At 40.8% G+C, this 269,817-nt stretch overlaps 8 protein-coding genes and 3 long non-coding RNA genes across 12 annotated transcripts; 2 read left to right on the top strand and 9 right to left on the bottom strand.

The window, feature by feature from the left end:
• Window positions 1-20,013: 20,013 nt before the first annotated feature.
• Window positions 20,014-42,779, bottom strand: cfap44 (cilia and flagella associated protein 44). Of its 2 annotated transcripts, XM_023337860.1 has the most exons (34): window positions 42,523-42,779; window positions 41,576-41,729; window positions 40,948-41,110; window positions 40,002-40,104; window positions 39,722-39,938; window positions 38,806-38,920; window positions 38,019-38,183; window positions 37,790-37,948; window positions 37,658-37,705; window positions 36,629-36,728; window positions 36,431-36,525; window positions 35,273-35,479; window positions 34,381-34,491; window positions 34,158-34,310; window positions 33,848-34,069; window positions 33,322-33,470; window positions 32,128-32,404; window positions 31,919-31,974; window positions 30,808-30,970; window positions 30,178-30,308; window positions 29,278-29,489; window positions 29,061-29,208; window positions 28,300-28,453; window positions 27,405-27,646; window positions 26,023-26,236; window positions 25,747-25,950; window positions 24,215-24,410; window positions 24,030-24,143; window positions 22,837-22,967; window positions 22,626-22,742; window positions 21,692-21,893; window positions 21,464-21,624; window positions 21,241-21,375; window positions 20,014-20,395 (listed from the first exon to the last, which is right to left on the bottom strand). In XM_023337860.1, exons 1-34 carry the CDS (start codon window positions 42,605-42,607, stop codon window positions 20,141-20,143), a joined length of 5,358 nt encoding a protein of 1,785 aa, XP_023193628.1. In that variant the 5' UTR covers window positions 42,608-42,779; the 3' UTR covers window positions 20,014-20,140. The 2 variants fall into 2 exon arrangements, with proteins under 2 accessions (XP_023193628.1, XP_023193629.1); XM_023337861.1 differs by lacking the exons at window positions 38,806-38,920; window positions 39,722-39,938; window positions 40,002-40,104; ... (1 more) ...; window positions 41,576-41,729; window positions 42,523-42,779 and having other exon boundaries at window positions 38,039-38,116.
• A 548-nt stretch (window positions 42,780-43,327) lies between these two features.
• LOC111609433 (pumilio homolog 3-like) lies at window positions 43,328-51,541 on the top strand. Its single transcript, XM_023337898.1, has 18 exons — window positions 43,328-43,398; window positions 44,467-44,563; window positions 44,634-44,792; window positions 44,868-45,039; window positions 45,122-45,197; window positions 45,634-45,727; window positions 45,807-45,873; window positions 45,979-46,153; window positions 46,237-46,340; window positions 46,432-46,510; window positions 47,403-47,501; window positions 47,912-47,965; window positions 48,058-48,138; window positions 48,398-48,540; window positions 49,173-49,395; window positions 50,280-50,367; window positions 50,492-50,582; window positions 51,021-51,541. Exons 2-18 carry the CDS (start codon window positions 44,491-44,493, stop codon window positions 51,148-51,150), a joined length of 1,908 nt encoding a protein of 635 aa, XP_023193666.1. The 5' UTR covers window positions 43,328-43,398; window positions 44,467-44,490; the 3' UTR covers window positions 51,151-51,541.
• Window positions 44,491-51,150, top strand: LOC102235001 (pumilio homolog 3). Its single transcript, XM_005815057.2, has 17 exons — window positions 44,491-44,563; window positions 44,634-44,792; window positions 44,868-45,039; window positions 45,122-45,197; window positions 45,634-45,727; window positions 45,807-45,873; window positions 45,979-46,153; window positions 46,237-46,340; window positions 46,432-46,510; window positions 47,403-47,501; window positions 47,912-47,965; window positions 48,058-48,138; window positions 48,398-48,540; window positions 49,173-49,395; window positions 50,280-50,367; window positions 50,492-50,582; window positions 51,021-51,150. The coding sequence occupies exons 1-17, from the start codon at window positions 44,491-44,493 to the stop codon at window positions 51,148-51,150; spliced, it is 1,908 nt and encodes a 635-aa protein (XP_005815114.1).
• Window positions 51,542-52,640: 1,099 nt separating the features above from the next.
• Window positions 52,641-60,861, bottom strand: LOC102234739 (potassium voltage-gated channel subfamily V member 2-like). The gene is made up of 9 exons (XM_005815056.2): window positions 60,631-60,861; window positions 59,341-59,478; window positions 58,591-58,769; window positions 57,924-58,095; window positions 55,446-55,637; window positions 55,118-55,372; window positions 54,206-54,322; window positions 54,003-54,128; window positions 52,641-53,089 (listed from the first exon to the last, which is right to left on the bottom strand). The coding sequence occupies exons 1-9, from the start codon at window positions 60,772-60,774 to the stop codon at window positions 52,769-52,771; spliced, it is 1,644 nt and encodes a 547-aa protein (XP_005815113.1). The 5' UTR covers window positions 60,775-60,861; the 3' UTR covers window positions 52,641-52,768.
• A 6,685-nt stretch (window positions 60,862-67,546) lies between these two features.
• Window positions 67,547-69,418, bottom strand: LOC111609444. Its single transcript, XR_002753121.1, has 3 exons — window positions 69,390-69,418; window positions 67,789-67,835; window positions 67,547-67,639 (listed from the first exon to the last, which is right to left on the bottom strand). It is a non-coding gene; the product is annotated as an uncharacterized LOC111609444 (long non-coding RNA).
• A 33,537-nt stretch (window positions 69,419-102,955) lies between these two features.
• On the bottom strand, window positions 102,956-217,311 carry LOC111609422 (NACHT, LRR and PYD domains-containing protein 12-like). Its single transcript, XM_023337869.1, has 17 exons — window positions 217,277-217,311; window positions 217,029-217,142; window positions 206,778-206,900; window positions 205,728-205,806; window positions 205,342-205,570; window positions 203,407-205,198; window positions 202,693-202,866; window positions 196,900-197,073; window positions 171,021-171,194; window positions 167,374-167,547; window positions 163,159-163,332; window positions 161,592-161,765; window positions 161,227-161,400; window positions 111,409-111,582; window positions 109,731-109,904; window positions 103,872-103,927; window positions 102,956-103,722 (listed from the first exon to the last, which is right to left on the bottom strand). Exons 3-17 carry the CDS (start codon window positions 206,825-206,827, stop codon window positions 103,193-103,195), a joined length of 4,302 nt encoding a protein of 1,433 aa, XP_023193637.1. The 5' UTR covers window positions 206,828-206,900; window positions 217,029-217,142; window positions 217,277-217,311; the 3' UTR covers window positions 102,956-103,192.
• Window positions 125,222-127,626, bottom strand: LOC111609437. Its single transcript, XM_023337915.1, has 2 exons — window positions 125,324-127,626; window positions 125,222-125,254 (listed from the first exon to the last, which is right to left on the bottom strand). Exon 1 carries the CDS (start codon window positions 126,458-126,460, stop codon window positions 125,441-125,443), a length of 1,020 nt encoding a protein of 339 aa, XP_023193683.1. The 5' UTR covers window positions 126,461-127,626; the 3' UTR covers window positions 125,222-125,254; window positions 125,324-125,440.
• Window positions 158,170-159,386, bottom strand: LOC111609447. Its single transcript, XR_002753124.1, has 3 exons — window positions 159,376-159,386; window positions 158,817-158,825; window positions 158,170-158,253 (listed from the first exon to the last, which is right to left on the bottom strand). It is a non-coding gene; the product is annotated as an uncharacterized LOC111609447 (long non-coding RNA).
• LOC111609441 (tripartite motif-containing protein 16-like) lies at window positions 193,691-194,550 on the bottom strand. Its single transcript, XM_023337922.1, has 2 exons — window positions 194,418-194,550; window positions 193,691-194,268 (listed from the first exon to the last, which is right to left on the bottom strand). Exons 1-2 carry the CDS (start codon window positions 194,425-194,427, stop codon window positions 193,748-193,750), a joined length of 531 nt encoding a protein of 176 aa, XP_023193690.1. The 5' UTR covers window positions 194,428-194,550; the 3' UTR covers window positions 193,691-193,747.
• Window positions 217,312-242,992: 25,681 nt separating the features above from the next.
• On the bottom strand, window positions 242,993-245,830 carry LOC111609445. The gene is made up of 3 exons (XR_002753122.1): window positions 245,743-245,830; window positions 245,019-245,102; window positions 242,993-243,034 (listed from the first exon to the last, which is right to left on the bottom strand). It is a non-coding gene; the product is annotated as an uncharacterized LOC111609445 (long non-coding RNA).
• Window positions 245,831-251,965: 6,135 nt separating this feature from the next.
• On the bottom strand, window positions 251,966-263,957 carry LOC102232489 (protein NLRC3-like). The gene is made up of 9 exons (XM_023337883.1): window positions 263,869-263,957; window positions 263,642-263,737; window positions 260,779-260,857; window positions 260,392-260,617; window positions 258,457-260,248; window positions 257,818-257,991; window positions 257,141-257,314; window positions 253,759-253,805; window positions 251,966-253,609 (listed from the first exon to the last, which is right to left on the bottom strand). Exons 1-9 carry the CDS (start codon window positions 263,955-263,957, stop codon window positions 253,077-253,079), a joined length of 3,210 nt encoding a protein of 1,069 aa, XP_023193651.1. The 3' UTR covers window positions 251,966-253,076.
• Window positions 263,958-269,817: the final 5,860 nt, after the last annotated feature.

Raw genomic sequence — 269,817 nt, forward strand, 5'->3', positions numbered from 1 at the left:
GATCTTTTTCCAGCTCTAATGATGTAAAGGATGATCAGAGTTGATGTGCAGATGAATGATGTGTGTTTCCTCTGCAGGTGAAGGTAGAAAGTGTGTGTGAGCTGATGTGAATTTAGCAGCATGGATCAGTGTGAGGACAGAGAGGAGGGAGTCCCTCCCTCTAAAACCACTCTGTATGGGGAAGATGAGAGCCAGAGCAAAGGTCAGAGGTGAGGTCACCATCTCTAACTGTCCACAGCCCTTTTCACACAGCGTTCACTATATCAGGCCAGAACAGACGTGGTGATGAAGCTGCTGCTGCTCCTCTTTGCTGCTTCATCCAGACTGAACAGATTAAGTTTTAATCATCATGTTTCTGTCAGGATCCATCAGAGACTCAAACCAGAACCAGAACCAGAACCCAGCTGTGTGTCCTTTAAGAGCGACAGGTCAAAGGAAGATTTCTTTGACTTTAAATCTCCTGGATCTCCACCATCAGAGAGGTGAGCTGTTTCTAACTGCTGTAACTGTTCAGTTTATATCTGTTATTGTGGCCATCCAATATTAATTTAACACACAAACACAAAAGTGAGTTTAATTTCTAGATTGATATCTGGATTGTTCTCTAAATCTAAATTTAATTTATTTTCCAGACAGAGTAATGCTGAAAGAAAAAGGCTTTTATGAATTAATTTCATGATTCCAGTTTCATTTCTGTGGTTCAAACATCATCCAACATAGTGAATTATTAACAATTTCCACAGTTAATCTAAAAAAAATATTTCATGTGGATATCTTTCAGAACCAGGCGGTCTCTAACGGACCATCTGGTTCTGATCAGATCCTTCTTGGATGGTCAGAGTATAAATGATTCCTGGTTCTTCTCCATGTCAGAGCTCAACACTAAGATCTCCAAACTTCTCTCAGTCTTTTCAAACCAACATGTTTGTCTCAGAAACAGATTTTACTGATCTTTAAGCAAGGCTGGACATTATTCAGGAGGATCAATGAACAGAAACATGTCATGTACTATTTTTACCTGTCAAATTATAATCATGTTAACTTGAGCTATTCAGCCACATGGTTTAGTTAATATTCACTTAGTTGAACCGTGAATCCAGATCCCATCACACATATAGCAGATGAACTTCTAACTTTTTCTCCGCAGTGAGAAAAACCACTGACTGTGGCCTCAATAACTTACAATAAATTAAATCAAACGACTCCACTGAAAATACCAGAACTTCAGCTTCTGGGATCTGAACGTACAGCCTCACAAATTCCTCCTGGTTGCATCTGCAGAAAAATCTGTGTAAGTTCATCAGTCATTTGGATCTGTCTGCAGGGGTGTTGCCACGAATCTTGGGCCCCATGACAAAAAATTAAATTGGGCCCCCCATGCAGCTGCTGTTACAATTTTTTGAGTCTATTTGACCCATAAAAAGCGTCACAATATTAAAGGCTTGTAACTGACTTGCTTTCTTTGGTCCAAAACTGATACAAGCACAATATTAACTGCTCATAAATTTTACATGCAACAATCTGCAAGTAGTTTGCTTAAATTTGTTTTATTAATTTTAGATTATTGAAATGTCTCTCCCCATGAACAACAGTCACAGACAACATGCAAAATATACATTCCAGACTTCTCAAAAAATGCTGTGTAGTTGCATTTTATTCAAGGTGCAATATATAACTTTAATCAAAAATATGTTTTCTCCATATTTGTTAAAGCTGTCACCATGTCGTGACAGTTTGCTATGAAACAGATAAAATGTGAATGGGAAAAGACAGGGGAAATAGATTTTTCACAGATTATCTTTCATACCATACTGTCACAACATAATGACAGTTTTAACAAATATGTAAAAATATATATTTTTTAAAGTCTCATACTGCACCTTTAATTTCACTTAGGAGAGGGCAGGTCAGGAGGAGCGTGGGTTAGAGCTGCTACTGATTGACTCATCTGTTAAGTAGATAGATAGATAGATAGATAGATAGATAGATAGATAGATAGATAGATAGATAGATAGATAGATAGATAGATAGATAGATAGATAGATAGATAGATAGATAGATAGATAGATAGATAGATAGATAGCATTTATTGTCATTGAACAGAATTCAACGAAATTTCTATTGCAACTCCCGTGCAAAAAGTCAAATATATAAAATAAATAAAATAAACAAACACACAATAATAATAAAATGTACAGGTACCAGTTAAATATATGAATATGTTGGTAATTTTTTTCCTTTATTCATTAAATGCTAGTGAAATGGAGGCAAACAGTCTGTAGCTAAGCTAATTATGCTAAATGGGTGATAATCTCTCACAGTCTACCCACCTCTCTGAGAAAAACTGGGTTACAAAATGACACTTTTACCTTTTTCTCTCTCCCTCTCTGTTTTTTTTTTTTTTGAAAACCTGATTTTATAATTTTTATTGGCAGCACAGTAACCGCCACAGTCACTCTTGTCTTCCACTGTCTGCTGCTGAAAACTGTCAAGAGTGCTAAGCAGGAATGAACCATTTCATGCAGATCCAGGGGGGTTCAGGGAAAATGTGGATGTGTGTTTTTAGGTCTGGGAGTGGTAACATTTAATTTTTACTGCTAAAAACTATTTCAGAAAACACAACATAATTAATTTTATAGTTGACAGGGCCCCATTTTTTTATTTATATGAACAAAAAAATTATAATTATTGTTGGGGGGGCCCCCCTGTTGGTCAGGGGCCCTTGGAATTGTCCTAACTTTTAGGACAATTCCACGTCCTAACATACAAGAATACATGATTTATAATCATTAGTAAATCAAAATGCAAGATTACTTATATCTCTCAGGCCCTTATGATCTGTTTTCGGCATTTACTGGAGAGATCTCACCCCTTTATACCAGTTTTCACAATTTTCAAACAATTACATGTACTTAACCAGTGACTTGGGGTTATTTCATTACATGAGTTTACAGCATTTTCTTTTTAAATATATAATTGGATTCAAAATATCTCATTTGAGCTTCAGACAACATTGCAGAGCTGAACAAATTAATGACGAGTTTAGAAACTCTGGTCTGAATGCTTCACTATACCTACACTGTGTGCACAATTATTAGGCAAGTTTTAGTGTTGACCATGTCATTTTTATGCACATATTTCAACTCCTAGCAGTATACATGGAATGTTTATTGAATATCAGCTAATGTGTATTTGCTTAATGAGGGGGGGTGGGGGGGGTGGGGGGGGGCTAAGGAAATCAACACCCTATATCAGTGTTCCTCAATTCCGGTCCCTGCCTTGCATGTTTTGGGCGTTTTCCCTTCTGCCACACACCTGGATTGAATCTGTGGGTGATTAACAGCCTTCTGTGGTATTTGATGGCTTAAGAAGATGCCATGCAATCATCTGAATCAGCTGTTCTGAAATATACTGAAACATGCAGAGTAGAGGGGTCTGACGACTGGAATTGAGAAGCACTGCCCTATATCAAGGTGTGCATAATTGTTAGAAAGCTTCTTTTCTTCAAGCAAAATGGGCCAAAAAATAGATTTAGGTTACTCTGAAAAGTCCAAAATTGTAAAAGTCTTTCAGAAGAATGCAGCACTCTTGAAATTGCTAAGATATTGGGGCATTATCACATCAAATGTATTGCTCCAAATAGTAAACAGGGTCGCAAGAAACATGTTGAGAAAAAAAAGATGTAAATTAACTGCCAAAAATTTGAGAAGAATCAAACGTGAAGCTACCAGGAAGCCATTATCTTCCTGAAGTCATCATATTCGAGACCTCCAACCTTGAGCACCCAGAAGTACAAGATGTTCAGAAATCAGCGACATAGCCAAGGTAGGGAAGGTTGAAATCAGACCACTACTGAACAAGACACATAAGTTGAAACATCAAGATGGGGCCATAACATATCTGAAGTCAGATTTTTCAAAGGTTTTATGGACTGATGAGATGAGAGTGACTCTTGATGGCCCAGATAGATGGATGGGCCAGTGGCGAGATCAGTATTCAGATATCACTTCATGGACCTTTAACTTCTAATTGTCTCTGTGTGGACAGATGCAATGTGAACTCATTGGCTTCCAGCGATCTACAGGATCCATTTTAAATCCTCTCTATAACATCCAGGAGAGGATCCCACATGGACACACGCCCACATATCTCAGACCTCCTCCATGTCCACATCACCTCAGATCTAGTCATCAGAACTTGATGGATGTCCCACACTGTCCTGAAAACCTGTGTGGAAAGAGCCTTCATTTCCACTGTCCCCAAGCTCTGGGAAACTGTCTCCACCAGCATCAGATCTGCTGACTATGTGGAATGTTTGAAGCCAAAGTTCAGCACCAACATTTTAAAATGTCTACTGGGTGATTCTGGTGTTACTGGTCTTCATCATTGTAGTTCATCTTCATCTTTCTAAATTATTTGTATTTTGTTCATGTGATGCTCTGTTCTTCTGCTTTAAGTAGTCTTATTGTGAAATGGTTATTGTTATTTCCTCTGTGAATACTGCTGGATGAATATTTCCTAACTGTCTTATTGTTCCTGGTTCCTCCACAGAGTGGACCAGCAGAGCTCAGATGTTCCCAGTGGTCCATCTGCCCAGCAACATCAAACAAAGCTGGATTCCATATTTATGGTCTGTACATGTAGAAGAACTACTTTTCCATGGGTCCTGTTAACAGTCACCTCCATGCTGCATTTGTAGACCAGAGGACTGTCAGTCTGTCCAACATCCATCTGGTGTTTGGCTCCATGATGTCAGTCTTTTACCTTAATCTATTATTATGTTCCAGCTACTGGAGAACAACATTGTCACTTTTGTGAAGAACGAGCTGAAGAAGATCCAGAAGGTTCTGAATCCAGATTACCCAGAATGCTCAGAGAGTCAGAGAGATGATGATGTGTTGGAAGGTGATGATGAAGAACAGACAAGGATCAGCAGAGAGGCAGTGATGAAGATCACACTGAACTTCCTGAGGAGGATGAAGCAGGAGGAGCTGGCTGACTGTCTGCAGAGCAGTAAGAGGATTTCTACAAAGATTTAACCTGATGGATAAATCACATATGTACTGATGTCCGAAGAGATGGAATCACATTTAATCAAATTATCTTCAGAATATGATTTTGATTTGTTTGTGATGTTTGTTTTTTTAACGTAGAACATCTTGCTGCAGTTTGTCACCATCAACTTAAATCTGCTCTGAAGAAGAAATTCCAGTCTGTGTTTGAGGGAATTGCTAAAGCAGGAAGTCCAACCCTTCTGAACCAGATCTACACAGAACTCTACATCACAGAAGGAGGGACTGGAGGGGTCAATGATGAACATGAATTCAGACAGATTGAAACAGCATCCAGGAAAACACACAGACCAGAAACAACAATCAGACAAGAAGACATCTTTAAAGTCCCACCTGGAAGAGATCAACCAATCAGAACAGTGATGACAAAGGGAGTGGCTGGCATTGGGAAAACAGTCTTAACACAGAAGTTCACTCTGGACTGGGCTGAAGACAAAGCCCACCAGAACATCCAGTTCATATTTCCATTCACTTTCAGAGAGCTGAATGTGCTGAAGGAGAAAAAGTTCAGCTTGGTGGAACTGATTCATCACTTCTTTAGTGAAACCAAAGAAATCTGCAGCTTTGAACACTTCCAGGTTCTGTTCATCTTTGATGGTTTGGATGAGAGTCGACTTCCACTGGACTTCCACAACAAGGAGATCCTGACTGATGCTACAGAGTCCACCTCAGTGGACGTTCTGCTGACAAACCTCATCAGGGGGAAACTGCTTCCCTCTGCTCTCCTCTGGATAACCACACGACCTGCAGCAGCCAATCAGATCCCTCCTCAGTGTGTTGGCATGGTGACAGAGGTCAAAGGGTTCAATGACCCTCAGAAGGAGGAGTACTTCAGGAAGAGATTCAGAGATAAGGAGCAGGCCAGCAGGGTCATCTCCCACATGAAGACATCACGAAGCCTCCACATCATGTGCCACATCCCAGTCTTCTGCTGGATCACTGCTTCAGTTCTGGAGGATGTGTTGGAGTCCAGAGAGGGAGGAGAGCTGCCCAGCACCCTGACTGAGATGTACATCTTCTTCCTGGTGGTTCAGATCAAAGTGAAGAAGGTCAAGTATGATGGAGGAGCTGAAACAGATCCACACTGGAGTCCAGAGAGCAGGAAGATGATTGAGTCTCTGGGAAAACTAGCTCTTGATCAACTGCAGAAAGGAAACCTGATCTTCTATGAATCAGACCTGGCAGAGTGTGGAATCGATATCAGAGCAGCATCAGTGTACTCAGGAGTGTTCACACAGATCTTTAAAGAGGAGAGAGGGCTGTACCAAGACAAGGTGTTCTGCTTTGTCCATCTGAGTGTTCAGGAGTTTCTGGCTGCTCTTCGTGTTCATCTGACTTTCATCAACTCTGGTGTCAACCTGATGGAAGAAAATACACCATCATATTTCTCTACATTTAACAGATCAAATATAAATTATCTCCATCAGAGAGCAGTTAACCAGGCCTTACAGAGTCCAAATGGACACCTGGACTTGTTCCTCCGGTTCCTCCTGGGACTTTCATTGCAGTCCAATCAGAGACTCCTAAAAGGTCTGCTGACACAGACAGGAAATCGTTCACAGACCAATCAGGAAACAGTTCAATATATCAAGGAGAAGATAAGAGAGAATGGATTTGCAGAGAAAAGCATCAATCTGTTCCACTGTCTGAATGAACTGAATGATCGTTCTCTAGTTGAGTCTCTGAGTTCAGGAAGTCTCTCCACAGATAAACTGTCTCCTGCTCAGTGGTCAGCTCTGGGTTTCATCTTAGTGTCATCAGGAAAAGATCTGGATGTGTTTGACCTGAAGAAATACTCTGCTTCAGAGGAGGTTCTTCTGAGGCTGCTGCCAGTGGTTAAAGCCTCCAACAAAGCTCTGTAATGTCACAGATTGTTACTGCATTTATATTTGATAGATAGAAATCTGCTAATAATGAGGTAAATACTCATGTTTCAGTTTATATATTGCTGCATTGCCTCTTTAAAGTGTCCCATTGGGGTGGATGCGCAAAAAAGTAACAAACTTAGTTCAGAAGCTGACCATAATTTTACATATTCAAGCAGCAAAACTCCTCCACTTTATGTTAAAATTGAAATTGGATTAATATAGTTAATTGTGGAATTTTATAGTTCTCTTTCCAACCTCCTTGTTACCTGTAGTTCTGTCCTCTAAGGCTGGAGGCCCAACTGTAGAATGAACCAGTTCACAACAAATACAAAGTTTGTGTATAATAATATAGTTACTTCTCTGTCCAATAAAAACATTGCTGATTTGATAGAACATAAATTTTGAGGACTTGTTTCATAACAGATTTTTTTCTCTGTCTCTTCAGACTGAGTGACTGTAACCTCTCAGAGAGAAGCTGTGAAGCTCTGTCCTCAGTTCTCAGCTCCCAGTCCTCCAGTCTCAGAGAACTGGACCTGAGTAACAACAACCTGCAGGATTCAGGAGTGAAGCTTCTCTCTGCTGGACTGAAGAGTCCAAACTGCAACCTGGAAACTCTCAGGTAACTCTGGGCACTTGACAAATTGCTGGATCTTACGGATCCCAGCAGTTAATTGACTTTCTTATTTATTACACATGTTAAAGAACCATCCATCCATCCATCAGCCAGCGATCAGTTCAGACCTTGGGTTCTACCTCAATGTTCTCATATTCTCATCATGTGATGAATTGTGTGTCTGCAGCTTATCAGGCTGTTTGGTCTCAGAGGAAGGCTGTGCTTCTCTGGCCTCAGCTCTGACCCTCAACCCCTCCCATCTGAAAGAGTTGGACCTGAGCTACAATCATCCAGGAGACTCAGGAGTGAAGCTGCTGTCGGCTGGACTGAAGGATCCACACTGGAGACTGGAAGCTCTCAGGTATGGAGGAACCTGCTGCAGGAGCAGAGAAGGTCTGATAGAGGAGGAAGAGGGAGAAATGTCTTTAGTCAGTCTGCTGGGAAACATTTAGTTTGAAGCTAAATAGTTAGCTTGTTGCTCAAAGCAACAGCTTTTGTCAGTTGCTGCTCAGTTTTCCATCTCTGTATCAAAGCAGTTAAAAAGGGGAAAGATGAAATCCGAGATTCTCTCTGCTTTGCTTGAAGCTGGTGTTTTACCTCAAATCAGCTCTGACCAGCCCTGATGCTTTTCGTCAGCCTAGATTCCCACCTTGACTCTTTCTGTTAAAACTGACACTGAAATTTAGTTCATGGTGGATTGTAATATTCCTCTTGCCACCCTCCTTGTTGTCTGTTGTTCATACCTTCAAGACAGGATGACCATCTACAAAATGAGCCAATTCACAATAAAAGTCAACATAAAAATATATGAAGTTAAAAGTCATTTCAATCTTTCCAAGAAGAACATTCTTGACTTGAAATAAAGAAATAATTTTTTGTGATTTGCTGAATAACAGATTTTTCTCCCTGTCTCCTCAGACTGAGTGACTGTAACCTCTCAGAGAGAAGCTGTGAAGCTCTGTCCTCAGTTCTCAGCTCCCAGTCCTCCAGTCTCAGAGAACTGGACCTGAGTAACAACAACCTGCAGGATTCAGGAGTGAAGCTTCTCTCTGCTGGACTGAAGAGTCCAAACTGCAACCTGGAAACTCTCAGGTAAAATGTTCTCAATCCTGGTGAAACCAGATTTCTGTCCATTACATTCTATCAGTTAGGAGGCAAATGTTTTTGCAATAGTAGAGTAAAATAATTATATCAATTAATCAATCAAATTTTATTTGTATAGCACATTTCAGCAGCAAGGCATTTCAAAGTGCTTTAGATCATTACAAACACAGAAACACAATGCAACATAGAATCAACAATCAAAACAAAGCATTAAGTCAAGTTCCATCAATAAATTTGCAATTAATTACGTTTCAAATACAATCCTAAACAGGTGGGTTTTTAGTTGAGATTTAAAAGAAGTCAGTGTTTCAGCTGTTTTACAGTTTTCTGAAAGTTTGTTCCAAATTTGTGGTGCATAGAAGCTGAATGCTGCTTCTCCTTGTTTGGTTCTGGTTCTGGGGATGCAGAGCAGACCAGAACCGGAAGACCTGAGAGGTCTGGAAGGTTGATACAACAACAGCAGATCTTTAATGTATTGTGGTGCTAAGCCGTTCAGTGATTTATAAACTAACAACAGTATTTTAAAGTCTATTCTTTGAGCTACAGGGAGCCAGTGGAGGGACTTTAAAACTGGTGTTATGTGTTCTATCTTCCTGGTTTTAGTCAGAACGCGAGCAGCAGCATTCTGGATCAGCTGCAGCTGTTTGATTGATTTGTTGGACAGACCTGTGAAGACGCTGTTGCAATAATCAATATGACTGAAGATGAACGCATGGATGAGTTTCTCTAGATCTGGCTGAGACATTAGTCCTTTAATCCTGGAAATGTTCTTCAGGTGATAGAAGGCCGACTTTGTAACTGTCTTTATGTGGCTCTGGAGGTTCAGGTCAGAGTCCATCACTACTCCCAGGTTTCGGGCCTGATCGCTGGTTTTTAGTTGTAATAGCTGAAGCTGTGCATTGACTCTAGATCTATAACTCTAGATCTATAGCTCTAGACTGTTCCTCTTTAGGTCCAAAAATAATAACTTCAGTTTTGTTTCTGTTCAGCTGGAGAAAGTTTTGGCACATCCACACATTTATCTGTTCTAAGCATCTGTTCAGTGATTGGATGGGGTCAAAGGTCACCTGGTGACATCGTAATGTAGAGCTGTGTGTCATCTGCATAGTTATGGTAGCTAATATTATTTCCTGTTATAACCTGAGCTAGTGGGAGCATATAAATATTGAATAAAAGGGGATTGAACCTTGGGGTACCCCACATGTGACCTTTGACCTCTTTGATGAAAAGTTTTCAATTGAAACAAAGAAATCCCTGTTCTTTATGTAGGATTCAAACCAGTTAAGCACTGGACCGGAGAGTCCGACCCAACTCTCCAGTCGACTCAGTAATATGTCATGGTCAACAGTGTCAAAAGCTACACTGAGGTCCAACAGAACCAGCACTGTGGTTCTCCCACAGTCCGTATTTATATGGATGTCATTGAACACTTTTACGAGGGCGGTCTCTGTGCTGTGGTAACCATGGAAACCAGACTGGAAGGAGTCAAAGAGGTTGGTTATAGTTAGGAAGCTAGTTAATTGTTTACACAGCTTTTTCAATAACTTTGCTGATGAATGGGAGGTCAGAGGTCGGCCTGTAATTCTGCATTAGTGATTTGTCCAGATTGTTCTTTTTTATAAGTGGTTTGATTATTGCTGTTTTCAAAGCCTGGGGGAAAACGCCTGATGAGAGCGATGAGTTTATTATTTGGATCAGATCAGTAGCAATAACAGGCAGGTCTTTCTTAAAGAAATGTTCTAGAGTTATAGATCTAGGACATCCAGACAGCAGGAACTGGAGCTTAGTTGACTTATAATTTCCTGTAGGGTTTTATAATTAAGTAGTTGAAATTGGGTCATTTTTCCTGTATTTGTTTTGTTTGGGCACAGCATTGGTACTGACTTTATAGTGGATGTACAGATTAATGCTCTGATTTTTTGAATTTTCTCTGAAAAGAAGCTGGAAAACTGGTTGCAGGCGGCAATACATTGGAATTCAGGTGGTAACGTCACAGGAGGGTTTGTGATTCTGTCAACTGTTGCAAATAAAGCTCGAGCATTGTTCATGTTTTTGTTTATGACATCTGCAAAGAAAGCCTCTCTTGCATGTTTTAGTGCTAAATGATAGTTACATAGTCTTTCTTTATAGATGTCACAATGAACATGAAGTTGAGTTTTACGCCATTTTTGTTCTGCCCTACGGCAGAGTTGTCTTGCAGATCTAACTGTTTGTGTATTTCTCCATGGAGATTTCTTTTTGCCAGACACAACCTTCATTTTAATTGGGGCAATGGAATCAATAATATCTGAAACTTTAGACTGAAAATCATTTACCAACTTATCTACATCATTACAGCTTAAGGGTGAGGAAGAAGAGTAGATTTGATTAAAAGTTTCTGCTTTGTTTTCAGTGAGAGAACGTTTTGTGATGGTTGCTGTTTGTCCAAGTGGTTTAAAAGATAAAGAACTTTCAAAGATAACAGGAAGTGATCCGACAGGCGACATCAGTTACAGAGAGATTGGAAATATTCACACCCTTACTGGTAACCAGGTCCAGTGTGTGTCCTTGAGTGTGTGTTGCTTGTTTGACATGTTGTGTTAAACCAAAAGTCTCTAAAATATTAGCGAGCTTTTTTGCCCCTCTGTCTTGGGGGTTGTCAACATGAATGTTGAAATCACCGACAATTATTAAACAATCATAATCAATACATATAAGAGACAGAAGTTCATTCAAGTCAGTAAAGAAATTTTCAACAAAAGTTGGAGTTTTGTATAGAGTTACTGTCAAAGTTCGTTTGTGGCCCTTAACCTCAATTCCAAGATACTCAAAAGAGGTGAAGTGACCCAAAGAGATTTTACTACAATTTATGGTATTCTTAAATAATGAAGCCACGCCTCCTCCTTTTTTGTTATAGATGTCTTCCTGTGAGATGGGTAACCATGCTAAGTCTCCACACAGAAACATGGCTGGTTTTCCTTTACTGTAGCCTGAATGAACTGAGAAGAGAGATATTTAGAAAGGTTGGGTTATGGTTAACATTGATAGTGTAGCTCTGGATACTTGACAGATTGCTGCATCCTGGTGCACACAAGGAGCATTATTGTAGATCCTCCCTCCCAGCAATTGTTAGACTTCCTAAGCCATTGTACATGTGACTGATGTTGATTTGTATTTCCCACAGAACTGGAAGCTCTCAGGTATGGAGGAACCTGCTGCAGGAGCAGCAAAGGTCCGATAGAGGAGGATGAGGGAGAAATGTCTTTAGTCAGTCTGCTGGGAAACATTTAGTTTGAAGCTGAATTTGTAGTTTGACAATTAAATATTTAGTTTGGAACGATGGGATTTATGAGTGAATGAATAACATGGTGAAAATATAACTTGATATTCTGAAGATATGTTTGTCTGTTATGACAGTTGAATAACTAAAATTATTTCTGTTAATTTTGACTGTGTAACTTTGCAAAGAACAGCCTATTACCATATAGCACCGTTTTCCACATGGTACTGAATGAACCTGGGAAACCGACCCATCTACTGGAACCACAATGACATGGTAGTCAGAGCAGCAGGGGGCCAAATATAGCTCCATGTGGAACCAAGAGGTTGGAGAGAGAAAATCAGTTTGAAACTGTTTCCTATCAGAGTTCAGTTTGTCTCTCTGTCTTCACAAACCAGGAGCATCATGGGCTGGGCGGGGCTTCTACTGATGGATCTACTGAGAAAATACAAGAAGCTGATTGGCTGATGGACAGGAAGTTAGACTGTTCAGATAAATTACATTAACAGATATTATTTGCATTGAAGAGATATGGCTGAGAGCAATTATAGATTCTAGAATAAGTGGAAATGTTTCAGTAACAGGAAGAGGATGAGCAACATGTTAAAATAATCATCTATATTCAGAGAAACAAGTAGATGAATTTATCTAGAATATATATAATATAAAGTCAGAACCTTCTTGAAATTCATTGTTATACAGACCACAAGAGATATTTTAAACTAAACTGTCATTAATTCCTAAAAAAAACAGTTCTGATGCTGATCCTCAAACTAAGCCTGATGCTGTTCTTCAGCTCAGCCTTGATTCTCAGGCTTCATTGGACTCTTTCTGTTAAAACTGACATGGGATTAATTTAGTTCATAGAGGAATTTAATATTTCTCTTGCCAGCCTCCTTGTTACCTTTAGTTTAGTCCTTCATGGCTGGAGGCCCATCTATAGACTGAACCAGTTCACAACAAAAGGCAACATAATTATATATAAAACAGTCCCTTAAATCAGTAAAAGAGGAACATTGTTGACTGGAAAAAAGACACATTTTGAAGAATTGTTTAATAACAAATTTTTCTCCCTGTCTCCTCAGACTGAGTGGCTGTAACCTCTCAAAGAGAAACTGTAAAGCTCTGTCCTCAGTTCTCAGCTCCCAGTCCTCCAGTCTCAGAGAACTGGACCTGAGTAACAACAACCTGCAGGATTCAGGAGTGAAGCTTCTCTCTGCTGGACTGAAGAGTCCAAACTGCAACCTGGAAGCTCTCAGGTAACTCTGGACACTTGACAAATTGCTGCATCTTACGGATCCCAGCAGTTAATTGACTTTCTTATTTATTACACATGTTACAGATCCATCCATCCATCCATCCACCAGCCAGCAATCAGTTCAGACCTTGGGTTTTACCTCAATGTTCTCAAATTCTCATCATGTGATGAATTGTGTGTCTGCAGATTATCAGGCTGTTTGGTCTCAAAGAAAGGCTGTGCTTCTCTGGCCTCAGCTCTGACCTCCAACCCCTCCCATCTGAAAGAGTTGGACCTGAGCTACAATCATCCAGGAGCCTCAGGAGTGAAGCTGCTGTCGGCTGGACTGAAGGATCCACACTGGAGACTGGAAGCTCTCAGGTATGGAGGAACCTGCTGCAGGAGCAGAGAAGGTCTGATAGAGGAGGAAGAGGGAGAAATGTCTTTAGTCAGTCTGCTGGGAAACATTTAGTGTGAAGCTAAATAGTTTGATAATTAAGTATCTAGTTTACAACCATGACATTTATAAATTGATGGATAAAATTTTAACCTCATTTTGTCTCCTATGACAAGCTAAATAATTCAAGTTATTTCTGTTAATGTTGACTGTGTAACTTTGCAAAAAGCTGCCAATTTAAACTGTATTAATCTCTCACATGGTGCTGAATGAACCTGGGAAACCGACCCATCTACTGGAACCACAATGACATGGTAGTCAGAGCAGCAGGGGGCCAAATATAGCTCCATGTGGAACCAAGAGGTTGGAGAGAGAAAATCAGTTTGAAACTGTTTCCTATCAGAGTTCAGTTTGTCAGAACTTCTACAGCAGAAGAATATTTAGAGGTTAAGAACTGATGATGTCTGGATGGTTTAAGAGAGACGTTCTGCTCCCACTGTGTTTCCAAGTAACAGTTGTGCAGATAGATAAACTCTTAGATGATTGACAGGCATATGTCACATTGCTTTCAATGCCAAAAGAGTGAAATTGCAAATAAAGATGAAAAACATGATTTAGAATACAACAGTAGTCAAATCATACAAATGGCAAAGGCACAAATACTTAATACTGTGTAAACAACATGTCACAATCAGCCTTACAAACATCAACCTTTTACAACATAAATGCCCACAAATTTAGCTCAGTGTTGTCTCAGATATAATAAAATAAAACAAAATACTTACAAGCAGTGCTTTCTCTAACCAACAAAACAGGATGAAGAATGATTAAATGAAGACTGATAAACTGCCTGTGTCAAAGATTATTGTCAGGTTTGACACCTATTAAAGACAAATTGAACAAACACAGAAAAGACAAGACAGTTAGATTCTTTTGTACTCGCGAAGAGAACGGACAGAGATGTGTTTACAGTTACAAATCTCCAACCGCTCTGAAACACATTTGTCCGCTCCTCTCTTTTTATTACTTTCAGAGTCCCTATCACAGAGAGCACTGCAACTCTAAGGGGTGGGGACAAAACATTTCATTACTTAGTTGCAGTGCTAATGACAATCACTAACTAAACACATGTTATCTTGCATTAAACACAGAGTAAAAACAGAACAAGTCGTACATCTTCAAGGTGACGATTCTTCAGCTATCTAACAGCTCAAAGGAAGAAGAAGTTCCTGCTGAGTAATAAACCCTGTGAGCTCGGTTATCACTGCTTCTCTTCAGGGAGGCCCTCTTGTAGAAAGGAAATAAAGTAAATCAAACAATACAGAAACATTCTTTATGCTGAAGGAAAAGAAAACAATAAAGGCATATAAGACGGAACATCATATAAGTAACACTATTGTTATAAATGAAACAACAAATATATGATAATGTATATACATTTCACCTTACAATTATGCATGTGTTTCTGAAATCATTCTACTGTTCAATAACAAACTTAACATTAAAACACCACCACCTGCTGGCTGGGAAGAATTACTGCCAGCACAAGAAACAACAACAGATGTTGATCCAGGAAATGGATCAGTCCTTGATTTAACTCTAGTGTCCAGGAAGATTTCAGCTGATTGTGAAATGAGATTTATTAGACGCCTCATCTGGAGGCAGAGATCATTACCCAGTTTTCTGGATTATTCTCCTGACTTAGAAGGAAAATTAAAGAATGGGATAGGTTTAACAGAGTATAATAGGGACTTTGACTAAATTAATAAAAGAAGTTCAGTTAGATTTCCATGATGATCTAGTGATGGCAGAAATAACTTTAAAACAATATTTGATGGAGCTCCAGACCAATCAGCCCCAAGAAGCAAAGATGAGATGAAAAGTAAGTTCATGTTGGTCAGATGGATCAGAAATCTAAACTGTCACAGAGAGTAAACACAATAAAACATGATTTATCTGCAGCTTTGTTCATTAAATGGCAAATTACTGATGTATTACAATTAAATATGATCGGTAAACTTAATGATATTGTATTAGCCATTAGGTAATACATTCAGCAAGTACTTTTACTTTTAATATTTTAAGTATTTTTAAATATTCAAGTAAAATGTTAATGTGGTTCTTTTACTAGAGAACATTTTTGTCTGTTTATTTGTACTTTTACTTCAGTACATAGTTTGAGTTCTTTCTCCACCTCTGGTGAACAGCCAGTAGGTGGCGCTAGAGTCAGGAGGAGGCAGCCTGGAGAAAAGGCTGTTCCTCCCTGATCTGTTTCCAAGCAGTCAGAGTGTAGAAGTTGAGAGCTGGAGAAGTTTCCTCCTGTTGCTGCAGCAGCAGAGATGTTCTGCTTCATGGACTAAATCAGGTTGGAAAGAGGAGAGATCTTTACTGAGCTGCTGGATAAAAGCTTCTGAAACATTTCAACTCTTTCTGGAAACTAATGAGACATAAAAACAATGGATGTTTTTACCATCCAGACCTTTAGAACCAGTTCAGGTCAATAATTCAGTTGTATCTGTGGAAGATGAACAGATTTGATGTGAAATGATGAAATTCTTCATTTCTATCTGATGTTCCAGCAGATCTGTAGAAAATGGAGCTGCAGCTCTCAGATATTTCAGTCGTCATGTTTTCTATCAATGAATCCACTGATTAAAGCAGGAATCTCATCTCCATGTTCTCCTCCAGAGGTTCCCAAGGTTTGTTCCTGGAAGCTGCTGCTGGTTCCTCCAATCCAGGTTGTTACTGAGGGATTTCCTTTCTCCTCTCTGTTGGAGCTTTTCCTGGGTTTGGAGAAATGAGTTGTGCTGCAGCAGCACCAACTGTCCTTCCTACATCCACTGCAGTTTGCAATCCAAATGTTGGACTGTTCCTGTCTCAGTGGAGGACAATGTGTGTCTGAGAGACATGTAATGTCCATGTTTGCTGCTGAAAGAGACTGATGGTCTGACCCCCCTCCTCCTTTCAGGGTGGAGCCTGCTGGAGTCCCATTCTTGACACCAGGTCTGAGGAAGTGTAAGTGTGTTTTTCATCTGATTCATGACAACAAAGCAGCTCACATTCAACCATCTTCAAACTGTCACATCACTCATTCAGGAGTCATCATCAAAGTGTCAATAAATGATCAATAACTGCAGCTGGATTGTGTTTGTTCTCTCCATCAGATTCCTGTCAACTCACCATCGACACAAACACAGTGAGCAGAAAACTCAAACTGTCTGAAGACAACAGGAAGGTGACATTTGTGGAGGAGCTTCAGTCATATCCTGATCATCCACACAGATTTGATTTCTGGCCTCAGCTGCTGTGTAGAACTGGTCTGACTGGTCGCTGTTACTGGGAGGTTGAGTGGAGAGGAAGAGTTGATATATCAGTGAGTTACAGAAGAATCAGGAGGAAAGGAAACAGTAGAGACTGTGTGTTTGGATGGAATGATCATTCCTGGAGTCTGATCTGCTGTGATGTTGACGGTTACTCTGTCAGGCACAATGAAAGAGTAACTCGTCTCTCCTCCTCCTCTGTCTCTAACAGAGTAGCAGTGTATGTGGACTGTCCTGCTGGCATTCTGTCCTTCTACAGAGTTTCCTCTGACTCACTGATCCTCCTCCACACCTTCAACACCACATTCACTGAACCTCTGATTCCTGGATTCTGGTTCAGTTCTGGTTCCTCAGTGTTTCTGTGCTGAGTTGAGTCTAAAGATTTTCCTCCTGTCAGAGAAACTCTCTCACTGTTGAACAGATAGTTCAGTCTCTACAATCTATTTCTTGGTGAAACAATTCTGATTGATTCCTTGGAAACTTTTCCTTCTTCCCATCCTGTGAAGTTTGAAACTGGGATTATTCCAGGATTATTCCAGGATCTTCATGTTTTCCTGTTTGTTTCCAGTCAAGGCTTCTCACTGAATATCAAGATGTTTCTCTTATTTTTTGCTTTCATGCATCAGATTTTATTGAAATGTTGATCAGTTTTTCTCAATCACTGAACATTTTCTGTTTCTATCATTCAATCAATCAAATTTTATTTGTATAGCACATTTCAGCAGCAAAGCATCTCAAAGTGCTTTACATCATTACAAACACAGAAACACAATGCAATATAGAATCAATCATTAAGTCAAGTTCCATCAATAAATTTGCAATTGATTATATTTCAAATACAATTCTAAACAGGTGGGTTTTTAGTTGAGATTTAAAAGAAGTCAGTGTTTCAGCTGTTTTACAGTTTTCTGGAAGTTTGTTCCACATTTGTGGTGCATAGATGCTGAAAGCTGCTTCTCCTCGTTTGGTTCTGGTTCTGGGGATGCAGAGCAGAACTAGAACCAGAACCTGAGAGGTCTGGAAGGTTGATACAATAAAAGCATATCTTTAATGTATTGTGGTGCTAAGCCGTTCAGTGATTTATAAACTAACAACAGTATTTTAAAGTCTATTCTTTGAGCTACAGGGAGCCAGTGGAGGGACTTTAGAACTGGTGTTATGTGCTCTATCTTCCTGGTTTTAGTGAGAACGCCAGCAGCAGCATTCTGGATCAGCTGCAGCTGTTTGATTGATTGAAAGTTCTATCGGCTCCTATTTTTCTAAACACGTCAGATTTGAATATTAAATCTTCATTTTGTGAATTTGCTGCAGTTTTTCTTCATGTGTTTTAGAGGATAACAAATATTTTTCTTCTTCATTTGGTTCATTTGCTGCTCATTCTGTTCTTTTCCTGTTCAAATTTAAATATTTGCATTAAAAAGATTTTTTTTCATCAACTCTGCCTTTTAGAAAGTCCTCATTTAAAGTAAAACATTCCCATCCCATGAAGGTCAGAGGTCAATGCTTTGAAGCATAAGGTGGGAAAATCTTAATTCTTCATTCAGAACTTCTTCCTGAAACTCTGAACCTGCAGAACATTTTTCTCTTTGGAGAAAATCATTTTCTTCTTTAGGTTTGTGTTGGTTTTATGTGAGTTTTCCCAGATCTACACACAATAATTATTTTATGGAAGAATTAGGCAACATTAAAACATGTAAAGTGATTTCTTGTTCAGAAAAACTGATTGTGGAAACTATTGCAACAGATTTTTACATTCTAGATTTGACCTTATCAATAAAAGCATTAGAATGTATTTTTTTGTCAAGTGATATTTTTCATTTTTATTTTCTTGTTACTAAATATTACAAATGTTTCCATAATTTAGTGTTAATCTATTTTTGTCTCATCATTAATATTTGTAATTCTCCTTCCATTAAACTGTTGCTGCTCCAAACTGACCAGATCAAAATAATGTATCAGCAAATAAAGTAAATGTTAACAAATTAGATTCATTGCATAAATCATTTATGTAAATTAAGAAAAGTTTCGGACCCAGTTCTGACCCTTGTGGTTTTCCACAGGTAACTTCTAGTCAATCAGAATTCATATTATTTGTACATTTTGATGTCTTGAGTAACTTTTACCCAGGAATGTGAAAAGCCTCATGATTCAGAAATAAGAAAGAGAATAATTATATAAAAATATATATTGGAGACAGTTTCATAACTTAATATTCAGAAGTTTGCTTCCATCTCCTCAGGTTTGGTCAGAATCTCCTTCAGTCTAATTTGGGTCAAATGTTCTGGTTTCCTTCCACAAGGTTCTCATGATACATTGCTGGAGTTCTGGTCCATTCCTTCTTACAGAACCGGTGACGGTCTTTACAAAAATATTAACTTTTTATGACCAAATAACATACAGCAAAAAAGCTAAGGGTATATTAGCAGCTAGTTAGCAGTAGCCTCTACCACCTCACAGAGCTGAAGATGTCTGTGCATGACTCAAACTTTTTCCTGACAAAAAAAGTTATTGAAGAAAAAGCATTAAGACCTTTAAACAACATATTTCAGGCTAACTTACATTTTTAATATGAATTTAAGACTTTTTGAGGATGCGCCGACACACTGCTTACACCTCCAGTCTGAGTGCTGCTGATTTGGGCCCAACCCCACAGGAGTCGTTCTGTTCCCAGCAACAAAAATGAACTGCAACAATGTGGAAAACGCATTGGAGTTCCTCGGGTCTGACAAAAACCCTTCAAGTTTCACCGAGATAGTGCTCAAAATAAAAAAGTACCTTATGACAGCAAGGTATTACAGGCACAGCAACCTAAATATTAGCATTACATTGGAGAACAAAGAGCCTCTTTTACATCACTAACCAGCATAAACTTCATGGATGATATGAACATGGACTAAAACTGGGCTGTTTACAGGTAAGAAACAGAAGCTGGAAGACTTGAATTGTGGGAACCCTTTAATCCTCATAACTTATAACTATTTATAAAAATTACAGCAGTTTTTGTGAAAAAATAACACACATTAAATCCCAAGAAAAGTTAAATGTGTCTCATTTTGTTCATGTATCTACGGAAGAGGATTAGTGCCCCTGGAAAAAAAACAATTCTGACTTTAATCTTTTGAGATCAAAAGTCAGAATTTTGAGATTAAATTAAGAATTCTTAAATTTTTTTAAAACATTGGCGCTAATCTTCTTCCGTATGCATCTCTCTAATTGATACAGAAAACACTGCAGCACCAGCTGTGCTGCTTTGTAGCTTCATCTTGCTGTCTACAGTAGACCAGCGCCCTCTGCTGGTGTATTTTTGTTGACTTCTGTCTGGTCAGCGATGGGTGTGGGCAGCAGGGTGGTGGGAGGCAGCAGGAGGCAGTTATTGGGCAACACGTTTCCCCCGCTGGTGGACAGGAGGTTGATGTCGCTCCACATAGCGTCAACCTGCTGCGTCTGCCTCACTATCAGCTCCTGGTACTGCCAGATGGCGTCCTGGTCCATCCGTCTCCGGTGGTCCTGGAACTGCTGTCTGCCCTGCAGGAACACAAACCAGACGTTAAGAACCGAACCAGCAACCTTCCTGGCTGGATCTCAAACCTACCGCTAGGTTAAAAGGTCAAGAAAACCCAAAATCAAAGCATAAAATCGTCATTTTGGTCGCAGATGATCAATTTATCAAATAATAAAAAATGTTGTCTTTGAAGATTCAATTTAAGGAAAATCTGGATATTTTTTCACCAATACACTCTTTGGGTTTCCATACTTCAGAGTGATGTTGGCACGCCAATGGCGGCCATCTTGTTTGGCAAACATGTCCTCCTCTCCCAGCTGGAGGTTTGGACATTTTTTGAGTTTCATGCCTCTGGTAAGGCGCTGACCCGTTACGTCAGAGATTATTCGACAAAGTGTTTCCATCTCGCCTTTAGTGCATGAACTCTTTTCCAGAAAAGCCAAAATCTACATCAAGCAAGTGTAAAAACTGAGGAAGTTATTTAGATTTTTTAAAGTTTGAATCAACCTTTTCTAATGCAATATTTCAAAATACGCAGAAAAAAACATTGAGAGAAACATGGCTAATATGGTAAGCTGTTACCTTGTACTTCCCCACAGTAGCTGTGTTTCCATCATATCGTCATGCAAATCTTGAGTGACTGAAAATTTTCATAGTTTGTGGCTCTGGTAAGGCACTATGTCAGAAATTATTCACCACATGTGTGTCCATCTCCCCTTTAGCCAAAAACCATGTCAAGCTAGTGGAAACTGTTTTGCAAGATGGAGGAAGTTATTTTGAATTTTTCCCTTTTCATCAACTGCTTCAGAATGTGGATTAAAAGTTGTTGCTGGAAACCCAGCTAATGTAATCTGTGTGAGAAACTGACTATTTTCTTCTGCCTGGCGTTGAGTTTGGGCTCCAGCCCTTTCTTCTGCTCCCACAGACTCGTCATGTTGAAGAGATGCTCGTTGCTGTTCTTCATCTCTGCCGTTAGAGCCTCCAGCCTCTCCTCTATCTTGGCCTGGATTTTACAGCAAACGTTAGCAGAGCTTGTCTTAGCAGTTTCAGTTCCTAAATGACAGAGATGGTTCTGTTTCTGGAGAACTTGCCTCCCATTCTTGCACATCCTTGGCTTGAATTGATTCTAAGTGCAGCTTCTCCTGCTTCAGCTCCTCCAGCTTCCTGCTGCCCGTCATCATCTGCAGAGTCTCCAGATCCACCAGCCGGCCGAACTTCGTCATCTGCAGCTCGTTGAAATCCCTCTCCAGCTCTGCATCGACACGCCGTTCAGACTGATAGTAAACATGTTTCTGTTTCCGGAGAGCTAAAGAGCTCACCTTGGATCTTGCCGTTCTTGTCCCTGCCCTCATTGAGCAGCTTGTTCCTCTGCTGGCGAGCCAGACGGTGCAGGTTCCTCTCATTCACCTTCTCCGCCTCCAGCTGGTGGACGCGCTGCTGCAGCTTGTGCAGCTCGGTGCGGTACAGAACAAGCGCCTCGCTCAGGTCAGAGGGCATCGAGTCGTCGACGAGATACGCTATCTGGTTAGGACAATTAGAAACAAGTACAGAAATAAAATGGAGAAAATGGACGAAGAAAATGATTTAGAAGTTATCACAGCTAACTAAAAAAAATTGTCGTGCTGAACTTAAAGAACTAAACTTAATTATTAGCTTTGCTAAAGCTAAAGGGCTACACCACCATGATACTTAGCTACACCTACATGGTAGTTAGCAGAAGCTAATGCTAAAGCAACAAGGCCAAGAGAAGCGGCTCCATCATCCATCGCTGCTGTCAGTGGATGTTTTTTGTGCGTCAGATTTATCAGCAACATAATATACCAGAAACATAAAACAAAGATTCTGCTTGAACCTTTGGTTTGTGAAAAAAGCAATTAGAAGAGTTAAAATTTTTAACACATTAAATCTTTGCAATTAATTAATCAAAATTAATCTGTCCCGCCCTAAATCTATTTATATTATTGCTGTTTTTGTTTCATGTTTTTATTGTTTATAAAATAATATAAAATATTTATTCTACTGTATTTTTTAAAAAATAATCTGTTTTCTTTTGACTTGGATGATTTTACCTTTTCACATTTTGTCACATTAGTGCTTAAATATGAAGTGGAAGAAAAAAAAGAGCACCACTGGGTTTTTTTTAAATCATTTTTCAAATACATTTATAAAACACTGGCTCACATTTTACTCTCGTAGCTCTTAATAAAACTGTCATAACATCATGTTTTCTTGGTGAATGAAGCTTCTCTTCACCTGATGCAGCCTGAGAGGAACCACCACGTCCAGTTCGTTCATTTTCATCTGCTTCTCCTTGTTGATGAGCTCCATGTCGTCCTCCAGCGCCTTCCGGCTGTTCTTTACCACTTTGTTCTGCAAATACAGAAACCAAAACCCGACGGAAACACCGAGACGATCAGCAGAGCGTCGCAGAGACGCAGCAGAACTGAAGACAGCCATCGCTGACCTTCTTCATGACCAGATCGTTCTCCTTCCTCAGAGACTCGATGAGCCTCTTCTCCTCCATCAGCAGATCCTCCACATCCAGCCGATGCTCCCGCAGCTCCAGCGTGCTTTCAAACAGCTCCTGGTCGCAGCCTGAGGCGCACAGACACACAACAGGTCAGGGCGGAAAATAAAAGGTTGGAAGAGTTAAGGTTTGGAAAATCTGGATTTATTTTCCACCGATGAACTTCTTGGGTTCATGGTGATGTCAACGCACTCAGGGCGGCCATCTTGTTTGGCAGCTTATGTTTATTTGGACTTTGAATTCAGCTCAACTCTACAATAAAGTGTTAGAGATAGGCTAATTTTTTTGTATTATAAAAAAAGTCATATGTACAACAGCGAGTTAGTATTGTAGACAGAAAAAAAACGGAGGGGTACATTTCCACAAAAACAAGAAAGTTTCTGAGCTCCAAAAATGGAAAATTTGCTAGAATGAACTCAAAATTTTTTGGACCAATCTCAGAAATGTTCTAGAAAAAACTGTATTAAAAGTTGAAAATGTTTAACTTTTGTAGACAGGTTTTACATTAAATAAATATTCCTGCCAAAAAACTCAGAAAACAAGAAAATTGTTGAAAAAAGTTAATTTCCGAGTTTCAAAAGTCACATTTTTTATCTTGGATCTCAGAAGTTTACATGTTTTTTTTCTGTAAGATTCATAGATTCGTCTCAAAATTTGTGTTTATTTTGGCAGAAGTGTCTGGGTTTGCTCAGTAACGGCACAGAACCCGCTGAATGTGACCTTCTGGAGGTTTTTGAAACGGCTCGTTTTCCAGACAAACAAAAACATTAATTTATTGCCAAAAAATGAATCAGTGTGTTTTTAGAAGCAGTTATGACCCAAATTAAAGTAAAGCAAACATGCTAAATATAAATGTTCACAATAGGGCCCCTTTTATCTTAAGACTTTCTTCTGGTTTTGTCTTAATTCTGTTAATATTATAATTATTTTTTTGTAATGAAACAGAAATTCTTGTAGCCCGGCCCTAAAACTCCATCATACAACTCTCAGAAATAAAAGCCACTTTTTGAAGATATTTCCTGTCATTTCTAATTTCATTTTTAGAAAAGAAATCGATTAGAGTCATAAATCTGATTTGATATGAGAAACGGACGGAGTAGAGAAAGACCACAGGTTGTTTTGCTGCTGACCGATGGGACAAACGGTGTCGTCGAAAGCAGCTCCGTCCTCCTCAGACTCGCTGTCGTAGTCTTCATCAGACTCGCTCTCAGACTCGGAGCTCTCGTCGCTGTCTTTCTCTTGTCCTACAAACAAACCAGAGTTAAGATGGACGCCTGATCAAAACGAATCCTGCAGGTTCATCGTTTTCCATCACCTTCCTCTCCAGTCGTCTCCTTCTTCCTCACCCGCTTCACCTTCTTCTTGAAGACTTTGGTGAGGAAGTCCTGGAACGGGTTGTTTTCCCCGAGCGACGCCTTGAAGGTGGCGGCCAGCGCCTTCTCTCTCTCCTGCAGCACGGCGATGTTTTCCCTCTTCATCTCCAGAACGTCGCTGTATTCGTCCAGCTTCGACTGGCGGAGCAGAAACAAAGTCCAGACACTGAACAACTCTCTGCTTCAGGTAACTGACTCACCTGGGAGGCAGAGTTAGTGCGTTAATGAGTTATTGTGAGTTAGTTCAACAGACAGAAAAATAATGTGTTAGTTAATTTAGTGAGTTAATAGTGAAAATGAGTCGCTGAGTTAGTAATTTATACTGTGAGATTTAGTGTGAGTTTATTAGAATAATGGGTTAGTTAGTGAAATAATGTGAGTGAGTTAGTTAGTTATTGAGGTAGTTAGTTAATACAACTTATTATATTAAGTAAATTAACTTAAAATAATTTAGTAAGAGAGAGTTAAGGCAAAGACAGTATTGTGTTATGAGTTTGGGAGCAGTTAGTGTAAATTTGTTTGAATTGTTTAGCTAGTGACCTAATTTGTAAGTGTGAGCAGTTAGTTAGTTAGTTAGTTAGTTAGTTAGTTAGTTAGTTAGTTAGTTAGTTAGTTAGTTAGTTAGTTAGTGTGAATTGCTTTAGGGTAGTTACTGAAAATGATTTAGTAAGTGGATTAATGTGTTATTTATTGGTTCAGTGTAAAAATGATTTAGTTAGGGACTCAACTGTGTGAGCTGGTGACTGATAGGTTAGTAATTAGTTAATGTGAGCGGTTAACAGGTGAGTTAGTTTTAATATTAAGTTAGAAGTTATTTAGTTGGCAAGTGAAATAACTGTAAATTAGTTGAGATGTTTGTGGGTAAGTTAGTAGGTTAGTGAGTGAGTTAATAAATTAGTTTCTTAGTGTGAATAATTTACCAGGTGAGTTTATTAGTTATTGATTGAGTTAATTGGGTCATTAGTTAATCAGTTACCGGTTTGAGTTTCTGATTGAAGTAGTGATAATAAGTTAATTACTTCTACTTGGTTTAAATATGTTAGTTGATGAGTTAATGTGACTTTTTAATGTAAGTTTGAGCAGAGAAACAAATAGGAAGCAGGAGACAGAAAAACAGTTTCAACAACTGTATAAAAAGAAAAATACTGAATTTTTCTTTTTATAAACGTAACTTCTGGTTAAGAAAATAAACTTTGGGTGTTTAGGTAATTTAGATTTATTATTTTAATGTTAATAAATCAGTTAATTTAATCAAGACAAACATTTTGAGGCAACGACTTTGCATTTATTTTTACAGCTAATTAGGTTTTACAGTAGAATTAAATTATGTCAGTACAACTTACTGAAAATTATCAGACTAAGATATGCAGCTTGCATATATTAACATTTTTAAATTATGAAAACGTAATTTTTTTAGCTTTCATTCAGTTTTAAAGTGAGAAGTGGGATCAGCGTGGTTGTGTGTTTCCTTCACCATGATGTTCATCTCCTCCAGCATGAAGCCGTCCAGCTTGTCCTGCACAACGCCCTCCCTCTTGTCGAACTGCTTGAGGAGCAGCACCTCCTGCACCAGCGTCAGCAGCCGCAGGTCGGCCAGCTTCAGCTGGCTGTCCAGCTGCTGCTTTTTGGAGTGCAGCTGCAGCAGCTTCTTGTCGAACCGGCTGACCGAGCTCTCCATCTGAAGGAAAACACACAGAAGTCAAACACCCTGCTCTGTTCTCCACTCAGAGGAGAGTTATTAAAGATGGACCTGGTGGAGCAGACAGTCCTGCTCATGCAGCAGCCACATCTTCTTCTCCTGCTCACTCTTCTCATCCTCATCATCAGTGGCCTCTGCTAAAGCCAGGTGGAACTCCTCCTCTTCCTTGTCCCTTTCTCTCTCCTCCTCCAGCTTCCTTTCTTTCTCCAGCTGCTCCAGTAAACCCTCAGAGTCGTCCTCCTCTCCCAGATGCAGAGTCTTCATTCTGTTTGAGAAAAGAAACATAAATAAACTGAGAAGATTGATTCAAATGTAATCTGAAAAAGAGAGGAAAACAGATTCTCCTTCAGTTTGAAATAAATCTGCTTTATGAGGGAGAAACACATTTATTACTGCATTTTAATTGTATATTTCATTCAATTTGTTCACCAATAAGAAACAAACATTACAGACTAGCAAACAGAGATATTCGTCTAAAAATAACCAATTAGATAAGCAAAGAAAACAACAAAAATAGAAAATGTAATGGATACATTCAAGGAAAACACAAGATTCAAAACTTCTGGTAATTGTTGTTATTTAGCTGGACTGAGAACAAAAATGTCTCTTTGGATTCTAAGGGTTGCAGAACTCTGGTGTAGCATTTAGCATTAGCAGTGCTAATACTTATAACTTCTGCTTTAGTGTTAGCACCGCTAACTTTTTGTTAGCAGTGCCACTGACACTAATTTAGTTAGTTGCCATATTTTATATTCTCCAGACTGGAAATATGAACATCCTACTTTGTGCTAAATATTATAAAGGGGACCTGCTATGAATAATTTACATTTTGCAGGTTTTTATGCTTCCATCTGCGTCTCAACTGATTCTAAAAACAATCCAAGCGCTTAAAAAAATCACAACCAGCCGTTTTCTAGGTTCATGTTTTTTGGTGTCTGGAAAATGAGCCCTCTGAAAAGTCTCTCGACTGTAAGAACCCCGCCCGTTACCTAGCAACCCAAGTTTGGTTCCAGCATGTTTGGTCAGCTGGTTTTACCACTGTATGCTCTGCATAATGGCTACTGGAAAAGACAAGTGTTCTTTTGTTGACTTTCCATCCAGAAACAACTTGCTGCATTCTTGTTGGTTGTGCAGGAGGCTTCGCTCCAACTTTTGAAAGATGTACAGTTGTACACCTGTGGATCTGTTTGCAGCCATTTTCATGTGTGATTGTAAAAATAAGAGTTTATTTGGATTTAAAGTCACAAGATGCCCTAAAACAACTAAAATCTCATTTTCTAATAATAATTTTATGCAGAAAATGTAGTGAACATGTTTTGTTTACCCATAGACTTATCCTAACCTGTCCAAGGAAACATAATAGGTCACCTTTAAATATTGTTTATTTTCACGGTGCCCTCTGGTCCCCCTTTAGATCCAGCCCTGCTGCGTACCTTTCCTGTCTCAGGACGCGGTATCGCTCCAGCGTGGCCTGGCTGACCTGCAGCTTCTTCTCCGGCGTTTCTTCAGGCAGCATGGAGACGGACGGGGGAGACGGCAGGCGCAGGTCGGCAGGCAGAGCATGATGGACCTGGTGGAGCTGCCGGGCCTGAGCCTTCGTCCACGACACCAGCTGGACCTTGATGTCTCGCACCTCCACGATCTGCTCGTTCTTCTCATCCTGCTTCTCATAAATCTGGGGAAAAAAGCTCAGAATCAAATAATGAGCTGAAATTAATGTTAAGAATAAAAATAAATCATTTTGTAAAAAAATCTAACAATAAAAACTTTAAAAAACCAGCCCTTATTTTAAAAAACTTATTGGGATCTCGAAAAATTTCAGCAAAACAATTTTTCAAAATACCAGAGGAAAAGTAGGGGTTAGATTTTTTTAAATTTTGATTCATGAGAAGGGAATAAATTATTTTTGACACATATGTAAAAGAAACATTACTTTTTTAAAAATGTGATTTTTTTAATAAAATAATTTCAGATCAGAAAAAAACTTGCCTAAATAGAAAAATACAAGGTTCGTAAACTTTTCTCACAGTGAAATTCAAGCACTTTTGTAAGTTTTCAAACTTTTACAGAACCTTTACAGATAAAATGATATGTTAATATATAATATTTTTTATTTAAAAAAGGTATTCTTTTTATTTACCTTTTCATTTTAAATAATACAATTTTGGAGAAATTTAAACTAGCTATAATAATTTAATACTTTATCATATTTTACTATTTAAGTTCAGTAAATAGTAAAATAAATCTGTTTTTGGGACAAACGAAACCATGGTTTGGCTCATAAAGCCTGAAACGGTGCATAAAGATAAAGTTTGAGCGTTTTTGTACTTCCTCGTTCAGAACCACCAGCTCTCTCTTCTTCTGCTCGGCGTTCACTCTCAGCTGCTTCCCCCTGATGAAGTCCCTGATGTTGTCTTTGTCCTCCTGAATGGCCTGAGCATGCTGTGTGTCCATATAGTCCTCCTCCGGCTTATCTGCGTAACTGAGACACCAAAAAGCTGATTTTTCATCAGTAAAACAAATATAAATCCAATGATTAAAAGGGGCAGCATTAGGCACAAAGTGCCATTTTGTAGCATATTTGAGTAACTATGTTACCTTCAGTTGTTATAAAAATGCTGCATATATCAGATATGACTGAAAAACAATTGACTTTGTAATTTAATGCCTTGAAATTGGGCCTCTGTCTCTTTAAGAAGCTCCTGCTCCTTCTGAAGCTCTGCCTTCAGGACGTTATCCCAACATCTCTCCTCTATTAACCCTTTAACAAAGTTTCTACCAGCGTTTCTCTGAGCAGTAGCTCCTATAATGAGCTCAGCAGGTGTTTGCTAATTGCTGCTGGCTAGTCTGAAGGAGCTGAATGGGGGAGGAGCTGAGACTCGAAGGCGGGACGACGTGAATCGTGGCCATGCAGATTTAAGGATTTCTTAAACATGCATGAAAGAATCAAATGTTATTGATGGGGAAATAACATTAGAACATGATGGGAAGCTGAAAAATGTCGATTTTATGTAATACTGCCCATTTAAAGTTGTTTCTTCCGGCTCTGCAGTAAACAGACGGAAGCAGAAACCTGATTTTTGACTCACATTCGGGCCCACTCCTCCCTCCTCCTCAGTATTTTGGCTCGAGCTTCCTCTGCTTTCTCTGCAGCCTTTCGGAGCTTCTCCTCCTCCCGGTCTCCCAGTTTGATCTTGGCTTTGGTAAAGGTCAAGGTGGGCCGCGGTATCGGCTTCTCTACAGGGAGAGAGCGCGTTACTGCAGGCTGAAACATGGAGATATAACCATCAGCCTGACGCTACCGACCCTCTGGTGGACGCACGTCTCTGCTTGACTCCGATCTGAGCTTCCTCCGCTCCGGGAGAGCTTCTATGGCTATGCTGACCCTGCGCTCCACCCGAGGATTTTCTTCTGGAGTTAAAGGCTTTGGGAACTCTGGGAGAGGGTACGTTGTGACTTTGTGGTTGCTGTGTATCGCAGAAACACTGATGAGGTCGACCTGCACGGACCTGTCGGACCTGAAACACACAGACTTTTAAAATTCAGGTGTTTTATATGTGATTTGCTGCATCTAACTGTGTTTTCAAACTGATCTGGGATTAACATGGCAACGTTTGTTACATTTTCAGCTGCTGTAGTTCACATTCACTCTGCTCTGAGTCAAACAAACCAAAACCTTTGAACAACCTGTTCCCCTCCTCGCCTGTGGGGGCGCTGCTCCAAGAACCACTCAAGGAAACAACACAAATACTTCCAAAAAAGACACTGAACACAACTTCCTTATTCTTGAAATGGAAACAAATGGAGTGGCGTCAGATTTTAGCAGTTGTTTCTCAAGCCCTTTCTCTCGCTGGCACCATGACAGCACATTTGCTTTGGTTGCATTTACCCAGAATGCACTGCTCTGTAGTCCACTTCCAGTTTTTGGAGCAGTCTCCAATCCGCTTGGTGTTCACATGTATATTAAACCACACCAAGAGTTCACTTCAACTAAACCCAGACCAAAGAGATTGATTACGAATTCACACCCCACAAAACAAACCGGACTTTCTTAGCAACTGAACTGGAGTCGGATTAAAGCGAACTGAACTGAGCTGGTGTGAACGCAACCTGAACTCTTTAAGAAGACCAAAGTTTTTTGTTTCCCGGTGATTTTTCCAGGATGATTTGTGGTCTAACAGCCTGGTGCTGGTTCTGTTTGCGTACCATTCCTTCGGCTTCTTCAGCGCGATGATGCAGCGCCCCTGCTCCCAGGCCATCTGCTTCCGGACCTCCACCAGCCTCAGCGCTATCTGGTTCTCTTCTTCTTCGTAGAACTGCCGGTCCACCACCAGTTCCTGGGCAAACATAAACCCAGGCAAATGCACAGAAACAAACTCCAGTAAATCAACAACACCACCGTGGAAACAGGTTTAAAGCTGATAGAAGATGCTTTCTTGAACGGGTTAGGATAAGTCTACGGCCTATTCAAAACATGCTCATTAAATTTAACTTTGCACAATTGTATATTTAGATAATGAGATTTTAGTCTGTTAAGGTCAAAATGAACTGTTTTGCAGCATCACAAACCCCAACTTACAAGTAAAAATGGCTGCAAACAGATGCGCAAATTAAAATCTGAAAAGTGTGGTGTGCATTTGTATTCAGGCACACTTAACCCAAAATAAAATCTAAATTGGTCATTAAAGGTAATATCTTTATATTTCTGAGATAATTGTGACATTTTTGTGTACATTTGTTTAGTTCTGCGATATCTTGACCTGAAGCCGTCTCAGTGCTGCCCTCTTTGTGTTGAAGGGTGGTACTGCAGCTGAATTCTGCTGCTGGTTCCAGTACCTGTGGCTTCAGCAGGATGTGCTCAGGCAGACTCTCGTTGTCGCTCTGGATCTCTTTGAATGTCTTCTGAAGCTCCAGCAGGTGTTTCAGCATCTCTGCTTCCTTCTGCTCGGCCTCCCGACGCAGGCTGTCTTTCTCGGTCTTCTGCTTGGCCGTCTCGATGCTGGGTGGAGTGAAGGTGGAGGTTGGCTGAGAGACAAACAGCTACCACAGCTTCTTCCAGGTTTAAAACTCAGAAATCAAGAACATGTAAATAAACGGAGAAAACAGCACCGACTCCTACTGCTGCTCTGTAGTTAGAGGGTTAATATGTGAGCAATAAAGCTATAATAATATGCTAATATCATAAAGTTACTATTCTCCATTATTATTATTATTATTATCAATTATTATTTCTTATAGAAGGAATGTCCTGTGTGCCAAAACAGCAGCAACGTTAACAAAACTCAACAACTGTAAAACTGAAACCATGAGTGAAAGGTTTGCTTAAAGATCCCTTCCTGAAGCAGGAGCTGCACAGGAAGGTGTGGAATAAAAAATGTAATCCTGTTGAGGGCAACATGTTATGTTGTAGCACATGTTGCGTCACAGACTCATGGCGACTATCAAAATGGCTGAATTTTGCACTTTAGCTTCCACTAAATACCATGTTGTCATGTTTCCACCATAATACTGCTGGTATTGCGCTTTACCATTAGCTTCTATTACATACTGTGTCGGTATGGCGCTTAGTATTAGCTTCTGCTAAATACCATATTGCTATATAGATTTGGCATTACCATCCATTAAATATTGCATAGGTATAGCATGTTAGCATTAACTTCTGCTAATTACTATGATGGTAAACACTTCAGTATTAGCTTCTGCTAACTATTGTATTGGTATAGTGTTTTAGCATCAGCTTTCACTAAATACCATGTTTGTTATAGTATTTTAGCATCAACTGAACTAAGGCTTATGGATAGAGCTTTATGGTTAGCAAAGCTAACTTTTTAGTAAACAGATCCCAATACTGGGAGCCAGTAGCTAAAAAACTATTCAGAAAAACAATTATCCAGTCAATCAACCCATGAAAAAAGAGAGCATGATAAACAAGTTAAATTATACTCACCTGTAAGCTGCTGGGTCTTCGATGTCCAGAGCAAACGGCTCGGTTTCCACACCCGCCTACATTTTACATGAAAAACAGCAGCACTTTTCATGTTGACGTCCTTTATTTCATGGTTACATGTTCATTCATCAGATTGAGAGCAGAGTATCAGTAAATGCAGGATTTCAGCTTCACTTTATAAGAACATCATGAAGGGAACGTGAACCGACCCGAGGTGAAGGAATCTTGGCCACTTTGTCCAGAGTTTTCTGCAGCTCTTCAGGTGGAAGCAGGCAGAAGGAGAAGATGTTCCCGTCGTCTCCGGCCGTCAGCACATACAGGTCGTCGAAACTGCAGCGCAGGTGTCGCAGATGTCCATACTGGTTGTCATGGACGCTCAGAGCCCAGTAAGCCTTCATAGAGGTGAGGTCGTAGTCTTCAGGCTGCAGAAAGTAGATCCTGATGGCGCCGGAATGCATGCCGCAGAGCATCAGCTTCCTTTCAGAGCTGGTAAACATGAGGGAATACCATCATAAACACTAGAGCAGTGCAGGAAAATGTCACCAAATGGATGCTGTCTGGAGGATGTAGGAGTGCAATGAAGGTATTAAAATGTTTTATTTGGGACAAAAGCATGTTTCTAATTAACAGAGCTGAGGTTCTGGAAGGATTAGGGTAGGGTTAGGGATACCCAGAAGGAAACACTTCTGCAGAACAGGGAAACATTTCATTTGACTACAGGTGTTTTTCCACCTGCTAGTCCTACCGGCTCAGGATCAAAACTTCATCATCTGTTCCATCTGCAGCTGCTGTGGTTCTCTTTCTCTCTGCTTTGAGTCAAACCAACTAAACCCTTTGAGCAACCTGTCCCCTCCTGGCCTGCAGGGGCGCTACACCAAGACCCACTGAAGGAAACAACAAAGAAACCTCTGAAGAAGACACTTGTTTTCAATATTCTGCTAATGTCCAAAACACACAATTTCACAATTGTGGCGTTTCTAGTTAAAGCCATACTTGAATAAGTTTGTTTACATACTATGTTAATAAAAAACAAGCAGCGCCATCATTCACTTCCACTTCCTGTCGTCGTCTTCTTCATCCTTTCTGCCAGTAGTAACTGGCTGATCATGAGACTCGTGATTCAGTTTTATGAGATACAATAATTTCAGTACAGCTGAAAAACCCACCTCATCCTACCACCAAATTATTTTATAGAAAAAACGTGAGTTTATTTGGAATTGGTGTTTTTCCATAAAGCAAACTTACTTTCATAATTCCAATTTTCACAGTTATATGGTCAAAGGAAACAGAGACACTGAGTATTTTTTCACAAAATGTAAATGCCAAAAAACAGCTGCGTGTAGAAGCCCAAAAGGAAGTACAAAAAAGTACCAACTGTGATGAAGCGTGAAGTAAAACCTGACCTGAAAGTCATGGAGCAGAACGGATCGTTGTCGGCGTCGTTGATTTGTAGGAAAGCGAAGGGTTCGTCCTGTCGCTGCGCAGCATCATCATCCTCTTCCTGATCCTCTAACAGTTTGCAGTGATACAGGAAACCTGCGTCGAAGCCTCCCTGCAGGAACAATTAGATGCTTCAGGTTTCAGAGAGTCAAGTTAAGACTTTTTAAAACCTTTTTAATGCCACCTTGAATAACATTTTCCCAACAGAAAAGTCATGAGAGCAAAATACATCAAATAATCCTGCTACAATAAAATTGAAAATTTATTTAAAATAAACTTACATTTTAAACGAATGTAAGACTTTTTAAGGTCTTAATTTTAGATGCAAATTTAAGACTTTTTAAGGACGCGCAGACACCCTGGGTTTTTAGCATTTTACTGTCGCTGAAGCATCTTCGGTTTGACTTATGAACTGTGGATAAAGCTGACGGTTTGTTTCTGATTTTATCCAGAATAATTAGAATATGAATCGTTTCGATCCGTTTGTACCATTGAGAGCCAGAACTGTCCCGGCTGTGAGTAGAAGCCGCAGCAGAGAGGACTGGGAGGCTTTGGGATGAAGATGGGAGGCAGCTCTTCCTCCTCTTCCTCCTCCTCCTCCTCTTCTTCAGGAACCGTAATCCCCGCCTTCTTCAGCTCTTTAATCTTCTCTTCTCGCTCTTTCCTCTTCTTGTCCTTCACCGCCTGCCGTCTTCTTATCTCCTCATCTCTCTGAAAACAGAGCCGGATCAGAACCGCCCTGCAGTGGATCAGAACCGCCCTGCAGTGGATCACAGCGGCGAACGGTTAGTTTCCACACCTTGATTTTGGACTTGATGCTCTTGAACCTGAAGGAGCTCCTGGGCAGGTTCTGGAGCTGGAAGGTTTTGGTCGACTCGTGGTCCTCCGGGTCGGGACAGGGAACCTCCACGGCGTGGCCGGACTGGCACAGGATGAGCAGCCGGTTCTCACTCTGAAACAGAAGCTTTCATCAGCAGGAGCGTCCAGCTGCAGCAGAACGAGGCGAAGGAGCTGAGACCTACGTGGAAGTGAGGAGACCACTCCAGGGCTTTGACTGGACCAGGGACCAGGATGAAGCCGATGGGGCTGTACTTCTCACTGACCGTGAAGAAGAAAACGGTGCAGTCTAAACTCTGAACAGGAAAGAGGAGATTTAAAAAGATTAGAATTGTAAACATGCCTCTTTATTCATCCAACACGGAGACCTGAAAACGGATTTAAAGGATCTGACATTCAGGAACTTAAATGACCTTAAATGTGTACAAAGTGATTGTTGACATCTAAGGTTACCTGGATGGATTCCCACCAGCTCTGTTCAGTCCACTCTAAAGCTGCAGGATGTCACTTTTATTAAAAAAATAGATATTTTTATATATCTGTTAAAACTGTCACCATGTCGTGACAGTTTATGAGACAGAATCTGTGAAAATTTGCTCCATCTTCTTTGTTGTTATTACTATCTGAAGAAATGCACCAAAACCAACCAATCAGAGCCAGGAGGCAGGTCTTAGCGCTGTCAATCAATCATGTTTGTGCTGCTAAATGTGTTAATGGTGGAGAAACAATTTACAGTTACAGGGAAACTGTTTATCCTTCGTTATAACTAGCCTTAGCATTCATAATATTATTAGGATGCTTTGAAGGAGAGCATCGGTGTGGAAGGAGAACAGCTCTGTCTGTATGTTTTCTGTTGGCAAGTCACCCAAACTACAGACAAGGTAAATAAATGTTTGCGATTATAATTGCTAAGATCAGGGGGTTTGAATGCTTTTGAGCTGTATTTTCTATATTAAATTGAACAGATTATTTTTAATCGTCCTGATCATAATTTTTAATCAAATCGCTCCATTTCTCCCTGAAGTCGTCCTGCTGACCCATCAGGCACCACGTTTGGCTCCGTCTGGACCGACTCACCCCTGTGGCCAGGATCTCTCCGTTTCGGTCGTACGCCACGGCGGTGACGGGGGCGTTGTGAGGCTTGAAGGCCTGGTTGAGGCGCAGCTCGGCGTCCATCACGGGGCCCCGGCTCGGCGTCGGCAGCCGCTGCGGGTTGAACAGCTCCAGCATACGCACCACTCCATCCTCAAAACCCGTCACCAGCAAACCTCCGCTCTGGTTGACCTGGGAGGAAACAGAACCAGTTACTGAAGGAGCCGCTTCTCTGGCGGCTCTAGCACTAATGAGGCCCCGGGCGGGCCCCTCCTTCTGCTGACTCCCTACAACACCCTGTGACATATTTCAGTGACGTATTTATTTAAATTTAATCAAATAAATAAAATAAAAAATATTGACCCCCACATGGAAATTAAAATTTATTTTAACTTGTGTTATTCAAGATTCTTCTAAGAGTTGTTGATGCTGATGGCTCCTGTAGCAGTCTGTATTACAGCAAATCTGAAGAACCCTCTGACTGAAGACACTCATAAAGAGAGTTGTCTATACCCTGCAAAATCACAAAATCTTATAAAGTATTTTTGTCCAGTTTCTAGTGTAAATATCTTAGTAAACTTGAATTAAAGCAAAACTAACTTTCAAATAACGTTTCAGGAAGAAATACAGCTTATTTTAGGTTAATAAATTTTTATTATGAATTTTTTAAAGTTCTATTTTCATTGGCAAATTATTTCCCTTATACCATGGGAAAATGTCTTATCATAAATTAAACAAATTCTCCAGTACATAAAAAACCCTGTTCACTTAAATTATTGTGGACTTCAAACAAGTCCCTGTGTCTTGCTGAAAAGCAAAGATATTTCATCTTTATCTCTTATTTTAAGTGTACGATATTGGTACTAGAAACTAGACTAAAAGCACTTGATAAGATTTTGGGAGTTTTTGTAGTGATAATTTGATTGTTTTCTATATTCAGCTTCTTGTCCATCTCTAATCTACCCGACGACTGCTGTGTCGTCTGAGTCTGATTCATGCAGGAAGTCTGAAGTCAACAAATGAATGGTGAGAGAACAGACAAAACCTTTCAGTCTCACTAACTGTGATTTTTACTCTCCCCTTCCTAATGCTGCCCTGAGCCACCGCCCATATCACCCATAGATAAAACATGATAACTCTCACCAGCGGTGGAGCCCAGCAGACCATGGTTCCTCCCTGATTGAAGCGGCTTATTGCAACTTCTTTATTAGCCACAAAGTCAAACACTCTGACTGAACCTGAAGAGAAGAGAAACGAGCAGCTAAAGATTCTGTTTGATAGTTTTTGTGTTTTTTACGTGTGTTGACATTCGGTGTGAAGGCGAAGCAACGTTGGGCTCACGGTCCAGAGTGGTGGTGGCCATCAGGTGGGATTTCTTGGACACGTCCATCCCCTGGATCACCCCGGCGTGGAAGGAGAACAGACACTCTGGATCTGCAGCCTACACAGACAGAAACTGTCAGGATTCAAGTTTCAAGTTCAAATTCTGAAGAATTAAAATAAAAGTTCAAAAAGTTTTTATTGCAGATATTTAAACGTAGGTTTGATTTAGAAGGAAGGAAATGGCTGGATGGACTGCTTGGGACCACGTACTAAAATGTTGGCTGTGCTAACCCTAAAGTGCTAATCATAAACTTTAGTTCTGCTAATGCTAATGTGCTATACCAATGTGGTATATAGTGGCGGCTAATGCTAATGTGCTAAATTCTCATAGTTTCAGTTTCATAGTTGTTGAGTTTTGCTGTGAGGCTTCAGTCAGAAAACATTTAGGACATCAGGAGATTTTAAAATGTTTTCGTTCTACATCGATGCTTTCTGAGTACAAGACAACCCCTTCAAAATAAGAGCATTAATATAAATGTCTAAATACTTAAACAATTCTTAACAGTTAATAAGCAAAACTCCAACACAGACATTGAACTTTATTCAAGTGGAAGTTTACAAAACAGGCAACAAAATTAGCGCTTTGGAATTTAGAATTGAAATGTATTTAGATCAGGGGTCTCAAACTCCAGGCCTCGAGGGCCGCAGTCCTGCAACTTTTAGATGTGCCTCTGCTGCACCACACCTGAATAGAATAATTAGGTCATTAGCAAGGCTGGGAGAACAAGGAGGAGGTAATTAAGCCATTTCATTCCAGTGTTTTGTACCTGTGGCACATCTAAAAACTGTAGGACAGCGACTGGAGGACTGGAGTTTGAGACCCCTGATTTAGGGGAAACTAAGAGCACTAAACATTTTTAAAGTTAGCAAAACACTAAATGTAACGTTAGCTCTTCTTTTAGCACAATAGATGGATGGATGGATGGATGGATGGATGGATGGATGGATGGATGGATGGATGGATGGATGGATGGATGACGAACTCACGGTGTTGGTGAAGGACAGGTCCAGTTTCCAGATGGTTCCGTTGGAATCCTGTGAAGCAGCAGAGACATAGAGGACTGAGTGCGCCTGAGTGTTGCTATGGTTACCCTGGATGCCACAGCTGCGCGGTCGGACCTGAGCGAACCACATGAAGGAGTCGGGCACGCAGGTCCGGACCACGGAGGTCAGGCAGACGTTGTAGCCGACCAGCAGCTCGTTGATGGGCTCCACCTCGAACCTGCTGCTGCTGCTGTCGCTCATGGTGGCCATGTTGATCTTCTCAAAGTCCCAGCTCTGCAGTCAGAGACGCAGCGTCACCCGTCTGATCGCCCCCTGACCGGGTTTACCTCCACGCCCGTTTTACCCGCACGGCTCCGTCCGCACCGAACGTCATCAGCTGCCCGTCCTCCAGGGTGAAGGGCTGGACCACCCCGACGTGGCAGCTCCGCCCCTCCTTACGGGTGATCTCCACCCGGATGGTGTTGCCCTCCCACAGCAACAGGTTGCCCCATTCTGTGCCTGAGATCACCTGATAGGGAGACACACTCTTCTTGAAGATGGTTTCACCATCCTAAATAATTTGTTTAAACATGTTTATTACATTTCTTGTACAAAATCATTCTTAGATAATGAGATTTTAGTTTACTCAGTTCTGCATTTTTATCTGCTTTACGGCACCTTGTTGCTTTAAATCCAAATACACGACTGCTTAACATTTAACATTTAACTGTACATTCTTGAAAAGCAGAAATGGAGCCTCCTGCACAACCAACAAGCATGCAGCAAGTGGTTTCTGGATGGTAAGTCTACAACAAAACACTTGTATTTTCCAGCAGCCATTGTACAGTGCATAAAACCAACTGTCCAAACAGAACTCAGCTTCGGTTGTTGGGTAACGAGCTGGGATCTTACAATCAGGAGGTTTCTGAAATGGCTCATTTTCCAAACACCAAGACAAAGAAAAAATAAATCTTAAAATTAACTTATTGCCAAAAGTGCCTGGATGGTGTTTGTAAGAGCTTGAGCTGTTTTCAGGATCAGTAGAAACCCAAATGGAAGAACAAAACGTGCAAAATGTGAATTTTTCATAACAGGTCGCTTTTAAGGAACCAAGGCAGAATTCCAGGATCTTCCAGGAGCGACATCCTCACCTTTCCATCTGGAAGTTCCACGTAGCCCTCAATGTCAGTCGCTGCGGTTTTCCCAAAATGTCCCATAATTCCTTGCAGTTTGAGACCTGTGAAGGTTTCCGCCATTTTCCAAAACCTGACAGAAAGAAACAAAGCAACAAACAAATCAAACGTGGATCGTTGCTGATTGTTGCTGGGATTCTTTCTGTCTCAGAGGAAAACAGAACAACTTTCTAATCTGAACTAAATTCTTTGTTTTCTTATTCAATCAATCAATCAATCAAATTTTATTTGTATAGCACATTTCAGCAGCAAGGCATTTCTCTTACCACAGACTGTGGATCTCTGCAGCTCCTCCAGAGGAATAAATAAATAAATGTTTATATATTTAAATATTAATTTAAATTCAAATATGTATATGTAAACATTAAATATTATATATATTAAATATAAATATTTAAATGTAATTTTTCATTTGAATGTAATGCATAAATGTTAATTTTAACGTTAACATAAAAAAATATAGAATGCCATTATGAAAATTAAAACAATTATCTTATATATAGTATATTTAATTTTGAACTGAATAACTGTGTTTTATTTAAATTCATATTTATTTATTTTGGTTTTCCTTCCTTTTATTTCTCTAAGCATATTTCTATTTGCGTTCTTTTGTGTGTTTCAGAAAACATTAATCATAAAACATGTTGATTTCTGATTTTTCCAGTCATCAAAATCTGAAAACTTTATTGAAATCTGTGAAAATGTTCCTGCATCAATTAATCTATTCATTTTCTATAACTTGGTTTTTAAATATTCGCATTAGATTCTGAATTATTTTAGTTTTTCTCGTTAAAATAGCCTGTGATGTCCTTTGAAAGCCGCCTAGAGGCAGGAAGCTGCACTGCGCTGTGAGCGGGTCGGGTCTGCTGCTTACTTGATGTGTCCGGAGCCGGAGGAGGTGAGCAGACCCGGGTTGTGTGGGGAGAAGCTGACCCGGTAAACCTCCTGGGAGACGGCCTTGCAGCTCAGCATCACCTCCTCCTGCCTCCAGTTCCACACCGTCAGCATGTAGTCGGGGGCGCCGCCCACGCTGGCCAGCAGGCTGCCGTCCGGGTTGAAGTCCACGAAGCTGAACATGCGCTCCGTTCCGCCTGGACACGTTCACACTGAGCGCCGCCACAGGGAGGATTATGGGAAAGTATGGACATGTTTACCTCTGAGGATGTGTTGCGGCCTTAGTGAGGGATATCCATAGATTATGATGAACGGATATTTTCCTTTCTCTGCCACAGCAAAGAGCTGTCCGGCCGGATGAACCTGCAAACACACAGAACAGATTTAGTTTGGGTTTTTATACGACGGCGAATCAGGGATGTTGTAGATAGAAAGAAAAAGAGTAAAATTTCATCAAAAAACTCAGTCATTTTGAAATTAATCTCAAAAGTTCTTTAGAAAACCATTTTTGAAACTCAGAAAATTTCCAGAAGAAAAAAAAGACTGACTTTTGGAGTTCTGAAATTTTCTTGTTCTTTCTACAAAATTTCTGAAATTATTCTTAAAAAGAAAATTTTTTTTTTTCTAGTAATTTTTTGGTATTTTAAGCTGACAGATTTCTTTCTTTTTTTTTTAACAAATTTTTTAGATTAATCTCAGAACAATAACTTTTTGAGTAGTTTTTTTTCTAGCAAATTTACAACTTTTGAAATTTCAAACGTTGTAAAGTTGTAACCTGAATGTTTTTCTAGAAAATTTCTGAGATTAATCTGAGTTTCTGAGTTTTTTCCAGCAATTTTTTTACTTTTCAGGCTGAGAAATTTCCAATTTTTTTCTCGAAAATTTGAGAGATTAACCTAAAAACTTCAGACTTTTTTTTCTACCAAATTCTAGATATTTGGCATAAATTTAGTCCTGTTTTTATATCTATAATGGCCCTAATATTTTCTGTATTTCACAGTATTTTAGGCAGTGAAAACTGTAACTGGGTTCATGACTAAAATAAACGATTCAATCGTTAATCCTGGGAATCCTGAATTGATTCATTTCACTATAAAATTTAAGATACTTAAAAGCAGAACCATGTGAAAATGTAATTTTTTCCTGTTAAGTTAAAACAGTTTACATCCATAAGAAGGTTAACGTGCTGTATTCTAGTTTCCTCACGGCGATGCCGCCGATTCCTCCGCCGCTGCAGGAGCGCAGGTACGTCTGCTGCCTGGTGGAGATCTCCAGCACCACCAGCAGGTTTCCTGCGATGAACAGCAGCGTCGTCTCGTCCAGCAGCCTCAGGTTGGACCTGCGACCGCTGTCGTAGTTGAACGAGTGACTGGAGGAGCAAAGGAGTCAAGGAGGAGGACAGGAGGAGAGCAGAGGAGAGGAGAGGAGAGGAGAGGAGAGGAGAGGAGAGGAGAGGAGAGGAGAGGAGAGGAGAGGAGAGGAGAGGAGAGGAGAGGAGAGGAGAGGAGAGGAGAGGTTCCAGATGGGTTCACATGATTCCTGAACATTTAACCTGGAAAAACTGGACAGTTTAGAGACAGAGATTTAAATATGGACTCCAGGAAGGAAGGAAGGAAGGAAGGAACGGAAGAAATAGAGGAAAGAAATAAGGAAGGGAAGAAAAATTTAAGAAAGTAAGAAAAATAAAGTTTTTTACAGTAATTTCTTAATTATCTAGAAAAATGAACCAAACTGGTGTAAATCGCAGTCTGTGTGTAGTTATAGTTATTGTAATAGTTGCTGTTGTGGCTGTTTTAGTGGTTGTAGTTTGTTCTGGGCTGAGAGGTGCGGATACGAGAAGAGCAGCAGGTTCTCTGGGATCTCTGAGTCGGGGGTGACGGTGGGTCTGGAGCGGAGCTCCTCGTAGTTGTAGAGCGTGTCTTCAGACAGACCCTCCTCCAGCGTCTCTCTGGGCTCCGGCGGAACCTCAGGCCCTTCAGCATCGCCTCCTGGGTGATAGAGGGAACATCCACATTCACGCCAGGTTACAGGAAACAACACAGAATCCGTTTCTCAACTATCTTCACATCACAATTTTTTCTCTCCTTTGTCAAATTCAAATTTTAGTTTGGATAGCTTTGCTGCATAATAAATTATTCTAGAAATTGACTGAGATTCTATTGGTGAAAATGTATCATGGTCCTAATGGGTCGTTGTAAAAAAAAAAGCTTGTGTTGGAGAAGTTCCTAATAGCCATTGTGTTTGTAGTTGTAGGTCAGAAATTCTGGCTTCTGAGTCAGAAATCAACTGGAAGACCCTCAGATTTAAGTCTCAGAATTTTCCAAACGCTGGCTTTGAGATCCAATATGGCCGCTCCTGTAATGTGTAAAATCAAAGCTACATGTAGCGCCTGCGACTCTAAACTAAAGAAAATTAAAAGTGGCATTCGCTTGTAAAATGATCTTCAGGGCATCTTAAGGGCATCGCCATATTGGAATTACCATGTGACGTCATTCTCATTTCCGAGTTCTGATTATAAACGGAACGCAGCAGTCATGCCGGAAGTTGCTGTGTAATATAAATTTAGAATAATTATCAAGTGTCCGCAGCAATTTAACAGTAAAAAATCAAAACAAGTTAGTGTTTTAGCTTCCGCATCACATTGACGTCATACATTCTGTTGCTTGGTTAGAATGAAGGCGGAACCTTTATTTAATTAAATAAATATGTTGTCAAAATAATGTTTTGTTAAAAGTGTGAAACGGTTGGGACGCTAAGAGGCAGCAACAGGGTCTGAAGTACCTTCAGTGTGTTCCTGTGTGGAGGACGATGTGTTTCCAGCCTGTCCACCTTCTTCATTTACTGAACTTGCGCCTTCATCCGACATGGTCTCGTTCCTATTAGAAAACAAAATTATTAAAATAACAACATTTCAAGATTTCTTTACCTGTCAAACTAAAATAATCTTTTAAAAGCTAATTTATTTAGTCTGTGTTTTTTCCGTCAGCCGTTTAAAAATTATAGATTAGCTCTCGCACTTCTCCCTGTCTGTTAACGCGTTCCCAGGCAACAAAGCAACGCAAGTCCATGGTTGCAAAGCATTCTGGTTAATGTAGTTCTCTATGAAAAAGACTAACGCATAAAAAACCTACTGTTAAAATAAATAAACCAATATTACACTTTTTAAAAAAAATTATAAACACAATGCATAAATATTTTTAGGTTTTAATTCTCACCTTTAACCAAAAATAACGAAGTCTGGTCCTTTCGTACCGATAGAAATAAATATACAGGACCGGGGGGAAAAGGTGGGATTCGTCATTTTTAACGTTATCTGTGCGCATTTTAGAATATTAAAGCGCAATGAAAACCTCCTGGTTTTTCCACCAAATATTGATCTCTGAACTCTTCCTGAGTTAAAACATTAGTATTGCTGTTTCTAAATGAATATGAACTTGTTTTCTTTGCATTATTATTATTTGCAAAGAAAACAAGTTGCTTTGTTGCCTGTGAGCGTGTTAACAAACAGATAAAAGTAGAAAGGGAGCTTCAAATACACTTTTTGTGAAGGCAGACATATTTTGCGACAGCGACAGATTACTTACGGCTTTGTCGTAAACCGGAACGACAACAAGACGCATGGGACGGAGTTGAAACAACGTGTCGTACAGCTGAACTGTAAGTTATTCATTGAAAACGTGAAATAATTTGTTACTTTCAGTTGTAATGTATTGTAAACTATTATCTATATTTACACTTATGGTTAGAAAGCGACAGAACGAGCAGAATGTGATTACAGGACACGGTTTTAGTCAAAGTGTTGCTGTTTACCGAGGGATTCCTCAATCAAAGACGTTACTGACTTCTATGTTACAACACTGTCACAAACTCCAATACTTTATTTTTTTGTCTCTACTGCTTGCTTGATGCCATTTGTTGATAAATATCCAAACGTGTATTATGGATATAGCGGCTTAAAACGGGAAATATTTTCTGTTCAACGATTCGCTGCGGTGGGAATAAAGTCAAAGGACGTGAAATAAACCCTGCATGTAGAGCATCTTTAATCTAAATATTTTATCCAAAAATACTTTATTTATCACTAGAGGAAATTAAATGTTGAAGTGATTCATGGTATCTAAGGATTTCAAAGAGTCGTTGTGAAGGATCTGCTGTAGCAGTCAGTTTTACAACAAGTCTGAAGAGTCCTCTGATTGAAGACTGTTGATGTATGATAGTTTCATGACTGTTGCGAGATGCTTACAGCTCAGTTTCCAGACATGAGAGACAATATGTACATTTTATTAAATGACAACAAAGTCTGTTTGTCAGTATTCCCTGGTAACATGACCTGATGACACCATCAGCTGTTAGCAACCGATTTTCCATCCATCCAACAATTTCTCATCCATCAAATTGACTTTGTGTTTTTAATTTAAAGAATTATCTTAACATGAACTGGAAACTCTTGAAATTAAGCATTTTAAAGGTCTATTTCATTTTTGGAACAGAAAAAAAGATGTAATTTGAAGCTGTTTTTGCTTTTTAAAAGCGCCCTATACCGGGATCTGCTGTAAAACTGAAACCTTCCTGAAATCCAGCATAGCTTGAATGATTCTGTCCTTAAGCTAACAGGCTTATTAAACCAGAACCAGTGAAACATTCCTTCAGTCAGCTGTTGCTTTGGATTAAACTGTGTTTTCTTGATGAACCTGCAGGTGAGTTTTGTTTCTGTTTTCCTCTCAGTGTTTCCGTGGATCCCGCGTCACCATGGCAGCCAAACCCCAAAAGCCGTTCTCCTCCCAGCCTGGACGAAAACCGTCATTCAAAGGAAAAGGAAAAGGTGAGACATGTGTCAAATTAACAGGAGTTACACTCTTACATTCAGGTTTGACCTTGTCGACTCGTTCCAGACTTGGCGGGGACCAAATTCGGAGGGAAACCTGGAGCGAAAAAACCCTTCAAGCCGTACAAGAACACAGAGAAGAAGAGCAGACCAGGAAAACCAAACGATGGCAGAAAACCAGGTTTCTCTAAAGCTGAGAAGAGGAAACGACCAGCAGGGGGCGGCGGTGAGTTTACATTCTTGTTGTAGTTGTGTTTTTGTCGGACAACAACGTTTGAGTCGTGTTTGCGTCTGCGATCAGGTCCGCCGGCGAAGAGGGAGAAGAACGGCAAGAAGCCGCCGACCACAGAAGAAGAGCTGAAGAAGCGACTGCAGAAGAAGAGGGAGCTGAAGAACAACCGGCAGCAGGCGGAGAGGAAGGAGATGTTTGACATCATCAGCCGCTGCAAAGCAGTATGGGGGAATCTCCGGAGGTACGGCGTTCTCAGAGAGGAGGTCAAAGGTCAGCTGGGTTTCCTCCTGATTCCAACTGATGGCTGTTGTTTGGACCAACAGGAAGAAATGTGACACAGAGCAGAAGACGAAGCTGATGAAGGAGCTTCATGGACTGATCCGTGGGAAGATAAAGCAGGTTGGTTGAAAAAAAACAAAACAAATTAAAAAAAATTAATGGAAGATAATCACTAAAATAATTGCAAAATTGATCTGACAAATTCTGTGCAGCACGTCTTCATCTCCTTCCAGTTGAAGACTCAGTTTCTGATTTTGCTTCATATTTTTTTTACATTGAAGTTTTATAATTGGGGCGACCAAAACTGTAAACATATAATGACACAAAGTTCATCCAAGTCCTGAAAATAGGTCATATTTTATGGCAATAACTGATTTGAAAGGGTCAAAAACGGCGGCCATCTTGAAAAATGACTGTCATTCTGAAAGTCAAGTGGCTGATGGGAAATATGGAAAACATACGACCTGAGAGATGGTCATGCTAACGCTGCTGCTCAGACTCAGATTTCTGTCTCTGTTAACGTTGTTCTGATGCGACGGCGCTCCTCTGCCTGCAGATGGCGTTTGCCCACGACTCGGTCCGAGTCCTCCAGTGTTTCATTCAGTTCGGGAACCAGAAGCAGCGATTTGAGGTGTTTGAGGAGCTGAAAGGTAGGCGCCGGTTCTGACCCGCTGCAGCTCTAAAATAAAATGAAATAAAATAAAATAACCGATCCACCGTCCTCTGCAGACAGCGTCCTCGACATGTCCAAGTCGCCGTACGGGAAACATGTGGTGAAGAAGCTGCTGATGTACGGGTGAGTCAGACTGGACCGTTCGGTTCTCCCCCGGTTCCGACTGAATTAAAACCCCCAAAAACCCAACTACTTCTTCTTCTTCTTCTGGTTCTCCTTCCCGCTCAGGAACAAGGAGATGGTGGCCGCCATCATCCAGTTGTTCGGTGGTCACATTCGCAAGATGCTCCGCCACGCCACCGCCTCCACCATCGTCGAGTACGCCTACAACGACAAGGCGATGCTCGCTCAGAGGCTGATGATCACCGGCGAGCTGTACGGGAACACCTACGCCATCTGCAAGGTCTCACACACACACACACACACACCTGGCGGTCAGCAGGGAGCTCCAGCTGTGCTAACTGATCCTCTCTGCTCGTTTTCCAGTCGTTGGAGCTCAACACCATCGAGAAGGTGTTGGCGGCGAACCCGGAGAAGCTGGAGAACATCCTGGAGGAGACCAAGCAGGCCATCGTGCCGCTGGCGCAGAAGTAAAAGCATATGCACTAAAAAACAACAGATTAATTTTAGTTATGGGTTAGAAAACGAGCAGGACTGACTGTTTCTGCGTCTCTCCAACAGAGAACAGGTCATCAGGCATTCTGTGGTCCATAAAGTCTTTCTGGATTTCTTCCAGTTTGCACCTGAAAAGCAAAGATCGGTGAGCGCCGCCATCTTCCTGTAAAAACCTAAAAATATTTTTGGTGTAATTTCTAGTGCAAATATTTTAGTACACTTTAAATGAGACAAGAGACAAGATTAACAAGTAGCTTGTCAGTAAGATATAGGAACTTATTTTAAGTCAATAGTTCTTTAATATTGATGTAAAAACTGCCAGTTCCACTAGCGTATTATTTCACTTATAACATGGGAAAAATATCTTGTTTTATGTGAAATAATCAGCCAGTAGAATTAGAACTTTGTCATCAATATTCAAGGGGACCTTATGTTAGATTCACATTTTGCACATTTTTGAACCTACAATTTTTTCTCTACTGCTTCTAAAAACATCTCAAGTGATTAAAACAGCCACGCAGATGTTTTCTGGCAATAGGTTTATGTTTCTTGGTGTTTGGAAAATGAGCAGTTTCCAAAACCTTCCGAACGCAACATCTCAGCCCGTTACCTAGCAACCCCAGCCGGTCTTACCACCGTATGTGCTGTACGATGGCTGCTAGTTTTGTTGTTGAGAAACCACTTTCTGAATTCTTGTTGGTTGTGCAGGAGGCTCCACTTCTGCTTATCAAATATGTGTGGTTGCAAGTGTAAATAAAGGTCTTGTGAGTTTATTTGGATTTAAAGTGACAGAGGATGGAAAACAGATTATTCTGAAAGGATGAAAATAAGCAGAACTAAGCAACTAAAATTTCAATATCTAAGAAAGATTTGTGCAAATAGGTCACCTTTAAGAAATTATTCACTTAAAACAAGCTCCTACATCTTACTGAAAAGTTACTTGTAAGTTAGTTTTGTCTTATTTCCAGTGTATTAAGATGTTTGTATGATGTTGGATTTATTCTCTCATGTGTTCTGCCTGCTGTGACTCTGAGCAGGAGATGATCGAGTCCATCAGGGAGTCTGTGGTCTACATGGCTCACACTCACGACGGCGCCCGGGTCGCCATGCACTGCCTGTGGCACGGCACAGCAAAGGTGGGTCCAGATGTCCAACACCTCTACTATTGTTACATAAACACTGTTTACTGTTATTGTTATTATTTGGGATTTCACAATATATCTGCATTTTATGCATGTTTGAGAAATCCTTTAATCTCCATGGTAACCAAAATGCCTGGGTGGACCTGGATGCTAACTAGAAACAACCAATCAGAGCCAGGAGGCGGGTCCCGTTTCTCTGCTACGCTGCAGCTAGCATAACCTGTTGTGAATGCTAATGCTATTTAGCATAGCCACTGATAAAGGCGGAATAAACTGTTTTCCTGTAATACTGAGTTGTTTTTCCATTAACACAATTAGCAACAAGTACATGAGGTTGATTGACAGCGCTAAGTCCCTCCTCCAGTTACAAACTGCAGCTTTAAAGGATTTTCTTTGTTTTGCAGGACAGAAAAGTCATTATAAAAACCATGAAGACCTACATGGTGAAGTTCGCCAGGGTGAGTTCATCGTTGCTGCTGGTAGTCGAATCAAACCATCAGCTGATGATGATGATGATGATGATGATGGTGGTGGACTCTTCGTCCTGCAGGGGGAGTTTGGTCACATGGTTCTCTTGGCGATATTCGACTGTGTGGACGACACCAAGCTGGTCAAGCAGGCGGTTCTGTCGGTACGACCGGGTTCACATTTAGTTTCACTTTATTTTGGTAAAATAACAAGATTACAAAAAAGGCAAGAAAACAAAATATGACTTTACAAAACAATAGTTTACTAAATAAAATAAACAGTAAGAATCTCTTTTCCGCTCTTTTGCTACAGTTTGTTTCTATGTTTTTTCCAGTAGAAACAAACGTTTGTCTCGTAGTCGGCCGTTCTAAACGGGTTTGTTCCTCCTGGACGAAGCTGAATCGTTGCTCTGCTTCCTGCAGGAGCTGCTGTCCGTCCTGCCGGAGGTCCTCGGAAACAAACACGGTAAGAAGGTTCTGCTGTACCTGCTGAGGCCCAGAGACCCCACCCACATGCTGCCGGACATCGTTAAGCTGCTGGAGCAAGGAGACGGCAACGCACACAGGTAACCAGCACTTCCTTTCATTTCACAATAAAAGCTTCTGATTGGTCTCTAAAATATAATAAAACGTTAGTGAGATTAAACCAACGTGACCAAATCTCAGTCATTCTTCTTTCTGTCAGTTTCTACCTTTATTTTCTTCTTTCCCTCCTTGTGTCCTTCCTTGGATTTTTCCTTCCTTTCCTCCTTTGTGTCCTACCTTCCTTTCCTTCCCTGGCTCATTCATTTCTTTGGGTCCTTCTTTTCTTTCCTTCCATCCTTGGATTTTTCCTTCCTTGTGTCCTTTCCTCCTTTTTGTTCTTCTATCCTTTCCTTCCTCATGCCCTTCTCTCCTTTCCCTCCTTGGCTCCTTCCTCCTCTGCTCTTTAAATTCAGGATAAATAAAAATAAACACAAAATAAATTACAGAGTGTTGGGAATATTATGGGATGTTAGAGTCTTGACTTTAGATTTTTGGACTTTTCTGCTCGGCTTCACAGATTTTGTCTAAACCTTTCACAATAAAAGCCTCTAATTCTTCCCAGACAGGAAGTAAAGTTCTGGTTTTAGTCAAACATTAAAACTCGGTCCAGTTCAGTGACCTCTAATGACCTCAGTGACCTCTAATGACCTCTGCCTGTTCTGGTTCTGCTTAGTAAAAAGGACATGGCGACCCGGCGGCGGGAGCTGCTGGAGGCCGCCTCCCCGGCGCTTTTGGACCATCTCCAACTGAACACTGCTGCCATGGTAACGAACAAGGCGGCCAGCGTCACCGTCAGAGACATCCTGGCGTCGGCGTGCGGCGACCTGCGGCCCGCCATGACAGCCGTGGCCCAGCTGGCCAATCAGGAGCTGGTGCAGGGAGGAGTCGAGGGCCAGGTGAGGGGAACCAGTTTCAGTCCCATTTTCTGTTGCTATGGCAATGGTGACATCCCATAATGGGAGGAAACGTCCGAGCTTTATTGGGTCGACCAACACAAAGTGCTGCATCGCTCTGAGGGGGAAATTAATAAAGTTAATTTTGCAACTTAAAAACCTGAAAATAGAGACATGTTTATAAATGGAACCACTTTTACTCTGATTCCACCAAATAAAAACCAGTAAAACCAGTTCCAACAGGAAGTCTGTCCTCCCTTCCTTTATTTACTTCCTTAAGTCCTTGCGTCTTTCCTTCCTAGTAACTTTTCTCCCTTCCTTCAAAGTGTCCTTCCCCTCTAGTATCTTTCTTCCTGTTGTCCTTCCTTTCTTCCATCCTCTCTAGTATCTTTCTTTCCTTTCTGTTGTCATTTCTTCCGTCCTAGTATGCTTTTTTCCTCCCTTCCTTCCCTTCTTTCTTCTTTTCTCGCTTCCTTTGCAGTGCCCTTCCTCTGTAGGAGGAGGAAGGAAGTAATCTTCTTACTTTTCTTTCCTACCATGCTTCCTTCCTTCCTTTTTCTCTAGCATCCTTCCTTTTTTCCTTCCTTTTTTCCTTCCTTCCTTCCTTGGAACATGTCAGAGTTTCTCTGAGAGTTTGGTGAACTTTATAAAGTTTATAAAGAAATGTGCTGAAAGCAGCGTTTCCATGGAGACGAGGTTGCTAAAAAAAACCAGCTGTGCTGAACTGAAAGGTAAAAAAGATCATAAAAATCAACAGGACACAACTGGAAATTTGGTTTTAAAAATCAACTCATTGCTCAGTCGGTTTATTATTATTGTAAGCAAAACGGCTAAAAAGAAAACAAAACGCTTGGAGTCTGAATAGTTTCTTCTTTCTGTTGCTGCAGCTCCACCTGGCCGAACACCCAGCAGGACACCTGGTGCTGAAGTGGCTCATAGAGCAGGACGCCATGTTGGCCGAGAACGGCAGGGAGGGTAAGACCAGCAGAACGTCTCTCTGTCCTCTCTGATGTCTCTGTCTCCTCTGATGTCTCTGTCTCCTCTGATGTCTCTGTCTCCTCTAATGTCTCTGTCTCCTCTGATGTCTCTGTCTCCACAGAGTGCTTCAGCAGGATCTTGGTGGACACGGTGGGGACGGAGACCATGAAGAGCTGGGTCAAGGTCAACCGGGGAGCCATGGTGCTCTGCAGGTCAGCTCTGCTGGTTTACTCTCAAATTTAACAACATCTGTCTGTAAAATGAGTTTTTATTAAAACATTTTTTTTTGCATTTTCAAGTGGTTTTATTGTTGAATAATCCGTCCATCAGTTATATCTGCATATACTTTATAAAAAGGAACAAAATCAGCTTCAGTAAGTTCCACCAGATAGGTGAGCTATGTCTAAGCCTCACATTGTTCCATGTAATAAACCTGTTTTACCAAAGAGTTAAAAACAATTAGCTGAAGCTCATTATCTTTGCAAGACATACTGAAGGGATTATGGAGAACATCTGGAATGTGTGAACACCATCAGAAGAAACTTTATGCTCACAAACAGCTGAAATGACTGGTGCCTCTAATGTTCTTAATTTAGGACTTTTTAATGTGTTGCAGGAGTCTTGTGTTAATGTTTGTTTCCTTTGCTCAGCCTTCTGAACAGCTGTGACGGATCTGTGGCTGCTGAGGTGAAGGCGGCGCTCACCGCCATCATCCCTGAGCTCCGGAGAATCAGCGACCATAAAGGAGCCGAAATCCTGCTGCAAAATCTGAACAAGTAGACGGATGTCTTCAGGTTTTTGTTTTATTACAAACGGACTGCAGATGTTCAAACGTTGCTTCGTTTGGACCATAAGACGTCCAAGACATCGAGGACGACATGAGGAGTGGACAGAGTCGGGAACATTTTGGAGATTTCAGCCATTAATCCTGATCTGCTTCACTGATTTAAAGGATGTGTCGTATAAAAATGACACAAATTCACTTTTTGGTGGGTTTTGGAAAACTTCATAACAGTGGAGCATGAAACCCAAACCTTTCAACGATAACACCAAGACTGCCCAGTCAGCACACACCAGTTTGTGGACTGGTTCAGTCTCTGTTTTTTGTTTTTTGGTGAAATATTGTGATAAATGTTATTAACTGAGAAGAAAATAAAGATTATTGAGATATTCTGGTATTCAGAGTGCTATTATTATTACTAGTGTTGATTAAATATTTTACAACTCAAAAAGTTTCACCTGCTTGTGTAAAAACATGTTGATTTCTCAGGGCGGAACAAATATACAACAAATGACTGAATATATTTAAAAACAAACAGCTTTGAAATTACTTCATTTGGTTTCTGCAGGTTCAATATTTAAATGCTGACCTCTGCAGAAATATGTGCCACAAATCCAAAGTGAAGTTTCTCTAAAATGGAATGAAAAGGATTAAAAATTGTGTAGAAAAATTATATATTTTTATTTTCTGTTTATAATTTAATGGTACTTTCATTTACAAAGAGAGAACATTATTAGCTAATATGCTACAGCCAGAAACAAGAGCTTCATACTAAATATTTAGTTAGCAAGCTAAATGTTTTGCTTGGATATAAATTAGCTTCAAACTAAATATTTTGACTTTAAATAGATGCCTCAGCTAAATATCTTAATTATTTAGCTTCAAGCAATTTTAGTTAACCAACTAAATAAGTAGCAAGCTTAATAGTTAGTTTGGATATACATCCATCTTCCAACTAAATATTTAGTTTGAAACTGGAAACTAAATATTTAGTTAGCAAGCTAAATATTTAGCCTCAAGCTCAATTCTTAGCTTCAAAGATAATATTATTTTGCTAACTAATTGTGTTTACTCTGAGCTAAATATTTAGACTAAAAACTAAAGATTTTTATTACTAAGTATTTTTTTCTAATTTTGCTAAATAGTTAGCAAGCAAAATATTTAGCCTCAAGACTAAATATTTTGCTTGCTAACTAATGATTCTTGATTTGAACTACTTATCAAACTAAATTGTTTAATGCTAAATATTAACTCTAAGCTAAGTATTTAGTTGTTTAGAGGCTAATTATTTAGCTATAAGCTAAACATTTTGTTAGCAGGCTAAATATTTATTTAGTGTAGTTATTTAATATTTAGTTTACATATTTAGCTCCAAACTAAACATTTAGTAATGAATAAGTAACATGGTGACAATATGACTTTGAAAAATTGACCACCATTTTTTTCTGTTATTACAAGCTAAAAAAACCCTCAAATTATTGCTGTTAACTTTTGGCTCTAACGGCACTCCATACTCCATACCACCCCAGCTCATTGCATTTGAGCTTTTGGTTTTTTGCGTGCGTTTGTTTTCTCCAGGCGGGTACAGCTGATGGATGGAGGTTCGGTTTTTGAAGTTTAGTACCCGCCCTCCACTCCGTCGTCGTTGGCGACCACGAACCGTCGCCCTCCTGGTTGCTTCGGCTGAGCGACGTCGTCGCAGCAGTCGGCGAAGCGCTTGGCGGCCCTCTTGATGAAGCGGATCTTCCCCCGCGCCCTGCTGACCATGGCGAACTCGTGGGACTTGAGCTTGGTGTAGTAGTCGGAGAACTTGTTGTAGAGGATGGAGATGGGCATGCCGTTCAGGATGACGCCGAACGAGATGCAGGCGAAGGCGAAGACGCGGCCCAGGTTGGTTTCCGGGAGCATGTCGCCGTATCCCACCGTGGAGATGCTCACCTGGACCAGCAGACAGGAGGAGACGTCCCGGTTTACTTTTATTTCTCTATTAGTCCTAAGGAGACGTTTCTACAGCTTGAAAAGTATTTTTTAAATAAATTTATTATTTTTAGATCAACAGTCTTATTTAAACAATTTCATTTATTAAGGGAACAAAGTTTCATTGATTCCTCCCTTCCTTCCTTCCTTCCTTCCTTATTCCCTCCTCTCTTCCCAGTTTTCTTCCTTCTTCCATTATTTCTGTCCTTCCTTGTATTGTTCCTTTCTGCTAGTCTCATTTCATTCTTTCCTTAATTTCTTCCTTATCTAATTTTGCTCTTAGTGCCCTCCTTTACTTCCTTTATTCCTTGCTCCCTTAATTCATTCGGTCTGGTTTCTAGCCTCCTTCTTTCCTTCCTGGCTTGTTGTCTAATTAATTTCTTCCTAGTGTCCTCCTTTCCTTCCTTCCTCCACAACTTCTTTCTTTGTTTCCTAATTCCTCCCTTCTACCTTGCCTTAATTCTTTACTTGCTCCTTCTTTGTTTCCTTCGTCTCTTCCTAGTTTTCTTCGTTCCTTTATTCCTTGCTTTCCTTCCCTGTCTTATTCTTTTCATGTTAGTGTCCTCCTTTCTTTCCTTGTTTCTTCCTTCCTTCATTGTCTCCTTCCTCTCTTCCTGGTGTCCTTCCTTCATTCCTTGCAAGTGTTTCCCTCCTTGTCTCATTCCTTTCTTCCTAGTGTCCTTTCCTTCTTTGTCACCTAATTCCTTCATTCCTTGTAAAAGTTCCTCCTTCCATGTCTCCTAACTTATTTCCTTCCTTCAATGCCTCCTTTCCTTCTTCGTACAATAAAAACATCCTGTAAGTAAAGCGACCTCTGCTCTAGCTGGTGGCAGCGATCTAACGGTCTAGTCCAAGCCTTGTGGAGCGGACTCACCGCGGCCCACCACCAGGCGTGAGGCATGGAGGTGAAGTTGGTGTTGTAGACGTCGTGCTCCACGCTGTACACCATGGCTGAGAACATGAAGATGCCCATGGCGATGAAGAGCAGCAGACAGCCCACCTGCAGCGACAGGGCAAGACGTGAATCACCAACAACAACCAAACCGGGTCTGGTCCTCACGTCGTTTGGATCCGGACCTGCTGGTAGCACTGCCTCAGAGTAAACCCAAACGCTCTTAACCCAGTGGAGTGACGGGCCAGCTTCAGGATCCTGAAGATTCTCATCAGACGCATGATCCTCAGAACCTGACCCACCTTAGGAGGAAAAACACACAGAAGATCCAAGATTCAAAAAAATCTGGAGCATCAGCGGAGGACACCGCTAACTAAAAGGTTAGCTTTACTAACGCTAATGCGCTAATCATAAACAATACTTCAGCTAATACTTAGCGAAACACCAACACAATACATTTAGTATTTAGCTGAAACTGATATCAAAGCGCAACACCAACCCATTATTTAGCAGAACCTAACACTAAATCGCTACACCAACACTGTCTGTATTTTACTGAAGCTAAAGCTAAAATGCTTCTCTAACACAATATTTAGTGGAAACTAATGCTGAATTGCCACACAAACACTGTCTGTACTTAGCAGAAGCTAACGCTAAAGGACGACACCAACACAATCATTTTTAACCGATACACCTACAAGGTATTTAGTTGAAGCTAACGCTAAATTGCAACACTAAAATTATAATTATTAAATTCTAATGCTAAAGTGCTAAACCAACATGGTATAAAGTGGAAGATAATTCAAAAATATTACACCAATTATTTAGCGCAATGAAATATTAAAATGCTTTACCAACACGGTATAGCAGAATCTATTGCTAAAGATTCAATTCAAATGATATCTATTATGTTATATCAATTATATATATTCAAATTATATCTTATATCAAACTTTATGTAACTGAAAGTTTACAAAACACACAAGTAAATTAGCGCTTTAGAATGAAGCTACATGCGCTAAATGTTTTCAAAGTTAGCTAAAGTGCTAAAAGAAAATTAGCTCTGCTGTTAGCGGATTAGTGTGGAGTGCTGTTACCTTGCCGACGCGTGCGACAGTCTCGATGTCCCCGGCGTGGCGGTGGACGTCCTCGTCCTCGAAGCACTCCAGCAGCATCTGCAGGTAGTGCGGCAGGATGGCGACCAGGTCCACCGTGTTCAGGACGCTGCGCATGAAGCACTTCAGGTCCGGCGTGGAGACCAGCCGCAGCAGGTACTCCAGGGTGAAGAAGGTGATGCAGAGCGTCTCGATGCCCTCGCCGTAGAACCGTCCGCTGGGCTGGCCGGACGGCGTCTGCAGCAGGTCAGAACCACGGGTGAGCCAGAACCGGTTCAGGACCGTTTCCTTCTGGGTTTAAATACCGTACCTTGTACTGCATCTCGTCCACGGTGTTGAGCGTCATGGCGACCAGGGAGACCAGCACGAAGAAGGAGGAGGCCACGCCCATCAGCTTAGCGGTGATGGAGGAAAACGGTTTCTCCGTCAGATTCCAGATCTTCCTCCGGGTCGGGCCGAAGGTCATGTGATCAAACATGGCGTCGCTTTCCTCCAGCTCCAGCTGCAGGGCGGAGAGACTTACTCTGTCAGGTTCTGACCGTTCATCCAACCGTTCATCCAACCGTTCATCCAACTGTTCATCGAATGGTTTATCCAACTGTTCATCCAACCATTTGTCCAATGGTTTAGCCAACCATTCATCCAACTGTTCATCCAACCATTTGTCCAATGGTTTATCCAACCATTCATCCAACCGTTCATCCAAATGTTCATCCAACCGTTCATCCAACTGTTCATCCAACTGTTCATTAAACTTTTCATCCAACCATTCGTCCAATGGTTTATCCAATGGTTTATCCAACCGTTCATCCAACTGTTCATCCAACCGTTCATCCAACTGTTTATCCAACCGTTCATCCAACTGTTCATCCAACCATTTGTCCAATGGTTTATCCAACCGTTCATTAAACCGTTCATAGAAGCGTCCGTCCGTCCATCCATCCATCCATCCATCCATCCATCCATCCATCCATCCACCCACAGTAATTCATTATGGTTTTCTGTTTGTATTCCATGATGAATCTTCAAAACTTGAACCCAAACCTCCAAAGCTTCCAGCCTCAACAAATCATAGTTGATTTTTATTCAGATTATAATGTGTTGATCTTCAACACTGTAAAATATTTAGTTGTGTTTCAACAAGCTAACATCAACAAAGCTGGTTCTGTTGGACATTTAAAATGTAAAAATCAAAACTCTGATATTTTTATCAAATAGTAATCAGGTCTGACTTTGATTAATTTGATTTGCTCAAAGAAATATAGTTTAATCCCAGTTAAATCATGACAGGTTGGATTTTAATGTTTTTTTGCCTTAATGAATGAACTGAATAAAATCTGCTGTTTGTGTTTCCTCTGGTTATTTTTCTTTTCTTTGTGCTTTAATTTGTGCTGCTGGGGAAACAAAGCGATGCTGTCAGTGAGGGAAACATCTGCCTGATTCTGGGCCAAGAAGCAGATTACTCTGCTGCCCATCTGTCAAGACGACGGCATCATGTGGGTCAGATGGACTCGGGGTCAGGCAGCAGATTACTGACTTAAAACCTCAGGTGGAAAAAATCACCAGCAAAAATAAAGACGAAGAACTGGAACATTATTCTGTTCATGCTCTTATTTTACGGTTCTTTAAGGTTTCCTGCTGTTTATGGTGACGACAAAGTGACACTTCCTCTCTTTCTTCAAGTGTTTTACACATTAAATATCCACTGATCTTTATTAAATCCTACAATTATTTCAACCTAAGCTAAAGCACACAAACGCCAACATTATTTTTTGCTAAAATCCGATCTTTTTTGCCTAGTAATTCATACTAATAATTAAATATAACCACAATCAGACTTACATGTGAATGCAGGAAAGTAGAGTAATTATGGGCGAAACCATTTATGGATGGATTTTAAAGTTATTGTGACAAGATCAGAAGAAGACAAAGGAAGCAGATAAAAAGAAAGCATTGTTATGCTAACGTCGGCTAGGTTTAGCCCTTGTTTACGTCTGAATTTACCGCGTCTGGCTTCTTGTGCTGCAGAATTATGATGCATGTCTCACGTCAGTGACGTAAAAATTGGATAAAATGCAATGTTCTGTTATCTGCTAACTAAATTTAGCGAGTATAATTTAGTTTCCCAGAAGGAAGTGGCAGATCAGAATCTGACTGTTCAGACTATTGGTCACACCTGCCTGTTGTGTCAACAAAACCTTTTCATCAAATTTAAGGAATTATTCACTTAAAACAACAACATACACAAAAGGAAGAACAGGCTGGGGTTGCTAGGTAACGGGCTGGGCTTATTAGGGGTTGCTAGGTAACGGGGCAGTTGCCTGCTGATTTATGACTTTACATTTTGAAGGGTTTTGAAACGGATCAAAAAAACCAGCTGGATTGTTTTAAAACAATTGTGATGTTTTTAGAAGCAGTTATGGATGGATTATAAAGTTATTGTGACAAGATCAGAAGTAGATAAAGGAAGCAGTTGAGACCCAAATAACCCAAACAATGTGCAACAGGTGAATCCTGCACCATTAATACTGTTTTAAACAATACTGGCACATTATCTCATTTATATCAAGACATTTTTCCCTTGTTATAAGTGAATAGTAGATCTAGTACTATGGTACTATTACTATTGTTTCCTGTATCTTGCTGAAAAGTTACTTGTCAGTTAGTTTTGTCTTATTTCAAGATATGTACAATAGAAACTTGACCAAAAAAATTCTTGGTAACGTTGTGTTTTTGCAGTGCATCTGCTGCCAGTTGTTGCAGTTCGAGGAGGTTCTGTTGGACCCACCTCGGCCAGCAGCTCCTTCTGGACCTTCAGCTGCTCGTTCAGCTCGTCCTGCCGCTCCTCAAACGAGATGCGGCAGCAGCGATGCGTGTATTTGATCCTCACACCCCAGTAGTGGATCTCCTCCAGGAAGTGATGCGGACACAACTCCTCCTTAATGCACAGCACTCCGGTTCTGTTGGACCGGTGAGAACCAGCTGTCAGAGTTGGGTAGTAACTATAGTTACATTTACTCAATTATGTTTCCATGAGTCACTTTTTGAGCAAATGTACTTTAGGAGTATTTTTACTACGCTGTACTTTGAGTAAAGTTATTATGAAGTATTTGTACTCCTGACATTTTGGATTTTCTACCCAGTGACTGAAAAACGAACATGTTTAAACAAAAACTCACCAGAAACAAACACCTGCAGCTTTTTGTTTTTGCTTTTATAAATTATTGTCATTTTGGTCCTTAAAATACCTAAATTTTCACTAAACTTTATATTTTGATCTGCCTGATGATGTAATTTTTAAATATTGAATGATTGATAATTCGATGAGTTACTCTGTAATTAAGTAAACCTTTTTACCAAATACTTTTTTAATCTTACTTGAGTAAAATGTTTGGATACTTTATGCGTTTCTGCTAAGTGTAGATTTATAACAGGCGTTTTGTCTTTCATCTGACCTGTAGAAGTTGAAGATGTTGTGGAAAACCTTTGGGTCTCGGTCGAAGAAGAACTCGTTGCTCTGGACGATGTAATCGTCACAGAGGTCCAGCTTCTTGCTGTGGTCCGTGTACGTGGCCAAACGGCCGATCCGGGTCTTTGGGTATCGGGCGGCTAATCTGTACGGCAGGAGGTAAACCTGGGAGAAGAAGATTAAAAAGTTCATGAAAATGTTGGAACAACTGAGCTTTTCTGAGTCACAATCATTAAATCAAAGTATTCTGAACCATAAAACTGCAATTTGCACAGGTAGAAGATTGTAATTCAATTGGCAAGTATGGAATTACAGAAGTGCCAAAAATAAAATACTGATTACGCAAAGAAATGATGAAATTAAAATTATACATTAATTTAATCAATTACTATATAAATAAAATAAACTTTAATTTGAACAGAATAATTAAAAGTGATGCAATACAATACTTTAAACTTTGGTTTTAAATAATGTTATATCTGTAATTTTATCTTTATTATAAAATTTTTTATTTTACTTTGACTTTTGTAATTTTTCTATTAGTTTTGTAACAACAATAACTAATAAAATTATTTGTACCAATATATCAATAATAGTAGCAGTAAGCCTCTGCGTAGCAATAACACTTATTACTATCATTGCAATAATAATGATATTATTAAAGATAATATTAGTTTGCTCAGTTTTTAAGTGGAAAGTAGGTAAGCAGCGTTCCTGCAGGATTTTCTGGAAGTACCGTTCCTCCAACGTTGATGTTGAGGGTCAGGTGTTTGGTTGGAGACATCAGAACGTGAGACGGCGACACCGGCAGCCGGTCCTCCACCTCTTCGCGCTCGTACTCGGCATAAAGGTCGTAGATGTCTCTGCTCAGGTCCTGCATGAGGGGAAACATTCAACAGGAACAAAACAAAACTGCAGTGAAATGTTCATCCTTACAGAATCATGAATAAAACCAGTGAACTGGTGGAAACAACAAAGGTTAGACAAACCTGCAAGCAAAAAAGACTAAGTGGTATCAGACTAGTCAGATTATTCTGTCGATTAATTGATTTGTCTTGTGATTAATCAATTAGCCTGATGAATAAACGATTAGTGTGATTATTAATCATTTAGTTAGGGGTTAATCGGATAAACATCGGCACATTCTTGTAGCAATGGATGCATCAGTAGCTAATAAATCCTTCTAACATCAACATGAAAAGTTCAGCACTTTCAACGCCATGTAAGGCTGATCTGTTGATACATTTTCCCTTCATTAATTAATAATTGGTTACTACAAGATTATTAACAGGATCATTCTTTTGGGTAAAATTGATTTAAAGACAAAGGTTTTGTTTCTCCATCTCAGTTGCAAAATGTTTATATTTTTTCTACAGTTTTGACTTCATTACAGATTTGTGTTCTTTCAGCAATTGGCCTTTTTTGAGTCTATATTCTACAGTTAACAATTGATTACTAAATTAGTTGACAATTATTTCATTTGTCTATTAATCATGATTAATCACTTCAGCTCCACCCTCACTTATTCCATACAAGGTCATTGCCACAAATAAAACAGCTGCATGTGCAAATTAGGTCGATCTTTATCTCATTTGACTATAAAATATCTCAAGAATGCCAAAGCTTTGAGTTTCCCAAAACATGAGAAAACAGAAAAACAAGAAACATTTAAATAAATCAATAAATACGGGAGAGAATCAGGGCCACTGAAGAAAAAAATCTGACTTTTTAAACTAAGAAATTCTGAGGAAAAACTTTTCATTTTGAGACCATAATGTTTTTCTGCAATTAAAAGCTTAAAATTAATAAATAGTTTTAAAGAAAAAAAACTGATCACCACAACAGTAAATCTAACCAAAAAATCTGCAAAATTCTTTGTTTTCAGTCGAATTGAAAAACAAAAACCAGAAATTTTAACAGGCATTTTAAGAATTTTGACATCCAATCTAAGGTTTTGCTTTTCCTGCTTTAGAAAAGAGAAAGATAAACTAAATCAGCAGTTAAATGCTAAATAAAATGATCTGACCTGCATGGAGTTCCATGGCTTGATGAAGGAGCTGATCAGGTCCAGGTGATCGATCGGTTCCTGGAGCTGGTGGTTCTGTCCGCCGGGCTTGTAGCTGCAGAACAGACTCCTGCTCCGAGCCCTGAGGTGGTTCAACACGCTCATCACTCAGAGTGGACGCTTTCCTACAAACATCCAGTAAACCAGACCAACAGAAACCTTCAAAACATCCTGTCCTGAAATCATTTCCTCTGCAAGCAGATCAGACGCGACACTCAGAGAGAAGAGGCCGACTGAGACGATCTGGGTGCTTAAAGTTTTAAATACGGTACTGTTATCCTCTTCTGTCTGTTTCTCTCTCTCTCTCATCCCACCATGTCATCACAAATCTGATGGATTTACAGAGATCAGGAGCTAAACACTTAAATCTTTGAACACTTTATAGGCGTCATTAATCTCGAGTGAAAAAAATGTGCAGGTATGAGTTGAAGGTTCAAATTTGGGGTTTTTGTAGCTTCTATGGTGCTACAAAAGTGTCCTAAAAATACAGAATATAATACAAAAAAAATACATAGTTACTTAAATGTCTCAGATTACAGAGTATTAGGGCCACACTAAGAAAATAAAAATAAAATGAAGTCAAAATTATGAGAATAGAGTCACAGTATAATGAGAACTCAGGTGTTTCCCTGCTTCTGTACACCTGGAATAAATGAATAGGTGATTAACCGACTTCTATAGCAATTACAGGAATGCAATATGAATAAACTGTGCTGGAGTTCGGACTCATCAAAAACATGCAGGACAGCGGTCCCTGAGGGCCAGGGTTGGGGACCACTGCTATATGTCGTATCCACAGACCGGTTTGCTGTTGGTTGGATGTCTGCTCTTTTCTCTTCCTCCTCTGCAGGTGCAGCTTCCAGGTGCATTTCCCTCATCAAGGAGCAGTACTTAGAGGAGAGGATTCCCAGAGCCAGACCCCAGATGGTTTACTACTAGTCGTGGTACTACTGCGGTTGCTGTGCTATCACAGATAATTTATGGTCTCGCTTATCTTTGATCTCATCCTTCCTCATAGGTCCTCAGTGCTCAGCTTCCACACTGATTTTCCAGTCCTATGGTTTTCTTCCTGCAGCATCTGCCTCTCGTCCTCCTCGCTGCTCCTGTTCGGAGCACCTGTAGCTCATCTACAGTCCTCACCTGCCTGTCCACCCACCAACTGTCCGTCTCCTCCAGCCAAGCAACCTAGAAAGCAAACCGATCACTATTCACCCAGTCCAACAGCAAGCAGCCAACCACCGGATCTGTGGATGCTCTGCACCCCATCTTGATCGCCTCCTCTGCTTCATAAAGTAAGATCCAGACTCCCTCCTACGCATAACCACTTATCTTATCACAACATTTAATCATCTCCCTGTCTTCCAGTGAGGATCTGGTGTTGATTTGGTGTTCGCCCTCCTGCAGAAAAGATAAATGAAAACTTTTTTTCTGTTCAATAAAACATGTAACCATGCTGTCCCTGTTGTCTGTAATTGTTGCTTGTGCTACAGTCATCCAGGATTTAAAACACTATATGTTTTAAATCAAAAGATTACAGTCTTCATATGTGGAAAACAAGATGTTGGCTTTGTAAGCTAATCTACTTATGATTAGGTTACATCTACTTATTATGATGTGAATGGTGATTATCCATATCTTGATAAAGGCATGTTTAGCCCTCCATACACCAGTTTTCCTCTTTATCTAATTTTTTTTGATTAGCTTAGACTATATGTATTTGGCAAAGTTATAAATTAGAGATTGCTTCAAAATAACATTTCTAATCTGTTTCTTTTTTGTGATTTGTTATAGAGCAGCAATTTTTCTATTTTTATTCTAACTGCTCCATAACATTTTATGTTAAGAGTTTTTAATCTTTCTTAAAGGATTGTTTTTGCTACACGGTGAGTAATTGCCATAATGTTGAGCAGATTTGTAGAATTAATCCCTCTGTTTCTCTGGAATTAAATTGTGCTCATAATCTGATTAAATTTTCAGATCTACTTTCTTTTCTTTCAACAAATCAGAAAAATGTTTTTTGCACATGAATGTATTTGATACAACAAGATGAATGTGCCAGAATCAGTTCAATTAACTGATATAAAAATCACTTTAATCAAATTAAATGAGATTAAAAGGTTTTCAGTTGAACAAGCCATAGTATCATGAAGCTTCTTTTCTCTATGTGACAGATTTCAACATCTCAACTCTTAATCCCAGTTTGTGACATTTGGTCTCCAAGCAGTCAGATAAGTGGAGATTAATCTGCATGGCAGGAAAACTGGGATGATGAATGGATGAATGCAGCTCTGCCACTAAATAAAAACAACTCATCGGCTCTGATTCAGTCTCAACACACTATCCTAATGTTTAAAAGGCGTTGCCACGGCGACTCCAGTCGAGACGTGGAGATTTGATTTCCTGCAGGAGATTAAAGCCAAACACAGACTGGAGGAAACGCTCACAGTTCTTAGTGGAAACAGACTTTACTCAATTAACAGCAGAAGCATTTGATTTTATTATTACTTTTAATGGACCAAATTCATGATTATTTTAGACTAAATTTGAAAGTGTAAATATATGTAATCAGCCATAACATCAATATGTTGGGCCAAATTTTTATATCTGATATTTAGACTAGATTGTTTCAAGTGGAAAAGTAGGAAAACTGCATTCCTGTATCATTTTTTAAATGTTGATGTTGAGGGTGGAGTGTTTGGTCAGAGACATCAGAACGTGAGACCAGCAGCCGGTCCTCCACCTCTTGGCTCTCGTACTCGGTTTAAAGGTCAGAAATGTCTCTGCTCAGGTTCTGCATGAGGGGAAACATTCATGGGGTCAACGTTCAGCTTGGAGGCAACAGGAACAAAACGAAGCTGCAGTGAAACATTCAAGCTTGTAGAATAATGAGTAAACCCCAATTAACTGGTATAAACAAATTTAGTTAGACAAATCTGTATTTAAATGACTCAATGTTTTTGATTGATTAATGCATTTTTCTGATGATTAATCGATTGTTGTGATGATCAATCAGATTAAAAATTGGCTCATTCTGAAGATTTTTTTAATTAACCACGTTAGCCTTTCTTATACAGTACTATGCATTGAAAGATGCAAATAAACATAATCAAATCACTTTTTAAATAAGAAAATAAAACATTTTATTGCCTAAAATATAATAACATTCCTCTACTGAAAGTTTGATTTTGTAGCAAAGAATGCATCGGCAGTAAAAAAAAATAAATAAAAATGTTTCCAACAACATGAAAATCTCCACTTTCTGCTTGACTTGTCAATACAGTGTGGGGCTCATTTGGTGATAATTTTTTCCATTAATTAATTTGGTAGCCCAAGATGCTTAATAGATTTTGCTAAAACTGCTACTTCAGGAGTACTGGGTAGAACAGATTTACAGACATTTTTTTTTCATCTTATAAGCAAAATGTACATATTTTTAAACTTTATTTCAATCTATCTGGAAAGACTCACAGAGAGAAAAGCATCAGTTAAAAAGATTTATTTGGCACGAAGTTCTTTGGCGCTCGGACACCGGCAGAAGCCATGCAAGCTGAGAATCGCCATGAGCTTGGATGGTCGGCTTGGGGCAAAGCTCAGGGTAGTCTTCTTCCCCCCAAAAGAGGGTGCTGGGCCGAGGCCTTGGCCGGCCGGCTGGTGGCACGGCTGATGACCGGTTGACTAATGAGATTGCCAAGGTATCCGGAACCTGCAGGTTGGCAGAGCCTTGTTAGGCTGATGACCGACCAGCTGATGGGGCCGGCTTGGGTAATTGGGCCTATGCGGAGTAGAGCTGGGCCTGCAGGCTGATGGAGCCTTGTTAGGCCGGCGGATGGCCACGAGTGAGGCTGGAGCGGATATTGCAGCCGGTGTGGTTGCTTGAGCCGGGACTGGCAGGCTGAGGAGCCTGTTGGGCCCGGCCAGATCTCCTGGGCGTGGAATAGATTTTAAGAACAGTGAGTGCTCCACCACCAGTCATTTGTCGAGATGCTTACCCGTAGACAGTGAACATTGGGCTTCGAGCACAGCTGGAAGGTCCGGTCTGATATAGGAGGAGAAGGCTGAGGATGATGAGTGGCCGAGCTGTAAGAGGGAAGCTGAAGGAATACCCTGAATGGCTGCTGACATGGCTGCTCCTATTCTGAAGGAGTGGCCTGAGAAGTGGCAAGGGGGGAGACCGCATAATGCTAGAGTCTGCCTGAGATGACAGATGAACCAGGCGGCGGTCATGGGGAAGCCTTTGGGGGTAAGAAACAAAGGTATAGACAAGGGGCTGAGTTTATGCCTTCTGCATACGAATTTAAACATTGAGTGGAAGGGGCAGAACGAGCCGCCTAGGCGCGCGATGGAGATGGTGCACAGGCCTTTCGCTTTAGAGTGCTTAATGAAGAAGTCATAGTGGTCGGGATAGAATTTAAGATCAGAAATGGTTAGATCTCTAGATGGGTTAAATACTTTGGCCGTGGATGTGAACTCACTCAGTCTTAAGAATCCGTAGAAGGTGAGGAGGAAGGCGCTCAAGAGGAGTGCTTTAACATAGGGAGAGAAAGGACCTCCACGGAGAGCTGCTACGAGGCTTCTGAGTACGGGGAGAGTGATGGGTTTTCCCCTATCAGGAAGATGGAAGCGGTGTTTTGAGATTCCTCTGAGAAGAAGTCTTACTGCGGGGTTAGAGAAAAGGCTGGATGACGTGCTAGGCTGATATAGCTTGGGATAAAAATTTATTCCTGCCAACAGGTTGTGAATGTTTGAATTGACGATGGTTGAAACAGTAAGTGATAAAAGCAAGAACTGAAGTTATACTGATGGCACTAGTATAGCCGGGGGCGTGCCGAGCTGTAATGATAAAATTGTCAGTTACGGCCTGCCATGTGATGCGACGGATGAAAGGCATGATCAGTTTAGAGGATGATAGGGTGAGAAGCTCAGATATCCAGGAGGGGCTCAGAGTAGAACCACTGCTCCTTTATGTAGAGAGGAGCATCCTTCTAGATGCATCTCTGGTGAGGTGCTCCGGGCACGTCCCACCAGGAGGAGGCCCAGGGGAAGACCCAGGACACGCTGGAGGGACTATGTTTCTTGGCTGGCCTGGAAAAGCCTTGTGTTTCCCCCAGAGGAGTTGGAACAAATGGCTGGGGAGAGGGAAGTCTGGGCCTCTGTACCTAGGCTGTTACCCATGCGACCCGACCTCAGATAAATAGAAGAAGATGGATGGATGGATGGATGGATGGATGGATGGATGGATGGATGGATGGATGGACGGACGCACATACATACACTCACATGCACGGTACACATAGCATAACAGAATACAGACAGTAATGTTAGCTAGTTTGGTTAGGTAGCTAGTTTCAAGAAACATGCTCTTTTGCACCCCCCCATGCCCACACACACATAATGGATGTTGACATTGTCCTTTATTGGCATTTCATCATTGCTGTTGTAAAATTGTTGTTGTTGTCATTTTGTTTTAAAAATGTTCTACAAATTGTTCTAAGAAGATTTAAAAAGTGAAAAATTAAAATATTTCAAAAATGAAATGAAATAATTCTTGTGTGAAATAAAACACAGTCGAAAGTATTATACAAAGCATTATTTTGAATAAAAATGATAAAAGTAGAAAAAAATACATTGATTGTAACCCTGGTCAGAAAAGACCCAGTCACGGAAGACTATATAGTCAGTCACTCATGCATCAGAGAGTTAATCTGAGAGATGAGCTCCAGTCTAACACTGCAGTGAGGATTAAAACCGGCCAGACAAGGTGAGGGACGGAGGAGAGGTCACCATCAAGAAGTTTGAACCTCTGCAACAAACTGCATTTTACACTTTCTGGGATTTTTTCTGCACGATGAAAAAATTTCTGCAGGTTCTGAGTTTCAGGTAGAAGTTCTGAATGAAACGGAAAATATTAAGATTTTCCCAATCTATGCTTCAAAGCACTGACATGTGACCTTCATGGGATGGGAATGTTTTACTTTAGATTTCTGAAAAGCAGAACTGACAAATAAAGAAATCTTTTTACCGTAATATTTAAATTTGAACAGAAACAAACACATGAAGAATTATGGCAGCAAATTTACAAAACGAAAATTTGAGATTTAAAACTGACATGTTTAGCAGACAGAAACAGAATGTTCAGTGATTTACGAAAACTGTCCAACATTTCAATGAACTATGACTGACAAATAAAAGGAAAAAAAGAAGAGAAGCAACATCTTGATATTCACAATGAAGCTTTGACTAGAAACAAACAGAAAAACATGTGGATCCTGGAATAATCCTGGAATCATTCCAACTTCCATCTTTAAAGACCTGGAAGAAGAAAATGTTTCCCAGGATTCAATCAGAATTGTTTCACCAAGAAATAGATTGTAGAGACTGAACTATCTGTTCAACAGTGAGAGAGTTTCTCTGACAGGAGGAAAATCTTTAGACTCTTTAGACTCAACTCAGCACAGAAACACTGAGGAACCAGAGTACAAGACCATAAATCCAGGAATCAGAGGTTCAGTGAATGTGGTGTTGAAGGTGTGGAGGAGGATCAGTGAGTCAGAGGAAACTCTGTAGAAGGACAGAATGCCAGCAGGACAGTCCACATACACTGCTACTCTGTTAGAGACAGAGGAGGAGGAGAGACGAGTTTCTCTGTTATTGTGACAGACAGAGTAACCATCATCAGAGCATCTCAGACTCCAGGAATGATCATTCCCTCCAAACCAACAGTCTCTACTGTTTCCTTTCCTCCTTATTCTTCTGTAACTCACTGATATCTCAACTCTTCCTTTCCACTCGACCTCCCAGTAACAGCGACCAGTCAGACCAGTTCTACACAGCAGCTGAGGCCAAACATCAAATCTGTCTGGATGATCAGGATATGACTGAAGCTCCTCCACAGATGTGACATTCTTGTCATTTTCAGACAGTTTGAGTTCTCTGCTCACTGTGTTTGTGTCGATGGTGAGTTGACAGGAATCTGATGGAGAGAACAAACACAATCCAGCTGCAGTTATTGATCATTTATTGACACTTTGATGATGACTCCTGAATGAGTGATGTGACAGTTTGAAGATGGTTGAATGTGAGCTGCTTTGTTGTCATGAATCAGATGAAAAACACACTTACACTTCCTCAGACCTGGTGTCAAGAATGGGAGTCCAGCAGGCTCCACCCTGAAAGGAGGAGTGGGGTCAGACCATCAGTCTCTTTCAGCAGCAAACATGGACATTACATGTCTCTCAGACACACATTGTCCTCCACTGAGACAGGAACAGTCCAACATTTGGATTGCAAACTGCAGTGGATGTAGGAAGGACAGTTGGTGCTGCTGCAGCACAACTCATTTCTCCAAACACAGGAAAAGCTCCAACAGAGAGGAGAAAGGAAATCCCTCAGTAACAACCTGAAGAAACTCACTGAAGCCTAAAAGGACATCAGGAAACTAAGGAAACATTTCTGGAAGCTCAACCTGATTTAATAATCAGCATTAAAATACAATCAATTTAAACTCTGACACAACACCTGGATACCTGTTCCATCCACACTCCCACACACAGATGAAGGAATGAAACACTAAACAGCCCTGCTGCTGAAAACCTGCTGTGCTGTGGCCTCACTGTAATATCCAGAAATGTTGGAATGTCCTGCTGTTGCAATCAGAGGCCAAGAAGAAGCTTCAAGTTCTTCTCCTGTTCAGCTCTACGTTCCTGTCAGAGACTTCAGCTCCTCATGAGGAGAACAACTAAAGCCTGGAACAGACTGACACTAACATCCTGACATCTCATCCCTGAACAAAGCTTTGCAGCATCAAGGTGACTCTTAGCGCCATATATGGACAGATTTCCTCTAAAGGGGGCGGAGCCTGGATTGGAGGAACCAGCAGCAGCTTCCAGGAACAAACCTTGGGAACCTCTGGAGGAGAACATGGAGATGAGATTCCTGCTTTAATCAGTGGATTCATTGATAGAAAACATGACGACTGAAATATCTGAGAGCTGCAGCTCCATTTTCTACAGATCTGCTGGAACATCAGATAGAAATGAAGAATTTCATCATTTCACATCAAATCTGTTCATCTTCCACAGATACAACTGAATTATTGACCTGAACTGGTTCTAAAGGTCTGGATGGTAAAAACATCCATTGTTTTTATGTCTCATTAGTTTCCAGAAAGAGTTGAAATGTTTCAGAAGCTTTTATCCAGCAGCTCAGTAAAGATTTCTCCTCTTTCCAACCTGATTTAGTCCATGAAGCAGAACATCTCTGCTGCTGCAGCAACAGGAGGAAACTTCTCCAGCTCTCAACTTCTACACTCTGACTGCTTGGAAACAGATCAGGGAGGAACAGCCTTTTCTCCAGGCTGCCTCCTCCTGACTCTAGCGCCACCTACTGGCTGTTCACCAGAGGTGGAAAAAGAACTCAAACAATGTACTTAAATAAAAGTACAAATAAACAGACAAAAATGTACTCTAGTAAAAGAACCACATTAACATTTTTACTTGAATAAATATTTTTAAATATTAACAAAATTAAAAATAAAAATTAAATATTAATAATAAACTTCTTGGATACAGAGATGGAAAACTGAGCAGCAACTGAGAAAAGCTGTTACTTTGAGCAACTATTTAGCTTCAAACTAAATGTTTCCCAGCAGACTGACTAAAGACATTTCTCCCTCTTCCTCCTCTATCAGACCTTCTCTGCTCCTGCAGCAGGTTCCTCCATACCTGAGAGCTTCCAGTCTCCAGTGTGGATCCTTCAGTCCAGCCGACAGCAGCTTCACTCCTGAGTCTCCTGGATGATTGTAGCTCAGGTCCAACTCTTTCAGATGGGAGGGGTTGGAGGTCAGAGCTGAGGCCAGAGAAGCACAGCCTTCCTCTGAGACCAAACAGCCTGATAAGCTGCAGACACACAATTCATCACATGATGAGAATGTTGATTTAGAACTGGTCATTTTAATGAGATGAAAAAAGTCAATCAATTGTGCTTAACTTGTCAACAAATTTAAACAGTAATAACACAAATTTCATCCTGTGGGTAATAAAACTCAAATTTCGTCATGGATCAGAATAGAAACATCCTTCATTGTTCCACAGAAGGAAGTTCAGGTTTATCAGTATGAAGTTTAAGGTAAATGGAAGAATGGAAGAATCGTCCTGGTCGTGGAACACTGGACCAGCTCTACACCCTCGGCAGGGTCCTGGAGGGTGCATGGGAGTTCGCCCAACCAGTCTACATGTGTTTTGTGGACTTGGAGAAGGCGTTTGACCGTGTCCCTCGGGGAGCCCTGTGGGGGGTTCTCCGGGAGTATGGGGTACCGGGCCCTTTGATACGGGCTGTCAGGTCCCTGTATGACCGGTGTCAGAGTCTGGTCCGCATTGCCGGCAGTAAGTCGGGCTCGTTTCCGGTGAGAGTTGGACTCCGCCAGGGCTGCCCTTTGTCACCGATTCTGTTCATCACTTTCATGGACAGAATTTCTAGGCGCAGCCAAGGTGTTGAGGGGATCCGATTTGGTGGCCTTAGTATCTCGTCTCTGCTTTTTGCAGACGATGTGGTCCTTTTGGCTTCATCAGATCGTGATCTGCAGCTCTCGCTGGAGCGGTTCGCAGCCGAGTGTGAAGCGGCCGGGATGGGGATCAGTGCCTCCAAATCCGAGGCCATGGTCTTGAGCCGGAAAAGGGTAGAGTGCCTTCTCCAGGTCAAGGGGGGTGTCCTGCCCCAAGTGGAGGAGTTTAAGTATCTCGGGATCTTGTTCACGAATGGGGGAAGAAGGGAGCGGGAGGTCGACAGGCGGATTGGTGCAGCGTCTGCCGTTAAGCGGGCGTTGTACCGGTCCGTCGTGGTGAAGAAAGAGCTGAGCCAAAAAGCGAAGCTCTCGATTTACCGGTCGATCTACGTTCCCACCCTCATCTATGGTCATGAGCTTTGGGTCATGACCGAAAGAACGAGATCGCGGATACAAGCGGCCGAAATGGGTTTCCTCCGTAGGGTGGCTGGGCTCTCCCTTAGAGATAGGGTGAGAAGCTCAGTCATCCGGGAGGGACTCAGAGTAGAGCCGCTGCTCCTTCACATCGAGAGGAGCCAGTTGAGGTGGCTCGGGCATCTGGTCAGGATGCCTCCTGGACGCCTCCCTGGTGAGGTGTTCCGGGCACGTCCCACCGGGAGGAGGCCCCGGGGAAGACCCAGGACACGCTGGAGGGACTATGTCTCTCGGCTGGCCTGGGAACGCCTCGGGATTCCCCCGGAAGAGCTAGAAGAAGTGGCCGGGGAGAGGGAAGTCTGGGCCTCCCTCCTGAAGCTGCTACCCCCGCGACCCGACCTCGGATAAGCGGAAGAAGATGGATGGATGGATGGAAGAATGAAATATTCAAGACAGGGTAAAAACAAAAATTGGGAGACTGTAGCATCAGAAAACCTTTACAGAGGAATAATTATGCTGTACGTTTATTAAAAACAGCATAATCAGGACAAAACATGTCCCACTTGTTGCACATTATATCACAGTCCCACGCCGGAATTCACTGTGTTCCTAAGAGCAACCCATTCTTTCACAAATATTTGTAAAAACAGTCTGCATGCCTAGGTGCTTACTTTTAAACACCGGTGGCCATGGAAGTTATTGAAACACCTGTTTATTACCCTTTGGATGGTTGGTCAAATACTTTTGGAAATCTGTTTGCAGCTAATGGACAGAAATATGGCTTCCCTATTGAGAACATTTTACCTGAGAGTTTCCAGGTTGCAGTTTGGACTCTCCAGTCCAGCAGAGAGAAGCTTCACTCCTGAATCCTGCAGGTTGTTGTTATTCAGGTCCAGTTCTCTGAGACTGGAGGACTGGGAGCTGAGAACTGAGGACAGAGCTTCACAGCTTCTCTCTGAGAGGTTACAGTCACTCAATCTGAGGAGACAGGGAGGAAAATCTGTTCTTAAACTCTTTATTGAGATTTATGTTTTTCTTTCCAGTCAGTTATGTTCTTCTTCAAAAGATTGAATTAATTTGCAACTAAATCTGCTATTGAAATACAATTGGTATAATCTCTGATATCGGTCAATAGACAGAAATCTGTTTTCACCAGTATTGCGAACATTTTACCTGAGAGTTTCCAGGTTGCAGTTTGGACTCTTCAGTCCAGCAGAGAGAAGCTCCACTCCTGAATCCTGCAGGTTGTTGTTACTCAGGTCCAATTCTCTGAGACTGGAGGACTGGGAGCTGAGAACTGAGGACAGAGCTTCACAGCTTCTCTCTGAGAGGTTACAGTCACTCAGTCTGAGGAGACAGAAATATTTATTAAACTATTCTTCAAAATTTATATTTTTTCCAATCAACAATGTTTTTCTAGGACAGAGATGGAAATATCTTGTTTTACACAGGTATATGTGATTGTCGTAAAGTGGTTCATTTTATAATTAGTCCTCCAGCCTTATAGGTCAGAACTACAGGCAATAAGAAGGTTGGAAAGAGAATTATAAAATTACACAATAAACAAAATGAATCCAATTTCATTTTTAACATGAAGAGGAGTTATTTTGCTGCTTTAGTATTCAACATTATGTCCAACTGCTGAAGGAAGTCTGTTTCTCGTTTACGTGTCCCCCACCAATGGGACATTTTAAATAGAAAATGCATTAACATATAAACTGAAACTTGAATATTTACCTCATCATTAGCAGATTTCTATCAAAAATAAATGCAGTAACAATCTGTATCCTTACAGAGCTTTGTTGGAGGCTTTAACCACTGGCAGAAGCCTCAGAAGAACCTCCTCTGAAGCAGAGTATTTCTTCAGGTCAAACACATCCAGATCTTTTCCTGATGACACTAAGATGAAACCCAGAGCTGACCACTGAGCAGGAGACAGTTTATCTGTGGAGAGACTTCCTGAACTCAGAGACTGTTGGATTTCCTCCACTAGAGAACGATCATTCAGTTCATTCAGACAGTGGAACAGATTGATGCTTTTCTCTGCAGACACATTCTTACTGATCTTCTTCTTAATGTATTGAACTGTTTCCTGATTGGTGTCTGTGCTACTTCCTGTCTCTGTCAGCAGACCTTGTAGGAGTCTCTGATTGGACTGCAGTGAAAGTCCCAGAAGGAAACGGAGGAAACAAGTCCAGGTGTCCATTAGGACTCTGTAAGGCCTGGTCAACAGCTCTCTGATGTAGAGACTTTATGCTAAGGTTATTACATAATGAAGATGTTTGTGTTTCTTCCATCAGGTTGACTCCAGAGTTGATGAAGGTCAGATGAACATGAAGAGCAGCCAGAAACTCCTGAACACTCAGATGGATGAAGCAGAACACCTTGTCCTGGTACAGACCTCTCTCCTCTTTAAAGATCTGTGTGAACACTCCTGAGTACACTGAGGCTGCTCTGATATCGATGCCACACTCTGTCAGGTCTGATTCATAGAAGATCAGGTTTCCTTTCTGCAGCTGATCAAAAGCCAGGTTTCCCAGAGACCCAATCATCTTCCTGCTTTCTGGACTCCAGTGTGGATCTGTTTCAGCTCCTCCATCATACTTGACCTTCTTCACTTTGGTCTGAACAACCAGGGAGTGGATGTACATATCAGTCAGGGTGCTGGGCAGCTCTCCTCCCTCTCTGGCCTCCAATTCATCCTCCAGAACTGTAGCAGTGATCCAGCAGAAGACTGGGATGTGGCACATGATGTGGAGGCTTTGTGATGTCTTTATGTGGGAGATGATCCTGCTGGCCTGCTGCTTATCTTTGAATCTCTTCCTGAAGTACTCCTCCTTCTGTGGGTCATTGAACCCTCTGACCTCTGTCACCATGCCAACACACTGAGGAGGCATCTGATTGGCTGCTGCAGGTCGTGTGGTTATCCAGAGGAGAGCAGAGGGAAGCAGTTTCCCCCTGATGAGGTTTGTCAGCAGAACATCCACTGAGGTGGACTCTGTAGCATCAGTCAGGATCTCCTTGTTGTGGAAGTCCAGAGGAAGTCGACTCTCATCCAGGCCATCAAAGATGAACAGAACCTGGAAGTGTTCAAAGCTGCAGATTTCTTTGGTTTCAGGAAAGAAGTGATGAACAAGTTCCACCAAGCTGAACTTTTTCTCCTTCAGCACATTCAGCTCTCTGAATGTGAGTGGAAATATGAACTGGATGTTCTGGTGGGCTTTGTCTTCAGCCCAGTCCAGAGTGAACTTCTGTGTTAGGACTGTTTTCCCAATGCCAGCCACTCCCTTTGTCATCATTGTTCTGATTGGTTGAGCTCTTCCAGGTGGGACTTTAAAGATGTCTTCTCTTTTGATTGTTGTTTCTGGTCTGTGTGTTTTCCTGGATGCTGTTTCAATCTGTCTGACCTCATGTTCATCATTGACCTCTCCAGTCCCTCCCTCAGTGATGTAGAGCTCTGTGTAGATCTGGTTCAGAAGGGTTGGACTTCCTGCTTTAGCAATCCCCTCAAACACAGACTGGAACCTTTTCTTCAAACCAGATTTAAGTTGATGTTGAAAAACTGCAGCAAGATGTTCTAAATAAACACAAAGAGTCAAATAAGGAGCTAAATAAAACAATCTTCTGATGATGATTTGAATGATTATGATTCCATCTGTTCATATATCAGTAAATGTGTGATTTGTCTATAGGTCAAACTTTGTAGAAATCCTCTTACTGTTCTTCAGATGGTCAGCCAGCTCCTCCTGCTTCATCCTCTTCAGGAAGTTCAGTGTGATCTTCATCACTGCCTCTCTGCTGATCCTCATCTGCTCTTCTCCCTCATCTTCCAACACCTCATTATCATCTTCTATCTGACTCTCTGAACATTCTGGGTAATCTTGACTCAGAACTTTTTTGAGCTTGTTCAACTCGTTCTTCACAAAAGTAACAATGCTGTCCTCCAGCATCTGGAACAGAATAATAGATGAAGGACACATCAGACTGAAATCATGGAGCCAAAACACCAGATGTTTGTTGGACAGACTGACAGTCCTCTGGTCTACAAAATGCAGCATGGAGATTAATGTGAACAGAACCCATGGAAAAATAGTTGTTCATTTACAGACCATAAATGTGGAGTCCAGCTGTGTTTGATGCTGTGGTGTAGACAGACCTCTATGAACCTCTGAGCTCTGCTGGTCCACTCTGTGGAGGAACCAGGAACAGTTAGGAAGTCAAGAAATATTCAACCAGCAGTGTTCACAGATAAAATTACCAAGAGTTTCACATTAAGTGTCCTTGAAGAAGAAAAACAGATCATCTCTTAAACTCAATACAAAGAAGTTAGAAAGAGGAAGATGAAAAACGATGAAGTCCATAAAAACCAGAATCAGCCAGTAGACATTTTAAAATGTTGGTGCTGAACTTGGACTTCAAACAGTCCACACTGTCAGCAGATCTGATGCTGGTTGAGACAGTGTCCCAGAGCTTGGGGACAGTGGAAGTGAAGGTTCTGTCCACACATGTCTTCAGGACAGTGTAGGACATATATCATGTTCTGTTGACTAGATCTGAGGTGATGTGGACATGGAGAATGTCTGACATGTGGGTGTGTGTACATGTGGGATCCTCTCTTGGGTGTTATAGTGAGGATTTTAAAATGGATCCTGTAGATCCCTGGAAGCCAGTGAGCTCACATTGTATCTGTCCACACAGAGACAATCAGAAGGTAAAGGTCCATGAAGTGATATCTGGATGTGAGCAGTGAACCTGATGATTAAAGTAGTTGTAAATATTTAATGTTCCTGCTGATCCCAGCAAGAATCATCAGAACCTCTGATGGTCCACATCAGCTCAGTTTGGTTGAGTTCCAGCAGATCTCACCAACCACATCATGAAGCTTTCCTTCCCTGCTGAACTGCTCTCACAATGCACACAGGAACCAAGTCCTGATGGACCAGACTGGCTTTACCAGGTATTTCCCAGTGGGTTCTGGAAACATGTTCCACTCTTAGTCTGACATGAAGCCAGGAAACAGCAGAACATCATGATCAGCAGCCCAGATATTAAGATATGAAGGTATTTTCATTAGAACACGAGCAGCTGATTTCTGTAGATAATGTATCAAACCTCTCTGTAAATATAACTGGAAACATCTGAGTTCTTAGTGGTTCAGTTTCCACAGTTACAGCAAATAGATACAGCTCACATCTCTGATGATGGAGGTCCAGGAGAATTGATTGTTGTCATGAAGTGTCATTCGGTGAATAGTGACACTTTTAATGCAAAGTTTCTTTAAAAGTTGCATTAAAAGTGTTGATGTTGCATTATTTTGCAAATAAGGACACTTTGATGCAAAGTTGGCACTTTTAATGGACTTTCAATGCAACTTTAGAGCAACTTTGCATTAAAAGTGTCATTATTTCCCGAGTGGCACTTCATGACAACAGTCATAGACATTCATAAAGACTCCTTCATTTTCCTGACAGGTGTTATGTCTTGTTTATGACAGTGTCATGTCAGTCCTATGCACACCCCATCAAATAAAGTGTTACCCTTAGTTTACTTTATATTTTTGTATTATTTACAAGGTTTCTTTGTAGGTTAATAATTGTTGATTTTATTTATTTTTTTGTTGTATTTTTGTTATTTGTTTGTTTTTCTAAATGAGACAGCAATAATTGTGTCCATTATTTTCTATTAATATAGAGACTGGTAAAAGACCTTGATACAATTGATGGGGGCTTATGGATTTTCTTTTTACCATAGCAGGAGAAGCAGCATAAAGCAGTGAAAAGTTTGATTTTGTTATTTATTTGACAACTGGAAAAATAAAATATAAAGATCAACCATCAAGTGTTGGACATTGGACATCTTTTGGCTGCGTATGAAACTTCATCCCAGTGCAACAGTTTTGGCTCATTGGTGGAACTTATTAGATGTTTGGTTTAATAAACAATCAATTTCAAGGAATTTTATTGGATTTTAGAAAAATCAAAATTTTCTACATTTTTCATTTAGAAATATTAAGTTGATGCAAAATAGGAGAAAACACAATTAAATGTTTGTAGTGTAAAGTTCATGTCAACATAATAGTTTATGTAAGTGTGTCCTGATTAAATAGTGAGTTTATTCTGGTTATTTTTTCCCAGTTATTCATCATTCATCTTATGTATGGTATCAATAACTGGCCAGTAGGGGGCAGTATCACTACCTGAATGATGGCTAAACGGATCTCAGGGGAACATCAGATCAGATATTGAGACGTCTGTAAACTAAATTTACCTGATTATTAATCAGAAGTTCTTACATTATTTTTTGCAGTGCCAAAAATCCACTTGGACTTTACTACCTCCATGGTATCATGTTACCATGGAGACATCAGTGTCATTGATGTAATTCATATGAATGGAAAATAACCTAAAATTCTGTGTAATGTTCTCATAATAACAGAACTTGTTATCATCACATGGCCACAATAACAGATATAAACAGAACAGTTACAGCAGTTAGAAACATCTCACCTCTGTGATGGTGGAGATCCAGGAGATTTAAAGCCAATGAATGCAACCTTTGACCTGTCGCTCTTAAAGGACACACAGCTGGGTTCTGGTTCTGATTCTGGTTCTGGTTTGAGTCTCTGATGGATCCTGACAGAAACATGATGATTAAAACTTAATCTGTTCAGCCTGGATGAAGCAGCAAAGAGGAGCAGTAGCAGCTTCATCACCACGTCTGTTCTGGCCTGATATAGTGAACGCTGTGTGAAAAGGGCTGTGGACAGTTAGAGATGGTGACCTCACCTCTGACGTTTTCTCTGGGGCTCATCTTCCCCACACAGAGTGGTTTTAGAGGGAGGGACTCCCTCCTCTCTGTCCTCACACTGATCCATGCTGCTGAATTCACATCAGCTCACACACACTTTCTACCTTCACCTGCAGAGGAAACACACATCATTCATCTGCACATCAACTCTGATCATCCTTTACATCATTAGAGCTGGAAAAAGATCAGCGGCTCCTCCTCTGATTGGCTCTTCTTCTCTGCTTCATATCAGTGTCAGGTGAATGCAGTCAGACAGCAGAGAGGCAGAGGAAGCTGCCATCAGCTGCTGCATTTCTACTATCAGTCCACTAGATGGAGACATGGAGCAACATTTACATTCACTGATTCAACATGAACAGGAAGTATTTTAGTTAGTTAATTAGTAATTACAAAAAGTGTGACCTGAAAAAGTGGATTATCTGCTCCATCAAAGTTCAACTAATTAATACTGTAATCTGACTGAATCAAAGACATTTTAAGAATAATATTTCATTTTGAAACAAGGCAGGAAGAAACTGCTCGGTTTGACAATTTCCTGCTGTCAAGGAACTGTCTCAACTTAAGTCTCAACTCCAGTTGAGAATGGAGTTTGATTCCTGGAAATAAAATCATGAAGCAGTTTATTTAAAGAACAGGACCATCAGCTGTTCATCATGTTTTCTTTCTTCCAATTTATCAATAATTTAATAATCCTGTAGATTAACTTTCAAACAGCAGGGAGAAAAATCTTTGAGCTGAATTTAAAAATGAACATTTTCTCCAAACATCAGAGAACAGAAACAAGTAGAAAAGTTTCTGTAGACAAACTTCAAGTAGAAACAGACTTACAGTTTGTTCAAACGATCCAAAGAGTTGAAGAAGAACATCTGACTGAGACCCAACAGAACCGCAGTAGAACCAGACTAATTCCACACCTGTACAGAGACACAATAAAACTGGACTTTTACCTGACATAAACCACATGACTTCAAGGTCAAGGTGTTATAAATGTTGAATAACTGATCATGTGACAGCTCACCTGGTTTGTAGTTTCTTCTTTCAGAGCAGCAGAAGGTTTGCCGTAAAATCAGAAGCAGGTTGATAAAGTCTTCATGAGAAAGGAGAGAAGTTCTGATGAAAATGTTTCATGTTGGTTATTGATGATAATGCTGCTACCACTTGATTGTTTTTCTTTGTGCTAATCTTTTATTATGTTCTTAAATTTTTTTAATCTTGTGTTTTAATGGTTGTTATTTATGCAACATAATTTGAGAAGAAATGAGTCCAGAGAAAAGAGCAGGTGGTTGATTCCTGCTGCAGTAACTGGTCTGACTATAAATACAGTCAGAATATGAACATAAAATTAAACAACCTAAACTGTAGTCCTTAACATCACCACACTACTGCAGCTAAAACCACACATTGTTCTAATGTAGATTATTCCTAAAGCTCCTATATAATCATTGATCATTATGTTAGTGTGGTGAGCAGAGTGAGGACAGTCTCTGTTTAAAACCAGGATCAGCTGAGGAGGTTCTGCTGATCCAGATCGAAACCCTGATTTCATTTCAATCATCAACCTGAATTTAAAGTCAGAGTCAGATCAAGCAGCAGATAGGTGGCAGCTTGTTCCAGACTCATTATTTACACATGCAGCTGTTTTCCAGCTGTTCTCCACAGCTGGAGGGAGGGGGGATGTTTGGGAGGAGAGAACCTGAACATTCAACCTCCAGGTTTCACAGCTGGATTCTGACCTCAGCAGCTGGAACAATGACACAGATGAAACCAGTGACTCCTGAAAAATGGGATGTTTGGATCTGAGCAGGTCTGCAGATTCCACTGACTGGGATTTATTCAGAAAATGTCTCAGAGCTGAGAAGAGCTGAGCTTCTTTAGACTGAATGCTGGGAAATCTGCCCTCCTCCCATTCAATGATGTTCAGGTTCTGAACTTTAAAAACTAAAATTAATTAGAAACATCAGGAATTTTGTCCACTAATAGTGGTAATAGTAAAACCAAACATTCTGCTGTTAACTGAATAAAGTTGCAATCTTATATTTTTAAAATTGTTGCTCTTTATAAGAAATAAAACTGATTAAACTTGTTATTTTGAAGCAAGCAACAACCATTTATAATTATGTTATTGGCAAACTAATATAAACTAAAGCTGATGTATGGAGGAACAAAAGTGCCTCAGTCATGATAATCACCATTCATATCACAATTATTGCCATAACCACATAAGCTAATAAAGCTAACATCTTGTATTCCACAAATGTAAAGATTGAAATTCTTAGATTAAAAATATGTGGAAAATTGTATATTTATGTCTAGTTTTATTTTCTATGGCAGAGTTTTCGGGCCACACTAAGGAAAAATATACAATAAAATTACAATCTACTGTAAGTGTGTCTGTTTGGTGAGAAAATTATTCTAAGTTAACATCTGCTGATCAGGTTACATTAAATGCTTGTGAACTCTCATCTAAAGAACCTGTTTGGGTTAAACACACAAGGTAGGAAGTTGCTTTCCTGCAGCTGCTTAGAAACCAGACTGTCTCTCCATGTTTTGGATCCTTATCCTTGATATAAAACCTGCATGTTGACTCTGCCTGTTAGAGCTTTTCATTCTGAACTGCTTCATTATTGATTGTCTTACAAACTCTCTGTATTGTGCACAAATAAACCTGAATGAGTGATTTCATCTAACAGAGCTTGGAAATTAATTTTTTCCACAACAATTTGGTGCCAATCTGGACACTCGGCTCCAGCCTCAAACTTGAATTAGGATTTCAGAGAGACGAGGGCTGCTGGTCGCCTCCACGGCTCCAAAGCTGAGATCAACAAATTCAATCCACTGCTATCTGGTGAGACTCTCACACAGGCAATAAATTAACTTAAAAACTATAAATTTTAGAATCTAAAATAGTAAAGGATCTGATCAACCTTTCTCCCTGAGGATTGAGATTGATCAGATTAATAGAGATTACAAAGATAAAGAAAAATAAATGCAAAAAAATCCATTTAAAAAATTTGCATTCTAAAGAGGAAACCCCACTAATTCAGAAGAATTGGCCTGAGTTGTTCCCTGGTCTTTCATCCTCCTCCAATCACTATAAAATAATGAAATATTAGAAAATAATATGCATGGTGTGGATGAATGGATAAAAAGTGTCATTTTTCCTGCAGGTGGTTCATTGAAGATGTTTTGAAAGGAAGAGAAAAAGAATTAGAAGCAGAGGAAGTGAACTGAGGCAAAGAAATCAAACAAAGAGTCTAGTTCATCTGAAAAAACTCGAAGAAAGTTTGGAAGGTTGGATGAAAGAGAAAGAGAAAAATGCTAAACAAATGGAAATGCTTCTATTTCTGAACATAAATCTTTAGTTGATAAATTACAGGCCTCCATCTAGAAAAACAACAAAACAAACCCTAATTGATTTCTATTGCTTCTTTTTCTTCCCTCTGTCTGAGCCTCACTGAGGTGCATTTGACCTCTGACCTCAACTCCTCAACCCTGTCCTCTATGGACCAGATGATGTCCCTCTCACACCACCAGCTGATGAAAGTGATCCAGTAGATCCAGTGGATCAAGAAGATCAGGAAGATGAAGAAAACCTTCATCACCTCCAGCCACTGAAGTGTCTGTTGTTCCTAACTTTTATTTTTGACACCAGAGAACTGATGAAACATTTCCACTCAGGGGACGACTGTCAGGTCTCCTGTTGGACATTTGGACTGAAACTGTGTGTGACTGAGCTTTAACAACCTCCGCTGGTCTGCTGTCCAGTATCAGCGCAGAGAAAGAAAAGATAAACATGATTCAAAGCTGTGAGAGGAGAAGACACCACTCTGAACTGGTGATGCTTGTTTCACCTGTGGACAACATGGACATTGACTGAGGGACGATCTGGACAAGCCAAAGATCCAAGACCAGAACCAGTTGGACTGACAGGGAACCAGAGGAGAGAGACGGGGAGGATTTCACTGCAGCGACGCCGACAGCAGGAGGGAGAGAGAGAAGAGAAAGGAGACATTTAAGATAAGTTACACACACACAGTGCAACGTAGACTGCTGGCTTATTAACCCCGTTCATATTTAGAAATTCTTTAGCGAGAAAAGAATGACTTCAACAGACTGACAGTGTTCCTTTTTCTACATTTTACCTGCTTTCAGATGGGAAAATCTACATTTTCTTGTTGGGTTTTTGAATAATTTACACTACAGACACTTAATATACCTTCACTGAGCAAATGTAAGATTTTTGTGGGATTTTCTAGAAAACTCATGAAATTGGTTAAATATATCATAATAATTTTTTGTTCTTTGTCTAAGATTTAGATTAAATAAATATATTAAATGTCTCTATAATGCTAACTTTAGGCTGAAACAATAAAATTAAAATGTGCATAAAATCAAAAAGTGAAGGGGTTAACATAAATAACATGAACTGGATGTGGAGATTTTCACTAAAATAACTAAATCTGATTTGACAAAAAGCTTAGATAACTCTATGTTTAACTTTATACATTAATTTATAGTTATAATTAGGATAATTTACTTATTACCATGCTTTCTATTACATGATCAAATATAATCGATTATTCTGATGATTAATTGGATTAAAAATTGGCACATTCTGAAGATTTCTCTTTTAACCATTTACATCTTTTTAGAGCTGTATACATTAAAAGGTACAAATAAACAGATATTTAAATCACTTATTAGAATATATATGTTTTTTCCATCTTTAATCCAAAATGTATATATTTTAAACTTTCTAACTTCTTTTCTGCAGTTCCAGGGTGAGTCTTTCTTCATGACTCTTTAAGGAATGAGAAGCTCAGCTCAATGTTTTTATCCAACCTTGTTATTAATCAGTGAAATAAGTTGGAGGAGAGACGTTTGGTTCCTGTTGCAGCTCAGTGTTAATCTGGTTAATCTGAGAGATGAGCTCCAGTCTAACACTGCAGTGAGGATTAAAACCGGCCAGACAAGGTGAGGGACGGAGGAGAGGTCACCATCAGGAAGTTTGAACCTCTGCAACAAACTGCATTTTAATCACAACCAGCTGCTGATTTTACTGGGTTTTGCTTTTTCCAGTTAAATCCTTTATTTTCCGGTTTGGGTTGAATCAGGTGTGGCCCACGTTGGCGCTGTGGCGGGTCATATCCATGTTGATTTATTCACTAAAAACAGGTTTACTTTTTGTTATCAGATTTAAATGTAAAATATAGCAGAGATGCAGCAATCAGACCTTTTCTGTCCAACACTGATCTCCAGTTTTCATTCTGCTCTGATCTCCCAGTTCCTGGGATTTTTCCTCCAAAGAGAAAAATGTTCTGCAGGTTCTGAGTTTGAGGTAGAAGTTCTGAATGAAACAGAAAATATTAAGATTTTCACACTTTAGGCTTCAAAGCATTGACCTCTGACCTTCATGGGATGGGAATGTTTAACTTTAAATTAGGACTTTCGGAAAGGCAGAGTTGATGAAAAAATATTTTTAATTCAAATATTTAAATTTGACCAGGAAAAGAACAGAATGAGCAGCAAATGAACCAAATGCAGGAGATAAATGTTTTTATTTAAAACACATGAAGAAAAACTGCAGCAAATTTACAAAAGGAAAATTTAATATTCAAATCTGACATGTTGAGAAAAATAGGAGCCGATAGAAACAGAAATTGTTCAGTGATTGAGAAAAACTGATCAACATTTCAATGAAATCTGATGAATGAAAGGAAAAAAATAAGAGAAACAACATCTTGATATTCAGTGTGAAGCTTTGACTGGAAACAAACAGAAAAACATGAGGATCCTAGAATAATCCTGGAATAATCCTGGAATAATCCTGGAATAATTTCAGCTTCCATCTTTACAGGACTGGAAGAAGAAAAAGTTTCCCAGGATTCAATCCGAATTGTTTCACCAAGAAATAGATTGTAGAGACTGAACTATCTGTTCAACAGTGAGAGAGTTTCTCTGACAGGAGGAAAATCTTTAGACTCTTTAGACTCAACTCAGCACAGAAACACTGAGGAATCAGATCTGAGCCAGAACCCAAATCCAGGAATCAGAGGTTCAGTGAATGTGGTGTTGAAGGTGTGGAGGTGGATCAGTGAGTCAGAGGAAACCCTGTAGAAGGACAGAATGCCAGCAGGACAGTCCACATACACTGCTACTCTGTTAGAGTCAGAGGAGGAGGAGAGACGAGTTTCTCTTTTATTGTGCCTGACAGAGTAACCATAACTATCAGAGCAGATCAGACTCCAGGAATGATCATTATATCCAAACATACAGTCTCTACTGCTTCCTTTCCTCCTGATTCTTCTGTAACTCACTGAAATATTAACTCTTCCTCTCCACTCAACCTCCCAGTAACAGCGACCAGTCAGACCAGTTCTACACAGCAGCTGATGATAGTAATCAAATCTGTCTGGATGATCAGGATATGACTGAAGCTCCTCCTCACATGTCACCTTCCTGTTGTCTTCAGACAGTTTGAGGAATCTGCTCACTGTGTTTGTGTCGATGGTGAGTTGACAGGAATCTGATGGAGAGAACAAACACAATCCAGCTGCAGTTATTGATCATTTATTGACACTTTGATGATGACTCCTGAATGAGTGATGTGACAGTTTGAAGATGATTGAATGTGAGCTGCTTTGTTGTCATGAATCAGATGAAAAACACACTTACACTTCCTCACACCTGGTGTCAAGAATGGGACTCCAGCAGGCTCCACCCTGAAAGGAGGAGGGGGGTCAGACCATCAGTCTCTTTCAGCAGCAAACATGGACATTACATGTCTCTCAGACACACATTGTCCTCCACTGAGAGAGGAACAGTCCAACATTTGGATTGCAAACTGCAGTGGATGTAGGAAGGACAGTTGGTGCTGCTGCAGCACAACTCATTTCTCCAAACACAGGAAAAGCTCCAACAGAGAGGAGAAAGGAAATCCCTCAGTAACAACCTGAAGAAACTCACTGAAGCCTAAAAGGACATCAGGAAACTAAGGAAACATTTCTGGAAGCTCAACCTGATTTAATAATCAGCATTAAAATACAATCAATCTAAACTCTGACACAACACCTGGATACCTGTTCCATCCACACTCCCACACACAGATGAAGGAATGAAACACTAAACAGCCCTGCTGCTGAAAACCTGCTGTGGCCTCACTGTAATATCCAGAAATGTTGGATTGTCCTGCTGTTGCAATCAGAGGCCAAGAAGAAGCTTCAAGTTCTTCTCCTGTTCAGCTCTACGTTCCTGTCAGAGACTTCAGCTCCTCATGAGGAGAACAACTAAAGCCTGGAACAGACTGACACTAACATCCTGACATCTCATCCCTGAACAAAGCTTTGCAGCATCAAGGTGACTCTTAGCGCTATATATGGGCAGATTTCCTCTAAAGGGGGCGGAGCCTGGATTGGAGGAACCAGCAGCAGCTTCCAGGAACAAACCTTGGGAACCTCTAGAGGAGAACATGGAGATGAGATTCCTGCTTTAATCAGTGGATTCATTGATAGAAAACATGACGACTGAAATATCTGAGAGCTGCAGCTCCATTTTCTACAGATCTGCTGGAACATCAGATAGAAATGAAGAATTTCATCATTTCACATCAAATCTATTCATCTTCCACAGAAACAACTGAATTATTAACCTGAACTGGTTCTAAAGGTCTGGATGGTAAAAACATCCATTGTTTTTATGTCTCATTAGTTTCCAGAAAGAGTTGAAATGTTTCAGAAGCTTTTATCCAGCAGCTCAGTAAAGATCTCTCCTCTTTCCAACCTGATTTAGTCCATGAAGCAGAACATCTCCGCTGCTGCAGCAACAGGAGGAAACTTCTCCAGCTCTCAACTTCTACACTCTGACTGCTTGGAAACAGATCAGGGAGGAACAGCCTTTTCTCCAGGCTGCCTCCTCCTGACTCTAGCGCCACCTACTGGCTGTTCACCAGAGGTGGAGAAAGAACTCAAACTATATACTGAAGTAAAAGTACAAATAAACAGACAAAAATGTTCTCTAGTAAAAGAACCACATTAACATTTTTACTTGAATAAATATTTTAAAATACTTAAAGTATTAAAATTAAAAGTACTTGCTGAATGTATTAGCTAATGGCTAATACAATATCATTAAGTGTACCGATCATATTTTATTGTAATACATCAGTAATGTGCCATTTAATGCTACAGATAAATCATGTTTTTATTGTGTTTACTCTCTGTGACAGTTTAGATTTCTGATCCATCTGACCAACATGAAGCTACTTTTCTTCTCATCTTTGCTTCTTGGGGCTGATTGGTCTGGAGCTCCATCAAATATTGTTTTAAAGTCCTTTCTGTCATCAGTAGATTATCATGGAAATCTAACTGAACTTCTCTTTTATTAATTTAGTCAGAATCCTTATTAAACTCTATCAAACCCATCCCACTCTTTAATTTTCCTTGTGAGCCGTTCTTAGTCAGGAGAATATTCCAGAAAACTGGGTAATGATCTCAGCCTCCAGATGAGGCGTCTAATAAATCTCATTTCACAATCAGCTGAAATCTTCCTGGACACTAGAGTTAAATCAAGGACTGATCCATTTCCTGGATCAACATCTGATCTTGTTTCTTAAACCATCCAAACATCATCAGTTCTTACCCTCTAAATATTCTTCTGCTGTTTCTCCATTTACTGTTTCGTTTCCATCCCATAATATTCCATGTGCATTATAGTCACCACATATTACTGATTATCTACACCTTTAATCAGGACTAACTAATTCTAATCTAACTTTAATAAGTGTTATCTCTAGTTAATTTCATCTCATTTATTTTTATGTATATTTCTACATATTCTAGATCAGTTCCTCTACTTTTTTCTGAACATAGATAATTTTTTCTAGATATTGCTCAAGTTTCTGTTCCTTTCTTTCTCTCACTGAAACATTTTGTCATGTCTCTTCAATACCAATAATATCTGCTTTATGATGTAATTTATCTGTATATATTTAACTTCCTGTCCATCAGCCAATCAGCTTCTTGTATTTTCTCAGTAGATCCATCAGTGGAAGCCCCGCCCAGCCCATGATGCTCCTGGTTTGTGAAGACAGAGAGACAAACTTAACTCTGATAGGAAACAGTTTCAAACTGATTTTCTCTCTCCAACCTCTTGGTTCCACATGGAGCTATATTTGGCCCCCTGCTGCTCTGACTACCATGTCATTGTGGTTCCAGTAGATGGGTCGGTTTCCCAGGTTCATTCAGCACCATGTGAAAGATTCCTTCAGTTTTTAATGGGATGCTATTTTGAAAGTGACACAGTCCAATTTAACTGCAATTATGTGAGTTATTTAGCCTGTCATAAGAGATTACAAGAGGTTCAGAATGTAAAGTCATACTTTCACCATGTTATTGTGTGAAAGATTCCTACAGTTTAAATGGGTTGCTGTTTGCAGAATTATGAAGCCAAATTACAAGAAAAAATGTAGTTATTTGTCTTGTCATAAGAGATAGACAGAGGTTCAGAATGTTATCCATTAGTTTATAAATACCATGATTGTAAACTAGATATGTAATCACTACTACTACAACCTAAATGATTTCCAGCAGACTGACTAAAGACATTTCTCCCTCTTCCTCCTCTATCAGACCTTCTCTGCTCCTGCAGCAGGTTCCTCCATACCTGAGAGCTTCCAGTCTCCAGTGTGGATCCTTCAGTCCAGCCGACAGCAGCTTCACTCCTGAGTCTCCTGGATGATTGTAGCTCAGGTCCAACTCTTTCAGATGGGAGGGGTTGGAGGTCAGAGCTGAGGCCAGAGAAGCACAGCCTTCCTCTGAGACCAAACAGCCTGATAAGCTGCAGACACACAATTCATCACATGATGAGAATATGAGAACATTGAGGTAGAACCCAAAGTCTGAACTGGTCGCTGGATGACAGGATGGATGGTTTGTTAGATGATGGATGAATGAGAGGATAGATGGATGGGAGGATGGATGGTTGGATGGATGGATCAATGGATGGATGGATGGATGGATTTGTAACATCTGGAATAAATAAGAAAGCCAAGCAACTGCTTGGATCTGTAATAATGCTTCTTATTGCACCTAAGTTGCAGCAATTTGTCAAGTGCCCAGAGTTACCTGAGAGTTTCCAGGATGCAGTTTGGACTCTTCAGCCCAGCAAAGAAAAGCTTCACTCCTGAATCCTGCAGATTGTTGTTACTCAGGTCCAGTTCTCTGAGACTGGAGGACTGGGAGCTGAGAACTGAGGACAGAGCTTCACAGCTTCTCTCTGAGAGGTTACAGCCACTCAGTCTGAGGAGACAGAGAGAAAAATTGGTAATTAAACAATTCTTCAAAATGTGTCTTTTTTCCCAGTCAACAATGTTCCTCTTTTACTAATTTAAGGGACTGTTTTATAAATAATTATGTTGCCTTTTGTTGTGAACTGGTTCAGTCTATAGATGGGCCTCCAGCCATGAAGGACTGAACTAAAGGCAACAAGGAGGCTGGCAAGAGAAATATTAAATTCTTCTATGAACTAAATTAATCCCATGTCAGTTTTAACAGAAAGAGTCCAATGAAGCCTGAGAATCAAGTCTAGGCTGAAGAACAGCATCAGGCTCAGTTTGAGGATCAGCATCAGAGCTGGTTTGAGGGAAAACACCAGCTTGAATCAAAGCAGAGCAAATCTTGAATTTCATCTTTCTATGTTTTAACTATTTGATACAGAGATGGAAAACTGAGCAGCAACTGACAAACGCTACGTTTTGAACAAGAATCAAATTGCTCAATAAAATTATTGTGTAAAAAACTCCTTTTCTGTTTGAGAAGAACATGATGACAAAACTAATGTGGGAAAAAAAGAAACAAATAGAAACAAATTTGCTCCTAAAACAATCCAAAAACAAGCACTAGCCAAACATTAAATATACCGAAATTTAACCCAGTATTAAAACTAATGAGTTCTGAAAAAAACCCACCAACCTGACACTAAAGTTTACTAAACACATGGGAAATACACTTTCAGAAGTTACCACAATTAAAATTGCATTCATAAATATCACAACATTGAACGGCCCTCCAAATATGCTTTTAAACATTTTGTTGGAATAGGATGGGCCACCAATATGTTACGATCTTCATGTCATCACAGAACTCACAAAATACAAAGTCCAGACCCGATGATGTTTTTAATAAGGAGGTTTTATTAAACCCAAGTCTGGACACAAAGTGGTTCTGGCAGTCTTGGTAAAATAAAAGAGTGAGAGAACGAACAATAAGGCAGCAGTTGGCCGTCGGATTCAGGCCGCTGTGGGGCTCATGCTGATTCTAATCTAACGTTCATTACAGTTATCTCCTCTTTAATTTCTAATTATTTATTATTCTTTCTACTGATATACTTAAATTCAAATTAAAAAACAGCTTGTTGATCCCAAAAGGAAATAAAATCTTGTTGTGACTCATATTAATTCAAATTCTTCAAAGGGTTATTTTAGATATTAATGACTGTTTAGCTTAAAATATCTCTTGTGGTCTGTATAACAATGAATTTCAAGAAGGTTCTGACTTTATATTATATATATTCTAGATAAATTCCTCTACTTGTTTCTCTGAATATAGATGATTATTTTAACATGTTGTTCATCCTCTTCCTGTTACTGAAACATTTCCACTTATTCTAGAATCTACAATTAATCTCAGCCATATCTCTTCAATGCCAATAATATTTGTTAATGTAATTTATCCGAACAGTCTAACTTCCTGTCCATCAGCCAATCAGCTTCTTGTATTTTCTCAGTAGGTCCATCAGTGGAAGCCCCGCCCAGCCCATGATGCTCCTGGTTTGTGAAGACAGAGAGACAAACTGAACTCTGATAGGAAACAGTTTCAAACTGATTTTCTCCCTCCAACCTCTTGGTTCCACATGGAGCTATATTTGGCCCTCTGCTGCTCTGACTACCATGTCATTGTGGTTCCAGTAGATGGGTTGGTTTCCCAGGTTCATACAGCACCATGTGAAAAATGATGCTATATGGTAATAGGCTGTTCTTTGCAAAGTTATACAGACAGAATTAACAGAAATAATTTTAGTTTTTCAACTGTCATGAGAGACAAAAGGATGTTCAGAATATCAAGTTATATTTTCACCATGTTATTCATCCACTTATAAATCCCATCAAACTAAATATTTAATTGTCAAACTACAAATTTAGCTTCATACTAAATGTTTCCCAGCAGACTGACTAAAGACATTTCTCCCTCTTCCTCCTCTATCAGAACTTCTCTCCTGCAGCAGGTTCCTCCATACCTGAGAGTTTCCAGTTCTGTAGGTAATAAAAATCAACATCAGTCACATGTACAATGGATCAGGAAGTCTAACAACTGCTGGGAGGAAGGATCTGCAATAGTGCTCCTTGTGTGCACCAGGATACAGCAATCTGTCAAGTATCCAGAGCTACACTACAAATGGAAGTCTGAACCCAACCTTTCTAAATATCTCTCTTCTTGGTTCATTCAGGCTGCAGTAAAAGAAAACCAGCCATATCAAGTCTTAGCATGGCTACCCATCTCACAGTAAGACATCTATTATTATTTTACTCTGATATTGAGAAAAACATTTGTATCATAACTGATAGAATGTAATGGACAGAAATCTGGTTTCACCAGGATTGAGAACATTTTACCTGAGAGTTTCCAGGTTGCAGTTTGGACTCTTCAGTCCAGCAGAGAGAAGCTTCACTCCTGAATCCTGCAGGTTGTTGTTACTCAGGTCCAGTTCTCTGAGACTGGAGGACTGGGAGCTGAGAACTGAGGACAGAGCTTCACAGCTTCTCTCTGAGAGGTTACAGACACTCAGTCTGAGGAGACAGAGAGAAAAATCTGTTATTAAACAATTCTACAAAATTAAATTTTTTCAAATCAACAATGTTTTTCTTAGACAAAGAAGGAACTATCTTATTTTACACATGCTTATGAGTTTGTTGTGAACTGATTCTTTTTATAGTTGGGCCTCTAACCTTAAAGGACAGAACTACAGGATACAAGGAGTTGTAAATATAATTGTAAAATTACACAATAAACAAAATGAATCCAAATTAAATTTTAACATAAAGATGAATTTTGCTGCTTTAATATTCAACATTCTATTAAGCTGTTGAAGGAATTCTGTTTCTCTTTTGCGCATCCACCCACAGTGGGACACTTCGAAGAGACAATGCACCAATATATAAACTGAAACATGAGTATATATTTATCTCATGATTAGTGGTTTTCTATCTATCAAAAAACCCTGTAACAATCAAAAAATAAATGCAGTAACAATTGTTGTCCTTACAGAGCTTTGTTGGATGCTTTAACCACTGGCAGCAGCCTCAGAAGAACCTCCTCTGAAGCAGAGTATTTCTTCAGGTCAAACACATCCAGATCTTTTCCTGATGACAGTAAGATGAAACCCAGAGCTGACCATTGAGCAGGAGACAGTTTATCTGTGGAGAGACTTCCTGAACTCAGAGACTGTTGGATCTCCTCCACTAGAGAACGATCATTCAGTTCATTCAGACAGTGGAACAGATTGATGCTTTTCTCTGCAGATACATTCTCACTGATTTTTTTCTTGATGTATTTAACTGTTTCCTGATTGGTCTGTGAGCTACTTCCTGTCTGTGTCAACAGACCTTGTAGGAGTCTCTGATTGGTCTGCAGTGAAAGTCCCAGGAGGAAGCGAAGGAACAAGTCCAGGTGTCCATTAGGACTCTGTAAGGCCTGATTAACAGCTCTCTGATGGAGAAATTTTTGTTTAGAGTCTCTAAGTAAAGAAAGGTTCTCAGATGTTTGTGCTTCTTCCATCAGGTTGACACCAGAGTTGATGAAGGCCAGGTGAACATGAAGAGCAGCCAAAAACTCCTGAACACTCAGCTGGACAAAGCAGAACACCTTGTCCTGGTACAGACCTCTCTCCTCTTTAAAGATCTGTGTGAACACTCCTGAGTACACTGACGCTGCTCTGATATCAATGCCACACTCTGTCAGGTCTGATCTATAGAAGATCATGTTTCCTTTCTGCAGCTGATCAAAAGCCAGTTTTCCCAGAGATTCAATCATCTTCCTGCTTTCTGGACTCCAGTGTGGATCTGTTTCAGCTCCTCCATCATACTTGACCTTCTGCACTTTGGTCTGAACCACCAGGAAGTGAATATACATCTCAGTCAGGGTGCTGGGCAGCTCTCCTCCGTCTATGGTCTCCAACACATCCTCCATAACTGAAGCAGTGATCCAGCAGAAGACTGGGATGTGGCACATGATGTGGAGGCTTTGTGATGTCTTCATGTGGGAGATGATTCTGCTGGCCTGCTCCTTATCTCTGAATCTCTTCCTGAAGTACTCCTCCTTCTGTGGGTCATTGAACCCTCTAACCTCTGTCACCATGCCAACACACTGAGGAGGAATCTGACTGGCTGCTGCAGGTCGTGTGGTTATCCAGAGGTGAGCAGAAGGAAGCAGTTTTCCCCTAATGAGGTTTATCAGCAGAACATCCACTGAGGTGGACTCTGTAGCATCAGTCAGGATCTCCTTGTTGTGGAAGTCCAGAGGAAGTCGACTCTCATCCAGACCATCAAATATGAACAGAACCTGGAAGTGTTCAAAGCTGCAGATTTCTTTGGTTTCAGGAAAGAAGTGATGAACAAGTTCCACCAAGCTGAACATTTTTTCTCTCAGCACATTCAACTCTCTGAAAGTGAATGGAAATAGAAAGTGGATGTTCTGGTGGGCTTTGTCTTCAGCCCAGTCCAGAGTGAACTTCTGTGTTAAGACTGTTTTCCCAATGCCAGCCACTCCCTTTGTCATCACTGTTCTGATTGGTTTATCTCTTCCAGGTGGGACTTTAAAGATGTCTTCTTGTCTGATTGTTGTTTCTGGTCTGTGTATTTTCCTGGATGCTGTTTCAATCTGTCTGACCTCATGTTCATCATTGACCCCTCCAGCACCTCCCTCTATGATGTAGAGCTCTGTGTAGATCTGGTTCAGAAGGGTCGGACTTCCTGCTTTAGCAATCCCCTCAAACACAGACTGGAACTTCTTCTTCAGACCAGATTTAAGTTGATGTTGACAAACTGCAGCAAGACATTCTAAAATAAGAAAAGAAGTAAAATCAAGAACTAAATAAAAGCATATTCTGAAAATGTTTTGCAAAAATGTGATTCCATCTCTTCAAACTTCAGTAAATGTGTGATTTATCCATCAGGTTAAACCTTTGTAGAAATCTTCTTACTGCTTTTCAGATGGTCAGCCAGCTCCTCCTGCTTCATCTTCCTCAGGAAGTTCAGTGTGATCTTCATCACTGCCTCTCTGCTGCTCCTCTGTGCTTCATCCTCACCTTCCAACACCTCATCATCCTCTCTCTTACTCTCTGAGCCTTCTGTGTAATCTGGACTCAGAATCTTATGGATCTTTTTCAGCTCGTTCTTCAAAAAAGTGACAATGTTGTCCTCCAGCATCTGGAATATAATAATAGATGAAGGAAACATCAGACTGAAATCATGGAGCCAAGCACCAAATGGACATTGGACAGACTGAAAGTCCTCTGGTTTACAAAATGCAGCATGAAGATGACTGTGAACAGAACCCATGGAAAAGTTGTTGTTGTTGTTGTTCATTTACAGACCATAAATATGGAGTCCAGCTGTATTTTATGCTGCAGGGCAGACGGACCACTGGGAACCTCTGAGCTCCACTGGTCCAGTCTGTGGAAGAACCAGGAGCAATTAGGAAGAAATGAAATATTCATCCAGCAGTATTTAGAAATGAAATTACCAAGAGTTTCACATTAAATGTGCTTGAAGCAGAAAACAGAGCATCATATGAACAAAATGGAATGAAGTTAAAGAGGAATATGAACTACAAGGATGAAGACCAGTAACACCAGGATCACCCAGTAGACATTTTAAAATGTTGATGCTGAACTTCGACTTCATTCCACACTGTCAGCAGATCTGATGCTGGTGGAGACAGTTTCCCAGAGCTTGGGGACAGTGGAAGTGAAGGTTCTGTCCACACAGGTCTTCAGGACAATGTGGGACATCAATCATGTTCTGATGACTAGATCTGAGGTGATGTGGGCATGGAGGAGGTCTGATATATATGGGTGTGTGTCCACGTGGGCTCCTCTCCTGGATGTTATAGAGAGGATTTTTAAATGGATCCTGTAGATCCCTGGAAGCCAGTGAACTCACATTTTATCTGTCCACACAGAGACATTCAGAAGGTAAAGGTCCATGAAGTGATATCTGCATGTGAGCAGTGAACCAAATGATCCAAGTCGTTGTAAAGATTTAATGTTCCGGCTGATACCACAAACAACCACAAAGAACCACAAAGAACCTCTGATGATCCACATCAGCTCAGTTTGGTTGGGTATTGAGGATTTTATTTAGAAATTTTCAGTAAGTTTGATTTTAAATTGCCAAACTAATCCCATGTGTAACAGTGATTGGGTTAAATCAGTTTTATAATGGCCAGAAGAGCAATTACTTGATGTAAAAAATGTCAAGGCTTTTATTTTGAAATTTTCAGTAAGCTTCATATGAAATGGCCACACATATCCAATGTGTGACAGTGTTTTGTTTAAAGCAGTCACATAAAACCAAAAACAGCAATTACCTCATGTAAAAAAAAATTAAGACTTTTATTTTGAAATTTGAAGTAAACTTCATTTTAAATGTCCAAACTAATCCTATGTGCAACAGTGATTGAGTTAAATCAGTTATATAATGCTCAAAAGAGTATTATATAAGTTGATGTAAAAATTGTCAAGGCTTTTATTTCGGTATTTTCAGTAAGCTTCATTTCAAATGACCACACTGATCCAATGTGTAACAATGGTTGGGTAAAATCAGTTATAAAATGCCCAAAACAAAAGTAGTTGTAAAGGCCAATTCATTCCTCCTCAGTAGTAACTCACAGTTCTGCCATGTTGTAGTTCTAACTTTCAGTCATTGTAGTTCTAAAGAACAGCTCAACTGTCATGTGAGTGAGACACACAGGGAGAGTTTTCTGAAAGGCCTGAGAGGAATATTCAGGCTTTTATTTTGAAATTTTCAGTAAGCTTTATTTTAAAGGGCTACACTAATCCTATGAGTAACAGTGTTTGGGTTAAATCAGTTATATATTGGCTAAAACAGCCAGTAGTTCTAAATGGCAGCTCAGCTCTCTGTTTTAACTGAGTGTTAGTTAGAACTACAGATATGGCATATTTGTAGTCCTAACCAGCAGCCCTCCCCTTCTCTGTGTTCCGTTGCTGTGGTTATCAATCCTCTGCTAACTGTCATGTGTGTGTGCGACACAGAGGTGGAGAAGGACTTCTATCTTTGTGAGACACCCAGTCAGTTTTTATGAAAAACGCAGTCCGAACAACTCCTTCCCGTTCGGGAACCGCGATACGTATTCGAAAACCGTTTGAAGCGTAGGAGAGGGCTATTTGCCGTCTCCGATATTACTGCGATTCATATCTTTACCTCACTGAGAGTAATAACAGTGATGAAAAATTAACATGCTCATTTGGCTGACCTCTACGCTTCAACAACCCATCAAATCTTTCAAAACATAATTTTTAAAATATATTACCATGTCATATTAATAAAACACATGGATATTTCCATTTCTTGATTTTTCTCAAAAAATGTGGGTTGCATAATATGAAAATATTTGAGATAAACCTGTGAGATTCAAAATGCACCAAATTCAGAGTGACCCAATTGGTTATGTATGGTGTCAGTAACTGGCCAGCAGGGGGCAGTATCACTACATGAATGATGGTTAAATGGATCTCAGGGAAACATCAGATCAAATATTGAGACATCTATACACTAGATGGACGTGTAGAAGCTCTGGGTAGAGAATATGGATCTAAACGGCCCTGATTATTACTCAGAAGATCTTTCATTAATTTTTTGCGGTACCAACGATCCATTTGGATTTTACTGTGGTACCATGTTACCATGGAGACATTAATGTCATTGATGTAATACATATGATGGGAAAATGACCTGAAATTCATTCTAATGTTCCCATGACAATAGAACCCAACAGAACTTTTTATCATCACATTGCCACAATAACAGACATAAACAGAACAGTTAGAGCAGGTAGAAACAGCTCACCTCTCTGATGGTGGAGATCCAGGAGATTTAAAGTCAATAGGAGGACCCTTGGACATGTCGCTCTTCAAGGACACACAGCTGGGTTCTGGTCCTGGTTCTGGTTTGAGTCTCTGATGGATCCTGACAGAAACATGATGATTAAAACTTAATCTGTTCAGTCTGGATGAAGCAGCAAAGAGGAGCAGCAGCAGCTTCATCACCACGTCTGTTCTGGCCTGATATAGTGAACGCTGTGTGAAAAGGGCTGTGGACAGTTAGAGATGGTGACCTCACCTCTGACCTTTGCTCTGGCTCTCATCTTCCCCATACAGAGTGGCTTTAGAGGGAGGGACTCCCTCCTCTCTGTCCTCACACTGATCCATGCTGCTGAATTCACATCAGCTCACACACACTTTCTACCTTCACCTGCAGAGGAAACACACATCATTCATCTGCACATCAACTCTGATCATCCTTTACATCATTAGAGCTGGAAAAAGATCAGCTGCTCCTCCTCTGATTGGCTCTTCTTCTCTGCTTCATATCAGTGTCAGGTGAATGCAGTCAGACAGCAGAGAGGCAGAGGAAGCTGCCATCAGCTGCTGCACTTCTACTATCAGTCCACTAGATGGAGACATGGAGCAACATTCACATTCACTGATTCAACCTGAACAGGAAGTATTTTAGTTTGTTAATAATTAATCTCTACAGGTGGATTATCTGCTCCTTCAAATGTTAACTATTTAATAATCTGACTGAATCAAAGACATTTTAAGAATAATATTTCATTTTGAAACGAAGCAGCAAGAAAATGTTGTGTTTGACATTTTCTTGCTGTCCAGTCTCAACTGGAGTTTGATTCCTGGATATAAAATCATGAAGCAGTTTGTTTAAAGAACAGAACCGTCAGCTGTTCATCGTGTTTTTCTTCCACTTTATCAAATATTTAATAATCCTGTAGATTAACTTTCAAACAGCAGGGAGAAAAATCTTTGAGCTGAATGTAGAAGTGAACATTTTCTCCAAACATCAGAGAACAGAAACAAGTAGAAAAGTTTCTGTAGACAAACTTCAAGTAGAAAACAAAACAGACTTACAGTTTGTTCAAACTATCCAAAGAGTTGAAGAAGAACATCAGACTGAGACCCAACAGAACTGCAGTAGAACCAGACTAATGCCACACCTGTACAGAGACACAACATAACTGCACTTTTACCTGACATAAACCACATGAGTTCAAAGTCAAGGTGTTATAAATGATTAATAATTGATTATGTGACAGCTCACCTGGTTTGTAGTTTCTTCTTTCAGAGCAGCAGAAGGTTTGCTGTAAAATCAGAGGCAGGTTGATAAAAGTCTTCATGAGGAAGGAGAGAAGTTCTGATGAAAATGTTTCATGTTGATTAATGATGATAATGCTGCTACCACTTGATTGTTTTTCTTTGTGGTAATCTTTTATTATGTTCTTAAATTTGAGACCCAAAATAATCACAGTAGAACTAGGATCATGACACACCAGAACAGAGACACAGAAGAACTGGACTTTTATCTGACCTGAACAACTCAGAGTTCAAAGTCAAGGTGTTATAAATGTTGAATAACTGATTATGTGACAGCTCACCTGGTTTGTAGTTTCTCCTTTCAGAGAAGCTGAAGGTTTGCTGTAAAATAAGAGGCAGGTTGCTAAAGTCTTCATGAGGAAGGAGAGAAGTTCTGATGAAAATGTTTTATGATGGATTCATGAGGAGAAATGAACTCAGAGAAAAGAACAGCTGGTTGATTCCTGCTGCAGTAACTGGTCGGACTATGAATACAGTCAGAATATGAACATAAAATTAAACAAACTAAACTGTAGTCCTTAACATCACCATACTACTGCATCTGAAACCACACATTGTTCTAGGATGAGTCCTAGTGAAAGTCCTTATAGGAGAATTAGGCAGGTATTCACTAGAGTTTTGGTTTTTAAATTCAGGGAATCAAACCTTTATAGAATCCTAAAGACCCTCTTAAGAGGCAGAGCGACCACAAAGCTGATTTGTTGGATTCTGTGAAGACGTTTGCAGTCTAAAGAGGAAATCCCACCTATTCAGTAGAACTAGAATAGGTGGTTCTACTGAATCCCACTCGGGGTCTGAGTGGGGTCAGACCACTCAGACTCAGGTCTGAGTGGTTCCAGGGTCTTTTCTCTTCCTCAAGGTGAATTGTTTCACTATATAATAATGAAATATTGAGATAAAATTATGCATTGTGTGAATGAATGAATAAAAAATTTAATTTTTCCTGTGGGTGGTTCATTGAAGCTGATTGTTTAGAAAGGAAGAGAAAGAGAATTAGAAGCCGAGGAATTGAACTGAGGAAAAGAAATCAAACAAAGAGTTTAGTTCATCTGGAGAAACACAAGGAAAGTTTGGAAGGTTGGATGAAGAGAAAGAGAAAAATGCCAAACAAATGGAAATGCATCTTTTTCTGAATATAAATCTTTAGTTGATAAATTACAGCCATCCATCTAGAAAAACAACAAAACAAACCCTAATTAATTTCTATTGCTTCTTCTTCTTCCCTATGTCTGAGCCTTACTGAGGTGCATCTGACCTCTGACCTCAACTCCTCAACCCTGTCCTCCCATGGACCAGATGATGTCCCTCTCACACCACCAGCTGATGAAAGTGATCCAGCAGATCCAGTGGATCAAGAAGATCAAGAAGATGAAGAAAACCTTCATCACCTCCAGGCACTGAAGTGTCTGTTGATCCTAATTATTTTTGACACCAGAGAACTGATGAAACATTTCCATTCAGGGGACGACTGTCAGGTCTCCTGTTGGACATTTGGACTGAAACTGTGTGTGACTGAGCTTTAACAACCTCCGCTGGTCTGCTGTCCAGTATCAGCGCAGAGAAAGAAAAGATAAACATGATTCAAAGCTGTGAGAGGAGAAGACACCACTCTGAACTGATGATGCTTGTTCCATCTGTGGGCAACATGGACATTGACTGAGGGACGATCTGGACCAGCCAGAGATCCAAAACCAGAACCAGTTGGACTGACAGGGAGCCGGAGGAGAGAGACGGGGAGGATTTCACTGCAGCGACGCTGACAGCAGGAGGGAGAGAGAGAAGAGAAAGGAGACATTTAAGATAAGTTACACACACACACAGTGCAATGAAGACTGCTGGCTTACTAACCCCGTTCATATTTAGAAATTCTTTAACGAGAAAAGAATGACTTCAATAGAATTTTTATGCTCAATAAATAAACTCTTTCAATTGTTCCTGTTAATTCTAAGTCCTGAACAGAAGGACCAACACTAACGATCCTCTAAGGGTCCATGAACCATAGATTGAGAAACTGTGAACGGAAACTGCAATCACTTTAGTTCTGCAATGAACTAACAAAATTGACACTCAGATGGTTGAGATTTATTTTGTTCTCCTTTTTGAAGATCTATACTGTAGTTACATATTAATATGGGAATAAATAAAACATCTTTCAGGGTTAAGAATTAGAGATCATTAATACTGCAGTGTTTATAACATTTTGGTATACCATAGAATATTTGTTGCATTGAAATTGAATACAATAAAATTCTTATAAAATAAAACTGTGATACATTTGAACTCAGAGATTAAAAAGACCTTTTGTTTTCCTGGAGCTATTGGTTATAACAAAACCTAAAATTAGTGAAGCTTCAGCAGAAACTTGATCAATTTGTTGCTGTGATCCTAAATTATATCAAGATTTCTCGTTTGACTGTAAACACATAAGTTAAAACAGGATCCTGTAGATTAGAGTTCAATTCAAATATTAAATAAGTTGATAAAAGGAAAAGATTGGACAATCTTGAAGCTTCAGTACATTTGATAATTACAATTTGAGAAAATATACAAAATGAGGACTGACTGGAAATTATTGACTGTGATGAAATTTTGACTTATTCCAAATTCTGACTGTTTGTCTGTTTCATGTTGGAGTGAATGTTTGTGTGTTTTGTGTTTGATAAAAATTGTTTACTAAACTAAAATTAGTTAGTGTTTGATTAAGCAACTTAAGTTTCTAAAGGAAAATTGCATGAGATGATCTGAGATCTTAGTTTGTCTTCAGGATGGTAATTTTTATTTTTATACTTTGACAACCAAAATTATATTTTGCTCTGTTAATTCTATCAGTGTAAGGAGGAAGTATCTGAACAAAGCTTGTTTTGAATGTGCAAAGAACCTTTTGATGAAATGCATCATGGGATGCTTTACTGGTTGATTTATGAGACAACTTTACAGGATTAGACGAGGATAAAAACATAAATCAACCTACATTCAAACTTCAAATTAGATTTGAAGACTCTGTGTGGAAGTGAGGCCCACATTGCTGCGCTCATACGACACAAACCATTGAAATTAAGCATATTACTTAGCAGATGGCTGGTTTCTGATGCTTCTGATGACTCGGTTGCCAATGGTGATGCAAGAGCTGATGCTGCTGCTAAGCTAGCTGCTCAGAGACCTCAGACAGTAAACTGCCCCTTCTTTCACACTTGCTGATGTTAAGATGGTTCAATCCTTTGCACATTCTCTACCTGACAAACCTTTTGACCACTTAATATTGGATTTTTGTCAAATCTCGCCAACTAAGGTTAAAAATGAAAAAATGAAAATGAAAAAATAAAATAAAATAAAAGATTGTTCCTGTGTTGTCTTATTGTGAAAACCTGCCCACTAGGCTTTGTCGAGCCTCACAGAGAGTGAAAACCTTCCTGCCATTTCCTGCCAAAGGCCTGTTGCATCCATCAGACCAGGTGACTGGGTCGTGATGAAGGATTTTCAGAGGAAGCTCTGGAACTCCAAATGCTGGCTGAGTTCAATCCAGAGGCCAATCCAGCTGCTGCTCATGACCAACACAACCACTAAAGTCCAGGAAGGAACAACCTGAATCCCCAGCAGCCACAGTGAGGGAGAACCAGAACCTCTCTGTAATCTAGATCAAACCTCCAAATCCAAAACAACAGAGTCAGTAGTAAAACTTCACTCTACCAAGTATCAAGTACTACAACCTCTGACTCCAAAGAGGACATCATCCAGTTGAACAGCTAGTTTAAATATTTCTGAAAGGTTCTCCAGCCAAAGAACAATTGCTGGTCCACTGGCGAGTGGTTGAAGCAGAGAGTGAAGATTTGTACTGTCATGTTTATTCACTTGGACATTCTCACACAGAAGGAGAAAGACGATTCAAAACTTTTACACTCGGAAGAGTGGAGAGCTGAGCCAGGAAGTCTTCTCCATCTCAGTCTTCCAAAACACACACTCTGAAGCACACTCCTTCCACAGTACCTTTAATTTAAATTAGGGCAGTCCCTAGGTTACAAGATTGACAGCTGTTATCTAAGGGAGGAGGGGCAAACAGAAACCCAGCTGCCAAACACAGTCAATCACAAATCGATTCTAATACAACGAAGATTAATGTTGATTTCTTACATGCAGTTCCCATCACCCAAGGCTAACAACTCTTAACATTTACTCTATCAAGCCAGTTGTCACTCTGGTTCCAGGCAGTCTGATTCTAATGTGGCACACTTGTTATTTGGCACGCTTCCTGCAGAAACAAAAGAAATACACATCCCAGGGCAAACAAAGCTCTCCCAGTCCTTAAAAGGTAATAATGAGTATATATGAGAATAAGATATTTTAAAATCTAACATGTAGCATCACTGTTCTGACAGGAGGCACAACAATCCTCCTGAGCAGATAGACTGTCTGTGTTCTTATTTCTACAACACTTTACCTATTTTCAGATGGGAAAATCTACATTTTCTTGTTGGGATTCTGAAACATTTACACTACAGATACTTATCTATACCTTCAGTGAGCAAATTAAAGATTTTTGTGTGATTTTCTAGAAAACACATGAAATTGGGAAACTACATCATGATAATATTTAGTTCTTTGACTAAGATTTAGATTAAATAAATATATTAAATGTATTAATATTGCTAACTTCATGCTGTAACAACAAAATTACATCAATATTTCAGCCCAGATTTTTATATCGATGATATTTAGACAAGAATGTTTCAAGTGGGAAAGTAGGAAAACTGAATTCCTGTAGGATTTTTTAAATGTTGATGTTGAGGGTGGAGTGTTTGGTCAGAGAAATCAGATCGTGAGATGGCGACACCAGCAGCCGGTCCTCCACCTCTTGGCTCTCGTACTCGGTATAAAGGTCATAAATGTCTCTGCTCAAGTTCTGCATGAGCGGAAACATTCATGGGGATCAAAGTTCAGCTTGGAGGCAACAGGAACAAAACGAAGCTGCAGTGAAACATTCAAGCTTGTAGAATAACGAGTAAACCCCAATTAACTGGTGGAAACTAATTTGGTTAGACAAACCTGTATTTAAATGACCCAGTGTTTTTGATTATATTTTTTCCATCTTAAATACAAAAGGTATATAATTTTAAACTTTCTAACTTCTTTTCTGCAGTTCCAGGGTGAGTCTTTCTTCATGACTCTTTAAGGAATGAGAAGCTCAGCTCAATGTTTTTATCCAACCTTGTTATTAATCAGTGAAATAAGTTGGAGGAGAGACGTTTGGTTCCTGTTGCAGCTCAGTGTTAATCTGGTTAATCTGAGAGATGAGCTCCAGTCTAACACTGCAGCGAGGATTAAAACCGGCCAGACAAGTTGAGGGACAGAGGAGAGGTCACCATCAGGAAGTTTGAACCTCTGCAACAAACTGCATTTTAATCACAACCAGCTGCTGATTTTACTGGGTTTTGGTTTTTCCAATTAAATCCTTTATTTTCCGGTTTGGGTTGAATCAGGTGTGGCCCACGTTGGCGCTGTGGCGGGTCATATCCATGTTGATTTATTCACTAAAAACAGGTTTACTTTTTGTTATCGGATTTAAATGTAAAATATAGCAGAGATGCAGCGATCAGACCTTTTCTGTCCAACACTGATCTCCAGTTTTCATTCTGCTCTGATCTTCCAGTTCCTGGGATTTTTCCTCCAAAGAGAAAAATGTTCTGCAGGTTCTGAGTTTGAGGTAGAAGTTCTGAATGAAACAGAAAATATGAAGATTTTCCCACTTTATGCTTCAAAGCATTGACCTCTGACCTTCATGGGATGGGAATGTTTTACTTTAAATCAGGACTTTCTGAAAGGCAGAGTTGATGAAAAAAATCTTTTTAATGCAAATATTTAAATTTGAGCAGGAAAAGAACAGAATGAGCAGCAAATGAACCAAATGCAGAAGAAAAATGTTTTTATTTAAAACACATGAAGAAAAACTGCAGCAAATTTACAAAAGGAAGATTTAATATTCAAATCTGACATGTTTAGAAAAATAGGAGCTGATAGAAACAGAAATTGTTCAGTGATTGAGAAAAACTGATCAACATTTCAATGAAATCTGATGAATGAAAGGAAAAAATAAGAGAAACAACATCTTGATATTCAGTGTGAAGCTTTGACTGGAAACAAACAGAAAAACATGAAGATCCTGGAATAATCCTGGAATAATCCTGGAATAATCCCAGCTTCCATATTTAAGGGACTTTAAGAAGAAAAAGTTTCCAAGGACTCAATCAGAATTGTTTCACCAAGAAATAGATTGTAGAAACTGAACTATCTGTTCAACAGTGAGAGAGTTTCTCTGACAGGAGGAAAATCTTTAGATTCTTTAGACTCAATTTAGCACAGAAACACTGAGGAACCAGAACGGGTCCACAAGAACCCAAATCCAGGAATCAGAGGTTCAGTGAATGTGGTGTTGAAGGTGTGGAGGAGGATCAGTGAGTCAGAGGAAATTCTGTAGAAGGACAGAATGCCAGCAGTACAGTCCACATACACTGCTACTCTGTGAGAGACAGAGGAGGAGGAGAGACGAGTTTGTCTGTTATTGTACCTGACAGAGTAACCATCATCAGAGCAGATCAGACTCCAGGAATGATCATTATATCCAAACACACAGTCTCTACTGTTTCCCTTCCTCCTGATTCTTCTGTAACTCACTGATATATCAACATCTCCTCTCCACTCAACCTCCCAGTAACAGCGACCAGTCAGACCAGTTCTACACAGCAGCTGAAGATAATAATCAAATCTGTCTGAATGATCAGGATATGACTGAAGCTCCATCACATATGTCACCTTCCTGTTGTCTTCAGACAGTTTGAGTTTTCTGCTCACTGTGTTTGTGTCGATGGTGAGTTGACAGGAATCTGATGGAGAGAACAAACACAATCCAGCTGCAGTTATTGATCATTTATTGACACTTTGATGATGACTCCTGAATGAGTGATGTGACAGTTTGAAGATGGTTGAATGTGAGCTGCTTTGTTGTCATGAATCAGATGAAAAACACACTTACACTTTTTCAGTCTCCATGGACCTGGTGTCAAGAATGGGACTCCAGCAGGCTCCACCCTGAAAGGAGGAGGGGGGTCAGACCATCAGTCTCTTTCAACAGCAAACATGGACATTACATGTCTCTCAGACACACATTGTCCTCCACTGAGACAGGAACAGTCCAACATTTGGATTGCAAACTGCAGTGGATGTAGGAAGGACAGTTGGTGCTGCTGCAGCACAACTCATTTCTCCAAACACAGGAAAAGCTCCAACAGAGAGGAGAAAGGAAATCCCTCAGTAACAACCTGAAGAAACTCACTGAAGCCTAAAAGGACATCAGGAAACTAAGGAAACATTTCTGGAAGCTCAACCTGATTTAATAATCAGCATTAAAATACAATCAATCTAAACTCTGACACAACACCTGGATACCTGTTCCATCCACACTCCCACACACAGATGAAGGAATGAAACACTAAACAGCCCTGCTGCTGAAAACCTGCTGTGGCCTCACTGTAATATCCAGAAATACAAACATTAAAAAGGAGAAGCTGCATCACATTCAACAAAGAGTTCAACAAGAATCAAAGATTTGATCTCTGAGCTCAGACTCACAAACCAGGGAGAGGCTTCCATCATCACACACCTCTGACCAACACCTCCAACCTTTCAGCACTTCCTCTACCAACCAACACCACCAGGTGGCGCTGCTGCACACATTTCTTTGTTTGCATCTTTCCTCTCAGATTTCCAAGCTGCTCTGAGAGGGAAATGACATCATCATTCTACTGATGATGATGTCACTGATCAGGAGCTGCTTCTACATTTCCAGCATGGAGGACAGAGAAGATCTCAGTTCTGATGAGGAGCTGGCCTGCCTTCAAACTGATTCAGGGTCAAAGAAATATTTCCAGATGAAGTCAGACTAAAATGTTGGATTGTCCTGCTGTGCAATCAGAGGCCAAGAAGAAGCTTCAAGTTCTTCTCCTGTTCAGCTCTACGTTCCTGTCAGAGACTTCAGCTCCTCATGAGGAGAACAACTAAAGCCTGGAACAGCCTGACACTAACATCCTGACATCTCATCCCTGAACAAAGCTTTGCAGCATCAAGGTGACTTTTAGCGCCATATATGGACAGATTTCCTCTAAAGGGGGCGGAGCCTGGATTGGAGGAACCAGCAGCAGCTTCCAGGAACAAACCTTGGGAACCTCTGGAGGAGAACATGGAGATGAGATTCCTGCTTTAATCAGTGGATTCATTGATAGAAAACATGACGACTGAAATATCTGAGAGCTGCAGCTCCATTTTCTACAGATCTGCTGGAACATCAGATAGAAATGAAGAATTTCATCATTTCACATCAAATCTGTTCATCTTCCACAGAAACAACTGAATTATTGACCTGAACTGGTTCTAAAGGTCTGGATGGTAAAAACATCCATTGTTTTTATGTCTCATTAGTTTCCAGAAAGAGTTGAAATGTTTCAGAAGCTTTTATCCAGCAGCTCAGTAAAGATCTCTCCTCTTTCCAACCTGATTTAGTCCATGAAGCAGAACATCTCTGCTGCTGCAGCAACAGGAGGAAACTTCTCCAGCTCTCAACTGCTACACTCTGTGTTAGGTAAATTGTACATATTGTTATCAAATATTTGTTGTTTCATGTGCCTTTATAATGTTCTTGTCTTATATGCCTTTATTTGTTTCATCTTAGCATAAAGAATGTTTCTGTGTTGTTGAGTTACTTTGATTCCTTTCTCAGAAGGCCTCTCTGAGGAAGAGCAGAGAAACTGTTTTCAACATGGTTATCGCTCAGCAGAAACCTCTGCATCCTTGACCTGTTAGATATAGAACCATCGCTGTGAAGACGTACAACTTGCTCTGTGTTATCCTGTGTCTGGAACAGAATAATCTAGTGTGTAGATACCATGTGTTTTGTTAGTGACTAGCATTTGCGTTGCAATTATGTGATTGAATTGTTTTCCCCACCCCTTTGAGACGCTTTCTGTAACAGGGATCCTAACAGCAATAAAAAGGGAGAACGGACACATATGTTTTCAGAACAGAAGAGATGTGTGACTGAAAACATCTCTGGCTGTTCTCCTCGCGAGTACAAGAGAATCTAACTCTCTTGTCTTTCTTGTGTTTGTTAAATCTGTCTCAATAGGTGTTTAAACCTGACACTCTGACTGCTTGGAAACAGATCAGGGAGGAACAGCCTTTTCTCCAGGCTGCCTCCTCCTGACTCTAGCGCCACCTACTGGCTGTTCAACAGAGGTGGAGAAAGAACTCAAACAATGTACTGAAGTAAAAGTACAAATAAACAGACAAAAATGTTCTCTAGTAAAAGAACCACATTAACATTTTTACTTGAGTAAAAGTACAAAAGTACTGGCTTTTATAAATACTTAAAGTATTAAAAGTAAAAGTACTTGCTGAATGTATTACCTAATGGTTAATACAATATCATTAAGTTTACCGATCATATTTAATTTGAATACATCAGTAATGAGCCATTTAATGATCAATGCTGCAGATAAATCATGTTTTATTGTGTTTACTCTCTGTGACAGTTTAGATTTAGATTTGTGATTCTATGCATCAGAATATCAGGATGACCTGCGTCTCTCTAACAGTCCTTAACTACAGTCATTTTCAATAAATTAGAATATTTATGAAAAGTATTTCAGTAACTCGGCTCACAAGTTAAACACATCATACAGATTAATTCCCCACAAACTGTTTTAAAGCTTTTATTTGTTAATGTGACGGAGGAGCCATCATGAGCTGGGACTTAATAATAGAGTCCGTGTCAGCATGTGTGCACGCCCGCCACACAAACACAATCACTAACTTTCCTTTTTGTTGCAGCTTAAACTGACACGGTTCATCATGGGTGCACACGTGGTGTTCCTGCTTCAGTTAAGAATTCATCCTAACCTGTTATTTTCAGCTTCAAAAATTTTACCGGTTCTATTTTCAAGTAGGGTTGTTTCCGGATTGTGGCGCGCTGGGAGGGAGTCACATGATGTAGTGATGTCATCAAAGCGCACTGAGTGTTTTCTATTAAATTGAGTATTCTATTTTTGTTTACAAGTTTATTTATTTATTTTTTCTATTATTATTATTATTATTTTGTATACTTTAAGAGTTTATTTGAGCTAGAAGTAATTCCTTAATATTTTTTGCTTGTTTGGATTGTCTGTGAGCGGAGCCTGTGGCTTTAAAAGCAGGGCTCTGCTTCACAGGGAGGTAGTCTGTGGCTAGACTCCTGAGAAGTCACATCGAAGGTGATGGACTCTGACAATGAAGGTACTGCTGTTTATCTGATTTTAACCTGCCTTGGATGTCCTTTGTAAATACTTTGCACCTGCCACCTTGTTCACCTGAAGAAACGCTTAATAAATTTCACTGTGATCTCCGGCCTTGGCCAGTAATTTATGTTTGACCAAGTCATAATAGAACCCCGTCACAGTTAATGTAGTGACTATTTGTCCAAAAACTCAAATTAAAAAAAAATCAAAAAGACTCAAATGTGATCAAAGCAAAATGAATTAAACTGAAATAGTCACCTGATGCACCATGGGTTCTGGTTTACGTAGTTCAAAAGAGGGATCGAAACAGTCAAAATGCAGTTCTTTCGTTAGTTTATTCCAATTTCCAGATAAAAACAAGTTGCAGGCTTCACAGGATTCTACTAGTTCTTCTGTTCTGACTCCTGCACCTGTTCTCTCACTGATTGACTGAGGACTGACTGACAACTGACATAACTGGGACTGACTGATATTGGCACCAACACTGACTGGTAAAAAACCATATGACCACCCACATGCATAATGAGCTACCCAAGACCTACCTATTTATACCGTGAAACACCCACTTCCCAAACTGAAATCAATTAACTAATTAAGTGAATCACTAGCCAAAAACCTATTCTAAATATTCTAATTATAAATCAGCTAGAAAATAAGCAAAAAATACAAATAAACTAAATAATCTAAATTCAAAGATTTAACTGAAAATGGAGAAATAGCTCCTACAGTTAATGATGATGATTTGTTGCTTACAGTTAATGAAAACATGACATTTCTGATGAGATTACAGACCAATAAAAAACCTTAATGCAGAAATGTGGGTCTATTTGAAAATATGTTTAATATCTGCTTAAGTTGTTTTAAAATCTGACAAACGAGCCTCATGGGAACCATATTGTAATTTATTGAATATGACTGTAAATGTTAATATGAGATGGAGATTATTCACATTAATTCAGTAACCAGGACGTTGAGGAGTTTAACGTTACTGGGACATTCATGGCAGGAGACGCTGCGCTCCATGCGCCCCGACCGCAGTAATCAATGTTACTGCCAGTTCAGCTGCTTATAACTATTTAATGTGTTTATTTATTTCAGTCGATTTAAACAAGAAGCTTGGTAAGATTACATAAAACTTCATTAACCTAAATCAATTTCACATCCAAAACTCAGACAGAATTTAGCAGCTTAATTTACCTCAATATGTTTTTTCAGATTCGACAGTGAATTTTTGAAAGCTTCCTCTCCCTCTTCTAAACCATCAGATGGGCTGATATCATCCCTCTGCTTTATAAATTTAATGTTTTTCTTTCTCTTATTACGATTCCATTATTTATCCTACATGTGACGTCAGAGCTGTGGATCTGGAATCTGATTGGTCGGATGGATATTTCCCTGGTTCTCCAACATGAAGGGAAGCATCATGGGACTGCAGAGGTCCTTCACCTGATCCTGATTGTTGGGACAAGAACTTTGTTACTGAACTTAAGTAAATTTTTCATGTATCTGTACATAAGTAGATTTAATCATGGGAACTTTTACTCCACTACATTTTACAGTATCTGTACTTTCTACTTCACAACATTTCTATAAAGCGTTGCGTTACAAGTTACATCCAAGTTGCTTTGCGCTTTTTGATTTGTTCATTAGTTTGAAAGTAATCAATGATTCTGGTGCCGCCTTTGCCTCCCTGATAGCATGAACTGGTCTCTGCCTTTTTCCAAGACGTTGGGAATTTTTTCCAAACTTTACTGAACAATCCCAAAAGCTTTCCCAACTACTGAAAACCTAAACACATTAGTCTTTTCTTGGATCTGTCTAAAAGGTCTTATTATTGTTTTTCATTTCTACCACAATTCTACTTTTTCACCATCATTCACTGCAATTCTTTATTTTCTCTGGAAAACAAGGGATGTCCATTCTCTCCTGATTTCTTTCAATCTTTTGATGATTTTCCAGATGTCGCCCCCTGGAGATCAAACTACTAAATGGATGAAACTATTAAAATTCTCACTTTCTTTCTTTGCCTCATGAATTGTTTTCTTCACATTTTTATGTTTTATGTTTTACTAAATCTTGAAAGTTGTTCTGAAGTTCTTTATTTTTCTCTCTCAGAACTTTAAACATCCATCTGACCAACATGAATGGTTGAAAAGTGGTTGAAAAGTAACTCCAACATGGAGTTACTTTTCTTCTCATCTTTGCTTCTTGGGGCTCATTGGTCTGGAGCTCCATCAAATATTGTTTTAAAGTCCTTTCTGTCATCAGTAGATCATCATGGAAATATAACTTAACTTCTCATTTATTAATTTAGTAAAAGTCCCTATTAAACTATTAAACCCATCCCACTCTTTAATTTTCCCTGTGATCCGTTCATAGTCTGGAGAATATTCCAGAAAACTGGGTAATGATCTCTGCCTCCAGATGAGGCGTCTAAATTTAATCATAATTATTAAATTAAACATTCAGCTTCAAACTAACTGTTTCCCAGCAGACTGACTAAAGACATTTCTCTCTCTTCCTCCTCTATCAGACCTTCTCTGCTCCTGCAGCAGGTTCCTCCATACCTGAGAGCTTCCAGTCTCCAGTGTGGATCCTTCAGTCCAGCCAACAGTAGCTTCACTCCTGAGTCTCCTGGATGATTGTAGCTCAGGTCCAACTCTTTCAGATGGGAGGGGTTGGAGGTCAGAGCTGAGGCCAGAGAAGCACAGCCTTTCTTTGAGACCAAACAGCCTGATAAGCTGCAGACACACAATTCATCACACGATGAGAATATGAGAACATTGAGGTAGAACCCAAGGTCTGAACTGATGATTTTCACAAAAGGAAAAACATCAATAAATTAACCTTAATTAATCAATAATTTATTGATGGAGCTCGTAATAAAATGAAATCGTAATAAAAACTCTAACTCTGTTACATGAGTAATAAAAATCAACATTTGTCACATATATAACAGATCAGAATAGAAACTATCCTTCATTGTTCCACAGCAGGGAGTTCAGGTTTACCAGCAACAAGTTTAAGGTACTGCTACCAGTCCAGGGTGTACCCCGCCTCTCCCCCAGAACATTAGCTGGAGATGAGCACCAGCACCCCTCCCAATCCCACTAGGGACAAGGGTGTAAAGAAAATGGATGGATGGATAATAGGAGACTGTTGAGTAAGGACACATTTACAATAGAGGAATAATAATGCTGTACATTTAATAAAAACAGCATTTTCAGTTTGAAAAAATGTGCAGCTGAGTAGGGCAATTTATAATCATATGTAGGATGTGTATATTTGTATGTGAGTGCTCTCTTTTTCTAATAAAGCTGATTTGCAAGAGTCTTTGTTGCTCTGAGTGTTTCACTGGCCTGGTGGAGCAGATTTATTCCTATAGATAGGTTTATAGTTGATGCATTTAAAATCAGGAGAGTTGACCAGTCACACAGCTGGTGCCTCTATATGTTGCCTCGTGCTGCTACAGCTTGATCTCTGAACCCGGATCGTCTGCAAATCTTTTCACTCAAACTGCACACGGGCTGACCTGTATGGACATCGGCGTAAATCCGAGGAGAGTCAAGTGGGCAGGACTCCCCCAGTCTTGGAATTGTCCCCCCCAAAGAAGTCATGAAAGAAACCTTTGTATTTAAACAATATCAATATAAAAATGCAAAAGAAACATAGAATAAAGTAAATCTGCCATTCATCTAAGAAAAAAATAAGAATAATTATTGTGGGGGAACAATAATTATTCTTATTTTAATTAATAATTAATTATTTATTAAGAATTATTATTAATTATTAATAATAATTAATGGAAGCTGATAGTACTACAAAATAAAGTATGCCTTTATTTCTTGTCAACTTCAATGTAGAGCCTTTAAAACCAAAAAATAAAATCTGAATATTTTTCTAGAAAATTGGTGCTCAGACTTAAGTTTAAGTTATGATACTTCCCAAATATTCAATTTCCACATATTTATATGTTCTCAGTCATCCAGGACATGAAAAACCCCACTTGGTGCACATCCCATCACAGTTCCACTCTGGAATTCACTGAGTTCCTGAGAGCAAACCATTCTTTCATAAATGTTTGTAAAAACAGTCTACATGACTAGGTGCTTACTTTCATACACCTGTGGCCATGGAAGTTACTGGAACATCTGATTTTGATCATTGGGATGAATGGTCAAATACTTTTGGAAATCTCTGTTATCAGCTAGTGGATAGAAATCTCTAGGATTGAGAACATTTTACCTGAGAGTTTCCAGGTTGCAGTTTGGACTCTTCAGTCCAGCAGAGAGAAGCTTCACTCCTGAATCCTGCAGGTTGTTGTTACTCAGGTCCAGTTCTCTGAGACTGGAAGACTGGGAGCTGAGAACTGAGGACAGAGCTTCACAGCTTCTCTCTGAGAGGTTACAGCCACTCAGTCTGAAGAGACAGGGAGAAAAATCTGTTATTGAACAATTCCTCAAAATTTATGCTCTTTCAAATCAACAATGTTTTTATTTTACAGAGAAGGAACTATTTTATTTTACACGACTTTTGTATTTTTTTGAATTGGTTCATTCTACAATTGGGCCTCCAGCATTAAAGTACAGAACTACAGGTTACAAGGAGGTTGGAAAGATCATTATGAAATTCCACAATTAACTATATTAATCCAATTTCTATTTTAACTTAAAGTGGAGGAGTTTTGCTGCTTGAATATGTAACATTATGTTCAGCTGCTGAAGGAAGTCTGTTTCTTTTTTGCACCCTCCCCCCTTCCCCAATTGGGACACTTTGAAGAGACAATGCACCAACATATAAACTGAAACTTGAATATTTACCTCATAGTTAGATTTCTATCAAAAATAAATTCAGTAACAATCTGTGTCCTTACAGAGCTTTGTTGGAGGCTTTAACCAGTGGCAGCAGCCTCAGAAGAACCTCCTCTGAAGCAGAGTATTTCTTCAGGTCAAACACATCCAGATCTTTTCCTGATGACAATAAGATGAAACCCAGAGCTGACCACTGAGCAGGAGACAGTTTATCTGTGGAGAGACTTCCTGAACTCAGAGACTGTTGGATCTCCTCCACTAGAGAACAATCATTCAGTTCATTCAGACAGTGGAACAGATTGATGCTTTTCTCTGCAGACACATTTTCACTGATGTTTTTCTTGATGTACTGTACTGTTTTCTGATTGGTCTGTGATCTACTTCCTGTCTGTGTCAACAGACCTTGTAGGAGTCTCTGATTGGTCTGCAGTGAAAGTCCCAGGAGAAAACGGAGGAACAAGTCCAGGTGTCCATTTGGACTCTGTAAGGCCTGGTCAACAGCTCTCTGATGGAGAGACTTTAGTTTAGGTTTATACAATAATGCAGAATTCCTAGATGTCTGTGTTTCTTCCATCAGGTTGACACCAGAGTTGACGAAGGTCAGATGAACATGAAGAGCAGCCAGAAACTCCTGAACACTCAGGTGGACGAAGCAGAACACCTTGTCCTGGTACACCCCTCTCTCCTCTTTAAAGATCTGTGTGAACACTCCTGAGTACACTGAGGCTGCTCTGATATCGATGCCACACTCTGTCAGGTCTGATTCATAGAAGATCAGGTTTCCTTTCTGCAGCTGATCAAAAGCCAGTTTTCCCAGAGACTCAATCATCTTCCTGCTCTCTGGACTCCAGTGTGGATCTGTTTCTGCTCCTCCATCATACTTGACCTTCTTAACTTTGGTCTGAACCACTAGGAGGTGAATGTACATCTCAGTCAAGGTTCTGGGTAGCACTCCTCCCTCTCTGGTCTTCAACACATCCTCCAGAACTTTAGCAGTGATCCAGCAAAAGACTGGGATGTGGCACATGATGTGGAGACTTCGTGATGTCTTCATGTGGGAGATGATCCTGCTGGCCTGTTTCTTATCTCTGAATCTCTTCTTGAAGTACTCCTCCTTCTGTAGGTCATTGAACCCTCTGACCTCTGTCACCATGCCAACACACTGAGGAGGGATCTGACTGGCTGCTGCAGGTCGTGTGGTTATCCAGAGGAGAGCAGAGGGAAGCAGTTTCCCCCTGATGAGGTTTGTCAACAGCATATCCACTGAGGTGGACTCTGTAGCATCAGTCAGGATCTCCTTGTTGTGGAAGTCCAGAGGAAGTCGACTCTCATCCAGGCCATCAAAGATGAACAGAACCTGGAAGTGTTGAAAGCTGCAGATTTCTTTGGTTTCAGGAAAGAAATGATGAACAAGTTCCACCAAGCTGAACTTTTTCTCTTTCAGCATATTCAGCTCTCTGAAAGTGAATGGAAATATGAACTGGATGTTCTGGTGGGCTTTGTCTTCAGCCCAGTCCACAGTGAATTTCTGTGTTAAGACTGTTTTCCCAATGCCAGCCACTCCCTTTGTCATCACTGTTCTGGTTGGTTGGTCTCTTCCAGGTGGGACATTAAAGATGTCTTCTTGTCTAATTGTTGTTTCTGGTCTGTGTGATTTCCTGGATGCTGTTTCAATCTGTCTGACTTCATGTTCATCATTGACCCCTCCAGTTCCTCCCTCTGTGATGTAGAGCTCTGTGTAGATCTGGTTCAGAAGGGTTGGACTTCCTGCTTTAGCAATCCCTTCAAACACAGACTGGAACTTCTTCTTCAAAACAAATTTAAGTTGATGTTGACAAACTGCAGCAAAATGTCCTAAATTAACATAATAACAAAAATCAGATGTGAAAGAAAATCATCTTTTGAATTTGATTACATCACTTCAGACACAAATGTGCGAATTATCTATCATTTCAAATCTCTGAAGGAATGCTCTTACTGCTTTGCAGATGGTCAGCCAGCTTTTCCTGCTTCATCCTCCTAAGGAAGTTCAGTGTGATCTTCATCACTGCCTCTCTGCTGCTCCTCCTTTGTTCTTCATCCTCACCTTCCAACACCTCATCATCTCTCTGACTTTCTGAACGTTCTTGGTGATCTGGACTCAGATCTTTCTGGATCTTCTTCAGTTCTTTCTTCACAAAAGTGAAAATATTGTACTCCAACAGCTGGAACAGAATAACAGATTAAGAAAAATCAGACTGAAAACATGGAGCCAAACACCAGATGGATGTTGGACAGACTGACAGTCCTCTGGTCTACAAAGTGCATCATGAAGGTGACATTGAACAGAGCTTGTGGAAAAGTAGTTCTTGTTCATGTACAGACCATAAATATGGAGTCCAGCTGTGTTTGATGCTGCTGGGCAGACGGACCACTGGGGACCTCTGAGCTCTGCCAGTCCACTCTGTGGAGGAACCAGGAACAATTAGGAACTCAGGAAATATTCATCCACCAGTATTCACAGGTGAAATCACCAAGATTTCACATTAAAAGTCCTTAATATAGAAAAACAGAGCATCACATGAACACAATTCAAAGTTAGGAAGAGTAAGATGATCTAAAAAGCAGAAGAACCTCTGATGGTCCACATCTCCTCAGTTTGGTTGAGTTCCAGCAGATCTCACCAATCACATCATGAAGCTTTCCTACCCTGCTGAACTGCTCTCACAATGCACACAGGAACCAAGTCCTGATGGACCAGACTGCTTTAGTAGGTATTTCACAATGGGTTGTGGAAATGTGGCCACTGTTAGTCTGACATGTAGCTAGGAATCAGCAAATCATCATCATCCACACCCAGACATGAAAATATGAAAGGGTGTTGTCAATGGGGTTTAGGTCTGGTGAGGAAGGGGACCACTTCCTTATTCTTTCATCTTTACGGCATTTACTGGCTAAACATATAGTGGAGTACTTTGGTGCATGCAATGGAGCATTGTCCTGAATAAAAATCATGGTCTTCTTGAAAGATGCAAACTTGTTCCTGCCCCACTGCATGAAGAAAGTGTCTTCTAAAAACTGGCAGTAGGTTTGGGAGTTGATTTTGAGTCCATCTTCAACCCAAAAAGGTCCAACTAGCTCATGTGTAATAAAACCAGCCCATACTAGTACCCCACCTCCACCTTGCTGTTGTCTGACTTGAAGTTGAGCTCTGTGGCCATTACTGATCCATCTTCAGGCCTGTGTTCTCCTAATCTTGTTATCAACACCAGCACCCTCCTTGCTCTTTGTTTGTACTAATAAAAAGACAGGCTTTGCTGCGGAGAGTTAGAACACACTGTGAGCGGCTTGGAGAAGCAGTTTCCAGTGTTTTCTCCCTCTACAGAGACTGTGTTGAAAATTAATAAACACGTGGTTCTTTTTATGTAGGTTGAGAAAATACCTATCAAGGGGGGCCTTAGGACCAGAATTGAGAAACACTGATATAGGGTGTTGATCTCCTTAGGCCCCACCCTTCCTCATTAAACAAATACACATCAGCTGATATTCAATGAGCATTCCATTTATACTGCTAGAAGCTGAAACATGTGCATAAAATGATATGGTCAAAACTTAAAGTTACCTAATAATTGTGCACACAGTGTAGGTGTATATGACAGAATGGACATTAGAAATAATTACACCCCCTCCATTTTTCTTACTTTATTTAAAGACTGTTGACTATACTCTTAAGCTGCACTCCTCCTACTTGAACTGAGAGATACATTAAACAGCAGTTTGCCACCAGTTGGCACATAGAGCATGGTGAGCACTCCTGGCTCAGCAAGCCAACGGCAATTTAGCACATTAATGGCTGGTCAGCGGAGGCGCTCACTTTTGCTCTTGTTTGTTAACAGGTAAATATCAATTAGAGCTGCTATTTATAAAAATGGTCTCATATAGGGGAAGTGAGCTAGAGCAAAGTAACAAGATATTTGTGTGAAAGTTTTGAATGAGTATTTGTTTGACCTATATTGTAAATATAGGTCAAAAACCTCTCAGTGGTTTGCTGACTCAGCAATTAATAACAGCTGGTCAGCAGAGGCGCTCACTGTTGCTCTCATTTGTTAACAGCATTGATCAAATAAAAGAACTTGCAAAAACCACACTGATTAATCAAGTGTGCAACAAAAAGCACTCAGACCAGAGAGTTTCTTAACTCGTTTTCAATAGTTTGTTCAGTTCTGCAATGTTGTCTGAAGCTCAAATGAGATGTGTTGAATGCAATTATATATTTAAGAAGAAAATGCTGCACATTTAAACTCAAACAACCCCAAGTCACTGGTTAAGTATGTGTGATTGTTCCAACTACAGCTGAGAGTAACTGGAACTCTTCATCACTACAACTGAGGAAGACTTTCAGATAAGAAGACAGAACAAGTGAGGAACAAAGAAAGAATGTCCAATTGGTTTTATGTGAAATAAGATTAAATCACTATGAATGAGAGAGACAGCACAGTCCAGTTATGCCAGTAACATGGAACAAAGAATCAATCAGACAGAGCTACAGTCCAGAATAATTATTTCACCTTAAGAAGAGTGTTATTTCACAATAGCCAGCCCCGACCTAAACCTCACAACCAATGTTCCCTCTAAACTGCGCGTTTGCGCAATCATGCACTGCTCGTACATTCTCAGCGCACAATAAAATCTATGCAGCGCATATAGTAAAATCCAATGTAAACTAGTATAATGTCAAAACTGGACATCAGTTTTGACTTTGGACCAATGACGTATAATGATCTAACTTGGTGAGTCACAGGTGTCCGGCCAATGATACGGTACGGTTCACTTAAGCTACGCAGCCAATCATCGCATTCTATTGTGTGTACGTGCTTTGCCAATATGCGATGTGCAGATTTGCTAGGTAAGAAAATTGCAGCGGAGAGATGTGAAAGCTTACACTCTATCATGTCTAAACGAATGGGCAGTGGGACATCCACTCAACCAACCAAAGTAAAAAAGAAATGTTTCTTTTAAGATGGAATGGCTGTCAAAGCTTGTCCAAATAGAAGAATAAGTGGTGAAACTGGGTGAGATTTTTTCTTTTTTGAGTGAGAAAGGTTTACTCTGCAAAACATGCAGCAAAGCCAAAGTATCAAACAAGTTTTCAGAGGGAAAAATGTGGACTGAATGGAAGTTGGACTACCTCAAGCGTCACATTCAGCAGAAAAGTCATTTGAATGCTGTTGGAATTGTACGAAGACTAAAGATGGGAAAAGGGATCGGTACATTATTGCAGGAGAGCGCAAAAGACAGAGAGAAAAGGAACAAGCTGCTACACAAAAAATCAGATCCCGAGCAAAGTACTCATTGATAATATTTTACTTGCCATCAAAATGAATGCATCAATGCTGTCAATTCAACAAATCCATGATCACATGGCAAAGTATGTGAGTATACCAGAAAGCTGGCAAAGCAAAAACTATGCTTTTGAATTTGTGAACTCAATCAATGAGATCGTGCAGAATGAGACTATGTGCAATGTTAAAAATGCACCCTGGCATACCCTCATAGTAGATTAGAGCACAGACATAACAGTACATAAAATGCTACTCATATATATTAAATACAGGGAGGAAAATGATGTGAACTATAAAACTGTGTTTGGTGACATTATCCAGCTGACAGCATGCACTGCTCAGGATATTGTAGAGGCAATAACTACATTTTATTTCAAACATGGACTGGACATGCAGAGAATGGTGATGCTGACCTCCGATGGTGCTTCAGTAATGCTGGGAAAACACAAGGGAGTTGCAGCTTTGTTAAAGTGCCAAATACCACACCCAACTGAACAACATTGTGTGGCCCATGGAGAGGACTTGGGCATTGATGATGCCTAGAAAGATGTGCCTTTGATGAGAGATGTAGAAACTCTTCTTAGAACTGTGTATTCCACTTTCTCCCGGTCAGTTGTGAAGAGGAGCAAAATGGAGGATCTAGCAAGGATTCTTGATGAAGATACACTGTCATTCAGGCCTCTGAATGAAGTGCAATGGCTGTCATGGCACCAAGCTATAACTGCTGTTCTGAGGAACTACACTGTGTTTGAAGAATATTGCAAAAGAGAATTCACTGATAACAAAGATCCAGTAGCAAAGTACTGCTGCAAAAAGCTGAGTAATTCCAAGTTCAAGGTTACTCTCACTGCTCTGGGAGATGTTTTAGGTGAGCTGGCACAACTCTGCCTGTCTTTTCAAAAACGCAACCTGACTGTGATGGAAGGACACTGCTTTGCAAGAGCAAAGATTGAGAAGTTGAATTCCCAGTACTTGAAGGAGAAGGACGTACATTGGAGGGACCGTGTCAAAGAGGCAATGGGGACTTCAGTAACTGATGGCAGAAATACTGGTGAGATTACTCTTTTTATTAGTAAGCTCTGTGATCACATGGATGCTCGTTTTCCAGAGGATGAATTAAAGGAGTGGTCAGCATTTGACATGGAAGCATTGAGCTCAGACATCAGTTTTGACTATGGATCAGCAGACATTTCTACACTGACAAAGAAATAAGAGGCCATTCTCTCCCACCCACAGTCTATGGAGGCCATTAACAGTCAGTATGCTGAATTCAAGTACATAATGAAGGAAAAACTTAAACAGGGGTCAGTCAGCACATTCTCAGATATGGTGGCTGCAACACTTAAATGTGAGGAGCTAAAGGAGATCTCGCAGCTTGTGGATATTTGTGCTACATTTCAAGCATCAAGTGCTGATTGTGAAAGAGGATTTAGTTTAATGAATCATATCAAAACAGCATCCAGAAATCGTCTTGAAGTGGCACATTTGGACCAGCTGATGCACATAAAGTCAAAGCAAGACAAAGATGAAGTCATCAACCTGGACAAAGTGTACAACCACTGGAGAAGTGAGAAAGACATATGTGAAAAAACTGTGTAATTAAATATTTTACAGACAGTTACAAGAATTTATACAGTATCACAAGCTAGAGCACACATTTCATTGTGCAGAATGTGAATGTTTTAATGTGAACAAAAAGTTATGTAACATATTATGCATCTCATAAACAGCAACGTTTTTTTGTTTGTTTGTTTTTTTTTCAAGTTAAGTTGGGCAAATCACTTCTATTAAAAGCAAACTGATGGAAGTTGCTGCTGTAATCTGATTCTTTTAATAAGCCATGTAACTTTCTATGATCCCAGATTTATAACAGGTGTAATACTGGTGTATGGCCATAGTGCACACACCTGATGTTGCTCACAGTGGTCCTCAGTGTACTCAGGGAGCTTGAGTGTATGCCCAGACGCATAAAAAATTAGAGGGAACATTGCTCACAACTCCTATGGACTGACTACTGACCAGCTCTCCGTCTAACGGGTCTGGAAAATCTCTAAACCCCGAGTCTTACCCTGAGACAGGTTTAGGAGAGATAATCTATTTAAGCTGGTGTCAAGAGAGACTCATCTAGCCTTTAACTACCTTCATTCCAGAAGTTATGACCCTTTTCAGTTAAGAAGCAATCAGCTGAGTAGCCCTCACAACTGCATAACTTCAATAACCACTCCTGTTAATGGTAGCTTTTTCTCTATTAATAACGAGCATTTGTTACAGACTACACAAATTTTAGTGGTTCAATATAAGCCCCAAGCTCATTATTTACAAATTCCAAATGGAACTTCCCAGGCCACCACATTACTGGACTCATGTACATAGGTTTTACACTAATTAGAGGATCCAAAAATAATAGATGACTCAATTAATTTCACTGTCCACAAATCTCAATATAATTTTAAATGCATCTTTATTAAGCAGGCTTTTAGCATCGGTAAATGACAGAGATTAATTATCAATGATTACAAATGAAGAATAAAAGGCAAAAACTCATTAAAATCAATTTAATCCTATCCTAACTTCTTTCCCTAAACTGTGTCACTAATTTACTGAGCAAGGCCTTGGAGTGCAGATCAACTCATACCCAGATGACAGGGGTTCTTGGCAACAGAGGGCTTTGATGTCCTTGGTCAAAGTCTTGTCTTTGTACGGCAAAATCCTCTTTTGAATAGAAGCAAAGCAGAGCTGGTTGTTTTCCAAACACTCAGATCTTCATCACTTAGTAACCTTTGTCCATTCACCAAGTCTGTTCCAGCAGCCTTGAGATCCTTGGGCTGAGTGCAAGGTGGTGGTCAAATCAGGAACCAGGGTTGAGGGTCGATGGGTCTTATCCCCTTCTAGCAGTGCAGAGTGTTCATCCCTCCATGGCTCCTGTTACATGCTCACACTTTGCTTTCGCCTCCTGATTGTTTGTTTTTGTTTTTATTGTTGGCACCTTTGACGGTTCACTGGTGGGGGTGGGGCACAGCCAGCCCAGGTGTTTTAGCTGGGCTGGTGGCGCACCTGAGAGGAATGAGTGATGGTGGCATGTACGAAGCTGCCGCAGCAGCAGAGTTTTTGGGTGAAGAAAAATTAATTAAGAATATGGTGCGGGAAGGCTCTGGACGAAAAAAGAGTGCCTTCACCTCGGGACGGATCCACCCAGAGGGGAGCGTCGGAAGTTTTGGCCGGGATGAAGTTTCTTTTTGTTTTGGGAAAACCGGCTGGACGCTAAAGCATTTTAGCACCGGGGAGTTACATGCCAGCCACGATCAACCACCGACGAAATCACCAGAGGTGCGGTTTTTAGGAAAAGAGAAAAAAAACTATATATATATTAAGATAAAGAAAAAAAGAACTATTAAACGGAGCGGCGGATGAATGAGGGATCGCGAGGGCTTGCCCTTTTCCAATGGGTGCCAGCTGGTCAAGGAATATGATCTACTGAATCGGACATCTAAGGTAAGCCCCCGCCACACTGTGTGTTCCGTCACTTGCCCAGTTTTGTTTTATTTATTTTGTTCCTTTTTGTATAAATTATTACACACTTTGTTGCGGCCCCTTCTCTCCCGTAATCACTCTTAAAAAAACATTAATAAGAACGAGCCAGGGTGAGGGTAGCGGGATGTAACAGTCCAAGGTGTGGTCCTCTGCTGGTCTTCTGTTGACTTGACTTCAGCACTGTAATGTCTTAATGAACAGAGGAGGCTCGGACTATATTCATATCTCTTTATTGTTGTGCTATCCTTCTGGTAACTACGCAGAGAGAGCTTGCACATCACAGAATACAAGGACTGTACCAACTCAGGTAATCACAGGGGTAAATACACCATATCATCCCCCTGTTAGATGGAAATAACATTTTCATCTACATTAACTAGAATAAACTAAAGGTCACACACTCCAGCTCAAGTGCATATTTATGTAGAACCAAACAATGACCCAAATGTATATTTACTTGATACTCAAGATATTTTTCCTTTCTGTTTACCTCTGCATCTAACTCAGATATAAGCCTTAATGCAACATGAATCATAACAGAACATAACATGCATAGCTGTTATGCCTAGATAAACACAATGTCATAAGGTGCGGGGTGAGGTGGAGAGGCAGACACTGAGGATCCTGGTTTAAGTGAAAAAACGGAGTTTAATGATGATAATGTCTGAATGTTCCAAACAGTCCAAAACCCTGTCAGCACAGCAGAGTGGGAAAACAAAGCTCAGCACTGGTAGCACAGGTACACGAATGGACATGAATGAAAAACAAATGACTGACTGTTGGTAGACAAGGACCCGACAGAGACGCAGACACACAGGTGGCATTAAATACACGGGAGGGTAATCACAGAACCGAGACACACCTGGGAACAATCAAGGGGGAGACAGGACAACACGGAGACTCAAAGACACAGGAAACTCTAAATAAACACAGAAAAACACTGATCCTGACACACAAGGCTATTCAAGATATCGTTTTGGCGTCTTCCGTGGTCATGTGGAACGCCTCACAACCACTGGAGGATCTGGGGAAACAGGAGGGTGCACCCCAGAGTCCAGAGCACTTTGTTCCGGTGTAATGTTTACATCATTTTGCTCTTCTGTTGGTGTTTCAATGTCCTCAATATCTGGTTCAACTACAGCTTGGGTACGAAGCTGATCTCCATGTCGTCTGTGCACAGTGTTCGAGTACCGCTCTTTTACTTCATAAGAGACTGGACCAGTTTGTCTTACAAGCTGTCCAGGTGTCCACTTGTGAACTCCTCCCCCCGTGTTGCGAAGATAAACAGCATCATCAACAGAAAAGGAACGGTCCACGGCTGTGAAGTCATATTGAGCCTTTTGTCGATACTGCTTCCTGTAAACAGTCTCCTTGGTGTTAGGTTTGATGAAATCCAGTCTGGTGCGGATGTGTCTGTGCAAGAACAATTGAGCTAGAGACTGGCCTGTCGTGCAGTTTGGCGTAACATGGTACTGTAGCAAAAACAATGAAAGTTTGTCCTCAATGCTGCCTGATTGGCTGGCAAGCTTTTTCATGCCTACTTTAAATGTCTGCACATATATTTCAGCCAAACCGTTTGTGACAGGGTGTCCTGGCGCACTTGTTGTATGCAAAATGCCATTTTGTGTCACAAACGTTTGGAACTCTGCAGAAGTAAAAATGATGGCATTGTCTGTGACTATTTGTTCAGGAAGTCCATACGAAGCAACCTTGTAATCGTGGCTTGTGATGTGATGTGTGGCATACGAAATACCTCCAACCACTTCGAATATGAATCAACTACAATCATGAACATGCTTTCGAGGAAAGGTCCAGCAAAGTCAATATGCAGTCTCTTCCAGGATTCACCAGGGAACTCCCAAGGATGCAATGGAACATGCTGCGGCATCTTCTGTTCCAGCTGACATGTTTCACATGTTTTGCAAACCTGTTCCAGGTCATAATCCAGATTTGGCCACCAGACATATTTGAGAGCTAAGGCCTTGGATTTTACGATGCCTTGGTGACCAGAGTGAATCTCATTTAACACAGCCTTTCTCATTTTAGAGGGTATAATCACTCTGGTTCCCCACAAAACACAACCCCTCTCAGTTGAAAGCGCATTCCTCTTGTTGTGATAAGCCTTTAAACTCTCATCTGTAACAGTGGGCCAACCTTCCATGACATACTGGTAAACCTTTGACAAGTCCATGTCTGTGTGTGTGGCCCGAGCAACCTGGGTCGCATTTAGTGGAGCTTCTTCCATAGGCGCAATTAACAGTGAGTGCACTGCTGCTGAACTCAATGCTGTTCCAGTGTCGCTTGTTTCCGGCAGAGGACAGCGAGAGAGCCCATCTGCATTGCTGTGTTCTGCTGATTTTTTGAAAACAATGTGGTAATCATATGCCGACAATATGATAGCCCACCTTTGAATGCGTGCTGCAGCTAGGGTAGGTAGGTTCTTGTGCTCACCAAAAAGCGTCAACAGGGGGCGAGGATCTGTTGCTAAGGTGAAATGCCTGCCCCAAAGGTACTGGTGAAACCTTTTTACTCCATAAATCAGACCAAGAGCCTCTTTTTCTATTTGAGAGTACTTCTTTTCTGCTGGGGACAGTGTTCGGGAAGCGTATGCTATTGGTCGCTCCTCCTCACTTGGCATTGTGTGCTGTATTACCACACCGATGCCATATGCAGAAGCATCACACGCTAAAGTGAGGGGCAGGTTGGAGTCATAATGCGCCAGCACCCGATCACTTGTCAGCAGACCTTTGCACCTATCAAACGCTGCCTGCTCAGGGTCAGTCCATCTCCAAGTCACACTGTCTTTTAGTAACTTGTAAAGTGGAGCCAGGGCCGTGCTTAGCATTGGCACAAATCTCCCATAATAGTTGACAAGTCCTAGGAACGCTTGAAGTTCTTTCACATTAGTAGGAGCAGGAGCGTTCTGTATTGCCCTCACCTTTTCTTCTGAAGGGTGGACTCCGTGTTCATCCAGGACATGTCCCAGATATTCAATTTGTGGCTTGTTAAACTAACACTTGGAACGTTTTACTCACAGACCCTTCTCCTGAAGGCGTTGCAGGACCTTTTTCAGGTTGCTCAGATGTTCTGCTTTTGAGCATCCAGTGATGAGCAAGTCATCCAGGTAGACCACCACTGGTAACCCTTTCATTATGTTTTCCATAATGCGCTGAAAAATTGATGGAGCTGTGCTGATTCCAAAAGGGACCCTGTTGTAAACGAACAGTCCTTTATGAGTATTGATAGTTGTGTACTTCTTGGAATCCTCATTGAACAGTACTTGTTGATAGGCTGCTGCCAGATCTATCTTTGAGAAGTACTTTCCCCCCCTGAGTGTTGCCAATAGTTCCTCCAAACGTGGTAGAGGGTACGTATCTGCTTCAAGGGCTTGGTTCACTGACACTTTGTAATCCCCACATAAGCGAATAGAAGCGTCACTCTTTAGCACTGGCACTATAGGTGCTGCCCACTCGCTGTGTCTCACAGGTGTAATAATGTTACACTTTTCCAGTCTTTTGAGTTCTTCTTCCACCTTTTCTTTCATTGCGAATGGAAGAGGCCTGTGTTTATTAAATTTGGGCAGCATCTCAGGTTTGACCACTGTGACGGTACCTATGCTTTCCCGATTGGCAACTTGAATTTTAAGATAACTAATTTAATAGTACTGTAAAGTTACCCTTAAGGCACACAGGCCCGCTACATATGAGGCACGAGACAATTCCACTCAATCCAATCAGTTTATTTATTTCAATTTTCTAGTCAGAAATATATTAATTTAAAATCACTCCCACATTAAAATGACATTTACGGCTCAACTCGAAGCTGGCAGGGACCTACAAAGGAAACACAGCAAACCAAATAAAAGAAAATCGTGCACCAAACCAAAGAAAGTACCACCACCCGGAAAGTCCAACACCACGAGCTGGCCGTTCCTGTCAAAAAAGAAAAGACATTCAAATTACATACATTTCTTGGTTATACAGTTCAGTCCTCACAAATCAAGCAATAGCAGTCCAAGTTAGGAGTCCGTCCTGAGACGAACCGCCGCGCCACAGCAAACGCCAGCCAGAGCGGCACCCGAGGGATCAGGACGAGCTGGTCATAAACCAGCCTGAATCAGCCACACTGGACGAGAGTCAAAAGCCAGCTTACGCCGACCAGGACAGCGGGTATGAAGCCGACAACCAGGGCGACGGGTAGGCCGCCGTCAGCCGACGACGAATAACCAGGTCACAGGCGGACGGACCGTCAACCAGGGACAACAGAGTACGGGCAAGCAGCCGGCCAAGGACAAACAGCAGCGTCTATCAAACATACATGTCAAAAATAGAATCTGGAAGCATACGTAAAATGAGCTTTCGCTTACCACTGAGCTTGATGCGTTATGCCTCTGGAAGGGAGAAGAAGCAGTCAGCTGGTACAAGTCACCTAGATGTTACAAGTAAAGCTGAGCTAAAGCTAGACTTACAGATATTAAAGGTGTGAGAAGCTTCTTACCAGAAGAAGGCTTGAACAGCAATTAATGTATTAAGCGCGTCAGTCGTATAGCGCCAGTAAACAGTGAAGTCTGAACCGGAAGGAGAATGTGTTGTCTACCAGGTGAGGGAGGGCCCTTTATATACAGACAGCGCTACAACCAATTAAAGTCAGGCACTTGTGTGGTGCGTTCAGAGCCCACAGGGCATACTGCCACACCACGATGGTAGCTTTAATGTCTTTCAATGTGCCTAACTCCTCCTTGAAAACATCATTGTAAGTATCCAAAAGCTCATTGAGTGATAGGTGTTTTGGCTCACCCACGTACTTAATCTGCTGCCAGTTAAGCCGAAGTTTTGTCAACCAGTTCCTTCCACAAAGTGATGCGCCATGTCCCTTAACAATCAACAGTGGCAAATCCGTAGCTTGGTCTTCATACACCACTTTTGCTACAAGCTGTCCCAAAACACAAATACGTCCTCCATTGTAAGCTTTGAGCTTCACTTTAGCTGGCTGCAAAGGCAGGTGAGAGAACTTTTTCAAGTATGTGGAATGTGAAATGACACTTTTTGCTGCTCCTGTATCAATTTTATTAATTCCACTTACGAACCGGTCCCTCAGTGCCGAATCCAGCGACGCACCAAAATCACAGTTAGCTGCTTGTTGTTTTAGCTCTGCGACATACTGGGCAACAGTCTGACTCGTCTTTTGGTTGCATCTATTAAAACAGAAACGTTCAGCAACTAATATGGGTTTGGTTTCATAGTGTTCTTTCAAAATGTCCACAATCTCGCCAAATGTCTTGTCTTTTGGTTTTTCAGGCTGTACTAAGTTTCGTAAAAGTCCGTATGCTTTAGCACCCATTACACTTAGCAACACCGCCACGTGCTTTTCTTCGTCAATGTCGTTAGCTTCCAGGTACTGCTCCAGACGCTCTATATAAGCTGTCCATGGCTCAACCTCTGGTCTGAAGTCATCTATTTTGCCAACCAGAGCCATTGTACTCACTAGTACTGATACTTGATGTCGTCTCTCCTCCGAAAAGTATCCTCGTCGCCAGTTGTAATCTCTTAATGAACAGAGGAGGCTCGGACTAAATTCGTATCTCTTTATTGTTGTGCTATCCTTCTGGTAACTACACAGAGAGAGCTTGCACATCACAGAATACAAGGACTGTACAAACTCAAGTAATCACAGGGGTAAATACACCACAAGCACCGGGGACAAAGAACACTGGTTCCCCTTTCCATGGGTTTTTATACTCTCCCATCCCATAGTTGTGTATGGAGTGATGGTGTACATGGCTTGTCAAACATTCGATTTCTTCAGGGAAAGTCCCAAACCTCCCTTCATTCGGTCAACACCCTGTTCACTTCTTCTTTTGTTATTTGTCTTCTGACCATTTGGTTTCAATTCTCTTTTGGACTTCCCCTTTTCCCTTCGCCCCAACCTCTGCTCTAATTACAACACAGTCTATGAGGTACATGTCTTTACATGTCTCTACATGTCCCTATACTCCACACAATATATGATTACTCCAGTTACAATTTTATATATGCTGTATGATCATCATGAATCATTAAACACAATCATCTTTTTAATTAAATTAATCAATTCTAACTTCTTTTAATAATCATCTAAGTTTAATTCTATTATTAACCTTTTATTCATTACTTGATCTGCTTTCTATTACATCAACTCTTCATAATCATCAATGAATCAAAATACAAAATCACTTGTTTTATAATCATCAGCAAATCAAAATGCAAGATTACTTGTGTCTCTCAGGCCTTTATGATCTGTTTTCTGCGTTAACCTGGAGAGATTTCACCCCTTTATGCCAGTTTTCACAACAAGAGGAAAGTGTTTAATGATGGCAACTAATCAAGGAGGCCCAACACAAGCTGATCATATCTGTTAAACATGATGCAACATCATCCAGGATGCCTTTAACATCTATTCTTTCCACTTTGGTTAACTGTAAATGGCTTTGTTTAGCACCTTTTCTAGTGCAAAGGACTCCACAGTGCCTCACACTACAGTCATTCATTGATGCTGGAAGAAGCGAGGCTGCCATGCACCGGTGCCACTGGGCCCTGTGACCCCCACAAGTAACCAAGGTGGGTGAAGCGTCTTTCCCAAGGACACAGCAACAGAGGAAGGTGGAGCAGAGATTGAACTAGCAACCTGTCAATTGTCACTACCATTGTCTTGAGAGAGGTGAACTGAGCTATTGATGCTGTGGTTCTGGAGAATGCCATGTACACTTAGACTTAGACTGACTTTATTGTCATTTTGCATGCACAGGGTGTATACAGAATGAAATTTCGTTGCATACGGCTCAGGACAGTGTTTTGAGGTTCCAATGTTGTGAGGTTACTCCAGAATAAAATAAAATACAGTATAAAATATGAATATAAAATATAAAGTGCAGGACTGACGGTAAAATGGAAGTTACTTAGCTCTGTACATGTGCAAGGTATGAAGTGGAGACCAGATTTTGAGTGCAGTCCAGTTAAGAGTTCAGCAGTCTGATGGCAAGTGGGAAAAAGCTGTTTCGGAACCTGGTGGACCTGCACCGGATGCTGCGGAACCTCTTTCCAGAGGGCAGCAGGGAGAACAGTCCATGGTGGGGGTGTGAGGGGTCACTGACGATGTTTCGGCCTCGGGACACGCAGCGCTGGGATGAAATGTCCTGAATGGAGGGAAGGGGGGCCCCGATGATCCTCTCTGCTGTCCGCACCACTCTCCTCACGTTCTTCCAGTCGGAGGCGCTGCAGCCTCCACACCACACAGAGAGGCAGCTGGTCAGAATGCTCTCTATGGTGCTTCTGTAGAACGTCTTGAGGATGGGCGGGGGCAGGTGTGCTCTTCTCATCCTCCGCAGGAAATACAAACGTTTCTGTGCCCTCTTGACCAGAGACGTGGTGTTCACAGTCCAGGTGAGGTCGTTTGTGATGTGCACCCCCAGGAACTTGGTGCTGCTGACCACCTCCACAGCCGAGCTGTTGATGAGGAGTGGAGCGTGGCTGGGCCGGTACTTCCTGAAGTCAACGATCATCTCCTTCGTCTTGTCAATGTTCAGGATCAGGCTGTTGTCTCTGCACCAGTCCACCAGCTGCTCCACCTCCTCTCTGTAGTCCAGGTCGTTGTCGTCTCTGATGAGGCCCACCACCGTTGTGTCATCCGCGAACTTCACGATGTGGTTGGTGGCGAACCTGGGGACGCAGTCGTGTGTCATCAGAGTGAACAGCAGAGGGCTCAGGATGCAGCCCTGAGGGGAGCCTGTGCTGAGGGTGATGACATCTGAGGTGTGTTGTCCGATCCGGACTGACTGAGGTCTATCGGTGAGGAAGTCTAGCAGCCAATTGCGCAGGGGGGTGCTGAAGCCCAGGTGTCCCAGTTTTCCTGCCAGATGCTGTGGGATGATTGTGTTGAACGCTGAGCTGAAGTCCAGGAACAACATCCGCACATGAGTGTTCTTCTCCTCCAGGTGAGCCAGGCTCAGGTGTAGGGCGGAGGAGATGGCGTCCTCAGTGGAGCGGTTTCGGTGGTAGGCAAACTGGAACGGGTCGAATGTGGAGGGGAGTCTGGAGACGATGTGTTCTTTTACCAGCCTTTCAAAGCACTTCATCATGATGGGAGTCAGTGCCACAGGCCGGTAATCGTTGAAAGAGGTGACTTGAGGTTTCTTCGGCACCGGAATGATGGAGGCAGTTTTGAGACAGGCTGGCACTGTGGCTTGGTCCAGTGAGGTGTTAAAAATGTCTGTTAGGACACCAGCCAGCTGACCTGCGCATTCCCTGAACACCCGCCCAGGTATGTTGTCGGGGCCTGGGGCCTTCCGTGGGTTGACTCTTTTCAGAGTCTTCAACACATCGGCTGTGTCCAGGCAGAGTGCCTCCTCTTCCTGGTGGGGAACAGTTTTCTTTGCCGGAGTACTGTTCAGTGCCTCGAACCTCCCAAAGAAGTTATTGAGTCACACCATTTCACATATGAACATAGAAATGCGGGGAAATGAGCTGAGCTTACAATAAACACATTTGAAATAAAAACATTTTAGACTGAACAGTTTGTACAGTTACAGCAGTTAGAAACAGTTAATCTCTCTTATGATGGAGGTTCAGGAGATTTAAAGGTAATGATCTCATCCTTTGACCTGTAGCTTTTATAGGACACACAGCTGGGCTCTGGTTCTGGTTTGAGTCTATGATGGATCCTGATATAAAAACTCTTATTAAAAATCTTCTGTGGAGTAAATTATTTTTTAATCTACTCCACAAACAGAAAATCAACCAGATGTTTTAAATGGTTCCCATCAGAACCTATTCAATCCTCCAACATGTTCCTGATCATTGATCCTCCTGAATAATGTCCAGCCTTGTTTAAAGAGCAATGTTCTTTAAACAATGACTAAATGGTTTGAATTATCAGTCATTTCAAACATGATGGCTTGAAATGACTGAGAAGAGTATCTGATGGAGCTTCATTCAGAACCAGATGGTCCATTATAGACCATCTGGTTCTGAATGCGATCCATGAGATATTATTTAGATGAACTGTCGAAGTGGTTGATAATCCACCAAGTTGGATAATGTTTCAAGCTCAGAGATTAACTTGAAATAATGAAATTAATTTTAAATGTTTTTCTTTCAGTATTAATCTCTCTCATCAAATTTAAAGAACGATCCAAATATCAACCTAGAAAAGAACATCATTTCTGCCTTTATGTTTGTGTGTTAATATTAATATTAAACTAAATAAATGAGTCTGTTTCATGTAAGAGAAAATAGTTTGATGAAACAAGGGATAAAACACATTTAAATATTTGTGCTACAAGTGTAATTTCAATATAATACTTAATATAACTATGTCCCTATTTGTTTGTTCTTTACATATATTTTATAGGTTTTAGTGGAAATGTATGTTGATTTTGGTTAAATATTTTGTTTCCTGTAATTCACCAGCAGTATTTTTTTTACTTATGGTCTCAATATCTGGCCAGTAGGGGGAGTATCACTACAAGAATGATGGTTAAATTGGTCTCAGTAAAACATCAGATCAGATATTGAGACTTCTGTTAACTACATGGACCTGAATATGCACTGGGTAGAGAATGTGGATCCAAACTGACCTGTTTTATTCACTGATTTTCTTTTATCAGTGAGAATGCATTATTAACCCTCTATGGCATGGCGTTGCCCTCAGGCAACAAACCACATAGCTGTACCTCACATTGCTCCTTTATTTTATTTTTTGGGGGGCATGATTTTTGACATATTTTTGTCCAAAAAATAGTTCTTTTATGAATATAGTTTTTGTTTGATTTGTATTTCATTTCTCATAATCAGTGTAGACAATCTTGGTGTTCTAGACCAATGTTACCCTGAGGCAACAAACCCAAATCTGGTTCCAGGAGGTGTCAGAGTCCGATTTTATGATTGACATGTAATTAGGGACCACCAAGCTCCCAAAGAATGCAGGAAAATATTTCTTCCCCACAAAAATAAAAAGTCATGCCATAGAGGGTTAAGATCCTGTTGAAGTTTTTCAGTCTTTACTTCTGCGAACTTTAAACTTTTCTTTTAATTTATATATCCAAGCGTTCAGCTTCTTCTGCAGAATTGTGCTACATCTTTGCTAAATTTTACTACTGTACTTTTTGAAATATTTCAGCTTTTATTCAAAGTTTAGACCCATAAAAGCTTCAAAAGTCAACAAAATTCAGAAAAAATCTTCTGCATTTTAACAGCTTACAACTTCTGTCTACTTCAGTGTAGAAACTCCATTCAACTTTTAAACAAGTCACAAGACTTTAAACTGTCTTCAAATGATTCGGCTTTTTGATATCTCAAGATTTTTCCATGATTGCGACTTAAGTTTTATGCTGATTTTTGAATGTTTTTAGGTTTGCAATGCAATTCTATGATGACAGTTTGTGAATAAGACTGTCATGACACCATCATAAACATGAGTAAGTCTTCATGAATATTTATGACTATTGTCATAAAGTATCATTCGGTAAATCATGACACTTTCAATACAAAGTTGACATTATTCAAAATGTCTTTGTTATGACAACTTGACATTAACCAAGAAATCATGAGCTTACATAAATTTGTTAAAAAAGTATTACTGATTAAACTTTAGCTTTATTAACAAAGTTACATAATTTTCAAAGCAAACCAAGCAGCTGCTCAGGGCCCCAAGGCCATTAAGGGGCCCCCTCAGTGGAGCTGATATATATATATATATATTTAGTAATAATTTCTGTCACTATAATATCAAAAACACCAATTTCACTATGAAGTGATTTGTTTTTACAATAATATATATTTGACAATTTATGTAGAAATTATTATTTTATTGATAAAAAAAGGGAAAAGAAAATTGCTCTTGGGGCCCCCTGGTGGCTGCGGTAGGTACAGCACGCTTCACCTGTAACATGCAGTGCAATGTGCAGAGCGCATCCAAATGTCCAAAGCTCCGGTCAGAAAAAGCAAAACAATGTCTCAAAAAAGGACTTATCCTTCAGGGAGGGAAAAAAGAAAGAGGAAGAAGAGAAAAAAGCCAAGATAAAGGTTTGTTTTAATGAGCCTTGGTAATGTAATGTAAAAGATTTGTAAAGCTGCTAATAGAAAATTAGCTTGAACGGTCCAGTTCAACAGCCAAACATTTATGCTAGGGTCTTGTTTTTGTGTGAAACTGAGTTTAAACTTTAAATGAGTTGATTCTCATGGTTGGCTCTGTATATTTCTGAGGTATTTTTGGCTTCAAAATGTGATGTTTAATAATGTTTAATAACAATTGATTATAATTAAAACTTCTCAATGTTTGACATTGTCTAGCAAAATGTTTTTACGTCAGGCTACAAGCTGCTACATGGATGAGCTGCTCTATGCTGTAGTTGGAGATTTGTTGTTTGCTGCTGAGCAAAATCATTTTGTGGCTAACACAAACATTATTTTGACACTAACCAGCAGCGCCGCATAGGTGAGGAAACTAAGGACAATTACAAGGGCCCCTGACGGACAGGGGGCCCTCAACAATAATAATATATATTTTTTTGTTCATAGAAATAATAAAAAAAAGGCCCTGTCAACTACAAAATTAATCATATTGTTTTCTAAAATAGTTTTTAACAGTAAAAATTAACTGTTACCACTCCCAGACCTAAAAACACACATTCATATTTGCCCTGAACCCCCTGGATCTGCATGAAATTTTTCATTCCTGCTTAGCGCTCTTGATGGTGTTCAGCAGCAGACAGTGCAAGACAAGAACGACTGTGGCGGTTACTATACTGCCAATAAAAATGATAAAATCAGATTTTTAAAAACACAGAGAGAGGGAGAGAGAAAAATGTAAGAGTGTCAATTTGTAACCCAGTTCTCTGAGAGGAGGGTAGATTGTGCGAGATTATCAACCGTTTGCCATAGTTAGCTTAGGTAAAGGTAAAGGTAATTTTATTTATAGAACACATTTTCAGCAACAAGGAATTACAAAGGGCTTTACAGGAATTAAAAGGAAATATAAACAAAATAACAAACCAAAAGAAAGAGCAAAAGCAGAAAAAGCTAATAATGTTGATCCAAAGTAAATAAACTAGATACTCCTATTCAGGGTTGGTAGGTAAGTATAAGTAAGTTTCCTCTGGTCTAATTCCTTTTCTGGTTTGGAAGAATAATAGTCTAAAAATAATTGCTATGGTAGTTTTCCTGGTTTCCAAGTTCTAATCTCTGTTCTGGGTTGCTAAATAAGTGTAAGTAAGTGACTTCTGGACTTCTGTGATGCTAGATCAGTGTAATATTCTCTGGACTTTCTAAATGTGCTCTAAATTAGTAAAAGTAATGAGAACTCCACAGATCCTAAGTAATAATAAAAACTAAATGTTCCTGTTCTGGAAGAATTTTCTCTGGATTCTAAATTCGTTCTAAATCAAGTCTTAGCTACAGACCATTTGCCTCCATTTCACTAGCATTTAATGAATTAAGAAAAAAGAATTACCAACATATTCATATATTTAACTGGTATCTGTACATTTTATCACACTTAACAGATGAGTCAGTCAGCAGCAGCTCTAACCCACATCCCTCCTGACCTGCCCTCTCCTAAGTGAAATTAAAGCTGCAGTAATGTAAATTCTATAACAAAAATAGATTTTTTTTTACATATTTGTTAAAACTGTCATTATGTTGTGACAGTATGATAGATGATCTGTGAAAAATCTATTTCCTCTGTCTTTTCCCAGTGCTATCTAGAAACAACCAATCCATGGCAGGTGAGATTTATTGCTGTCAATCACAATCTCATGTGGTGCTGCTCATCCTCCCTCCTCTCGCTCTTTGCTAGCTGCAGTTAGCATAGCCTGTTGTGAATGCTCAGTCTAGTTAGCATAGCTACCAATGACAACAGAAAGACATTTTTTTCTGTAACGATAAGTTGTTTTTCCACCATTAGCAAATGTGCTAATGGTGGAGAAACAATGGTGGAGCAGTGAGTGAATGAGATTGATTGACAGCGCTAAGACCCTCTTCCTGGTTCTGATTGGTTGTTGTTGGTCAGAATGGTGCATTACTTCAGCTAACAGTAGTAGTTCAGGGAGGAGGAGATTGATCTTTTTTCACAGATTATCTGTATCATAGCAAACTGTCACAACATGGTGACAGATTTAACAAATATGGAGAAAACAAATTTTTTTATTAAAGTTAGATACTGCAGCTTGAATAAAATGCAACTACACAGCATTTTTTGAGAAGTCTGGATTGTTTTATGTGTATTTTGCACATTGCATTTCAGTGGTGCTTGTGGGGAGAGACATTTCAGTAATCTAAAACTAATAGAAAAAATTTAAGCAACCTTGCAGACTGTATGTGGACTATTGCATGTATAAGTCATGAGCAGTAAATATTGTGCTGGTATCAGTATTGGACCAAAGAAAGCAAGGCAGTAGCAAGCGTTTAAAATTATTATGCTTTTTATCAAATTTAGTCAAATAGACTCAAAACATTTTAACAGCAGCTGCATGGGGGGGCCCAATTAAATTTTTTGTCATGGGGCCCAAGATTCCTGGCGACGCCCCTGCAGACAGATCCAAATGACTGATGAACTTACACAGATTTTTCTGCAGATGTAACCAGGAGGAATTTGTGAGGCTGCATGTTCAGACTCCAGCAGCTGAAGTTCTGGTATTTTCAGTGAAGTCGTTTGATTTAATTTATTATAAGTTATTGAGGCCACAGTCTGTGGTTTTTCTCACTGAGGAGAAAAAGTTAGAAGTTCATCTGCTTTATATGTGATGGGATCTGGATTCACGGTTCAACTAAGTGAATATTAACTAAACCATGCGGCTGAATAGCCTATGTTAACAGGTAAAAATAGTACATGACATGTTTCTGTTCATTGATCCTCCTGAATAATGTCCAGCCTTGTTTAAAGATCAGAAAAATTTGTTTCTGAGACAAACATGTTGGTTTGAAATGACTGAGAGAAGTTTGGAGATGTTAGTGTTGAGCTCTGACATGGAGAAGAACCAGGAATCATTTATACTTTGACCATCCAAGGAGGATCTGATCAGAACCAGTTAGAGACCGTCTGGTTCTGAAAGATATCCACATGAGGTATTTTCTTTTTAGCTTAACTGTGAAAATTGTTAATAATTCACTATGTTGTATGATGTTTGAACCACAGAGATAAAACTGGAATCATAAAATTAATTAATAAAAGCCTTTTTCTTTCAGCATTACTCTGTCTGGAAAATAAATTACATTTAGATTTAGAGAACAATCCAAATATCAATTTAGAAATTAAACTCACTTCTGCCTTTTGTGTTTGTGTGTTAATTTAATATTGGATGGTCATAATGACAGATATAAACAGAACAGTTACAGCAGTTAGAAACAGCTCACCTCTCCGATGGTGGAGATCCAGGAGATTTAAAGTCAATGGGTTTATCCATTGAATCGTCACTCTTAAAGGACACACAGCTGGGTTCTGGTTCTGGTTCTGGTTTGCGTCTCTGATGGATCCTGACAGAAACATGATGATTAAAACTTAATCTGTTCAGTCTGGATGAAGCAGCAAAGAGGAGCAGCAGCAGCTTCATCACCACGTCTGTTCTGGCCTGATATAGTGAACGCTGTGTGAAAAGGGCTGTGGACAGTTAGAGATGGTGACCTCACCTCTGACCTTTGCTCTGGCTCTCATCTTCCCCACACAGAGTGGTTTTAGAGGGAGGGACTCCCTCCTCTCTGTCCTCACACTGATCCATGCTGCTGAATTCACATCAGCTCACACACACTTTCTACCTTCACCTGCAGAGGAAACACACATCATTCATCTGCACATCAACTCTGATCATCCTTTACATCATTAGAGCTGGAAAAAGATCAGCTGCTCCTCCTCTGATTGGCTCTTCTTCTCTGCTTCATATCAGTGTCAGGTGAATGCAGTCAGACAGCAGAGAGGCAGAGGAAGCTGCCATCAGCTGCTGCACTTCTACTATCAGTCCACTAGATGGAGACATGGAGCAACATTTACATTCACTGATTCAACCTGAACAACAGGAAGTATTTTAGTTCACATTTATTGAACTACCAGCTCCATCAAAGATTAACTATTTAATAATTTGATAATCTGACTAAACCAAAACCCTTTTAAAATATATTTTATTTTGAAAGGAAGCAATAGGAAACTGTTGCTGACATTAACTAGAGTTTGGTACAAGAAAATGAAAACCTGAATCAGTTCAGAGAAGAAAACAGTGAAACATCAGCTGTTCATCGTGTTGTTTGATTCCAGTTCATCAGTAATCTAATAATCCTGTAGATTAGCCTTCAAACAGCAGAAATATTAAAGTTTCAGCTGAAATCAGAAGTGAAACTTTTCTCCAAACACCAGAGATTAGAAACAATCAGGAAAAAGTTAAAGTGATGAAAAAGTTCAAGAAATAAACAAATCAAACTTACAGTTTGTTCAAACGATCCAAAGAGTTAAAGAAGAAAATTTAAACAACAGACTGAGACCCAACAAACAGACTGGAGCCGCACCTGAACAGGTAAATTCAAATTAGTTAGTAAATTTAAATGTCACTGATGTTGCATAACTGATGACGTCACAGCTCACCTGGTTTGTAGTTTCTTCTTTCAGAGCAACAGAACCAGGAAGTAGAAGCTCTGAGGTGAAATCAGAGGCAGGTTGATAAAATCTTCATGAGGAAGTTCTGATAAAAATGAGGGTGTACTTACTTTAGATCATGACTGTAGTGATGATTGATAGTAACAAAAAAATTAAGAACAGTATTTTAGTTTATTCATCATGTCATAGAGGAAAAATGTGAAAATGAATTTTTCAAACTAATATTTTCACCATGTCATCCATACGTTCATTCTAAATTAAATATTTAATTCACAAACTAAATATTTATTTTTCAAATTCAGTATTTATTTTCTAAACTTCATATTTAATTATCTATTTTCATGTCTAGTTGTTCAGTCAGACGCTCCATCATGTTGTCATGTTCCAGTTTTTCTCCACTCAGCAACAGTTGGTGAACAGGATTTAATCCAGTTTAGTGTAATTGTCTTTCTTGCTACTAGTAGCAGAAGGTGCAACAATATGTAACATTGATCTTTAGTGAGTAAATCCTTGGTGTTTATGTCCAGCAGAAATAGAAGAGGCTCCATGGGGAGATCTGTCCTTAGAATGTCCTCAATCTCCTGTTTCATTTCCTCCCAGAAGGTCTTTATTTGTGGTCAGTCCCAGAAGACGTGTGTGATGACCGACCATTCCACAAATTCCTCCAACATCTATCTGTGGGGGCTGCACAGTGGCGCAGTTGGTAGCACTGTTGCCTTGCAGCAAGAAGGTCCTGGGTTCGATTCCCGGCCTTGGGTCTTTCTGCATGGAGTTTGTATGTTCTCCCTGTGCATGCGTGGGTTCTCTCCTGGTACTCCGGCTTCCTCCCACAATCCAAAAACATGACTGTTAGGTTAATTGGTCTATCTAAGTTCTCCCTAGAGGTGAGTGGGTGTGTGTGAATGGTTGTTTGTCCTGTATGTCTTTGTGTTGCCCTGCGACAGACTGGCGACCTGACCAGGGTGTACCCCACCTCCCACCCGGAACATAGCTGGAGATTGGCACCAGCGACCCTCCCGACCCCATTAGGGACAAGGGTGAACAGAAAATGGATGGATCTATCTGTGGTTGGAATCCTGGAAATTAAACTTTTTAATGGAGTTCTATTAAATCTAGTTTTTACTTGGTTTCCAATCCCTTTATGGCACAAAAATGCACAGAAGAAAACTCCACTCCATGTTTTATCAATCTCCAGTCCAGTCCAGTAAATTGATGCTCTCAGTTTTCCCATCAATCCACCAATGGAGACACCAAACTGTTCACAGCAGCACATTCAGTCTGTAGCAGAAACAATCAGCTAATTGGACCCACAGTACCGGTGCTGCTACGGCCTGACATGAGAAGTCTTCCACTTTAGCTATAGCACATTTGGTCAGCTGGTTTTATCTCTGTAGGCTTTGTACAATGGCTGTGTGGTGGAAATTATCTTTAACAAAAAGATCATTTCAGTGATCAGAGAAAGATTAATCTTTTTCTTCATCTGTTTGGATCGTTTGAACAAACTGTAAGTTTGTTTTATTTCCTACTTGAACTTTTTCTTCAGGAACTTTCCTGGTTGTTTCTTCTCTCTGATGTTTGGAGAAAATGTTCTCCATGATTTGAGCTCAAAATTTAATCTCTTCCTTTTGAAAGTTAATCTACAGAATTATTAGATTACTGATGAACTTGAATCAAACAACGTAATGAACAGCTGATGTTTCTTTGCTTTATTTTTTGAACAAAATGCTTCATATTTTTATTACCTGGTATCAAATTCTTGTCTCCGCCATTAAAGTCAGAATCAACAGTTTCCTGTTGCTCCCTTTCAAAATAAAAAAATATTGTTAAAATGTGTTTGATTCAGCCAGATTATTAAACAGTTAATCTTCTCCACTTGTAGAATTTAATGATTGTGAACTAAAATACTTCCTGTTGTTCAGGTTGAATCTGTCATGGTGAGGCAGGACGATGTAGACCCAGGGTGTAATAAATAAAGGATATTAATGATGAATGTTTTGAATAACATAGTCCAACATAGTCCAAAAACACCGGACAGCACAGCCGAGCTGAAGCCAGGGCTCGACGCCGGTAGCAACCGGTTACACAAAGGACTAGACAACGAACTGGGCACACAGACAACAGAGGCAAAACGAGACGACAGCTTAGACAAGGACCCGACAAAGACAGAGACACAGGTGACACTAAATACACAGGAGGTAATCAGGGAACGAGACACACCTGGGAATAATCAAGGGGAGACAGGACAACACGGAGACTCAGGACACAGGAACTCAAAAAATAAACACATAGAGAATTCAAAGACGCAGAGAAAAACCCAAATCCTTACAGAATCAGTGAATGTAAATGTTGCTCCATGTCTCCATCTAGTTTACTGACAGTAGAAGTGCAGCAGCTGATGGCAGCTTCCTCTGCAAATCGTTTTTAGCTGTTGTTGCCAACAGCAGACATGGCTCAGTTTAATGTGCCATGTCTGCACCATGTTGGAGAAAGAAGAGAGGTGTCATGTTCCAAGTTTTTCTGTGTATTTATTAAGAGTTTTCTGTGTCTCTGAATCTCCGTGCTGTCCTGTCCTCCCCTTGATTATTCCCTGGTGTGTCTCATTTTCCTTGATTACCCTCTGTGTATTTAACTCCACCTGTGTTCCTTGTTCCTCGTTGGGTCCTCGTCTAATGTCCTCAGTCTGTTGTGTCAGTCCTTTCGTTTGCTCCGTTGCTACCTGTGTTGAGCCCTTGTTTCCGGCTCAGCAGTGCTGCCGGGGTTTTGTACTTTTTTTGGATTTTGATTTGCCTATTCTCACCATTAAAATCATCATTCTCATTTCAACCTGTGTCTCAAGCGTCTGCCTCACCACCTACACCTCAATTTATGACAGAAGGACCCGACCACGAAGTACGGTGAGGCACGCTATTTTTTATTTTTTACATCATGGACCCAGAGGAGTTACAAGAACTCATGGAAACGGTTAAGGAGTATGAGGAGGCCATGGCCAAACCCTACTCTGCTGGCAGACGGCTTGGTTTCGCCATACGTTTGGGACTGTTGCTGGACTACTGGGTTCCACGCTTTCCGCACCCGGGGTTGGTGGATTTGCAGAGGGAGGCAGAGTGGGAGCGTGAGGCAGCTCTAGCCGTCATGGCTGGCGAATCTCTGCCTCCCAAGCCGAACATTCCGTCCTTCCGTTCCACCACCCCAGCTCCGTTAACTCCAGGACCAGCGCCGCCATCAGACCCAGCCCCTGCGCCTGCCACTTCTCTCGCCGCCGCTGAGGATCTTCTGCCTCTCGCCGTCGCTGCTTGGATCTTCCGCCTCTTGCCCTCGCTGCTCCGGATCGTCCACCTCTCATCGCTGCTCCCGCTCCAGCGTCTGCCAGATCTCCTGCCGGCTTTCCCAAGCCTCCAGTCCCCGCTCCTGAGACTGCTCCAGCCATTGTTCCCATGGTGATGGAATTCCAGGCAGCCCGCCTGGCTCCGGGCCGACAGGCGGCGCGGTTAGTGGCCTTTCCTGCCCCAGTTAGTGGATTCTTGGCCCTACCAGAGCTTCCCAGTGTTCCTCCAGAGCTTTCCAGTTCTGTCCCTCCTTCAGAGCTCCCTAGTTCCGTCCCTCCTCCAGAGCTCCCTAGTTCCGTCACTCCTCCAGAGACCCCGCCTCTTAGTGCTCCTCCTGAGACCTCACCTCTTAGTGCTCCTCCCAAGACTCATCGCCGTCGCCTCCATTCAGCCCCCGAGACTCGTCCTCGTCGCCGCCTCCATGCAGCCCCCGAGACTCGTCCTCGTCGCCGTCTCCGACTCTTCATCGCCACCTCCAGCGCCGCGGATGACCACCGGACCAACTCCGTGGTCCCCGCCTCCAGCGTTGCGGACGCCCTCCAGACTTCCCCGTGGGCTCAGCCCCTAGTGCCGGGGATGGCCCCCTGGACCTTCCCCAGGAGTATGCCTTCTGTGTTTCTGCCCACCCTGGTGGGTTGTTTTTCATTGTTTATGGATTCTGGCCCCCCGTCCAGCGCCCCTCCGCCCACCCTGGTTGTGTGTTTTTTGTTTTGGGCAACTTGGAGCTGCCCTTTAAGGGGGGGTACTGTCATGTTCCAAGTTTTTCTGTGTATTTATTTAGAGTTTTCTGTGTCTCTTGAGTCTCCGTGCTGTCCTGCCCTCCCCTTGATTGTTCCCTGGTGTGTCTCGTTTTCCTTGATTACCCTCTGTGTATTTAACTCCACCTGTGTTCCTTGTTCCTCGTCGGGTCCTCGTCTAATGTCCTCAGTCTGTTGTGTCATTCCTCTCGTTTGCTCCGTTGCTACCTGTGTTGAGCCCTTGTTTCTGGCTCAGCAGTGCTGCCGGGGTTTTGTACTTTTTTGGATTTTGATTTGCCTATTCTCACCATTAAAATCATCATTCTCATTTCAACCTGGGTCTCAAGTGTCTGCCTCACCACCTACACCTCAATTTATGACAAGAGGAAAATATTCTGATTCTCTGACCTGAAGAACAGGCCTTCTGATGGTTGTTATTTTATTACCAATTTGGTCATAAAAAGTTAATATTTTTGTAAAGACCATAACCAGTTCTGTAAGAAGGAATGGACCAGAACTCCAGCAATGTATCGAGAACCCCATGGAAGGAAACCAGAACATTTGATCCAAATTAGACTGAAGGAGATTCTGACAAAACCTAAGATGGACAGAAACGTATGAATATTAAGTTATGAAACTGTCTCCAATATATATTTTTATATAATTTTTCTCTTTCTTATTTCTGAATCATGAGGCTTTTCACATTCCTGGGTAAAAGTTACTCAAGACATCAAAATGTACAAATAATATGAATTCTGATTCACTAGAAGTTACCAGTGGAAAACCACAAGGGTCAGAACTGGGTCCTAAATTTTTCTTACTTTACATAAATGATTTATGCAATGAATCTAATTTATTAACATTTAGTTTATTTGCTGATACATTATTTTGATCTGGTCAAATTGGAGCAGCAACAGTTTAATGGAAGGAGAATTACAAATATTAATGATGTGATGTCAGGTTTATGGACCTTGAACATTGAAATACACAGGAAAAGACAAGAGAGTTAGTTTCGTTTTACTCATGAGGAGAACGGACAGAGACGTACTCCAGTTACAATCTCAGCATTGAGGGAAATAATTAACATACTCATCTAATGTTCCAGTTTCTGATCCTATGTAATATTTGATCACCTTATTTGATCACCTTCTAGCATTTTTAGATCCTGCATGCAAAACATTATTATTGTTTATTTATTTTAGCTGCTGTCTATAGGGTCCATTTTCATCATTATTTTCTTCCATAGGCTGCTATGAGCCTTTAAAATAACTATCATTTTGATCAACTCTCTTCTTCAACTATACCCATTTTTCTTTCCACTGTTTTAGATTTTTTTTCTTATTTTATTTATTTATCTACTTATTCATTTATGTATTTATTTATTTAATCATTCATTCATTTATTTGCCCGTACTCGATATCCTCATAACCTTTTTTTCTCATTTTCTTGGCTTTTTCTTTAGATTTTTTAATTTCATCCTGCAGTTCTACCAATTTCTATTTATGTATTTAATTAACATTAGAACCCATAATTTACTATCCATTTGTCCAGATGTTTTTATTTTTTCAGGGTTCTGACTTTCAATAACCTTTCAATTGTTATACTGCAGTTCATCTTTTGATTAACACTTACTACTGTGCTGTTTTGACCCATTTTGAACAATTTAGTCCAGTTCATCAACACATAGGGTGTTCTAAAACTGGGATTTTTATAGCGGGGTAACAATTGAAAACACCATTTGTGGTAATCCTCACTTCAACTCTTATGAGTGGAGAATTCTTGCCTCTGCAGCCACAATTGGTTTGTTACTTAAAATCCCACTAGTTCAGGGGTCTCAAAATCCAGTCCTCGAGGGCCGCTGTCCGACAGTTTTTAGATGTGCCACAGGTACAAAACGCTGGAAACATATTGCTTAATTACCTCCTCCTTGTGTAGATCAGTTCTCCCAGCCTTGCTAATGACCTAATTATTCTATTCAGGTGTGGTGCAGCAGAGGCACATCTAAAAGTTGCAGGAATGCGGCCCTTGAGGACTGGAGTTTGAGACCTCTGCATTAGTTTATAAGATAAAATACCAAATGGTATTTATACCTCCAATCACACACACACACACACACACACAAAATCATACATTTTGCGGAATTTAAGTGCTTACTATCAGGATTCCGACATCGTATAAATCACACTTTTGTTACAGAATTTAAGCATCTGTTCTTTGCAGGACTCTGTTGTCCTCATGGGTATTAGCCGGGCCCTGTGTCCCTACACAGGACAAGGTTCTAAACCTTACTTTTCATTTACGTCTTAGAGTCTAGGATTCACACAGTTTATTAACAATGTTGTCAGCCTTGAAGCAGGCTTTCGGCATGAGGCTCCGTACAGCTCTTTCACGGAATTTCGTGCAGGGACTCTGTTGTCCCTCATAGATTTTTGTGCAAATCTATGGTACCCGTTAGTGTACTGCAATGGCCCTCAGTCACTAGCCGTTTTTAAACAAAATTCACTCACTGCTGTTGTCTTTCCCCAAGTAGTACCATCACCTTTCAGATCCCAGCAGGCAGGTCGAGCACTAGCCCTGGAAAAGGATCTGATAGACTCCCACTAAGAAGTCCACCATGCACGGTAATACTGGGGTCAACCACACCTGCTGGAATCCTCCAGTATGTTGGTCTCCAGCTCGAAGGACCAGGTAAATGTCAGGTTTATGCACCTAGAACATTGAAATACACAGGAAAAGACAAGAGAGAGTTAGTTTCTGTTTACTCGTGAGGAGAACGGACAAAGACGTACTCCAGTTACAATCTCTACCCGCTCTGAAAATATGTCTTGCCGCACACTTGCTTTTTATTTCAATCATCCCTAGTTACAATGCACATTTCAGCTCTATCAAAACATATGCAGCTGCAAAATGAGTCACGGTTTCATAAGATAAACTAGAACATTTACTACGAACAGTATGACTGAATAAGACTAATCAACACCATTACGCTATAAACTGTCTTATTATAAACATGAAGAATGGGATGTCCTTCTGCTGAGCAGCCATCTGATGAGAACAAGCTGGTGCTGGCTGTCGCTGCATCCTTCAACAGGGCCTCCTTCAACATACTGACAGTGTACTGTGCTATATCAAGAACTGTATTGACAATGTAGCTGTGGATAAACGCATCCGGGTCTTCCCAAACCAGAAGCCCTGGATGACTCAGGAGGTCCAGCGACTGCTAAAGACCAGGAATACCGCCTTCAGGTCTGGGGACAGGACCGTCTACAGTACAGCCCGAGCTAACTTGAAGAGCGGCATCAGAATGGCTAAGTCTGACTACAGGAGGAGGATAGAGGGCTACCTTGACAGCAACAACAGCAGGAAGGTGTGGCAGGGAATCCAGCATCTCACCAACTACAGGACCAACCTCGCAGCTGCGGAAGGCGACGCCACGCTGGCAGAGGAGCTGAACCTCTTCTTTGCCCGTTTTGAGGTGAAGCCAACAGAGGCAGCCACACTACACCAAGCGACCCACAACACCACACCCCTCGTTGTAGAGGAGCACGAGGTGAGGCGCACACTGCGGGCTGTCAACCCAAGGAAGGCTGCTGGACCTGATGGCGTCCCTGGACGTGTCCTGAAAGACTGCGCCGATCAGCTGGCTGGAGTCTTCACCAGGATCTTCAACCAGTCCCTAGCCCTGTCTACAGTCCCATCCTGCCTGAAATCTTCCACCATAGTCCCCATACCCAAGAAACCTCACATCTCTTGCCTCAACGACTACCGGCCAGTGGCACTAACCCCTGTGGTGACGAAGTGTTTTGAAAAACTGGTCCGGGGTCACATGACAGCACTTCTCCCTCCTGGCTTTGACCACCACCAGTTCGCCTACAGAGCCAACAGATCCACAGAGGACGCTGTGATCACGGCCCTCCATGCTGCTCTGTCACATCTGGAGCAGCAGAGGAGCTATGTGCGGATGCTCTTTGTAGACTACAGCTCTGCTTTTAATACCATTCTCCCTCACAGACTGGTGGACAAACTGGGGGACCTGGGCCTCCCTCACTCCACCTGCGTGTGGATTCTGAGCTTCCTGACCAACTGACAGCAGACAGTTAGGGTGGGAAAACATACATCCACTGCCCTCAGCCTTAGTACTGGCTCTCCACAGGGCTGTGTGCTGAGCCCCCTGCTCTATTGTCTGTACACATACGACTGCACCTCTGCCCACCACAGCAACACCATCATCAAGTTTGCTGATGACACCACAGTGGTGGGGCTCGTCTCAGGAGGCGACGAGTCCGCCTACAGGGGTGAGGTGGAGCGGCTGTTAGTGTGGTGCAGGGAGAACAATCTGCTCCTCAACAACTCAAAGACAAAAGAACTCATAATAAACTAGAAAATTTCGGAAGAAATTTAGCCGGGGCCTGCCAAGGCGCGCCCGTCGGGCTCGGGCCCGGCGTCGTCGCGCCACAAATTGGCGTCGACGCTAAAGAACGCCGCGACGTAATCAGTGGCACGCGGAGAACCGCAAGAACGTTAAGCGAGGCGGACGTGCACAATTCGGTACGATTTAAAATGTTGTCAAGGCTTTTATTTTGGAAGTTTTGTTAAACTTTATTTCAAAGGGCCAAACTAATCCCATGCGTAATAGTCCTTGGGTTAAAATAGTTATATAATGCTCAAAACACAAGTAGCTGATGTAAAAATATTCAAGGCTTTTATTTTGAAATTATTATTATGCTCCATTTTAAAGTTCCGAAGTAATCCCATGTGTAACAGTGCTTTGGATGAAAAAGTCATATACGGCCAAAAAGAGCAATTACATGATGTAAAAATATTCAAGGCTTTTATTTTGAAATTTTCAGTATGATTCATTTCAAAGGGCCAAACTAATACCATGTGTAACAGTGCTTTGGATAAAAAAGTCACATAAAGCCAAAAAGCGCAATTACCTGATGTAAAAATATTCAAGGCTTTTATTTTGAAATTATTATTATGCTCCATTTGAAAGTTCCGAAGTAATCCCATGTCTAACAGTGCTTTGGATGAAAAAGTCATATAAAGCCAAAAAGAGCAATTACGTCATGTAAAAATATTCAAGGCTTTTATTTTGAAATTTTCACTATGCTTCATTTCAAAGGGCCAAACTAATCCCATGTGTAACAGTTACTGAGTTAAATCAGTTATATACAGCCCATAGCAGCAAACAGTTCTAAAGGCCAGTTCTCAGTCCTGATCTGTTTCAACTGAGGATAGATAGAACTACAGCGATGCGTTTTTGTAGTCCTAATCAGCAGCCAATAGCCTCTTGAGTTCCGTTGCTATGTTAAATAAGTTTCACACCAAGGTGTGAAGTGTTAGTGACAGAGCCTGAGAGCCTCAGAAAATCCTGTCGCATGACTTTGCTCTGAAGCACCGTGACAGAAAACCGTACGGTCTAGATAAATTTCGAAAACATTTTACCGGAGCAGACAGGCGTATCAATGTCAGGACCGATTTTGATACTAATCGTGCGATATTTGTGGGCGTGATGGCGATTTCAAAAATGATTTGGGCTGAAAAAGTTGTCTTCATCTCTCACTCTAAGCAGCGAGAGAAGCACTCTAACTTTAGGAAAAATGAGAAACTTTGGGTCGCTTAGAGGCAAATTGTGGACAAACCGTAACTGGTATCGACAAGCCGTCTTCACTTTCGAAGAGATCACAGACGTATCTACAAAATGAAATTTGAATGGCATTTCTAGGTGAATTTGTGACGACACAGAAAATCCTCAAAAATAGGGTATTTCTAGGATTTTTCCCATTGACTTATAATGGGGTTTTTTTCGTAGTTTTTTGCGAATTATGTCGCCACGTTAACCCCAAATCCCACCAAAAATAATAGCTCCAATGGCGTGAATTTTCTGCACGTTTTGATACCTCATTTGTAGGTGTGCACCCAGCGGTATGAGCCGCATTAACGGTGACGGAAGAAAAATAAAGAAGAAGAATATTAAAGAGACTAAAGAGACGCTTCTCTCCGACAATAGTAATAGGTTCCTGCCATTGCTTTGCATGGCAGGCCCCAATAAAGAGACGCTTCTCTCCGACAATAGTAATAGGTTCCTGCCATTGCTTTGCATGGCAGGCCCCAATTACAGGAGGAAAAAAACGGACATTACACCACTAACCATTGGGGGAAAATGTGTGGAGAGGGTAGCTGATTTCCGTTTCCTGGGGGTCCACATTGAGCAGGGCCTCACATGGAACATGAACACCTACGAGCTGATAAAAAAGGCCCAGCAAAGACTGTACTTCCTGGGGGTTCTCAGGAGGAACAACATCAAGGAGAAGCTGCTGGTGTCCTTCTACAAGTGCTCCATAGAGAGCATACTGACCTACTGTATCTGCATATGGTATAACAGCAGCACTACGGCTCAAAGGAAAGCTCTCCAAAGGGTTGTGAATACAGCCCAAAAAATCATTGGCTGCCCTCTCCCCTCACTGGAGGACCTGCACAGCGACCGCTGTCTAAGAAAAGCACAACACATCACAAAGGACACTTCTCACCCCGGACATTCTCTGTTCACACTGCTGCCTTTCAGGCAGAAGATACAGAGCAACCAGAACCAGAACCAACCGTCTCAGAGACAGTTTCTACCCGATAGCAATAACAAAACTAAATGCAATCAAAAACTACCATTAATCATCATGAATGATGTATGTGAGAATGTGGCTGTTCTTATTTATTAGTTTTTTTGTTTTTGTTTTTTCCCAGTTATTTGTTATTTCTTACATTGTGTGTGAATTGTGAGACAGTTATTTTTTGTTTTTAAGAATATGCACTGACTGATGGCACCTTTTAAATTTCGTTGTTCTTGTGACAATGACAATAAAGATTTATCTATCTATCTATCTATCTATCTATCTATCTATCTATCTATCTATCTATCTATTAGTATTTATTTAGGTTATTATTCTAATTCTATCATGTGACAAAAAATAGATTATCACTAAATTATGAGAAAATTTGTAATATTTAGTAACAAGAAAATAAAAAAATGAAAGTGCATACTTAAAAATGTTATGATTTAGTAGAGATCAAAACAACAGCGATTATTTACAAAGTCTATAATAAACTCCTATCAGGTTTGAATTACCTAGAATAATGAAATACAGACACAAAAACAAGAGAGGGTTAGTTTCTTTTATCTCGCGAGAACAGACAGAGATGTGCTTCAGTTACAATCTCCAGCTATTCTGAAAGCACATTCTGCTGCACCTCTCTTTTAATTGAAAATCATCCCTAGTTACAATGCACGTTTCAGCTCTAATCAAAACATATGCAGCTGCAATGTGATTCACATTTCATAAGATAAACTAGAACACTTAGTACGAACAGTAAGTAAATGTGCTGAATAAGGCTAATCAACACCATTACGCTATAGACTATGTTATTATAAACATGAAAGGTCAGGATGTCCGTTCACTTAAAGGGATCTTAGTCAGGCCACAGGTTGGGGTTCGGGTACAGATCGGAAGAATCGTCATCAATAGATTTGTTGTCATCAGAATCAGGATGCCGACCCAATAATAAATACATCTGTGCCATCCGGTCCTCCACTGAGAGATTGCTGCGGTGATAAGATGGTTAAGCAGAGCACGCAGGCAAGGAATGCAACAACATCCACACAAGATTAAAATTGCAGCAAAGACTGCAATTGAGATTAAGACAGAGGACACAAGGGTTTGGTACTTCCCAAACACATCCATCCACAAGTCCCACATGGAAGTAGTCACACCAGAATGCTCCTTCATCTTACCATTCAGGGTACGAAGCCCTTCAATAGCTTTGGTCAGACTGCCATCAGCTGAGGTGTTATTAGGCACAAATGCACAGCATTTTTCTCCAAAAATAGCACACACGCCCCCTTTTTCAGCCAACAGCATGTCAAGAGCTATGCGATTCTGGAAGGCCATCAGTGAGGTAGTGGCCAGCTGATCATGAACCGCCTCGAAACCAGCCTGTGTTCAATTGCCCAGTCTTTGTACGTTGTAATGGATGTAATTAATTCTGTCTATGTTCCTGTTCACCGTGCACCACAAACAGATGGAGTATTCCTGCTGCAATTTGATTTGCCAATTTATATTCATCAGGTACACCACAAGGAACACCTATGGCATCGATGTATGTAGGGTCATTACTATTTTGCCATGTTAGTGCTCTTTTCTGTAAGTGATGCCACTGCTCAGGCATAATGCTAGAGTGTGGATTAAATCTTCAGCAGACATAGGGCAGATAGATACTGGCAATAACAAAGTAACTAGTGCACAATAACCTGTTACATTTTTTGGTAATCTGTCAAAAAGCCTGTCGTTTCCACACCACCACCAAATGTTGGCACTAGAGATGGGATTAAAATAATCATTCGCCAGAACTATTATAGTACATGCAGCATTAGAAAGGTTACCTAATTTTTACCTTCACCTGTCATATTTATACAGGTGAAATTTCCCTGAGCTACTTTTCTAGAGAAAAGTGGTTTCTTTTTGTCAGCTGCAGTAACGGAAAATGGAGTCACAGAGAGCACAAGTACTATTTGGATTTGTTTTGTTTATTACTTCTAATAAACATTGCTTAGGAACGGTTGCTGGAGTCACACAGATCAGGGGCCTTGGCCCCATGCACACCACACAGTTTTGTTTAGTCATATTTGCAGCCTGCTCTTATTATGTCCTGACACCCCTGTTGTGACCTGGAACCAATCATCGATAGTTTTTACCTCTTTTACCCTGATGCATAGTGTCCATGGGGAAGTACTGCTTCCATCCATATTTTTTAGGTTCCTCACAAAGAATTATTAGAACGTTTGGATCGGTCTCTGATGCATAAGCCCACAAGTAGAATCCCCAGCATGTTGAATTAGTTATTGTTCTAAAGCTATTGGGAAATAAGGAATGTCAGTTGTGTTTATAACTATCTGTATTCCTGTGTCTGTACGTGAAATACTAAATAGTTGTTGCAGATGTTTTGCGTATGTGGTAGTACCAATCAATCAATCAATCAATCAGCTTTATTGTCAATTCCTCTTACATGTCCAGACATACAAGGGAATCGAAATGACGTTTCTCACTATCCCACATTAACCTCAGCTTTTTGTCCATCTATTTCCGTCGTCAACCACTAAAGTTTCCCAACCAGTTTTTAAAACATCATTTGTCATGTACCAAGTATCATCTTTGTAATTTAGTCCCTTTTCATTATCTGATGTGTAACGGGTACCAGGGTTCCGGACCCGTCAGCAGCAGATAAAGCTGAAAAATATAAATGTAAATGAGCACACGGGAGACGCAGTCTGTGTTACTCCGATTTCTCTCAGCTTATTTATTGAACAAACCAGCTCATTTAACTGTCAATACAGCCCATGTTATAGCTCAGTAATTTACTGTACATATTAGACATATTCCATCATTGACATAAACATCAACATTCGCTTTCCTTAAACCAGAAATAATCAAATAACATCATATTTTGTCCCAATTCCCTCAGGTAACATGTACCTTCAATTCACTGCACTTTATATGCATATTTAATCACACACAGTGACATATTTAATGAGCATGTATCTATAGTTATTGTAAACCGGCATAACTATATTAGGATTCAAACTACTTTAATTAAGTGAATGCATTACATCACAACTTTACCTTTCACCATTGTTTATAACACAAATAAACCCTGGAGCCTGATCTACATATCCCGCTATTATCTGCCACTACAGTGTGCTAACCAACTAGCATCACGGCATGTTAGCTACTCCCTCTAGCCACTGCTGGCTGCGAAATACAACAAAACTCTTTCGATATCTTTACACTTTGACACATTTCCTTAAACATTTCTCGAACAGTACCAAATAATAAAAAAGTACTTTATTAAAACGAACTTGCAGGTTATTCTCACCTGAAAAATGTAAATAGAAATGAGTGTTATATTTGTGTTTGATAATGACCAGGCGTCTTGTATTGCTCAGACACTTTTAGTAAAGTCTCTTATCATGCGTCTGCTCACACAGGTTTCTTACAGGTGTGTCACCCAAGACTCTCTTACTCTGTTGTTCTATTCTTTACATTTATGCATTCACATGAACTCATGATCGCCACCTTGTGGGCATAAGTATAATTCATTCAATCATCACATCCTCCTTTCTTTAAAGTAAGAATGTTACAAAAGAAAGTTCAAAGAATAACATACATTGTATGAGACAGATAAAACACTGAATTACAAAATACAGACATTTCAACTTAGACATTTCAACTTTTCCCCCTTTTTTTTTTTTTTTTTTTTTTTTTTTACAAGTTCAGTCTATCAGGTTTTTTCACCACTCTGGTAGATCTTCTTAACACAGGTGGATCATCCCTAATACTGTCCATGTTGCAATGTGTTTCAGTTATAGGAATAATCTGAGAGTCCTTAGAATCTTCATTCGACTCATCAACAGGCTCTAATGGAATTTTCAACAAACTGCGACGATTTCGTCTCAAAACTTGTCCATCTTCAGTTTTCACTTCAAATGAACGTGGAGCTACTTCCTGCAGAATAGTTGCCTTAGTATTCCATCCCTCATCATCCTGAATCCTTACTGGGTCCTTGTATGACAATGTGGGTAGAATCTTAGCTGATCTGTCATAATATGACTTTTGTTTTACTTTCTGCTTTCGTAACCTGTACTCCAACTTTGACGATTTCTTTGCACCTTGTTCATTACTGTCATAACTTGGCAGAGTTGTACGAATCTTCCGATTCATCAAAAGTTCAGCAGGTGAAAACCCACATTGCAATGGCGATGATCTGTAGCTTAATAAAGCTAAATACGGATCAGAGTTACTATCTGCAGCTTTCTTCAGAAGTTGCTTAAGAATATGAACACCTTTCTCCGCTTTTCCATTCGACTGTGCATAATGTGGACTTGATGTTACATGCTTAAAATCATACTGTTCTGTAAACTTTTGCCATTCTCTGCTACTAAAACATGGTCCATTGTCACTCACCACAATATGTGGAATGCCATGCCTTGCAAAGATTGATTTAGCATGTGTTATGACACAATTTGATGACATATTAGCTAATAGAGCCATCTCTGGATAATTTGAATAGTAATCAATGATCACTAAATAGTCTTTACCCTTAAAATGAAACAAATCCATTCCCACTTTCAGCCATGGTGATGTAGGAATGTCAGTTATTATCATAGGTTCTTTGCTCTGTTTGTTTCTAAATGTCTGACATGTTTCACATTTGCTTATTAGCACCTCAATGTCCTTATTTAGTCCAGGCCAGAAAACCGAATCCCTAGCTCTTCTTTTACATTTTTCAATGCCTAGATGACCCTCATGAATCCGCTGTAGAATGTCCTGTCGTAACTCTTGTGGAATTACAATCCTGTTGTTTTTCAGTAATAGTCCATTCACAACACTTAAATCAGCTTTAACATTGAAAAACTGTGAACATGAGCCTATTGGCCATCCTTCATCCATATTCTGTATGACTAACTGCAACTCTGTGTCTTTAGCTGTTGCCTCAACTATTTGCTGTAGCTTTCCATCTGACACAGGCAACACAGTGGACACCAAATTCACATGACACTGAATATCCTCTTCAGTTGAACTCACACTAATGTCTGTAGGGGCTCTAGACAGAGCATCAGCAAGAATCAGATGTTTCCCTGGAGTGTAGGTCAATGTAAATTCATACCTCTGCATCTTCATCATAAGTCTCTGAATCCTTGGTGACATCTCGTTTAGATGTTTTTTTATGATGGCAACCAAGGGTCGGTGATCTGTTTCAACTACAAAAGATGGCAGACCATACACATAGCTATGAAACCGCTCTAGTCCATAAGCCAGCCCCAAGCATTCTTTTTCTATTTGAGCATATCTGCATTCAGCTGTAGTCATGGCTCTGGACGCATAAGCCACTGGCTTCCATTGTTCATTCTCAGCCTGAAGAAGAACTGCTCCAAGCCCATCTTTTGAGGCATCTGTAGATAGTTTTATTTTTTTAGTTGGATCGTAGAAGATGAGCACCGGTTCCGTAGTCAGATATTTTTTTAATTCCTTCCACTCTTGTTCATGAACTTCTGTCCACTGGAATTGACTATCGTTGTACAGGAGTCTGCGAATGTTTGTCATCTTTGCACTCAAATTGGGAATGAATTTTCCTATAAAATTAATCATCCCCATGATGCGTAGGACACCCGTTTTGTCGACAGGCGGTGGCATTTTCAAGATAGCCTTTATTTTATCTTCATCTGGTTGAACACCTTGGGCAGATAGTTTGTCTCCAAGAAACATAATTTCTTTGACGCCAAACTCACATTTATTTCTATTGAGCTTCAGTCCATTTTTCTGTATGCTCTCCATGATGCTTCTCAATCTGTCATTGTGTTCTTGAGCTGTTGATCCCCAGATAATGATGTCATCAATGTAGACTCTCACTCCTTCCAAGCCTTCTATGATCCGCTCCATCGCTCTGTGGAATATTTCTGGTGCCGATTTTATTCCAAAAGGAAGTCTTAGAAAACAGTATCTTCCAAAAGGTGTGTTAAAGGTACAATACTTGGTACTGCTTTCATCCAGCTTTACTTGCCAGAACCCTTGTGCTGCATCCAACTTGGTGAAATATCTTGCTCCAGCCATCTCACTGATTATTTCCTCTCGAGTGGGTATTTGATAATGTTCTCTCCTGATGTTCTCATTTAGATCTTTTGGATCCATGCATATTCTCAATTCTCCATTCTTCTTCCTGGTAATCACTATGGAATTAACCCAATCGGTGGGCTCTTCCACTTTCTGAATGACTCCCAACCTGGTCATTCTGTCCAACTCATTTTTCAACCCCTCTCGCAGTGGTGCTGGAATGCGACGTGTAGCATGCACAACAGGTTGAGCGCCCTCTCTCAGCTGAATCTTGTATGTGCAGGGTACAGCACCTAATCCTTGAAAAACATCCTCATAATCCTGAAGCATTGCATCAACAGGGTTATTAGATTCATTCAATTCAGTGTTTATGTGATACACTCTTTTCACCAGTCCAAGTTCTTCACATGATTTATCACCTAAAAGTGACTCACGATCTTCTTTTACAACTGAGAAGAACACAAGATGTTTTGTTCCCTTAACTGTCACATTCAGCTGACATGTGCCAATGCACTCAATTGATTGTCCATTATAGTCTCTTAGACCCGACGTTATTTCTTTTATATGAGGTTTTACTTGCATTTCTTTTATATCAGACATGCTAATGAGATTCGCCTTAGCACCTGTGTCCAATCTGAACTTAACTGTGGTTCCATTTATTAACAAAGGAATTGTCCATTTATCATCTCTGTCAACACACTGCACTTTTTCTGACTCATTTTCACAATTCACAACACCAATAAAGAATGTGTCACTTAGGTCAGTTTCCTCTACTAAGTTTACACGATTCCTCTTCTTTTCTTCTTTCCTCTTCATAAAGCATTGCTTTGCAAAATGATTCTTTCCATGGCAATTTAAACACTGCTTACCATAAGCAGGACATTGTCTTACTTTATGCCGTAATCCACAGCGCTTACAGTTGATAACGGCTTCCTCTGGCAGCTGCCTCCTCAGTGCATTGCGTTTTTTCTGGCAGGACACCACTCCTACTGCCGCTGCTCCGTCACTAAACTGTGAAGTAGTTCCTGTTGAAAGTTCAGAAAATGTCCTCACTTGCTGCAGAGACAGTTCGTTCGCCCGACACATCTTTACAGCTGTTTCCAGGGTCAGTTCCACTTCTCTCAGCAGTCTTTCTCTGAGCTTCCCATCACGTACACCAAAGACGATCTGATCTCTGATCATCGAGTCCTTCAGCAGGCCAAAATTGCATGACTGAGCTTTTACTTTCAGATCTGTCAGAAAGTTATCGAATGGTTCATGCTGAATCTGCATTCGGGAACGAAACACGTATCTCTCATAGCATTCATTCTTCTTAGGTGAACAATGATCATCAAATTTACTTAGCATCCAACTTTTGTTTGTCTTCTGGTTCAGCAAACACAAATGTGTTGTAGACTTCCAAAGCCTGCGCTCCCGCTATGGTCAGCAACATCGCTACCTTTCTTGGCTCCGGCTTTGTCTCCAAACCCAATGCGGCGACATATAGTTGAAAACGTTGTTTGAAGGCACGCCAATGCTCATCCACGTTTCCCGTCAGCTTCAAGCTCTCCGGTGGTTTCAGCTCCATGGTCGGCCTTTCAGTTCACTCCTGACACCATGTTATATTCGTGTTTGATAATGACCAGGCGTCTTGTATTGCTCAGACACTTTTATTAAAGTCTCTTATCATGCGTCTGCTCACACAGGTTTCTTACAGGTGTGTCACCCAAGACTCTCTTACTCTGTTGTTCTATTCTTTACATTTATGCATTCACATGAACTCATGATCACCACCTAGTGGGCATAAGTATAATTCATTCAATCATCACAATGAGCACACGGGAGATGCAGTCTGTGTTACTCCAATTTCTCTCAGCTTATGAGAAACGGCAGAGCAACAGGCAGCTCAGAGTCTCCATGCGCCACCTACTGGTGAAACACCATTATTACACCCATCGTCAAAGAAGATCATGCTCCTTTTTTTCTATTGTGAGCACACACCCGTGGGCATCACAGATGACATCATGCTTGCCCAAGAAATGAGAACAACCGTTGTAGAATTAGATGCAACACATACCTACAGTAAATGCCAACTCTCATACCAAGATCAACACCGCACGAATATTTTTGTTTTATTTCTGCCTCCTGACTCCTCTATTGACCTTCTGATAGTACCGTGGGTTAGTCCCAAAACAAAATATACAACAAAAATAACATTGTATTTATATATCATTTTTGCTCATTTGTTCAGCTCCTAAAGATGCTACAGGGTTGTGGACTATCTTCACCAGTTTTGAGACAGTCAAACTATTTTGTTTGACTCCCTTTGTACGCTGGACTTTGCCCTGAAGGTCAGTGAGCATCCCAGGCTAACTTTTTAGCTACTTTTGCTTTTATTTCAGCTTTATTTTAAGCAGATCTTGTAGTATAAAACCAAAAACAAAACAAAAAGGTTTAAGGATCAATGTAGTTGGATAAATCACATTTGACGTCAATCAAACAGTGATTATCAGTGTGAATTAACAGCCCAGTCTAAATTACCTTTATAGAACAAACTGAATCTAACTGGTTGTTTAACTAAGGTATTCTACATAATTTCTTAAACAAAATTTCAAAAAGAGTTAGACCTGGGGTAATTATAATGTTAATGTGTAACTTAACAAAATCCAGACATTTTCTAGATACACCACTTTTTCTCTAGGCCTTTTAAGTTTTATTCACAGTCATTTTAAATGGATGTAAACCAAAACAAAAATCTAGATTAGAAAAATCATTATAATCCTGCATCTCAGACCCAGGTTATTTGTTTAAGTAATATAAGTTTCAGTAATTTAATTAAGTAATATAAAAGGTAAATCCATAATGTATTATCCCCATGATGATAATGTATCACAATTTATACTACTTTAAATAAAGATTTCATCGAAATCTTTATTTAAAGTAAATCTTTATTTAGGTTTATTATTTTACCTGAAAAATTTTACCAGTATTCAATGCTGCCCTTTTAATTTTCAACAATTTTTTCTACTTCAGGCCTTCAGTATTGCATATCTCTATCGGCCGCCTCGGTCCACACAGACTCGATGTCTCCCACCTCCTCCGGAATGTGTTCAATGTTCTGCCAGATATGGGAGTTAAAGCTCCGCCTCACAGGGGATTCCGCCAGACGTTCCCAGCAGACCCTCACAACACGTTTGGGCCTGCCAGGTCTGACCGGCTTCCTCCACCACCACCGGAGCCAACTCACCACCAGGTAGTGGTCAGTGGACAGCTCCGCACCTCTCTTCACCCGAGTGTCCAAGACATACGGCCACAGGTCTGATGAAACGATGACAAAGTCGATCATCAAACTGCGGCCTAGGGTGTCCTGGTGCCAAGTGCATTTATGGACACCCTTATGCTTGACCATGGTGTTCGTTATGGACAATCCATGACGAGCACAGAAGTCCAGCAACAGAACATCACTCAAGCTCAGATCGGGGGCGCTGTTCCTCCCAACCACACCCCTCCAGGTCTCACTGTCATTGCCCACGTGAGTGTTGAAGTCCCCCAGCAGAACAAGGGAGTCCCCTGGAGGGGCACTCTCCAGTACCCCCATGTTTCCTCTTCGGGCTCAGCCCGAGGACCCATGTTTCCTCTCAGCCCAAAGAGGAAACATGGGTCCCCCCTCCCATGGGCCCACCACCTGTAGGAGGGCCAAAGGGGTCGGCTGCGATGTGAAATGAGTGGCGGCCGAGGGAGGGGGCCCTGGCGGTCCGATCCTCAGTTGCAGAAGCTGGCTCTTGGGATGTGAAATGTCACCTCTCTAGTGGGGAAGGAGCTGGAGCTAGTGCGTAAGGTTGACAGGTTCCGGCTAGAAATAGTCGGTCTCACCTCGACGCATGGCTCTGGTTCTGGAGCCAGTCTCCTTGAGAGGGGCTGGACATACTTCCACTCTGGAGTTGCCCGAGGTGAGAGGCGTTGGGCAGGAGTGGGCATACTTGTTGCTCCCCATCTCGGCGCCTGTACGTTGGGGTTTACCCCGGTGAACAAGAGGGTAGCCTCCCTCCGCCTACGGGTGGGGGGATGGGTTATTTCTCCAAAGAGGAAAATGTTCTGCAGGTTCTGAGTTTCAGGTAGATGTTCTGAATGAAACAGAAAATATTAAGATTTTCCCACTTTATCCTTCAAAGCATTAACCTCTGACCTTCATGGGATGGGAATGTTTTACATTAAATCAGGACTTTCTTAAAGGCACAAAAATATGTTTTTATTGAAATATCTAAATTTGAACAAAATAAAAGACAAGAATGAGCAACAAATGAGTCAAGTGCAGAAGAAAAAACGTGTTTATCCTTCAGTAAAATATGTGAAGTATAGCTGTAGCAAATATAACAAAAGATATTTAACATTAAAATTTGATAAGTGTAGAAAAAAGAAGCCAATATAAAAAGAACATGTCTAAGTAGTATTTGAGAATAACTGCACATTTCAATAAAATCTGACTAATGAATGAAAGGAAACGAAAAGGGGAAACAACTTTCTGATAGTGAAGATTTGAGTGGAAAAGAAAATCAAAATGTGGATTCTGGAATAATTTCGGCTTCCATCTTTAAAGGACGGGAAGTAGAAAAAGTTTCCAAGGAATCAATCAGAATTGTTTCACCTAGAAATAGATTGTAGAGACTGAACTATCTGTTCAACAGTGAGAGAATTTCTCAGACAGGAGGAAAATCTTTGGACTCAACTCGGCACAGAAACACTGAGGAACGAGGCCAGACTGTAAATCCAGGAATCAGAGGTTCAGTGAATGTGGTGTTGAAGGTGTGGAGGAGGATCAGTGAGTCAGAGGAAACTCTGTAGAAGGACAGAATGCCAGCAGTACAGTCCACATACACTGCTACTCTGTTAGAGACAGAGGAGGAGGAGAGACGAGTTTCTATGTTATTGTGCCAGACAGAGTAACCATCAACATCAGAGCAGGTCAGACTCCAGGAATGATCATTCCCTCCAAACCTATAGTCTCTACTGTCTCCTTTCCTCCTGATTCTTCTGTAACTCACTGATATATAAACATATCCTCTCCACTCGACCTCCCAGTAACAGCGACCAGTCAGACCAGTTCTACACAGCAGCTGATTCCAGATATCAAATCTGTCTGGATGATCAGGATATGACTGAAACTCATCCAAATGTGTCACCTTCCTGTTGTCTTCAGACAGTTTGAGTTTTCTGCTCACTGTGTTTGTGTCGATGGTGAGTTGACAGGAATCTGATGGAGAGAACAAACACAATCCAGCTGCAGTTATTGATCATTTATTGACACTTTGATGATGACTCCTGAATGAGTGATGTGACAGTTTGAAGATGGTTGAATGTGAGCTGCTTTGTTGTCATGAATCAGATGAAAAACACACTTACATCTCCATGGACCTGGTGTCAAGAATTGGACTCCAGCAGGCTCCACCCTGAAAGGAGGAGGGGGGTCAGACCATCAGTCTCTTTCAGCAGCAAACATGGACATTACATGTCTCTCAGACACACATTGTCCTCCACTGAGACAGGAACAGTCCAACATTTGGATTGCAAACTGCAGTGGATGTAGGAAGGACAGTTGGTGCTGCTGCAGCACAACTCATTTCTCCAAACACAGGAAAAGCTCCAACAGAGAGGAGAAAGGAAATCCCTCAGTAACAACCTGAAGAAACTCACTGAAGCCTAAAAGGACATCAGGAAACTAAGGAAACATTTCTGGAAGCTCAACCTGATTTAATAATCAGCATTAAAATACAATCAATCTAAACTCTGACACAACACCTGGATACCTGTTCCATCCACACTCCCACACACAGATGAAGGAATGAAACACTAAACAGCCCTGCTGCTGAAAACCTGCTGTGGCCTCACTGTAATATCCAGAAATACAAACATTAAAAAGGAGAAGCTGCATCACATTCAACACAGAGTTCCTGACATCTCATCCCTGAACAAAGCTTTGCAGCATCAAGGTTACTCTTAGCGCCATATATGGACAGATTTCCTCTAAAGGGGGGGGTGCCTGGATTGGAGGAACCAGCAGCAGCTTCCAGGAACAAACCTTGGGAACCTCTGGAGGAGAACATGGAGATGAGATTCCTGCTTTAATCAGTGGATTCATTGATAGAAAACATGACGACTGAAATATCTGAGAGCTGCAGCTCCATTTTCTACAGATCTGGAGGAACTTCAGATAGAAATGAAGAATTTCATCATTTCACATCAAATCTGTTCATCTTCCACAAATACAACTGAATTATTGACCTGAACTGGTTCTAAAGGTCTGGATGGTAAAAACATCCATTGTTTTTATGTCTCATTAGTTTCCAGAAAGAGTTGAAATGTTTCAGAAGCTTTTATCCAGCAGCTCAGTAAAGATCTCTCCTCTTTCCAACCTGATTTAGTCCATGAAGCAGAACATCTCTGCTGCTGCAGCAACAGGAGGAAACTTCTCCAGCTCTCAACTTCTACACTCTGACTGCTTGGAAACAGATCAGGGAGGAACAGCCTTTTCTCCAGGCTGCCTCTTCCTGACTCTAGCGCCACCTACTGGCTGTTCACCAGAGGTGGAGAAAGAACTCAAACAATGTACTGAAGTAAAAGTATAAATAAACAGACAAAAATGTTCTCTAGTAAAAGAACCACATTAACATTTTTACTTGAGTAAAAGTAAGAAAGTACTGGCTTTTAAAAATACTTAAAGTATTAAAAATAAAACTACTTGCTGAATTTGTGAATATTTGAAAGCTAGCAGTTCATGATATCAGGGAGGCAAAGGCGGCACCAGAATCATTGATTACTTTCAAACTAATGAACAAATCAAAAAAGCGCAATGCAACTTGGATGTAACTTGTAACGCAACGCTTTATAGAAATGTAGTGAAGTAGAAAGTACAGATACTGTAAAATGTAGTTCAGTAAAGGTTTGCACCATTAAATCTACTTATGTACAGAAACATGAAAAATGTCCTTAAGTTCAGTAACAAAGTTCTTGTCCCAACAACCAGGATCAGGTGAAGGACCTCTGCAGTCCCATGATGCTTCCTCTCCCTCTTCTAAACCATCTGATGGGCTGATATCATCCCTCTACTTTATCAATAAAATGTTTTTCTTTCTCTTATTAAGATTCCATTATTTATCCTAAATGTGACATCAGAGCTGTGGATCTGGAATCTGATTGGTCGGATGGATATTTCCCTGGTTTTCCAACATGAAGGGTCTCTGCCTTTTTCCAAGACGTTGGGAATTTTTCCCAAACTTTATTGAACAATCCCAAAAGCTTTCCCAACTACTGAAAACCTAAACACATTAGTCTTTTCTTGGATCTGTCTAAAAGGTCTTATTATTGTTTTTTAATTTCTACCACAGTCAACAGAGCACAATTCTACTTTTTCACCATCATTCACTGCAATTCTTCATTTCCTCTGGAAAACAAGTGATTTCCATTCTCTCCTGATTCCTTTCATTCTTTGGATCATTTTCCAGATGTCGCCCCCTGGTGGAGATCAAACTACTAAATGGATGAAACTTAAAATTCTCACTTTATTTCTTTGCCTCATGAATAGTTTTCTTTACTTTTTATGTATTTTATTTTTGATTACATCCTGAAAGTTGTGAGGTTTGATAAAAATCTAAAGTTCTTTATTTTTTTCTCTCAGAAATTTAAACATCCATCTGACCAACATGGAGTTACTTTTCTTCTCATCTTTGCTTCTTGGGGCTGATTGGTCTGGAGCTCCATCAAATATTGTTTTAAAGTCCTTTCTGTCATCAGTAGATCATCATGGAAATCTAACTTAACTTCTTTTTTATTAATTTAATAAAAGTCCCTATTAAACTATTAAACCCATCCCACTCTTTAATTTTCCTTGTGAGCCGTTCTTAGTCTGGAGAATATTCCAGAAAACTGGGTAATGATCTCTGCCTCCAGATGAGGCGTCTAAATATAATCATAATTATCAAATTAAACATTCAACTTCAAACTAAATGTTTTCCAGCAGACTGACTAAAGACATTTCTCCCTCTTCCTCCTCTATCAGACCTTCTCTGCTCCTGCAGCAGGTTCCTCCATACCTGAGAGCTTCCAGTCTCCAGTGTGGATCCTTCAGTCCAGCCGACAGCAGCTTCACTCCTGAGTCTCCTGGATGATTGTAGCTCAGGTCCAACTCTTTCAGATGGGAGGGGTTGGAGGTCAGAGCTGAGGCCAGAGAAGCACAGCCTTCCTCTGAGACCAAACAGCCTGATAAGCTGCAGACACACAATTCATCACATGATGAGAATATGAGAACATTGAGGTAGAACCCAAGGTCTGAACTGGTCGCTGGCAGGCTGGCTGGCAACATGTGGAATAAATAAGAAAGCCAAGCAACTGCTGGGATCTGTAATTAAGCTTCTTTTTGCACCTAAGACGCAGCAATTTGTCAAATGTCCAGAGTTACCTGAGAGTTTCCAGGTTGCAGTTTGGACTCTTCAGTCCAGCAGAGAGAAGCTTCACTCCTGAATCCTGCAGGTTGTTGTTACTCAGGTCCAGTTCTCTGAGACTGGAGGACTGGGAGCTGAGAACTGAGGACAGAGCTTTACAGCTTCTCTCTGAGAGGTTACAGCCACTCAGTCTGAGGAGACAGAGAGAAAAATCTGTTGTTAAACAATTCTTCAAAATGTGTGGCTCATGCTTATTCTAATCTAACGTTCATAATAGTTATCTCTTCTATAATTTCAAATGATTTATTATTATTTCTACTGCTATACTTAAATTCAAATTAAAAAACAACTTATTGTTCCCAAAAGGAAATAAAATCTTCTTGTGATTCATATTAATTCAAATTCTTCAAAGGGTTATTTTAGATATTAATGACAGTTTAGCTTAAAAGATCTCTTGTGGTCTGTATAAGAGTGAATTTCAAGAAGGTTCTGACTTTATATATTTTATATTCTAGATAAATTCCTGTACTTGTTTCTCTGAATATAGATGATTATTTTAACATGTTGCTCATGCTCTTCCTGTTACTGAAACATTTCCACTTATTCTAGAATCTATAATTGCTCTCAGCCATATCTCTTCAATGCCAATAAAATCTGTTAATGTAATTTATCTGAACAGTCCATCAGCCAATCAGCTTCTTGTATTTTCTCAGTAGATCCATCAGTGGAAGCCCCGCCCAGCCCATGACGCTCCTGGTTTGTGAAGACAGAGAGACAAACTGAACTCTGATAGGAAACAGTTTCAAACTGATTTTCTCTCTCCAACCTCTTGGTTCCACATGGAGCTACATTTGGCCCCCTGCTGCTCTGACTACCATGTCATTGTGGTTCCAGTAGATGGGTCGGTTTCCCAGGTTCATACAGTACCATGTGGAAAATGGTGCTATATGGTAATAGGCTGTTCTTGCAAAGTTACAGAGTCAAAATTAACAGAAATAATTTTAGTTATTCAACTGTCATAAGAGACAAAATGATGTTCAGGATATCAAGTTATGTTTTCACCATGTTATTCATTCTCTTATAAATCCCATCATTCCAAACTAAATATTTAATTGTCAAACTACAAATTTATCTTCAAACTAAATGTTTCCCAGCAGACTGACTAAAGACATTTCTCCCTCTTGCTCCTCTATCAGACCTTCTCTGCTCCTGCAGCAGGTTCCTTCATACCTGAGAGTTTCCAGTTCTGCAGGTAATAAAAATCAACATCAGTCACATGTAGAATGGATTAGGAAATCTAACAACTGCTGAGAGGAAGGACCTGCAATAGTGCTCCTTGTGTGCACCAGGATGCAGCAATCTGTCAAGTATCCAGTGCTACACTAAATATTTCTCTTCTTGGTTCTTTCAGGCTGCAGTAAAGGAAAACCAGCCATGTTTGTATGTCGAGACTTAGCATTGTTACCCATCTCACAGTAAGACATCTATTTTTATTTTACTCTACTATTGAAAAAACATTTGCATCATAACTGATCGAATATAATGGACAGAAATCTGCTTTCACCAGGATTGAGAACATTTTACCTGACAGTTTCCAGGTTACAGTTTGGACTCTTCAGTCCAGCAGAGAGAAGCTTCACTCCTGAATCCTGCAGGTTGTTGTTACTCAGGTCCAGTTCTCTGAGACTGGAGGACTGGGAGCTGAGAACTGAGGACAGAGCTTCACAGCTTCTCTCTGAGAGGTTACAGACACTCAGTCTGAGGAGACAGAGAGAAAAATCTGTTATTAAACAATTCCCCAAAATTTATGTTTTTTTTCCAGTCAACAATGTTCCTCTTTACTGATTTAAGGGACTGTTTTATCTATAATCATGTTTCCTTTTGTTGTGAACTGGTTCAGTCTATAGATGGGCCTCCAGCCATGAAGGACTGAACTAAAGGCAACAAGGAGGCTGGCAAGAGAAATATTAAATTCCTCTATGAACTAAATTAATCCCATGTCAGTTTTAACAGAAAGAGTCCAATGAAGCCTGAGAATCAAGGCTGGGCTGAAGAACAGCATCAGGCTTAGTTTGAGGATCAGCATCAGAGCTGGTTTGAGGGAAAACACCAGCTAGAATCAAAGCAGAGCAAATCTGGAATTTCATCTTTCCATGTTATAACTGTTGGTTACAGAGATGGAAAACTGAGCAGCAACTGATAAAAAACTATTTTTGAACAAGAATCAAATTGTTCAATAAAAGGATTGTATAAAAAATTCATTATTGTTTGAAAAAGAATTACAAGAAAACTAATCCATCCATCCATCCATCCATCCATCCATCCATCCATCCATCCATCCATCCATCTTCTTCCGCTTATCCGAGGTCGGGTCGCGGGGGTAGCAGCTTCAGGAGGGAGGCCCAGACTTCCCTCTCCCCGGCCACTTCTTCTAGCTCTTCCGCGGGAATTCCTAGGCGTTCCCAGGCCAGCCGAGAGACATAGTCCCTCCAGCGTGTCCTGGGTCTTCCCCGGGGCCTCCTCCCGGTGGGACGTGCCCGGAACACCTCACCAGGGGGGCGTCCAGGAGGCATCCTGACCAGATGCCCGAGCCTCAACTGGCTCCTCTCGATGTGAAGGAGCAGCGGCTCTACTCTGAGTCCCTCCCGGATGACTGAGCTTCTCACCCTATCTCTAAGGGAGAGCCCAGCCACCCTATGGAGAAAACCCATTTCGGCCACTTGTATCCGCGATCTCGTTCTTTCGGTCATGACCCAAAGTTCATGACCATAGATGAGGGTGGGAACGTAGATCGACCGGTAAATCGAGAGCTTCGTTTTTTGGCTCAGCTCTCTCTTCACCACGACGGACCGGTACAGCGCCCGCTTGACGGCAGACGCTGCGCCAATCCGCCTGTCGATCTCCCGCTCCCTTCTTCCCCCATTCGTGAACAAGATCCCGAGATACTTGAACTCCTCCACTTGGGGCAGGACACCCCCCTGACCCGGAGAAGGCACTCTACCCTTTTCCGGCTCAAGACAATGGCCTCGGATTTGGAGGCACTGATCCCCATCCCGGCCGCTTCACACTTGGCTGCGAACCGCTCCAGCGAGAGCTGCAGATCACGACCCGATGAAGCCAAAAGACCACATCGTCTGCAAAAAGCAGAGATGAGATCCTAAGGCCACCAAATCAGATCCCCTCAACACCTTGGCTGCGCCTAGAAATTCTGTCCATGAAAGTGATGAACAGAATCGGTGACTAAGGGCAGCCCTGGCGGAGTCCAACTCTCACCGGAAACGAGCCCGACTTACTGCCGGCAATGCGGACCAGACTCTGGCACCAGTCATACAGGGAGCTGACAGCCCGTATCAAAGGGCCCGGTACCCCATACTCGCGGAGAACCCCCCACAGGGCTCCCCGAGGGACACGGTCGAACGCCTTCTCCAAGTCCACAAAATACATGTAGACTGGTTGGGCGAACTCCCATGCACCCTCCAGGACCCTGCCAAGGGTGTAGAGCTGGTCCAGTGTTCCACGACCAGGACGAAAACCACACTGCTCTTCCTGAATCCGAGGTTCGACTATCCGACGGACCCTCCTCTCCAGGACCCCTGAATAGACCTTACCAGGGAGGCTTAAGAGTGTGACCCCTCTATAATTGGAGCACACCCTCCGGTCCCCCTTTTTGAACAGGGGGACCACCACCCCAGTCTGCCAATCCAGGGGATGTCCACCCCCGATGTCCATGCGATATTGCAGAGTTGCGTCAGCCAACACAACCCTACAACATCCAGAGCCTTAAGGAACTCTGGGCGGATCTCATCCACCCCCGGGGCCCTGCCACCGAGGAGCTTTTTAACCACCTCGGCGACCTCGTCCCCAGAGATTGGAGAGCCCAACCCAGAGTCCCCAGGCTCAGCTTCCTCAATGGAAAGCATGTTGGTGGGATTGAGGAGGTCTTCGAAGTACTCTGCCCACCGGCCCACAACGTCCCGAGTAGAGGTCAGCAGCACACCATCCCCACTATAAACAGTGTTGGTGCTGCACCGCTTCCCCCCCCTGAGACGCCGGATGGTGGACCAGAATCTTCTCGAAGCCGTATGGAAGTCTTTCTCCATGGCCTCTCCAAACTCCTCCCACGCCTGAGTTTTTGCCTCAGCAACCACCCAAGCCGCATGCCGCTTCACCCTCCGGTACCCATCAGCTGCTTCCGGAGTCCCACAGGCCAAAAAGGCCCGGTAGGACTCCTTCTTCAGCCTGACGGCATCCCCCACCGAAGGTGTCCACCAACGGGTTCGAGGGTTGCCGCCGCGACAGGCACCGACAACCTTGCGGCCACAGCTCCGATCGGCCGCCTCGACAATGGAGGCACGGAACATGGCCCACTCAGACTCCATGTCCCCCACCTCCCCCGGGACGTGTTTGAAGTTTTGCCGGAGATGGGAGTTAAAGCTCCGTCTCACAGGGGATTCCGCCAGACGTTCCCAGCAGACCCTCACAACACGTTTGGGCCTGCCAGGCCTGACCGGCTTCCTCCCCCACCACCGGAGCCAACTCACCACCAGATAGTGGTCAGTGGACAGCTCCGCACCTCTCTTCACCCAAGTGTCCAAGACATACGGCCGCAGATCCGATGAAACAATGACAAAGTCGATCATCGAACTGCGGCCTAGGGTGTCCTGGTGCCAAGTGCACATATGGACATCCTTATGCCTGAACATGGTGTTCGTTATGGACAATCCATGACGAGCACAGAAGTCCAGCAACAGAACACCGCTCGAGTTCAGATCGGGGGCGCCGTTCCTCCCAACCACGCCCCTCCAGGTCTCACTGTCATTGCCCACGTGAGCGTTGAAGTCTCCCAGCAGAACAAGGGAGTCCCCAGGAGGAGCACTCTCCAGTACCCCCTCTAAAGACTCCAAAAAGGGTGGGTAGTCTGAACTGTCGTTTGTAAGAACAAACGACAGTCAGGACCCGTCCCCCCACCCGTAGGCGGAGGGAGGCTACCCTCTCGTTCACCGGAGTAAACCCCAACGTACAGGCGCCGAGATGGGGAGCAACAAGTATGCCCACTCCTGCCCGACGCCTCTCACCTCGGGCAATTCCAGAGTGGAAGTATGTCCAGCCCCTCTCAAGGAGACTGGTTCCAGAACCAGAGCCATGTGTCGAGGTGAGACTGACTATTTCTAGCCGGAACCTCTCGACCTCACACAGTAGTTCCGGCTCGTTCCCCACCAGAGAGGTGGCATTCCACGTCCCAAGAACCAGCTTCTGCAACCGAGGATCGGACCGCCAGGGTCCCCTCCCTCTGCCGCCACCCATCACACAATGCACCTGACCCCTTTGGCCCTCACATGGGTGGTGGGCCCATGGGAGGGGGTACCCATGTTTCCTCTTTGGGTTGAGCCCGGCCGGGCTCCATGGGTAGAAGCCCGGCCACCAGGCGCTCGCCATCATGCCCCCCCTCCAGGCCTGGCTCCAGAGTGGGGCCCCGGTGACCCACGTCCGGGCAAGGGAACACCAAGTCCAATGTTTTTGCTCATCATTGGGGTCTTTGGGCTGCGCTTTGTCTGGTCCCTCACCTAGGACCTGTCTGCCTTGGGTGACCCTACCAGGGGCATGAAGCCCCAGACAGCATAGCTCCTAGGATCTTTGGGGCACTCAAACCCCTCCACCACAATAAGGTGGCAGCCCAAGGAGACGTCACAGTGAGACATCCAATATTATTTTACTCTACTATTGAAAAAACATTTGCATCATAACTGATCGAATATAATGGACAGAAATCTGCTTTCACCAGGATTGAGAACATTTTACCTGAGAGTTTCCAGGTTGCAGTTTGGACTCTTCAGTCCAGCAGAGAGAAGCTTCACTCCTGAATCCTGCAGGTTGTTGTTACTCAGGTCCAGTTCTCTGAGACTGGAAGACTGGGAGCTGAGAACTGAGGACAGAGCTTCATAGCTTCTCTCTGAGAGGTTACAGCCACTCAGTCTGAGGAGACAGAGAGAAAAATCTGTTATTAAACAATTCCTCAAAATTTATGTCTTTTTTCCAGTCAACAATGTTCCTCTTTTACTGATTTAAGGGACTGTTTATATATAATTATGTTGCCTTTTGTTGTGAACTGGCTCAGTCTATAGATGGGCCTCCAGCCATGAAGGACTGAACTAAAGGCAACATTTATTTGGAATGATAGCATGAACTGCTTATGTCATCACACAGAACTCACAAAATACAAAGTCCAGACCAGATTATGTTTTTAACAAAGAGGTTTTATTAAACCCAAGTCTGGACACAAAGTGGTACTGGCAGTCTTGGTAAAATAAAAGAGTTAATATTTCTCTCTGGCAAGAGAAATATCAAATTCCTCTATGAACTAAATTAATCCCATGTCAGTTTTAACAGAAAGAGTCCAATGGAAGCCTGATGCAACATTGTTTGCTTAATTTCTACCCTTGGGGAACATTTCGTCTGAGACGTATCTTTAATAGTAAAGAGGGTTAGGTAATAAAAACTCCAGAAGTTGTTCTTTTCTTTCTTAAAGAAAAATCTCAAGGCACCAGAGTGGGTACAGCTGCAGGCGCTGCTGTCCTCTGATAATATCCTGCAGGCGTCTGCTCATAATTCTGAACTTTAACCCTAAAAAATAGTTTTATACATACAGAAAATTATTTTAAATGATTTTATAATTCACTTTTCTTTTTAAAAAATTTGAAAAATAAACAAATGTTATTATTTCCAGGTAAAAACACTTAATTAACTTTTTTTTGGCAGTGCTCCCTAATGACAATGGCTATTTTTAGAACTTGCTCGCGGGCGATAGACAAGGTCCCCGCGGGCACTGTGTTGCTGACTTGTGTTCTAGATAAATTCCTCAACTTGTTTCTCTGAATACAGATGATTATTTTAACATGTTGCTCATTCTCTTCCTGTTACTGAAACATTTCCACTTATTCTAGAATCTACAATTGCACTCAGCCATGTCTATTCAATGTCAATAATATCTGTTAATGTAATTTATCTAAACAGTCTTATTTCCTGTCCATCAGCCAATCAGCTTCTTGTATTTTCTTTGATGGGTTGGTTTCCCAGGTTCATACAGTACCATGTGAAAGATTCGTATAGTTTAAATGGGTGGCTGTTAGCAAAGTCACACAACTAAAGTTAACAGCAATACCTTGAGTTTTTTAGCTTGTCATAAGAGTTATAAAAGGGATTAAAAATGTTATTCATTAGTTTATAATTGCCATGGTTGTAAACTAAATATTTAATTATCAAACTAAATATTTAGCTTCAAACTAAATGTTTTCCAGCTGTTGACATTGACATTGATGTGGAAGGTGTTCAGCCCATCTGTCAGCATTTTTATCGTGTTCCTTCAGAGAAAAGTACATTTTTGGAGACAACGGCCTGGCTAAACCAGTTGGTTGGGCCTCACCATGTTTGTTGGTTAAAAAACCTGATGGTACTTATAGATTTTGTACTGATTACAGGAAATTGAAGAGCATTACAAAATCTGACTCCTACCAACTTCCCCGGATGGAAGATTGCGTGGATCATGTTGGAACTGCGAAGTATGTGAATAAATTTGATTTGCTCAAAGGTTACTATCAAGTACCCTTGTCTGCTCGAGCCCAAGAGGTGTCTTCCTTTATTGTACCATCTGGATTATACTCTTATACTGTAATGAATTTTGGTCTTAGGAATGGGCCTACCACTTTCCAGCGGTTGATGAATCAAGTAGTGGCTGGGTTGGAAGGTTGTGCTGTCTACTTAGTCACTGAAGACTTGGTGGTCTTCAGTGACACTTGGGCTGAACACATGCAACGCATTGGAAAATTGTTTCAGCGTCTTCAGGATGCTCGTTTAATGGTGAACTTAGCAAAATGTGAGTTTGCAAGAGCTACAGTGACTTATTTGGGTAAAGTTGTTGGGCAAGGACAAGTAAAACCAGTAAGAGCTAAAGTTCAAGCAATTGATAGCTTCCCTCCTCCTACCTTAAAGAAGGAGCTGATGAGGTTTTTGGCTATGGTGGGTTACTATAGGAACTTTTGTAAGAATTTTTCTACTGTAGTGGCTGCATTAACTGTCCTATTAAAGGCTAAAGTCCAATTTAGGTGGTCTTTATCCTGTCAGAAGACTTTTGAAAACTTATAGTTCCTCTTAAACACCGCACCTGTTTTGTATGCGCCAAGATTAGATCGGCCATTCCAAGTACAGGTTGACGCAAGTCAAGTGGGTGCGTTAGCCATTTTGTTGCAGACTGATGAGGAAGGTATTGACCATCCAGTCTGTTTTCTAAGAAGTTCAATCAACATCAACTTAATTATTCAACCACTGAGAAAGGTCTTGGCTCTTATTTTGGCACTGTAGCACTTTGATGTATATGTGGGCGGGGGGTGCATTTCCTGTTGTGGTGTATTTGGATCACAACACTTTGACCTTCTTGACCTTTTTACACTCCTTACAGAGTCCAAATCAGCAGTTGATGCGATGGGCCTTATTTCTGCAACCTTACAACCTTGAAATTCGGCACATTCGAGGCACTGAAAATGTGCTGGCTGATGCATTGTCTCATGCCATTGATGAACCAGACTAACAAGAAAAATGGCTACAGAGATCCTAGTTGGGATCCTCTGTTTAAAGGGGGGAGGTGTTACGGCTGCAGTGGGTCTCTGCCCTTTTTTCTTGTAGGGTTCTGGAGGCAGGCCTTCTACAGGTGTTGTGTTTTTCCCTGATTGGTGCTCTGCTGCTTTAAAAGCTGCCATGCATGCAGCAGACAGGAGGCTTTTTTCCTCTCTCTTCTCAGAACCCCATTTGGTTTGGTTTGTATCTTATGGTTGAGTTTTGTTAGGTTTGTTTTGAATTTGCTTATTTCAAGTTGGTTATGGGTTTTGCATTAATCTATTTTGGTTTCTCATTTCAGGTATTTCCTTTTCAGGTTTTATTACTTTAGTATAATTTAATAAATTCAATTTTCATTTAATTAGAAAATCCTTGTGTGGTCTCCTTTAATGTTACACCACCAAATGAGCCTGGTGGACATAACACAGCAGACTGACTAAAGACATTTCTCCCTCTTCCTCCTCTATCAGACCTTCTCTACTCCTGCAGCAGGTTCCTCCATACCTGAGAGCTGCCAGTTTTGTAGGTAATAAAAAATAAGCATTAGTCAAATGTCTAACAACTGCTGGGAAGAAGGATCTTATTGTACTTAGGATGCAACAATCTGTCAAGTTTCCAGAGTTACACTATCATTCTAAATACCTCTCATCTTGGTTCTTTCAGTCTTGAATCAATGAAAACCAGCAACATTTATATGTTGCGACTTAGCATGGTTAGCCACTTCTCAGTCAGACATCAATTTTTATTATTATTATGTATTATTGAAATAACATTTACATAGTCTTTGATAGCAGATAACAGACAGAATTCTGGTCTCACTAGGATTGATAAAATTGTACCTCAGAGTTTCCAGGTTGCAGTTTGGACTCTTCAGTCCAGCAGAGAGAAGATTCACTCCTGAATCCTGCAGGTTGTTGTTACTCAGGTCCAGTTCTCTGAGACTGGAGGACTGGGAGCTGAGAACTGAGGACAGAGCTTCACAGCTTCTCTCTGAGAGGTTACAGTCACTCAGTCTGAGGAGACAGGGAGAAAGATCTATTATTAAGGAATTCATAAAAAATTATTTTACTTTCCAGTCAATTATGTTCTTTTTTGAAGGATTGAAGGAACTATCTTATTTTGCACTTATTTATGTTGCCTTTTCTTGTGAATTGGTTTGGTCAATAGTTGGGTCGCCATCTTTGAAGGACTGATCTAAAAAGAACAAGGAGGCTAGCAACAAAACTTTTGAATTCCACAATAAAACTAAATTAATCTACTCTAGCAGAAAGCGGAGTTTTGCTTCTTTAATAATGCATAATGATGATGATGTTGTTATGGTAATGATGATACATATTAAAAGACAATCTCCCGGATGTATCCCTGTGGGTGACATCTGGGAGACAGTGCACCAATAAATGAACTAAATCAACATGAATCAATATTTAGCACATCAAGTTTTAATCAAATTTGATCAAGTTTCCACTTGATCAACAATAAATGCAATAACAGTTTGTGTCCTTACAGAGCTTTGGTGGAGGCTTTAACCACTGGCAACAGCCTCAGAAGAACCTCTTCTGAAGCAGAGTATTTCTTCAGCTCAAACACATCCAGATCTTTTCTTGATGACAGTAAGATGAAGATCAGACCTGACCACTGACCAGGAGACAGTTTATCTGTGGAGAGACTTCCTGAACTCAGAGACTGTTGGATCTCCTCCACTAGAGAACGATCATTCAGTTCATTCAGACAGTGGAACAGATTGATGCTTTTCTCTGCAGACACATTCTCATTGATCTTCTCCTTGATGTACTGAACTGTTTCTTGATTGGTCTGTGACCTACTTCCTGTCTGTGTCAGCAGACCTTGTAGGAGTCTCTCATTGGTCTGCAGTGAAAGTCCCAGGAGGAAGCGGAGGAACAAGTCCAGGTGTCCATTTGGACTCTGTAAGGCCTGGTCAACAGCTCTCTGATGGAGATCCTTTAGTTTAGATTTATTAAATAATGAAGACTTCTGAGATGTTTCATTCATCAGGTTGACCCCAGACTTGATGAAGGTCAGATGAACATGAAGAGCAGCCAGAAACTCCTGAACACTCAGATGGATGAAGCAGAACACCTTGTCCTGGTACAGACCTCTCTCCTCTTTAAAGATCTGTGTGAACACTCCTGAGTACATTGAGGCTGCTCTGATATTGATGCCACACTCTGTCAGATCTGATGCATAGAAGATCAGGTTTCCTTTCTGCAGCTGATCAAAAGCCAGTTTTCCCAGATACTTAATCATCTTCCTGCTGTCTGGACTCCAGTGTGGATCTGTTTCAGCTCCTCCATCATACTTGACCTTCTTCACTTTGGTCTGAACAACCAGGAAGTGGATATACATCTCAGTCAGGGTGCTGGGCAGCTCTCCTCTCTCTCTGGTCTCCAACACGTCCTCCAGAACTGTAGCAGTGATCCAGCAGAAGACTGGGATGTGACACATAATGTGGAGGCTTCGTGATGTCTTCATGTGGGAGATGATCCTGCTGGCCTGCTCCTTATCTTTGAATCTCTTCCTGAAGTACTCATCCTTCTGTGGGTCATTGAACCCTCTGACCTCTGTCACCATGTCAACACACTGAGGAGGGATGTGACTGGCTGCTGCAGGTCGTGTGGTTATCCAGAGGTGAGCAGAGGGAAGCAGTTTCCCCCTGATGAGGTTTGTCAGCAGAACATCCACTGAGGTGGACTCTGTAGCATCAGTCAGGATCTCCTTATTGTGGAAGTCCAGAGGAAGTCGACTCTCATCCAGGCCATCAAAGATGAACAGAACTTGAAAGTGTTCAAAGCTGCAGATTTCTTTGGATTCAGTAAAGAAGTAATGAACAAGTTCCACCAAACTGAACTTTTTCTCTTTCAGCACATTCAGCTCTCTGAAAGTGAATGGAAATATGAACTGGATGTTCTGGTGGCCTTTGTCATCAGCCCAGTCCAGAGTGAACTTCTGTGTTAAGACTGTTTTCCCAATGCCAGCCACTCCCTTTGTTATCACTGTTCTGATTGGTTGATCTCTTCCAGGTGGGACCTTCAATATGTCTTCTTGTCTGATTGTTGTTTCTGGTCTGTCTGGTTTCCTGGATGCTGTTTCAATCTGTCTGATCTCATGTTCATCATTGACCCCTCCAGCACCTCCCTCTGTGATGTAGAGCTCTGTGTACATCTGGTTCAGAAGGGTTGGACTTCCTGCTTTAGCAATCCCCTCAAACACAGATTGGAACTTCTTCTTCAGACCAGATTTAAGTTGATGTTGACAAACTGCAGCAAGATGTTCTAAAATAAGACAAAAGTAAAATAAATAGCTAAATAAAATCATATTCTGAAGATATTTTGCATAAATGTGATTCAATCTCTTCAAATTTCAGTAAATGTCTGATTTATCTATCAAGTTAAACCTTTGTAGAAATCCTCTTACTGCTCTGCAGACGGTCAGCCAGCTCCTCCTGCTTCATCCTCAGCAGGAAGTTCAGTGTGATCTTCATCACTGCCTCTCTGCTGCTCCTCCTCTGTTCTTCATCCTCACCTTCCAACACCTCATCATCCTCTCTCTTACTCTCTGAACATTCTGCATAATCTGAACTCAGAATCTTATGGATCTTCTTCAGCTCGTTCTTCAGAAAAGTGACAATGTTGTCCTCCAGCATCTGGAATAGAATAATAGATGAAGGAAACATCAGACTGAAATCATGAAGCCAAACACCAGATGGATTTTGGACAGACTGACAGTCCTCTGGTTTACAAAGTGCAGCATGGAGATGAATGTGAATAGAACCCATGGAAAAGTAGTTCTTGTTCATGTACAGACCATAAATATGGAGTCCAGCTGTGTTTGATGCTGCTGGGCAGATGGACCACTGGAAACCTCTGAGCTCTGCTGGTCCACTCTGTGGAGGAACCAGGAACAATTAGGAAATCAGGAAATATTCATCCAGCAGTATTCAGAAATGAAATCACCAAGACTTTCACATGAAATGTACTTGAAGCAGAAAAACAGAGCATCATATGAACAAAACAGAGAGAAGTTTAAAAAAGGAAGAAGAACTATACGTAGGAAGAACAGTAACACTGAAATCACACAGAAGCCATTTTAAAAGGTTGATGCTGAACTTGGACTTAATACAGTCCACACTGTCATTAGATCTGATGCTGGTGGAGACAGTGTTCCAGAGTTTGGGGACAGTGGTAGTGAAGGCTCTGTCCACACTTGTCTATAGGACAGTTTGGAACATCTATCAAGCACTTATGACTAGATCTGAGGTGATGTGGACATGGAGGAGGTCTGAGAGATATGTGGGTGTGTCCATGTGGGGTCCTCTCCTGGATGTTATAGAGAGGATTTTTAAATGGATCCTTTAGATTCCTGGAAGCCAGTGAGCTCACATTGTATCTGTCCACACAGAGACAATCAGAAGGTAAAAGTTCATGAAGTGATATCTGGATGTCAGCAGTGAGCCAAATGATCCAAGTAGTTGTAAAGATTTAATGTTCTGCTGATCCCACTATGAACCAGCACAACATCTGATGGTCCACATCAGCTCATTCTGGTTGAGTTCCAGCAGATCTCACCAAATACATCACAGCTTTCCTTCCCTGCTGAACTGCTCTCACAATGCACACAGGAACCAAGTCCTGACGGACCAGACTGGCTTTACCAGGTATTTCCCAGTAGAAATGTGTTCCACTGTTAGTCTGACATGAAGCCAGGAAGCAGAACATCATCATCAACACCCATAGATGAAGATATGAAGGTGTTATCATTAGAACAGAGCAGTTAATTTCTGTAGATAATGGATCAAACCTCTCTGTAAATATAACTGGAAACACCTGAGTTCTTACTGGTTCAGTTTCCATGGTTACAGCAATCAGAAACTGCTCACCTCTGATGATGGAGGTCCAGAAGATTTAAACTTAATGGGATGATTCATTGAACAGTCACTCTTAAACAACACACAGCTGGGTTCTGATACTTCTTCTTGTGTGAAACTGAGGGATTCTGTTTAAAAAATCTCATTAAAATCTTTCCTTTGAGTTTTGCTTTGAAGATATTTTTAATGTGGTTCATTGTAAAATAAAGAGCTGTGACACAACAAAACCAGACAGATCATCGATTTGATGTTCTAAGTGATTTCCATCAGAACCGGTCAAATCCTCCAACATGTTCCTGATCATTGATCCTCCTGAATAATGTCCAGCCTTGTTTAAAGAGCAGAAAGATTTGTTTCTGAGACCAACATGTTGGTTTGAAATGACTGAGAGAAGTTTGGTGATCTTAGTGTTGAGCTCTGACATGGAGAAGAACCAGGAATCATTTCCTCTCTGACCATCCAAGGAGGATCTGATGGAGCTTCAATCAGAACTGAATGTTAAGTTAGAGACCATCTCGCTCTGACTGAGATTCACAGGAGGCATTATTTAGTGTCACTGTAGAAATGGAAGATAATACACCATGTTGGATGATGTTTGAATCTCAGAGATGCAACTAGAATCATAAAAATAATTCATAGAAACTTTTTTTTCAGCATTAATCTGTTTTTATTCTGAGTATGTTTCATTAGAAAAAAATTAAGTTGATGCAAAACAATAGAAAATGCAGTTAAATGTCTGTGGCTCAAAGGTCATGTCAACATGATAATTTATGTGTCTTGATTGAAATGTGAGTTCATTATGGGTATTTTTCGTCCCTGTTATTCATCAGCAGTAATTGGGTGATTCTCTGAACTCGGCACATTTTGAGGTTTCAGATTACTTAACCCTCCTGTTATGTTAGTTTCTGAGGTACAGCAATAATGTCCATGGGTCAATTTGATGCAGGGCATGTTTAATCATGCAATAGTGTCAGAAACCAAAAAATTGCTCCAAAACATTTTTGTATCTGATTAATAACTCCAATACTAACCATTTCAATCAATATTTGTGTAATGATGTTTTTTTTTATTTCCCAGAAATTAAGGATCAATGACAACAACCTACTCATTTAGTCATGACTGAAAATGACATGACATTAGACTGAAAAAACCTAGGCACTAGGCACAAAAAACAATACTTTCCTTGAAATTGATCTTTTTGAAATATAAATATAAAATTTTTGGTAAAAAATTTTATATTACTTTTTTCTTCAATGTGTATCTTTATAATTGAACTTGAGACACACATACTGTTCTTGGTCAAATTGACCCGCTGATTAAAATAAAGATAAATGAGTCATACAGAGAGTATTTATGTTTTCCTCCACGTCTGCTGAGTGTCCACTCAGTGTGGGTGGAATTTGCCAACGGGAACAGAAAAGATTCCCGTCAAAAGTTGTATGAACACCTGCTTTCTTGCAGTTTCCTAGTGAAGAAAAGAGAATAGTGAGAAATGGGCTTGTGTGTGTCCACATGTGCATGTATGTTTGTGGTGGGGTGTGTTTGTGTTTGTGTATGTGTGGTGAAATATACTTCATAGCTGCAAGGAAACATATAGAATTGGACATTTTTTAATCTGTTTTTGCACTTCAATTTGACTACCAGGTCAAATTGACCCGAACAGTATCTATGTAAAAATTAGATGCAGGGGTGGTTACAAATGTGTAAAATGAATACATTTTCAATTTATGTGTAGAGTGCACCTATTAAGACAAATAGAAAACGTTTCATGCAAAAAAAATTACTTCCAACTATTTAAAAAAAATGTAAACATTAAAACAGGTCAATTTGACCCGGAACATAACAGCAGGGTTAAAAAATATACCACAAAAATTGTGTTTTTGAACACTGCATCTATTGAAGTACTCTTTAAACCTCCAGGAACATATGTCTTCCCACCTTATTCATGAAATCCCAAACAGTATTGCGAATTTCTTTGTTACTTAGGTTGCTTTAAATTCAACCCCGTAACGGGACAATTAAATTCCTCTATGAGTATAACTCTGTAACATAATTAAACTAATTCTTCCAGTTCCTTTTAGATGACTTGTCCCTTGATTAAAATAACTAATTGTAAGTATATTTTATTTGATTCTGAATCATAATAATTAGACTGATGAGTAGCAACTTGCAATATAGCAACTTGATGTAAAAAAGCTTTTCATAAATCATGAAAATATACTTTAAATAACATTAAATCAGGCTTTTTATGTTTTTGAATCATTCTTTAAACTTTGCATACAGTCCAACAAATGAAGCCTAGGCACAAATTCAAACTGGAAGACTCTTTAGCCCCACCTGCATCATCCAATCAGCGCGTCCCGCTCATCGCCGCCGACCTATCAACGCCGGACCAAGCCACGTCACGTCCAATCACCGACCAAGGCCCAGTTGATAAGGACCTCCATTCATGGCATCTTCCACTTTCCAGCTGCACTCAACCAGTTCAGCCGCATGCCTCAGCCAGCTATCTCACCAGATCCTTTTTCGTGATTGTTCGTCCTTCCACCTTTAATGTCCGTCATAAAAGCCGCTTAGCCGCTTGCTCGGCCCCTTCTCTCCCTCAGACGCTCCTCAGATGGAAGAAGAATTACTCCCGCTCCGGCCTCATTCATTCTAAGCAGCTTCTCCCGCCTGACTGGGATCCACCGTCCCTTGCTCCCTCGCCACCCACTCCACGGTCTGTTTCTGGCAAGCAGACACATATTCCCACTGTCTTCATCCCCGGGCCATCTTTCTTTGCCTCAGGCCCTGGCCGGCCTGCCAAGGTCTCGCCGCACCAATCTCCCTCGCCCTCACAGTTCATCGTTCATCATCTCTCCACCGCAGTTCATCACATCGCCTTTCCACCGGTTCCCCGCTCTGGTTCAGCCACGTCACAGCTTCTCTCACTTCCGCATAGCAGCCGTCAGCCCGGTCATCAGCTCCTCCCTTCGGATTTCCCACGCTACGCCCGCCTCGGGCTTTCAGGGTAAGACGTAGCCTCACATGCCTCATTCATATCTTGCAACATTAGGAAGCGCGGTACTTAGTCTATCTCCTAACCGAACTTGCAGGCCCTATTCGCATGTGCCACCCGGGCCGCGTTTCAATTGCTTCAGAGCTTTTAACTGTATGAATGCATAAATAAATAAGTAAATAGTAGCATCCCTCCCAGCGGTGACCCAAGGTAGATCGCCAACCTCTTTTCTACAGCTTCTCTCTCTCAGTAGTAGCCTCCGTTATCAAGCCCCATATGATGCCCGCACTGGACTTTCTGCTCCTTTTCTCGGCCCCTCTCAAGCCAGCGTCCGTGTGTGGTCACGTTAATCCACACAGCGGGATTATTCATTCATAAAAAACAGTAGACGCATGCGCACCCAGCTACGTAGAGCTGTTCATGGGCCGTCATGGTTACCGCATTCATTTCTCTGCTTCACAGTGACTATCTTAAACGGTGCACCCGCCGTCTTTAACCGCGTGACAGTACGTCATGCTCCCATTGGCATTACTGAGCAGGATGCGCATTATAACCAAAAGGGAAGAAGAAAAAAAAAAAAAAGAAAACTTGACATTTTGCATGCCGTCGTCAAGATTTGAGTTTTCTGCTTATCTATTTCGAGTTTCTGTGTTTTATCCGAGTCTCAGTGTTGTCCGTCTCCCCTTGATTGTTCCCAGGTGCGTCTCGTTCCCTGATTACCCCCTGTTTACTTAACGTCACCTGTGTCTCAGCATCTCTGTCGGGTCCCTGTTGTTAGTTGTCTGTTCGTAGCAGTCATTTGTCATTCATTCTCTGCCCCTTCATTCACTCTGTTCCTGCTTTGAGCCCTGGTTTCCGCTAAGCAGTGCTGCCTGGGATTTAGGACCGTTTTTGGATTATCATACCGTTTATTCACCATTAAACATCTTTTTACTGCTACCCGGTTCCACCGCTTCTGCCCCACCATCCACCACTACAGTTCATGACAGCCGTTCGCAATCACACGCAGGCCGAAGAGAGGCGACCGGTACTGACCGCTAGTTGTAAAATATATCATCAGCCTAATCGTGCCTCTTGTCTTAGTAGTCAGGCATCATGCATCATACTCCGTAGTGAAGCCGGCTAATAATCCCTCCAGGGCACATTGGTACAAGTCAGTTCAGTGCTTTCACCTATCGTTAACTAAGTCACTAATCGTTGTTTGCCAGGGTCATCATCCCATCGTTTCTCATCAAATTTCGTTTAATGTCCCATTCACTACTAATCAAGGTAACTTTAAATAGAAGGTGGTTTAGCATCATGCGTCTTGGCGTTTGACCCACAGTAATTTCCCCTGTTTTATTATGCATAGAGGCCGATTGCTATTTCATGTTTCATCTCGGACATGCAGTACTGAGTAAAATAGAAGACCCTATGATCCGGCAGTGGTTTCTTCACCTGGCCTTTTAACAAAGTTCCCCCTTTTCTTAACTTAAGTTTTTAGGATTGTCTAAGTTGTTTTCTGGGTATATCCTTGGTCTCAGGAGTTTATCTGCTTCCCCGCCAGGCCCAACGGCATGGGTGAGCTTCGAAGTGTATTGGCTGCCCAGAGAAAGCAGTGCCCCTCCCCACCCTCTGAACCAGAAGCTGCCTGTTTCCACCCCAGAACGGCCAATTCTCCGTCATTCCTATATTGATTTGATACTATAGGGGCTCCCGCACTTCACATATCTGTGTCCCCTTCACTTTCAGAAGTTAAAACTGTTTAATCCATTAAATGTTGTAACCTGTTTCCCCAGCCACCCTCAAACGCAACTTGAACTCTGAGACGCTTGCTGGGTTTACACCGGTGCGGCAGCAAAGGAGACCTGCTGCTGCTGCTGCGCAGAGCAGTGTATGTCCATTATAATCATGCCAGAAACGCAGAACCCTGCTAAGTTTTCCCCAAAGTAGCCGACCGAGTTGAGTAATGCTGTCGGATGCAGGTAATGACAGATAAATGATGCTCAGCTAATATTACAGCATCTTAAGCCCGTTAACAAGTAGCCCACGGCTACCAAGCCGTTACCTACGTTCAGCTACATAGATTCATTTTGCCCCCCAAAATAAGTCCATGCCCCCTGATAACTTGCTTAACCGCGGCCCGCCAACAGTAAACTCGTATGCCTCGTATGCCAACATTTCAAGCTCATGTCCCTGCTGGCGCTTCTAAGCTTCATCTCTCGCCAAACAATTGTCTGAATTTGCATGCTATTCCCAGGCCATCCTGCCATTTCTAAGTCTACGCAGCCTATCCTCTAGCTTTCCCAGGTTTCACTAGCGCATTCGTTCCAGTCCCTCTTCCGAGCCAATCATCATAAGGCACCTACAAGCCACCCTTGCTGTCCGTTAGCAACGAACTACCAGCACTTGCAAGCTGTTCTGAAGCCAAGGCCCCATCCGGAGGAACAGAACCTCCAACATCATTGCTTAGGTCCAAGTCAAGTTAGTTCGCATGGTACATTTCGCAAGTGCAAAAGCTTTACATATCATCTGTTTCAAAAAAAAAAAAAAAAAGTTCACTGTCGCCCATATTCTCAACCCCCATGGGGGTGAAGCCAGCACCTCCTTATTGCTGGGAGTATAGGACGGCACCTCCTCTCTAATTTTCCCATTCTATCCAGCCTGTTGTGCATGGCCCTTTTGAGGGAGAATCTCCACGCAGCCGGTTCAGCTCCAACCGCCATTTCAGCAGCTCAAGTCCTCAGCATTCTACGAAGCCCGTTCCACTTCTGTAACCTGTTTCCTGAGGGGTCATTTCACCAAGCGTCCCCACATCGCCGCTCTCTGCCATAAGCTATCATGTTTGACCCACAAAGCCGAATCTCCACCATTTTCCTTGCCATCATTAGCCATTAATCAATTTAATTGCCACTACTCAATCTAATCACCTCTGCTTATTGCAGATCCGGCCTTCATCTACTATCATCCCGCCATTCGAACACTCTCGCTTCCCCAGCTGGCCTTCATCTTCCAGCATCCTGCCATTCTAACACTCTCGCTGATAAGCTATCTCTCCCAGCCCTCATTCAGTCCAGTCCAGCTACTAGACAAAATAATTTATTTCAAACCCTCATCCACGCCTCGCACCGTAATTTTATTCCCTATAGTTCCTCAGTTTCTCATCCTCATTTCCAGTCTTGGCTTCCTCTTCATGCTCATCCATCATTCCAAGCCCCTGCTTTCTCGCAATCTTGAGGCTATAATTTATATACGACATCATTCAACTCTTTAGATCACGTTTAACCAGTATTCAAGGTATTCTCTCGACCTTACGCCAACAGCTCCATAGTCATCTTCAGCATTCTCTCCATATAATTTTACGTATCTCGCCTCCGTCTTCATAGCTTCCCTCAGTGCCCGACGTGCACTGCGCAATTGACTGGTGGTGGTTGGTCAACCTCACGCAAAGTGCATACTCTCATCCAGCAAATGTTATGCTCATCTTTCCTCGTTGTCCTTCACTCCCCTATTTTAAGTTTCATTCCAGAATGTCCCCATATCTCGCTCGCATCTTCTAACGTCACAATGCGAATCTAATCCTGGTTCTAGCATCTCACCTCCAGTAGCAGGCAGCTATCTTCTCACATTCTAATCTATTCCCTCTCCCATCCTATTCTCGCTATCTCAGTAACACGCAGCTGATCTCTTTCCTACAGCTAAAACATCATTTCAGCCAGTCTACTCTACAAGCATCCTGCCATTCCACGCCCAACTATGTCTCCAGCTGACCTTCATCCACTGGCTTCTTATCATTTTCCCCTACCATCAGTAATGTCACCCTGTATAGACTCCTTAAAGTCCCAGCCCGTAAGCCCTTAGTTGGCGTAGCTTCCCGGCCTTTTCTCACTCTCCCAGTCTCTAACTCCCAGCTTTGGCCCCAGCCTCAGCTTTCATTTTTGGGGGGATATTTTTTCTAATTGGCATACTATTCATAGCATCACCACATTACCCCAGTCGGCCTTCATCTACCAACATCCTGCCATTTCATCATAGCGGCGCCCCTAAGTTAGCCCACATCTACCAGCATTCAGTCTTTTCACAAATAGCGGTGTCCCCAGCTGGCCTACATCTACCAGCATCCAGTCATTTCATGCATAGTGGTGTCCCCAGTCGGCCTTCATCTACCAACATCCTGCCATTTCATCATAGCGGCGCCCCCAAGTTAGCCCACATCTACCAGATCCGGTCATTTCATGCATAGCGGCGTCCCCAGCTGGCCTACATCTACCAGCATCCCTCTATTTAACGCTGCGTCTCTTCCCCAGCTGGCCTCCATCTACCAGCATGCCGCTATTTAATGCCGCGCCGCTTCCCCAGCTGGCCTTCATCTACCCACATCCCGTCATTTCATGCCTTGCACCATCCCAGTGTCTTTCATCTACCAGCATCTCGCCAATACACACCTAGCGGCATCCCCAGCTGACCGTTATCCATCAGCTTTATAATTTACCCCTATCACAGTAACATCACCTACTACAATCTCCTTAAGTCCTAGTCTATAAGCAATGAGTTAGCATAGCTCCCCCACATTACTCTCTGACCCTGATACTAATTCCCCGGCCTCGGCCCCGGCCTCAGCCTTCTTTTTGGGGGACGACATTCCTAACCTACATTGGGAATGCTCATCCGAGCTTATTGCAATTCACAGCTCAATGTCCTCAGCCGGGGCCCGAGCGCCAAAGAACTTTAAATTCATGCATGTCAATAAACCTTTTTAATCGCTGTTTTTTTCCGTCTGAGTCTCTCCAGATTGAAATGAAGCCTAGGCGCAAATTCAAACTGGAAGACTCTTTAGCCCCACCTGCATCATCCAATCGGCGCGTCCCACTCATCGCCGCCGACCTATCAACGCTGGACCAAGCCATGTCACGTCCAATAACCGTCCAAGGCCCAGTTGATAAGGACCTCCATTCATGGCATCTTCAACTTTCCAGCTGCGCTCAACCCTCCTCCACCCCATCTCCACCTCCACTCTTCAGGCTCGCATCCTTCACCGACCTCCACAACCAGTGTCGGGTCCCGGGGGATGACATTCCTAACCTACATCGGGAATGCTCATCCAAGCTTATTGCAATTCACAGCTCAATGTCCTCAGCCGGGGCCCGAGCGCTAAAGAACTTTAAATTCATGCATGTCAATAAACCTTTTTAATCGCTGTTTTTTCCATCTGAGTCTCTCCAGATTGAAATATTGGTCTAATATTTGCTGTTATTATAAAAAATCATGAAAATGTATAAAGTAACGTGGTTGAACCCATTCTAACAGTTGACCAGACTGTAACGGGGTTGAAGATTTTCACTAAAAGTTGCCATAAGTCCACATTAGCTAGGGTATGGAGCAACATATTATATGATGAAAACAAGAATTAATATGTGTTTCAAAGACCATTCTTTACTTTTTCCCAAACAACAATAAATATCATTTACATGCATAACGGTGTTGAAAGGTTGAGCTTGACAATGACGATCTTTGGATAAAAATAATCAAATATCGGTAAGAAACTATATTAACACTTAAATCTCTTTACAGTGTGAGCTGAAAAAGACTTAAGTGATGTCACTTCCAGGGTGCTGAGGAAATTGGACTGAGCCATTATTTATAAAAAGGAGGGATTGGTCTGCTGTTACAGGGTTAAACAAAACTGGAGGGACATGATTAAAAAGTGATATTTTATAAATAATTCATGTATTTTTCTCATATTTCTTTTATTTAGATTAAAGTATACCTAAAATGTTTAAAATGGTACAAACAAATTGCAGTTACTGGCTATTTTTATTTATTTTATATTAAGTGAAAAATTAACATTGGTCAGTTGCTCATTACCAAGACACATGGATATTTCCATTACTTGATTTTTCTCAAAAAATGTGGGTTGTATTATATGAAAATCTTTGAGATAAATCTGAGACACCAAATGCATCGAATTCAGAGAATGACCCAGTTGCTTATGTATGGTGTCAGTTTGAGATCATCTGGTTCTGAAATCAGAACCAGAACTTGTTTTAAATGTCTCTAAAAACATGAGACATTTTTTTAGCTTAACTGGGGAAATTGTTAATAATTCACTATGTTGGTTAATATTTGAACCACAGAGATGAAACTGGAATCATAATATTAATTCATAAAAGCCTTTTTCATTCAGCATTACTCTGTCTGGAAAATAAATTACATTTAGATTTAGAGAACAATCCAAATATCAATTTAGAAATTAAAGTAATTTCTGCCTTTTGTGTTTGTGTCTTAAATTAATATTGGATGGTCATATGACAGCTATAAACAGAACAGTTACAGCAGTTAGAAACAGCTCACCTCTCTGATGGTGGAGATCCAGGAGATTTAAAGTCAATGGGATCTTCCTTTGACCAGTTGCTCTTAAAGGACACACAGCTGGGTTCTGGTTCTGGTTCTGGTTTGAGTCTCTGATGGATCCTGACAGAAACATGATGATTAAAACTTAATCAGCAAAGAGGAGCAGCAGCAGCTTCATCACCACGTCTGTTCTGGCCTGATATAGTGAACGCTGTGTGAAAAGGGCTGTGGACAGTTAGAGATGGTGACCTCACCTCTGACCTTTGCTCTGGCTCTCATCTTCCAGCATTAATCCGTGTTTAATCGGACTTAGAAACTAATCCAAATATAAACCTAAAAAGAAATTTACTTCTGCCTTTGTGTTTCTGTGTTTATATTAATATTTGTTTAAATAAATGCGTCTGTTTCATTTGGAAAAATTAAACAGACTGCAAAACAGAAGAAAATGCATTTAAATGTTTGTGGGTCAAAGGTCATGTCAACATGATAGTTTATGTGTCTTGATTGAAAAGTGAGTTCATTATTGGTAATTTTTGTACCTGTTATTCATCAGCAGTAATTGGGTGATTCTCTGAACTCGGCGCATTATGGCGTCTCAGATTGCTTAAAAATATACCACAATAAATTATGTTTTTGATCACTGCATCTATTGAAGTACTCTTTAAACCTCCAGGAAAATATGTCTCCCCACCTTATTCATGAAATCCCAAACAGTATTATGAATTTCTTTGTTACTTATGTTGCTTTAAATTCAACCCCATAACAAGACAATTTCATTCCTCTGAGTATAACTCTATAACATAATTAAACTAATTCTTCCAGTTCCTTTTAGATGACCTGTCCCTTGATTATCCATCCATCCATCCATCTTCTTCCGCTTATCCGAGGTCGGGTCGCGGGGGTAGCAGCTTCAGAAGGGAGGCCCAGACTTCCCTCTCCCCAGCCACTTCTTCTAGCTCCTCCGGGGGAATCCCGAGGCGTTCCCAGGCCAGCCGAGAGACATAGTCCCTCCAGCGTGTCCTGGGTCTTCCCCGGGGCCTCCTCCCGGTGGGACGTGCCCGGAACACCTCACCAGGGAGGCGTCCAGGAGGCATCCTGACCAGATGCCCGAGCCACCTCAACTGGCTCCTCTCGATGTGAAGGAGCAGCGGCTCTACTCTGAGTCCCTCCCGGATGACTGAGCTTCTCACCCTATCTCTAAAGGAGAGCCCAGCCACCCTACGGAGAAAACCCATTTCGGCCGCTTGTATCCGCGATCTCGTTCTTTCGGTCATGACCCAAAGCTCATGACCATAGATGAGGGTGGGAACGTAGATCGACCGGTAAATCGAGAGCTTCGCTTTTTGGCTCAGCTCTCTCTTCACCACGACGGACCGGTACAGCGCCCGCTTGACAGCAGACGCTGCGCCAATCCGCCTGTCGATCTCCCGCTCCCTTCTTCCCCCATTCGTGAACAAGATCCCGAGATACTTAAACTCCTCCACTTGGGGCAGGACACCCCCCCTGACCCGGAGAAGGCACTCTACCCTTTTCCGGCTCAAGACCATGGCCTCGGATTTGGAGGCACTGATCCCCATCCCGGCCGCTTCACACTCGGCTGCGAACCGCTCCAGCGAGAGCTGCAGATCACGATCTGATGAAGCCAAAAGGACCACATCGTCTGCGAAAAGCAGAGATGAGATCCTAAGGCCACCAAATGGGATCCCCTCAACACCTTGGCTGCGCCTAGAAATTCTGTCCATGAAAGTGATGAACAGAATCGGTGACAAAGGGCAGCCCTGGCGGAGTCCAACTCTCACCGGAAACGAGCCCGACTTACTGCCGGCAATGCGGACCAGACTCTGACACCGGTCATACAGGGACCTGACAGCCCGTATCAAAGGGCCCGGTACCCCATACTCCCGGAGAACCCCCCACAGGGCTCCCCGAGGGACACGGTCGAACGCCTTCTCCAAGTCCACAAAACACATGTAGACTGGTTGGGCGAACTCCCATGCACCCTCCAGGTCCCTTGATTAAAATAACTAATTGTAAGTATAGGGTTAGGGGTTAGGGTTAGGGTTATTTGATTCTGAATCATAATAATTAGACTGATAAGTAGCATATGGCATATGGCAACTTGATGGAAAAGCACTTTTCATAAATCATGAAAATATACTTTAAAAAACATTGAATCGGGCTTTTTTATATTTTTCAATCATTCTTTAAACTTTGCATACAGTCCAACAAATATTAGTCTAATTTTTGCTGTTATTATATAAAAAAAATCATAACAATGTATCAAGTAACGGTTGAACCCATTGTAACAGTTGACCAGACTGTAACGGGGTTGAAGATTTTCACTAAAAGTTGCCATAAGTCCACATTAGCTAGGTTATGGAGCAACATATGATATGATGAAAACAAGAATTAATATGTGTTTATAAGACGATTCTTTACTTTTTACCAAACAACAATAAATATCATTTACATGCCTAAAGGTGTTGAAAGGTTGAGCTTGACAATGACAATCTTTGGATAAAAATAATCAAATATAGGTAAGAAACTATATTAACACTTAAATCTCTTTATAGTGTGAGCTGAAAAAGACTTAAGTGATGTCACTTCCAGGGTGCTGAGGAAATTGGACTGAGCCATTATTTATAAAAAGAAGGGATTGGTCTGCTGTTACAGGGTTAAACAAAACTGGAGGGACATGATTAAAAAGTGATATTTTATAAATAATTCATGTATTTTTCTCATATTTCTTTTATTTAGATTAAAGTATACCTAAAATGTTTAAAATGGTACAAACAAATTGCAGTTACTGGCTATTTTTATTTATTTTATATTAAGTGAAAAATTAACATTGGTCAGTTGCTCATTACCAAGACACATGGATATTTCCATTACTTGATTTTTCTCAAAAAATGTGGGTTGTATTATATGAAAATCTTTGAGATAAATCTGAGACACCAAATGCATCGAATTCAGAGAATGACCCAGTTGCTTATGTATGATGTCAGTTTGAGATCATCTGGTTCTGAAACCAGAACCAGAACTTGTTTTAAATGTCTCTAAAAACATGAGACATTTTCTTAGCTTAACTGTGGAAATGGTTAATAATTCACTATGTTGGTTAATATTTGAACCACAGAGATGAAACTGGAATCATAAAATTAATTCATAAAAGCCTTTTTCATTCAGCATTACTCTGTCTGGAAAATAAATTACATTTAGATTTAGAGAACAATCCAAATATCAATCTAGAAATTAAACTCACTTCTGCCTTTTGTGTTTGTGTCTTAAATTAATATTGGATGGTCATATGACAGCTATAAACAGAACAGTTACAGCAGTTAGAAACAGCTCACCTCTCTGATGGTGGAGATCCAGGAGATTTAAAGTCAATGGGATCTTCCTTTGACCAGTTGCTCTTAAAGGACACACAGCTGGGTTCTGGTTCTGGTTCTGGTTTGAGTCTCTGATGGATCCTGACAGAAACATGATGATTAAAACTTAATCTGTTCAGCCTGGATGAAGCAGCAAAGAGGAGCAGCAGCAGCTTCATCACCACGTCTGTTCTGGCCTGATATAGTGAACGCTGTGTGAAAAGGGCTGTGGACAGTTAGAGATGGTGACCTCACCTCTGACCTTTGCTCTGGCTCTCATCTTCCCCACACAGAGTGGTTTTAGAGGGAGGGACTCCCTCCTCTCTGTCCTCACACTGATCCATGCTGCTGAATTCACATCAGCTCACACACACTTTCTACCTTCACCTGCAGAGGAAACACACATCATTCATCTGCACATCAACTCTGATCATCCTTTACATCATTAGAGCTGGAAAAAGATCAGCTGCTCCTCCTCTGATTGGCTCTTCTTCTCTGCTTCATATCAGTGTCAGGTGAATGCAGTCAGACAGCAGAGAGGCAGAGGAAGCTGCCATCAGCTGCTGCACTTCTACTATCAGTCCACTAGATGGAGACATGGAGCAACATTTACATTCACTGATTCAACATGAACAACAGGAAGTATTTTAGTTCGTTAATTATTAATCTCTACAGGTGGATTATCTGCTCCTTCAAATGTTAACTTTTTAATAATCTGACTGAATCAAAGACATTTTAAGGATAATATTTCATTTTGAAACGAAGCAGCAAGAAAGTGTTGTGTTTGACATTTTCTTGCTGTCCAGTCTCAACTGGAGTTTGATTCCTGGATATGAAATCACAAAGCAGTTTGTTTAAAGAACAGAACCATCAGCTGTTCATCATGTTTTTTTTTTTCTTCCACCTTATCAAATATTTAATAATCCTGTATATTAGCTTTCGAACACCACAGAGAAAAATCTTTGAGCTGAATTTAGAAGTGAACATTTTCTCCAAATATCAGAGAACAGAAACAAGTAGAAAAGTTTCTGTAGACAAACTTCAAGTAGAAACAGACTTACAGTTTGTTCAAACGATCCAAAGAGTTGAAGAAGAACAACAGACTGAGACCCAACAGAACTGCAGTAGAATCAGACTAATGCCACACCTGTACAGAGACAAAACATAACTGGACTTTTACCTGACATAAACCACATGAGTTCAAAGTCAAGGTGCTATAAATGATTAATAATTGATTATGTGACAGCTCACCTGGTTTGTAGTTTCAGAGCAGCAGAAGGTTTGCTGTAAAATCAGAGGCAGGTTGATAAAGTCTTCATGAGGAAGGAGAGAAGTTCTGATGAAAATGTTTCATGGTGGTTAATGATGATAATGCTGCTACCACTTGATTATTTTTCTTTGTGGTAATCTTTTATTATGTTCTTAAATTTGAGACCCAAAATAATCACAGTAGAACTAGAATCATGCCACACCATGACAGAGACACAGAAAAACTGGACTTTTATTTGACCTGAACAACTCAGAGTTCAAAGTCAAGTTGTTGTAAATGTTGAATAACTGATTATGTGACAGCTCACCTGGTTTGTAGTTTCAGAGCAGCTGAAGGTTTGCTGTAAAATAAGAGGCAGGTTGATAAAGTCTTCATGAGGAAGGAGAGAAGTTCTGATGAAAATGTTTAATGATGAATTCATGAGGAGAAATGAACTCAGAGAAAAGAACAGCTGGTTGATTCCTGCTGCAGTAACTGGTCGGACTATGAATACAGTCAGAATATGAACATAAAATTAAACAAACTAAACTGTAGTCCTTAACATCACCACACTACTGCAGCTGAAACCACACATTGTTCTAGGATGAGTCCTAGTGAAAGTCCTTATAGGAGAATTAGGCAGGTGTTCACTAGAGTTTTGGTTTTTAAATTCAGGTAATCAAACCTTTAGAGAATCCTAAAGACCCTCTTAAGAGGCAGCGTGACCACAAAGCTGATTTGTTGGATTCTGTGAAGACGTTTGAAGTCTAAAGAGGAAATCCCACCTATTCAGTAGAACTAGAATAGGTGGTTCTACTGAATCCCAGATTCAGACCACTGAATCTGGGACAGACCACTCAGTCAGACCACTCAGACTCAGGTCTGAGTGGTTCCAGGGTCTTTTCTCTTCCTCAGGGTGAATTGTTTCACTATATAATAATGAAATATTGAGATAAAATTATGCATGGTGTGAATGAATGAATAAAAATTTTAATTTTTCCTGCAGGTGGTTCATTGAAACTGATTGTTTAGAGAGGAAGAGAAAGAGAATTAGAAGCAGAGGAAGTGAACTGAGGCAAAGAAATCAAACAAAGGGTCTAGTTGATCTTGAGGAACATGAGGAAAGTTTGGAAGGTTGGATGAAAGAGAGAGAATGAAGAGAAAGACAGAAAAATGATAAACAAATGTAAATGCTTCTATTTCTGAACATAAATCTTTAGTTGATAAATTACAGGCCTCCATCTAGAAAAACAACAAAACAAACCCTAATTGATTTCTATAGCTTCTTTTTCCCTCTGTTTGAGCCTCACTGAGGTGCATCTGACTTCTGACCTCAACTCCTCAACCCTGTCCTCCCATGGACCAGATGATGTCCCTCTCACACCACCAGCTGGTGAAAGAAATCCAGTAGATCCAGTGGATTAAGAAGATCAGGAAGATGAAGAAAACCTTCATCACCTCCAGGCACTAAATGTCTGTTGATCCTAATTTTTTTAACACCAGAGAACTGATGAAACATTTCCATTCAGGGGACGACTGTCAGGTCTCCTGTTGGACATTTGGACTGAAACTGTGTGTGACTGAGCTTTAACAACCTCCGCTGGTCTGCTGTCCAGTATCAGCGTAGAGAAAGAAAAGATAAACATGATTCAAAGCTGTGAGAGGAGAAGACACCACTCTGTACTGATGATGGTTCTTTCATCTGTGGACAACATGGACATTGACTGAGGGACGAACTGAACCAGCCAGAGATCCAAGACCAGAACCAGTTGGACTGACAGGGAGCCGGAGGAGAGAGATGGGGAGGATGTAACTGCAGCGACGCCGACAGCAGGAGGGAGAGAGAGAAGAGAAAGGAGAGATTTAAGATAAGTTACCCCCCCCCCCCCCCCCCCCCCCCACCCACACACACACCCACACGCACACACACACCCCCACACACTACAACGAAGACTGCTGGCTTACTAACTCCGTTCATATTTAGAAATTCTTTAGCGAGAAAAGAATGACTTCAATAGAGTTTTTATGCTCAACAAATAGAGAAACTCTTTCAATTGTTCCTGTTAATTCTAAGTCCTGAACAGAAGGACCAACACTAATGACCCTCTAAGGGTCCATGAACCATAGATTGAGAAACTGTGGAGGGAAACTGCAATCACTTTAGCTCTGATATGAACTAACAAAATTGACACTCAGATGGTTGAGATTTATTTTGTTCTCCTTTTTGAAGATCTATGCTGTAGTTACATATTAGTATGGGAATAAACAAAACATCTTTCAGGGTTAAGAATTAGAGATCATTAATACTGCAGTGTTTATAACATTTTGGTATACCATGTAATATTTGTTGCATTGAAATGGAATAAAATAAAATTCTTATAAAATAAAGCTGTGATACATTTGAACTAAGAGGTTAAAAAGACCTTTTGTTTTCATGGAAATATTTGTTATAACAAAACCTAAAATTAGTGAAGCTTCAGCAGAAACTTGATCAATTTGTTGCTGTGATCCTAAATTATATTGAGATTTCTCGTTTGACTCTGAACTTAAAACAGGATCCTGTAGATTAGAGTTCAATTCAAACATTAAAATATGTTGATAAAAGGGAAAGATTGGACAATCTTGAAGCTTCAGTACATTTGATGAATACAATTTGAGAAAATAGACAAAATGAGGACTGACTGGAAATTATTGACTGTGATGAAAATTTAACTGATTCCAAATTCTGACTGTTTGTCTGTTTCATGTTGGAGTGAATGTTTGTGTGTTTTGTGTTAGATAAAAATTGTTTACTAAACTAAAATTAATTAGTGTTTGATTAAGCAACTTAAGTTTCTAAAGGAAAATTGCATGAGGTGATCTGAGATCTTAGTTTGTCTTCAGGATGGTAATTTTTATTTTTATACTTTGACAACCAAAATTATATTTTGCTCTGTTAATTCAATCAGTGTAAGGAGGAAGTATCTGAACAAAGCTTGTTTTGAATGTGCAAAAAACCTTTTGATGAAATGCATCATGGGATGCTTTACTGGTTGATTTATGAGACAACTTTACAGTATTAGACGAGGATAAAAACATAAATCAACCTCCATTCAAACTTCACATTAGATTTGAAGACTCTGTGTGGAAGTGAGGCCCACACTGCTGAGCTCATACGACACACCATTGAAATTAAACATATTACTTAGCAGATGGCTGGTTTCTGATGCTTCTGATGACTCGGTTGCCAATGGTGATGCAAGAGCTGATGCTGCTGCTAAGCTAGCTGCCCAGAGACCTCAGGCAGTAAACTGCCCTTTCTTTCACACTTGCTGATGTTAAGATGGTTCAATCCTTTGCACATTCTCTACCTGACACACCTTTTGACCACTTAATATTGGATTTTTGTCAAATCTCGCCAACTAAGGTTAAAAATGAAAATGAAAAAATAAAATAAAATAAAAGATTGTTCCTATGTTGTCTTATTGTGAAAACCTGTCCACTAGGCTTTGTCGAGCCTCACAAACAGTGAAAACCTTCCTGCCATTTCCTGCTAAAGGCCTGTTGCATCCATCAGACCAGGTAACTGGGTCGTGATGAAGGATTTTCAGAGGAAGCACAGGAACTACAAATGCTGACTAAGTTCAATCCAGAGGCCAATCCAGCTGCTGCTCATGACCAACACAACCACTAAAGTCCAGGAAGGAACAACCTGAATCCCCAGCAGCCACAGTGAGGGAGAACCAGAACCTCTCTGTAATCTAGATCAAACCTCCAAATCCAAAGCAACAGAGTCAGTAGTAAAACTTCACTCTACCAAGTATCAAGTAGTACAACCTCTGACCCCAAAGAGGACATCATCCAGTTCAACAGCTAGTTTAAATGTTTCTGAAAGGTTCTCCACCCAAAGAACAATTGCTGGTCTACTAGCGAGTGGTCGAAGTGGAAAGTGAACATTTGTACCGTCATGTTTATTCACTTGGACATTCTCACACACTGGAAAGAAGGAGAAAGACGATTCAAAATTTTTACACTCAGAAGAGCGGAGAGCATTTTTCTCTTTTTCCAAAGAGAAAAATGTTCTGCAGGTTCTGAGTTTCAGGTAGAAGTTCTGAATGAAACAGAAAATATTAAGATTTTCCCACTTTAGACTTCAAAGCATTGACCTCTGACCTTCATGGGATGAGAATGTTTAACTTTAAATTAGGACTTTCTGAAAGGCAAAGTTAATGAAAAAAAAATCTTTTTAATGCAATATTTAAATTTGACCAGAAAAAGAACAGGATGAGCAGCAAATGAACCAAATGCTGAAGAAAAATGTTTTTATTTTCTAAAACACATGAAGAAAAACTGCAGCAAATATAAGAAAGGAAGATTTAATATTTAAATCTGACATGTTTAGAAAAATAGGAGCCAACAGAAACAGAAAATGTTGATATTCAGATGTTGTTTCTCTGAACATCAGTCAACAGAGCACAATTCTATTTTCTCCTCATCATTCACTGCAATTCTTCATTTCTTCTGGAAAACAAGGGATTTGGAAACAAACAGAAAAACATATGGATCCTGAAATAAACCTGGAATAATCTTGGAATAATTTCAGCTTCCATCTTTATAGGACAGGAAGAAGAAAAAGTTTCCAAGGACTCAATCAGAATTGTTTCACCAAGAAATAGATTGTAGAGACTGAACTATCTGTTCAACAGTGAGAGAGTTTCTCTGACAGGAGGAAAATCTTTAGACTCTTTAGACTCAACTCAGCACAGAAACACTGAAGAACCAGAGCTGAGCCAGAATCCAGGAATCAGAGGTTCAGTGAATGTGGTGTTGAAGGTGTGGAGGAGGATCAGTGAGTCAGAGGAAACTCTGTAGAAGGACAGAATGCCAACAGGACAGTCCACATACACTGCTACTCTGTTAGAGACAGAGGAGGAGGAGAGAAGAGTTTGTCGGTTATTGTGCCAGACACAGTAACCACTATCAGAGCATCTCAGACTCCAGGAATGATCATTCCCTCCAAGCACACAGTCTCTACTGATTCCTTTCCTCCCGATTCTTCTGTAACTCACTGATATATAAACTGTTCCTCTCCACTCAACCTCCCAGTAACAGCGACCAGTCAGACCAGTTCTACACAGCAGCTGAGTCCAGATATCAAATCTGTCTGGATGATCAGGATATGACTGAAACTCCTTCATCCATGTCACCTTCCTGTTGTCTTCAGACAGTTTGAGTTCTCTGCTCACTGTGTTTGTGTCGATGGTGAGTTGACAGGAATCTGATGGAGAGAACAAACACAATTCAGCTGCAGTTATTGATCATTTATTGACACTTTGATGATGACCCCTGAATGAGTGATGTGACAGTTTGAAGATGGTTGAATGTGAGCTGCTTTGTTGTCATGAATCAGATGAAAAACACACTTACACTTTCTCATTCTCCATGAACCTGGTGTCAAGAATGGGACTCCAGCAGGCTCCACCCTGAAAGGAGGAGGGGGGTCAGACCATCAGTCTCTTTCAGCAGCAAACATGGACATTACATGTCTCTCAGACACACATTGTCCTCCACTGAGACAGGAACAGTCCAACATTTGGATTGCAAACTGCAGTGGATGTAGGAAGGACAGTTGGTGCTGCTGCAGCACAACTCATTTCTCCAAACACAGGAAAAGCTCCAACAGAGAGGAGAAAGGAAATCCCTCAGTAACAACCTGAAGAAACTCACTGAAGCCTAAAAGGACATCAGGAAACTAAGGAAACATTTCTGGAAGCTCAACCTGATTTAATAATCAGCATTAAAATACAATCAATCTAAACTCTGACACAACACCTGGATACCTGTTCCATCCACACTCCCACACACAGATGAAGGAATGAAACACTAAACAGCCCTGCTGCTGAAAACCTGCTGTGGCCTCACTGTAATATCCAGAAATACAAACATTAAAAAGGAGAAGCTGCATCACATTCAACAAAGAGCCTATCATATTTAATTTGAATACATCAGTAATGAGCCTTTTAATGATCAATGCTGCAGATAAATCATGTTTTATTGTGTTTACTCTCTGTGACAGTTTAGATTTAGATTTGTGATTCTATGCATCAGAATATCAGGATGACCTGCGTCTCTCTAGCAGTCCTTAACTACAATCATTTTCAATAAATTAGAATATTTATGAAAAGTATTTCAGTAACTCGGCTCACGTTAAACACATCATACAGATTAATTCCCCACAAACTTTTTTAAAGCTTTTATTTGTTAATGATGATGATTTGTTGCTTACAGTTAATGAAAACATGACATTTCTGATCAGATTACAGAACAATAAAAAACCTTAATGCAGAAATTTGGGTCTAATGAAAAATACGTCTAATATCTGCTTAACTTCTTTTAAAATCTGACAAACGAGCCTCATGGGAACCAATATTCTAATTTATTGAATATGACTGTAAATGTTAATTGGAGATGAAGATTATTCACATTAATTCAGTAACCAGGATGTGGAGGAGTTTAACGTTACTGGGACATTCATGGCAGGAGACGCTGCGCTCCATGCGCCCCGACCGCAGTAATCAATGCTACTGCAGGGAGGCAAAGGCGGCACCAGAATCATTGATTACTTTCAAACTAATGAACAAATTAAAAAAGTGCAATGCGACTTAGATGTACTGCTTTATAAAAATGTAGTGAAGTAGAAAGTACAGATACTATAAAATGTAGTGGAGCAGTGAATGATGGTGAAAAAGTAGATTTGTGCTCTGTTGCCTGTGGTAGAAATTAAAAAAACAATATTAAGACCTTTTAGACAGATCCAAAAAAAGACTAATGTGTTTAGGTTTCCAATATTTGGGAAAACTTTTGGTGTTGTTCAATAAAGTTTGGCATTTCCTAGGGAAACAAGGGATTTCCATTCTTTCCTGTCTCCTTTCATTCATTTGATCAGTTTCTAGATGTCGCCCCCTGGTGGAGATCAAACTTCTAAATGGATGAAACTGTTCAACTTCTCTCTTTCTTTCTTTGCCTCATGAATTGTTTTCTTCATTTTTCATACATTTTATATTTTGTTAAATCCTGAAAATTGTGAGGTTTGATAAAAATCTAAAGTTCTTCATTTTTTTTCTCTCAGAAATTTAAACATCCATCTGACCAACATGGAGTTACTTTTCTTCTCATCTTTGCTTCTTGGGGCTGATTGGTCTGGAGCTCCATCAAATATTTTTTTAAAGTCCTTTCTGTCATCAGTAGATCATCATGGAAATCTAACTTAACTTCTCTTTTATTAATTTAGTCAGAGTCCCTATTAAACTATTAAACCCATCCCACTCTTTAATTTTCCTTGTGAGCCGTTCTTAGTCTGGAGAATATTCCAGAAAACTGGGTAATGATCTCTGCCTCCAGATGATGCATCTAAATATTTAATTATCAAATTAAACATTCAGCTTCAAACTGAATGTTTTCCAGCAGACTGACTAAAGACTTTTCTCCCTCTTCCTCCTCTATCAGACCTTCTCTGCTCCTGCAGCAGGTTCCTCCATACCTGAGAGCTTCCAGTCTCCAGTGTGGATCCTTCAGTCCAGCCGACAGCAGCTTCACTCCTGAGTCTCCTGGATGATTGTAGCTCAGGTCCAACTCTTTCAGATGGGAGGGGTTGGAGGTCAGAGCTGAGGCCAGAGAAGCACAGCCTTCCTCTGAGACCAAACAGCCTGATAAGCTGCAGACACACAATTCATCGCATGATGAGAATATGACAACATTGAGGTAGTACCCAAAGTCAGAAATGGTCACGGGCGGGTGGAGAGATTTGTAACATGTGGAATAAATAAGAAAGCCAACCAACTGCTGGGATCTGTAATTATGCTTCTTTTTGCACCTAAGATGCAGCAATTTGTCAAGTGCCCAGAGGTACCTGAGAGTTTCCAGGTTGCAGTTTGGACTCTTCAGTCCAGCAGAGAGAAGCTTCACTCCTGAATCCTGCAGGTTGTTGTTACTCAGGTTCAGTTCTCTGAGACTGGAGGACTGGGAGCTGAGAACTGAGGACAGAGCTTCACAGCTTCCCTCTGAGAGGTTACAGACACTCAGTCTGAGGAGACAGAGAGAAAAATCTGTTATTTAACCATTCTTCAAAATGTATGTCTTTTTTTCCAGTCAACAATGTTTCTCTTTTACTGATTTAAGGGACTGTTTTATATACAATTATGTTGCCTTTTGTTGTGAACTGGTTCAGTCTATAGATGGGCCTCCAGACATGAAGGACTGAACAAAAGGCAACAAGGAGGCTGGCAAGATAAATATTAAATTCCTCTATGAACTAAATTAATCCCATGCCAGTTTTAACAGAAAGAGTCCAATGAAGCCTGAGAATCAAGGCTGGGCTGAAGAACAGCATCACCTTCATTTATGGTCATGAGCTTTGGATCATGAATAAAAGAACAAGGTCGCGGATACAAGCAGTTGAAATGGGTTTTCTCCGTAGGGTGTCTGGGGTCTCCCTTAGTGATAGGGTGAGAAGCTCGGTCATCAGGGAGGGGCTCAGAGTAGAGCCGCTGCTCCTTCACATCAAGAGGAGCCAGTTGAGGTGGCTCGGGACATCTGGTCAGGATGCTTCCTGGAAGCCTCCCTGGTGAGGCGTTCCGGGCACGTCCCACCGGGAGGAGGCCCCAGGAAGACCCAGGACATGCTTGAGGGACTATGTTTCTTGGCTGGCCTGGGAATGCCTTGGGATTACCCCAGGGAGCTGGAACAAGACTAAACACTAAAGGTTACTAAACACATGGAAAACACACTTTTCCATTTTAAAGTCACCACAATAAAAATTGCATTCATAAATATCACAACATTGAACGGCCCTCCAAATATGTTTTAAACATTTTGTTGGAATAGGATGGGCCACCAATATGTTACGATCCTCATGTCATCACACAGAACTCACAAAATACAAAGTCCAGACCAGATGATGTTTTTAACAAAGAGGTTTTATTAAACCCAAGTCTGGACACAAAGTGGTTCTGGCAGTCTTGGTAAAATAAAAGAGTGAGAGAACAAACAATAAGGCAGCAGTTGGCCGTCGGATTCAGGCCGCTGTGGGGCTCATACTGATTCTAATCTAAAGTTCATAATAGTTATCTCTTCTTTCATTTCAAATTATTTATTATTCTTTCTACTGTTATACTTAAATTCAAATTAAAAAACAGCTTATTGATCCCAAAAGGAAATAAAATCTTCTTGTGACTCCTATTAATTCAAATTCTTCAAAGGGTTATTTTAGATATTAATGACAGTTTAGTTTAAAAGATCTCTTGTGGTCTGTATAACAGTGAATTTCAAGAAGGTTCTGACTTTGTATTATATATATTCTAGATAAATTCCTCTACTTATTTCTCTGAATATAGATGATTATTTTAACATGTTGCTCATCCTCTTCCCATTACTGAAACATTTCCACTTATTCTAGAATCTACAATTGCTCTCAGCCATATCTCTTCAATGCCAATAATATCTGTTAATGTAATTTATCTGAACAGTCCATCAGCCAATCAGCTTCTTGTATTTTCTCAGTAGATCCATCAGTGGAAGCCCCGCCCAGCCCATGATGCTCCTGGTTTGTGAAGACAGAGAGACAAACTGAACTCTGATAGGAAACAGTTTCAAACTGATTTTCTCTCTCCAATCTCTTGGTTCCACATGGAGCTATATTTGGCCCCCTGCTGCTCTGACTACCATGTCATTGTGGTTCCAGTAGATGGGTTGGATTCCCAGGTTCATTCAGCACCATGTGAAAAATGGTGCTATATGGTAATAGGCTGTTTTTTTCAAAGTTATGCAGTCAAAATTAACAGAAATAATTTTAGTTATTTAGCTTGTCATAAGAGACAAAATGAGGTTAAAATTTTACCCAATAATTTATAAATGACATGGCTGTAAATTAGATACTTAATTATCAAACTAACCATTCAGCTTCAAACTAAATGTTTTCCAGCAGACTGACTAAAGACATTTCTCCCTCTTCCTCCTCTATCAGACCTTCTCTGCTCCTGCAGCAGGTTCCTCCATACCTGAGAGCTTCCAGTCTCCAGTGTGGATCCTTCAGTCCAGCCAACAGCAGCTTCACTCCTGAGTCTCCTGGATGATTGTAGCTCAGGTCCAACTCTTTCAGATGAGAGGGGTTGGAGGTCAGAGCTGAGGCCAGAGAAGCACAGCCTTCCTCTGAGACCAAACAGCCTGATAAGCTGCAGACACACAATTCATCACATGATGAGAATATGAGAACATTGAGGTAGAACCCAAGGTCTGAACTGGTCATTTTTACAAGAGGAAAAAAGTCAATAAATTAACCTGTCAATAAGATGAAATAGTAATAACACTCTAATTCTGTTACATGAGTAATAAAAATCAACATTTCAGAATAAAAACATTCTTCATTGTTCCACAGCAGGGAGTTCAGGTTTACCAGCAACAAGTTTAAGTTAAATGGAAGAATCAGATATTCAAGAAATAATAAAGACAATAAATAATAGGAGAATGTAGAGTAAGGACACATTTACCATATAGGAATAATAATGCTGTACATTTACTAAAAACAGCATAATCAGTTTGAAATAATGTGCAGCTTATTAGGGGAATTTATAATCATATGTAAGATGCGTATATTTGTACATTGAAACAGCAATAGACTATTTAAAAGACACTTAAAAGACTGCATGTAACAGCCGGGATATACATAATTAATTAGCTTTTTGGGAGCAGTTCTGTTTAGAAAGTCTAACACTGGCCTGGTGGAGCAGATTTATTTCTATGGATAGGTTTATAGTGGATGCATTTAAAACCAGGAGAGTGGACCAATCACACAGCTGGTGCCTCTACATGTTGCCTCGTGCTGCCACTGCTTGATCTCTGAACCAGGATTGCCTGCATCTCTTTTCACTCAAACTGGACACAGGCTGACCTGTATGGACATAGGGATAACTTCCGGTGGGGTTGGGGACCTGGACCCCCCAATCTTGGAATTATCCTCCTCATAAAAGAAACCTTTGTATTTAAATATCAATATCAAAAGGCAATAGAAACAAAGAACAAAATAAATCTGCCATTAATCTAAGAAAAAAATAAGAATTAACTTTTAGGTAGCCACACCATTGTTAGAACAATGGTTCAGTCCAAAGTGTACGAGGAGCAACAGCAGCACTGAATGGCACAGGCTCTGTTAGAGCTGCTTAAGTGAGGAGCTAGCTGTTAGCTGTGGCTCTGGGTGGGCTGCTTGGACGGAGGGCAGAAGGAGAGGCGAGTGGACGTAGCAAGCAAATGAGGGTGGTAGGATTTGATTTTGGTGGATTGCATAATCTACCATAATCTACCTTCTACCATAGAAGTGGAATTCAAAGTCATGGTGGAATTCAAACAAGATGGGGGGTATATTAACCTGATAAAGCTGACTAAAGCAATAGAGGAAGAAATGACATAAGATTTCTTAAAATGAAAAATTATTGGAATTTAAATGAAATAGGGATAAAGACTGATGTATATTTAAGAAACTCATATTATAATGACCTTAAAATACTGTATATTCAGTGTCAGGTTTTGGGTTTTTTCTGTCGTTTTGAATTCTTCTGTGTGTTTATTTTGTGTTTCTGTGTCTTCTGAGTATCCATGTTGTCCTGTCTCCCCCTTGATTGTTCAGAGGTGTGTCTTGTTTCCTGTTTACCTCCTGTGCATTAATGTCACCTGTGTCTCTGTGTCTTCGTCGGGTCCTTGTTGTATGCGTTGATTCTGTCTCTTTTCTGTTGTGTTAATCTTTGATTTGCCAGTTGCTACCAATGGTGAGCCTAGCCTTTCCGCTCACCCTGTGCTGCCTCAAATTTTGGACATTTTGTGCATTTTTTCCTCCATTAAAATAATAATTTCTTTGAGCTATTGGATCCACTGTGTCTGTCTCACCACCTCACATCGCACCTCATGATATTCAGATGGTTCTAACAATTTAAAAGGATGTGTGGGAATAGGAATATATACAGTATATACCAGAGTTTAAAATATACAATTCTAAAATAATCTTAGATCAACTATCTGTTTTCACAGCAGAAATGGTGGCAGTTATACTAAGCTTACAGTGGGTAGATAACGTTAGACCAGACAAGGTGGTAGAATGTACAGATTTCAAAACAGTTTTAGAAAGTATTCATGGAGAAGGAAATAATAGGAAAGACTTAGTATTAGAAATTCAGCACAGTCTATTTAGATTATACAAGGGTGGCACTGATATATGGTTCTGGTTTGGTACCAGCACATGAAGGTCTAAAAGGCAATGAAAAGGCAGATAAATTAGCAAAACGGGCTTTAGAGGGGGCAATAACGATTACAATTCCTTTTGTGAAAGGGGAAGGGAAATCACTTAACAGTAAAGAAATGGAAAAATGGCAAAAAGGTGGAATGAAGATAAGAAAGGAAGAAGACGATATAAAGTACAAAAGTCAGTACTAATTAGAAATATTAATGAGAGAAACAGAAGGGAAGAAATATTAATGATCAGATTAAGAGTAGGTCGTAAATATTTAAATGTCATTTTATATTTAATAGGGAGGAAAAATAATGATAAATGTGAAGGATGTGGGGAGAAAGAAAATGTCGAATACGTATTGATACATATGAACCTGAAAGGGAAAAATTGAGAAGAATGGTTGGAAGGACAGGTCAATAATGGAGTATAAAAGAAATATTGGCGAAATGAAGGAAACGTAATGGATATTTGCAGATTAAGGAAAGCATTATTTATCTTCAGAATACAAAATTAAAAAATAGAATTTGATAGGCGTAAGGTAATGTTGGTACACACTCATGTACAGTAGGTGGCAGTATGCACCTTGATCTGCCTTAATAGAAAAGAAGAAAAAGAAGAAGAAGCAGCTGTGGTTCTGCAACACAAACAAAAACCCCTTCAGTAAGCACATACTTAAAACAAAAGACATGTAACACTTTTTATTTATGTTTACTGCTCAACAGGAAGAAACACACTAACAAAATCAGACTGCAGTTTGTTCATTTCATTAATTCGGCTGAATCATGGTAAACTGCATTATTATGCCTTAAATCAAAACGAGCAAAACTGGCTACATTGTTTTCATAGACTTAGCTCCTTTTTCTATCGAAGATAGCCAATATATCAATTATATTTAGCTCTCTAACTTTTACTTTAATAAGAAGAGTTTGAAACTGGAGAGGCTGAGTGTTACCACTAGCAGACAGCTCCGTATGTGAGCTGAGTACAGAGGGGTTAATGAAGCTAATAGTAATAGAAAATAAAGTATACCTTTATTTCTTATCACCTTCAATGTAGAGCCTTTAAAACCACAAAACAAAATCTGAATATTTTTTTACAAAACTCTGGTGCTGAACCTTAAGTTTAAGTTGTGATAGTTCCCAAACATTCATTTTCTACATATTTATAGGTTCTCAGTAGTCCAGAACATGAAAAAACCCACTTGTTGCACATCCTATCACAGTTCCACTCTGGAATTCACTGAGTCCCTGAGAGGAACCCATTCTTTCACAAATTTTTGTAAAAACAGTCTACATGTCTAGGTGTTCATGTTCATACACCTGATATTGGAAACCCTGATTCTGATTATTTGGATGGGTGGTCAAATACTATTGGCAAGCTCTGCTAGCACATAGTGGATAGAAATCACAGGTATTGAGAACATTTTACCTGAGAGTTTCCAGGTTGCAGTTTGGACTCTTCAGTCCAGCAGAGAGAAGCTTCACTCCTGAATCCTGCAGGTTGTTGTTACTCAGGTCCAGTTCTCTGAGACTGGAGGACTGGGAGCTGAGAACTGAGGACAGAGCTTCACAGCTTCTCTCTGAGAGGTTACAGCCACTCAGTCTGAGGAGACAGGGAGGAAAATCTATTAAACAATTCTTCAAAATGTATGTCTATTTTTCCAGTCAACAATGTTCCTCCTTACTGATTTAAGGGACTGTTTTATATATAATTATGATGCCTTTTGTTGTGAACTGTTTCAGTACTAAACAATTCCTCAAAATTTCTGTTCTTTCAGATCAACAATGTTTTTAATAGACAGAGATCTTATTTTACACCAACTTTGTAGTTGTTGTAAACTGGATAATTCTATAGTTGGACCCCCAGCCTTAAAGAACAGAACTACATGTGACAAGGAGGTTGGAAAGAGAATTGTAAAATTCCACAAGTAACTATATTAATCCAATTTCAATTTTAACATTAAGTGGAGGAGTTATTATGTTCAGCTGCTGGAGGAAGTCTGTTTCTTTTTTGCGCATCCCCCCAGTCGGACACTTTGAAAAGACAATGCACCAATATACAAACTGAAACATGAATATTTACCTCATAATTAGCAGATTTTCATCTATCAAAAATAACTGCATTAACATTTTGTGTCCTTACAGAGCTTTGTTGGAGGCTTTAACCACAGACAGCAGCCTCAGAAGAACCTCCTCTGAAGCAGAGTATTTCTTCAGGTCAAACACATCCAGATCTTTTCCTGATGACACTACAATGAAACCCAGAGCTGACCAATGAGCAGAAGACAGTTCATCTGTGGAGAGACTTCCTGAACTCAGAGACTGTTGGATCTCCTCCACTAGAGAACGATCATTCAGTTCATTCAGACAGTGGAACAGATTGATGATTTTCTCTGCAGACACATTTTCACTGATCTTCTTCTTGATGTACTTAACTATTTTGTGACTGGTCTGTGATCTACTTCCTGTCTGTGTCAGCAGACCTTGTAGGAGTCTCTGATTGGTCTGCAGTGAAAGTCCAAGAAGGAAACGGAGGAACAAGTCCAGGTGTCCATTTGGACTCTGTAAGGCCTGGTCAACAGCTCTCTGATGGAGAGATTTTAGGTCAGATTTATTAAGTAATGAAGACTTCTTAGATCTTTGCATTTCTTTCATCACATCAAAACCAGAGTTGATAAAGGTCAGATGAACATGAAGAGCAGCCAAAAGCTCCTGAACACTGAGATGGACAAAGCAGAACACCTTGTCCTGGTACACCCCTCTCTCCTCTTTAAAGATCTGTGTGAACACTCCTGAGTACACTGAGGCTGCTCTGATATCGATGCCACACTCTATCAGGTCTGATTCATAAAAGATCAGGTTTCCTTTCTGCAGCTGATCAAAAGCCAGTTTTCCAAGAGACTCAATCATCTTCCTGCTCTCTGGACTCCAGGGTGGATCTGTTTCAGCTCCACCATCATACTTGATCTTCATCACTTTGGTCTGAACCACCAGGAAGTGGATATACATCTCAGTCAGGGTGCTGGGCAGCTGTCCTCCCTCTCTGGTCTCCAACACATCCTCCAGAACTGTAGCAGTGATCCAGCAGAAGACTGGGATGTGGCACATGATCTGGAGGCTTCGTGATGTCTTTATGTGGGAGATGATCCTGCTGGCCTGATCCTCATCTCTGAATCTCTTCCTGAAGTACTCCTCCTTCTGTGGGTCATTGAACCCTCTGACCTCTGTCACTATGTGAACACACTGAGGAGGGATCTGATTGGCTGCTGAAGGTCGTGTGGTTATCCAGAGGAGAGCAGAGGGAAGCAGTTTCCCCCTGATGAGGTTTGTCAGCAGTACGTCCACTGAGGTGGACTCTGTAGCATCAGTCAGGATCTCCTTGTTGTGGAAGTCCAGAGGAAGTCGACTCTCATCCAAACCATCAAAAATGAACAAAACCTGGAAGTGTTCAAAGCTGCAGATTTCTTTGGTTTCAGTAAAGAAGTGATGAACAAGTTCAACCAAGCTGAACTTTTTCTCTTTCAGCACATTCAGCTCTCTGAAAGTGAATGGAAATATGAACTGGATGTTCTGGTGGGCTTTGTTTTCAGCCCAATCCAGAGTGAACTTCTGTGTTAAGACTGTTTTCCCAATACCAGCCACTCCCTTTGTCATCACTGTTCTGATTGGTTTATCTCTTCCAGGTGGGACTTTAAAGATGTCTTCTTGTCTGATTATTGCTTCTGGTCTGTTTGGTTTCCTGGATGCTGTTTCAATCTGTCTGACCTCATGTTCATCATTGACCCCTCCAGCACCTCCCTCTGTGATGTAGAGCTCTGTGTACATCTGGTTCAGAAGGGTTGGACTTCCTGCTTTAGGAATCCCCTCAAACACAGACTGGAACTTCTTCTTCAAACCAGATTTAAGTTGATGTTGACAAACTGCAGCAAGACGTTCTAAAATAATACAAAAAGTACAAACAATAACTGAATAAAATCATATTCTGAAGATGTTTTGCATAAGTGTGATTCCATCTCTTCAAACTTCAGTAAACGTGTAATTTATCCATCAGGTTAAACCTTTGTAGAAATCCTCTTACTGCTCTTTAGACGGTCAGCCAGCTCTTCCTGCTTCATCCTTCTCAGGAAGTTCAGTGTGATCTTCATCACTGCCTCTCTGCTGCTCCTCCTTTGCTCTTCATCTTCACCTTCCAACACCTCATCATCCTCTCTTTGACTCTCTGAGCATTCTGGGTAATCTGTACTCAGAATTTTATGGATTTTCTTCAGCTCATTCTTCAAAAAAGTGACAATCTTGTCCTCAAGCATCTGGAATAGAATAATAAATGAAGGAAACATCAGACTGAAATCATGGAGCCAAACAGCAGATGGATGTTGGACAGACTGACAGTCCTCTGGTTTACAAAGTGCATCATGAAGATGACTGTGAACAGAACCCAGACAAAGTTGTTGTTCATTTACAGACCATAAATATGGAGTCCAGCTGTGTTTGATGCTGCAGGGCAGATGGACCACTGGGAACCTCTGAACTTTGCTGGTCCACTCTGTGGAGCAACCAGGAACAATTAGAAAGAAATGAAATATTCATCCAGCAGTATTTAGAAATTAAATCACCAAGAGTTTCACATTAAATGTTCTTAAAGCAGAAAAACAAAGCATCATATGAACAAAATGGAATGAAGTTAAAAAGAGGAAGATTAACTACAAGGATTAAGTCCAGTAACACCAAGATCACCCAGTAGAAATTTTGAAAGGCTGATGCTGAACTTGGAGCAAATCTTGTGCTTGTGGAGACAGTTTCCCAGAACTTGGGGACAGTAGAAGTGAAGGCTCTGTCCACACAGGTCTTCAGGACAGTGTGGGACATCAATCATGTTCTGATGACTAGATCTGAGGTGATGTGGACATAGAGGAAATCTGAGATAAGTGGGTGTGTGTCCATGTGGGGTCTTCTTCTGGATGTCATAGAGAGGATATTTAAATGGATCCCGTAGATCCCTGGAAGCCAGTGAACTCACATTTCATCTGTCCACACATAGACAATCAGAAGGTAAAGGTCCATGAAGTGATATCTGGATGTGAGCAGTGAACCAAATGATGCAAGTAGTTGTAAAGATTTAATGTTCCAGCTGATCCCACAAAGAACCTGTATGATCCACATCAGCTCAGTTTGGTTGAGTTCCAGTAGATCTCACCAACCACATCATGAAGCTTTCCTTCCCTGCTGAACTACTCTCAGGATGCACACAGGAACCAAGTCCTGTTGGACCAGACTGGCTTTACCAGATATATCCCAGTGGGTTGTGGAAATGTGTTCCACTCTTAGGCTGACATGAAGCCAGGAAGCAGAAGAACATCGTCAACACCCATAGATAAAGATATGAAGGCGTTTTCATTAGAACAGAGCAGCTGATTTCTGTAGATAGTGGATCAAACTTCTATGTAAATAGAACTGGAAACATCTGAGTTCTTACTGGTTCAGTTTCCACAGTTACATCAATTAGAAACAGCTCACCTCTCTGAAGATGGAGCTTCAGGAGATTTAAATAGAATGGGATGAGCCATGGAACCGTCGCTCTTAAACAACACACAGCTGGTCTCTGATTCTTCTTCTTCTTTGAAACTCTGATGGATTCTGCTAAAAAAAACATCATTTAAATCTTTCCTTGGAGTTTTGTTTTGAAGATATTTTTAATGTGGTTCATTGTAAAACAAAGAGCTGTGAGACACAACAGAACCAGACAGCTCATTGACTTGATGTTGTAAAGGATTCCCATCAGAACCGGTCCAATCCTCCAACATTTTCCTGATCATTGATCCTCCTGAATAATGTCCAGCCTTGTTTAAAGAGCAGAAAGATTTGTTTCTCAGACAAACATTGTAAGTGCGGCAAGCTCTCACTAGTCTAGCTCCTTAAAGCTTTTTCGTATGCAACACATTTCTTCTAAAACAAATGAGGTCTTGAATCTAATGGTCATCTTTAAGTCTTTACTGAACTTAAACTGAAATAAAAATTAAAAACAGATTCAAAACAAATAGAAAGTGACAGTCAAAGGACTGTGTTACTCTCAAGGTGCCAGACTTCTACAATGACCAAATGCTTTCATCTTTTATAAACTAATTAGTCAATAACCAATCAAAAGGCACCATGTAATAAGTTTAAGCACAATACAATTACAGATGCTTATCTTTTTCAAATTGAAGAGTAAAAAATTAAAGTCACATAAACACAAAATAAGATTTTGTAATAAGTTCCAAAAATGCATATATGGGTCCTACATTTTCCAGCCCCTAATTGATTATGTATTAACATATCAATTACTAACTCAACTTATATTGGAGCCTTAAATATTCAAATAACTTAAAAACTATTTTTAACTTGGTTACAAAAACAGTCTTCTAATAAAACCTCTTGTTTCATTCTTGTAATAAACACAACTTTGTAATCGGCCTTTGGATGATGCTTGTCTTCGTCTTGACTTCTGCATTCCGGGTTATCCCTTTGGAGTCTGGCATGACTTTGACGATTTTACCCAACATCCAAGAATTTCTCAGAGAGGATGAATCAGCAACTAGGACAACATATCCGACCTTGAAATTTATTTTTAGGCCAAGCCATGTTTTTCACTCCAGGAGAAAAGGTAGGTTGTCCCTTTAGCAGAAGCAGATAGTTTGGTGTAAGAGGCTCAAGATCATTAGGATCGTCTGTGTTCATGGTTAAGGGTCTTCCATTAATGATGCTCTCGACTTCACATAAAAGAGTCTGCAGTCCTTCATCATCCAGTATCTGTTGCTTAACAACGGAACTTATGACTTTTCTAACGGTACGTATCTGACGTTACCACACTCCTCTATGATGAAATGCAGCAGGTAAATTGAAAATCCACTGTACTCCTCTTTGCATCATGGCATCATTAATGCGAGAGTGGTCCAGCTCTTTCAATGCCTCCCTTAACTCTCGTTCTGCTCCAACAAAATTTGTTCCTTTGTCAGAGCGAATAATGGAAACTTGTCCTCTTCTTTGAAAACGACACAGAGCGTTAATACATGAATCTGTATCAAGTGACTGGGCAACTTCAATATGTACAGCTCTGACAGGTAGACATGTGAAAAGCACTCCGTAACATTTGACCGTGACACCTTCTCTTTTGACCTCAAAAGGACCAAAATAATCCACACCTGTGTTGGAAAAAGGTGGTTTATCAGGAAGCAGATGGTCATGTGGCAGATCTGCCATTTTTTGTTGCCCTGGTCTCGCATGCGGTCTTCTACAGAGGTTGCACTCTGAGATTACCTTTCTAACAGCTGCACTGGTTCTGCCCAACTGTATGCTTTTGTGCTGCAAAGTTTAGATTTCAGCTGCATAAGTTTGTCTCTGACTGAACTTGACCAACTCTCTTTCAGCTTTGGACAAATCTTCAACAGTGATCATTTTCTTTTCCAACTTTCTTTTAAATGTGATAATCTGTGGTTCAACTAAACTCTCAACTTTCTCTGGTTCATTTTCAGATTGCTGCACATTTAGTACAGTTTCTTTTCTCTTTTTACTCAGGTGACTCAGAGTCTCTTTCAGGTGCAGCATCCAGGCAATGGCCTTTTTGAGCTTATGCCAGCTGGAGTAATGCTCGTTTAGTTGACTCATTGACTCATCGTTTTTCCATGGTTTTGCACACGTCGTTGCAACTGTTGTCCTTACTTCATTTTGTTCCATTAACCTAGAATGTTTAGGTGGTTTTGGCCAATGCTCTTCATTTGACAGGAAACTTGGTCCTTGAAACCAACTTTCACTTTTGATGAATATTTCAAGTTTTAAACCTCTTGATGCCAGATCCGCTGAATTTTGTGAACTGCTCATATGTTTCCACTGAGATCGGTATGTCAGTTCCCTGATCAAAGAGATTCAGTTTGCCACAAACGTTTTGAAGCAAATTCTGTCATTTTCAATGTAGCTCGGTGCTGTGGTACTGTTGGTCCAGAAGACTGATTTCTTCAGTGGTATTTGAAGTTCTCTCAGCATCCGATCCACTTTGACTGCAACCACTGCTGCTGTTAATTCCATTCTGGGAATTGTCATTTGTTTAAGAGGTGCTACCCTGGATTTTCCTATTAAGAATGACACTTGTGCTTCACCTCGTTCATTAGTCAACAAAAGATATGACACAACTCCATATCCATCCTGGATAGCATCGGAAAAGAGATGAATTTGTGCAAACTTTGTGGGTCTGAATGAAGCAGGCTTAACACATCTGCTCACACTGATTTCAGAAAGCTTGTCGAGATCTGACAACCACTCTAGCCATGTCTGGCATGACTGTTCTGAGATTTCTTCATCCCATCCTCGCTTCTCTTTGTAAAGTTCTCTCAGAATAAGTTTAACAGGTAAATGAAGTGGTGCCAAAAATCCTTAAGAATCATACACAGAGCTGGCAACTGATAAAATGCCTCTTCTTGTGCATGGCTTGTTTGGCAGCTGTACTTTGAACTTGAAGCTGTCAGAACTTCTGTACCACTGCACACCCAAAGCTTGTTCTACTGGAAGCTCATTGTGTTGCAAATCCAAATCTTTAACAACAGGTGCTCTTTCACTGCCAGGAATGGAGTACAACAGAGCTTTATTGCTCATTCATTTAGTCAAATGGAACCCACCACTTTCACAAAATGTCATCAGTTCTTTTGCTAGTTTAACTGCTACTTCTTCTGTTGACACAGACTTTAGGCAGTCATCCATGTAAAAGTTCTTCAGAACTGTCTGTGTTGCTTCTGCTGATGTATTTGTGGCTCCATCTTCAGCAGTTCTTCTCAGTGCATATGAAGCACAACTGGGTGATGACGTGTCTCCAAACAGGTGCACGCACATTCTGCATTCTGCCGCTTCTTTAGTTTCGTCACCATCTGGCCACCAAAGAAAACGCAGCAAGGCTGCATCTTTGTCTGGGACTCTGACTTGATAGAACATAGATTCAATATCTGCCATCATGGCAACAGGCTCCTGTCTAAATCTGAGCAAAACTCCAATAAGAGTGTTCATGTGATCAGGTCCTTGCAGTAATTGATCGTTCAATGACTCCCTGATAAGATCCAGTACAGTCAAACACAACTCGGAGTTTTTTCTTTTTTGGGTGCTACACTCAATGGTGTGGAATGAACCATACTTGACCATCACTGTGACTCAGCTGTTCTTCAGGGACTCTTGTAGCATAACCTTTTTTCAATACGTTGTCCATGAAAGCTTTGTAGTCTTGACAAATGTCTGAAGTTCTACTTAGCTTCCTCTTCGAAGAGTTAAGGCTTTGTTCAGCAATACCACAATTGCGTAGCATTATCACATCGTCATTTTTCAGAGGCAACTTGATGCAATAATGACCATTGATGAATTGTGCCAATGTAGTTACAGCATGCGTGAACTGCTTATCCTGCTGAGACAGTTCTTGTTTGTCCTCATACTGTCACTCTGGGAAATCTGCATTATATTGCTTCTCCAACATGTCTTCAATGTTCAATACAGATATACGATTGACAAGAAAATATTGTTTTTCAGTGACATGTGATTCACTATCTTGACATCTGCTGACTGGTCCATTTACCACCCAACCTAGGGCTGTTTTCACGGTGTATGGTCCATCATTCTGGCTGTTGACAATCTTCCATGGCTCCATAGCCTTGTGTGTATTAGCACCAATGAGAAGTCCAATATCTGACTCTAATCTTGGAAGACGAACTTGTTTCAGGTAAGGCCATCTCTCCAAATCTTGCTCTTTTGTTATATTACCTTTTGTTGCAGGAATGTCTGGATAAGTGTATACATCTGGCAGCATGATGAAGTCTTGTTCGTCAAGTCCACAAACCTCTAAATCTGTAAGGACATAACTACAGACTTTCTGTTCCTGTGTCATGGTTCAAAGAAGGATTTCTTTCTTTTTTCCTCGTACATTCAACTTTCTGGCCAGATCCTTGGTGCAAAAGGTTGCTGTGCTACCTTGATCCAGGAATGCATATTTGTTGATGATGTTTCTGTTTTTCTTGTGTCTTATCTGCACAGGCACAATGGGAAGTATGCATTCATTTTCCCCGGCCCCAGTGACTTCGCCTTTTTTACATCCAGTGGACACAAGAGCACTTGTAACTTAGTTTGTGTTTTGTGGGTTGTCAACCACGTTTTCTTCTGACACAACATTCTGCTTCACCACATGTAGAATAGTTTGGTGCTTAAGAGAACAGTCGGAACATGAGGCCTTTTTTCTACAAGCTTTATATAAATGACCTGACATTAGACATCCAAAATAAAGACCATATGACTTCAGAAACTGTATTCTGTCTTTCGAAGGCTTTTCTTTAATTTTGTTACAAACACTCAAAGTATGGCTTGTCTTATAAGAAAGACATGGACTTTGAAAAGCACTGATCATCTTGACTGAAGAAGTTGTTATATCACGTTGACTCTTGGTGGTATCCTTTCGGTGCAAGATATATTCACAGCAAAACTGCTTTTCTTTGAAAGCCCTTTTAGTTGGTCAGACTTTTTCTTCGAGCTGCTCTGATTAGCTGGTGTGACATCAAGAATATCTCCAAATAGCGGATCATTAGCAACCTTTGCTTGTTGATAGATGAACTCTACAACATCAGGAAATTTGGCTCGTGTTCCTTTTCTTTCTTGAATGCTGTAAGCATGGCTTCTCCAGTTTTCTTTCAGTTTATGTGGTAGTTTGTACAAGATGCATTTCATGTTTGTTGGATTGTTCATTTCACTCATGTAGTCTACATCATTCACTCTGTTAGAACGTTCAATCAGAAATAGGGCAAATGCATTCAGTCCTTTTCTGTCATCTGGTTTTATCTGAAGCCATTCCATAGCCTTTTTAATATATGCTGTGGCAATGGTCAACTCATCTCCATAGTGTTGATCAAGAAAAGCCCTTGCTTCTCTGTAAGCTCTGTCTGGCTTCATGTGCTCACAGCTGCGTACAAGAGCTAATGGTTCGCCACCTGTGAACTGTTCTAGGTAATATAGCTGATCTTGTTGACTGTCAGTTTGGTTCTCAGTAGCATGTTCAAAAGCTCTTATGAATGATCTATATGAAAGGGTGTCATCTGTAAATACTGGAATTTCTCTGTAAGGAAGTCGAGATATACTATGTTGTTTTATGAGCATTTCAGTATGGTGATTTTGTTGCTGCAGAACCTGGTACAGATTATCTGAAAAAGAATCAGAACATTGAGCATTTGTTGAAATGCCTTTCAAGTGAGACTTTGTTGATACTGGAGGATCAACATTTGCGTTTTGTTCATCATCTGAGAACATGCCTTGCCTTTCTGATTTGCTCACAGAATGAACAGATTCAATTCTGAGTCTTGAAATAGCTTGTTAGAAATTAATCTCAGACTTCTGAGCATCTTAATTTTCTTCATACACCTTTAATTTTGCATGTGAAATGGCAAGCTTCGGTTCAATTTCTAGTTTCTATTTTCTAAACTTAAGACGGGCTTCTTCTACTTCAATTACTTCTTTATTTTTCATCGCTGCTGCTCTTGCTAAAAGCGCTTCACGTTCTGCTTTAATTTTCAGCCGCATTGTACTTGTACTTGATCCTTGCAATGTACTGCTTGTAACCAAGGTAGCCTTTGAAACACTGTCATGTGGATGTACATCTTCTTCAGGAGAGCATTTAGCATCTTTTATCCATTCTTTAAAGCTTTGTAAGAAAAGTTTAAACTCAGAATGTCTACCCTTGAACACATCTTGGTCTACGTCATCTTCACTTATCAGTTCACATAGTTTGGAATTAATGCGTTCATACTCTCTCAGGCATTTGACAAACATTGGAAAAGATTCTTTGTTTATGAAATCAGCATTGCATTCATTCTGTTTCAATCTTTCAATGTTATCCTTCTCTTTTGTCAACCGTGACAAAACACAAGCGAACAACGTTGTACTTACGGATTTTATTACTTCAACTCAGTCGTTTACCTCAGCTGAATTGAATCTCCGTTCCTCCTTTCGTTTTTACTTAGTCTTGAAAGAGTCCTCCCATGAGAAAGTCTTGACTTGATGTAAGTGCAGCAAGCTCTCACTAGTCTAGCGCCTTAAAGCTCTTTTGTACGCAACACATTTCTTCTAAAAAAAAATGAGGTCTTGAATCTGACAGTCATCTTTAAGTCTTTATCAAATTTAAAAGGAAATAAAAATAAAAAACAGATTCAAAACAAATAGAAAGTGATGGTCAAAAGACTGTTACTCACAAGGTGCCAGACTTCCACAATGAGCAAGTGCTTTAATCTTTTATAAACTAATTAGTCAATAACCAATCAAAGGGCACCACGTAATAAGCTTAAGCACAATACAATTACTGATGCTTATCTTTTTCAAATAGAAGAGAAAAAAGATAAACTCACGTAAACACAAAATAACATTTTGTATTAAGTTCCAAAAATGTATACATGACTCCTACAAACATGCTGGTTTGAAATGACTGAGAGAAAAAGTTTGGTGATCTTAGTGTTGAGTTCTGACATGGAGAAGAACCAGGAATCATTTCCACTCTGACCATTAAAGGAAGATCTGATGGAGCTTCATTCAGAACCAGATGGTCAGCTAGAGACCATCTGGTTCTGAAAGATATCCACGAGACAATATTTAGTTTTACTGCAGAAATGGAAGATAATACACCATGTTGGATAATGTTTAAATCTCAGAGATGCAACTACAATCATAAATTTAATTCATAGAAACTTTTTCTTTCAGTATTATCTGTGTTTAATCGGATTTAGAGACTAATCCAAATATAAACGTACAAATTAAATTTATTTCTTCCTTTGTGTTTCTGTGTTAATATTAATATTTAATCAAATAAATGAGTCTGTTTCATTTGGAAAAATTAAGTCAGTGCAAAACAGAAGAAAATGCAGTTAAATGTTTGTGGCTCAAAGGTCATGTCAACATGATAGTTTATGTGTCTTGATTGAAAAGTGAGTTCATTATGGGTAATTTTTAACCCTGTTATTCATCAGCAATAATTATGTGATTCTCTGAATTCGGTACATTTTGGGGTCTCAGGTAGGACTGTTGTAAATGGATACTTTAGTAATCGAGTAATCTACTGATTATTCTTACGATTAATCAAGTAATCGGATAAAAAAATTATAAGATAAAAGTGATAAATTTGGCATACACCGGTATTACTATCGGATATCATATTAGTCCAGTTTTTCATTTTTGAGCATCTCTAACAGTTACATTTATAGAGTTTAGAAAACTAACCTATAACAATAATAGCTCACTTTCTAAGTTAACTTGAAAAAAAGTTATACAAAGATCTGAAATCTATTCAATTTAATAATAAAGAGGCAGGATCACAAATACGCTTTCAAAAAATGTCTGTGCTCCAGCTTTTTGTTTATGTATTCATCTTCAGTCAGTTTAACAAATGAACTCTCACCTTGCCCCATACCGGTTAAGCTTTAGGTTTGAGAATACGGGAAATGTCGCCTGGAGTGGGGAGCTTGGGGTGGAATGGGGGCAGGCGAACGAAAGTCTGGGGACCGGTAGACCAGGGGACGAAAGTAAGGGGGGAGCAATAAGGGATATTTACGGCACATTTGCTCATCACACTAAGAAACTCATCTACCAACCATGTACCGCCACAATGCTTTCCACCACCCGTTTGTTGAGACCGGGATTATATGAAATTTATTATGCGGTCAATCCATAAAGCTGCACTTATAGTGTAACCATCAACTACTCAGCCGCCCGCCGTGTTCAGTCTATCTGCTCACCTGTATAAATACTGCTGCAGCACTCTTCCCGCCGTTCGCTCTCAACCAGCAGCTCCCAGAGGAGAAAGGCTGCCGTACTCCAGGCATTGCGCCAGTCATTTTAAGTATGCTTATTGGTCCCCCCAAAATGATGAAAACCCGGGCATAATCATCGATCAATAAAATCCCCATGGGCCGAACTTGAAAACTGAATGTTATGCCGCTAATATTTGCATTCGTCAACAACTCAGAGACGGAGGTCAGAGCTACACTTAACACAGATAATGTTCCGTCTGGAACACGGTGAGATAAATAATAAAACATAAATTAATGAAGCTTCAAGGCAGGTAAATTTTCCTCGAGGAATTTTAATAATCGAAGTATTCGAATCATTCGAGGAATTGTTTCAGCCCTAGTCTATAAATATACGACAAAAAATTGTGTTTTTGAACACTACATCTATTGAAGGAATAATTGAAACTCCAAGAAAATATGTCTCCCCACCTTATTAATAAAATCCCAAACAGTATTATGAATTTCTTTGTTGCTTTAAGTTCAACCCCGTAACGGGACGATTTCATTCCCCTATGACTGTAACTCTATGACATAATTAAACTAATTATTCCGGTTTCTTTTAGATGGCCTGTCCCTTGATTAAAATAACTGTCAATATATTTTATTTGATTCTGAATCATAATAGTTAATAATTCAATTCGCCATAAGTAGAATATGGCAACTTGATGTAAAAGGGCTTTCAAAAATCATAAAAATAAACTTTTAAATAAACATTAAATCATGTTATTCTATGTTTTTGAATCATTCTTTAAACTTTGCATACAGTCCAACAAATATTAGTCTAATATTTGCTGTTATCATAAAAAAAAATCATAGCAATGTATCAAGTAACGGTTGAACCCATTGTAACAGTTGACCAGACTGTAACGGGGTTGAAGATTTTTACTAAAAGTTGCCATAAGTCCACATTAGTTATGTTATGGAGCAACATATGATATGATGAAAACAAGAATTAAGATGTGTATATAAGAACTTTCTTTACTTTTTACCAAACAATAAATATAATTCACATGTGTAATGGTGATGAAAGGTTGAATTTTGACAATGACGATCTTTAGATAAAAATAATTAAATATAGGTAAGAAACTATATTAACACATAAATCTCTTTACAGTGTGAGTGGAAAGGACTTAAGTGATGTCACTTCCAGGGTGCTGAGGAAATTGGACTGAACCATTATTTATAAAAAGGAGGGATTGGTCTGCTGTTACAGGGTTAAACAAAACTGGAGGGACATGATTAAAAAGTGCTATTTTATAAATAATTAATGTATTTTTCTCATATTTCTTTTATTTAGATTAAAGTATACCTAAAAATGTTTAAAATGTTACAAACAACTTGCAGTTACTGGTTAGTTTCATTTGTTTTATATTCAGTGAAAAATTAACATTGGCCAGTGGGGACTTGCTCATTTGGCTGACCTCTACGCTTCAACAACCCATCAAATCTTTCAAAACATAATTATTAAAATATATTAGCATGTTATATTACCAAGACACATGGATATTTCCAATACTTGATTTTTCTCAAAAAATGTTGGTTGCATTATATGAAAATCTTTGAGATAAACCTGACACAAAATGAACTGAATTAAGAGAATGACCCAGTTGCTTATGTATGTTAGAGATCATCTGGTTCTGAAAGATATCCACATGAGATATTTATTTAGTTTAACTGTGGAAATGGTTAATAATTCACTATGTTGGATGATGTTTGAACCACAGAGATGAAACTGGAATCATAAAATTAATTCATAAAAGCCTTTTTCTTTCAGCATTACTCTGTCTGGAAAATAAATTACATTTAGATTTAGAGAACAATCCAAATGTCAATCTAGAAATTAAACTCACTTCTGCCTTTTGTGTTTGTGTGTTAAATTAATATTGGATGGTCATAATAACAGATATAAACTGAACAGTTACAGCAGTTAGAAACAGCTCACCTCTCTGATGGTGGAGATCCAGGAGATTTAAAGTGAATGATCACATCCTTTGACCAGTCGCTCTTAAAGGACACACAACTGGGTTCTGGTTCTGGTTTGAGTCTCTGATGGATCCTGACAGAAACATGATGATTAAAACTTAATCAGCAAAGAGGAGCAGCAGCAGCTTCATCACCACGTCTGTTCTGGCCTGATATAGTGAACGCTGTGTGAAAAGGGCTGTGGACAGTTAGAGATGGTGACCTCACCTCTGACCTTTGCTCTGGCTCTCATCTTCCCCACACAGAGTGGTTTTAGAGGGAGGGACTCCCTCCTCTCTGTCCTCACACTGATCCATGCTGCTGAATTCACATCAGCTCACACACACTTTCTACCTTCACCTGCAGAGGAAACACACATCATTCATCTGCACATCAACTCTGATCATCCTTTACATCATTAGAGCTGGAAAAAGATCAGCTGCTCCTCCTCTGATTGGCTCTTCTTCTCTGCTTCATATCAGTGTCAGGTGAATGCAGTCAGACAGCAGAGAGGCAGAGGAAGCTGCCATCAGCTGCTGCACTTCTACTATCAGTCCACTAGATGGAGACATGGAGCAACATTTACATTCACTGATTCAACCTGAACAGGAAGTATTTTAGTTTGTTAATTATTAAACTCTACAAGTGGATTATGTGCTTTATCAAATGTTAACTATTTAATAATATAACTAAATTAAAGATATTTTAAAAATAACATTTTATTTTTAAAGGAAGCAACAGGACTTTCTGACTTTAATGGTGGAAACCAGAGTTTGATTCCAGGAAATAAAACCAAGAAGCATTTTGTTCAGAGAAGAAAATAAATAAAACCAGATGTTCAGCAAAGAACTTCAAACAGCAGATTTTAGTTTTTTAGCTGAAATCAGAATTGAACATTTTCTCCAAACATCAGAGAGCAGAAACAAGCAAGAATATCCTGATGACAAAGTTCAAGTAGGAAACAAAGCAAACTTACAGTTTGTTCAAATTATCCAAAGAGTTGATGAAGAATATCTGAACAACAAACTAAGACCCAACAGAACCGCGGCAGATCCAAACTGGTGCCACAAAAAAGCAGGTTAGTTTTAACTGAAAGTGTTACGAGGAGAAATGAGCCCAGACTGGTCTGACTGGTCAGACTGACTGGAAGTCAGAGGAAAGTTATTCTGTTGATGTCTGAAGACAAGAACATTTCTCATAAATCTGGATCAACTGTTATTCTACTGATCCAGGTTCTGTTCAACACCAACTGAACCAGAACCTTTTTAACTTGGAACCAACTGAACTCTTCATTAGTGGGGGTTTGTCTCCCTCTGGTGGTGAAACTCTTATCTGCATATTGTCTGGTTATTAAAAACATATAACGTGCTTTTTAAATACAATACAATGAGGTTCCGTGCAGTGGTCTCTTCATTTCTTCAGAGCTGAATGTCAGAGACGGTAAAAAGTGATCAGAACCAGAACCAGTTCTAAGGTTTCATTTATGAGGACATGAATACATTTAGGGTTTGTTAGTTTCTGCTCACCTGGAGCACCAGCCGGGTGGAGTCAGTCTGAGTTCCTTCATCATCTAAAGAGAGCTGGAGAACATTGAAGATCCTCCTGGAAAAAATGGGAGCTTTGGAAAGAAATGAGCAGGAAGAGAAAGAAAAATGGATCTTCATCACTTCTGAAGTGGACGACATCAGAGTTGGATTCAGTGGAGTCACATGAAGAACAGAACACTGAGGCTAGAATAATAAACATCATGCTAAATATTAGCTGCAGCTCTGTCAGAAGAAGCTTCAGGTTGAATCTAAAGGAGGCTGAAGATCTCAAAGTGGATGAGAGGAAACCTGATGAGCTCTACAGTCCACTAGATCCAGATCAGAACCCTGGAGAACATCTACGCTGGAAGCAGAGCCACAAGCTAGAAAAATATCCAGGTTTCTATCCAACCTGAACACAGGAAGTCCTTTCTTCTTCTGCTGCAGCTGAGAAGGTCCTGCTGCAGAACTGAAGCCACACAGTTCCTCCACAGCAGAACAGAGGAGGTTCTGGAGGAGACCAGGGTCCACATCTGGACTCAGAGTTCTCCTGAGTTTCATCAGAGCTGCTGAGTTTGGTTCTGATCCGCCTCTGTTCTGGTGTCTGATCTTCAGAGACCATCTGAACCGACCCATCAGAACTCAGTTGAGGTGGTGGAGGATGAGGATGGGGCGCGGCGAGGAGGAGGAGGAGGAGTGCCGTAATCCATCTCTCTGCTGTGGAGAACCTGTTTGTCACTGATTTCACCTTCTTGCCTGTTTGGCTCTTTTTTTCAGCCAGCATTAAAATGCCGCTAATTCATTTTGGTATTCAGTCAGCACTATTATTATTTCAACATTATGATGGTCCCAAACCTATCAGTTCTTCTACTATTCTGGCTGCATACAACTTCCTTGTTCTGAGGACATTGAGTCTGTGAAAAGCATTAAGACAGACAGACAAATATGAGAAACTTTTGTGAGGAGATTCAGAGTGCAGTGGAAGAAGGAGAACAAAACAGAGACAATGTGATTGATGAATGGTGGATTCTTGCTCCTGAATCTGAAGCTGTAAGATTACAGTGTGATGAGAATCTGAGAGATATTCTGATGATGACAAAGAACAGGATATTGCCCCCGACTACAGTTATCAGTCTGATGCTGGAACAGAAGTCAGAGTCATCAGGGAACAGCCTTCAATTGATCCAGCTGTGTTACGCACAATTGATCAGAACCTGAACCAGAACCAGAACCAGGCCTGTGTGTTCTATGCAGTAAGAGACTGGTGTATTCAGTGTTTCTGTGCTTTGAACCCTCATCCATTTTACTTCTATGTCAACGGTGGAGCATGAAGTGGAAAATCCCACCTGATTAAATGTATTGACTCTGAAGCAAGCACTGCTCTGGATCATCAGATCCATCAGTAGCCTCTTCTACTGATGGAGAGGAGGCTGACATATCAAATCAAACTGTCATGTTGACTTCATTTACAGGAACAGCAGCTTTTTCTATCAATGGCTGTTTGTTACATTCACTGCTCAAACTACCCAGGAGTCTAAAACCTCCCATTCAAGGACTTGATACTCAACTAGATGAAGTCAGATTTGAGCTTTTAAATGCTGAAATTATTGCTACTGATGATATTTCAGTGCTTTCAAAACCTCTTTCTGCTGATGTGGATGCAAAACTGAAAGAAAAGGAAATCACTGAGATTTTGGAGGAACGTCTGTTTCAGGGTCGTTGACGTATCAGGATTTCCATCAGGGGAAATTAAACATTTCAAAATATGTATATCCATTGCAATTATTAGAACATTTGAAATGTTGTGCACACAGAAATTATAATTAAAATTTAAACAAGACATTTTCAGAGTTTTTTTTATCAATATGAAGCAAAGTTTTTAATTTTTTTGTATTTTTCTAAGAATTATGATAGTTTTTCCCCAAAAATGAACCAGTTCCATTTATAATTGTCTTATATTTTTCTTCACCATTTCATCAAACTGTGTTAAAAATAAATAAACTGCAGTCACTTGAGGAAACTGTATTAGTGATTAATATTTCTGCTCCAGAAATTAGATATTCCATTTTTAGTTCAATACATTTACTTTTTAATTGGTCACCAAATGATTTATAGAATAAATGTCGGCCAGTAAACTGGTCAAAATCCTTTAAAAAATAAAAATAGTATTACATCCAGAAACAGTACATTACAAAAAACACAAATTAAACACCAATTTAATTCACATAAAAATTAATCAACTTTGTAACAAACATTTCAAACAGATCCTCATAAAATCAGAATGTTCAGTAGATTGATTTTATTTTCTGAACTTTTTAAAGTTTTATTTTAAAAACTTCATAAAAACAGAAATGTTCAATCTCCCAAATGTAACAACAATAATGACAATAGAATAATTCAGTTGAATTTAATTATTTTAAGCAGAACCAAGTATGATAAATAATGTAATCATTCACAAGTTCCCCAAATGTGAGCTTCTTTCAAAACGGAAAGGATTTCAATGAACTTCTAAACCATCATATTACTCCTGGGTAGAGACGCTCCCATCAGGGTTTTTCCTGCCGGTTCTGATCACCATGAGGTCCGATCACTGCCGATCACAGATACCGATCACATGGATTGGCTGTTAATGTTTGGCTTTAGGTAGAAATGCTACTATGTGATCTGGCAAAATTGAGCCATAAAATCACCTCATTTAGACAAAAACATGTCCAATACTTGCAGGCTCATGGCTAATTGTTCTGGTTCTGATGGCTTGTTTCTGACCCAGTAGAGTAATTCAGCAGAACACAGTGAGGAGGCAGAGGAACTCCATTTGTTCTCTCAGGTTATCTCATGTTAGGACATAGAGAAAGTTACATTAAAACATTTTTAAAGTTTCCTCCTCAGTACCGCGTAGCGATGGTCCAACAAAGAATTATTGATGATTAATCAGGTTAAAAATTGGCTCATTCTGAAGATTTTTAACCATTTACACCTTTTTATGCAGTTTTATACATTAAAAAATATAAAAACCAGATAATTAAATCACTTGTTAGAATATATTTACAAAGTTTTTTTCCATCTATTTTTAAACTTTCTAACTTCTTTGCTGTTCTGAATGAAATAGAAAATATTAAGATTTTCTTACTTTATGCTTCAAAGCATTGACCTCTGACCTTCATGGGATGGGAATGTTTTACTTTAAATCAGGACTTTCTAAAAGGCAGAGTTGATGAAAAAATCTTTTTAATGCAAATATTTAAATTTGACCAGGAAAAGAACAGAATGAGCAGCAAATGAACCAAATGCAGAAGAAAAATATTTTTATTTAAAACACATGAAGAAAAATTGCAGCAAATATAGAAAGAGAATATTTAATTTATATGTAATATTTAAATCTGACGTGTTTAGAAAAATAGGAGCCGATAGAAAGAGAAAATGTTAAGTTATTGAGAAAAACTGATCAACATTTCAATGAAATCTGATGAATGAAAGGAAAAAAAATAAGAGAAACAACATCTTCATATTCAGTGTGAAGCTTTGACTGGAAACAAACAGAAAAACCTGAAGATCCTGGAATAATTCCAGATTACTTATTTAAAAGACTGAGATAAGAAAAAGTTTCCAAGGATTCAATCAGAATTGCTTCACCAGAAATAGATTGTAGAGACTGAACTATCTGTTCAACAGTGAGAGAGTTTCTCTGACAGGAGGAAAATATTTAGACTCTTCAGACTCCAGTCAGCACAGAAACACTGAGGAACCATGAAAACAGAACCAGAATCCAGGAATCAGAGGTTCAGTGAATGTGGTGTTGAAGGTGTGGAGGAGGATCAGTGAGTCAGAGGAAACTCTGTAGAAGGACAGAATGCCAGCAGGACAGTCCACATACACTGCTACTCTGTTAGAGACAGAGGATGAGAGAGGAGTTGAACTGTTATTGTGCCAGACAGAGTAACCATCATCATCAGAGCATCTCAGACTCCAGGAATGATCATTCAATCCAAACACACAGTCTCTACTGATTCCTTTCCTCCTGATTCTTCTGTAACTCACTGATATCTCAACTTCTCCTCTCCACTCGACCTCCCAGTAACAGCGACCAGTCAGACCAGTTCTACACAGCAGCTGATTCCAATTATCAAATCTGTCTGGATGATCAGGATATGACTGAAGCTCCTTCACACATGTCACCTTCCTGTTGTCTTCAGACAGTTTGAGGAATCTGCTCACTGTGTTTGTGTCGATGGTGAGTTGACAGGAATCTGATGGAGAGAACAAACACAATCCAGCTGCAGTTATTGATCATTTATTGACACTTTGATGATGACTCCTGAATGAGTGATGTGACAGTTTGAAGATGGTTGAATGTGAGCTGCTTTGTTGTCATAAATCAGATGAAAAACACACTTACACTTCCTCAGACCTGGTGTCAAGAATGGGACTCCAGCAGGCTCCACCCTGAAAGGAGGAGGGGGGTCAGACCATCAGCACCAGTTCTACAGCACCATCAGCACTTCCTCTACCAACCAACACCACCAGGTGGCGCTGCACACATTTACAATGAGACCAAGAAGAAGAAGCAGCATCCTGAATCCAGCAGCTGCAGTAATGGCTTGTAAAAGTGTCCAAGGAGCATCTGGAACCAGAACCAGCAGATCCAACAGTCCAGAGAGTCTTTGTTTGCATCTTTCCTCTCAGATTTCCAAGCTGCTCTGAGAGGGAAATGACATCATCATTCTACTGAGGATGTCATGCTCTGATGTCACTGATCAGGAGCTGCTGGACTTGTACATTTCCAGCATGGAGGACAGAGAAGATCTCAGCTCTGATGAGGAGCTGGCCTGCCTTCAAACTGATTCAGGGTCAAAGAAATATTTCCAGATGAAGTCAGACTAAAATGTTGGATTGTCCTGCTGTTGCAATCAGAGGCCAAGAAGAAGCTTCAAGTTCTTCTCCTGTTCAGCTCTACGTTCCTGTCAGAGACTTCAGCTCCTCATGAGGAGAACAACTAAAGCCTGGAACAGACTGACACTAACATCCTGACATCTCATCCCTGAACAAAGCTTTGCAGCATCAAGGTGACGCTTAGCACCATATATGGACAGATTTCCGCCAAAGGGAGCGGAGCCTGGATTGGAGGAACCAGCAGCAGCTTCCAGGAACAAACCTTGGGAACCTCTGGAGGAGAACATGGATAGAAAACATGACGACTGAAATATCTGAGAGCTGCAGCTCCATTTTCTACAGATCTGCTGGAACATCAGATAGAAATGAAGAATTTCATCATTTCACATCAAATCTGTTCATCTTCCACAGATACAACTGAATTATTGACCTGAACTGGTTCTAAAGGTCTGGATGGTAAAAACATCCATTGTTTTTATGTCTCATTAGTTTCCAGAAAGAGTTGAAATGTTTCAGAAGCTTTTATCCAGCAGCTCAGTAAAGATCTCTCCTCTTTCCAACCTGATTTAGTCCATGAAGCAGAACATCTCTGCTGCTGCAGCAACAGGAGGAAACTTCTCCAGCTCTCAACTTCTACACTCTGACTGCTTGGAAACAGATCAGGGAGGAACAGCCTTTTCTCCAGGCTGCCTCCTCCTGACTCTAGCGCCACCTACTGGCTGTTCACCAGAGGTGGAGAAAGAACTCAAACAATGTACTGAAGTAAAAGTACGAATAAACAGACAAAAATGTTCTCTAGTAAAAGTACCACATTAACATTTTTACTTGATTAAGTATTTAAAATACTTAAATTATTAAAAGTAAAAGTACTTGCTGAATGTATTACCCAATGGCTAATACAATATCATTAAGTTTACCGATCATATTAATTGTAATACATCAGTAATGAGCCATTTAATGCTGCAGATAAATCATGTTTTTCTTGTGTTTACTCTCTGTGACAGTTTAGATTTCTGATCCATCTGACCAACATGGAGTTACTCTTCTTCTCATCTTTGCTTCTTGGTGCTGATTGGTCTGGAGCTCCATCAAATATTGTTTTAAAGTCCTTTCTGTCATCAGTAGATCATCATGGAAATCTAACTGAACGTCTTTTTTATTAATTTAGTCAAAGTCCCTATTAAACTATTAAACCCATCCCACTCTTTAATTTTCCTTGTGAGCCGTTCTTAGTCAGGAGAATATTCCAGAAAACTGGGTAATGATATCTTCCTCCAGATGAGGCGTCTAATAAATCTCATTTCACAATCAGCTGAAATCTTCCTGGACACTAGAGTTAAATCAAGGACTGATCCATTTCCTGGATCAACATCTGATCTTGTTTCTCTTAAACCATCCAAACATCATCAGTTCTTATCCTCTAAATAATCTTCTGCTGTTTCTCCATTTATTGTTTTGTTTCCATCCCATAATTTTCCATGTACATTATAGTCACCACATATTACTGATTATCTACACCTTTAATCTGGACTAACTAATTCTAATCTAACTTTAATAAGTGTTATCTCTAGTTAATTTCATCTAATTTATTATTGTCTCTATTGCTACATATTCTAGATCAGTTCCTCTACTTGTTTCTCTGAACATAGATAATCTTTTCTAGATGTTGCTCATCTTTCTGTTCCTTTCTTCCTCTCACTGAAACATTTTGTCATGTCTCTTCAATACCAACAATATCTGCTTTATGATGTCATTTATCTGCATATTTTTAACTTCCTGTCCATCAGCCAATCAGCTTCTTGTATTTTCTCAGTAGATCCATCAGTGGAAGCCCCGCCCAGCCCATGATGCTCCTGGTTTGTGAAGACAGAGAAACAAACTGAACTCTGATAGGAAACAGTTTCAAACTGATTTTCTCTCTCCAACCTCCTGGTTCCACATGGAGCTATATTTGGCCCCCTGCTGCTCTGACTACCATGTCATTGTGGTTCCAGTAGATGGGTCGGTTTCCCAGGTTCATTCAGCAACATGTGAGAGATTACTACAGTTTAAATTGGCGGCTGTTTGCAAAGTTACACAGTCAAAATTAACAGAAAAAACTTGAGTTAGTTAGCTTGTCATAGGAGACAAAATTAGGTTAAATGTTATTCATTAATTTATAAATGCCATGGTTGTAAACTAGATATGTAATTATCAATCTAAATATCCAGCTTTAAACTAAATGTTGTCCATCAGACTGACTAAAGACATTTCTCCCTCTTCCTCCTCTATCAGACCTTCTCTGCTCCTGCAGCAGGTTCCTCCATACCTGAGAGCTTCCAGTCTCCAGTGTGGATCCTTCAGTCCAGCCGACAGCAGCTTCACTCCTGAGTCTCCTGGATGATTGTAGCTCAGGTCCAACTCTTTCAGATGGGAGGGGTTGGAGGTCAGAGCTGAGGCCAGAGAAGCACAGCCTTCCTCTGAGACCAAACAGCCTGATAAGCTGCAGACACACAATTCATCACATGATGAGAATATGAGAACATTGAGGTAGAACCCGAGGTCTGAACTGGTTGCTCGCACGCTGGCTGGATAGATGGATGGGTAGATGAATGGATGGAGGGATGGATGGATTTATAACATGTCAAATAAATAAGAAAGCCAAGCAACTGCTTGGATCTGTAATTATGCTTCTTTTTGCACCTAAGATGCAGCAATTTGTCAAGTGCCCAGAGTTACCTGAGAGTTTCCAGGTTGCAGTTTGGACTCTTCAGTCCAGCAGAGAGAAGCTTCACTCCTGAATCCTGCAGGTTGTTGTTACTCAGGTCCAGTTCTCTGAGACTGGAGGACTGGGAGCTGAGAACTGGGGACAGAGCTTCACAGCTTCTCTCTGAGAGGTCACAGTCACTCAGTCTGAGGAGACATGGAGAAAAATCTGTTATTAAACAATCCTTCAAAATGTATGTCTTTTTCCCAGTCAACAATGTTCCTCTTTTACTGATTTAAGGGACTGTTTTATATATAATTATGTTGCCTTTTGCTGTGAGCGGTGGGGGCGGTGGGACGTGCCCGGAACACCTCACCAGGGAGGCATCCAGGAGGCATCCTGACCAGATGCCCGAGCCACCTCAACTGGCTCCTCTCGATGTGAAGGAGCAGCGGCTCTACTCTGAGTCCCTCCCGGATGACTGAGCTTCTCACCCTATCTCTAAGGGAGAGCCCAGCCACCCTACAGAGAAAACCCATTTCGGCCGCTTGTATCCGCGATCTCGTTCTTTCGGTCATGACCCAAAGCTCATGACCATAGATGAGGGTGGGAACGTAGATCGACCGGTAAATCGAGAGCTTCGCTTTTTGGCTCAGCTCTCTCTTCACCATGACGGACCGGTACAGCGCCCGCTTGATGGCAGATGCTGCGCCAATCCGCCTGTCGATCTCCCGCTCCCTTCTTCCTCCATTCGTGAACAAGATCCCGAGATACTTGAACTCCTCTACTTGGGGCAGGACACCCCCCCTGACCCAGAAAAGGCACTCTACCCTTTTCCGGCTCAAGACCATGGCCTCGGATTTGGAGGCACTGATCCCCATCCTGACCGCTTCACACTCGGCTGCGAACCACTCCAGCGAGAGCTGTAGATCACGACCTGATGAAGCCAGAAGGACCACATCGTCTGCAAAAAGCAGAGATGAGATCCTAAGGCCACCAAATCGGATCCCTCAACACCTTGGCTGCGCCTAGAAATTCTGTCCATGAAAGTGATGAACAGAATCGGTGACAAAGGGCAGCCCTGGCGGAGTCCAACTCTCACCAGAAACGAGCCCGACTTACTGCCGGCAATGCGGACCAGACTCTGACACCGGTCATACAGGGACCTGACAGCCCGTATCAAAGGGTACTCCATACTCCCGGAGAACCCCCCACAGGGCTCCCCGAGGGACACGGTCGAACGCCTTCTCCAAGTCCACAAAACACATGTAGACTGGTTGGGCGAACTCCCATGCACCCTCCAGGACCCTGCTAAGGGTGTAGAACTGGTCCAGTTTTCCACGACCAGGACGAAAACCACACTGCTCTTCCTGAATCCGAGGTTCGACTATCCGATGGACCCTCCTCTCCAGGACCCCCGAATAGACCTTGCCAGGGAGGCTTAAGAGTGTGACCCCTCTATAATTGGAGCACACCCTCCGGTCCCCCTTTTTGAACAGGGGCACCACCACCCCAGTCTGCCAATCCAGGGGAACTGCCCCCGATGTCCATGCGATATTGCAGAGTCACGTCAACCAACACAACCCTACAACATCCAGAGCCTTAAGGAACTCCGGGCGGATCTCATCCACCCCCGGGGCCTTGCCACCGAGGAGCTTCTTAACCACCTCAGCGACCTCGTCCCCAGAGATTGGAGAGCCCAACCCAGAGTCCCCAGGCTCCGCTTCCTCAATGGGAGGCATGTTGGTGGGATTGAGGAGGTCTTCGAAGTATTCTGCCCACTGGCCCACAACGTCCCGAGTAGAGGTCAGCAGCACACCATCCCCACTATAAACAGTGTTGGTGCTGCACCGCTTCCCCCCCCTGAGACGCCGGATGGTGGACCAGAATCGCCTCGAAGCCGTACGGAAGTCTTTCTCCATGGCCTCTCCAAACTCCTCCCACGCCCGAGTTTTTGCCTCAGCAACCGCCCGAGCCGCATGCCGCTTCGCCCGCCGGTACCCATCAGCTGCTTCCGGAGTCCCACAGGCCAAAAAGGCCCAATAGGACTACTTCTTCAGCCTGACGGCATCCCTCACCGAAGGTGTCCACCAGCGGGTTCGAGGGTTGCCGCCGCGACAGGCACTGACAACCTTGCGGCCACAGCTCCGATCGGCCGCCTCGACAATGGAGGCACGGAACATGGTCCACTCAGACTCCATGTCCCCCCCCTCCCCCGGGACGTGTTCGAAGTTTTGCCGGAGATGGGAGTTAAAGCTCTGTCTCACAGGGGATTCCGCCAGACGTTCTCAGCAGACCCTCACAACACGTTTGGGCCTGCCAGGTCTGACCGGCTTTCTCCCCCACCACCGGAGCCAACTCACCACCAGGTAGTGGTCAGTGGACAGCTCCGCACCTCTCTTCACCCGAGTGTCCAAGACATACGGCCGCAGATCCGATGAAACGATGACAAAGTCGATCATCGAACTGCGGCCTAGGGTGTCCTGGTGCCAAGTGCACATATGGACACCCTTATGCTTGAACATGGTGTTTGTTATGGACAATCCATGACGAGCACAGAAGTCCAGCAACAGAACACCGCTCGAGTTCAGGTCGGGCTGGCCATTCCTCCCAACCACGCCCCTCCAGGTCTTACTGTCATTGCCCACGTGAGCGTTGAAGTGCCCCAGCAGAACCAGGGAGTCCCCAGGAGGAGCACTCTCCAGTACCCCCTGTAGGGACTCCAAAAAGGGTGGGTAATCTGAACTGTCGTTCGGCCCGTAAGCACAAACGACAGTCAGAACCCGTCCCCCCACCCGTAGGCGGAGGGAGGCTACCCTCTCGTTCACCGGGGTAAACCCCAACGTGCAGGCGCCGAGATGGGGAGCAACAAGTATGCCCACTCCTGCCCGACGTCTCTCACCTTGGGCTACTCCAGAGTGGAAGTATGTCCAGCCCCTCTCAAGGAGGCTGGTTCCAGAACCAGAGCCATGCGCTGAGGTGAGACCGACTATTTCTAGCCGGTACCTCTTGACCTCACACACTAACTCCGGCTCCTTCCCCACCAGAGAGGTGACATTCCACGTCCTCCTCCTTGGGCTGCCACCTTATCGTGGTGGAGGGGTTTGAGTGTCCCAATGATCCTAGGAGCTATGCTGTCTGGGGCTTCATACCCCTGGTAGGGTCACCCAAGGCAGACAGGTCCTAGGTGAGGGACCAGACAAAGCGCAGCCCGAAGACCCCAATGATGAAGGAAAACCTTGGACTTGGTGTTCCCTCGCCCGGAAGTGGGTTACCGGGGCCCCACTCTGGAGCCAGGCCTGGAGGGGGGGCATGATGGCCAGCGCCTGGTGGCCGGGCTTTTACCCATGGAGCCCGGCCGGGCTCAGCCTGAAGAGGAAATATGGGCTCCCCCTCCCATGGGCCCACCACCCGTGGGAGGGGCCAAAGGGGTCGGGTGCACTGTGTGATGGGTGGCGGCCAAGGGAGGGGACCCTGGCGGTCTGATCCTCGGTTGCAGAAGCTGGCTCTAATTCCGTTACATGAGTAATAAAAATCAACATTTGTCTCTTATGGAACGGATCAGAATAGAAACATCTTTCATTGTTCCACAGCAGGGAGTTCAGGTTTACCAGCAACTAGTTTAAGGTAAATGGAAGAATCAGATATTCAAGAAAAGGTAAAAATAAAAAATAATAGGAGACTGTAGAGTAAGGACATATTTACAATACAGGAATAATAATGCTGTACATTTACTAAAAACAGCATAATCAGTTTGTTCATTACGTCGGCTGAATCTTGATAAACTGCATTGTTATGCCTTAAATCAAAACTGGCTATATTGCTTTTATAGACTTAGCTCCTTTTTCTATTGAATGTGGTCAATATTTCAATTATATTTTGTTCTCCAACTCTTACTTTAATAAGATGAGTTTGAAACTGGAGGGGATGAGTGTTACCACTAGCCAACAATGAATGCAAGCTGAAAGCAGAGGGTCTATTGAAGCTGATAGTAATACAAAATAAAGTATGTTTTTATTTTTTACCTTCAATGTGGAGCCTTTAAAACCACAAAATAAAATCTCAATATTTTTCTAGAAAACTCTGGTGCTCAGCCTTAAGTATAAGTTATGATACTTCCCAAATATTAAATGTCTGCATATTTATAGGTACTCAGCCATGCAGGACATGAAAAACCCCACTTGTTGCACATCCTATCACAGTTCCAATATGGAATTCACTGAGTTCCTGAGAACAACCCATTCTTTCACAAACGCTTGTAAAAACTGTCTATATAGCTAGGTGCTGACTTTCATACACCTGTGGCCAAGGAAGTTATTGGAACACCTGATTCTGATCATTTGGATGGGTGGTCAAATACTTTTGGCAATCTCTGTTAACAGCTAGTAAATAGAAATCACAGGTATTGAGAACATTTTACCTGAGAGTTTCCAGATTGCAGTTTGGACTCTTCAGTCCAGCAGAGAGAAGCTTCACTCCTGAATCCTGCAGGTTGTTGTTACTCAGGTCCAGTTCTCTGAGACTGGAAGACTGGGAGCTGAGAACTAAGGACAGAGCTTCACAGCTTCTCTCTGAGAGGTTACAGCCACTCAGTCTGAGGAGACAGAGAAAAAAAATCTGTTAAACAATTCCTCAAAATTATATTCTTTCAAATCAACAATGTTTTTATTGGACAGAGAAGGAACTATTTTATTTTACACAACCTTTGTATTTGTTGTGAACTGGTTCATTCTACAGTTGGGCCTCCAGCCTTAAAAGAACTACAGGTAACAAGGAGGTTGGAAAGAGAATTATACAATTCCACAATTAACTATATTAATCCAATTTCAATTTAAACATAAAGTGGAGGAGTTTTGCTGCTTGAATATGTAAAATTATGTTCAGCTGATGAACGAAGTGTTTCTATTTTGCACATCCTCCCAATGGGACACTTTGAAGAGTCAATGCAACAATACATAAATTGAAACATGAATGTTTACCTCACAATTAGCAGATTTCTATCTATCAAAAATAAATGCAATAACAATATGTGTCCTTACAGAGCTTTCTTGGAGGCTTTAACCACTGGCAGCAGCCTCAGAAGAACCTCCTCTGAAGCAGAGTATTTCTTCAGGTCAAACACATCCAGATCTTTTCCTGATGACACTAAGATGAAACCCAGAGCTGACCACTGAGCAGGAGACAGTTTATCTGTGGAGAGACTTCCTGAACTCAGAGACTGATGGATCTCCTCCACCAGAGAACGATCATTCAGTTCATTCAGACATTGGAACAGATTGATGCTTTTCTCTACAGACTTATTTTCACTGATTTTTTTCTTGATGTACTGAACTGTTTTCTGATTGGTCTGTGAGCTACTTCCTGTCTCTGTCAGCAGACCTTGTAGGAGTTTCTCATTGGTCTGCATTGAAAGTCCAAGGAGGAAGCGAAGGAACAAGTCCAGGTGTCCATTTGGACTCTGTAAGGCCTGGTTAACAGCTCTCTGATGGAGATAATTTATATTTGATCCGTTAAAAAATGTAGAGAAAAATGATGGTCTATTTTTGTTCATCAGGTTGACACCAGAGTTGATAAAGGTCAGATGAACATGAAGAGCAGCCAGAAACTCCTGAACACTCAGATGGACGAAGCAGAACACCTTGTCCTGGTACAGCCCTCTCTCCTCTTTAAAGATCTGTGTGAACACTCCTGAGTACACTGAGGCTGCTCTGCTATTGATGCCACACTCTTTCAGGTCTGATTCATAGAAGATCAGTTTTCCTTTCTGCAGCTGATCAAAAGCCAGTTTTCCCAGAGACTCAATCATCTTCCTGCTCTCTGGACTCCAGTGTGGATCTGTTTCAGCTCCTCCTTCATACTTGACCTTCTTCACTTTGGTTTGAACCACCAGGAAGTTGATGTACATCTCTGTCAGGGTTCTGGGCAGCTCTCCTCCCTCTCTGGTCTCCAACACATCCTCCAGAACTGTAGCAGTGATCCAGCAGAAGACTGGGATGTGGCACATGATGTGGAGGCTTTGTGATGTCTCTATGTGGGAGATGATCCTGCTGGCCTGTTTCTTATCTCTGAATCTCTTCCTGAAGTACTCCTCCTTCTGTGGGTCATTGAACCCTCTGACCTCTGTTACCATTTCAACACACTGAGGAGGGATCTGATTGGCTGCTGCAGGTCGTGTGGTTATCCAGAGGAGAGCAGAGGGAAGCAGTTTCCCCCTGATAAGGTTTGTCAGCAGAACATCCACTGAGGTGGACTCTGTAGCATCAGTCAGGATCTCCTTGTTGTGGAAGTCCAGAGGAAGTCGACTCTCATCCAGACCATCAAAGATGAACAGAACCTGGAACTGTTCAAAACTGCAGATTTCTTTGGTTTCATTAAAGAAGTGATGAACAAGTTCCACCAAGCTGAACGTTTTCTCTTTCAGCATATTCAGCTCTCTGAAAGTGAATGGAAATATAAACTGTATGTTCTGGTGGGCTTTCTCTTCAGCCCAATCCAGAATGAACTTTTGTATTAAAACTGTTTTCCCAATGCCAGCCACTCCCTTTGTCATCATTGTTCTGATTGGTTGATCTCTTCCAGGTGGGACTTTAAAGATGTCTTCTTGTCTGATTGTTGTTTCTGGTCTGTGTGTTTTCCTGGATGCTTTTTCAATCTGTCTGACCTCATGTTCATCATTGACCTCTCCAGTCCCTCCTTCTGTGATGTAGAGCTCTGTGTAGATCTGGTTCAGAAGGGTTGGACTTCCTGCTTTAGCAATTCCCTCAAACACAGACTGGAACTTCTTCTTCAGACCAGATTTAAGTTGATATTGACAAACTGCAGCAAAATGTCCTAAATTAACACAATAACAAAAATCAGATATGAAAGAAAATCATCTTTTTAAATTGATTACATCACTTCAGACACCAGCAAATGTGTGATTTATCTATTATTTCAAATCTCTGAAGAAATCCTCTTACTGATCTGCAAATGGTCCGCCAGCTCCTCCTGCTTCATCCTCCTCAGGAAGTTCAGTATGATCTTCATCACTGCCTCTCTGCTGCTCCTCCTCTGCTCTTCATCATCACCTTCCAACACCTCATCGTCCCTCTGACTCTCTGAATGTTCTGGGTAATCTGGACTCAGACCTTTCTGGATCTTCTTCAGTTCTTTCTTCACAAAAGTAACAATGTTGTCCTCTAGCAGCTGGGTAGAATAATAGATGAATGAAACGTCAGAGTGAAATCATGGAGCCAAACACCAGATGGATGTTGGACAGACTGACAGTCCTCTGGTCTACAAAGTGCAGGATGAAAATGACTTTGAACATAACTCATGGAATAGTAGTTGTTGTTCATACACAGACCATAAATATGGAGTCCAGCTGTGTTTGATGCTGCTGGGCAGATGGACCCCTGGGAACCTCTGAGCTCTGCTGGTCCACTCTGTGGAGGAACAAGGAACAATTAGGAAGTCAGGAAATATTCATCCAGTTGTATGAAATCACCAAGAGTTTCACATTAAAATTTCTTAATATAGAAAAACAGAGCATCACAAGAACACAATTCAAATTTATAAAGAGGAAGATGATTTACACAGATTAATACCAATAACACCAGAATAATCCAGTAGCCATTTTAAAAAGTTGATTTTGATGTTGGACTTCAAACAGTCCACACTGTCAGCAGATCTGATGCTGGTGGAGACAATTTCTCAGAGCTTGGGGACAGTGGAAGTGAAGGCTCTGTCCACACAGGTCTACAGGGACAGTGTGGGACATCCATCAGGTACTGATGACTAGATCTGAGGTGATGTGGACATGGAGGAGGTCTGACATATGTGTGTGTGTCCATGTGGGATCCTCTCCTGGATGTTATAGTGGGGATTTTAAAATGGATTCTGTAGATCCTTGGAAGCCAGTGAGCTCACATTGTATCTCTCCACACAGAGACAATCAGAAGGTAAAAGTCCATGAAGTAATATCTGGATGTGAGCAGTGAACCAGGTGATCTAAGTAGTTGTAAAGATTTAATGTTCCTGCTGATCCCATTAAGAACCAGTAGAACCTCTGACCTTCAATGCCTCAAGACTGTGCTGACTGAGTTTGAAGCCTGGATCTTGAAAGCTCTAGGGCACGTTCACTCAGATACAATGTCAATAAAATAGACAAAATGGAAACTTTGATCCAAAATGGCCAACTTCCTGTTGGGTTTGGACCATGGCTCCAAGAGACTTTTTTGTAGGTCCCGAGAAGATACACACGTGTACCAAGTTGCATAATTCTGGGTTAAAGCATGGCTTGGAGCAGATTTTTAAAATTATTCTAGGGGGCGCTGTGAAGGAATTCGGCCATGCCCACCAAATATCGGACTGAATTCCTGTCGGGGGTTGGACAAGGATTGATCTCAGTGAGTTTTATGCAGGTCAGTTGAAACATGTGGAATCTAGAGCCAAATGTGACCTGTCACGTCGCTGCACCGCCACAGCCACGACCTCCTCTACAATGTCTTAGCACTTTAAGTTACTGAGACCAACTTGTTATCTGTCATCTAACACAAGATTATCTTGATTAGATCAAGAGAGCCAGAGATGGAGCTTTCCAAGTAAAAAAGTCACTTCCTGTTCTGAGGGGACGAGGCTTAGATGACATCAGACAATGATGACACAGGATCGTCAGGCATCTAACCAGGATCACTCATGCCAAGTTTGGTGCCAATTGACCTTTTTGTGTGAACGTTATAGCGTTTTGTTTGTTTTGGCAAGTACGTCAACTTTACCACTCTGCCACGCCCCTGAACATATACGCAAAGTCAATTTTTTGATAACTTTTAAAGCCCTATGCCTCTACTGCATTCTGAACATGAATGAAGCCGATAGGTCAAAATCCCTAAGAAGAGTTCGTTAAAGTTTGATGTGAGTAAAAGTGAAAAATGGCAAGTTCAGGCAGAGGGGCAATGGCGGTGAAGAGCGTCAAATTGTTTTTGTTATATTACACTTTAAAGCTGCGTCCGAATTCAAGGTCTGCATCCTTGGAAAGATATGTATCCAAGGCCGTGAATAAACTAAGACCAGAAGAGAAAGGCTGTGAATTTGGACAGGTCTAGCCTTCACCAACTGTCCCCACCCTCACCTCAGTGTAACTCATGTTGCCTAGCAACAGTGACAGTTTGAAGCAGAGAGCAAAGAAGGAAAAAAACAACGGAGCAGAAGTTTGCTTTTTAGTCATGTATTATTCCTGATTTCTGTATTATTCTTCACCTTTTATAGAAAAGGCTGTTCCATAGTCAAAAGGAAATCTGATAGTTTGATTCTAAAATGTTCGAACATGTACTGCACATTTCTACCAGGAATAAATATAAGAACATTTTTCATTTTCAAATATAATACTCTAATGCATAATTCCCGGTGTTCTGTCAGATCAGCATACGCTGTCAGATCATCATTCGCTTAGCACAAACTCACGGGTATATTCAGGGGAGCCATATAGAGGGGACAAGTTAGGACAATTCCAAGGGCCCCTGACTGACGGGGCCCCCGCAAAATTACAAAATCAGTCATACTGTGTTTTCAAAAATTGTTTTAAGCAGTAAAAATTAAATGTTACCACTCCCAGACCAAAAAGCACACATCTATATTTTCACTGAACACACTCCTGGATCTGCATGAAATGGTTCGTTCCTGCTTGGCGCACTTGACGGTGACTGTGTTCAGCAAAGGTCAGTAGAAGACAAGAACAACTGTGGCAGCTACTATGCTGCTAAGAAAAATTTTTAAATCATGTTTTCAAAAAACATGGAGAAATAGAGAGAAAAAAGACAAGTGTCAATGTGTAACAGTTTTTTCCTCCAAGAGAGGGGGGTAGACTGTGTGAGGTTATCAACAATTTAGCATAGTTAGCTTAGCTAAGGATTACTGTTTTCCTCCATTTCACTAGCATTTAATGAACAAAAGAAAAAAATACTAACATATTCACATATTTAACTTGTCCCTGCACCTTTAACCACACTTAACAGATGAGTCAGTCAGCAGCAGCTCTAACCCATGTCCCTCCTAACCCATCCTGTCCTAAGTGAAATTAAAGCTGCAGTATGTATCTTATATTTAAAAAAAAATTTTTTTTTTGAATATTTGTTAAAACTTTCATTTTATTGTGACAGTTTGGCTTTAGAGATAATCTGTGAAAAATTACTTCCCTCTGCCTTCTCCCAGTGCTATCTAGAAACAACCAATCAGTGGCAGGAGAGTTTTATCGCTGTCAATCACAATCTCAGGTGGTGCTGCTCATCCTCCCTCCTCTCGCTCTGTGCTATGCTGCATCTAGCATAGCCTGTTGTGAATGCTCAGTTTAGTGAGCAAAACTGCCAATGATGGCAGATAAACTCTTTTCCTTTAATGATAAGTTGTTTCTCCACCATTTACACATTTAGCAGTGAGTGAATGAGGTTGATTGGCAGCGCTAAGACCCTCCTACTGGTTCTGGTTTTTGGCTGGAACGGTGCATTAATTTAGCTAGCACAGAAGTAGTATGGGACGAGGTGGAGGAGATTGATTTTTTTCACAGATTATCTGTCTCACAGCAAACTGTCGCAACATGGTGACAGCTTTAACAAATATGGAGAAAACATATATTTAGGTCTATACTGCAGCTTGAGTAAAGTGAAACTACATAGCATTTTTTGAGAAGTCTGGATTGCTTGTATATTTTGCAAGTTGCGTATGACTGTTGCTCGTGGGGAGAGACCTTTCAGTGATCTAAATGTAATTTAAATGTAAATGTAATATGACTGTTGCATGTAAAATTCGCAAGCAGTAAATATTGTGCTAGTATCAGTATTGGACCAAAGAAAACAACATCGTTGCTGTATGACATCCTGACTTAGCGGTTAACTAGTCAGACCTTCATCAAGCAGCAGGGATACGAGTTTTACATGGGTGTGTGTTGTAGTTGACTGAAGCTGCAGCACGACAATGCATGTATATCTATCTAGTTATCACTGAAAACAATTTAATCAATTATTTTTGTCATAACTTATCGCGTATGCTGAACTGACAACTCTGACGGTTGGACTTCTTAATGCGCATGCGCAGGCATGCGTATTCACTGCATGCATGCTATTCTGACAGCATATGATAATCTGATAGAACACCAGCACATTGTTATAAAAACTCCCGCTAGCTGTCCCCAGTGAGTGGAAGTTAAACACTGATATTATTCATACAAGTGATATCTAGTTGTAAAATGTTTGGTTTACAAAGTATTTCATTCATTCCTGAGAAAACCGGTTTGAGTTATTAAAGTTAAGCCTTCAGGGCGTGCCGTGGTGGCGTAGGGGTTAGCGCGACCCATCTTTGGAGGCCTTGAGTCCTCGACGCAGCCGTCGCGGGTTCGACTCCCGGACCCGGCGAAATTTACCACGTGTTCCCCCCTCTCCCTCCCATTTTCCTGTCAGCCTACTTTCATATAAGGGACACTATAGCCCACAAAAGACCCCCTGGATGGGTAAAAAAAAGTTAAGCCTTCAAACATAATAGTTTTATTTTACTGTAATGGCTTATCTTAGATCTGGAGAGCATTATATTTGAAAATGAATAATTTGCTTATATTTAGTCCATGTAGAAATCTGCAATACACATTTGAACGTTTTAGAATCAAACTAACAGATTTCTTTTTTACTATGGAACGGCCTTTACTATACAATAATACAGAAATCAGGAATAATACATGGATAAAAAAAAACTTCAGCTCCGTTGTTTTTCCTTCTCCACTCTCTGCTTCATGCTGTCACAGTTGCTAGGCAACACAAGTTACACTGAGGTGGGGACGCGGACATTTGGTGAAGTCTAGACCTGTCCGAATTCACAACCTTTCTCTTCCGGTCGTCATTTATTTGCGGTCTGCAAAGGACCCGTCCTACGTAAACAGGGTCCTTCAATGCAGACCCTGAATTTGGACACAGCTACAGAGTGCACACTCACATCCAACCAGAATAATTTTTCATATAATTTTTCCTCTCTGGCTTTTTTCATTTATTTCTCCATTGTTTCCCACTAATAACCTTCCAGAACTGATGAAGGACTCCGTAGAGAATTTTGTTGCCCGCCATCTTTGCTTCAGTGTTGGTTCATAAGGCAAAAATTACTCAAAAATGTATCAGGTCATGCACTGAGTTCCACTACCTCTGCCATTTTAACACTGTATGTTTGTTGGGGTTTGCACTACTTCAGCATGGGGATGGAGGCAGTGTCATGTCAACTTAAAAAATATTATAGAATAGCTTTGTCATGTTGACCTTAATATTAATTCAGCTTCGATGTGTCAAAGCATCTGTTAGAATAATTATGTTTTGTTATCATTCTTACATAAGTAGTTACCAGTTTGCTTTTCATTCATAGGTTTAGTATTCACACCCCAGAGAGGAGGAATTTGTTAAAATGTGTGAAAGATAAAACTTGCTTTTTCCCTAAACCTTGAAGCTGCAGCTGCTTCTTATCTTGGGATACTCCTTAAACTGCTTGTGTGTAGAATGTAGTTCTTCCTTGTTTCAGAATAGCCCCTTCTTTTGATTTATCACTCTCCCACATGTCACTCTCGACTCCCTTCTTTTCTCCTGCTTAATAAAAAGACAGACTCTGCTGCAGGGAGTCAGAACACATGGTAAAAACCAGGTACCTGTTGCAGAAGCAGATCGTCATAAAACGGTGTTCTGTACTCCATTTGGTCTATTTGAGTGGAATAGAATGCCATTTGGCCTTTGTAATGCGGCCAGTACATTTCAGAGGCTTATGCAACGCATTTTCTCTGACAAGCAGAATCAGTCATTGCTGCTGTATCTTGATGACATAGTTGTGTTTTCTTCCACTGTGGAACAGCATTTGGAGTGCCTGGGGATGGTGCGTGGACGCCTGAAGAAAGAGGGTCTCAAGGCAAAGCTGACAAAGTGCTCCTTTCTTCAACGAGAAGTTAAATACTTAGGCCATGTCATTTCTAGCAAAGGTGTTGCAACTGATCCATCTAAGATTGAGGCAGTGGTTAACTGGCAGCGCCCCACCACATCCACAGAGCTGAGGTCCTTCCTTGGGTTCGCCAGTTACTATTGGCGGTTTGTTGCAGGCTTTGCCAAGCTGGCTGCACCCCTTCACCAACTAGTGGGACATTTAAGCAGTTCAAAAACAAAGAAGCGGCTAAGACAGGACATCGCTGAGGGCTGGACTGCAGAACACCAACAGAGCTTTGAGGAACTGAAAAGGAGGCTAACTACTTCACCTGTGCTAGCCTACGCTGACTTTTCTCTGCCTTTTATCCTAGAGGTTGATGCGAGCCATGGTGGTCTGGGGGCTGTCCTCTCCCAACAACAGGACGGGGTGGTGCATCCTATTGCCTACGCCAGCCGAGGATTAAGGCCGACTGAACGTAATATGGAGAACTACACGCTCAACAGCAGGTCAGCACTCCAATGTCCACCATCTCCCAAGACCAATGGGATTAGTGCATGGGGCTGCACACTCTCCTGATCCACACTGTAATGCTGTTTCTGCACTGTTTAGACCTTGGTGCTAGTGTTTTTGGGGGTCGTCGTCGGGGCGTCGACGCAAGTTGGGGGGGTAGATTGTAGCAGCATAAATGGTACGCTGCCACTTTAAGACCAATTTCAGCTGCTGCATATAATCAGGTCTCTACCTGCCACAAGACTACTTGTGTCATGACGTCAACTCATTCTGCTTCCTTTGTTTGCTGAACTGTGCTGGCCTCCCTTGCTGCTCCTCCAACTCCTGGACCAATCTGTTCGGCTGTTTGTTTGTTGCCGGGAAGCTGCGCTCCATAGGTGGATCTGTTTATCTGGCCGTGTGGTAATTTACAGCCTCCTGCTGAGTCCCTGACAACTATTATATTTGGATGTACACTCGCTGCTGTTTTGCCTACGATGAAATGTTTTAAAAGATTTGTATGAACTTTCCCCCGCTGCCGGGAGCATTGATGGCACTATGAACGGGATAAAAAGCAATATTGTAGTGCTAGTGTATCACTGTTTTACTCATATTGTTTCATTTTTTCTTTCTTTTAGGGACTGAGGCTTCTGTGGTGGCGGTGGTGATCCCTGGTGGCGGTGTCTTGTCTTGTGTGTTTTGTTGGAGCACCCTTTTTTTGTGTGTGTGTTTTTGTAGTGTCCAGGGTGATCCCTTTTTCTTCACTGGATGTTGCCCCTTTCCTCACTACTCCCCCCACTGGTAAGCCTCAGTTTCCTTTGAAATTTAAACATTTTATAATCAACTTCATTAAAAAGGCATTCACTGTTTTAACCATTCAATTTCAGGTTATTGTTAATTTAAACAACCTATTGAAGTTTAATAAATTTTTTGTAGAACTGTCTGAATCTTGTCTCATTTCCAGTAGAACGTACCTGTGTCCTTATTACCATTCTATTTTCCTGGAGTTATTCCAGGTGATGTTGTCGGTTTCCCCTATCGTAAACTTTAACATCTTACATTTGAGTTTCATAATAAAGAAAATCCACCCCAGGTTGCCACATAGGTTTGAGAAATACCTATCAGCATTGTCTATAAAATGGTTGAGGAAAAATACAACAAAACTTCTGTCTCCGACCATCATAGAGCAATGAGCAGCTAGTAGCTAGTCGGATGGTCAGCATTGAGGCGGTCCAGCCAACATTTGAGACAAGACTTGCAGCAGCTACTTTCTACACATTCAACCTAAAACATCAAGATGAGGCAGCAAAGACTTTGGAGCTTATTCAATGCTAAAACTACTCCCATGATTTTATTTTGAAAACACTTTACAATGAGTAAAATACAATGAGAACATTTTTAGGAACTTTAAAGCAAGTTATAGTTAACCATTGACCAATTTCATGACGTGTTATTTTAATATATTTAAAAACAGAATGATATATATGAGATTAACAACTCATTTTACATTAGTTTGACCTGCTGGCTTCAAATTGCCAGTTTTCCAAAAGCTTTTCTTGTTTTGTATTGTGTTGTTTAGGCACTTCATTGAGGTTAACCCAGAAAGGCACAAAGACCATCCATGGAAAGGTGATGTCCAGACAAGTGAGCAAGATAAACCAAAAGAAACTGCAGACAGTGATGCATATGTTTCTACCCTGATCAAAAACCTGATGCACCTCTAGTGTCATTCCAGGTTACTAGTTGTCCTTTGTTTCTTTGAAATAATTCTGTTTCCAAATCATTTAAAGTCTAATTGATATTTTCTTATGCTTTTCCAAGCTCCATGGTAACCTCTCCTGCATCTTAAAAATTAAGTACCACTTTGACAGTTAAATAATAAATAATAAATGCAGAATGCCGTGTTGGGTTGTCCTAAACAGGGTTTTATAACATAAACTATCATTGGTTTTCAAGTGTTACTGCAACCATGTTTATTTTTAATTAATTCATTATTTTTTTATCTTTAAAAATACCGAGACCTGGCCATGTGATCATTTTCGAAGACATTATTTTTGAATCCTTAAGTTTGTAAAAGTTGATCAATTAAACTCCATTGGCACTAGAAACTGTATTTTTAAATTCTTTCTAACGTTTTCGCAATCATGACTAATTCTTTACATTGAAGGCCAATGTATGTGAATTTGTAACCAATTCCCTGAGGCCTGTAAAAGTGCTTGTATTATTTTTCATATAAATGTATATGGTTTGTACATAAGAGTGCCTTTAAATAAAAATATGTCCTACAGAGTGATATCTCATCCGTATTATGTGATTTAATGGTTATGCATTTTAAAACTGCACCAATTTTAGCACTTTTATTATTACTATTCTACAGTAAAACTAAGACTGTGCAATATTAACTTTTTCCACAGAGCTCACTGACAAAGTGCATCAAGTGACGAAACTAAACCTACAGTAAAATACTGGCAGCTACAGATGCCAGTATTTCATTTTTTATTCAGTTTCACTATTGTTATTGTAACAGTAAATTACTTTTAAATTTTATTACAGCATTGCACATCTAATTTTATAGCAAATAACTAGCACCTATATTCACCAGAATTTTACCCTTTTTTGCACTATCAGTATGTACAGTAGCAGAAAGGTGAGTTGATTCTGGTAAAATATTTGGTTTCCTGTTCAGCAGTGATTTTCTACTTATGTTCACTAACTGGCCAGTAGGGGGCAGAATCATTACATATGATTCTTAAATTGATCTCAGGAAAACATCAGATCAGATTTTGAGACTTCTGTTAAGTAGATGGATATGGAGAAGCTCTTGGTAAAGACTGTGGATCTAAGCTGACCTGTTTTATTCACTGATGATTTTTCATTAATATTTGCGACTGTTGGACTTCATTGTCTGCATTATAACGTTGCTTAATGGAGCATATTACTATTAAAACAGTAATGTCATTGATGTGATACATATAAATTGAAAATACCCTGACAATGAGAACAGTCTCATGGTCTCATGATAATTATTGTTATCATCACATGGCCACAATAACAGATATAAACAGAACAGCTACAGCAGTTAGAAACAGCTCACCTCTCTGATGGTGGAGATCCAGGAGATTTAAATTCAATGAAAATATCTTTGGAATCGTTGCTCTTAAAGGACACACAACTGGGTTCTGGTTCTGGTTCTGGTTTGAGTCTCTGATGGATCCTGACAGAAACATGATTATTAAAACTTAATCAGCAAAGAGGAGCAGCAGCAGCTTCATCACCACGTCTGTTCTGGCCTGATATAGTGAACGCTGTGTGAAAAGGGCTGTGGACAGTTAGAGATGGTGACCTCACCTCTGACCTTTGCTCTGGCTCTCATCTTCCCCACACAGAGTGGTTTTAGAGGGAGGGACTCCCTCCTCTCTGTCCTCACACTGATCCATGCTGCTGAATTCACATCAGCTCACACACACTTTCTACCTTCACCTGCAGAGGAAACACACATCATTCATCTGCACATCAACTCTGATCATCCTTTACATCATTAGAGCTGGAAAAAAGATCAGCTGCTCCTCCTCTGATTGGCTCTTCTTCTCTGCTTCATATCAGTGTCAGTTGAATGCAGTCAGACAGCAGAGAGGCAGAGGAAGCTGCCATCAGCTGCTGCACTTCTACTATCAGTCCACTAGATGGAGACATGGAGCAACATTTACATTCACTGATTCAACCTGAACAAAAGGAAGTATTTTAGTTAATTATTAATCACTACAAGTGGATTAAATGCGATTAAGATTAAGTATTAAGTAATTTGACTGAACTGAACACATTTTACTTTAGCAGCATTTAATTTTGGAAGGAAGTAGGACAAATTTGTTCTGTCTACTGACTCTAATGGTGGAGACCAGAGTTTGATATAATGGGAAAAAATCATGAATCAGTTTGTTCATACAAGAAAAAAACTTCAGATGTTCATTAAGTTTGATTCTAGTTCATCAATAATCACATAGATTAACCTTAAAACAACAGAGATTAAAGTTTGATCTGAAATTAGAGGTGAACATTTTATCCAAACATTAGAGAGAAAAATAAGAAACAGACAGAAAAGTTTCTGAAGACAAAGTTCATGTAGAAAACAAAGAAAACTTACAGTTTGTTCAGAAAATCCAAAGAGTTGGAATATGTGATCAACAAACTGAGACCCAACAGAAACAGACTGGAGGCACACCTAAACAGGTGAGTTTAATCAGAAAGTAATCTGAGTAGAAATGAGGCCAAACTGGTTTGACTGGTCAGACTGAGAACTATCAGAGGAAAGTTTATCTGTTGACGTCTGAAGACAGAAAATCTACTCATGACTCCCAGATTCAACACAAACATTCTGCTGCTGTTATTCTGCTGATCCAGGTTCTGTTCATCTATATTGGAACCAGAACCTGTTTTAACTTGGAACCAACTGGAATCTTCATTGGTGGGGATTTGTCTCCCTCTGGTGGTAAAACTAAAACCTGAATGATGTTTGATTATTAAATAGATTAAGTGTTTTTAAATGATCTGTTAGATAAATTGTACATATCATTATCAAATATTTCCTGTTCCTTATACTTTTATAGTTTTCTTGTTGTATATGCTTTTATTGTTTTCCTTATCTTATCACTGAAGAGAGCGGTGGCAACCGGTTTTGACAGATTTATCGCTCAGCAGAAACCCTCTGCACCCTTGACCTGCTAGATAGCTGCAAAGCAGCCGCCGTGAAGATGTACAACTTGTTTTGTTTAACCATGTGCGAAGACATATCTTGAACAGAATAATCTAGTGCAAGATACCATGTGTTTCTCATTAGTACTGCATCAGTATGAATAAAAGATAACATGTATTTGTGTTTGACGCTGCAACTAAATGATAAAGTGTTTCCCCCGCTCCTTTAGAGTTGCAGCGTCTTTTTTAACAGGGATCCTAAATGGAATAAGAGAGGAGCAGTCAAATGTGTTTTCAGAACGGTAGGAGATTTGTAACTGAAAACACATCTGTCTGTTCTCCTCACAAGTTGGAAAGGAATCTTACTCTCTTGTCTTTCCTGTGTCTGTTTAATTTGATTTTAATAGGTGTCAGACCTGACATTATCCAAATATGTCAGTGATGGTAAAAAGTTATCAGAACCAGAACCAGTTCTACTGTTCATTGAACAGCACAAATAAAAGATCATTTGTTCCTCAGAAGCCTTGAAAAAACAGTGAGTCAAAAACTAAGTCCTTCACAGCAGGTCAAAGGTCAGCATTTGCTGGTCCTATAAAAATGTCTAACCACTTTTTCTCTTTAGCACTAAACAGCCATTATTGTTCGGGTTCATGGAATTATGGCAAACAAAAATAAAAACTAAGAAATGAGAACAAGGGTTGGCAGCTTGTTGGATGTTTGGAGGAGAAAACCTGAACATTCAACCTCCAGGTTTTACAGGTTTCTGGATTCTGACCTCAGCAGCTGGAACAATGACACAGATGAAACCAGTGACTCCTGAAGATGGGATGTTTGGATCTGATCAGGTCTGCAGATTCCACTGCAAATTAAGGTAGAAAGTTTATACTGATGATGTAAACTCTGATCATCCTTTACATCATTAGAGCTGGAAAAAGATCAGCTGCTCCTCCTCTGATTGGCTCTTCTTCTCTGCTTCATATCAGTGTCAGGTGAATGCAGTCAGACAGCAGAGAGGCAGAGGAAGCTGCCATCAGCTGCTGCACTTCTACTATCAGTCCACTAGATGGAGACATGGAGCAACATTTACATTCACTGATTCAACCTGAACAACAGGAAGTATTTTAGTTCACATTTTTTGAACTACCAGCTCCATCAAAGATTAACTATTTAATAATCTGACTGAATTAAACACATTTTAAGAATAATGTTTTACTTTGAAACTGTTGTGTTTAACTTTAATGGTGAAGAACAGAATTTGACTATAGGAAATAAAAACATAAAGCAGTTTGTTCAGAGAAGAACATCAACTCTTCATCAATTTGTTGGATTCCAGTTTATCAGTAATCTAATAATCCCTTAGATTAACCTTCAAACAGCAGAGATGAAACTTTGAGTTCAAGTCAGTAGATTTCTGTTCTCTAAACATCAGATAAAAAAATAAGAAACAAACAGAAAAGTTCCTGAAGACAAAGTTCAAGTAGAAAACAAAGAAAACTTACAGTTTGTTCAAATGATCCAAACAGCTGAAGAAGAACATCTGAATAACAAATGGAGACCCAACAGAACCGCAGTAGGACCAGACTGGTACCACAAATGAACAGGTGAGTTTAAACTGAAAGTTTTTAGAGGAGAAATGAAGCCAAACTGGTTTAACTGGTACTGACTGGAAGTCAGAGGAATGTTTACCTGCTGACTTCTGAAGACAGGAATTCTTCTCATGACTCCCAGTTTGAACACAAAGACTCTGCTGCTGTTATTTTTCCTGATCCAGGTTCTGTTCAGCTCTAATGGAACCAGAACCTGTTTTAATTTGGAACCAATTGGACTCTTCAATGGTGGGGAATTTCTCTTCCCAGCTGGTGAAAGTATAGCCTGCATGATGTCTGATTATTACATTTTTAAATGATCCAAATATGTCAGTGATGATATAAAGTGATCAGAACCAGAACCAGTTCTAAGGTTTTAATCATCAGGATGTGAATAAAAGATCATCTGTTCCTCAGCAGTTCTTGAAATGAGCTCAATACAACAGCAGTAAACATTACATTGAATCATAATTTATTGAAATGAATCAGAACCAAAGTGCTGAAGCATTGAGAGAAAAACTAAGTCCATCCTTTCTGCTTCCACAGCAGGTCAAAGGTCATCAGCTTCAAGGAGCTGCTGGTCAGATGGAAATCTTTACTTTAACTATTTTTATCCATTTGACAATAAATAACAAAAAGTTTATAGTTTAATGCAATTATGAAATCATATAAAAACATCAAAACAAAAATAAAAAACAAGAATCTATTAAAATTATTAACTAAAAAAATAATCTGGAAAATGAAACAAAGGAACAAACTCAACTGTAGTCCTTAATATCACCACACTACTGCTGCTGAAACCACACAGAAAAGTACCGTTGCCTAGCAACCTCTCAGCTAATAGAATCCAAGTGTTATATTGGATTCTATAACACTTGGATTATAGAAATGTTATAGATGGTTAGAAGGAAACCATTGTTTCCTTCTAGTGGGTGTGTCTGTGTGGTTATGTATCTGTCTAGATAGACAGATGTTAGAAAAACCATAAAGCTGATAAAAATCAACATCCATTCTTTTGATAGAATAATGTGACTCTTTAAAGTTTAACTAACCTCTGAAATCTAAACCCATTGCAAATATTCTGTTTCATGTTTGAGCACAAAATGATTCGCAGGCAGGCAGAGAGTTTTGCAAGGGGAGATTTGATCCAAGGAGAGAAAAGTTTTGAGAAAGAACAATGAATTTTTGAAATAGAGCAGAAGTTTTGAGTACAAGCATTACAAGTTTTTAGAGGAAATACAAGACTTCCTTTTATTTCCTTGGTTTCTTCTTTTCTCCTCAGCTGTCATGTAAGGTGAACAGCCAGTAGGTGGCGCTAGAGTCAGGAGGAGGCAGCCTGGAGAAAAGGCTGTTCCTCCCTGATCTGTTTCCAAGCAGTCAGAGTGTAGAAGTTGAGAGCTGGAGAAGTTTCCTCCTGTTGCTGCAGCAGCAGAGATGTTCTGCTTCATGAACTAAATCAGGTTGGAAAGAGGAGAGATCTTTACTGAGCTGCTGGATAAAAGCTTCTGAAACATTTCAACTCTTTCTGGAAACTAATGAGACATAAAAACAATGGATGTTTGGATGGAGCAGATAATCCACTTGTAGAGATGAATAATTAACTAAAATACTTCCTGTTGTTCAGGTTGAATCAGTGAATGTAAATGTTGCTCCATGTCTCCATCTAGTGGACTGATAGTAGAAGTGCAGCAGCTGATGGCAGCTTCCTCTGCCTCTCTGCTGTCTGATCAATCCAGAAATGTTTAACAGGGGGGCATTGGCTTGTTTTGGGGGTGCAGGTAAGAGGGCAGACTAAACTAGCTATTACTTTAATATAAAAACATAAACAAATAGTATAAGTATAGATATTTATGGAACATTTCAAATAAAACAACCATATTTAATAACACAAAATAAGGATATAAACAGTGGCATGTTTAATGTAGAATAATTAAGCTGAAATTTGCATAAACATCTCATATGTTACTGAAATCTAAGGTTTCCAATTTCTTGAGTCTATTTCTTTGAATGCAAAATCAATCTATTCAAATAAGAGAAATAAAATAATATTACTCAAGTACAAGAAAAATAAAAACAGTTCAGTAAAACTAATCTTATAAGTACCTTTTACCCCCCAAAAAGTTACTCAAGTACATGTAGCCAATACAACCCACTTTTGAACATAGATAACAACAATATTAGTCTATTTTTGTTAACAAGCTCAGTGGCGGCTACAGAATGTTTTTCTGCAGGTGCTAAGGGGGAGCTAAGCATTTTACTGAGGAAGCTATGAAGGATCTTTTTTACCCTGTAGTTATCAACACACAGGCATTAATGTTGTTATTTTAATCAGACTGATTTGTGTTTATTCGACGCTTAGACGTCAGCATGAAGCCTTGAGCCATTAGCCAGATTACTTCCAGATAATATTACATTGTTTAGGTTAAAACAGCATTTATGGCAAAGAGGAAACCCAAGTATTGACCCTTTGCAACTACGTCACTTAACCATTCGAAGCGCCATGATGTAGATCGGAAGTGAGAATCTGGAGTATTGAACTAAATGGATGAAGTTGTTTTCCCAAGTTGTTTTTGTCAGTTTATTCCTGGTTTCTACTTGTTGGAGTCGAGCAAATCTGTCTGTGAACGTAACACACCTGGTTGGGGTATTTACAGAAGCCTGAAACAGCTAGCTTACAAACCGACCCAAACCTCCTCCCTCCTGACGTGTTGATCAAATTACCGACTTTGCCTGAATTCACACCACATGATTTATGTCACTGTGTCATAAACAGCGTTTCCCCTTAAATCGGAGCTGCCTTAAAAACGTACAGAAGACGAGACGCTAACCATTTTTTTCCATACATGCTAGGCTACATGATGGCGTGGCATTGTTTCCATGGTTACTGATGGTTAGACCTTCTCCATAATGTGACATTAGATATCTTTCTAATCATACTTACTAATACAGTATATGAACCTTAATCTTCTGACCTTGTATAAAGTGTTGGCTGTAAATCCGTGGTCACACCGAGAGCTGCCAGTCATTATGATTGACGGCTGCTATCCATTGCTGCATCTTTCCTTGTTAAAATAAAATGACGAGCTTGGTTTGGACCAGAAACCAAGGTACAGAAAGAGCAGCGACGTTCTGTATCCTTGTGCAGATTTTGTTTTGCAGGGCAGCACCGCTGGAGAAGTTTGAAGCAAACATCACCAGGTTTGTTCGTAAGTAATTGTTTGACAAAAGTAATATTATTATTAAATCTTTCTTTGGCATCTTTTGTGATAATTATCCCAAGATATGAAACTTGTGTTTTAACAGGAATGTTGTAAAGATGGGTGTGCTGACTCCATCATTATGTTTTGTTAAGGATTTCGTGTGTAAATTGTAAGTAAAACTATGGAACCTTACTGACACCTAGTGGACATTGTTTACATGTTTAATTTGGGCAGTCAAGCAGAACTCGTCCAGCTGTACGGTTGGTGTCTACAACTGTCCTTCAGACACGTTTGTTCCTTGGACACTATTTATCTTTTTACAAAATAAAGAAAAAGAAAGGAAAAGAAAAGAAAAGAAAAACAAACCAGCAAATAGTTGCAAAATGAAAATATTTTCAACTCAAGTGTTAGCTAGCTGTCTAGCTTTGCAAGAGCAAAACATCGTGAGGGCAGCATAATGGGATTCGCTACAAGATGATATGGGAAGAAATTCACATTTGTTTAAATGAAGTTTGAGGCCTGAAGCATCAGAGAAAGTTTGGATGAGCTTAATAACAACAGGAATCTGGTCAGCATCTCTCAGAAACAGTGTCATGTCATCAGCAAATTGACTAATACAAATTTCTCTATCAGCAGCTAAGATACCGCAGATATTGTTTTCCAGAATAAATGTTGCAAGAAGTTGAGCTGCAATCAGGAATAAATAAGAGGAAATGGGGCAAACCTGTCTCACTCCTCTGGATACTGGAAATCTGGGACAGGAGCCATGCTTCAGTTTAATACAGCAATTACCTTTCTGGTAAAGAGTCTGAATAGATTTAATCAAATATTGCCCCAAACCAAAATTATCTAAGGCCCGATACTTAAAGCCATGCTCTAGAGCAGGGGTCCCCAAACTCGGTCCTCGAGGGCCGGCATCCTGCATGTTTTAGTTCACTCCCTGGTTTAACGCACCTGGATCCAATGATGGCTCATTAGAAGGCCTAAGAAGAACATTGACCTGCTGAAAAGGTTGTTGGTTCTAACAGGTCGAGAACTAAAACGTTCAGGATGCCGGCCCTCGAGGACCAAGTTTGGGGACCCCTGCTCTAGAGAGTCAAAAGCCTTATAAAAGTCTAGAAACAAATTAAAGCTGTTATCATTTATTAGTTGTGAATAGTCTAGTAGATCCAGCACAAGCCTTAAGTTGTTTGTGTCTGTGGGACATGAAGCCTGATTGAGATTCATCAATAATAGAACTGAAGGTTTGTTTAATTCTTCTGGCCAAAATATCAGCAAAAACTTTATAGTCATTGTTCAGTAAGCAAATAGGTCTCCAGTTGTCAATGAGTAATTTGTCTTTGCCAGACAAATTACTCTGATGCTGTTGGGATCAGAGTAATAAGGCCTTGTGTTAAAGTAGGAGGCAATTCTCCACGACCAATACTTTCTGAAAGAGAGCTGAGAATAAAGGGACTAAGATCTTTGACACATTTCTTATGAAGCTCACTTGACAGCCCATCACTACCTGGTGATTTGTTGTTTTGAAGACTTAAAATAACCTCTTCTACTTCCTGTACAGTGAGGTTAGCATCACACATTTTGTTATCAGCCTCAGATAAAACTTTACAATGTTTCATGGAGTCAATCAGTAAAGAAGCTTTTTCATCTGAGTATTTAGAAGAATAGAGGTTGTTGTAAAAATTGGAACAAAATGAACCAAGAGTTTTATGATCTGATACAATCTTGTCATTAACTTTAAATGTGTCTAAACTATTATGAAGATTAGATTTTTCTAAACCAGAAAAGTAGGAAGAGCACTGCTCCACTTCCTCCAACCATCTCGCTCTAGACCTGACAAACGCGCCTCGAGCTTCTGTTTATATATTTCATCAAGTTTAGTTTGACATTCGCTAAGGAGAGAAAGGTCATCATCATTAAGGTTATCATGTCTAATCCTGGATAAAGAAGCTATCTGAGAGCAAAGACTTTCTTCCTCTTGCCTTCTCTTTTTTGCAAGGTTACTACTGAAGGATCTCATGAATTTTCCAGTTATATTTTAACAGTTCCCAAAAAGGACTAAAGAAGTTTTGTCTACAGGCTTCCTCCCAGCAGGATTTAATCAGGGATCTGATGGTTTCAGTAACATCCTCATATGAGAGACTGTTGTTCATCTTCCAACAGACAGCTCTAGGAATGCCGGGCGTCAAGAGTGAAAGGCTTAACGTGATTATTTTATGGTCAGAGAAAGGAGCAGGGTGTGGGTCCAACACTGATCTCCAGTTTTCATTCTGCTCTGATCTTCCAGTTCCTGTGATTTTTCCTCCAAAGAGAAAAATGTTCTGCAGGTTCTGAGTTTCAGGTAGAAGTTCTGAATGAAACAGAAAATATGAAGATTTTCCTACTTTATGCTTCAAAGCACTGACCTCTGACCTTCATGGGATGGGAATGTTTTACTTTAAATTAGGACTTTCTGAAAGGCAGAGTTGATGAAAAAAAATCTTTTTAATGCAATATTTAAATTTGACCAGGAAAAGAACAGAATGAGCAGCAAATGAACCAAATGTCATGAATTGCGGTGTGAGGTGGCGAGGCAAACGCAGCAGACCCAGGTAAGATGAATAATTGATTTTAATAAAGGAAACACAGTCCAATCAACGGGCAGCACGGCTGAGCAGAAGCCAGGGCTCGACGCTGGTAGCAACAGTTAAAACAAATGGCTAACATGAAGGACTCGGAACACATTAGACGAGGACCCGACAAAGACACAGAGACACAGGTGACACTAAATACACGGGAGGGTATTTAGGGAACGAGAAACACCTGGGAGTAATCGAGGGGAAGACCAGACAACACGGAGACACAGAAAACTCAAAATAAACACACAGAAAAACACAGAACATGACACCAAATGCAGAAGAAAAAAATATTTTTATTCTCTAAAACACATGAACAAAAACTGCAGCAAAAACACAAAAGGAAGATTTAATATTTAAATCTGACGTATTTAGAAAAATAGGAGCCGATAGAAACAGAAAATGTTCAGTGATTGATAAAAACTGATAAATATTTTAATTAAATCTGATGAATGAAAGGGAAAAATCATCTTGATATTCAGTATGAAGCTTTGACTGGAAAAAAACAGAAAAACATGATAATCCTGGAAAAATCCTGGAATAATCCCAGCTTCCATGTTTAAAGGAGTAGAAGAAAAAAAGGTTTCCAAGAACTCAATCAGAATTGTTTCACCAAGAAATAGTGATAGAATTAAAATAATAACCTAAATAAATACTAATCATTATATTTGAGGACTGTTAGAATCTATGTCTGTTTTGTGAGAGATGTCTGCAGGAAACTGATAAGCGTGCCAGATTGGAATAAGATACCAGCCACTCTGGAGACAAAACTAAGAACTGATCTTAGTAAAACTCCGAAAGGCTAAAGGATTAAAGGTTGTGACCCAGAAGCACAGAAACTGCTTTGATGTCCTCACATTGGAAACGGATGACCAGGGCAACAGCTGGACTGGCAGGAAGAATAGATCATTTGTTTACAACCCAGAGAGTCTCAGGAACAGCAGTCAAATGACCTCAGATATGGAAAGACAGGAATCTTCTTTGTTGGAGTAGAAAGAATTACGACTGTGTGTTAGCACCTGGGTTTTTGTTTTATCACCTCTTTTAACAGCTGCTGGCCAATGTAAATGTCATGATGCGAATAAAGGAGGAGAAGAAAGAGAGGTTTCTCAGAGAGGGTTTGGAGACAGTGAAAATCAGATGCTCCTCTCTTGCTCTCCTCGCGAGTAAAATCCAATTAATTTGTCTCTCTCTTCTTTAATCTAATTTAAGGTTGAACCTGACAAATGGATTGTAGAGTCTGAGCTCAGAGATCAAATCTTTGATTCTTGTTGAACTCTTTGTTGAATGTGATGCAGCTTCTCCTTTTTAATGTTTGTATTTCTGGATATTACAGTGAGGCCACAGCAGGTTTTCAGCAGCAGGGCTGTTTAGTGTCTCACTGTTCAACAGTGAGTCTCTCTCTCACAGGAGGAAACTCTTTACACTCCACTCAGCACAGAAAAACTGACAAGGAACCATAACTGGACCACCCGAATCCAAATCCAGGAAACAGAGGTTCAGTGAATGTGGTGTTGAAGGTGTGAAGGAGGATCAGTGAGTCAGAGGAAACTCTGTAGAAGGACAGAATGCCAGCAGGACAGTCCACATACACTGCTACTCTGTTAGAGACAGAGGAGGAGGAGAGACGAGTTTCTCTGTTATTGTGCCTGACAGAGTAACCACCATCAGAGCATCTCAGACTCCAGGAATGATTATTCCATCCAAACCAACAGTCTCTACTGTTTCCTTTCCTCCTGATTCTTCTGTAACTCACTGATATATAAACTTCTCCTCTCCACTCAACCTCCCAGTAACAGCGACCAGTCAGACCAGTTCTACACAGCAGCTGATTCCAGTAATCAAATCTGTCTGGATGATCAGGATATGACTGAAGCTCCTTCACATGTGTCACCTTCCTGTTGTCTTCAGACAGTTTGAGTTTTCTGCTCACTGTGTTTGTGTCGATGGTGAGTTGACAGGAATCTGATGGAGAGAACAAACACAATCCAGCTGCAGTTATTGATCATTTATTGACACTTTGATGATGACTCCTGAATGAGTGATGTGACAGTTTGAAGATGGTTAAATGTGAGCTGCTTTGTTGTCATGAATCAGATGAAAAACACACTTACATCTCCATGGACCTGGTGTCAAGAATCGGCCTCCAGCAGGCTCCACCCTGAAAGGAGGAGGGGGGTCAGACCATCAGTCTCTTTCAGCAGCAAACATGGACATTACATGTCTCTCAGACACACATTGTCCTCCACTGAGACAGGAACAATCCAACATTTGGATTGCAAACTGCAGTGGATGTAGGAAGGACAGTTGGTGCTGCTGCAGCACAACTCATTTCTCCAAACACAGGAAAAGCTCCAACAGAGAGGAGAAAGGAAATCCCTCAGTAACAACCTGAAGAAACTCACTGAAGCCTAAAAGGACATCAGGAAACTAAGGAAACATTTCTGGAAGCTCAACCTGATTTAATAATCAGCATTAAAATACAATCAATCTAAACTCTGACACAACACCTGGATACCTGTTCCATCCACACTCCCACACACAGATGAAGGAATGAAACACTAAACAGCCCTGCTGCTGAAAACCTGCTGTGGCCTCACTGTAATATCCAGAAATACAAACATTAAAAAGGAGAAGCTGCATCACATTCAACAAAGAGTTCAACAAGAATCAAAGATTTGATCTCTGAGCTCAGAGTCACAAACCAGGGAGAGGCTTCCATCATCACACACCTCTGACAAACACCTCCAACCTTTCAGCACTTCCTCTACCAACCAACACCACCAGGTGGCGCTGCTGCACACATTTACAATGAGACCAAGAAGAAGAAGCAGCATCCGGAATCCAGCAGCTGCAGTAATGGCTTGTGAAAGTGTCCAAGGAGCATCTGGAACCAGAACCAGCAGATCCAACAGTCCAGAGAGTCTTTGTTTTCATCTTTCTTCTCAGATTTCCAAGCTGCTCTGAGAGGGAAATGACATCATCATTCTACTGATGATGTCACGCTCTGATGTCACTGATCAGGAGCTGCTGGAGTTGTACTTTTCCAGCATGGAGGACAGAGAAGATCTCAGCTCTGATGAGGAGCTGGCCTGCCTTCAAACTGATTCAGGGTCAAAGAAATATTTCCAGATGAAGTCAGACTAAAATGTTGGATTGTCCTGCTGTTGCAATCAGAGGCCAAGAAGAAGCTTCAAGTTCTTCTCCTGTTCAGCTCTACGTTCCTGTCAGAGACTTCAGCTCCTCATGAGGAGAACAACTAAAGCCTGGAACAGACTGACACTAACATCCTGACATCTCATCCCTGAACAAAGCTTTGCAGCATTAAGGTGACTCTTAGCGCCATATATGGACAGAAGTCCTCTAAAGGGGGCGGAGCCTGGATTGGAGGAACCAGCAGCAGCTTCCAGGAACAAACCTTGGGAACCTCTGGAGGAGAACATGGAGATGAGATTCCTGCTTTAATCAGTGGATTCATTGATAGAAAACATGACGACTGAAATATCTGAGAGCTGCAGCTCCATTTTCTACAGATCTGCTGGAACATCAGATAGAAATGAAGAATTTCATCATTTCACATCAAATCTGTTCATCTTCCACAGATACAACTGAATTATTGACCTGAACTGGTTCTAAAGGTCTGGATGGTAAAAACATCCATTGTTTTTATGTCTCATTAGTTTCCAGAAAGAGTTGAAATGTTTCAGAAGCTTTTATCCAGCAGCTCAGTAAAGATCTCTCCTCTTTCCAACCTGATTTAGTCCATGAAGCAGAACATCTCTGCTGCTGCAGCAACAGGAGGAAACTTCTCCAGCTCTCAACTTCTACACTCTGACTGCTTGGAAACAGATCAGGGAGGAACAGCCTTTTCTCCAGGCTGCCTCCTCCTGACTCTAGCGCCACCTACTGGCTGTTCACCAGAGGTGGAGAAAGAACTCAAACAATGTACTGAAGTAAAAGTTCAAATAAACAGACAAAAATGTACTCTAGTAAAAGAACCACATTAACATTTTACTTGAATATTTAAAAATACTTAAAATATTAAAAGTAAAAGTACTTGCTGAATGTATTACCTAATGTCTAATACAATATCATTAAGTGTACCTATCATATTTAACTGCAATCCATCAGTAATGTGCCATTTAATGCTGCAGATAAATCATGTTTTTATTGTGTTTACTCTCTGTGACAGTTTAGATTTCTGATCCATCTGAACAACATGAAGTAACTTTTCTTCTGATCTTTGCTTCTTGGTGCTGATTGGTCTGGAGCTCCATCAAATATAGTTTTAAAGTCCTTTCTGTCATCAGAAGATCATCATGGAAATCTAACTGAACGTCTCTTTTATTAATTTAGTCAAAGTCCCTATTATACTCTATTAAACCCATCCCACTCTTTAATTTTCCTTCTAAGTCAGGAGAATATTCCAGAAAACTGGGTAATGATCTCTGCCTCCAGATGACGCGTCTAATAAATCTCATTTCACAATCAACTGAAATCTTCCTGGACACTAGAGTTAAATCAAGGACTGATCCATTTCCTGGATCAACATCTGTTCTTGTCTCTTTTTAAAACATCCAAACATCATCAGTTCTTACCCTCTAAATATTCTTCTGCTGTTTCTCCATTTACTGTTTCGTTTCCATCCCATAATATTCCATGTACATTATAGTCACCACATATTACTGATTATCTACACCTTTAATCTGGACTAACTAATTCTAATCTAACTTTAATAAGTGTTATCTCTAGTTAATTTCATCTCATTTATTATTGTCTCTATTGCTACATATTCTAGATCAGTTCCTCTACTTGTTTCTCTGAACATAGATAATCTTTTCTAGATGTTGCTCATCTTTCTGTTTCTTTCATCCTGTCACTGAAACATTTTGTAATGTTTCTACCAATACCAATAATGTCTGCATTAAGATGCCATTTATCTGTATATTTTTAACTTCCTGTCCATCAGCCAATCAGCTTCTTGTATTTTCTCAGTAGATCCATCAGTGGAAACCCCGCCCAGCCCATGATGCTCCTGGTTTGTGAAGACAGAGAGACAAACTGAACTCTGATAGGAAACAGTTTCAAACTGATTTTCTCTCTCCAACCTCTTGGTTCCACATGGAGCTATATTTGGCCCCCTGCTGCTCTGACTACCATGTTATTGTGGTTCCAGTAGATGGGTCGGTTTCCCAGGTTCATTCAGCACCGTGTGAAAGATTCCTACAGTTTAAATGGGCGGCTGTTTGCAAAGTTACACAGTCAAAATTAACAGCAATAACTTGAGTTAGTTAGCTTGTCATGAGAGACAAAATGAGGTTAAAATTTGATCCTCTAATTTATAAATGCCATGGTTGTAAACTAAACTATACATTTAATTAGCAATCTAAATATTTAGCTTCAAACTAAATGTTTCCCAGCAGACTGACTAAAGACATTTCTCCCTCTTCCTCCTCTATCAGACCTTCTCTGCTCCTGCAGCAGGTTCCTCCATACCTGAGAGCTTCCAGTCTCCAGTGTGGATCCTTCAGTCCAGCCGACAGCAGCTTCACTCCTGAGTCTCCTGGATGATTGTAGCTCAGGTCCAACTCTTTCAGATGGGAGGGGTTGGAGGTCAGAGCTGAGGCCAGAGAAGCACAGCCTTCCTCTGAGACCAAACAGCCTGATAAGCTGCAGACACACAATTCATCACATGATGAGAATATGAGAACATTGAGGTAGAACCCAAAGTCTGAACTGGTTATTTTCACAAGAGGAAGACACCCGAGAAACTGGTACTTAACCTATTAATAATATGAAATATTAATAAAACTGTATTTCCTTTTGTAGGTAATGATAATCAACATTTCTCGCACGATGATTGAGAAAGTCTGACAACTGCTGGTTGGAAAGATCTGCAATAATGATCCTTTGTTTAACTAGGATGCAGCAATCTGTCAAGTACCAGAGTTACACTATCAGTTGAAGCCTGACCTCCACTTTTCTTAATAACTCTCTTTTTGGTTCTTTCTGCCTGGAGTAAATGAAAATTAGCCATTATTATGTGTTGAGATTTAGCCTGGTTAACCATATCACAGTCAGACATCTATTACTATAACAAATAATAATTACATCATCTTTGAAAGCAGGTAAATAACGAAAATCTGGTTTCACCAGGATTGAGAACATTTTACCTGAGAGTTTCCAGGTTGCAGTTTGGACTCTTCAGTCCAGCAGAGAGAAGCTTCACTCCTGAATCCTGCAGGTTGTTGTTACTCAGGTCCAGTTCTCTGAGACTGGAGGACTGGGAGCTGAGAACTGAGGACAGAGTTTCACAGCTTCTCTCTGAGAGGTTACAGTCACTCAGTCTGAGGAGACAGGGAGGAAAATCTGTTGTTAAAAATTCTTCAAAATGTACATTTTTACGAATCATTGTTTTTCTTGGACAGAGAAAGAACTATCTTATTTTAAACAACCTTTGTATTAATTGTGAACTGGTTCATTCTACAGTTGGTCCTCAAGCCTTAAAGGACAGAACTACAGGTAACAAGGAGGTTAGAAAGAGAATTATAAAATTCGACAATTATCTATATACAGTAAATCAATTTAAATTTTAACATGAAGTGAAGGAGTTTTTCTGCTTGAATATGTGACATTATGTTCAGCTGCTGAAGGGTTAGTCTGTTTCTTTTATGCGCCCCCCCCCCCCACCCCCATGGGACACGTTGTAGAGACAAAGTACCAAAATATAAACTAAAACATGAATATATATTTATATCATCAGTAGTAGATTTTGCTCTATCAATAAATGCAGTAACAATCTGTGTCCTTACAGAGCTTTGTTGGAGGCTTTAACCACTGGCAGCAGCCTCAGAAGAACCTCCTCTGAAGCAGAGTATTTCTTCAGGTCAAACACATCCAGATCTTCTCCTGATGACACTAAAATGAAACCCAGAGCTGACCACTGAGCAGGAGACAGTTTATCTGTGGAGAGACTTCCTGAACTCAGAGACTGTTGGATCTCCTCCACTAGAGAACGATCATTCAGTTCATTCAGACAGTGGAACAGATTGATGCTTTTCTCTGCAGACACATTCTGACTGATCTTCTTCTTGATGTACTGAACTGTTTTCTGATTGGTCTGTGTTCTACTTCCTGTCTGTGTCAGCAGACCTTGTAGGAATCTCTGATTGGTCTGCAGTGAAAGTCCCAGGAGGAAGCGGAGGAACAAGTCCAGGTGTCCATTTGGACTCTGTAAGGCCTGGTTAACAGCTCTCTGATGGAGAGACTTTAGTTTAGGTTTATTAAATAATGAAGACTTCCTAGATGTTTGTGTTTCTTTCATCAGGTTGACACCAGAGTTGATGAAGGTCAGATGAACATGAAGAGCAGCCAGAAACTCCTGAACACTCAGATGGATGAAGCAGAACACCTTGTCCTGGTACAGACCTCTCTCCTCTTTAAAGATCTGTGTGAACACTCCTGAGTACACTGAGGCTGCTCTGACATCAATGCCACACTCTGTCAGGTCTGATTCATAGAAGATCAAGTTTCCTTTCTGCAGCTGATCAAAAGCCAGTTTTCCCAGAGACTCAATCATCTTCCTGCTCTCTGGACTCCAGTGTGGATCTGTTTCAGCTCCTCCATCATACTTGACCTTCTTCACTTTGGTCTGAACCACCAGGAAGTGGATGTACATCTCAGTCAGGGTGCTGGGCAGCTCTCCTCCCTCTCTGGTATTCAACACATCCTCCAGAACTGTAGCAGTGATCCAGCAGAAGACTGGGATGTGGCACATGATGTGGAGGCTTCGTGATGTCTTCATGTGAGAGATGATCCTGTTGGCCTGCTCCTCATCTCTGAATCTCTTCCTGAAGTACTCCTCTTTCTGTGGGTCATTGAACCCTCTGACCTCTGTCACCATGCCCATACAATGAGGAGGGATCTGATTGGCTGCTGCAGGTCGTGTGGTTATCCAGAGGAGAGCAGAGGGAAGCAGATTTCCCCTGATGAGGTTTGTCAGCAGAACATCCACTGAGGTGGACTCTGTAGCATCAGTCAGGATCTCCTTGTTGTGGAAGTCCAGAGGAAGTCGACTCTCATCCAGGCCATCAAAGATGAACAGAACCTGGAAGTGTTCAAAGCTGCAGATTTCTGTGGTTTCACTAAAGAAGTGATGAACAAGTTCCACCAAGCTGAACTTTTTCTCTTTCAGCACATTCAGCTCTCTGAAGGTGAATGGAAATATGAAATGGATATTCTGGTGGGCTTTCTCTTCAGCCCAGTCCAGAGTGAACTTCTGTGTTAAGACTGTTTTCCCAATGCCAGCTACTCCCTTTGTCATCACTGTTCTGATTGGTTGATCTCTTCCAGGTGGGACTTTAAAGATGTCTTCTTGTCTGATTATTGTTTCTGGTCTGTGTGGTTTCCTGGATGCTGTTTCAATCTGTCTGACCTCATGTTCATCATTGACCTCTCCAGTCCCTCCCTCTGTGATGTAGAGCTCTGTGTAGATCTGGTTCAGAAGGGTTGGACTTCCTGCTTTAGCAATCCCCTCAAACACAGACTGGAACTTCTTCTTCAGACCAGATTTAAGTTGATGTTGACAAACTCCAAGAAAAATTTCTAAAATAACACAGATAAAATCAGGTACTAAACAAAATCATCTTATAAAGATTATTTGAATGAGTGTGATTCCATTTCTTCATACATCAATAAATGTGTGATTTATTCATCTCCTTAAATCTTAAATCTACTAATCCTCTTACTCTGTAGACGGTCAGCAAGATCCTCCTGCTTCATCCTCCTCAGGAAGTTCAGTGTAATCTTCATCACTGCCTCTTTGCTGCTCCTCCTCTGCTTTTCATTCTCACCCGTCAACACCTCATCATTTTCTCTCTGACTCTCTGAGCATTCTGGGTAATCTGGATTCAGAACCTTCTTTACCTTCTTTAGCTCATTCTTCACAAAAGTCACAATGTTGTCCTCCAGCAGCTGGAGCAGAATAATAGATGAAGGAAACATCAGACTGAAATCATGGAGCAAAACACCAGATGGATGTTGGACAGACTGACAGTCCTCTGGTCTACAAAGTGCAGCATGGAGAAGACTGTGAACAGAACCCATGGAAAAGAAGCTGTTGTACATGTACAGACCATAAATATGGAGTCCAGCTGTGTTTGATGCTGCTGGGAAGACGGATCACTGGAAACCTCTGAGCTCTGCTGGTCCACTCTATGGAGGAACCAGGAACAATAAGAAAGTCAGGAAATATTTATCCAGCAGTATTCACAGAGGAAATAACAGAGTTTCACAATAAGAGTACTTAAAGCAGAAGAACAGAGCACGACAAGAACAAAATACAAAGAATTTAGAAAGGTGAAGATGAACTACAATGATGAAGACCAGTAACACCAGAATCACCCAGTAGACATTTTAAAATATTGGTGCTGAACTTTGGCTTCAAACATTCCACATAGTCAGCAGATCTGATGCTGGTGGAGACAGTGTCCCAGAGCTTGGGGACAGTAGAAGTGAAGGCTCCGTCCACACAGGTCTTCAGGATAGTGTGGGCATCTGTTCCACACTATCCTGAAGTGTTCTGATGACTAGATTTGAGGTGATGTGGACATGGAGTAGGTTCGAGATATGTGGCATGTGTCCATGTGGGCTTCTCTCCTGGATATCTTAGAGAGGATTTAAAATGGATCCTGTAGATCATTGGAAGCCAGTGAGCTCACATTGTATCTGTCCACAATCAGAAAGTATAGGTCCATAAAGTGATATCTGGATACTGATCTTGCCACTGGCCCATCCATCCATCTGGGCCATCAAGAGTCACTCTCATCTCATCAGTCCATAAAACCTTTGAAAATCTGACTTCAGATATGTTGTGGCCCCATCTTGATGTTTCAACTTATGTGTCTTGTTCAGTAGTGATCGGGTTTCAGCCTTCCTTACCTTGGCTATGTCTCTGAGTTCTGAACATCTTGTACTTCTGGGCGCTCAAGGTTGGAGTTCTGGAATATGATAGCACTGGAAGATTATGGCTTCCTGGTAGCTTCACGTTTGATTCTTCTCAAAGTTTTGGAAGTTAATTTACATATTTTTTTCTAAACATGTTTCTTGCAACCCTGTTTACTATTCGTAGAGAAACATTTGATAATGCCCCAATATCTTAGCAATTTCAAGAGTGCTGCATCCTTCTGAAAGACATTTTACAATTTTGGACTTTTCAGAGTAACTTAAATCTATTTTTTGGCCCATTTTGCTTGAAGAAAAGAAGCTTTCTAACAATTTCGCACACTTTGATATAGGGTAGTCCTTCTCAATTCCAGTCCTCAGGCTGGAATTGAGGAACTGTTCAATCATCTGAACAGCTGATTCAGATGATTGCATGGCATCTTCTGCAGCCATGAAATACCACAGAAGGCTGTTAATCAACCACAGATTCAATCAGGTATCAGGTAGGGAAAACGCCCAAAACATGCAAGGCAGGGGGGCCTTAGGACCAAAATTGAGAAACACTGATATAGGGTGTTGATCTCCTTAGGCCCCATCCTTCCTCATTAAACAAATACACATCAGCTGATATTCAATAAGCATTCCATGTATACTGCTAGGAGTTGAAAAATTTGCATAAAAATGATATGGTCAAAACTAAAACTTGCCTAATAATTATGCACACAATGTATGTGTAGTGAAGCATTCAGACCAGAGTTTCTAAACTCGTCATTAATTTGTCCAGTTCTCCAATGTTGTCTGAAGCTCAAATGTGATGTTTTGAATCCAATTATATATTTAAGAAGAAAATGCCGCACCTTTAAACTCATGTAATGAAACAACCACAATCACTGGTTAAGTACGTGTAATAGTTCCAATTACAGCTGAGGATAACTGAAACTCTTCATCACTAGAACTGAGGAAGACTTTCGAATAAGTCAACACAACAAGATGGGAACAACAAAAGAATGTCCAACTGGTTCCATGTGAAATAAGATTAAATCACTTTGAATGAGAGGGACTGCCCAGTCCAGTTATGACAGTAACATGGAACAGAGAACCAATCAGAGAGAGCTACAGTCCAGACTAATTATTTCACCTTAAGAAGAAGAAAGTGTTTAATGATGGCAACTAATAAAGGAGGCCCGACTCAACCTAAGCAGCTGCTTAGGGCCCCAAGGTCACTTAGGGTCCTCATCAGTGGAGCTGATTTTTTTTGTTGTAATAATTTCTATGTCATTATAATATCAAAAACACACAATTTCACTATGAAGTGATTTGTTTTTACAATAATAAATATTTGTTAATGTATGTAGAAATTATTCTATTGATAAAAAGAAAAAAATAAATAGCTCTTGGGGGCCCCTGGTGGCCGCGGTATGTACCGCACGCTTCACCGGTAACATGAGCTGCCATGCAATGTGCAGAGTGCATCCAAACATCCAACGCTCCGGTCAGAAGTTAAGTTAGGAAAACAATGTCTCACAAAATCACTTATTCTTCTGGGCTATGAGACAGATAATTTGTGAAAACAATTAATCTCCTCCACCTCCTCGCTGAATTACCACTGTTAGCTAAAGTAATGCAACATTCTGACCAAAAACAACCAATCAGAACCAGAAGGAGGGTCTTAGCGCTGCCAATCAACCTCATTTATTCACTGCTAAATGTGCTAATGATGGAGAAACAACTTAGCATTACAGGAAAAATGTTTATCTGCCGTCATTGGTAGCTATGCTAACTAGACTAAGCATTTACAACAGGTTATGTTAGCTGCAGCATAGCTGATGTTTGAACCACAGAGATGAAACTGGAATCATAATATTAATTCATAAAAGCCTTTTTATTTCAGCATTACTCTGGAAAACAAATTAAATTTAGATTTAGAGAACAATCCAAATATCAATCTAGAAATTAAACTCACTTCTGCCTTTTGTATTTGTGTGTTAAATTAATACTGAATGGCCACAATAACAGATATAAACAGAACAGTTACAGCAGTTAGAAACAGCTCACCTCTCTGATGGAAAGTCAATGGGATAAACCATTGAATCATCACTCTTCAAGGACACACAGCTGGGTTCTGGTTCTGGTTTGAGTCTCTGATGGATCCTGACAGAAACATGATGATTAAAACTTAATCAGCAAAGAGGAGCAGCAGCTTCATCACCACGTCTGTTCTGGCCTGATATAGTGAACGCTGTGTGAAAAGAGCTGTGGACAGTTAGAGATGTTGACCTCACCTCTGACCTTTGCTCTGGCTCTCATCTTCCCCACACAGAGTGGTTTTAGAGGGAGGGACTCCCTCCTCTCTGTCCTCACACTGATCCATGCTGCTGAATTCACATCAGCTCACACACACTTTCTATCTTCACCTGCAGAGGAAACACACATCATTCATCTGCACATCAACTCTGATCATCCTATATATCAATAGTGCTGGAAATAGAAAGAAAACAGGAAGCTGCCATCATCTTCTGCACTTCTATTGTCAGTCCACTAGATGGAAACATGGAGCAACATTTCCATTCACAGAAACACACTGATTCACTCTGACTGAACATCACCAACTATGTTAATGCAAAATTACTAAACTCTAAAAGCGGTTTATCTGCTCCATCAAAGATGAATTTATTAATCTGACTGAATTAAACACATTTTAACAACATCAATTTATTTTAAAAGGAAGCAACAGAAACTGTTTTTTTACTTCAGTGCTGGAGACCAGGAAGTAAAAACATGAAGCAGTTTGTTTAGTGAAGAAAATAAAGAAACAACATCATCTGTTCATCATGTTGTTTGATTTTAGTTCATCAATAATCTTACAATCAGCAGAGATATTAAACAAAGCAAACTTACAGTTTGTTCAGATGATTCAGAGAGTTGAAAAATAACATCAGAGCAACAGACTGAGACCCAACAGAACCAGAGTAGAAGCAGACTGGTGCCTCACCTGAACAGGTTAGTTTAAACTGAAATTGTTATGAGGAAAAATGAGCCCAAACTAGTCTGACTGATCAGACTGACTGGGTTAAGAGGAATTTTTTTCTGCTGACAATCTAAAGATAGGAACACTTCTCATAAATCTGAATCAGCTGTCACTCTGCTGATCCAGGTTCCATTCATCTCCAACTGAACCAACTGAAAAGTATTTATGTACTGTGAGATGGCATGTGGCAGGAAGGATTTCCTGTATCTGTCCGTACGACAGCGGAGCTGGAGCAGCCTATGTGAGAAGGTGCTCCGCTGTCTGTCCACTATGTGGTGGAGAGGGTGCTGTTTATTGTCCATAATAGACAGAATCTTCTTCAGTGTCCTCCTCTCCACCACAGTTTCCAGGGACTCCAGCCTTAGTCCCAGTACAGAGCCAGCTTTCCTGATGATTTTGTCCAGTCTATTAGAGTCGCTGGCTCTGATGCTGCTTCCCCAACACACAACAGCAAAGAAGATGGCACCGGCAACAACACTGTGATAAAAGGTTTCCAACATCTTGCTGCACACATTGAAGGATCTCAGCTTCCTTAAAAAATAGAGTCTGCTCATCCCCTTCCTGCACACAGCGTCAGTGTTAGATGCCCAGTCCAGTCTGTTGCCGATTACAACTCCCAGGTATTTGTTATCCTCCACCACTTTCCCTTTGATCTTTAGTGGCCGTGAAGATGTCTTCTCCCTTCTGAAGTCAATCACCATCTCTCTGGTCTTACTAATGTTGAGCCTCAGGTGATTCTGCTCAGACCACTCCACAAAGCTGTCCACCAGTGTCCTGTACTGGCACCTCCATCCCCTATACACCCGACAACCGCTGAGTCATCAGAAAACTTCTGTAGGTGACATGACTCAGAGTTGTACTGGAAATCAGTGGTGTACAAGGTGAAGAGAAAGGGAGAAAGCACAGTTCCCTGTGGAGCCCCTACGTCACTGACCACCACATCAGACAGGACACTGCCCAGACGGACAAACTGTGGCCTGCCTGTCAAGTAGTCAGTCACCCAGGAGATCACTGAGTCGTTGACACCCATCCTCCGCAGCTTCTCACCCAGTAGCAGAGGCTGGATGGTGTTGAAGGCACTGGAGAAATCAAAGAATGTGATTCTCACAGTGTCTCCTCCACCATCCAGGTGCGAAAGTGCTCGTTGCAGCAGGAAGATGACGGCATCGTCAACTCCTAAGTAGGGCTGGTAGGCAAATTGCAGGGGGTCTAGAAACGTCCTCACCCGAGGCCTCAGTTGGGCCAGGACCAGTCTCTCCATGACCTGAATCACATGAGATGTGAGAGCAACTGGTCTGTAGTCCTCTGGGTCGGCTGGCCTTGGCTTCTTGGGAACAGGAACCACATGTGATGTCTTCCACCGCAGCAGGACTCTCTCCAGCCTCAAGCTCAGGTTGTACATGTGTGCCAGTACCTGGGCCAGCTGGATGGAGCAGGTCTTCAGGATCCGTGGTGTAATGCCATCAGGTCCTGCAGCCTTCCCCTGGTGTAATCGCTCCAACTGTATCACAACCTGGCCTGTAGTCACCGTTAGCTGGGGGTGGGTGTTGTTGTCTGCAGTGGAGATGGGGGAGGAGGGGGGGATGGGGGGCTGAAGGAGAGGTGTTGTGCAGGAGAATGCCGGTAGGTGGGTTGAACAACTTGGGGCAGTGTGGATGTGTGAGGGGATGGTGGTGGTAGGGGGGTAGCAGGAGGTGAGCTAAACCTGTTGAAAAACTGGTTAAACTGGTTTGCTCTATCCAGGCTCCCAGATGTCTGTGTGTCCTTCCTCTTCATCCCAGTGATTTGCTTCAATCCTTTCCACACATCTCTCACACTGTTCTGCTCGAGTTTAGACTCAAGCTTCCTCCTGTAGTTGTCCTTGCATGTCCTCAGTGTCTCTCTGAGTTCATGCTGGACTCTCCTCTGCTCCTCCTTATCTCCTGACCTGAAAGCCATCTTCTTTTTGTTTAGAAGTGCCTTCAGGTCACTGGTAATCCAGGGTTTATTGTTGGAGAAGCAGCGCACGGTCTGGGCTGGCATGACAGTGTCCTCACAGAATCTGATGTAGTCCGTGATGCAGTCAGACATGTTGTCGATGTCCTCCCCATGAGGCCCACAGAGCACATCCCAGTCTGTTGACCCAAAGCAGTCCTGCAGTGCCTCAGCTGCCTCCTGTGTCCACCTCCTCACCGTCCTGATGCGCACAGGCTGCCTGCTCACTAAAGGGACATACCTGGGAGTCATCCTTACCAAGATGTGGTCTGACCTGCCAAGGGCTGTGGCGCTGTATGCATCTTTGGCATTAGCATACAGGAGATCCAGCATTTTGTTTTCCCTGGTGGGACAGTCAACATACTGCTGGAAGTTGTGTAGAGTTTTGTCCAATGAGGCATGGTTAGTCACCTGTGATGACCATGAAGGCATCCAGGTGTTGAGTCTGGAGTTTGGCTGCGGTAGAGCTGATGACGTCACAGGCCACCGCTGCATCAGCTGACGGGGGAATGTAAACAGCGATCAAAATGGCGGACGTAAACTCCCTCGGTAAATAATACGGCCGCATTCCCACAGCCAGAAGTTCAATGTCCGTCCTACAAATCTGTTCCTTCACGTTAACATGACCGGGATTACACCACCTCTCACTCACATAAAGTGCAATCCCGCCGCCCTTCTTCTTCCGACTCTTGGAAAAGTCCCTGTCCCCCCGCACCAAGGAAAATCCAGGGACCTCCACGCTGTAGTCCGGAATAAGCGAGTGTAGCCAGGTTTCCGTGAAGCAGAAGATACTGCACTCCCTGTACTCCTTCTAAATGAGAACCAGCAACGTTTTTGTGTAGATACTTGTTAGCCACTTGTTGCAGATCCTATCACAGTTCTATGCTAGAATTCTCAGAGATCCTGAGAGCAACAAATTCTTTCACAAATGTTTGTGAAAACAGTCTGCATGCCTAGGTGCTTACTGTCATACACCTGTGGCCATGGAAGTTATTGGAACACCGGATTCCGATCATTTGGATGGGTGGTCAAATACTTTTGCCAGTATAGTGTATCTCTTTTAGCAGCTAGTGGATAGAAATCACTAGGCCTGAGAACATTGTACCTGAGAGTTTCCAGGTTGCAGTTTGTACTCTCCAGTCCAGCAGAGAGAAGCTTCACTCCTGAATCCTGCAGGTTGTTGTTACTCAGGTCCAGTTCTCTGAGACTGGAGGACTGGGAGCTGAGAACTGAGGACAGAGCTTCACAGCTTCTCTCTGAGAGGTTACAGCTACTCAGTCTGAGGAAATAGAGAGAAAAATCAGTTTTTAAACTGTTCACCAAAAGACTTTATTCCCAGTCAACAATGTTCTTCTTGGACTGATTTAAGGGACTGTTTTATATGTAATTATGTTGCCCTTTGTTGTGAACTGGTTCAGTCTATAGATGGGCCTCCAGCCATGAAGGACTGAACTAAAGGCAACAAGGAGGCTGGCAAGAAAAATATTAAATTCCTCTATGAACTAAATTAATCCCATGTCAGTTTAAACAGAAAGAGTCCAATGAAGCCTGAGAATCAAGGCTGGACTGAAGATCAGCATCAGGCTTAGTTTGAGGATCAGCATCAGAGCTGGTTTGAGGGAAAACACCAGCTTGTCCATTGGATTAAGGCTGTTGTGGCGGCTCACACTGATTCTAATCTAATGTTTATAATAGTTATCTCTAGTTTATTTCATCACATTTATTATTCTTTCTATTGCCATATTCAAATTCAATATTACTTTATTGGGAAATTAAATGTTGCTTTAACTCATATTAATTAAAATTCTTCAGAGATGTAGTAGATGATGATGGCTGTTGGCAGAAAAGAGCTCTTGGCATTATGGGGAATTTCAAGAAGCCTCTGACTAAATATTATATACATTCTAGATCAGTTCCTCTACTTTTTTCATCTGCACATCAACTCTGATCATCCTTTACATCATTAGAGCTGTAAAAACATCAGCTGCTCCTCCTCTGATTGGCTCTTCTTCTCCGTTTCATATCAGTGTCAGGTGAATGCAGTCAGAGAGAGGCAGAGGAAGCTGCCATCAGCTGCTGCACTTCTATCAGTCCACTAGATGGAGACATGGAGCAACATTTACATTCACTGATTCAACCTGAACAACAGGAAGTATTTTAGTTAATTATTAATCTCTACAAGTGGATTATCTGCTCCTTCAAAGATCAACAATTTCATAATCTGACTGAATTAAACATATTTTAACAATATCACTTTATTTCGAAAGAAAGAAACGGGAAATTGTTTTTTCTAACTTTAATAGTGGAAACCAGAGTTTGATTCCAGGAAATAAAACCAAGAAGCAGTTTGTTCAGAGAAGAAAATAAAGAAAACCAGCTACTCAATAATCTTGCAATCCTTCAAACAGCAGAGATATTAATTTTTGAGCTGAAATCAGAATTGAACATTTTCTCCAAACATCAGAGAGCAGAAACAAGCAGGAGAGTTCCTGATGAAAGTTCAAGCAGGAAACAAAGCAAATTTACAGTTTGTTCAAAGTATACAAAGAGTTGATGAAGAATATCTGAACAACAAACTGAGACCCAACAGAACCACGGTAGATCCAGACTGGTGCCACACAGGTGAGTTTAAACTGAAAGTGTTATGAGAAATGAGCACAGACTGGTCTGACTGGTTAGACTGACTGGGAGTCAGAGGAAAATGTTCTGCTGACGTCTGAAGACGAGAACACTTCTCATAAATCTGGATCCGCTGATATTCTGTTGATCCAGGTTCTGTTCAACACCAATTGAACCAGAACCTTTTTTAACCTGGAACCAACTGAACTCTTCATTGGTGGGGGTTTGTCTCCCTCTTGTGGTGAAACTCTTACCTACATGGTGTCTGGTTATTAAAAATAGATTAAGTGCCTTTTAAATGATCCAAATACAGCTTTGGGAAAAATTAAGAGACCACTTAAAATGATCAGTTTTTGTGATTTTATTTTTTTATAGGCATATATTTGAGTAAAATGAACATTGTTCTTTTCTTCTTTAATAGTGACATGGCTCTGACAACATGGCTCTGAAATTCCAAGCAAAAATTTAGTATTTGTTTGCAGAAAATGAGAAACAGTGAAAATAATGAAAAAGTTGCAGTGCTTTTAGACCACAAATAATGCAAAAAAACAAGTTCATTTAGAAACATTACTGATATTTAAACTCAGAAGTTCAGAAATCACTATTTGGT

Source organism: Xiphophorus maculatus, chromosome 8 (genome assembly GCF_002775205.1).
Source record: "Xiphophorus maculatus strain JP 163 A chromosome 8, X_maculatus-5.0-male, whole genome shotgun sequence".
Classification (NCBI taxonomy): Eukaryota; Metazoa; Chordata; class Actinopteri; order Cyprinodontiformes; family Poeciliidae; genus Xiphophorus; species Xiphophorus maculatus.

Coding starts and splice junctions, on each gene's coding strand:
- cfap44 (XM_023337860.1), bottom strand. CDS start 42,607: ATGTCGGATGAAGGCGCAAGTTCAGTAAATGAAGAAGGTGGACAGGCT. Junction 32,405..33,321: donor TTCTGCTCCATGACTTTCAG/GTCAGGTTTTAC, acceptor CATGTTTACCAG/CTCTGAAAGGAAGCTGATGC. Junction 21,894..22,625: donor TTCCTCTCAGGCTGCATCAG/GTGAAGAGAAGC, acceptor TGTCCTAACCAG/ATAGCGTATCTCGTCGACGA.
- LOC102235001 (XM_005815057.2), top strand. CDS start 44,491: ATGGCAGCCAAACCCCAAAAGCCGTTCTCCTCCCAGCCTGGACGAAAA. Junction 46,154..46,236: donor ACACCTACGCCATCTGCAAG/GTCTCACACACA, acceptor CTCGTTTTCCAG/TCGTTGGAGCTCAACACCAT. Junction 48,139..48,397: donor TCAAGCAGGCGGTTCTGTCG/GTACGACCGGGT, acceptor TGCTTCCTGCAG/GAGCTGCTGTCCGTCCTGCC.
- LOC111609433 (XM_023337898.1), top strand. CDS start 44,491: ATGGCAGCCAAACCCCAAAAGCCGTTCTCCTCCCAGCCTGGACGAAAA. Junction 45,198..45,633: donor TCCGTGGGAAGATAAAGCAG/GTTGGTTGAAAA, acceptor CTCTGCCTGCAG/ATGGCGTTTGCCCACGACTC. Junction 49,396..50,279: donor AGGGAGGAGTCGAGGGCCAG/GTGAGGGGAACC, acceptor CTGTTGCTGCAG/CTCCACCTGGCCGAACACCC.
- LOC102234739 (XM_005815056.2), bottom strand. CDS start 60,774: ATGAGCGTGTTGAACCACCTCAGGGCTCGGAGCAGGAGTCTGTTCTGC. Junction 59,479..60,630: donor AGCCATGGAACTCCATGCAG/GTCAGATCATTT, acceptor CCCCTCATGCAG/GACCTGAGCAGAGACATCTA. Junction 58,096..58,590: donor AACATCTTCAACTTCTACAG/GTCAGATGAAAG, acceptor CCGGTCCAACAG/AACCGGAGTGCTGTGCATTA.
- LOC111609437 (XM_023337915.1), bottom strand. CDS start 126,460: ATGTGCAAGCTCTCTCTGTGTAGTTACCAGAAGGATAGCACAACAATA.
- LOC111609422 (XM_023337869.1), bottom strand. CDS start 206,827: ATGGCTCATCCCATTCTATTTAAATCTCCTGAAGCTCCATCTTCAGAG. Junction 202,867..203,406: donor AAAGCCTCCAACAAAGCTCT/GTAAGGACACAA, acceptor CTGTCTCCTCAG/ACTGAGTGGCTGTAACCTCT. Junction 163,333..167,373: donor TGCAACCTGGAAACTCTCAG/GTAAAATGTTCT, acceptor CTGTCTCCTCAG/ACTGAGTGTCTGTAACCTCT.
- LOC102232489 (XM_023337883.1), bottom strand. CDS start 263,957: ATGGATCAGTGTGAGGACAGAGAGGAGGGAGTCCCTCCCTCTAAAACC. Junction 260,249..260,391: donor TCTTGCTGACCGTCTACAGA/GTAAGAGGATTA, acceptor GTGTTATTTTAG/AAATTTTTCTTGGAGTTTGT. Junction 253,610..253,758: donor GACACCAGGTCCATGGAGAT/GTAAGTGTGTTT, acceptor TCTCTCCATCAG/ATTCCTGTCAACTCACCATC.